The following is a 283,529-nucleotide window of genomic DNA, read 5'->3' on the forward strand; positions in this document are numbered from 1 at the left end:
AGACAAGGCCAGCTTCAGCAAACACCAAAGCATCTTTATTAATTAGTACATTACAAACACTGAGACTTGCCAGCCTAGCTAATGCTTTGAAGAATTTGAGTTCCTTGTCTAAAGGTGGTAAAGCCCTCCAAATCTCTGGGAGGGGCAAGAAGTGTGGTTGCTACCTGCAAAATTAGCATACTTTCTTGCATTAAGAATAGACATACCCAGACTTAGACAGCAGCAGGTTTAGAAGATCCTGTCTCTTGGGTACCAAAATAAAATCCCAGACTTCTATTTTAATATTGCTTTCCCTCTTCCTATCTTTTAACCCATACTGATGACTACTTTGAAGAAATACTAACTTTCTCCTGATTCTTCTTGGGAGGTCAGGCTCACTCATCTTCAGTGTGGGGAAGTGGAGGTCAGGAACAACAGATTTACCAGATCTGCCTGGGAAGTGCAGGCCCTACTGTTGTCCCACAAATGGGGTCCATTTACCTGGTGTGCAAGCCAATAACACACAGAGTTGAGGTATTTGCAAATTGATTTCATTGATGTGCGTGAATGGGTGCCTGTCCCAAGACAGCACACCCTTGTCTCAAAAATCCTCACGTTCATATACTTAACTATATTCATTGTTATTTTCCTTAATGATTGGTTCTTTCTTCTTCGCCCCTCATGTAAATTAGCATGCTACTCTGTCTTCTTCCTTCATTGTCATCTTTTGAGTAGGTGGTCAATGAGTCAGTGGTCGCAATCTCCCCCTGTAGGAATTACCTTTTACCTACTTATTCCCTAGTCTTGGTAGTTCCAAGTGGTTCTTCAAGGTTTATTGACCAGACCACAATCCATTATCTTTTCTGATATAAACATAAAGCCCCATTGTCTGATAGTTAGTTCCTAAACCCTAAATCATGTCTAGTTACTGTTTCCCTATTTTAAAGATTAACTGATGGGGGCTGTACACAGGACTTTACCAGCTCCCTGGTTATTTCAATCATATTATACATATTAATTGATAACACTACAGCATCTGGAGTACTCCATTAGCATTGTATCCTTTCTCCTAGAGGGCCTGTTTGGAGGAGGGGTTTTTGTTTGGTTTTTTTTCCCCCCTTCCCCTCTAGCTCCTTGAGGCATAAATTTGCAGTGGCCTATGCTAATACAGGCTACTATTGTTTGTGGGGGAACTGGAGCTATGTATGTCACCTGAGATAACTTGCAAAGCAAAGAGAAAGTCCTGATACAAGAGTTGGCTCTGCTGGTGCTTCTTCTGGAAGACTGAGATGGCCTTTGTCTTTCCTGTGGATCCCAAAAATGTTTAGAGGCAGCACACTGAATCTTTTCCAGCCTTAGACTGTTTCCTTGAACTAGACATTACAGTGATTTGGGATAGTGTCATGTCTGGGAATGCTGGGGCATCTCCTGTTTTAATCCATTTCGGAGAACTTGATAGGGCCTGTTTGTGATGTCTTTGAGGCTCAAAACTGCTATGATGTAGTTAATTTCCCTTTGTTAGTTGTCAGTTGCCAGTCACTTACATATGACTGTTAAAACATTACTAGTGTGAGGCCTAATATACCACCTACAAAAAAAAAAGTAGCTGGTAATGAAATGGTTCAGAGAAATATACACGTCTAACACAAATAGAAAATTCAATTCAAGCTTGTCAGTTTTATTTACCCAGGATCTTAAGTATGAATCAACCTCTCAATGAAAATGGCAAAATATAACTTCCTGTGGCTTGCTGTATTATTTTCCGTTCAATTTTAGTTTCTCTTCTGGGAATTCAGATAATCACCTTTTGAGGGTTATCTGCCTTGCTAGCTTTGCATAGTGAATTTGTTCTCCTTTCCTGTTGTTGAAAAAACTTTTCTGGTACTGCACAGCTGTCAGCACAATATAGCCACAGAGTTTTGTTGGGGTTTTTTTGGTGGGAGCAATGACAGTCATTTATAAAGCTTCTTTTGTTTTTCCTTAGAGTCATTCACTACTGAAAAAGACTCCACTGCTGGGGTGGAGCAGAGCACCATATTGTACTTCACTGCCAGGGGAACACCCAGACAGAGAGAGACTCTCGAGATCTTTCTGTAATGTACAATCTCTACAAAGCAGGCAAATATCCAACTTCTTGTCTCTTGCAAACTCAATATGAAAATAACAGAGCCATACTTTTCCTACTAGGGTTTGAAGCTAGCACAGCAGCCTTGATGTTATTCATTACGCCAGTCTGCTGCAGAAATGCAAGGTGCAAAGGAAATAGGGAAATGCCTTCACTTGCTTGATTGTGCAATTACTGCAGGCTTAGCTGTACTCTTTGCTGATGGAGAACTTTGTGCCTGAAAATTATTTCCTGTAGGAGAACTGTATGGCCATTGTTCATAAGCAGGGAGGGACCAGTAGATGTGTATACGTACGTATATGTTAAAAACAGAGCTTTAAATCTATTCTTTATAATAAGACCTACAGCTAGTGGGATGAGAGGGAAGATCCCTTTCTGCTTATTCGTGTTGTTCTTGGTATATGTCACTACCAGTCATAGTGCTTGGTTTGCTTTAGTAGAGAACAGATTTCAGTGTGCTACATCTCATCTATAGCCAGAGCTTGTGGTTATGACCTGCAGCTCAACCCAAAACCTTGGTTTGAACCAGTAAGGCAGAGGTTCTCAATTACTCAGTTTTGCATGGAAGTTAACTCAGTAATGTTGGGTTTCTTGATTGTTAGTTTGTTTTTGTGTTTTTTAAAGACAGGGATCATAAGACTGCTGCAGAAAAACATCTTTATTTGCTTTGTTTGATAATCTTGCTGCAGTGGTCAGGTTGTGTGATCAGGAGTGGAAAGGGCCTTTGTGTAGCATAGGAACAGCTTATTTCCCTGTGGGACACCAGTCTTTCACTTTGACTGATGTTTCCATTGTAGCTCTGCTCCAAGCACTCATCTGCAATCTCTGCTCGGAAGGGTCAGTTCTCCTCCTTTGGCCACTATTTCCTGCAGTTAAGGCTCTTTAGCTGGTGTTTTCTCCCTGTGGGGAGCCATGAAGTCGTATGACTTGTGGAAGGAGCGGAGATAACAACAAGCACCCATCTGTTCTTCTTTTCCATCCCTTCAGGATGTCTGGGTGTCCCTGGTTAGAATTCTTCTCCAGATAAGATAGCGGAGGTGTCACTGTGGGGCAGTCAAGCTAGAAAACAATAGCGGGTTGAGTCCAAAAAACAAGATTGATCAGTAAGTACATCTCTGTTGTCAATAAGGGGCAGAGCTGCTCTGTGGAGGTCAAGGCTGGAGCTGTACCCCACATCCCTTCAGCTTCTTCCTCTGATAAACTTCTAGGAGAGCTATCACACTTGCTCTTCGGAAAGCTTGGGGTCAGAAGCTCCACTGAGAGGAGGACTGCAAGACCCACAGCGTGTGCAAGGGCTTTCAAGCCTCTGTTACTTGAGTGGTAACTGTTCCTTGGCTGAGTGGGATGTTCCAGTATTTGTTTTTTTCTATCTGCTTTGTCATCCAGTTGCAGCCAGTGTCTCTGATGGGTGAGTAAAGAGGCATTGCCTTCAAGCTTATTTCTGTTTGCCATCTTTAAGGTTTGTGCTGAGCCTTGGTGTTCTTAGGTGAAAGACTGGAAGACGTGAGAAATATCGTTTTTCTTTGAAGGTGGTGTGAAATTCTTTCCAATTAGAAAGATCTTTCTGTCACAGAGCGTGAAGCCTTCCATACTGGGAGAATCTCTACTGCCAAGGCACTGTGGGATTTTGCTCTCCCTTTGGAGGAGAGACTGAGTGGATATTATGCTACTTTTTCACCTGCTCCTTTGACAAATCTTAACTGAATTTAGTGTCATAATGCAGTGCTGCTCATTTCATTGCTTAGTCGTTCCAGAGCAGAGACCTCCAGTTACACAATACACATGGGATTAATCTCTCTGCAGAATGGTGGGCTTATGAATGCTTGCCAGAGTCTGATTTGTCATCCAATATATATGCTAGCATGTCAGCTAGAGAACTAATGATATCATCAAGATTACAAATTGTAAAGCTTTACTTCATAGCTAACACTTGTTAGGCTGAATTGCTCAGGCCACGCAAGAAATGTTGGGGAGGAAAAAATTAAGCCAAGAAAAATGAAAAACGGAGCAAGCTGGAGAAGAGTTATATGTCTTGTCCAAAACTCCCATGCTTTCATTGTTTGGGGAGGAGATGAGAGGTCCATTGGTTGCTTCTATGTTTTTGTGGAGTTTTTTCTTAAAAATTCAAATTAGTTTTCAATAAACTGTGCTGTTAAAGACTGCTTTGTGTCTGTGGGGAGGTTGGCTTGGGGCAGTGCTGGCAGTCCGAGGGTGGCCATGAGGGTCTGCAGTGTCTGGAAGAGCACTGTCTGCTTTTTCTACTTGTTTGCCTCTCCTTCACTCCTGTCTGAAGCTCTCAGAGAAATGAACGATGTGAGGGTGCGCTACCCCATTCCCCTGAAATGCCGTCTTCTGGCTCCCTGTGAGCCACTGCATGTTCATCTCAGTAAATTTTGTCTTTAAATTATCTTCTGAATGTTTAGGAGACAATGTGATCTCTCTAGATGAGTGTTTTCAGAGTGTGTCTACAAAGGATATTTCATAAAGTTAATTATACTATATGAAAGCTAATAAGAGTGTGTATTTTTGGTGCTGCCCAGCTGGAAAGTTGACAGGGCATTCCTCGCTTCACCTCTTTTGGCTTTTAACAGCACAAAAACCTTTTAATCTTAGTCAGTGACTCACCCTAAGGCCACACCAAATCATCTTGTGGAAACCAAGTGAGTTACACTGAGGAAGCTCAGAGGAAGCTCTGTCCAGCTGCGTGCAAAGAAAAGGTAGGATCCATCTTTTCCTATCGCAAGAAGTCAAGAAAGCTTTTGGAGGATGGGATTTAACAGTGCTGCTGCTGTCTGTGGGTGGGGGGAGGCAAGGAGAGGCAGGTGAAATAGAGAGCTCATGAGGGATTGCCTGGTGAATCTCATCAGAGAGTTCCTTCTGCGTTCCCCCTCTGCTGCTCGGGAGAACTAGGCCGGTTGTGGTGGGAGTGAATCTGCTCCTCTGCATATCTTGTGAATTATGGCACTAGAGATTCCCTTTGTAACCCAGACATGCGCTCCCTGTGCCAGCTTGCAGCTCTGCAGCACTCTCATGACTATGGCAGCTGTTCCTGCCTTTTATGCTGGATTTGAGGCCAAACAAAATGTGTCCACGGCTGAGGAAGGTGTAACGATGTTTGTCAAGAGAGATGTTACATTTGTGAGAAGGTACGAGATCGCATGTCAATGGGACGGATATTTACAGAGGATGAGCTAAATAAGGGTGACTTGAAGTCCATTCGCTGAAGCACTTGTAGTTCCCACTTTAAAGTCAATAAAGCAAATCAAAATAATGAACCAAGAAAGTTTATCTGCATCCAGAGCATTCTAATAGAAACAATATAATGTCTTCCCCCCCCAAATTGTATTGCCCTATTGTTTAAAACAAAACAGAGAGCAATTTTAGAACTTAAATGTGATGTGGCAAGTAGAAGGTATTCCAGTCTGAGATGCATTTAATCAGAATGATTGGTTTTATTAGCCTAATTCTAGGAAATGGTAATCAATTTTCCTTACTCAAGACATTATTAGCATTCATTTTGCTTAATAGGGAATAGCTAGTCATGGGTAAGTAGTGCTTAATCAGGTATTAAATGTAAGTGAAAATGAAACCTCTGGACTTTCAGTGAGGAAGCTGCCAAATCAGGGTTAATTGGGAGAAGACTGAAAGTGTAATGAATGCTTCAATTCTTCATTTTTTTTCTCCCTATGGTATTCTTAGGTTTTAATTGTTTGCGGATGGTTCAGAAAGGCATCTGAAAAGGGATATGCTCCTTGAGCACTGCATGAACAGACACGCACATACCAGGAGGTCCATGTGTTTATATCTTGCCCTCACAAACAAAAGATCTCCTGTGGAGATCAGGAGGGTTTGTGGGCTTGCAAGGAACATGACTGTGTAGAGTTGAACATTTTGCTCCCCAGAAGGCCCTGATTCAAACCTTCATGCTCTCTAGATTTTAAGGTAATAAATAAAAAGATATGGGGAAGCTGTTTGAGATGCAGGGAGGTGGCAACATCACACAAAACCACACTAGATACTGTGAATCATAGAGGTGGTTAGCATTTGGTAGAGAGGGAAGTGGGGGACAGAGTCTCTGAAGGAGACCAGGGCACATCTAAGTGGATCTTTAAATACAGGGGGCTGCTACCTCTCTCACTCCGCTGCAGAATTTTACAGGGTGCACAGATTTGAGTTACAGCTCTTTCAACTCACCTTGGCATAAATGTACATAGCTGTAGGACAGAGAATGGAGAACAAAGCCACAGGTAAATGGAGCAGGGTCTCTTTCTCCTACCTTACCTCTCTAAGCATACACTGTTGGTTAGAGATGGCCTGCTGGGTTATAGATAACTTCACTGTCACCTGGGAGAGCAGTTCTTATATTTAGCTGTTTAAAATTGTACCCTGAAATGGGTAGGAGCTGATAAATTATGCTTAAAGATTGCTTACAATTATATAGGGATCTAATAATTGAAATGGAGTATTTTCTTTCTGTACACCTTAAATGTAGCATTCCTGTTGCATATCTTGCAGTTCATCTGTAACTGATGCTTTGCAAGGTGATCTCTGACTTGTGGTTATGGCAGCTCAACTGTGAGGGCTGACACTGGCTGCGGATGGATTTTGAGAGACACTGCATAACCTGTTTGAAGTCTGGTCCTTTTCTCCAAGCGTGTGGGAGAGTTACCAGTGACTTCAGGAGGGGCGTGCAGATGCTCAGTTGGTACTTGAACAACGGGTGGATGTCCTAGGCTAGATCCAGTGCTCCCAGGATGTATTTCCTATGGCAAAATTGCTATCTGGACCTCAGATTTCCCTATTTATTTTTTTTTCCCTCTGTCATACACTACAGCAGCTAAACAGCAAATCAGACTTGCATAATGTTGTGAGAGCTTTGTTAATTTACGTTTTCTTCCAAGACGTTTAAGCCGAGCTGTCAGAATTTTCTATAAGACGGTTAGTTAGCTGGTATCGCTGTTTCTCCCCAGGGATCTCTATCTATCACAAGGATTCTGTTCAGTCAGGAATAGAAAAAGAAATTATTTTGCATTCATTGCAATTATCAGTCAACAACTTGATTTGATATCTACCAGATGTTCTCTCTTGTCTCTTGCTGCATGTCTCAGCCCTGGACCCCTGCTCTGCCTACATCAGCCTGAATGAGCCCTGGAGGAACACAGATCATCAGATAAATGGCTCCCACGGCCAGCCAACATGCGACAGTCAGATTGATGGGGAGTGGTATCGCTTCACTGGCATGGCTGGCGATGCTATGCCTACCTTCTGCATCCCGGAGAACCACTGTGGCACCCATGCTCCCATTTGGCTGAATGGCAGCCACCCACAAGAGTCGGATGGCATTGTCCCACGCCAAGCCTGTGCCAGCTTCAATGGGAACTGCTGCCTTTGGAATACCACGATTGATGTCAAGGCGTGTCCGGGCGGGTACTACGTGTATCACTTAACCAAGCCTAGCGTTTGTTTCCATGCATACTGTGGGCGTAAGTAACTGCCGAGATCGCTTTTCTGAAATCCCTTCATCCCTGTGATGCAGGAGTGGTAGTGAACATCCATATCCCTGAGAGAGGTGGTGGCTGGTTTCTGGCTTTCTCACCCAGAGGCATGTCAGGTGATGCAGTGCAGATGGTGGCCTGTCTATATGAAATCAATTAGACAGTTTCACCTCTGTGAATTCTAGCCTTTGTTCAGCCAGCGGAACTCTTCCATAGCTGACCTGGCTGCGGTGATTTAATGCTCTCTGTGGGCCTTGTGGTTTGTCTTGGCATGCTACCAAAGCCAAAATTTGCATCTCTGACTTACAGTAATTAAGCTAGATTGTTTCTTATTAGCTTCAGTGGTTCAGCTTTACTAATGTGGGCTAGGTCTGTAACTGATGGACTAGACACAGGGCATGAAGCTGATGGTACAAATACAGTGTTTTCGTTTGCATGCTCAATGGCTTGTGCTGACAACATTCTTGTCATGCCCTAGATTTTTATGACATCTGTGATGTGGTGGATTGCCAGGGCTCCTGCCTGGACACCAGTGACTGCACATGTTCCCCAGGGACGACACTAGGACCTGATGGACAGACATGTCTTGGTAAGGGTGGAAATAACTTGTCAGCTACTGATGCTTTCTTTCCCCTTTGTTTCACTGCTCATGTCTCAATCTATTGTCTTACAAAGCAGTACAAAAAAGGAAAAGTATTCTGAGAGGAGTTTTTTTCCCCTTGCTGCCTAGAACAGATCTTTGATTCTGTAAGTGGTTCCCCATCTCTCCCCACAGGGTGAGATATGACATCCCATGACTGAATACATTCTGGTGCCCCTGGAGCTACGCATGTATAGAGGCTGGATTTGCTTTCTGCATGGTCCAGCCACTGAAGGCAGCAGCTTCGCTGTCAGTAGCAGAGTCTCTTTGCAAGATCACAGTACAGTCTCATTGGTATTCAGGAATGGCTGTGCAGTCTGTCATTAGAGATTTTCTCTCACCCACTCTGTTGAATGTCTCTTTTCTCCAAGAAAAGTTTTGCTGGCTGGTGTAGGGCTACACACTAAGCTTCACTGTACGTACTGCCCTTGTAGGGCATTGTCCAGGGCCTGTGGCTTGAGGAGAGCCAAGGGATTGTAAGTTGCAGCACAGCCTCGGTGGCTTTAGGCAGCATGACAAGGTGGTATTCAGGGGGCTGGCACTTGGTAATTGCACTGGCAGAGACTAGGATGACCAGGAGGGAGGTGGAGGGCTGTAAGTGAGAGCAGATCAGAGAACGAGGGCTTCAGGGATTTGTGAGGGAATCCCCATGAACCTCTCAGGAGAGGATGGCTGTGGCAGTTTGTGTGGTGCTGGGAGGAGAGTACCTGGACTGCGAGGTCTTAGGAAGAAGATGGTCTGTGGGGCAATGCAAGGGGCTGGGAAGGGGTGGCTGCTGGGGAGCTGCAGAGCCACACTGATGGATAGGAAGAAGTGATGTAGAGGGAGGAAGGGGTGCTAGTGTTCAGGGGAAGTGGGATCTCATCTTTGTTCTTGTGACTTCATTTGGTGGAGAAGTTGAAAACAGAGTTTGTCCAGGAGGCTGTGTGGCAGATTAGTTTCTTCGGTACAGACTACAGCTGACAAAGTGAGCATGGGTGGTTTCTTTCTTCATGTTCCTTGTGTCTGTGGGCATCAGGGTAGGGGCCACAGTCATTACAATCTGTGGAGGGAGCAGCCTGGCCCTGCTGCAGGTTTACAATTCTACAGAAGGGTTTTGCTTAAGCTGTTCCACATCTCTGCAGCCAAGTGGCTGACTTAGCTCTCTCAGCTAATTAAAAGCATTTATTGGCTGCTTCTGCGCAAGACTTCTAGTCACAGAAGCATCTTTGACAAGCACCAGCACTCAATAAATGTGTGGCAGGCTCACAGGTAAGGATTTCCTGCACCAGGGAGGCATGCAGGATTCCTGAGCCTGTCTGCGGGTGCTGCAGCTGCCTTCATCCCCCCATGGCCAGGCCAGGCAGGATTTCTGTACTGCTGTTTCTCTTAATGATAACCAGATGGCACAACATTTCAGCTGTAATAATCACACTGGTTTACCTATCTGCAGCCTCTCTTGTTGTATGGCTTGCTCATCTTTCTAATGACTTTCTGTTGTGCTGAGTAATTGCACAATCACATCTGTGGGAGTAACTGTGCCAGCCTTCTTGAGAAACCAAACAAATCTGTATTAGCCTTTCCTATATGGAGAATATTCTTCCTTTCCCAGCTCACCCTAAGACAGGGGCTGAAGATGCTGCAGTAATGCTAAGCAGGTCTTGTCTGTGAACCTCCCTGTGCTAGGCTGACTTCTCTTCAGTACATCATATGCTTTGAATCCCAGAGTAGAACTGCTGATCCTAAGTTATATTTTCATTTGCAAACTTACTTAGGGGTTAGATGAGGTCTTAGACTTTCTGTCATGGACCCACCAACTCAGTGCATTGCCTTTGACCTCTTGAATACCTGGATCCATGTTGTACTAAGCCATGGTTAAAATCACTTTAGTGCTCTCCCAGTCTCAAGAAAACCAGCCTGCGTCCCAGAAGTGCTGGCTGTCACTGGTGCGGAAGAGCAGGGACAGATCTGCTGTGTGTTGTAGAACTTTGAGGACTGGCAAGGTGAATTGCTGGGTACAGCCCTTGACCAAGCCAATCTCTAGAACTTTCTAACAGCATCTCTATGCCTTTGCCAGTAGCCCTTTCCCTCTTCACCCTCTGTTTTTAAGCAGCTTTAGTTTCATTGTTAGAAGGGAAAGTGTGGAGCCTGTCACATATGTGAAAAGGGAAGTGTCTGTGTGTCTCCTGGACATGCTTCCTGCCTCCCAAAGCAGCCAGGGTACCAGCCATTTCTTTGGCTAGAAATATTCAATTCACGTTGCTTGCGGAAGGAGACACCACCACTAGCTGCAAGCTGTGGGTACTGTGTATGTGTGGGACCACTTATACCTAAGACCTCATCTCTGACACGTCGCTTAAAATGGTATTTTTCTTTTTTATTGGTTTTAAGTGTCTAACATCTAGTAAATGGTAACTTCAAAGCTGTTTTGGTGAAACCCCATGTGAACCTTGATTGATAACCTTAGCATTCTGGCCTGCCTAAGAGAAATCATTAGTTTTGTGGCTCAGCAATAGCAATGACTGTCCCCCATTCTCTGTTTGATGCACTTTTTGCACAGAGATTAAATCGGGTTGAAGAATGAGAATCTCAGAGAACAAAGTACCTTTAAAAAAAAAAAAAAAAGGCAGACAGACATAGAGGAGCTTTACCCTTTAAAACGGAAAATTATGAGGAGTTTTCAGAGCTTTACCAAGAGATTCAAAAGCATCTGCTGTGCTTTTTCCTCAATAAATACCCTCAGTACCCTGGAGGGCTCTAATCTAGAGCTGAATGCAGCCAGCACAGAAATGTGACACAGGTACTGTTCATGGGTATGTTGGTTTAGGTTATAAAAACTCAGTCCGGGCCTATTACAAGGTTATTCTGCAACCTTTATCCAGAGTTCGCGCCAGAAATTGTGAGATGCCGGCTCAGGCACTTCCCTTTCTTCTGAGCTGGAAAGGTAGGAGCCACAGCTCTGTGGAAGGCTGCAGAGGAGCGAGCAGGGAGGGCTGTTGTGAGGCAGCGAGGAGCTGAGTCCCCAGAGGGAGTAGCTCAGAACTGAACTCTTCATCTCATCTTCAGTACAGAGAGTCTGAGCAGCTAATGGTTGTGATGGCCTGTGTGGCACCAGTGCCCTGGTTAGGTCTCACCATGGTGAGTTGACATTTCTGTTCCGCAAGAACACCTGAGCTGCCTGCTGCAGGGAGCAGCCAGAGCTGGGGCAAGAAGACAAAATGATGAAATTTCTCATGACATGTCTCTTCTTGGGAAAGCTTCATGAGGTTCATGAAAATGTTTTGGTTTGATTTCAGCTTTGTTTATATGTTTACAGCTGGTTTTCATTCTTGTGTCTTTATTTTGAAATAAGGGGTGAACCATTTAAAATTGCTGTAGGATAGTTGGCCACGTGTAGCAGTGGCAGGTGTGATAAAAAACTACATAGGGTTTACTTTCGACTGATTCTGGTCCTCACCTAATTTTACCATGCAGTGAAGTCACATTAACTCCATTTTACTGTATTTGTGAGTGGAGTGGAGAATAGTTTACGATGAGAAGATAAATGAAAACATGAACTCCCCAGCGTGTGGAATCAGTTTGGAAGTTTCCCAGTGGGACTGTGTCCATCTTCACTCTGAAATGGCTGCTGTGTGCATGTGACTTTTCCCTCCAGGTCTGCTTTGTTCCTGAGGTAGACACAGCATGGCAAAACACTCTGCTACTGTCAGTAGACATTGGTCTTCAGCATTTAGTGGGATTACTCATCTCTGTTGCCCTGTTCCAGGTCATGAGGTCAGGAAAGCCAGCCCACAGTCTGACCAGTGTTCCCATGTAGCAGCCCCTTTTTGCCAGCTGTGTGTTTACCAGGGGGCATATTATGACAGTGGGGGGTTTTTTTCAGATGAAAACGAATGTGAGCAGAACAACGGAGGCTGCAGCGAATTTTGTGTTAACCTGAAGAACTCCTACCGCTGTGAGTGTGGGATCGGGCGCACGCTGGGAAGTGATGGGAAAACCTGTGAAGGTGAGGTTTCAGCTATCGCAGTCTGTTGGAAACGATATAAATCATTCCCCTTCCTTTGCAGTGCTAGTTCTCTCTTGGCTCCTTGCAGCTGGGATTAAATATCATTCATATCACTTCTGTGCTTGCCAGTGGGGTTGTTACTGAAATATTCTTCTAATCAAGCGGAGAGGAGTCTCCTCGTTGTTCTCCCTGCCTTGTTCATTTCTGTTAGGATTTGCTTGTATTTATCTCTGTGGGGGGAGAGGCAACAGTGAATCTGGAAGATTGGAGATTGGTTGTCCACACAGAACTAGTTATTGCTGGAGGTGCTGGGATTTGGCTCTGGAGATTTGTATGATAATTGTGCAGGGGCAGATTTAGCATTTCTGGTTTTTGACAGCTACCATTAGGTACGGGGTAATGTCATGACATTAGACTAGACCATGAGGATCACTTAGCCTCCCAGGATAGAGATGAGGAGGGGGGGTGCCAGTCTGTAAACAGAAGCTAGATTTGAGATTAGGGCTGCATTTTGACTGTTTGATTTTTCTAGGTGGTTAGTTGTGGGCTCTGCTGTGTGCAGCTGCTACAGTTACTTCCCAGTGGTGGCACATCCAGGTTGAAAACCCTTTGTAAGTTTAGACTGGTGGCTTACCAGGGGCTTAGAGACCAAATTGTAGGTTTGATCTGTTGTCACTAACAATGTACAAACATCTTTGAACAGAAATATGAAAACCCAGCAAAAATTGACTTGTGCCTGATGTTTTCTGTGGTCAGCTGTGAAGAGCACTGTGCCCCCTCGCAGGCAAAGCTGCAGTGTTGTATGTTCACGGATACTGTGGGGCCTCAGACAAGAATAACAGCTACAGATGTGCCTCACTTTTGAGCTATCTGATTGCCAGAACTGAATATATCTGCAGCCTGCATGCAACCTTACATTAGCTGCTGTGTGGCAGACATCCGTGGTGCAGGGAGAGAGAGGGATTGCCATTGTATTTTTGGACTGGACTCCACCCTTTATGGTTCACTTACAGATGGCCCCAAGCTGCAGTTTTTGTCCCTGTTTTCCCCCTCTTTGATACCAAAGCACATTTCATCTCACTTCTGTGAAAATCTCCTCTCTCAGCTCTGTTACTAAAACATGCCTCATCCAGACTATGACACTTCCCTGGGGAAAGCTGCTGAGCAGCGTGCTCTTTAAGTACTTGTTAAGCTGCGTGGGGCCAAAAGTGGTCTGTGGGCTTTGTCCCTTCCACATCCAGCACAGAGCTGGTGGGGTGTCACATAAGCCGGCTGTGCTATGTGGCAGTTTTTATTCCTGAGCACTGCAGTCTTCTGCCAGGGCTGGAATAGTCTGTTCTTGGAAACTCGTTTGTTTCTGCTGTTCCCAATGTTGCATTTTAGGGCCTTTGATATATCATTTAATTTCCCCTTCTTTAAGAAGGATGGTGCTTTTCAAGAGTTTAACACCGCTGCTAGAGATTTTTACAGTCTTGTTAGTGAGTTTTATTTCTAAAGAGGTGCCCTCAGCTTTGTGAGCTGTTAGAGTATGTGATTTACTTGTGAGCCACCTTACAGCTGTTGCTAGAAGGAACAAATGCAAAAGATTTAGCTTGATTACATGAGCTGGTGAGGCTGAGTAGGGTTAAGAGTACCTCAAAATTTCCATTATAATGCTTTACCCATTACTTTGACTCATGTGGAGTGTTCAGGCTGTTGTTTTCCATGCAATGTGTAGGATTGAGTATGGGATTTCCATTCTTTTCTTTACATCTCAGTGAAAACCACACAATCGTTTCTGATGGCAGGCTTCGGCAGAAATATTTTGTATTTATGATTTGTTTATATTATGTGTACTATTGTTTTACTGAGAACATCTAGCAGTATTCATCTCAAAGGGTTAAAAAATCAAGCAGTAAAGATTTTTTTTTTTTTAATCATGATACTCTGTTATTTTCTTTATAATAGAAAGCCAATAACAACTGGAAATGGCCTTACTTGTCTTAGCTTTTCAAATCTTCAGAATGTATTTGGATGACCTTTCAGGCTCTTTTCTGCAGCTGTAGTGCCTAGGAATATGTTTTACACGAAAACTCAGATCTTCATAGAATTGCCTCAGCTGAACAGAAACGGTGTAAGAAAAGACATGAAAAATCCTCCAATTGGCTGTGCTGCCCTCTCAACTCTGCACTTTAAAATAGGGGAAAATTAGGAGGGGAATTGACCTTACACCATGAACTTGTGTTGTTCTTTCTCTGTCATAATGCACCTCAGGGTAGCCAACCTCTAAGCCCAAAACTCACAAACTAGCAGAATTCCTGCTGAACAAACTCCTATGAGCAGATTTTCATCCTCAGCCTACAAAGGGGATGCAGGAATCTGGTATGCCTACCTCTATCACGGCTGGGAAACCCCCAGGCAAAGAGCACATCATCTCTCTGGTGTTCCCTGATGGGAATAGGAGCTGGCTACCTGCAACTCTGTCCTCCCCAAGACACCTCCCCTGCAAATCTCAGGGCTTTAATTCTGGTGATGACTGACGGAGTGAGTATGATTCCACACGGTAGAAGTTTTAAGAGGATTTTCCTCCCACCTTTTTGAAGTACGAAACAACATAAAAATTTAGTTTAAGAGGATGTCTCGGAAGTTAGAAAGGGCCAAGCTGAAGATTGCCTATTCAGCCTTCTTATGTATGCCAGTTATAGCATGTGATTTAATTTGGTAAGCTTTTCCACAGAATTCCTCGTTAGCTTCATGGTGAAATGACAAACACAGGAAATTGTACAATTAAAAATAGGTTTCCACTGCATTTTCTTGGAAGCAAGTTCTCACTATGCTGTTGCCTTTGAGCTCTGTGTTGGTCATACCGTTTGTTAGTCAGCCAGGAGTATATGTTGGGGCCTACGTAGCTGCCACACAGCTGCCTGAGGAGCAGGGTGTGCTGATTTTTCTTGCTTTTGCAGAAATCGAAGGCTGTCACAATAACAATGGAGGCTGCAGCCATACCTGTATTGAGGTGGAAGACACATACCAATGTGAATGTCCGAGGGGTCTTGTTCTGTCAGAAGACAACCACACTTGCCAGGGTAGGTCAACAAAATCTCCCCAACAGCCTCTGTTCCCTGGATGCCAAAAGTATGTCTGAAAGAACTTTTCTTCTTTTTTTTATCATGTTCTCTTAGTCTGTCCTTTCCAGTTTGGTTAACGGAGCTTTGTTGTTAATGACAGATCATCCAAAACTGAGAGCCTGGAGATATTGCTCTTTCTACCAGGCAGGAGAACAGAGATGCAGGACCCAGCTGGGTGCATCTTGCATCACAAGTGGTTTTGGCAGTGTTCACTTACAATTAAGATTGCTTAACATCTCCTATTATATTGCTCTGCTTCAGCTGTGTATGCCTTTGACAAATTTATGCTATTAGAGCTGAAATTTTCCATGCTTCAAACTAAGCTTTTGAAATTTCAGCTGAAGTGGTTCAGTCCCTTCCAAGAACGGGGTTAAAGAGAGAGGCATTTTTTTGCCCAAGTATCTTGGTAGCCATTCCAGTAAGCATTCTGATGTCTTGAAGCAGGGTGCTAGTTCTGATACTAGGTGTTTCTGCTGTCCCTTGGAAAAGTGCCCAAGACAGCATCTGAAAGTTGGCTGTTGCTTCTGCTGCATAGAGGCAAGGGCAACGTTATCCTTGGAAGACCTTTCATCTGAACTTTACTCCATTCCTGTACACAGGGAGTCCTTCTTGCCAACTCACTTGCACCTATAGCATGCATATGGAATAAACATGTTTCCTCATTTGGGTTGCAAGAGCTGAGTGAGATTTCCTTTCCAAATACATCTGGGCTTCCAGGGCTCAATTTAGCTCTGCAAGCAGTGAGTGCAAGGAGCAGAGGATCAGGGAGAAGTTCCTGAGGGCATTGAGGATTAAGCAGAGGGGTCTGTAGCTTCTCATGCAATGACTTCTTACAATCCAGGACTTGCACCCAGGATTCTTCTGGTTGTCATAATCCCACAGCTAGCTGAGCCCCTGAGGTGCTGAAAGCATCGAGCAGTCTGTGTGTCTTACAGAGATGTCTACTATGATCCACTGCTGAAGGGACATTTGGTCAAAACTGCGTGTTGAGGAGAGCTATGTGGGCATGTGAAAGGCAGACAGAGGTAATGCTCTCTGGTGGGCCTCATCTGACTTGCATGGTCGCTTCTCAGACCTCTCAGGCTCAGCACAAAGCTGGAGAAGCTACACTACTGCCCTGGTAGAGACAGACCTAACAGCTCCCTGCATGTGTTCTGCCTTGGTGGGCCCATGAAGAACCTGTGTGGTTGCTTTCAGACATTTCCATGGGAATTTGCTAATGGGCTGGACTCAGGCCACAGCCAGGGCAGGATCTAAAATGCAATAAAAGGGAGCCTGTCATGGGCTAATTCACTTGGGCTTTAGGTAATACGAGTGAGCTGGTGTTACCTGGTGTGCTCAGAATCTCCTGTAGTCTGATGTGTTACAAAGTGCCCAGACATCAGTGAGAGGAACAGATCCATACTTCATGGTAGCCAACAGGGCAGGTATGCCTCAGAGAGTAAGTTGGAATGGTTCTACTTGATGAAATTTCTGCTTTTTAAGCTTTTTAGAAATGCAGGGCACTGTTTTCAAGGGTGAGCACTGCACACTTGGGATTCAGTAGTGCTTAACTGCTCCAGCAGAACCAGGTAGAGAGGAGGAGATGGGGATTTCCAAGAGCTGTGATTATACTTCCTGACTGAAGGTCTGTGACGGATACAGGCCAGAAAAGAGCAATGTTCTTCAATCCTGGCTCCCTGAGGCAACCCCAGCAGGGTTAGAAGGCCACGCATTTCTCAGCCGGTGTTTCTCCTTCTTCTGAGGCTGCTAATGAGAGCAGCAGCACTGCCGGGTGCCAAGCTGGGGCTCAGGATATGGCATCTAATAAAGCGAAATTGCTTGTTCTTTTGCATTTCATGAATTTATGTCCCCATGCAGTGGTCTGCAATTTTGAGCAGATATGACAGAATATATCTGGAACTGTACAACGCAATTTTTTTTTATGGCATCTAATCAGGTTTATAGTGGTACAATTAACAGTGCAGGGCAGGCACAGTTGTCTGAAGCAATTGGATCTGCAGCCTCCTCTGCACTGTCTCTACATTCAAAACAAACATTAATAATCTTGCACAGAAATCACAGTCTTGGTTACAATTTTCCCACAAAGATACCAGCCAATGAAGTATTTCGAATTTTGCAGACCATCCTGTACCCCACCTCTTTCTGAAGTGTGGTGGTGAAATGCTTTTCTCCCATCTCCCATGCCCAAGCCTTGTGCGGAGCTAAGCAGGGTACAGTGGTGTAGTTTATTTGTGTTTGTAGCAGTGGTTCAGGGTTTCCCAGCACCAGGGAGCCTGTTCTACTGAGCAGTCTGAGCAAAAAGATAACCTCTGCTCCAAGCAGCTGTACTTTAAAAAGCCAAGGAAGGAGCCACAGGCTGGGCAAGGATCATGGTGCCAATGATAGCAGACAGCAAAATGAGCGTTGAAATCACCACAGAAGCTTCCTACCAGGGTCAGGGTACTTGCAGTCGTTGGTGCAAAGCAGAGTTTAAAGCGGTAATGAGGAGGCGTTCCCAGTACTTAGAGATGCTCTGCAGTGTATGAGGGTGAAGAACTGAAATGTTTGACTGGCAATGATTGGGTGAGGCTCTCGGGAGCCTCACAGGCTGGGGTGAGCCCACGGCAGGGATGCAAGAGATGGATGTGGACAGCAAGTCAGGAGAGTGCAGGTCTCTGAACAGCTGCAAGAAGTTGTGAATAAAAGTGGATTCCTTGGCACCCAGAGGATAACTCATTTCTGCTGGGCATCTCAGTCCTGGCAGTTGGGACCTCATGGCTTGCCCTGGAACAACATGTCTGCATATAGTCATGGCTACCTTGCCAGCTCCTTTTCAGCTCCCCCTATGATGCTGTTGCTGGCAGTCCGTCTTGGGGGGAATCAGGCTTGCTCAGAGCTGAATCATGCTGATGCATGCAGTCTCTCTGCTTGCAGCACCACTGTTAAATTGGTAGAACTGAAACACTGTTCTCAGTATTGATTACTCTTCTGTGTACAAATGTCTAGGGTGGTTTGAATTACCAGTTACTCTGAGATAGTTAGTTTAAGAGTTTCCCAGAGTGTTTTCCCAAATAGTAATGATTTGGCTTGAATCAAAAGTGGATCTGCTCACAGGTTTCATTCACTTGTTTCTGTGCCCAGGTGGTGGAGTGCACACAGACAACTCCTGCAATGCCAGAGCAAAGGCTAAATGGGTGTGTCCTCTTTCTTCCCCTTTGTGCCAAAGACGTTTAGAAACAGAGATAGCCTGAACCAAATTGGTGCTTAACTTTGGAGAATTGCAGTTGGGATCCAAACTATCTTGCCCTGAATTACACCATTATAAAACCATTATATTTTCCTATTCATCAAGTAGTCACTAGAACAGTGAAGCTTTAAATCCAAAATGAGCCAGTAGGTTCTCCAAAGGATGTTCATCTCCATCTGCATTGCACTGTGTTCTCAAAGTCCCTTTGTCTCCTTGTGAGCTTTGCCATTTGACATGCTCTGTTATTCCCGCTTGCCGCCTTCTGTGGATGGAGGAAAAGTTAAGGTAATGCTTAGTTCTTTAATTTTCTGTTCTAACCCAGCAATGTCATTATGAGAGCATATTGCTTTGGGCACACTGCATACATTTTAGCATATCACCTTGAAAAGATCAACTTTTAATAAAAAAATATTCCCTGCAGTTATGCAGTAGCTGTTACAAGTACCTTAGCTGGGACAGGAGGATTTTTTTAAGGAGGGCAAAAGGCATGTTTTAGCAGTGTGCCTTGTATGCAAGATCCAGAATCCAGGATTATATAATTAATGATCAAAATTAAGGGAAGGCAGATCAGATGAATGTCAAGGATTGGGACTGTAATTAACTTTAGGAAAAAGCTTGAGGAACTCCTATATTTGCAAAAAGTTTTGTCATCTAATTTTAAAATATGATAAATGGAAATTCTGCAAGGGGTTTGTTTTTCTGGCTGAGAAGAGACCAGAATATATGCACCAGTACGCTTGTCCTGTATCTCACTAAATAGATATGTATACACCCAAGGAATATATATAGCAATTACTTTTTTTATTGAAGATTATTCCCTCTTCTTCCTTTTTCATTTTGTCCAATCTCTGTGTTTTCTCCTGCTTCTTATGTAATGGAATTTTAATTGAAAAAAGTTCACATGGAGATCTGCATTAAAATTCAAAGGTTGGAAGGAGGTAGAATGAGTGAGCTAACTGGGTTTGTTTGTCAGAGCTGCGTTTATTGCTTATAAAAATATTATGGCATTTTGAGGTGCTTCCATTTTAGCTCGGCATCTATATGGAATTACTCTGCCTTGTTTTGACATGTTCTGGGTTTGATGTAAAATCTGATTAAGGGTCTTAAAAAATGGCTTTGCCTGGGGTGTTGTGAATTTGATATCCATATCTGGGAAATGCTCTTCCCAGGACATAGCAGTGCAGAAGATATCAATCAAACCTGTGCTGAGTATTAAGTATAGCTGGAAATACTGCATAGCTAAGTCTCTGCTGCAAGTGTTGCGGTCACCTTCGTCATCTTTTGTGGTATTGCTGCGCCAAGAGAATTTGGGGTAGTGGTAGCTCAGGAGGTTTGTGTTGTGTAGGTAGGAATACAAGATAGGTAGTTAGATTACTATCATAAGACAGTAATCATAAATGCAGCATACGATCCCCCTTTTTTTTGCCCAATAATAATTGGTATAGCCCTTCCCCAGCTCCCTGGTAGACGTGTCATGCAGACTGTTATTCTGGGGACTTTCCTTGTAGTTCCAGTGCTGTGCAAGTCCAGCTCTATTGAGGTGAGCATCCCGAAGGATCTGGTTGGAGGCCTGGACCTTTCCCTCATCAACACTTCGTGTAAAGGAGTATCCAATGGCACTCACGTCAACATCCATTTCTCCTTGAAGTCCTGCGGCACTGTTGTAGACGTATGTATACCCATTGCTCTCCTGTCTCGTGGGGTCTCTCGGATTCAGGGACTTGGCTATGGCTTACCTGGGGAATAAAGTTGATTTAGCTCTACCATCAGAACACTTTACTGTGTTGCCGTGCAGCTGGCCTCAGACTAGGCCTGGGGTGGCATCCTAAAGTAGGATGGAGCTTGTCTGTCAGCACAGGCACTGCTTTCCACTCACCTAGCACTTCACAGAGGCAGCTTAACCATCATTCTGGTGCAGAAAGTGCAAGTGGTGTCACTCTTCACCCTCCTGTTGAGACAGAATCTGGTCCCCCGATAATGTTTCAAAGGTTATGCTGGCAGTGGTAAGGAACCAGAAAGCTCATCTTAGCAGATGGGTAGCAATTGGAAGCAAATTCCTCTGCTTCATGCAGAAGTACAGTGCATCAAAGTTGACAGCAAACTGATAGAGGCCCTTAGTTCATAGGTAAAGATGAACATCTTTCAGGTTGCAGCATATAAATTCACAAGCTGGACTTTCAGTGGCTAGTTTATGTCCGAGTTCCCTGAAAAAGGTAAACTCAGCTGCTAGTCTGAACTCAGAGAGGTCTTTCTCAATGATGTCCCCTTTCCCTTCAACTCCTTTCTTTGCTGCAGGTAATAAATGATAAAATCATTGCCACCAATCTAGTGACCGGCTTGCCAAAGCAGACTCCAGGAAGCAATGGGGACATCATTGTCCGCACCAGCAAGCTGCTGATCCCGGTGACCTGTGAGTTCCCACGCCGGTACACCATCTCTGAAGGTTATGTGCCCAACCTCAAGAACTCTCCCTTGGAAATCATGAGCCGCAACCAGGGCATCTTTCCCTTCACTCTTGAGATCTTCAAAGACAAAGACTTTGATGAACCCTACAGGGGTGCTCTTCCCACCCTCAAGCTTCGGGACTCTCTGTACTTTGGGATTGAACCCTTGGTACATGTCAATGGACTAGAGACACTGGTAGAGAGCTGCTTTGCCACTCCCACCTCAAAAATCGATGAGATCCTGAAGTACTACCTGATTCAAGATGGGTGAGTTCACTGTTCCCGCTCTTGCTGGCTATTAGATGGTCATTGGCAGTGGGACTAAGTTGCATTGCCTGTGTGATGCAGGAAATGCTATCACTTCTCCACAGCAGCCTAACTGCTGTGTTCCTGGCAATGACCAGCAGCCAGGCCTTTCAGCCATCAAGCTGAAACCACCTGTCCCATCAAAAGTGATTGGGAGAAACAGTGGGAGGCAGTGAAAGAGGTTACTCCAAGTGCAGTCTTTACAGGACATATTTCCCTGTAACTAGCCTTGTGGATAATTGAGTTGGCTCCTGTACAAAAGATATCCTTCCTGATATCCTCTCTCTGCCAGCCTGTAGAGTGCCAAACCAATCGGCAGAACCTCCCAATGGCTGTGTGCCACTGCCACACAGCTACCACAGCAACTGGAGCAAGTTTCTTAATTTTCCCATAATGGCCTTATTGTAGCATGAGCCAGAAGACTCTATGGCTGGTCCTGGCTGGAGCTCCCCTTGCTTTGCTCTCTCTTTGATGCCTGTCAGTGCAGTAAGCTTAGGGTCTCTCAGTTTGGCTGTAATTTTCTGAGGTGTTTGGGGTTAGTAATCTTCTAGGATATGCTAGTAAAAAACTCAGGGCGGATCTGTGGGTTCACTGTAATGGGTTTTGCATCAGAGATTTGGGGAACCTTGCTGTGGGCTCTGCTGTGGCTCCTAAGATGACCCCTGTTTTCAGACACTTGTTTGGGTGCTAACATGACAGCGTGGAGTGTTTGCATCCAGCAGTGCCTGGGAGCTTAACCAGACAATGCTGTGGAAATGTCACAGTTGGGAACCAGTCTGCTATCCTCTAGGGAAGAAAGTCCAGCCAAAGTAATATCTAAGATGTACCCAAGTGTCATAGCCTGACAGTCAAGGGACTGTACTCATATGAGTCCTGTATTCTGTCTGCCAAACCATCTAATGAGGACAACAATTATTTCCTCAGCTGCCAGGCTAAATCATCCACCATTACAGCTGGTGATGACAAGTCCCATGTGATTGTCTTGTAGCAAAAGCGTTCTGCAGTGTACAGTACACAAAAATACTGTTTGAATTTCCTTCTGACAAAGGTTTCAGCATTAGCTTGCTCTCCCTCCATCCTAGGCTGCAGTCCTTCTGTGCCTGACATTTCTGGGGTTTGGGCAAATTTGTAATGGAAGGATTGATTTCTTGACTCCCTGTTTTGGCTGTTCCTGTGGACCCTTCACAGAGTCAAGGCTCCAAACATTCATTCATTTCTTACCATGAGTGAAAATGATGGGATTCAAAACATTGGCCAAAACCTGAGCCAAATAGAGAAAGGAGAAGGCAGAAAATGTCATCTCTTGAATTCACCACAGCACTAGCTGGAGGATTTACGGCACTAGCAGCCCCTTTGGTACTGTTATCCTGCAGAGGGCATTAAAACTTCACCGAAAGGAAAAGTGGGCTGGAGCTGGCTGACTGGAGCCTCATCCAGCCTGCTCTGCTCTCCAGCCATCACTGCAGGCCCCAGTGTCCCCAGACATGCCAACCCCTGTGCGCTGTGCTGTATTTAAATTGAAGCACTCACTTAGACCAAAGGCTAATGATGTGCTATTGAGCTAACTGGAGTTCTTTGTCTCTCTGTGTGCTTGCAGCAATTAAAAAGTAAAATTAGTTGAATACACTGCTGATTTGTCCCTGCTCCAAACAGGGAACTGTAATAACCCAGTTTCCTTCCATCAACCCAGCCCCAAAAGCCCAAGGCAATAAAGATGAGATTTCTAAATCAGTTTGATTATGTAGGATCAGACCTGCAGGAGTTAACTGCAGCTTCTAGAGGGAAACACTGTGTAAATTTGAGGGGATATACCTTAGATGGAGGGATGGGAAAATTCCCTCTCCTGCTTTCTTCCTTGTAAATCCCCTGCCATCTCCAGTTGGCAAGAGGTGGGAGTCACCTTCTGTGGGACTCCTCAGCCCTCTCCCTATGCTGATGTGACCATGCTGGAAATCAGGATATTCCCAGATCCCTCCCCGCTGTCTCTGTAATACACTGTACTGCTGCTACTGCTGCTAGCCCAGCCAGCCAGCCCCAAAGCAGCTCTCCTGCTTCTGATCTTGTTCCTCCTTTTCTCAAAACAAAAATAAATAAAAGGCTTTGACCGATTACACAGGAGATAAACATTGCAGCTCTATGGGGCATCCGGAACAAGGTCATGTCACTGAGGGCAATCCGTTGTAATCTGATGTGTGAGGAGCTGCGATTTTCTGAGCATGGTGTGGTTAAGGTAGTTCCATTGCAAGGCTCTTCTTGTTACACCTCAGGCTGCCCCTTGTTTGTAGGCTGAGGTGGTTATTCTATTCTCCAAGTCATCCTTTCTACTTTGCAACCCCCCAATAAGAGAGTCAGAGCATAGCTCCCATGGCACAGCCACTTTATTCTCCCCTAACCTAAGCACATTATGCACAGGAAAGGGTTATTTTCCCTCTATCCCAACCAGGGTCACCCTTTTTCCTTCCATATCTGTGCTCCCTGCCCTTTCTCACCTCTCCAAGGTGGGAAGCAGGGTCAGGGGTTTCCTAGGAAGGTGGGACATGGTATGGCCCCCACACGCAATGCAAACAGGCTCGTCCCTGTGACTCGGGAGGTTTCTGAGCTCTTTCTGTCATGCTGTAATGCATTTGTTGGAACCCTCTGTAAGGCATGCTTAGGGCCATGGTAGGTGCTCCATGTATCCCTGGTTCCTCCTTGTTGTTACTCCATTTTCCTTCTCCCTAGCCCCAAACCAGTAGGTTTCCTGCCACTGGTGTGGAGGACCTTTGGAGAACCTGGGATTTAGGAGTCAGTTTTGAGCCAGTATCCAAGAATCATGACAGTTCGTATGCTCACAAATGAGGACATGCCTGAGTTGACCTTATGGCCCCAAAGCTTGGCCAGTCACTTATGAAAGTCTTTAACTGTCATTCTTTACAATCAGATGCTTTCAGGAATGCTACTTCTAAAAGCAATTTTATGCTAAACAACTTAGTAAAGTCTAGTGTTTGGCCTCAAGGGGGAGGAATCTATGTCAATTTTTCTGGATGCACAATGTTAATTTATTAGCTCCCCTTCAGATGTTTTTTTGTACTTGCCTCCCAGGCGAGTTAACTAGACAAACACTGCAGACAGGGATATCCCTTCAGACCGTGACCTCCACTGGCTGAGAAAAGATACAGAAATACATGGTGGTGAAAATAATGCTAGGATCAGACCAATGCTTCGTGCTGGCATGAACATACACTGCTCTACTGTATGTAGCAGAAGGGCGATTCTGGGAGGGATTGCAGTAGGCTGCTGCCCACGGAACCGACTCAGCCGAACAGCATAGAGATTTCCAAAAATACATTCTAGTGAAAGCAGAGCTACATATAGGTGGGGAGTTTGCTGCTGTTTGATAGCTGAACGTGTCAAATGTCAGCATTTCTGACAATACCTTACATATTTCTGATGTAAAGATGGAAGCTAAAGGTTGCTGCAAGAGTAGGACTTTCAGCTGTCACACCGTTACCTCTTGTCTCTTCCACCACCACTTTTTTGGGGTTTTGTTTTGTTTTGTTTTGTTTTTTTTTTTATATCTTACGAAGTCCACATTTCTGGAATTAACTTGCTAGAAGGGACATGCTGCATTGTAATGCAATATAACAGCAGCATTTGGGCCTCTCAAAATGCCTAAGGCTTTGCAACAGGCAGCAGTAATTATCAAGTCACCATAACTTATTGTCTTGCTGTTTCTCTGTCAAACTCTAAACAGGCTGTAATAGTTTATAAATTGACTGCACCTGAAATGTAACTTTTTATACAAGTAGTTTATTTTCTTGCAGTTCTGTGACCTTTTGCATGATCATATAGTTGCTAGTGATGGAGAAATTGAAATTATCAATTTTAGTGTAGTGAATTTGAGCTGTCCGACCAAGTCCAGCAAGAAGAAAAATGTAAATGATGTAAAGCAAAGTAAACCTGGATTGTTGTGGTTTTCATCATCTGTGATATTTTAGTAATGTGGGTACAGGCTTCTTCATTTTAAACATGATTTATGTGCATATATACGTGTATATGGAAAGTACCTAATACATTATATACTGTATAACAGTTCTGTTGATCACTGCAGACTGTTGCACAGGAAGGTGAAATGAGGACAAACTTGCCTGCAGCTTTCTGGCAGTCCCTCTGCCGAGGGGACTGGACCGCATCCTGCCAGCTCTCTGCTGCTGAGCTGTTCTTTGTCTGGAGATGCTATTATCATTGCAGTTGTTTTTCCCCATCATTCCCGAATTTTCTCCGGTGGCCAAAGAGGAAGTAACATGCATGGTAGCTTAGCTTGAGAGAGCCAAGCCCTCCTTTTCTTTCTCTGGTTAAATAGGCTGGGATGTTTTTTCTCTTTTTTTTTTTTCCATTTCTGGGAAAACCATTAAAGGCCTATCCCTCTGCTTTCCTCAGCTGCGTTTCTGATGATTCTGTGAAGCAGTACACGTCAAAGGACCATCTTGCCAAGCATTTCCAGGTTCCCGTGTTCAAGTTTGTGGGCAAAGACAACAAGGTAAGCTAAAAACACACCTCTTTGGTATTGCATCAGCTCTGATCTGACCGAAGAGTCTCAGTGCAGAGTTGACTGTATTAGAGTGTGAAGGGGAGGAATGGCTGGCCCAAGGCAGATGCTGCTGTGCCTATTCCAGCAGTTGTGTCTTTCAGAAGCCTGACACAGGTACTTTAGGAGAGAGTGATAAAAACAACTAAAATTAAATAGAATATGAAGGACAGTTGTGGAACATCAATGCCGTAACAGGTTAAAAGCATTGTTTTTTCCAGGGTAGTCTTAGTGGACCCTTGTATGCTGGGCGAGAAAAGTGTTCCCAGTCACCAAACAGAAACCTGGGGAGTTAGGCATGTTACACAGTGTCCTACCTTTAAAACAAGACAGTCTATAGTTTTGAATCTCTTCAACCTTATATCTTCTCTAGCTCTTGTGAGTACAGATGCCTGCTTTCCAGATACAAGGCCACCATACTGTTTAATTCAATGTGAAACCAGGCCATCCAGGCTGGTGGCACTCTGGGACAGAAGCTTTGTAGTGGGAGGACAGTTGAAGGATAATGCAATTTTCCTAATCCAAATAGCTTTCCTTGTCTGTGCTAGAAGAAATCAGGTCTTTCAGTCACTGTTGTTATGCTCAGCCAGTGCTGCTTGCTCCAGAAGGCATAAAGGTGCCGCTCCAGCTCCTGAAAAGCCTCAATAGGGTTAAAATGGATGAGATCTTTCAAAATTCAGAGATTTCGTTCGGCTGTCTGATTGCCACTGCTGCCTCCAACCTGCATCCTCCCAGCCTGTGCGATGGATTTTGCTTCAAACCTCACCATTGACTAAACAGTCACAAATATTTGCTTTCCTAATTGCTGCTTGCAGGGATCTTGCTTACTCTCCTTGTCATTTAGAGGGCAGGGAGCAGCAATCCTGTCACTGCCCTTACTGTGCAGAAAGAAAAGGCAGCTGTCTCCCTGCCTTTTGTGTTCTACTTTTCCCGTCAACTACTAGTCTTAGTCCCTCATCAACCTGCGTTTTCCTCCTTTGCCCCTCAGTCTCCTAGCTTTATGTTTTCTCAGCTCACGTCAAATTCTCTTTCACGTTTCTATCAGTCCATCTCCTTGTAAGGCTTCATGCATTCTTGGCCTACTCCTACCAGTCCATGCGAGCTCTTCCAAGCTTAATCCTGGCATTTTCATCCGTTCCTCTGGAAGATCATTTCATGCCTTCATACTCCCTGTCTAGCCCTTGGCTAACAGACAGACGCCATGCTCTGAGATCTCAGCCAGGCACTTCGGAAAATGTGCCATCTCATGGGCAGATAAGAAAACAGATGGAGCAGCTAGTTTGGCTGTGGATGGCAATGGTGGATACGGACCTTGTTGGTGCAGGGACAGAAATGGCTGTACTGTGGGAATGATGTCACTCATGCTCTGTGAGAGCTGGCAGCACTGCCAGTCTGATTCCCAGAGCTGTGCATTGACTTGGCCTGCTGTCTCACCATCCTCCAGGAGGTGTTCTTGCATTGCCGCATCCTTGTGTGCGGGGCACTGGATGAGAGCTCTCGCTGTGCCCAGGGCTGCCGGAGACGGGTGCGCAGGTCGGCTGAGACGGAGGAAGAGGAGGAGGAGGAATCTGTTCATGTGGCAAACCACATCCTGACAGGTGGCCCCATCAGAATCGATTTTGATGACTAACACCCACCCACTGGAACAGCATCTCCGCCTGAGACCAACCTTCCTTATCAATGCCGCCTTTCATGGTTGTTTGAGAAACAAGAGGTATTTGGTAAAGCCCCGCTTGAACCTCAGGACCTGTTTCTCTAACCGTGTGATGATTATTTGTGAAGTATGTTGGGCACACGAGGCAGCCCTCTGAGTGCAACCTGGACCGCAGAACAGTTTGGTTTTACCTGCATTTCTTCCAAACAGCCCTTCACTTGAAGGGACCCTGTTGCTTTGCAGGCCTGAAGCGTTACCCAACTTTGTCTTTCCCTACATCCACCTGCAGGCTTCACAGGACTGTTTGTCCTTGATTAAACAAATGCTATTCAAGCTCTTCTTTCATCAGACAATACAAATAGTATCATAGCTGAACGTGTTTGCTATGCAGTTCTGTGAATGATGCTGAAGCATTTGGATGTGCTGAGATTTTGGATGACTGTTAATAAAAACATGTATAAAAATATATGTCTCAATGTGTAAGTTCCTTGGAGCTATAAAACAGTTGTCATTACAGGCAGCTAAAGCTCAGATCTATCACAGGCACATTTAAATGTTATTTTTAAATAGTAAAAGGTATTTAATAAAACTCAAATTTTTTTAGTGTCTTTTGATAATTGCATGCAGTTTAAGTGTTTTCTCTTGCATTTAGTGTATCATTATTTTTCTCCTTCTCCCCCCACCAAAAATGCGGTGCCTTTTGTAAGTGCTATAGTACCTTGATTGTAAGAAAAAGACCATTAAACACCTATAAATACATTCCCTGCCCCCCCATCACCCCTCCCCCGCAAGTGTGCTGCTACTCAGTCTTTGTTTGAAAGTTACCCTGGTTTAGAGAGGCTATGACTCTGACAAAGGGATTAGAGGAACGCACATTAAGTATTTATAGCAATCATTTGTAATGTGGATAGTTCTCAGGACAGGGTTGTCCCCAGTGAGCCTGGTGACAGGAGATGTGGCAGCGTTGTTTGAGTGACTGTGTGCAGTCACAGTCTCCTGGTGGGTCAGAGCTGGCTAGGGACGCCGTTACTGGTGATGGTGGTGGCATCGTGGTTGTCAGGAATCCCTTTGGGCCGTCAAGTTCCTTCCAAAGAAAATATAACGGATGATTAGCTCAGGCTTCTCTGGGCTTCATTCAGGAGCAAGAGTGCTTGTGTGGTAAAGGATTAGAAATGTGGGGTGAAAGGAAGGAGGCTCAGCGAGCAGTGAAGGACAAATAGGAGAGGCAGGGCTGGAGGGTGAGAGAGGAAGGATCCGTCTCCACTGTTGGCTGTGGCACTGCAGTGTGTTTATGAGGTTTTCTGCAAGAAGCTTCACAGTGTGCAGCTCTGTCCTGTGTGTTTGGAGGTGCGCTGGAAGTCCCCCTAGCCTGCAACCATTTTCTACTTTGGTTGGAAGCAGCCAAATTGCTGCCAAAGCCAAATTTGTTGCTGCTCTCAAATGGATGGGGAGTCCGTTTGAAGGGACCATTTAGAAGGGAGTCGCAAATCACCTCAGCAATATTCCATTTCACAGATTTATTTCTTCTGGTGAGTGAGATTCCAGTGAGGAATGGGTATTTGATGGGCTGGGAGTTTCATGATTTTTCTAAATAGCTTCATGGCTGCTTTTCCTATTTGGGAATATGCATGTGCGTGTGTGTTAGAATAAATGAAAATGTTTCTATGATGATAAGTAGGTGTAAATGGAAAGACACTTTTCATGTGTTATCTTACCATATGTGAAAGAAAAAGGAATGAAAAAGCCGCCTTCTTGCATTGCTGTGCGTCTCCTGGTTCTGCTGATTCACGTCTGCATTAGGACCACATGGGCAATTTCCCGCTGTCACTTCTTTGTTCAGGCAGCCCCTGCTAAATACACTTGTTTTGATAAAACAAGAGCTGGAAAATAAAATTAATTAGCTGGTGCCTTCTGGAGAGGCAACTGGTGTTTTCTGTTTGTGTGAAAGGGACATGGGGGAGTGGTGGAGAGAGAGGTTCATTTCCTGGCTTATTTCAGATATTGTGCACATTATTTGGTTCTTCCTGACAAATCCATATGAAGCAGCCTTTCTGCTCTGCAGCTTTTTAGTTAAATAATTTGGAAGAGTAATGAGGAGGAAAGACTGGTTTGTGCGGCCATGTGAATGGAGCAGTTTGGGAAGGTGTTCAGTTTGCCCTCCAAGCAGGATGGTCTACTATCTGCCACTGTCCTGTGGCCATTCCTCTGATGTAGTGAGGATGGCTCCTAGGCACAAACAAAACCATTTTTCAAAGTCTTTTAGCTCTCCCTAGTTTACCTCTTGTTTCCATCTGTCATCCTTGTCAGCATTACACCCTGGACATGAAATCAAAGGCCAAACTCATCAGAGAGCCGAGGGATTTGTACGTTTAATTTAATCTGCCACGCCATAGAGTGGAAGCAAAACACACTGCACAAGCAGGCACTGTGTGTGCAAGAAGGCAACGTACCCAACCAGTGCTCCCGAAGGTCCGACCAGCACTGCCAACCATAGTTCAAAGTCCGAGCTGCATCAGTGCTGCCCAATGTGTGTGGTTGGTATATTCTGGCTGGTGCCACCTCATTTTCTCTTAGGATGTAAAGTAAATGTTTGACAGGAATAAACACCTATTACCTGCCATCCTAGTCCCTGCTTTTATGTCCTCAGTGGAAACATAGAGATTGCTGTTTGGGGAACCATTACTAGGAGAGGGCACGCTGGCCGAATGAGTTTGATATCAGCAAGAGTTGCAAATAATCCTGCCAATACACAAAGTCAACAGGAAGCCATCAGGTGAGCACAGTGTCATCTTCCTGCTCCGAGCAGGGTGGAAGTGAAGATGACCCAAGGTTTGTGCATTGACCTTGAGAATCCCATGATCAGCTGCTTTAGTGGCTGTACACCACTGGGTAGCAGGAGCAGCATGGAAGGGATGCAATTTTTAGTTTGGATGCAGAAGTTTTACTTTAGTTCATGCACTGGTTTTCTCCTACGCAGGATTATCTGGTGGTTTTCTTGAGTTACTGCCACTGCTTGAAGGTTCAAAAGTTTCCTTGCAGAGCTGCTCGTGCGGTTTTTCAGATTACCACAGCCTAACTTCATAGTGAAAAATGTACTTATTCAGTAGCTGCCCTGTGTGCAGCAGTCTGTAGTGTTTTGGGATGAATGGTGGTCTGAAAGCATGAAGAAATTATGATTTGTATTAGTGGTGTCTCCAATGCATCAGTGTCTGGATAGAGAGCTTTTGTTCAGAATTCTTCAATTTCTCCAGTATATAGCATCATCTGTTGTCAGTTGCTTGGCCTGGCTTTAATCTGGTATCACTTGAACTATAAAATGCTTTAAGACATTTGCCAGCCAGTTGGCTATTAAGCTTAGACAAGATATTTTTTGTTTTTGTTTTTTAATTTTGACATTTAATCATAAGAGTATGCTCACATTTAAAACTGGCAATGTCCACCGTTTCACCAACGAAACACAAAGTTTGGGAAGTGTCTGGAATGAGGAATGTTTCCTTCCCATCCCTGGCCAAAAATACGTGTTTCTTAGATGGGTAATAAAGATTGTCTGTCCAGTCTCATCCTCTGATAGACACACACTGCGATGAACCTTGGCAATGCATTATTCACTCTCCAGTGGCATTAGAACAGGTAGGAAAGAATGTCATTGCATCTGATCAGTGTAAATTAAGGTCCTCCTTAATGGAAAACATCCCAGTACACTTCATGCGGTCACTTCCATTTTCCTGGTCTTAATACCAGTGGGGTCTTGTTGTTTCAGTCTGTTTGGGGCCAGATAAATGTCTCATTGCTGTTCACTGTGAAGCAAAGATAACTGACAAGAACGGGAATACTGGGCTTAAATAATTCATAGCTCCGTGCATACATTTAAACACAAACTAGAAGAAAAGTAACTAAGACAGGCTCTTTCCATTCTTGTTAAATCACCCTTCTGTAGCCTTAACTTTTCTGTGGCAGATGGAAGAACATAACCATAAATACGTTTGCAGAAGACGCTGAAGTATTTACGTGGCGTGGCACGCGCACCCAGTAGCAACTTCCTTTCAACAAGAAGCACAGATGAAAGCTGTCTGCAAATGTTATATGTAGATGAAATTCCACATACCACTTTAAATTCTAATTTTGCATGCAATAAAAGCTCCTGATGACAGATGGAAGTATTAACCATATTTTGGGAAGAATGCTGTCTGAGGCTGCTGATCACTCCTCAGCTGGCAGTGTCTCTGCCCCACAGAGGTAGCATGTAAGCTCTGCCACCTGACAGATAAGCCTCTGGGATTTTGAATCTCTCATCCAAGGCAAATGTGAGCCTCCTGTTTCCCTCATGCAAAAGATGGAGGTGGATATCCAGCCATTTTGTGTAAAAAGGGATCCTAAGGGAAAAACTTTGTTAAATGATATAGGAGGGAAATAATGAAATAGATCTGGATGACGCTGTAAAAGAAAAGCGGCTCCCTCTCCTGAGACTGTGGGAGAGTGCTGTGATTTCACGTCAGACGCAATGGGCTTTGGCACCTTTCTGCCCAAATATGAATTGTGTCTGTATCACAAACACTTAAAAAAAAGTCCTTCTCATGCTTACCAAATCCCCAGATGTTTTAAATCGGTTTAGGATCCACCAAGTATTTAAATAAACAGAGTTGTCAGGGTGTGTAACGGTAGGATGGAAAATGTCAGGGATGGGTGCGAGCAACATACGGAAAGCAAATTACCCCTCCTCTTTGGTCTGTCACCAGTGGTAGAAAAATGTAAATAGTGTGTCCATGGACTGGGATTTTCAGGGGTTGCAGAAACCTAATGCCTTGCACCACAAATTAGAGAGTTAAGGGGCGGGGGGAGCTCATACATGTGTGTCTAAGGGAAACAAACAAGTAAAGCTCCTTGTTTATAACCAGTGCTGCATCCTGCTTGCCTCTCCTGATCAGTCTGCAGAGAAAATTGGCATCAGATCATTCAGGCTGATGGACCTGGAAAGGGATAGGGCTGTTGAACTGCATCTGTGGTGGACAGCAGGCATCACTGCCCTATATTCACAGGCTGTCTCCCCTTTCATAGCCCTCTGTCCAAAAGCTGTAGTTGATGTGTATTGCTTGGCGCAGGTCCCCCCATCCTCTGCTAGGCCAAAGAGCTGATAGAAATCACTGCGCTGAAGTGTGGTATCAGAGAGGGGACACTTGGCAGCAGGCTCATGGAGGCCGGGCATCTGCTCTTCCTCACAATTCATCTCGTTCTTCCTCGTTGCAAATGCAGGCACTCCTTTGGCTGTTCATGAAGGGCCGGCAGCCCAGGGTCCAGACAGCGTTGAACACTGTGTCTGCGATGGATTCACAAGCTGTGGAGAAGGAAGAGATCAGGCAGGTAAGTAACAGGCACTCTGGGATATCTGAGGGCTGGGTGGAAGCACCCTAGCCTAAGCCCAGTACTGAGTTATGTGTTATTTGCAGTTAGAAGCATGGGCTGTCATCTTCTCTCTGGGTATTGCATTTTTATAAATCCAAAGGCTCCTTTCTGCTGAACTGGGGGCTGTTTTCTCCCTAGGGTGGCATTAATCTGGCACTAACTTCTCTCCCCCCTAATCCCCCTCCTTTCTTGCTTCTCTTAGACTTTTCTGCTTGATGGATCATTTGGGGCACTGCAAGTAGTACTGTTTACCAAGCAGATTTCCCAGAAGACATCTACAGTATTGTCTTTCCTGGCTCCCTCTTCCCTCAGTTTTGCCTATAGCCACTACTAACCAACCTTTTCTACTTTTGGGAGTTATAATGCCAGCTGCTAGCCAGCACGAAAAATCCTACTGCAGTTGCAACAGCGGAGCTGTTGATACTGTTTGCGTGACTACTAGCCCCTCTTCTTCCCAAGAAACAAGCCCGAAACTGCTTGTCAACTGCTATGTCAATAAATAAATAGGCTAAATATCAGGTCTTTTAGGGTTTACTCACTACCAACATTACAACTAACGTTGATTGCTGTATGTGAAATAGATTTGGGAAAGCCTTGCCTTCAGGACTGTCTCCTCCCGTCTCAGCCTCTCTGAGCACTCTGCTTCTGCTGCTTTAGGAGTCTGCTTGGTTGGAGAGGCTGTAGTGAGTCAGTGGGAAAACTGAGGCTTTGCTTAACTGGCACTGCTGCAGCTGGGATGTTTGTGCCCACATGAAGGGAGTGTAGCTGTTCTTCCCTGCCTGCTTTCTCTGAACTCCTGGTGACTCAATGGAAAGGATCTCAGATAAGAGCAGGGATGGCAGTGGAGGAGGAGGACTGTGTGACAGGAGTTGTTCCGAGCAGCCCTGAGGACAGGGAATGGGAGGTATAGAGCACAAGGCAAGAGGAATCAGAGCAAGGGGAGGAGAGGATGGCTCAGAGGTTCGTTCATGTTAGCAACTACTTGTGCCTCCTGTGGCAACCAGGACAGAGATGCTGGAGGAATCTAGTCCTACTTGACTATAGGCAGAGGTGGCTTGGCTCTGCTCCACCTTAACTCCCTAGGATCTATCTGTTTGCTTCACTGCTGCAGGCAGAAAGGAAAAAGGAGGGATCTGAAAAATTGGCAGGGAAAAAGCTGAAGAGATAGGAAGAGGATGGCTGCACAAGGACCTGTAGATAAGCGTGACCATGAAAGATTGGCTGTACTTGGCCTGTAGCGCTTCTAGCTCAATCCACATCTTTGTTTTCTCTTGCTGGCCTGGACACTCTTTCCAAACACTTATCTGTGACAAGGCAGAAAGCCATCTGCACTAGTACTGGTGTCATGCAGACTTGCCCCCATGTTGTAATCAGGCTGCACCTTTGGAAAACGAATGCATATTTAACTATACCTTACAGCAGGGTATTGGCAGCGGGGATGAACCAAGAGGGGCTGGCTGCAATTAGCTGTGATAAACTTAGCAGCACCACCAGTTTTATTCGGCTTTGGGAATGGGCTGTTGTTCTCAAAGACTCTGCCAGTTTTTCAGACCAGAGCTCCTGTAAATAGCTTTGAGTGTTTCAGTGTCACCTACTGTTGGAAGGTCTTATCTCTGCCTGTCCTGCATTACTGTCACACAGCTCCTGTGCAAGAGATGGATACCTGCCTTACAGAGGATGGGGATGCTCTGAAATGGTCTCAGGAGGAGCAGTCTGGGGGAGGCTTTCTTGCCATGGCTGGCCTCTGGTAGTGGCAGGGTAGATGTTTCCTCTTCCTCACATGGTGCAGAGGTGCTTGATGTTGGCACAGAGGATCAAGAGGCAGGCTTGGGCTGTCACATGTGTAACCTTCACAGAGGTTACCAATATAGCCTTTAATAAAAAGCTCTTCTCAAACTTGCAGACTGAGGCTTTTAAAATTAGGCAAAACCAGGCTGGCTCTTGAGCTGCTGACAGGTCACTAGAACTTTGTTAGCACGGGGGGCTTCTGAGCAATCCAGGCCTCCCCGCACTGGCTCAGCCACCACCCACGCTGTGGTGTGTCCCTGGTGCTATTGTCATCTCTTATCTGTGAACCAGATCCTGAAGAGCCCCTGTCTTTGGGTCTCCCAGTTTGTTGGTCCTTGGCTATGTACAGGTTTCAGTGTGTGGCTTATTGGCTCTGGAAGGCTTTTTGGTCTCCCATGAAGGTTTTTGAACTCTCAGGGAGGGCATCCAAGTGTTGAAGGAATTGCTTCTAGGGTTTTTTTTGTTGTTTAGCTTTTTTTCTTTCTATGCATGTTTTGTAATGTTTTCCAAATGTAAATAATTTTAGGAGTCTAGTCTTGGGACAGAAGCATGTGTGGAGGGGGCAGATCTCGGTGTTCTCACTCACGTCTGACCCATCTGTGACAAGCACAGGACAGATGTGCTGCTCCCTACTGCCGATTTTTGCTTCTTTTGGCAAGAAAAGGGCTCCCTGCCCACACCCTTCCCCCCTGCCATTGCTCCTTCCCTCCACAGGGGATGTGAGCCAGGAAGCCTACCTTCCACCTTGGAGACAAACCCAAGGCTGCGCTTGAGGTCGGAGCAGATGGAGTGGAGGCACCAGCGGAATTTGGCGTCGCAGCGGTATTTGTTGGCCCCGCAGGTGTCGTAACAAATGTCTAGCTGGTTACAGCACTTGGTCATGGCAGGGATGCCCAAATCTAGCTGGGGAAAGAGAGACAAGAAGTGTCGCTTGGCTGCGTCCTGGCCTCAGACTCAAATAGCTGCAAATGGGTGAGGTGTTGCAGAGCCCAGCTGGCTCCTTTTCCAGAAGCTACCCCTGATAGCTGGGGCAGCAGGAGGGAACACATGCTTCTCCCTCACTGTCTAAAGAAAGTGGCAACAGTAGTGCAGGTCCAATGCAGGGGAGACGACATTCCCTTCTCTCCTCTCTGTTGCGGGGGATTAACCTCTGGTAGAGAGGTGGGAAACAGCTCCTCCACAACCATTTGCTAGTTCTCATTTGTCAGAGCTGATCAGAGAGCTTCCTGTCCTTGCTAGCAGTGGCAAAGGCTCCTTTTCTCTTTCCTCCTTTTCCTACAAGTCCTGCTTCTTGGCCTAATAAATCTGCTGTAAGTGTTATTAATGCCTTATTTCTCAGAGATACACGAGTGAGGCCAAGGACAAAGCAATTGCTTGGTCAGGGGAGTTCTACTCGCTTGCAGGTAAACAGCAAGCTTAGCTAATAACAATGGGGGTGATGTGGCAGAAGGCCTGTCTTCTGGAGAGACTGGGCTCATTAGCTTGTTATAAATTCTTCCTCTTTTTGGCCTTCCTCATGTAATATTTAGGAAATTAATTGTTTCTTCATTGCGCTCAGCGCTCATGATTGCCTGTATAAGAAGGAGGTACTGCAGAAATGCCCACAAGGTTTGCAGTGAAGTGTAGTTTAAGGAACTAATCTAATAGGAAAAATGGGCTGTAAAGAGAGGGTTTTTCAGAGCAGGAATCTGTCTAATTGCTGCAGACTTCATGGGCAGCAGTAAGGCATGAGCTGAATAGTAATTCCTGCTCTTAGAGCCTCCTGGGAGTGCTTTTCCTGGTGATTCCAATATGATTTCATTAATTGCCTTTAAACTAACAAGTGGGTGCAGCATTCAAGCCCCCAGGTTTCTTTCAGTGCTTGGCAGAGGCAAAAAGCATGGGAGGGGACAAAGGGCCAGGTGTGGAGAATGCATTAGAGTATTGCTGTTTGAACATTATGCTATGTCACTGAGCTGCCCAGCATTGAACACGTTCCTTGTCCTATCACAAGGGCATGGGATTGTTCAGGGCCTTGATAAAAATACTTTTCTCCACACTGGTGCTCTGCTTGGCCAGGTACCCCCTTTTCTTCTCTTAGTGCTAACCTGCTCAGGAAACTTTCTCTTTTGGTGCCTATCAAGACAACCAGAGCAACAGGCCAGTCTATCGTAAATGTAACTCCTGTCTACGTGATTCCTGTTTCACTGCCACTAGCAGTTGAGATCTTAATGCCTCCCTGACTGACAGTAAGTTAGGCAGTGCTGAGACTGACATGTTTGCCTTGCTTGCTGTCAGTAGGCAGCCATGACTCCTGGTAGTCCCAGGCAGACAGCGTGTCCCCTAACACCACATAAGTGGTATTTTCTCCCTTTTCCCGAACTCTGGCTTCAGCTGCGAAGAGAAGCCATTGGACAGTCGCTGTATAGCACAGCTAACCCTTTTCCCTCCCCAGTATTATTAGCTCGTTACTGTGATTAGAGAATTGCATCATTTGTGAATGGTGGGAATGGCAGTACATACACTTTCGGGTACCTTGAGCCCCAGAAAATAGGAGCTACAGCCGTTGGGTTCCTGGGGTTTGTAGTGAGGTCGCGGCATTGGAGCCTTCCCTAAGAAAGAAAGGAAGAATGTTAGGAAAGCTGATCTTCCCAAGAGTAGCATTAAAAAGCAAGGAGTGACAGGCATCTCCCCTTCAGTCTGCATCCCCAAACACTTCATTCTCCTCCAGGAGCTGCAAGGAGTGAAGGATAGGTGCCAGAGCTGGATGAGACACTGGCCCTGCTCTCAGCTCAGTCCTATCGAAGCTCTACAGCCTGGCTTAGCTTGCACCTCCTCTGGCATGGCTACTGGAGCACTGTGTTATATGTAAACTGGGTCCCCAATGCTTCTCAAATGTTTAAGCTGGTCTGAGTCCAGTCCCTAGGTCTGAGACTCTCCCCAGCTCTTACAAATGGGCAAGTCCCCCTTTGCAGCGTGGGGTTTTGCAGTTGAGCAGCGCTCCATGCTGGAGCTAGTGCCTCAGACCTCCCAAATCTCCTAGGAGCTTTTTCACATGCTTCCCGAGAGCTCTGCACAGCTGGGTTTTTAACTCCTCCAAGAAACTACTAGCTAAACTACTAGCTTAGCAAGGGGATTGCTTTCCACCCTCAGTTCATTCTTGGAGTCTTGGTGTGCTATGGATCTCTGCAAAATTGTGCTAGACCTTGCATGTCTGATCTTGCTCTGAGGAGGAGATCTGCTTGGTCCATTTTCTGCATGCGGTGATGCACTGCCATGTTTTGCCAGTAGTTTCTCTTCCTTTATCTCTGCCCTCCCTTAGTATGCTTCTTAATATGCATAGAGGAGCAAGAATTTCTTCCATGAATAATTATTTACCTGATGTAGAAAGAGTCCAGGAGACAACAGGCTAACAGTAGCTTCAGCAGCTCTTTAATCTGTTTTACTTTGCTTTGAAGGTGTGCAAGCCCTCCTGTCTGCCTGCCAGCCTGTCCTGGGGCTTTGTGTATGGCTGACAGAGTGCTGTGAGTGTGAGGGGTGGGTGCCCAGGGTTGAGGTGGAAACTGTCCACATGGAAAGGAGATCCATCTATTCTCTGCCCTGTCTGATACTCTTTCTCTCACCCCTATCTCAACCCCCACCTCCATCTAACCTTAACACGTCCTGTTTGGGGAGGACGAGTCACCAGGCTGCTTGTGTGCCTTGAGCCCACTGTGCAAGGGGCTTGTTTAAAGGTGGGAGAGGATTCTCCCCTGGAGAAGTTGTGGCGACTGCCCCTCATGGAGTCGGGTTTCTCTGTACTGTCCCCTTGATGTGTGTGTGTGTGTGTGTTCAGTGCTTGTTTTGTTTCTGTCCCAGCTGGGTTTATAAAAGGGAGATCTCAAATGCAGAGTGAGGTGTTAAGGTATTTGAACCCTGCTCTGGGAAAACTTTGTAAGCTGTGCGAATGCTCCAGCAAAAACATGTGCGAGCTGAGCCTTCTGTAAGTCCATCACCTCTAGGGTTAAGTTTCTGCTTCCCTGAGCACCTCTAGAGAATTTTTATAGACATAAAATAGATCTGATTTAGCCCTTCAGGCAGGGTTGGGTTCTTTTAAACTCCATTTCCACTGCTTTCTTCTTGTCAGCACTGATAATCGTTTAAGACGCTTTCCCCTTTTTTCTGTCAAGGTACCTAAAATACCATAAATCTGCTGTGTTCTTGAGAAGACGTCACAGCCAAATGCCTCAAAAGGTCTTATGTAGGAATGTTCCCAGCACCTTCTAAATTAAAAATTGCCAGAGTGGTTTTGTTTAAACAACAGATTTGCAACAAATAAACAACAAACTGAAATCCTGTCCAGCTGTGAAACGCCAATAGCCAATTTTCTCCAACCCTACAGAAATGCAGTATGCACCAAGGATTTAGCTGTCTGCAAGCCAAGATAAAGCTCTCTAGCTGACATTACCACCAGGGGAGGGCATTTGTGTGGGAAGGTATTTCTCAGTAGAGCAGTTACTACTGTGTTTCTACCTTTTTGGCCCCTTTTGAATAGGCCACATCTGCTTCATGCTCCAGATGTAATTTTCTAGTGCAGAAAGCATTGTTATTTTGAGCAGGTAGAGCTAACAGTAGGCGAAGAGCACAAATCAGCTGGTTGCAGCACACCGTTGTTATGGGATTATCTTCGCACCAAAACAGAACTCAAGTCCGTTGAGGTATGCTGACGCAAAGTAACTTCTGAGTTCATGACACATTGCACATTATGCTATTTTGGTGGTTATGCTATAGAGAGAAGGAATTGTGTCTATATATGGGCTGAATCTATAACCCAAGGCTCCCAAGCAATATAACAAGAGGAGGGCTGTACCCAGGTCTCGGTGCAATTCACAGCCTAGCAGCCCTTTTGGAAGGGGATGAGAATTGGGACTTGGAATTCAAACTGAGGTAGGAGACAGAGGTAAGTTCAAAATCCAAGGTGGATTTTGCAGGATGGGGTCAAATTTTAATGACTTGCTTGTAACATTGATGACAAGTTATGTTCCTGCAGCACATGTCAATTAGTGGGATAAGGTGGCAAGTCAGAGTAGGAGTGAGACTGTTTGGGGATATGGAGATAATTGTGTTTCTAGAGAAAACCTTCCACTAAGCTGAAGTTACTATTACAATGTCTTAGAAAGTTGTCCTGAGGAAAAAAAAAAATCTCACATGAGAATTGTGGTGATCAACAAAACATTGAACTGCCTTCAAGATGAGCCCTTGTAGGAAACCTGCCCCCCTCCTCCCTGAAAAACAAAGCTTAATCATTTGTAAAGTGCCCCTTTATGAACTCTTTCTCAGCTAGATAAAGTCCAAGATGCCACAATTAACCTCTCTCCCACATCTTGTTTTCTAGCTAACAGGAAAACAAAAGCAAAGCAGAAATAACAGGTGTTCCTGGCTCTACATGAGCATCAACTCAGTGCTCTTGTTATCATTTATTGCTTGCCCATCCTTATAGGCACATCTGTGACGGGGGAAGGGACTTGGTGGGTCACACTGGCTGTTTTGCTAGCTGTGTTTCACCAGGGGCCCGTTGTGGTCCGTCTGCCTGGCTGCAGGGTATCACTGGGGAGAGATACCAGAAGACAGCTGCAAGAACAACAGGACCTGCACAGCCGCATGCTGAAGAGCGATGCTGATGTATAGAAGCACAGCATTGCTGAGGAAGCCTGTTCTTTGGAAGAAGATATATTTCAGGGCACTGCCTTGTTGGCACGGCCTTAGAGGAGAACTGAAGTTGAGTTTCTAATGGGAAGCGAATTTCCCTGATGCACTTTAATATCTCCCAGCTGTTATAGCCATGCCAAGAGACTGGAAAAACAGCCAGCTGGCTAGAACAGCTGCTGGCGATGCAGGAGGTCTCAGACACTGCAGTACTGGTACACTGGCAGGGGGAAGTGAATGTATTTCTGGGTGAATAGATGGTCTTGGGGGTCCTTGCTGTTTTGAGTGGTCCATTGTTATTTCTCTGCCCCAGGCAAGGAGGCTTTGAGCAGATGTTGCCCATACTTACCACAGCCTTTTAGCACTGTATTGGAGAGCCTGACTTTGAAGGCTCTATTCCCACAGCCTGGATGTGCCTCCTCATCTTAAGCCCCTCAGGACCAAATGCTGGGCAAAACATTGAAGTCCTGCCTGGCCAGACAGCTGAAGGAAGCCATCAGCTGAAGGATTTACCCCCAGTTCAGGCTGTTTCCCCTCCTGAGATGCCCAGAGAGATTTTGTAGTAGGAGGAGATATTTGCCAGCAAATGCTGGTGTAACCCTAATGTCCTGATTTGAGGGAGTAATCCATCAAGTTGTTTGTTTTCAGACCTCACTAGCTGCTGAAAAATCAAGAGGAGTGTCTTACAGCCAGAACAGCCAAGTGCTACATGCTCAGCTGAAGATGGATGTGGCAATCACAGGTGAGTCCTGACCTCTATCATGGCAAAATAAGCTATTATTGGTGTCTCTTGGCTGAAATGAAAGAAAGTAGAAGGCATAATTTTTGCTTCGTGCCTGGGGAAGAAGCAACCAGGCCCTGATTCAGCAGGAAGATGGTAAAGATGGTTTGTTTTCATTCCTCTGGGCACAGACTGGGTCTCACTGGTTTGGGATCATCCCTCCATCCCCTCCACTTGCAGTTTGCAATGTCTGTGCCAGAGACCAGCATGGACAAATGGTCCTGGAAGGGCCCAGCAAGACCCTTGGAGGCGCACAGGCAGCATTTCAATAGTTTCCTCCTTCAGCCGGTGATCAATGAGTTGTTCAGCAGAGGATGAGAACAGGGCTAATGATGTGCTTGTTTGTTTTCCTTTCTAGGTAAAACATTTCTCCAATAAGATGCAGGATGGTCTCAGGGAGCAGGCAGGCATTTGCATCGCTCTATGGAGATGCTCTTCCCCCTGCCCAGAGCGCAGGGCCAGGGCAGTGGGGCCAGGGGCAGGGAAAGCCCTACCCTCGGGATGTGCCCAAGAGCGACAACTTCTCCAGGACTTGGTGAGTCCTGAGGCTCCCTGAAATGAGCTCCAAATATCAACCTTCCCAAACCTTGCCCCAGGCACACTGCAGTCCCAGCCACATTATATCCACTGCCAGGGGTTTTCACATTAAGAAGGGCAAGTCCCTTTCTGCTCTGAATTTGGAGCGTGGTGTGGACCTAAAGGGAGGTTGTCGCACACGGCGGGGGGCTGCCACACTGTGGGCCACCACACTGTGGGCCTGAGGACAGGCTGCCTGATGGGCAAATGGCCTCATCCTGTGTGCGGGGGCGATGCTATGGTGTGCATGGGGGTCTCCTCCTCCAGATGCTGCGCCCCGAGGTGCACGCTGCCACCAATGGGCCCCACAGAGCAGCCGTGGCCCTCCTGAGCTGCTGCAGAGAGGCAGCCCTAGCTGGGGAGTGACATGGGACCCTGGGCTGAGGGACCAGGGCCACTGTGGGACTGAGGTGATGGGCTGAGGTGCCTGGCTCCCTGCAGGTCTGTGGGGCTAAGGTGCCTGGCTTGCTGCTCCCTGTTTGCTGTTAGCATGGGGCCCGGGGAGCAGAGCTACTGGGAACAGGAGGACAGATATATACGCATTATTTAAAAATGAAACAAAAAAACCCCCAACAACTTTAAGGCTGATTTTAAACTCTCCTTGTGGCCCCATTTTGGCTTAAGCGTGGCCCATCTTCCCTCTCACCCTGACAGGGAGCTCGGGTCCCAGCCCTGTGACATCTGTTTCTTGCCGGCACCCTCGCTGCTGGCCTGGGAGGGGCAGGAGGTGCTTCTCTCCAGCTGCATCTGTGGGGGAGCATTATAGACCACCCTGCGCAGGCTGGAGAGGCGCAGCATGCAGCCCGTGTTCTGGAAGAAATGGGATGCATGCCGAATGAAACTGAGTCAGTGGGATCTCTCCAAAATGTGGAGTCTGTGTCTGTGAAAACCAATGCTCAGGGACAGAGAGGGGTTGAAATCATTACTGTGCTCACAAGCATCTTGCCCAGGTGGTCACTAGGGACGTGGGGTGAAGCTGGGGGAAAAGCGCTTGATGGGCAGTTGCGGATGAGAAGGCTGAGATGACAGAGGACAGTTATTGCTGTGGGGACTGTTGTAGGAGGCTGGGGAGAGGACACAGTCTGTAGGAAACCTCCTTGCTGTTCCCAAACAGGTTGTTTCAGCAGGTACCCTGCTGATGGCTGGTGCTGCCTGTGCCTCTACCTGCCCAGCACCCCACAGACCTGCACCATAGGGGCCTGCCCTGCCACACCTCTGCATGCCCAGTCCCCTGCCCTGCCTGTGCTCCTCCTGCTCTGCTCTCCCTGAGATGTCACCCCTTTCGTCCTGCCCCTAGGACAAACCAAACTCTTCCTTTTTGGTAAATCACTCTAAAGTCCAAGGCAAGGGGCAGCTGCCTCATTCTGCCTTGAGTACTAAAGGTTCCTCCATGGTGACAGCAGGTCTCGTTTACCTTCCTGTTATCTCCCTTCCTCCAGCCCGCGTTATTAGCCAACTCGCAACTGCTGAATAATGACACTCCGAAGGTTGCTGAGATTAGGGCCACTGGCAATACTAACAACCCCTTCTGAGTCAGGTCTGCATGGGCTGCTCGTCATCCCCTCTGGGGCCTTGCTGCCTACCCTGGTCCTTCTCTCCAGGGGTCCAGGCACCTGGGCAGCCTGGTTACCTATGTGCCCTTCCTGTAAAACATGTGTCCTCTCCTCTTGTCCCCTTGCACGCAGCACAGTGGCTTCAAGATCAGACTGTTCTTGGCGAGAGGGAAAGATGAGGGTTCAGTGTCTCTGTGCTGGCACTAGCAGAGAAGTTGTGACTCTCTGCAGTGACTTCTCTGTGCCAAGCATAGCAGGGGTCAGGTCACGGATAGGAGCTGGTTGTGGTCTCTGAGAAGGAGAGTGCTGCAAGTTTCCATATGAGAGGGAAAGAGGGGAAAGGGCAAGGAGAGAGGAGCCAGCAGGAGTGAGGTTCACCTACCATATCGACATCTGTACTGACAAACACCGTTTTTTCCCCCAAGCAGTTCCAAGAAGGAGTCGAAGTAGCTGTTAACCATTTCAAAGCTGTCCCGGATGGCCTCAATGCCCCACTCTGAGTAGGATGACTCTGCTTGGGGAGCGTGGTGGATGGTGTTCTCCTGTGTTGTTTCCTCGGTGCATTGCCCTAAGCCCAGGGTCAGGCACAGAACCGCTGCCTTGAAAAGCAGCCGCATGCTGCAGTCCCGATCCAGGCTCTGGAGCCCTCGTCCAGGCAGATGTGCAGGCAGGGAGGAGTGGGAGCGAGCTGTTGTGTGTAGGAGGCAGGTAAGCATGCCTCCTCCCCTGGACTTTAAACACTGCTGAGAGAGCTGGCATGAGGTCACCACAGTGAGAGTGCAAAGTGCACTGTGGAGATTTGGACCAAGTTCATCTTGCAGAGAAACACTGGGGTTTGAGTTTGCACAATCCCGCTGGAACAGGCTCAGCCCCTGCGGCATCAGGGCTTCAGCTTCCCCAAAAGGGACTGCTCCCTGGGGTGCTGAGCGGGGTCTGTCTGCGCAGGTTGTGTGGCACACAGGAGACCCTCCGCCTGCGCCACCAAGGCACTGCTGCATGGGCTTCCCCGCTCTCTCCCCAGCCTGTTGGGAGATGAAGAGTATCTCTTTGTCCAAAATTTCTGCTGCTCAGGCAATGGGAGTAATAGATCAGCAGCAGACTGAGGAGCACCTCTTGCCTTTTTCCTAGGCCTCCTGGGCACGTAATGGGGTGGGACAAGACATCCACCCAGCCTAGCTGCTGTGGGGGATTGCTCCTAGAAAAACTTGTGGGACCACAGGGCTGACATGCTTGTCGTGTGAAGGGGCTTTCCACGCCTGCGTGCCCAGAACAGGCTCCCTTGCAGGAGCACGCCCAGGACAGAAAAGGGTGGCAGAGAGCGCCGTGTCCCACTCTGCTATGGCTAGAGGGTGCTGTCGGGCCTCGTGGGGGTTGATCCAGCAGCTAGGTGTAGTTTGGGTTTAGAAATACTGCATTCAGGGCAATACCTTGGCACGTCCCCTCCAGTTATGGGATCAATGACATAGATGAGTATTTGCCTTTGATGGGACTCCTGAAGGCTGACGTTAGGTGGCTGGTTGTTACAGCTTTTGCGTAATGCCAGCGTTGCCGAATTAAACATGTAGCATAGGTGGCTCAGAGCGAGGAAAGGCTGGCACCGAAACCCAAGGCAGGTAACAGGCTTGTAGGGGAGCTGCAGGTCCTGGTTCTGGGGTGGGACTGGCCTGCCGGGACCCGGGGGCCTGCACAGCTGGTGGAGGTTTCAAAGAAGTTACTCATTAAAAGAAAACAACCAAATGAACACCAACAGCAAAAGACAACACAAACCACTGATAAAGAATAGGGAAGGGAGACAGCATGGGAAGGCTCCGGCTGCTTTTGGAAAGATTTTCGGATGTGTCCCAGCACAGCAGTGCTTCTCAGAAACAGCTGCTCGGCAGATTGGCTGGTCTCTGTTGGCTGGACTCCAATGGCAAACTTCAGCAGTCATTTCTGTTTGAGTGGCCAGGCTGTCGAGTGGAGACTCTCCAGAGGGCAAGGGGGAGCTGGGCAGTGGGTCTGTCAAATATATGGCAAACATAAGTGCAAATTCTGACATTTTATTGTTTTGCAGGAGACTCGGCCCTACTGCATTGTTACTTCCAAAGCGCCAGAGCTCTGTGGCACCTGTCTGCCAGCCTCTTTCTGTAGTCAGCTGTGCGTTATGTGCTCTAGACATGGGATAAAGAGGAGGGACCACAGACCAAGCCTTGGTTTCTCAGACAGGTAAGTCAGAGAAGAAGTGGGGAAGAGGAGCAAACGAGCTGGTTAGTCCCTTTCCTGTGAAATGGTGTGGAGCTGGAGCCAGCTCCTGCCTTCTTGTTGCATCTGTTGTGGTGCCCACCACTGACTGCGTTCATGCTCAGTGCCCCTCAGAAGGGGGTGTGAGGGTTCCTCAAATCAGCAGCCGGAGGCGATTTCGTTGTACAGCCACAGCTGATACCTGCATGGTGCCTCCCTGAACGCTATTACATAGCCGGAGCTGCGCGCTGCTGTCCCAGCCTGTGGGAGGAAGCTTGGCTGAGTTACTGGATGAGGGGAGACATAAGGTGTGCGGGAGGTCCCGAGGGAACCTCAAACCAGCTTTATCTTTTGGAAGATGAACCCAAGGAGAGAGGCAGAGAGCATCGGGAAGGGAGGTTGGCAGTGTCCAAGCTGCAGACGAGGAGGGGAAGCACTGTAATGCCTGGTGAGAAATTAGGGTAATGTTTTGGGTTGAGCTAGAGATGCCAGGCTGCTACTAGATGGTCTGTTGCCTGGAGCCTGGGAACCAGCAAGTCCCTGCCTCTAGTGAGCCTTTGTAGAACAGGGTGTCATCACTGGCACAAAGCAGTGGGGACGCTCGTGAAGTGAGGACTCCCCTGCAGGAGCACTTTGCAGGGCAGGACTGGAGAGCTTGGGCCTGTCCTGCTGTGCAGACCATGCTGGGGACCGGTCTGTCAGTCATGGGTGGAAATGGGCTGCTGTCCCTGGAATTTGTTGTCAAGGAACCGCAGTGAAGGGAAGACCAGCTTCAGCAGTCCCACGCTGTGTCTTGCACTGAGTGGAGCCGTTCGTGTGTCTGTTGGCTGAATCACTGTCCCGTGTGACGTGCCAGTTTGCAGCCCTAGTGCTCCCCGCCCTTAGAAACAGCCTGGCAGAAGTTAATGTAAAAAAAGAGCAAAATAGCTATTCAGAAATAGCTTGGAAACATTGTGTAGAGCCCCTGGGTGGCTGTGCTTGGTGCTGTGCTTTTATGCGGAGCCTTTTAGGGTTGCTCTGGAGGCAATTCCAGAACATGGCTTTCTTTGTCATCCCTAGTCCCTGGTGGCTGATCCATGTGCTGCTGAATGCAAACAGAGAGGGAAAAAATGCCGGCAGGACTGCAGAGGATGCAAAACACAGTGATTGTTGCATGAGCTGTCCATGCTGCGCCTCGCAGGACATGCAGCCTGGAGGGGGTGGCTCTGGCCAGAGCGTGAAGCCCAGGCTGTTTGCAAAATCAATCGGAATTAGTTAGGAAAGATGAACAGGACGGGGGAAGCAGCTGGCAAAGTGCAGAGCCTGGGAAAAGAGGAGTCGGAAACTTCCCTGCTAGTTAGTCACTTGTTGACCTGAAGCAAAAGTTTGTGAATAAAAAAGCAGTCTAACTGCTTTCCCAAAACGTGGCAGCCCCTTTGCCCTGCACCAGGGATGAGCCACTCTCCTTCATTCCTCCCACCACCACCCCAGTCTCCCGAGATGTTTTCAGTCCAGCTCCAAATAGCTTGGTTGCACCCAAACTTCAAGATCTGAAGACCAGGAAAAATGTAGGATTGAGTGAAACTAACAAAAGCACACCACCTCCCCACACACAGAGTTATCTCAACGAATTGCTGCTCAGGCTCAACAGCTGCAGAAGTGAGGACTTCCTGAAGTGGATGACCACAGCAGGTGCCTGCAGGCTGTCTGACCTTGCTTTGACCCACTGTGGTTGCAAATATCCCCTCCCTATGCCAATTTTTGTCTCTCTAAAGATTTGAGATACAGATGATGTTTGCCATGATGGTGAACTCTGACAACTGGTTTCTGAACTTCGTCTTGACCTCAGGACAAGCAGCTCCTGACTCTGTGCATTCATTTCTGACTCGGTAATGCTTAAATATAGAGCAGCCCTTGGGCTGTGGTGAGTCACTCACTCCTAATGACACTATCAGACTGTTGGCAGCGTGCTCCTGTCAAACGGGAGGTAGAGCCGACTGCGCGGGCAGACACCCATCCTGCAGCAACACAGCTGGACGTGTGTGCCTGTGTCCCCCACACTAATGGCAGCGAACCCCGTCCCAGATGAAGCTGGAAACCCTCTTGGCTTTGCATTACCAGCCATGCCAAAGCAAACGCTGACCCTTGCATCCTGGGCTCGGCTTCTGGGAGGGAAGCGCAGGGGCTGGTCCAGCTCCTTTTGCGCATTTCTTTTTCAGAGCACGCTGTCATAGGCAGAGATGCGTGGTCACACGCTTTGCCAGGATCCTTCCCTTTGTGTTCTGCTGGGGACATGGGGGGGGACAGAGGATTGAGGGACTGAGCCCTTTTTCTGTTGTTTTTGGCCAGCTCAATGAGTTGCTGGTCGATGTTTAGGCACAGCCTAAGCAAGGGAAATAGGCAGCTGGTGGTTGAGGTTAGTGGGTAATCTGTGGTTGGTTCAAAGCCTGGCTCAGGGGCCAGATGAGCCACTGATTATCGGAACGAGAAATGTAGCTTGGTGATGAAATGTCCCAGTCCCTCACAGAGTCAGGTCAGAGTCCAGCAGCTGGAGGAGGATGGGTGGGTGGTTAAAGACTCTCTCCCTCAGGGGGACTGCGCTCAAGTTTGTGGTCTGATCCAGTCTCTCCAGGAGTCCTGGGACAGATCACGTCAGCCTTGTGCTGCCTTCCCCCATCCGTAGGTGCCGATACTGTCAGACCCTTTCTTTTCTCTTCCTCTTGTCCTGCCCTGTGGCAATCTGCAGGCCTTTTTCCCCACCCCTGCCCCTAGCCTGCCTTGTTTAGCTGCAACTGCTGCAGTTCTTACCCAGGTGGGGTTCCTCCCATGGTCATGATCCCCTGTGGTTGTGGTCTAGTTGCAGCTCTGCTGGAAGAGCCCTGGATACCCAGGTAGGGTGGTGGGAAGCCACAGTGCGTCAGCACTGGTCATGGGTAGCGTGGGGCTGAACCACAATCCTCCCCTTCCTCCATGGGAGGGGGCAAAGGCCACCTAGGGCCCCCCCCCAAGTCCTGGGCAGGTGCCTCAGGCCACATGCAGAAGGTAGGGCAGCCCATCTCTCGTCTCAGAAGGGCAGGCTGTGAGCTGCATCTCGCCCCATGAGGCCCCTGCGCTGAAGCCCCTGCGCTGCTGGCTTGGTAACAGCAGCTTGGTGGCCAGGCTGGCAGCACGAGCCTCACAACTACTCGCAAAGGGGCAGCCCCGCTGCAGCCATTACCGGCCTGGGGTAAGGAAGCGGCTGCCCCAGGCTAAGAGGCTGGAAGGCAGCCCACAACCACCCCAAAAAGCTCAGAGGGTTGGCATGAGCCCCGTCCTCTGAAAGGACAGAGCCATCCTGCTGCTTGCATTCTCCTGGTGTTGGCCCACCTTGCTGAGAGGGGCATGGGAGCAGTTAGCAGCATGCACAGAGTAGCTGGGGATGGACTCAATTCACGTTTCCAAAAATAAAAAAATGCTGGTACGCTTTAGACTTATTTCCTACCCCGTGGCTGCCAAATCTGTGAGTACGTTAGCTGTGTCATCTGTGGGCTGCATGGGGAAGGGAGAGCAGTTCCCTAAATGCAAGCCAAGTGCTCCATCAGCAGGGCAAGGCTCCATTCCGCAGGCAAAAGGATCAAGGCTTCTAACCAGCCCTTGCTATGCTGTTTTGCAGGTTCCCAATGACCACAAATGAACTATGAGCTCCCCTGTTTTGAAAGAGTGAAGCACAGGAACAGCTGTAGTGTATAAACTGCAGAAGTCTTGATTAAGGAAGACACCAACCTGACCTTCCTGCACGTAAGCAAGTGCTCCATCCCCACGTCGTGCTGCTGGTATCAGTTTTGCGGGATTCAGAATGACTAGTTGTTTGACCTCTTGGCTTCAGGAAATGAAAGTATTTGTCATCCCTGGAAAAGGGTCTCTTAGCAGCTGACCCTTTGCTGTGCCTGTTTGGAGTTTCAAGCCAGGAGCTCATGCGGTTCCCATGTCACTATTAAATCCCACATCACCTACTGCCATAAATCTAATGCGTGAGGGAGACAAAGGGGCTGAGCCACACTCCTCCCCAAGAGCAGTTCAGCTCCTTCTCATAAATATTTGTGCACAACATGCCCAGCATTCCCATCTGCCCTCCCCTTTTGTGGTCCGTTAGTGCTGCGTGTTTCCAGCTGAGACACAAAGTTTGGGTCTGAGAATGTGTTCAATGGCAATTTGTGGTATGGGCATCTTCTGCACCTGCCTGCCTCGATTATGAAGTGAAACAAATGAGCTCAGTTTCCAGGAAACACATCTGGTGATAAAAATCTACGTGGTCAGATTTACAACAGCCATATACGAGGAGAGATTGATGTGGAGGATTTTTCACTGCTAATGGCAGTGGCTTTTATTTTAAGCCCTTTTTTTTTTTTACATTAAAAATTTTATTACAAAAAATTTAACAGTAAGGCAGTTTCTCAATTGTCAGTCACTGTGAGCCAAACAGTTTTCAATCATCTTTAATACAAAACTAGATTGACACAGGAGCCATGCTCTTGATCCAAAAGCCCTTTTGAGAAATGAAGGGGTAAGGCAGAAAGCAGCAGCACCACCTGTGTGTAATCCCTTACACATTTACTGTTACATGTGTGAATGCTACTGCAGTGGAGAAAGAGGAAATACGGATTGTCTGCAGTTTAAAAAAATAAGCTTACCCATTCTCTTCTAATAATCTGGAACATTTTGGTCTGATGTGCCTCAGCAGACTTGAGTTTTAGTTTTGAGGGTTGTTGTTGTTTTTTTTTTTTTAAACCAAAAGTGAAATTTTCCACTGTCAAAAGACAAACTATTTTTCTTCCCCAAAGAACTGCAAGTCATTGAGTAGTTCACTGCTTTAAAAAGTCATGCACTAAACCATTTTTACTCCCCAAGTAATGCCTCTTAAGAGACTGTTCTTAAAATGCTGTTTAACACTGGAAGTACTCAATGGTAGTTGAGGCGAGGGAGGTAACTGTTTAGCAAATTCCTCAGACATTCCACAACTTCTCTCAAGCTCGTCATTCATCTTTTGGTGTTGGCTGAACAGAGATCCAAAAAACCCAACCAACCCCATTGCTTAATGTAACAAAACAGTGATTTCTCATAGCCTCAACCCTTCCTTTCTTCATGCAACGTCTAAGAGACCATTGTGTTTTCTTCCACTACTGCAGTACCTAAAGCAGTCGCTGACACTTTATTCAGTATTTCTCTTTTACCTTACGTAAATTCTGCAGTTTTTAGCTTTTAATTGTTTTAATGTGTCAAGTAACTCCTCTGTTCACTTCAGAAAAAAACCCAGCTTTTCTGTAAAAGCAAAACCAGACGCTGTTTTCTAAACGTGTTCGTGGTGGCAATACATTGATTTCTTTTTGTGCTTGGTAACTAGGCAGCATTTATAGATGCCTTGGAGCTACTGAGAGAAAATTAGTGCCCCAAAGGTACGGCTCCTAACACCACATTGTTCGTTGTATTTTTTTACTTGCAGGAAAGTGGCAGGACTTACCTGCAGCCATGGTTGCCTTTTTTTGGAGCTTAAGTAAAACAGATGGGAAAGAGGAAACCATGGTTAGGAATGGAGATGAATGACACCGTGTGAAAAAATAGAGGTAAGTAGAAATGTTATGGGTGGTTTTTTTTTTTTAATGATTACAATTTAGTGATCAAAAATATGCTCCGATAACCCATTTCTTTGGTGACTCTGTATCAGATACTGCTCTAGTGTACCAGCTATTTTGAATACATGAGCAGTACAGACGTGACGTGGAACTACTTCTGGTTTTTCTTTTTATTTGTTAAGTGCTGGATGGACTTGGTTTCACATCTGCCAAAAGCACAGGCAAAATGCAAGAAGGTGCAGGGCTAGAGGATAAACAGTTACGTAGGTCCCATTGCTAACAGGCTCAGTAGAAATTTAACAATGCATTTTCCAGCAAAGGTTTTAAAGTGTCTTCTGAAAGTATGCAGTTTCTCAAACTATAGTACCTTAAACTGCATTCTCAGTATTCCAGAGGTATTTCTAACACGTTAACAGTTGGTTTCATCTACATTTTGGCTCAATTTTCAAGATTTTATTGAGGCAGAAAATCCAATTAACTAGAATTGGAATTTTTCCATTGGTAAAGACTTCAGGCTTGACCCCCAAATCAGTAAAACCGTCATTGTCCAGAAAATCAGACTGTTTAGGTAGAGTCTGGTGCAGCTCACTTTGATTCTTATCCTCATGCTAGTGGAGTATTTAGACATTTTGCTAAAAATCCTACTCCTGAAGAGAAATGGCTTAGGAAAGCGAACCCCCCCCTGCAGCCTCTCCCCACCCTGCTTAGCTCTTCCTGTGCTGGGGGGCAGTGGGGATTGCAGTTGTTACTCCTCCCGCAGGAATCTGACGAGCAGAGCAAAAGTTCAACAGCTACAGCAGCCCCAGTCTCAACTTCATCTCTGTGTATGGATGACTCATCACAAACTAAGGTCCCTGAAAGTCCCCGAGCGAGTTCTTCCAGTGTGGGCACCGCTGACTTTGGGGACGCTTTTTCTGTGGGGGTGGCATGAATCGGAACAGCTCCAGCCCTAGCTGGTGGGAAGAGCAGCACTGAAGTGAGCAGCACCAGAGCCTCTGGAGGCTCTCACGAGTGCCAGCGACAGCTAAAGGAGAGGGGAGGCCGCAGGAGGCGCACCACTGCGGTGGATGCGGCCTCTGCAAGGTGAGCAACACCAAACCATCCAGAGCAGGCACCTTCTCTGGCATCCTGTGCTAACTGTCACCCCGTGACTAACGGCCTGTTGCTGCTGCGGCCTGCATGCAGTGTTCATGGCAGAAAGAAAAAACATTTGGAAAATAAAACACATCTAAAAAAGATTTAGGATTATAAATAGGCCATCTATTTCTCACACCACCTTGAGAACTGGGAGGACAAGGGTGGAGAGCATTCTGTGAGGACTCTCCATTACCTCATCACCTGAAGTCTCATAACCAATTTGAAATTCCACTGTCCTAAGGCACAATTATTTTGATTAATGAGGATGGTAACATTCCCATCCCCACTGCCCAAGGAACAGATCTGAGAGTTGACTACTAAGACAGGATAAAAGCAGCCTTTGTTTACGTGGGCAAACATTAAAGGAAAAAAATGGAGGGAAGACAAGCTGCAACTGTTGTCAGGCTGCTCTGATGCAGGTGTGTGTTTGATGCAACACTGCTGAAGCATCTCATCTATGCATATGTAACTGCTGGCTCACATTTTCAAGGTTAAGAGCCAAATTCCCCACAGAGGCTGAGAAGGAAGACAGTTTAAAAATTGGGGCTTTTGCGGAAGTGGAGAAGCAGGCTAAAACATGATAACAACCTGTTCCCCAGAGAAACACAAACCATGCCCAGAGTTCTCAAGAGTAGTGGTCAGGCACTCTGGGAAAGCAAGGAGTCAAATGTCTGGAAGTTGAGGAATAGGAACCAGTTTAATTCAGCCTTCCTTAGAAGGGAGCCCTCCCATTAAATCATCCCACCCTTAGCCGACTGGCAGTTGCGAGGAGGACTCTAAGCGAACAATCACTGGCTTTCCATGCTGATCAGAGGGGCAATGGTGAAGGGAACACCACACAACACCACTGTTAGCTGTGGCCCTGATCTGTATTTTGTCCGTTTTTTTTTTTTCTGTAACACTCATAGACCTTAGTATACTCTGTTCATAAAACCTTAAGGGGATGTTTTAAGGGAACTAAAAGCATGTTTGTTTTGTCCACAGAGGAAACACCGGTGTAGCTGAAGATTGAACCTGTAGTGGAGTGTTAGTCAATTGTAAACTGTAGGAGATGTGTGCATTTTACACAAACTGAATACAGAAGAGACAAAGGATGAGTCTGCATCATTCCAACTCTGATAAAGCGCACGGCCTTCGGAATTCCTGTCCCCGCTCATGAAGCCATTTATTGGATACTGCAAAGACACAAAGGTGTTCGATCACTGCACCTGGTTAGCTCATGCTTCTATTTAAGCTAAATACATGCTATTGGACAGCTTTCAGTTAAGCACAGGATTATCTTCATTTTCTAAAGTATTTTTATACACACACAAAGTAATGTGAAGTTGGTCTAATAGATCCAAGAGGGAAAAAACCTTCCAGAAGCTGCAAAACTACACAAGACTATTGAAGTAGATCTAGTATTACATGTATTCTATATATACAAAATAAAATATGCTACTATATATAACATAATGTATGGAGAGAGAGAGAGAAGCAGTAGATATATAGCTTAGCTATAAAGTAGATTTCTTTATAAAGGACCTAATTTCTGGCTGCTTTTTATTCCACCATGAAGTCCAGAGGAAAAAGAAAACCGAGACAACCCACCAACAAAGCCCCAGACCTCCAGGTCACAGGCAGCGAGAACAACGTGAGGCGTACTTACCCCATTTGTTTCCAACTAGTACTGGACAGGCTGCGTGCCGTGTGCTGTAATCTCCTTCTCCGCTTGGAAAAAGATTGTACCAGAATACAGCTGTTCCCTGGAAATTGCAGCAGAAACCCTCAGCATTTTGCTCTGTGCCATACACGCTTGCACACCAACTTACTTAATGATAGGGCAAAGGTATGTGTATTTGTATTTCAGACGTTCCTTTTAAACTGAAGGTTCTTTTCCATATTCTAACGTTTGCTTTCCTAAGGAATGAGTCTCCTTTGACTCATTCTGCATCTATATATTCTTGGCTGTTAATTTTTTTTAAACCCTAAGCCAGTTTAATTCAACTGACCAGTTTTAGAAAGCAAGATAATTTACTAAAAATGAGCAGCAGGCCAGCAAAGAAAGACCTCATTCGTGACCCTTCTGAGGGGAAAAAACATAACAGGAACACACAACTTCAGGGAGAATTCCCTACAGACACCTCAAGACTAAACTTGCTTCCAGATTTGAGTATTTTCAAAATGTGTTTTGAAGCATTGTAATGTTTTGCAAAGTCTACGCATTAGAAGCAGTTAAGTCCAGAAAGTAAACTATGCACTAACACGCAGAACATCAGAGGCCCTTGCTATCACCAGTACTGCTCCAGTTGCTTTGCTTAATTTTAAGTACCTCTGTGCTCCCATGAACGGTGCTCTCATCTTCTTTATATACACTCATTTCAAAGCTTCTTTTTAAACGTTTATACATCTGTTTGTTATATTTTTGAGTCGGTGGAGAGAGGAGTGCTTACACTGGATAAAAAAAAACCCTGCTTACCTTTTTAGGCCAAACACTAGCTCCTACTTCAGGAAAGACGGTAGCTCCCCCTGCTGACACATCGCTCATCTGGAAAGGTGGGAAAAGGCACAGGTAAGTTGGAAGCTGACACATGCCTAAGCGTCACGTTTTAGTAAAATAGAATTAGGTTACGGAACAACTTAATTTCTACCTCCCAATTAGCGAGCAAAGCCTGCGTGAGTAACAGCCTTAAAAAAGGCTGAAACCCACCCTCTTTGTTCCAAGTGCAACAGCCAGCCTCATCCCTGAATGTTACACGCTGAAGTGTTTTGGCAATGGGCATGCTATAAATACCGATGCAGATATAAAAATGAATAGACAGTCAAGTAATTTAAGCAGATGCTCAACTCTGAAGAAAAAAAACCTCCTTCAGAACACATGGAAGAGCCATGACTTATGGTAAGAAGATACCCCCCATATATTACCACTACGTTAGTGGCTGCCTTCATTTGCAAGTCACTTCAGTAAAAAAAAAAAAACCCAACCAACCAAAAAAACCAAACAAAACGTAATGAAATCATTCAACACTATAGAATATGCAGTGATAGATATTTTTGGCACCAGCACATAGCAGAAATATATCACTTACATAAAACAACCAAGTAGCAATTCTGTTGCCTGTTCCCAATTCCTTAAAAGCATCTGGCTCATCTTTCTGTGAATAAAAGCAAGCAGATTTAATAAGCATTTCATTTTGATTATTGAGAGGAGCCAGTGACATACAGCTGCAGAGCCAGCAGCAAACTCATGCAGGAAAATTAATTCAATCCCTCTATTTGGAAGGAGGGGAGAATGCAATATCAGTGTATCTATTAATTTAAATAAACCAGGCATTTTAAAATTCTGTAGGACAGGGAGGGCACAAGCCCAAATTGCTAATGGGTAAGAACAGCTGTACTGTCTGAAAATGAGTATATAAATCCTCTTTGCAGCCACAAAGTTAATTATGTAATTACACTCGCTTATTGCCCCCCCCCCATCTTGTCCTTGGCCAAGATAAGCAACAGGGAGGGCAGCCCTTCAGTCTCCGGTTCACTGAGAATCACACTGTGCCACAGGGGTGGCTCCAAGCATGCCCCAAGGGAAGCTCCTTTGCGGGGTGGTTCTGCCATTGTGGCCCTCACCCCCTTTCCTGCTCCAGCATTTCTGACCTCGGGCTGGAGCTGCAGGTGCTGGCTGCTGTGCCAGGCAGGCTGCTGCTCAACCTAGCTGGCTCCTTGGCACAGAGGCATTTTAGAGTGCCATTTAGAGTGCCATTAAAAATCCAAGGAGCAATTCATTAAGCAGCACACTATCCCATCCGCAGAGTGTCTGTGGCGGTCGTTCCTGAAGCTTTCGACAGGAGTGAGGTAGGTCCCTGCCTAAACACATGAGAACGCGGGTAGTGGGGCTGCGACACCACCAGCCTGGCACTGTGTCCTCTTCCCTGCCACACTCCATCACCCTTGCTCTTTCCTTACAGCTGGGAAGGAGGGAGGTAGGAAGCCGAGTGCACCTCAGCAGAGCCGGAGCCTGTAACAGGCTAACAAACTAGACAAGAGAGCTGTTTCATGACCAAGAGGGGTTTTATCACTTGACAGAGAAGAACAAAACCCCATTTTGATGGGTTATGATACCAACTTTTGTCACACCTCTATTTTTACTTCTAGAACCCAGCCCCTGTAACCACTGTTTGTGTGCACTAAAATTCCAGCCATCCTTACTCCCAAAATTAACCCATGCGTTTCCAAACAAAAACTGTTAATCCTTTACAATGCTTTTAAGCATGTGCCTACAGAGCAGAGATTCTGATTAAGAGTTGGTGGCTTGGAATCACAGCGTAAGGTTAATGTGAAGGTGTTAAATCACACGTAAGTATGCCCAATAAATAACCAACTGAATTCAGTGGCATTATTTCCAGCAGTCCGCATTTTATGCTGCAATAAAAATAGGTCAGGAATTTAAACCAAGTTAAAAAAAAAAAAAAAAAAAAAAGGATGGGAAGATAAGACCTTGGTAAGCTTTTTCCAGTTTTGGGAGTCCGCTAGCAATCAGCATGTAAACTTACAGTAACAGAGCACTTCTTACTTCTATTTTCAAAATTCTTCACCAGCATGCAAGGTGCCTGCGTCTCGGCTCTGGGGAAAGGAGTTCTCTCTCCGCATCACAAGCCTACACAGTAAGCTGCAATGCAAGTTTTCCTATGCTGCCTTCATAAGAAGAGGGCATTGAGCTCTCATTCGTGCAGCCACATTTGCCTTACTCCACAATGCTCTGCAGCTATGGCAGCTTCCAGCTTCAGTGCCTGGATGCACATTAGCTGATGCCACCGTCATCCGCTGCACCTGTCAGGAGCATGGGACATACACCAAGTTTTTATATAGTTTAGCTGTATATCCTTCAGTGATTTTTAAACAAAATGGCTTTCCAGGGCCAGTACCATGGCCAGCTGGAGTATTTCTAAATGTTTCCTCAGTTTTAGAATAAAGCTAATGCCCTGTGCTCTGTTAAGAACTATCAGTCATCTCAGAATAATTCTTTTTTAATTATATTTTTGAAGAAAAACCCTGTTGCTCTGTAATGCCTATAACGTGTATTAGTTCAGCTGGTGGTTTAGAGGGCTTTCTCCACTAACATGGATTAGAAAAGTTGAAGAGCTACAAAATTTAATACACATTAAAGAGTAACAATGGTGCCACAGCCAAGAGGCCCAGGTTTCACCAGGTGACTATCTCTCCTCCATCTCTTTACTTGCCCGTGCAAAGTCAAAGTGGGGTTCATACTGTCCTCCCACTCCATAATTTGCCACCTGAAAAAGAGAAACACAGTGCTTGTGAAGAAGAAAGAGGTGGAGACAGAAAACAGGACTTACCCTTCCAAAATCAAAATGAGGCTCATACTGGCCTCCTACTCCGTAGTTGGCTACCTACAGTGAAAGGAGAAGCACAAAATCTAGTAAAGCAGTATTTTATCCAGACAAGAATTTGACTGTCATTTACAGCCTTTTGACAGATGAAGTTTAAACATCAAGCCATAGGAAACTGCAAGTCTCTGCCAGCTGAACTGTACTGTATGCAGCAAAGTCCTACTGGCTTTATACACAGACAGCTCTGACTGCACCCAAACTCCTCATCAGTGTACAAGAGCCAGAACCTGGCGCTGAGCTTTAGGCTCTCAGCCTTTCAGCCTGCCTTTGCAGTTCTTGACTGCAAAGCTGCAGCTGAATTTGCCCTTCCCCGGGGCCAGCCTTCCTGGAAAGCTCTTCTGTTTGCCCCCAGCTGAATGGGTAAAGACATTCTCCCACTTCTGAGTGCCTGCTACTGTCTGATCTAATGACTTTGAGGCCACAGAACCTGACTGTGAAACTTTTGAAACTCCTGGAGAGCTGAGGGACAGCCCCAGGATGTTTAGCCACAAGAGCAGCAGCATATCCAAGACTGGCACTGCAAGTTGCAGTGTACTCTGGGGTAAGGAATCTGGTACTTCTCCAGGGCAGAAAAATATTTTCCTTCTATAGAAACTTTACAGGTTATATTATCTTCAAAATAGTCATGGCACTTTTAACATCATTCAAGTTTAAATCACTTTTTGATCTCTACATCAATAAAGAGGATCCACTGTCCTTTTTGCCAATTGATTTTTATTTTTTTTCCATCTCTTCTATGTATTCATAACCCCATTTTTCAACCAGCTGCTTGGGCATTTTATCATCAGGGGTCTTGACGGAGTAGCACAGAGGCACAACAGCTTTCAGGAACCGCTTTCTAGGTGTCCTGCTTTCTCAGAATCAGTGAAGCAGCTGTTCATTTAAAAGCCTCAAGCAAATGAACAGAAGTACTTCTAAAATAAAATTTACTCAAGTTACACATACAGTCAGTCTTTCTTTCCCACATTATGGAGATACCAGGCACGCTGTTGGCCTGCCAGGACCAAGGATGGGATGGCAAATCTGAACACCCATTGTCTCCCCCTTTCCCTACAGATCAGTTAAGCCAAACTTTTCACTATCACCACAGCAGCAAGGTTTGACCCTGCAGCAATGAAACTCTCATTTTGTTAGTATGGAGAGAAGAGAAAAAAAAAAAAAAAAAAAAAAAAGGGTTACACATTCACTTCAACAAGCATGAGGAGTTTCAGCTATTACTGTTTCCCTCCAGCAAAAGAAAGCCATTTCCTACTAAAGTAAGCCAAAGACAACTTTGTTTCCTCCTCCCTGCACGAAACCCCCTCACTCATTCCTCCCCTGGCCTGGAATCAAACCAGCCATCACAGCAGCTGCCCCCCTGGGCTGAATGAGCTGTTGTGGCCACCTCACCAACACTACCCCAGTGAGCACTGCGCTGCATGCAAAGCCATCCAAAATGAAATGCCAATGGACATTCACCACCACCATACTTGTCCTAAGGGTTTACCTGTAGTTCCTCTGCTGTGGAGACATCAAGTCCTGTTAGGTCCTGTATCCTTGTGTTAATGCGAGATACCACAGGGCTTTCGTAGCCAGACAACCAAGCACTAAGTGGGGGGAAAAAAACAAAATAAAATATGGTAGTAATAGACAGTGAGCTAGTAGTACAAACGTGACATTTGGAATTACTGCAAATTTGAGATTATTTTTTTCGTACTTTTCAAGAATTTGGTAGGACGATCAGAAATATTTCCAGGGTGTTACGAAAGCCTGCATTTAATTAATAAACATGTTTTCTAGAAAGAACACGCACAATGCTGGTTTAAAGAAGCTCTAAAACTAAGGGCCTTAATTCCCATCCTGGATTACCAAATGACTGAAGAAAACGTTCCAAACGGTGAAATCTGCTTCAAGCTGTCTTCTAAAATGGGGACAAAACACTTTTGCTCTTACACATTCCAAACAGCTAATTTAGACCCCACATCTGATGCATTTTGAAGTAACATTTGGGAAAGGAATAGGTGAGTTTATTTAGCATACACAGAGTCTATGTGAGTCGAACTCAGCTCTTCCACATGTCATGCACTTACAGGCAAGCATGCTTAGTGATCTCTCCTTTCACATTATTTACCTGGGCAACAGTACTAAAAATTGTTATGAAAACAATTAAACAAATGCATAAAACTCTTTACCATTTTCCCTGTTGAACAATTTCTACCAGAACAGACGATTATGGATTTGGTATTTAGCACACATTTTGGGTACACAGTGATTTTTAAGGGGGGCAGAACCCAAACCAACCCATTTTAATTTTTTTTTTTTTAAATAGAAAGGTGAAAGGTCAGCCTCACAGTTCCAAAGGCACTTTCAAAATGTCTGCCTCCTACTGTAAATTAGAACTTTTCAGCTAGAAGAACTGCATTTAAAATAACTGGCAAACTAGTCAGCAGAGGAAGGAACAGGTAGAGAAGCAGTTCTATACGACAATCCCTGCCTTCACCCGGACCCAGTGTAGTGTTTTCTCCTCTAAGTAAGTGGTTGCTCGTTCTCGAAAGCTGCTTGACCGGGCAGGAGCTGCCACACACCCACAAGAGCTGTGTTCGGCAGAAAAGGGCACAAGCTTAGTATAACCACAGCTCTGCACATCCCTGCTGGACCCTTACCAGACATGAACACTTACATGGAAACAAACACACAGGCATTTTTCATCTCTTTACAAGGTAAACATTTTGTTCTTTTTGGAAAAAAGTATCAATTTCATCTAGCCCCTGTCTTTTTTTATTTTTTAAAAACACTCATCTGCTTCCATGATGCTTGTTTTTCTTGCTGCATTACTCCTCCCATTCTAGCCTTTGCACCTTTATTTGACCTGCTCCTCTTTTCCCTTGGCATGCTCACTACCCTCCCTGGTCCTCTTCTCTGTTTACCTCGGCAGCCCCACTGCTAGTCACTAATATGGATGCTAATATTGATGGTTTGGACCCCCCCGCTTTTCTGCAGGAAAATGGACACAGCTAGGTCTACCTTTTTTCTAGCATCTGACTCGGCCTTTTGAGCTCATCAGTGGTTCCTGCTGCTCTTACAAGACTGTTGGACAGACATACCTGTGCTCAGAGCCTAATATCATAGGATTTCTACTCAAATGAACTTTTACATCTATACTAAATTAAGGTTGTTGTCTGTAATACAAAATTTGTATTTAAAAAAAGAAATACCAAAACACTTTGCATGGGAGGAACAGTAGCATGACACGTGACACAAGGCACTGACACAGGTTACAGAATCTCTACGAGCATTTTTTTTTTCCTTACATGACAAATGAACTATAAGTAAGATTTCTCAAGACAGACTGGCACAAACACATACAGATTCATCCATTTCTGAACAGTTAGTATAAGGAAGTGTTACAATGCAACCTTCTTTAAAGTGGTAGGCGAATGCAAAGACTACTCACATGAAGCATTTCCCCCCGCCAAAAAAAGCGCAGCTATGCAGCCGCATGCTATATGTAGCCATGTTGAACAGGTAACACTCAGAAGCAATCCTGCCCTCACACTTCATACACACACATGAAAAGCCCCAGCACAGCCATGAGCTTCAAAGCACAGGCTCTAGCTACCTCTGTCCAGTCCATAAAGGCTTTAAGCAAAAAAAAAAAAAAACCACCACCAAAACCCACAAAACCCACCACCAACCCAAGGAAAGAAAAAAGCAAGCATTCTTACTATATTGGTTATGTCAAATTGCAATGAATGCTTTCAACAGGGAGAATACTGCATCCTTTCATGAAGGGAAAGTACTATATGCATTTTAGAAATAAAATTAATTGCCCAAGGATACAAAGAAAGTCTATGAAAGGTGGAGGAAACAGAACTGAAACCATATTCCAAGTGCCAGCCTGTCTGCTGGTTGTTGAGCGAAACCTGGGGGGGGGGGGGGGGGGGGGGGAGGCCTGCTACTGCTGAATAGTTTCCTGTGAAGGGGTTACAGCATGATTTAACCCTGTGAGTGTCATGAAATGTGCCTCCATGAGGGTGGAGAGCTCAGGAGGGCCTGCAGAACCCTGCACCGATTGTCCAGCATGAGATCTCCGTGCCTGCTGCATTTAGGATGCACAAGGGCCTTTGGTTACTGCAGGCTTTGCCTAGTGGCCTTCACAGACTATATAACCACCTGTCCCTACCTTCTCCTCTTTTGTTGCTAGGTCTCAGCCTCAATCCTTTGCAGACAAAGTAAGCATGTGCCTCATTCAAGACCATTTATAGCAGGTATTCCTTCACACAACAGAATCTTTTTTCCCTGCTCTTGTCTATCAAAAAAAAAAAAAAAAAAAAGGCCCCCTCACCAGTGGCATATGTGACGCAAAATTAACAGCCTTAAACTATGCTCAGCAAACTTCTTTTCTTTTAATGTATGTACAGTTCAAGGTTCAGCATGATTCAATAAAGGCACACAGCTCAATTCTTCAATGTACATTTGTTAAATTAAGTTTCTCCTCTGACAAGTTAACTTGCATGGACAGCATTCCGTTATATTTTTGACCAGCTGACACCTATGAGTCCACTATGGGGCAGAAAACTTCCTAACAAAAAGGGACAATCTTATTTCTGGGAAGCAAGTCATAAGTATGGCAGTTTAAGATGTGGGTGACTTGACTTACAGGACAATTTGATATTTCCTTAATAACTACCACACCAAAACCCCAATTCCCTGACTACAACGGCATAGTATTTTGGTGTCCCACATGGCTTTTTACAAAGACACCCATGAACTAAGCTAGTATGTTACAGAAATTGAAAGAATCTCATTAGCATGCTGAATTCATGCTGGGGGATTGCTTTTCTTCTTCCTCACACCAAGGTCAGGCTTTTAACAACTTTTATATTCATTATAAACAGCTAGCAGTAATTACATTTACTCCTCCCTCTTGTAATTCTCTATCAGGTATCTTATTAGAGATTTTTAACAGCACAATAGTTATATATGCAAAAATAATTTTAGACTAAGCAGTATATTAGGGGAAAAAAACAGACAACTGTCCAGAGCTACGTGATATACAAGGGCTTATACGCCCAAAAGCTCATCTCCTCCAACTGCACAAGTCGGTCCAGGACCAGACATTACAAAGGCTATATGTCCTTAGTAGTCTCAGCTACACCAGCACCGCAGCAGAGTATTTCAACAACTGCTTTTGTAACAGTCATTGGTCACACAAAATACTGGCATTTATGTTTAAAACCTTTCTAAAATGTACTTAGTATGTAAAAAAGAACTAGTAGAGACGCAACAGGGAGCGAAGAAAAGCGCAGACTGGTATTTCTGAAGTGGAAACTTTTAACATGATATACTACAAGCTCCAACTGGCTGCTGGGAGGAGAGAGGAAAAAAAGCAGCTTCTTTAAAAGCAGTGTCAGAGTGGCTGAGTTTATTCTGGTACTGCACACAGCCCGGCTTGATGGTGCTCCTCGTACTGCTGGCAAGGTGCCCCCTTTTATACAGCCTGCCACGTACTGCACAGCGAACAGTAGTCCTCTCAACGAGGGGAATGCTGTAATTTAGAAGTGCATTTGCTAGGAAAGAATGTTTGAAGGGGGAAAGCAGTCATCTATTGAAAAAATAAAGCAAGCATTTTTTGGTTTTCAGGAGCAATGATTCATCTGGAATCCAAACCAGCTCAAACAGCTCTAACAGAAAGATGTTTCTACCAGTGGTTCTGCGAGAGAAGTTCAGCATTCCAGCATTAATAACATGATCCTTCTAAAAGCAGTCTGGCTTGGTCTTTGGGGTTTTTGAGGGTGGCTTTTACCTCCTACTATAGCATGAAGTGTCAGGCTAAACAATGTGCGCATGGAGGAACGCAAAGGCAAGGGGAAGCATGAGAAGGGAAGTCCCCTCCACCCTCAAGTCTGTTCCTACCCTCAAAAAGTTGTCTGCGCTAACTTCGCAATGTGCTGTCCACCCATGTACTTGTGTGTTTCTTTGCAGTTCTAATTCCAGCTTCCAGTGAGACATGGAATTAAAAATCTTAGCTCGGTAAATTCTGATTGAATTCTGTGAGTTCCTTAGCTGTGTTGGAAGTCCCAGCATGACACCTTTTTGAGCTCCAAGCCTTAAACGTTTAAGGGTCTCATTCACCAGGTACTAGACCGGAGGCTCTGTCCCGGGCTCGCAGCACACTGCACCAGGGAGGCAGTGGCACTTCACAGACAACGGCTGCCCTTATACTTTATCACAGAGTCCCTAGGCAAGGTACAGCACGTGGCTAATTCCAGATTAAAGCCCTAGGAGAAACAGTTATTTTGTCATGTCACAAAGCCAGTGAAGAGGTGATGGCAAACAGGATCTGGCTGCACCATCAGCTGCACACATTGACGAGGGAATCAGCTTTTAATGAAGGGGGTGTATTCTCTAGTACCATTTTTTCTGACCATGGCATCTGCAATAGTCTCAAGGCATAACACTTCCCACTAATGAAATATCAAAACTCTAAATAAAGAGTTCTTTTAGTAAGGCTCATCTACTTAAGTAAGGGCCAATTATGCATCTCAATTTCAATTAGTGATCTGGTCACCTTCTCTAATTCTTATTATTAGCACACCAAGTTTGACAGAAACCATGAGGGTATGTTCAACTGGATTAACAAGTTTCTTAAATAAATGCCCCAGAGTGGTCTGTGCCACAGAGGACAAATCCCAAGACTGAATAAATGCTTTCTTTAAAACACGCAGTCACAGATAACCGAGGTAGGTAAGACATGGACAGACCTTAAAATTAAAAACAAAAAATAAAAATTAAATGCAGCAACGCACGTTAAACAGGAAGACGTATGTTCCTACGGTCATTCTGGAGGGGGGCTGGGGAGGTAGTTTTAAGGAGCAAACACGTCAGAGCTCACCAGACAACTTCCAGAGGACTCCCACTACCTGCATGCACTCTGATGAGTAAGTAGATCTGCATGCTGCTGAAGGTGCAAGCCAGTTGTCAGTGTATAAACATTTTCAACTTGCCACTACTTGTAACAAGCGTGGCTTTAAGGATCAGACTTCAGCTACAATGATTTTCTAGTTTCCATGAGAGTTATAATCATTCCTGAATCAATCAACTTGTGATCCAGTATTCTGAAGCACTTTATCTTTTTAAAGAAATTCATAGCTAAATAAAAACCCTTGAGCTACTAGCCATTCTAATTTCAGGTTTTTTGTTCAAAGAAGCTGAAAGAACACTAGTTTTCTATTAGAGCAGCAACTACATTCAATCCCTTAAACAAGGAAATTCTTTTAAATTATCAACTGGTGTTAATTAGCACTATTCCCATGAATTACAGCAGCTCATCAGTGCCTAGTTTTAAGCAGCAAGTATCCACACTGAAGTTTAGTGGTAGAGTTGAGCTACACAGGCAGCCGTTCCCACCGCTTGTTAGCATAAGCAGAACCCCGCGCTGCACTAACATTTTAGTACATTAGTTGCACTAGATGAGCCATGCTAAGCAAAAGAGGGCACTTGCATCTTTGGCTACCACTAACATTTAGAACTATTCTCTATTTCAGCAGACCCCTTGCTTTGTTATATGACAGCTCAGTTTGCTTTAGGCCATTCTCTTTCTTCTAAAGAGAGGCTAGGAATATAAAGGTTACACAAAGTCCTTGTTTGCCCCACGTTTAGAGATGAAGCAGTACAGTCCCAGAACAGACTTCCTTGGACTGGATATACCTCTGGAAGACATTCCCCTTACCTCTTAGAGACTCTGTAATGTGCTGTGGTCAGTTTCCCAGTCTCAGGGTCATGAACAGTAGCACGGCTCAGCTACAAAAAGAGAAAGGACAAGGGCTTACCCACCTCGTAGGCTGCTTTTTTGCCAAGCCACAGGTGTTTGAAAGGGTTCCGATTGGTCTGGATGGTATGCAATGCTCTTAAATTAGCAATATTAGAAGGGCAACAGAAGCTGTAGCTGCCATGTCCAAATCAAAACAAATTGGTTTGAAAAATTTGGTTAGATTGTCCTTTCACTTTTTTCCTCCTTTTTTTCCTTTTTTTTTTTTGTTTTTGTTTTAAACTAGAGACTTTCTGCAAGTAATTTATGATGCTGAGTTTCACAGACAATTCCTCATCATCCAGAAGTTTAACTCCTTTCAGAATTTTGGATTAACACTGATGGAATGCATGGCCAATCTTTAATCACTGCTACCAAAACCGGGGGGGGGGGGGGTGGGGTGGGGGCGGGCAGGGGACAGGTCGTTTGTTTTAGAGCCAGCCAATTTTGGAAAACAGTGGCTAAATTCAAGACTTGTAGTACTTAGTAGACAAGCTGGAAAGAACCAGGAGCCCAGTGAAAATGAGCTTGTGTTCTGCCAGATTTGTGTCAGCAGGAGGTGAAAAGAGCCCAGACAGGAGTAGGGGATTATCTCGGACAATGGAGTCCTGCATGACTAATGAACGTGGGCTTTGCATGCCACGCACAGTACCGACTTGAAGCATCTCTTACACATGTAAAGGCACTTCAGGTGGTCTGCTAGATTTTACAGGGAAAGGGAGAACAATTTTTGGTTGGTGAGAAGAGCAAGGGGAAGGGAATATTAAAAAAAAAAAAAAAAAAAAAAAGAGAAATCTAGATTCTGCTGAAGCTTTTGTAGCATCACATATTTTTTACACTGATTGTAGAGACCTGCTTCTTGTACAGATCATCATTTGAGAACACACACTGAGAAAGTGACCAAAACCAGAAAAAGGAGAAATCAAAACACGCCCCCAGAACTTCTAGCTGAAGGAAGAGACTGAGAAACTCAGCAGTAACAGCCTGTTACGGATCTGCATGTAATAAAGCGGTGGACTACAAAGCCAAAGTTGTCTTTTTAGACCACCTCTTTTTATCCCCATAATGAGCAGAATCTACACACTCATTACAGGCCCAAAACATCTGGCATAGAGCTCTCTTACCTTTTGCTAATTCTGTAATGTGCCGTCTCCAAGGCTCCTGTTATGGGGTTTGAAATGGTGGCTCGCCTCAGCTGTGAAGCGAACCATCAGAATAGTTGCATTACAAAGCACATACTGCATCACAGCAATCCGACCATTCAGAAGCCTAAGGGGAAATGTCACGCAAGCCGCACGCAAGGCACCCAGTCACCTTTTGTGGTGGTTTTTCTTTTACAAAGGGGGTGGAAATTCATAAAGCGGTGATGGGGAAGGAGGAAGAGTCTCCAATTTTACTAGAAGAGAGTTTTTTTAGCGGTTTTTGGTTTGGTTTTTTAAACAGAGCATTAGAGAAGATCAAGTTTTCCAGGAAGTAATGTTTCCATTTCTGTAGCAAGAAGAAGTTGTCTGAATAAAGTAAACTAGAAACTTTCGTTTCCTTCATATTGCAACAACTGCTGGAAACAGTACAATATTATGGCATGTGTACAAACAGTCCTTTGTTAGCACTCTGTCCTGCACATGTAAGATGAGTTTTATGGTTAAACTGAATCCAGGCAATGTGATCTTGTATAAGCAAAAGACGAGTAAAACCCTACCTTTTTGATTCTTTCTATACCAAAAGCAGCACCGAACTCCTTTAACACTGACTGCTAAAACAAACTAATTGCTCAGCCCACAGACACATTTACATCATACTCCTAAGTTACACAGAGTAAGAACTCTTGGTTCAAGGCCTTCCTTTCCCTCTATTACACTCCACTGACGCCATCCCATCTATGTTAATACTCCGACTCTGAGCCTTATGTGCGCTCTTTAACTCTGTTCATTTGCTATTGAACACTCCATTGTTCATAACCGCAAAGGTTGAGTTGCAGAGCCCAAATTTTGGAAGAGGCACAAAATGGCATACCAAGTCCCAAACAATTAGAGGAAGTATTTTTCTGTTGTTAAAATAAACTTAGTAAATCAAGGCCTCTCCGTGCCTACTAACAAGGAAAGGTACTGGGAACCCTCAATACGCTGCCTGTCCTCCTCTCATCCCATACAGACACATGGAAGAATCAAGGCACAAACTGCAACTCCAGCGAGACTCCCCAAGCTGAATAATGTGGCTTCATCCTGCCAGCTTATGCCCCCAGCACAGCAGAAGGCTGGGCACAGATCAGACAGCGCCGTCTTCCGAGAGGCAGCAACAGCAACATCCTGAGCATCAGGAAGAAGGAGATGACCTTTCAGTCTCAAAAACCACAATCCTCTGGCTACACTCGTTACTGAGCCCTGCAAGGCCTTGGCCATAGGAAATACGTGGAACACTAACCGCATACCAATGCTTCTACATTAATGAACTATGAATCTCCAAGTCTTTACCACGAGCCAAACATTTGATAGGAAAACAGTTATCTCAGCAAGTTTGGAAGTGAAAATCACCACATTCACAGGTTTTTATTTTCAGTGCTGAGACTTATTTCTGCTCCATAAAGAAGTGATTCAGTCATATTCCACAGACGTAATTGCCAGAGCTTTTGCAGCAGCAAAGTGGCTTAATCACCCACAGACAAACAGCCAGGACTCTGATCTTCAGACCTGCGGCAAGGCTGCCTGACAGGAGAGCAGGAAGGGATGTTTTACAGGTAAGCAAAGAGAATTGCTGGTACTTCTTGCTTACAGTTTAGAATGTTACCTCAGCAATACAACGCATCAACCTTTAGGAAGCTTTAAAACCACCACCAGGCTACCTAGTACTCCGCGCAGGGGCCAAGGACAGCCTCATCCTCGATGTGCCCATGTATAACCCACAGACGGTTTACTTTGCAGCAGGCCAAGCTAACAGTTTGTCCTATACTTAATGCGCTTATCCTCCTAACCTCCATTTGCTCAACTCTCTCTGGACAAAAAGCCATTTAGGCTAAAAACAAAGAAAAAAAGCAGGAAAATTATATTGCTACAAGTTTAAATCTTATTTTAGAAGTAACCCGTAACTGATGGAAAACCAAATCAATGTAACTACATCTTGAGATGCAGAGTCACGCCCACTGGATACTGAAGGCAACTCCATCCATCTGCTGTTTGTCTTGGGCATTCCTGTTTACTCTGACAGTTGAGCTGCCCTGGATTATTCTGCATTCAGAAACAAAAACCTCAGGATCCAGTTTCTGAAATAGTATTTGATGAGCAGGGCAGTGTGAACAAGGAGCTAAGTACCACTGGTTAAGTACTGCCCTCTTAAAGCTCCTTCACCTGCACGAAACTTCAAAGCCTGGGAGACAGACGTCAGTTTTATACTGAATAGAAACAACATTCATTCTTGTCTATACAATAATGTGGCATTCCAGGACCAGAGGAATGGCTGCCTTTCCGTAGACGGCACTCTTCTCCATGTCATAACTTTGGCAAATACAGACTTAAAAAAGAAAACCCAAAAACCAGAAAACCAAACAAAACCAGATGACAGGTACAATTCAAGGCAACCCAGCTGCAGTACGATTGTTTCCTGTTGTAGAACATTCTCCTCCTTATCCAAAACAGTGTGCGCTGAAATTGTGTCTGCTGGAAGAGTCTGCCAATCCTGCACTGCTGTTACCTGGCTCTCTTAATTACACAGAATTTCCAGCTTCCCCACTGTCTCCTTCAAAGAGCGTCACCAAGAGCTACAAGGTGAGAAAAGCAATGTGCGAGCACGCTGCACACGCACCTGCATTCAAAAGGAGACAGAATCACACACACTCACACAGAAAACTACCCACAAAATTTAAGATTCCAAAAGGCAAAGAAGCGCAAGGCATTTACCCTCGGCTTTGCTAGTTCTTTCACAGTTTCGATCTCTTCATCGGAGATGATGTCAAGGAAGCGAACAATTCGAGGTTTGTCCCACTCATCTTCCTGTTTGACAGGGCCCAGAATGTATCTAGGATTCCTGTTTCCATCGTAGTAGCGGCAGAAGAGTCTTTTTTGTCTCCGAGGAGTCTGAAAGCAAGGTGGAGCAAGAGATAATCAGAGAACTTGCACAGGATGTTAATATCACTAAGAAACAGAAGACGTCCTGAGAACAAGAGACAGGAACAATTCACTTCCCCTGCGTAATGTTATTTTAGAAGTTAAAGAGATGCTTTAAGTTTGAGAAATTAGTACTTTCAGCACGTTAATGTTACTCTGTAATACTGCAACAAGCAGTCCTTTACACAGTCCTATTAAAAATAATTTCATCACTAAAAAAATCACCCTTGTTCAATTCCACTTGTAAAACTAGACTTCCAGCATCCTTATTCAATTAATTACAATTACATAGTGCATCCAAGTTAGTCAGCAGTGCCTGCAGCAGTACTACTTTTTGTCTACTGGACAGAATGAAAGGGTGAAGGAATCCAACACGCACTAATCCTCAGTTCTACACACTCAGCCAACTGCTCTAATGACTTCCTTGCTTTCACACCACATACAAATTCTTGACATTGTTTTGTTACAGTTGGTTTCATACATTTAAAAACAGTCTACTCCACTTTACCATTTTGAGACCCTCCCCACGGCACAGCATTTCGTACTTCCTTCTCTCGGGCAGGTAATCCTTTTTCTTAACCTCAGTCTCCTTCTCCAGCTGGTCTTCTGAATCTGTACTGGACTTATTTGCTTCTTTTTCTTTAGCCATGATATATTCAAAATATTTCATGTTCCCATTTGCTCTTTGATGTTCAGGATCTATTGACAAACAAACAGACAAGTTATCACTGGTAAGCTGCCAACTTGTGAAGAAGTATCCAGAAAAGGCTATTTACAAAAATAAAAAGAAAACAAATGCACAATACTGCTTCTCAAATAGAAATCAGAAACATCTACCCTGGATTGAGAGCTTTCACAGGACAGCTAGAACTCCAAGCTAAGCTGGAAGCAATGCTAGCCTGTGGCATGCGCATATCCTTACTTGTCTGCAAGAAAACACACAATGAGCTTTCAGGGCTAAGCTCAACCCATTCACAGTTAAGAAATTCATTAGTGTGAGGCCTGGATCCTCAGTAGGCACAGGAGTCCAAGCACTAGGAAAAAGGGTTTGGCCATTCCAGCCAATCTCACCAGAGAGGGAGAGACAAGGAAACGGGTCAGGGAGAGAGCTGGGACAGCATGACGGGCTTCAAACCTAAAGACTTCCCTGATGGGAATTAAGATTTCCAGTGACAAAGCTTTTAACAATCACTAAACTTAAAGAATTTGCCTCAGTTCATTAATAAACAGTTCTCACTAGCCTTTGTTATATTAGGTTTAGTTCTGAACTTCCCATGGCATCCTTTACACAGTCAATCAGTGGAATATTTACAGAAGCATAAACACTTTTCATATTTCATAAGCCAGGCAGAATCTTAGCTCGCTGTATTGCATTCTGTATTTCTTATTTTTTCCAAGTTTTTCATCTCAAGTATGCTTAATGTGCATTTAAATAATGTGCAGAGATTTTGGTATCACCAGTTTAGTTTCAATTTCATTAATTTTGTTCTTGCCTGTACCTAAAGGGAAGTAATCTCAACACAGGAAAGTAAGATTCAGTCAGAGAACCAAATTTCAGGCAGTAATGACTAAGACAGGTAAGTAGTTAAAAGCCAACAGTGACAGGAGGCAGAAAATACTTCAATAGAAAGGAGCGATCCTTAACGAAGACACTTTCTGACACAGTAGTTGAGACTATAATTGTCCATCTAAAAATACAGTAGCAAAATACAATTTATGGTAGTACAAGTCTTATTTTACTGAAAACTACACATCAAGACGTTAATGGTAGCACCAGTAATAATCCATTTTAAAAACCCATATACAAGTCCAAACACAGGGAAGACCGTGCTCCTCAGTACAAATCCATAGCTAGCACCTGCTTGAACATGGAGCTAGATTGTGGTGAGCTGCGGACCTCTCTTTCACCTACCCAGTTCCAGAAGGCGTTTGGTGAGCATCATGGCTTTGCCCAGATCCCCCTGCTGATACACGGCATAACTCAGGTAGTCCAGAATGTAGACTTTATCTGCAGAAGACACTTCTCCCTCATCCAACTGTTTCAGAGCTTGTTCCATCCAGAGCTCGGTGTGGTAGTAGTCAGCTTCAGTGTAGGCAATCTTTCCCAGCTCAAAGCAATCTTCAGCTGTTAAAAAGGATTTGTGCTTCACACCTGTATTTAAACCAAACCAAACCAAACAGAATTTACACAGAATTCCAGACTAGTCTTCAGAGTAACATGCAGTTATTTATTATTCTTCAGAGCACAGTTTCTTTCTGTTCTTCAACATCTCCCTTCAGCAGTGGCTATTTGTTGAAGACTCAGTTTAAGTACCTAAAGCCTGTAAATCCTTGGCAGAACACGTAAGCTGTTAGATGCAGTTTTCCATCGCCAGAATACCAGCAACTAGCTAAATGTCTTTACCATTAGTGGAAAATCAAATCAAATCAAATCAAACAAACCTTGCTGCTTCAAAACTCCAAACACTTTGAGCAAGAGCAATAGTAAGCCAAATACAAAGTTTCAGAAATCTGTTTTCAAAGACATTGCATTACTGCTTTCAAAACGTTACTGAAGCACATGTCTTTAGTGACAACTTAGTGGGGGAGGAAAAAGAAAACATGTAAATGCCCAGCTGCTCAAGATTTTTGAAGTCAGTCTTTTTTAGAAACATTCGAAGAGACCTCTGAAAGATTAAAGCACTAGTAAGCAAATTACAGATTGCTATTTTTGCCACTGTAAATTAAGGCCCAATGAAAAACCAAATTTAATCTTGTAAAAAGGAAACAGGACCTGCCAGTTTTACAGCTAAAATTACATTCCTGATTATATCTTAATACATCCTGAATTTCTAATAGCAGCTCCTACAGCTGCATTCAAACAAAGGAATTCTTCTGTTGAAGACCTGCCTTAAGAGATTAAATAGCTGAAGTGACAGGCCATGAAATGCAGTATCCCACAGGCCAACTTTGTTTCTGCTCACTAATTAAATACCTTGTGGTCCATCCTGTGATGGCCAGTGATTTCAGTTTTCTGAGCCTGAAGCTGCGAACTCTAAAATAACACAAAGATTAGGGAATTGGGTGCGGTGGCAGCAGAGTGCTCTCAGACAGAGATATCCCCTGGAATGAGTAACAGGTTGCAGGGCCATAGCCTGGTCCATTCTGAAGCAACATAACATCCACACATGAAAAGGCAACTCAAAAGGGTGCTTAAGACAGCAATCATCAAATAGGGTTGGTTGATAGTTAATATAAAGAAACAGCACAGCCTGTAACGGAGGAAAGAGAATTAATAAACGATATGACAGAATTTAAGATTCTGATCAAAACTTGGTGACCTGGCCAAACAGAAATTCCCTGGGAAGGAAGACAAGGGGCACAAACAAGTGACAACATGGGATGTTCCTCTCCAGAGCTCTGAATAGACCAACCTATTCCCTTCTATACTCTAGAGCTTTCAGGTTCTGCAATTACACTTCATTACACACAGTCTGGACAGCTTATTGCTTCAAAAGAAGCAGTAAACTACAGTCCATCCAAAGCACTTTGTCTTGTATTTTTGTGCTGTTTTAAGAAAACAATAACAAACCGCTTACTGTATTAGAATGAATCTGTAGGTCTTTGAGACAGCCTTGAACTAAACCCAAAAGCAAGGTTATACATCGTAACATATAAAGCCAATTACCCTTAATTTTATTAGGCATCTGACCACAATGAGCGCTTGCAAAAACACAGATGGATTGTACAGAGTTGATTTTTTGCCAGTTGGCACAGTACTATTTTCAAACAGAGGAAACAAGGAAAACTCAGCACAGAGTCTTCTAACAAGTGTGACTTCTGCACATAAACCTCTTAAAGACTACCTCAGGTAATGCCACATAAGCTCAAGTCTGTGTATGCGCTCTGTCTTTTGTTTTTCAGTTTATACACTCCATGAAGTTTAAGCTCAAAGAAACTTCAGTCACTCTCAACCTGAAAGGTCCATCTTATCCATGAGAAGGAAGCCGAAAATAAATAATAGAACTGTTTTGTTAAAAAGCATTACATTGTGCGAAATTTTCAAATTCTAGCACAAGCAGAAAATAAGCATATGAGTAGAGCAAGGAGAATGACAGGACAAAGGAGAGTCTCAATTCAGAAAGAAACTTGTGTTCTGTGCAGTGCGTTTTATCTGCGTGCACTTGGGCGGTGCGCTGGCAGAAGAAAGCCCACCAGGCAGGGAAGCCAAGTGGATGTAGCTTCCACAGAACCACCACAGCAACAGACCCAACAGTATGCCAGAGTGGGTCAATGTTTTCCTATTGTTACCTTCACACTACACAGCTAAACAAGATAGAAAGAACAGAGTCAAATGCTTTGTAATCAGGACATTTAGTAAAAGTTCACAGTGTCTTCTGAAAATAACGTTGATGACTTACCTGGAAGATTCCCTCTTGAGAGGGTGTCTGTGTCCAAATTATACGTGTCTTGAAGCCGCAAGAGGGCTTTTGCTGCACCAGTCTGATCTTCGTCATTTGGGAAAAACTGCCGCTGGATAGTCATGTTGGAGATAAAGCCTGGGAAAGACAGGGAAACACTTGGCCTCCTTTGTCCCAGGAATTCTATAAACTCTATGCATGAAATGACTCCCTACTCCAGGGAAAGCTAACATTTCAGGAAAGGCCATTAATAAGTCAGGAAGAGCTATTAGCCCTGCAGAGCACCAACAAACACCATAGGTTTGTTTCCACAGGACAGGAGTACCCCTGTGGTTTCACGCAGAAACTATTTTTGTCTTAACAGGTTAAAAAAAAAAGTTACATACAACACAAAGACCACCCCTACATGGAGAACATTACAGATAATATATTGGTAGTTTTCCAACTATTCCACTCAATCTGCCTTCCAAAAGGCTTTTCATTTAGTAACATGGAATTTACAAATAATTTAGAAGAGGAAAAAACCAAACAGTGCTAAGAATAGCAGTGTAAAGATTAAGGCTGGTCAATAAAAAGACAAAAACCAAAAATGCTGATGCCTAACTCCAAACAGCTTTTGACAAGACTTCAGGCAACTAAGCAGCCACTGTGAACCTAAATGCTTTCTGCAGACTTGGGCATTTACATAGAAGCTTGAGAAACACACAAAGTTAAAAAGGTTTCTCAAGATCCATCTTCACACAAAACTGAACTGAACTCAAGGCACGTGTTGAAAAGGTAGCTTTTTTTTCTTTCTTTCTTTTTTTGTGAAAAGAAAACAAAGGAACAATCAAAAAGAAAAACTTGGGGGCTTTTTAAAGAAGCACCAGGGTGATGTTTACGGAACAGAAGACAAGCAGGTTCTATGAAGTAAAAAAACATTCTCTCTGGGAACTGTTCCCTGGTCATTAGAGTCACATGTAATCATCTCCCCAGTTATGAAAAGTTCCTACTCCTCTCTGGTGAACGCGCACACAACCACTGCTATTGCTGTTACTTGAAAGGCCCTCCAGTAGAGCTAGTGCATTCTCCTCTCTTCAGTGGGAGATCTGACACTATTTTTCTCCTTCTGCTTCTGCACAGTGAAGAGGATGGCGAGCTGTTCGCACTGATGAGGGAAACGGGACTCCAGAAAGCCAGGAGGGCAGCACCAGCATCCTGGTACACGCAGTCACCAAAAGGAACAGCATCAACGAAGTCCACCTTAAGGACCTCAGTTTGAACAAAATGACAGCCACTCTGGCATTTTCAGAAAAGTAACTTGTCTGCTCAACAAACTCTTTTGTCCCAAGATCCAGAAGCGCAACAAGCTTTACCGTGCTGAGGACAGTACCAATAGGATGTTTGTTAAGTTCATCTAACATCCACCAGTAGAAAACTAAGCAGCATGACCAAAACCCAGACAAAGCATAGTACGCAACACTCAGCTGCAAAACCATCCAAAAAATAATGAACTGGCCAAATCTGTGGGTTTTGCCACACTCTAGTAGTCCTTTTTAACTATTCAAACCTGATAACTCTATTAGTTTATGGAAAGGTGTTCCTGCTTTGAAAAAATAACATATCCTTTCACTCCCATGCATCCTTTCTTTTACTCCACTATGCTTCCCCCAATAATTTCCTTTTTCCTGACAATTTTCTTAAAACAAAACAGTCCACTTTTTTTTTTTTTTTCTTTTTTTCTCATTCAGAAGAAGGACTTGAGGCACTGGTCCAGATTTCTGGCTGGCAGGTGCAGAGCCTTTTCAGCTGGCATATTTAGTCCCTCGTAGCAGCAACAGGGAAGCTGAATGCGCTGAATCCTTATCACAGACTAACCCTGAGTCTTTTTTGAAAGCTCCACTTTTTTACCATTCCTTACTACAAACCTACACCTGGTATTAGTTAATTGTTGAGACAAATTCTCACAGGTCAAATATAGTCCCAGCTTCTTTGCTGCTAAGTGTCTTTCACAGTCAACTTTTTAATGTCCTGTTCCCTACCAAAGAGCTTCTACTCTTACTGAAGAAGAGAGGCAGCAAAGTGTTTATGCTAATTCAGATCAGTTCCACAAATGCTCAGTCTCTGCCAACATTCAGGTTTCGAACCATCACACCTTAAAAACCCTGGGCATATCAGCAGCAACAGCACTTGACCATACACAGACAGCCCCACATGTCTTGTACTCAGAAAAGTTTCGTTCCCTTTTTTCTGTTCAGTGGAGTCATCACACTTAGAGATGAAATTTCCTAATATACTAGTTTGCTGGAAGTGGGAGAGTACATGAAGCAAGCCCCGATCCCTTGCAAAATTTAAAGCATCCAAAGAGATTATTCAGTTTAAACATCACAGTTTTCTGAAATTTTTGTAAAGCTCAAATGATAGCACACCAACAGCAAAATGGCAGGCCTTCCAGGGTTAATTTTTATGAAGGCACCTCAAGAGCAGACTTACAAATCTAATCAAACCATGACATATGAAAGACATAGTAATGCAATGTAAAGACAGACAAGTAAATGCAATTATAATGGGATCCTTGTTCTTACTATAGGCACACTTACCATCTGACATGTCCTTCAGAACCAGGCTCTCCAGCTCACCCCACTCTGTGTTAAGCCGTTTCATCAACTTGAATGCATTTACAGGATGTCCCAAAAACCCCTCTGGGTCTTTTGTAGCAGTATCTGTCAGCTGATCCAATTTCTCTGCCCATCTATAGTGAAAATATACATTCATTAAAGTCTCTTGTAAAAGTCTGCCAACACACTATATAAAACTGATTTCAAGCTACTCAACAGTCTTTGCTAATACAAAACCCAACACAAATTGCAAGCTTTTATATTACCTACATATAAAGCTCTCCTAGAAAGAACAAAAGGGCCTTTTTTTTTTTTTTTTCCCCAAATCTTCCTCAGCTGCAGCCTACATCTCATGTTGCTCTTGTGGTCTTTGTTGGAATGCTGCTGAACGAACTCCTTCCTACAAATACCAAATGCAGTATGCCAGCAGTTCCATTATGAGTTTTCATGCAGGCCTAATCAAGAACAAAGCTTCACCCACATTTGATCTTTTATTTTTAAATGCTCTTTTTTCTAAAGTTTACAAAAAGGTAGTCAAATGCTTGCCTCAAGTTATTTTACTGTTAGACACACACTCTTAAATCTATGATAAGCCCCTTGCCTCCCACCAGAAAACTGCCTTCCATACTGTAAGCTTGTATTGAGAAACATGTAGTTCTCATGCTCCCAAATGAGGAGCCCAGATCAGCTTTCTGGTGCTCCAGTTCTGACTCCACAGACCTCTCTTAACACTGTCAGCAACACAAGCCATTCACAACTCCAATGCACTCTGAAACAAGCACACCTTTCAACAACTACTGCTGTTCACGTGTGGTTTTAATGGAAACATCCAGGGAGTCTGCTCCAGTCTCAAGTCAGGAAGCACCTCAGTCATGCTATAAGCACCAGCGCTGTGTTACTGCACGTCTGCAAAACAACCAAACTTCCCCTCTCTATCCAAAACAATGCAGATCTAGAACATGAAGATGTGTAACAACCCTGAAAACAGGATAAATTAACATTTAAAAAGCCACACCCCACAGAGAATACCAAACATCAACACCAATATAAAGCAAATACAAATCTATAGCCTGGAGGGAAGTCCGTACACAAGCCGGCATTCAGCTTGTTCCAGAATTCAGTATGCCTGAATTAAGTTTGCCTGCTTTACCTGAGACAGGTAGAGGTTTACAACTGTTAAACGTGCCACTGTTTGCATTCACTCTTCCTACACTGCCTTTAGTTGCTTTCCTATGCTCTGACAGCCCCTGTCTGGGTTCTTGCCAGCAGCCATGTGAGTGAAAGGGTTCCCTCCAAAACAGAGCACTCAAAGCGCTTCCACGGACTCCAGCTTCTAGCAAGCTGAAGACTGAAGAAACCCATTTCCACAAATTGTGCATTCATGTTGCACATGGTCAGATCCATCATATATCTCCCACCACATGACTATCAAACCTAACGAGCAGCTGAAAGTCACTGCAACCATGAGCCACAACTGCAAGGCCCGTATTTCTTTCAAGTAGTTTCTGTTTCATAAAAGCCTCCACCACAAGCCACCCACAAGGCATGAGCCATCCTCCGCATTTCAGTGAATTACCAATTTTCACTGAGTTTAAGTCAACACAAGTTATCAATAGCCTTCAGCCAAAGTACAGAGCCCAACAAACTCAAACGATGCTGGCATTTTTTCCAGGTTCTTCCATCTCTCTGTGACAGTTATTTTAACTTGTCTAACCTGACAGCGAGCACCTCTAATATAATAAAAACAGAGCTGCAATGCTTATATGATAAGCTGTATTCACATGCTTTTGGATATCCAGTCAGCATGCTCCCATCTTAATTTGTAGCTGTAAATTGTCAGCAATTCCAACTCTGTATTTTAAGTGATAAAAATAAATACAGTCCGACCAAAGTCCTGGATGGTAGAATGTAATACACAACAGCTAAAATAAAATTCATGCATCTCTCTAAAACTGTTTAAACATCCTCATGACAGATTTATACACATATTTGAAAGCCAGGAGATCATCCTGTTCAGTGATACAAAATTTTTATTTCTAGCTGTGATAGAGTCTGACATATTGGGCTCTGGTCCTCACAACTATAGAGCTGAGCAACACAGTAATGGCAATGGTCAGGTCTCTTGTTATTTTTAAAAGCAGTAAAGAAGATTTGTTTTGCTTTAATTCACTTTTAAATCTAAACATAGCATGTAGAAAGAGACTCTGCTCTTGTAGCGGGTTATTACTATTCATTGATTAGCCACTCATGTGCAATATGGCCACATGAACGCTTTTTAGCACTTTTACATCTAGCATATCATTGCAGTCCTTGTAACGCTCATTTGGAGACTTCTTGGGTTTTAGTTTCCACTAAGCAAACTGCCATTCAAAGAACTACATCCCCTTGGGAATTATGATCAAGCAGGAGTCCCAAAGTGAAGGTATCATACAGAAAGCGTGTTGATTAGATTTCGTCATTAGAAAGCTGCATAAAACAAAGCAATGGCTCAGAGATAATAACTTAGGACAAAAACCCAGCAAAAACTGCTGGTTTAAGCCTTGCCTCAGAGGAAAAATTCCACAAATTTAATCAGCCTTGGGAAGCACTTTTTACATAAGGGTGGACTCAAATTATTAACGATTGGCATTATGAAACAAGCTGCTTACTTTTTGATCTGTTCCAGCTTGCTTTCTTCTGCCTTGATGTAATCTTTCAGTGACACCACCAGATCTTTTTCTGTATTAATTAAGTCTGTCATATGACCTAGAAAACAAATGGAGAAACAAAAAAACCTGAGAATTAGAGGCATTATTCCTCTCTTCTACTTTCTTCTCCTCTTCAACTCTTTCTTCCCCAAAGTCCTTCTGCATTTGCTTAAACAATCCTGAAGAAGAATTTAGGTAAGGCTTCTTGCCTCTTGCCTTTTATTTTTTTTGAAGGAGAAAATCTCATGTTGGACCAAGCTTGTTGCCATGGAAATTAACGTAATATCACATATTTATTATTAGAACTGATTTAGGATTCATTTGGAAAAGGAAGTAGCTCGCAAGAGAGTAATCTTTCATCCAAGCATACATAATGTAGAGCAAATAAAAGACAAAGCTACAGAAACATAAAGCCTTCATGTTTGATATACAATACTAATCCAGTGTTTTATTTTTAAGATTATTTGCATGACTTCAATGGGTCCCCTAGCAGACTCTGTTATTAATTAATAATTGCTTCATTTCCTGCAAAGAGGCAGCTGAACTGGTTCATCACAAAGTGATACAGTCCACATCTTCAGCTGTGTCACAGGCCATCAGAACCCAGGAGAGAGTACACTGACATACTGGTATCATTATGTATCCTTAACAGCTGTTTCACTTGCTTCTACATATGTGCAACAGTCCACACCAAAATTTTCTTTAAAATACAATACCTATAAGAATACACGATGAATACAAAGCCTAGCCTGGGTCATTAGACTAACTGGACTGACTTAACTCAAAGCATGTTTCTCCCAAAAGAAGGAAGTCAATAAGGTCATAAGAACTAGTAAATAGATTTAGTTCTGTACCAATTAAAGCCTTGGATGCCATTAACACATCATTGCAGAATCAGGTTTGAGAGCCGTCAAGACATCCTTTTGGCTATGCAGCATATACACCAAAGCATGTCTCACCAATGGAAGTGAAGAAGTCCGTATGGGCGTAAGAAAAAGGCAGCAGAAGTCCAAGGGCTACGGTATACCAAATCTTGTTGAATGCCATAGCTCAACAGCTGTCACCTCACCACGTACCTATGAAAGAAACATAAAGTAGGTAAAAAAATCCCTACTCACCAGACAGTTGAATCTACCTTCAAAACAGACAGCTTATTCTCTTGGGGCTGCCACTAGTTCTTGAGGTAGCAGAATCTTGATAAGCTTGAGCAGCTCTCACAGAGGACTGATGCCCTTCTGCAGACTTTCTTATACTTTTGTCTTGTGTGGTAAAAGAAAAAAGAATAGCTTGGAGACAGGGTCTTCACAAGCACTCTTCATCTTTTTGACACCTAAGACACACTGCAGATAGAGCTGCTTCACAAAAAGCACCAAAATCCCCAAGATCAAACACTGAAAAAACCCATAATACCAAGTTAAAATACATATTATCAAGTTCATCCACCCAACAAAAAAAAAAAAAAAAAGTGTCCTTTGATCAGTCAGAAAGATGCCAGTGGAACAGGTCTAAATGAAAACCCTACACAACCAGTCCACCGAGTGTTACTTGCATGCTCCTGCTCTTCAACTGCCACCATCATGAAGCCAGCCTCCATACCTGATACAAAAGGCTTTTCTGTCAGCTGGTTCATAGTTAGTCCCTTGGATAAGTCCATAGCAGGCTCACAGGCAGTGCTTTCTCCCACAAACAGCTGCCAAGCTCTCAGGCTTTCAAGATCCTGAACCCTTTTAAGAGACTAGGATTTCCTCGCTACTGCATACTTTAAAAGTAATTATGCTGTCTTGGAATTCACAAGATTTACTTTTTTCCAAACACAAAAGCTTAAACTCTCATGTATTGCATCTGCTCAGAAAAATTGAAAACAACCACATGTACTAACAGAAACTGTTTTACAAGTCTTCTAACGGTAAGACAACTAATGAAGAAAAACAAAAAGAAAAGGGAAAAAAAAAAATCACAAAGCAAGTCCAGCTACAAAGTGGCTCAGCCTATTTAGCAGAGAAAGCAATATGCTTTTGATTTAGTTGACAGTACTGGTAGTGAACAACATAAAACCAGGTGTGCCATTCGCACAAGGAAGGTGTAAGCAAAATCAGGGAAGTGCAAAAGTCACACCCAAAGAAAAATTATCCCATCCACAAGTGAAGGTATTAACAGGAAAACACTCCCTTGACTCCAGAGGTCAGGATCTTTTCTCATATTGCACCTGAAGGGTCAGGAAGCAGTTCCCTCCTTTCTGTTCCACCTCTAGCACTACAAAAAGCAGTACTCGGGGTTAGATTTACTGGCTCTGTGAACCGCCTCTTGGACAGGGCAAGCACAGTTTCACTGCCACTAACAGGAACAGGAAACTCGTACAAGCCTAGAAAAACAGCACAATCTCCAACTCTTGTAAATCATCTGAAATCTGCACAACCACAGCTGAAGGGCTGAAACATTCTGACACGTTCACCAGCAGAAAGTAAGTTGTAAAGTAAAACTTTGGAGAGGGAAGCCTGGAGTCCTGCTTTTTCCCCAGTCGAGTCAGGCGTCTCAGCCTCACCAATGCTCTAAACCAGCCCTGCTATCCACAGCAGCATTCCTCACCTCCTCCTTGCTTGCTCGTCCCCTCCTCAGGCAGCCAGGCAACAAGCTGAATCAGCCTATTTCAAATGCAACTAATTAAAAAAATTCCCCCCCAAAGCTCACTTCACCCTAAGTTCAATTCTGATACAGTTCACTATATAGCCATGCAATATCCATGCCAGTAGAAGAGGGAAATTTGGAAGCAGGAACTGGCAGCCAAAGACGGCAAAGGAAAGCAAATTATTGTTTCTGGTAGCAGCACAGGTTTAATCCATTTGTGAAACTCCAGCCCTAAACACAATGAACAAATATACAACCCTGCAGCCAGCCTGTAACACTTACCTAGTTTGCAGCATAAACCAGGGATCCTGGTAAGATCTATAGAACCACACCTACCTCTTCTGTGACTAATGTCAGTCTCATTAAACAAGAACTCCAATTGAGTAATTGCTGTAAATTAATGGGTCACATCTGGAATCAAGTTTTCTGGCTGGCAAATTTCCTTTCACCCTTTTCTTAAAAGAACCGGTATCCATATGCGCAAGACGCTGATGTGTACCTGCACTGTTATTAAAAACACTGCTGAATTCGTATTTTGTTCTGCAAAAAGCCAAGTGCCTCCTGCTCATTCAGCACTCAAGCTAATACATCTGTGAATCAATTACAAAGCACGAACAGTTCTACTGTAGGATAAATATTTGCCAACATTATCAGGACTCAGAATTCATCGAGCTATTTGTTTACTGCACCCAGTAAAACACAAGGAAAGCTTCAGAAAGTTTACTTTTTACTAGTAATCACTATGAAACTTTTCTAAAACACAAACAAAACAAAAAAACCACCAAAAAGGTGATGAAAACTATGTCTCCTCTCCACCTACGGCTCTTGGTGACAGTATTCCATCTCACACGATAGAAGGATGCCTTAAAGCCTGCTTGAGTAGCATGTTTCGGACACAGCTTTTCCTCTTCTCTACCTGCCCTTACAGCCTGCTCCAATACTGGGCTGACTCCGAACGCAGTTGCAACCCTACTCCCTCCTCACACCTTCACAGGCATACAGCAGAGTGAGTGAGCAGTAATGGTCACAAATGGCAACAAGGGAAATTCTAAGCAGGTACAAAGAAAAAGTTTCTCACAGTGACAGCAGATAGGCACTAGAAGAGGTTGCCCAGAGAAACTGGATTTCCTATTCTTGGAAGAATTTCAAAACTAAATGGGACAAGCCCGCGTGCAGCCTCACCTAACCTCCAAGCTCAGCCAGCTTCAAACAGGAGGTTAGGCTAGATGACGTCCAGAGGTCACTTCCAACTTCATTTTTCTTTCCTTTTGCAGTCTCCAGATTTTCTGTCATTTGCAAGGACTCAGACTCCTGTAATAGCTTTCAGCCACCCAAGATTACTTCCCTCCCAGACGGAATTCAGAGAGCTGGAAACAGAGCCCAAGGCAGCAGCCAGCCAAGCTTTCACTGCCCTAACAGCAGTTGCTAAGTAGCACGGCTTTCAAAACTACTGCAGAAGGATCAGCTACAGGTTCCCAAATCAAAGAAAATAAAGCTCACTTAAGATAGATGCTGGAAATCTCTTAGACACACAAGCTGCCAAATAAGTAGGCTTAATTTCTTCCTGTCAGTGACATGAAGTAAAACAAGATGAAAATCCTCTCTGCATTACTCCTGTCAGTCTGACTCTCCTCCTCAGCCGTGTCCCTCAGGCAAACACAAAGATGGCAGTTGAACATCTCAGAGAGGAGGGAATCCACTACCTACACACAGAAGTGGGAGTCCAGCTGACAGCTTTAACACTGGAGCTTCCCGACTTCCCGTAAGAGTAAGAAGTACATTTGCTAAGCTTTGAAACAGTAAAACATGGTAGAGCAGAAAAAAAATGAATGGGAAAAAATAGCAAAGAACAAACATGTAGATGCAAGTAAAACAAAACAGCAATTAGACAAATGATACTGCCAAGCGCAGCACAGGATTCCCCGAACAGTAGGGACAGACAACAACTGCCACTTCAAATGATGAAACTCAGAGGTGGATTTTTTTTGAGGACTTTTAAAGAGTTCAGCTCTGCTCTACAAGTAGAAACAACATGCAAGAGTCATAGGAGAGCAGACGTACATGTAGCATCCACACAAGCAGAAGGAAAAGTGAAGTTAAGACAAACTACAGAGAGTGATAGAACCTCACAACAATCAAGGTCACGCTAATTGGTGATGGAAGACTGAAGCATTTAACTGAAGATGCTTATTATACAAGTCTCCTCACTGCCACTTCCAAGCTCCCAGGTGCTTACCAGGATCCAGAAAACAAGATAGAAAATGGAAACTGAGGGGGTACTTCAACATGGAATTATTCTGGAATAGCTTTAACTAAATTCCAAAAGAGTTTATTTAGGTAAGAAATAAGTGACCTACTTAAAATTAAGTCTGCTGCAAAGCCAGGAGTCAAAACTGTATCACCAAGATCCTCAACTTTTGATTTAAATACTGGTCCACTCTCACAACCCTTACTGTATCCCACTGTATGCAAAAAAAAAAAAAAAAAAACAAAAAAAACCAGTTAAACTGAGCTGAGTTTAGGGAGCGGGGGAAGAGGACAGCACCAGAAATGATAGCTGCTCACTGCACTAAACCTCTCCTGTCTCAAGGACAACTCACGTTATAGTCTCGTGACACAACGGGACTGAAAATACTACTCAAAAGGGAAGAACTTTCCCAGAGTAAGTACTAAGTACCAAGAACATTTAGGTGTCGTCATTGCTTAACAGTTTCACAGGACAGAATCATTAGAATCCAGTTCCCTGAGTTCTCTAGCACTTTATATTTAAAGACTGTTTTAAAATTAAGATCTAAGCAGGGAGAGAAGAAACATTTTCTAGAATTGCTGCAAACAAAAGAACATGGCATGTTTTAGGCTTCTTTTTAATGACAAAGTTGTAATATAAGAAATCTTGTATATATAAAATATAATAATTTAGTAAGAGATGAGGATCAGTTTTAAAGTCAAGTGGGTGACATGTTTTAAGTATCGTTTATTGCCAACTTGAAGATAACATTCGTGAGTCTGACTATAGAGCAGGCGTGTCTGTACACAGATTTGTACCCAAGGAACTTAAGCGAGTTTTATCTTGGTTTCTTCCAGACTAAGACTGAATGGACACAGCCCTCTCAGAGCCCACTTTCTAAGCCAAGACAAAGAACACTGGCGATGGAGTGGAGGACTTATCTTATTAGACACAACAAGCAGGAGGCTATCGTTCTATTTATCCTTCTGCTCAAGGATTAGCAGAATATCTATAGAGATATACAGAATGTTTTCAGATATTAAGAGTGATTATAAAGAAACCAGGACAATCCCAATGATCACCCACTGAAAAATAGTAACAGATCAGAGCTCTTTTAGGCTGAAGCTGTAGCCCGGCAGGTGGTTCTGCAGTAGCAGAAAGCCTGCTCCTCTGGAGGGGAACAGCAAGTCGTTCTGAAGTTATTGCAAGATCGCTGCCTAGAAACACACAGCTCAAGTGACAGCAAAGATACTGTTTCAGCACAGACTTTATTTAGGGTCTTTCCTCAGTTAAACAGACACAATTTATCAAGTAAGGTTTTTTCAACAAGTATATTCTTTGGGACCACTTTAAAAAAAAAGTTTCCTTATCTATACCAACCTCAACGCGGAGGCAGAGTTTTCCTCCCATAAACCTCTATTTATCCTCAATTCTTCCACAGTGTTATTCGTTATCCATCATTTATGTTTTTCAAACTGTACTGGGTATTTTCTAATCTATGCGCACGCCTCAAAATCATAGCTTTAAATGCCAGCATTTAAAATCATTCATTATGCAAAAATTTTTAAATCGCTGCAGGTCAGAGAGCTGCTCTCTCTTCTGGCTCGATGCATAGCTCTAATGCACACACTAACCCTGTTGTTCAACCAAAGTTTCTGCAGCAGCTCCTGTCTCCACACTACCACCTCAGCTCTGCCAGTAGATGACCCGTCATGTGTAGGGCTACACAGTGAACCAGCAAAGGCAACTAATCCACATCAGCTATTTTCTGCTTGGAGGTGAGGTAGTGATTTTCCCCCCATACACTCATTTCTGATTTGGTTTATCAGATGTACCACCCCGTGTGAACAGCACAGATCAGGAACTGCTTAGAACAGCACTGCCACTGGACAGCAGTTCATGAAACATTGCTGCTTCTTCAGCTTCTATGTGAACTAACAGCTAGAAGAGATGTGCCTAACTATGCCACAATCAGTGCTTAAATGGCAGAATTAACACTCTTAGCATAGCAAGACTTAGGCACATTCCTGTTACTTTCAGTCCCAGGAGGAAGAAGGGAGAAAAAAAAAAAAACCAAAACCAAAGAGGAACTAAAAAAAGCAGTACTGGTTCTGTCAGCACATAATTAAGAAGCAGCACAGAGTACCCTAGGTCAAATCAAGTGCTCAAGACATTCAAATGTATCCAGCAATGATCCAAAAGTACTAACGGGTGCAGAACGGTAAGACAGAGAACATCTCACCCCAAAAGCAGGCCTCCGCTTCCCAGACAAACTGGGAACTCATTACCTTTACCTTCCACCCCTGCCAGAGTACTGTATGCATGCTTAGCTGAACAGTCTCTGGCACTGTAAGAAGCTGCATTTATCTACTTCTTGAAACTGAGAGCTTCTTTCATTTACTAAAACCTTGAGCACCACATCTTTTACATAACCAAAACAGGTGAACAGTTGAGCACTCGAGCGCCTCTGCAATTCCTCTTACTGAATTCAACAGAAAAAAATGCGTGAAACCATCCTTTTGATACCTTCTCTCTGTAACCCTGAAGCATCTTTCCTCTAAGAGCATCCAGCTTTTCAAAAGGAAGATTTACTCTAAGCATGTATGACATTTTACTTTCTCTTCACTCAACAGCATCCTCAAGAATCCATGTTGGGAGTTTTTCCTTCTAGCCAGGTTAGAGCCCATCGAGATACCTGCTCAAGGGCATAGCTTACTGCAAAGTTAAATGCAAAATTTCACATAACGCAATTGGCTGAATCCAACCCAAAGTAGTAGAGAGAGAAGGAAATCAAGATAAGCCTCATTCCTCACGATGTAATTACTACACACAGCGACCGTGGTTACAAACACGGTGTGTGACAACCAGCACAGCCCCTTCCGTGCTTACGCGAAACAACTTTCCATCTATCCATCCATCCATCCAAGTGCAAAATCGTTTCGGTGCCCGAGCGCTCTTCACCTCCCGAAGCAGCACAAACAAACGGGTCATCAGCGGCACGCAGCTCCCTTTATACAGCAGCACCAGCCCCCGGTTGGAAAGACGCCGACCAGCCGGTTTCCCGGCGGGTGCCCTGCAGCCCCGGGAGGTGCCACGAAGCCGGCGTGGGACCCCACCTGCGCCGCGCACCCCCCCCAAGGAGGGGGCGGGGATGTCCGAGCTGCTCGCGGCCACGTTTAAACGCCGGGCGCAGGGAACGGGCCGCACGGCTGTGGCTCCCGGGAGGAAGAGGAGGAGGAGGCGGCACTGTTTAGTCTACCAGCCGCGGGGAAGCCGGCCGGGCCGCCTCGGCCCTGCCTGCCGGCGCGACGGCGCCCTCCCGCCCCCCTCCGGAGGCTGCCGGCTCCCGTTACGTAACGGCCGCGAGGGCCGGGGCACCGGCCCCTCGTCGGGAAGGCCGGACGGCGGAGCGCTGCCACGTATCGCCCCCACCCCCGCCCACATAACGGCCGCCGCGGCCTCCGGACCGGGACGTTCCTCTCAGGGCGCGCCGCCTCGTCTCCCTGACCCACCCACACGCCGCCGCCGGTGAGAAGCGCGGGCGGTCGAGCCTCACCTGAGAGAAGGAAGGGGGGGGGGGGGGGGGGCGGCGGCTGACAGGACGGGACGGGGCGCGGAGCGGACGGCGCCGGTAACGGCCAGCCGCGAGCTGCCCAGTGGCGTAACCGACCGCGCGCGCGGCGCGCCCCGCGGAGGCTTTTATAGGCGCCCAGGCCACGCCCCCACCCCGTCCCCCGTCCCGCGCGAGGCGGGGGGAGGAGGGGGGGGCGGGGCGGGCGGGCGCCCGGCGCGCTACGTGAGCTCGGTCACAGCGGCGGCCGCCCCACTGCGCACGCGCCGCCGTCCTCGCTCCACGTGGGCGCGCGGCCCTCGGGGGTCCCCCCCCCCCCCCCCCCCCCGGAGAGCGCAACGCTTGGTCGCCACCCGCAAGGAAAACATCCCAAAACGCGTGGTTGTTTTTTTTTTTCTTTTTTAGCCACATAGGCGGAAAGAAATTAGTCGAAAATGGGAACCTCTGCCAGGACGATAAAAAACTGTGAGAAACATGAAGCCAAAAGTGGCATTTTGGCAGTAAAAGTTCCCAGAAAAGGCCCCCAAAATGCTCGCAGCCCTGCCCGGCACCTCGCAGTGCTGCTGGGGTGGCTGAGTCCCGCAGGCACCCCCGGCAGCACTCCCCTGCTCCCCCGAGGAGACGGGTTTTGCTGGAGGGCAGAGCCCGGAGCAGGACCCCTGCTCCCGCCGAGGCCTCGCCAGCCCCAGCGAGGAGGGGCTCACTTCCACAGCCTCCAGCTGACGCTTCCCAAGAGACCTTCCAGTTGGCATTTGCTTTTTTGACCGCGACGGCACGTTGTCGGCGATTCACGTTGGATGCGCGATTCGGTGTTGTCTGCCCCAATTCTCGTTTCGGGAGCGAGCCAGCTCTCCTCCTCTCCTCACACCACAGCTAACGCTCACTGAGGGTCATCTCACTTACCTCTGACTATTTCTATTGATAATTTTGATTCTAAACCATCTTCGCACCCCCTGCTCTCCAGCGAGCATCATCTGCTATATTTTACCACATACGTTCTGTTCCATCATCCAAGACCTTGCTGGTAGCCAATACTTTCGCTAGTCTTCTGCAAAACCCAGGTGAAGATGGTTCCCGATTGACGGTACCCTCACCAAGTGCCTTTTCTGAAGCAGCCTCCCCTCCTTCTGAGGCTTCCATCTGAACTTGGCTGACCCCAAAGGCATCTTGCAAGGCAGTATCAAAAGCTGTAGCACGAAGCGGATCGCCTCTCACCCCTCTCCGGCACACGAGAGCTCTCGGCTATCACAGAAAGACGTTAAGCTGCTTGGATGTGTCTTTCTGTGACAGATCTATGCTGACTGTTCTTTGTTTTCTAGGAGTTCATAAACAAACTAGTTATTTGTTCGTTGTACTTCCAGCATTTAAGTTAGAATCGGGGACATTCATAAGCAATTTTTCTGTTCTTTTTAGACGTGGGCTTCAAATGAAGAACCACCTCCTTACTAGCCTAGCCAGCTTGTGATCCTCCTTCTTTTAAGACACACATTTTTGGCCACCCCTAGCTGGAAAACTTTCACAATGACAGTTAAAGAGTGCTGGCAAAGACGTAACGGGGGTCAAAATCCCCATCTAACGCACATTCTTTAGCAGGGCTACTTTCAACTGGCTTAAAGTCACCTAATTCCTAAGAGGTAACTGGAGGTTGCAGCATGATCCGTAACTAAGATTTCTTCCCTGTACCTAAACCATTACCTCAGCTTCAGCTCCCTCAGCAATGTCTTTTGAAGAGCAAACATCACAACATCGGGTGTTATGCCCCATTTTGGGGAAGACTATGAGATGTGATGTATCTCATATGAGAAACAAACAACAACATTAAGTGAATTTAGTCAGTTCTTGTCCAGATGTGGACACAGATGTGTCCACACAGCCGACTACATCGCCAGTACTGCGAGCGCTGCTGTGCCAGAGCAGGAAGAAGGCCAGTTTTTAGTGGAACTATCCGTCAAAAAATAAGCCTTCCTTTCCTCTCGTTTTGGTCATCTTCCAACAGAAATACAACTCCTACAACTAGCAGGAAACACTGGAATGATATCCAAGCTTCTAGCTGAGGCATCTAGTTAAAGCCCTATTATCCAAAGAGTCCATAATATCTAGCCAGAGATTTAACAGCAGCTTCTAGAGATTTGGCAAAACCTCACACACCGTAGAGGCATTCAGATTCTTTCTAGCGAGATTCACTGCCTTCTCAACATCTTCTGCACTATTCAGATATTTTTAGAAAGTAAGGCAGACAGTGGAGAACAAGAAGTTTATTAGCATGTTTAGTAGCAGGCTCGCTTGTACTGGTCAGCATGGGGCTGTAGGCAAAGAAATTTCTGCTAAAAGGAGCCCAGGATTTTGGCATCTACCAAGCAATCAAATCAAGAGTTGTTTCCAATAGTCATGGCATCATCTTGCTCCATGAATCTGTTTCTGCCCCTTATCAATACTTTCTGCCAGTTAGGTAGAGAGCACTTACTTATTTTCTCCTGCCTTCCTCAACTCCAGCATAGTCACTGATGTTCCAGTTGCATTAAAAGATTGTACATTGCTCTATGCTGGACTTGTGCGTTATCACCCACTGTCAAATGCTGATGGGGTTGGGCAGCTTCAAGCAGGCCTTAGCAGAGCAATTTGTTACGTCAACACCTTGTTAAGAAGCACTTGCTATCTCTAAGAACAAGTGCAACAGGAACACTTCCTGAGAGGGAACCACAGCAGAACAAGCGGCTTTCAGACTTTCTTTAGGATTTGCAGAGCCCTGTGTATTTTCTAGCAGAAACACTGACTCTTTTCTAGCAAGCGCAAGCCTAACAACATGCTTCCTTTTCTGAGCAATCCTGTAGAAGCACTCCATAGGCCCTAAGCTGAAGAATACTAAAAGAAAGGTCCATCTAAAACAAGAATGAAGCATGAGAGGCCTCATAATTTAACCCGTGCTGCCTGGAGTACTGTCCCAGCCTCCAAACACTTTTAACTTAGGGATTTTCTCAGTCTGATGTGGTCTGTCTATTTAGTAACCCTCGATGGAGTTCCCCATTAAGTATTTCTCCTGTCTTGAGCTAGAACCGTTTTGCATCCACAACATCCTTTACCTAGCAGTTGCGCCATCCCTTAGCCAGGGCGTGGAAAACCACTTCCGTTTGTTCACTGGGAACGCAGCTCCAGCTAGTTAGATTTGATTAACCAGGCTCCTGCATGGGATGAGAAAGCAAACAGTTGGTACCTACCCCTTACACAGGCTGAAGTATCAGAGCCTACCTAGTTCCTGGCTGTGGCTGTGCTCCAAGTCTTTGATCATACTTGTCCTCTTTGAACCTTTTCCTGTTTTTCAGTATCCTTTTGGAGACGACAGGCCGTGATCTGCATACAGTGTTTGAAGACACAGGTGAGTCATCTTTGTATCATAACAAGTTAGCTCACAGTACTGCTTAGCTTTTTAAAGTGTATTAACAACTTAAGTTTACGCTCTGTAAAGGGATGAAGCCTCATATATTTTCACACACATTCATCAAACGGTGCTAGTCTGCTCCCAAAATGAAGTCATTACCTGTAGTCAAGAGGCTGGATCCTATCATCAGTTATTTTGTGCAGTGCAGCAAATCAGTGCTAGAGCTTGAGGATCTTCCCTAACCAACAGCAGCAGGGAGGGGAAAAGACAAAAAACACACATGCTACCCCAATAAGCTGAAATGAGCAAATCCTACTAAAATGTCATTCGGATGAAGTTAAAGTGTCTCCACTACACCTGGGCAAGCATTTGGAGCACAGAATGTATTCAGCAGTACCAAATTAGATGGTTTCTTTCCTTCAAGGTCCCCGCCCTGAGTATGAGAAACTGTAGGAGTCTATCATATGCATAATATATACTACAAGTCTTAACTTTAGAGAAAAGCCAGATTTGGTTAGTTTGCATCTAAAATTTAATGATAGAGGGAAAGACTACTCATTAACTTTCTCTTTAAAGAAGTGGTTTGTCTTTCCTTGGGCTCTTCCTAAAAAAGAAATATTTTTTTACCAAGAGGTTTCTTGTGGCTTGACCATAAGTTTTCAATGTGAGTTTGCTAGTTTTATGTATTTAAAGCAATTAACAGTTGTTTTGCAAGGGCCAGCTGTTAGCAATTCTAATGCTTGTTTCTGCTTATTGGGGGCAGCTGGAAAGACACAAAACAGGTCAGCAAGAAAAAACAAGATTACTAGTAGAACCATTATTAGCCTAGAATTACATTTTCCAGCCACTTCTTTGGCTTGAAAAATCTTTTACCAACTGCTAACACCAATATGAGTATTTTACAAACACAGATTTAAAAAAAAAAATCTTACCAACATAGGACCAAAGATTTGCCTATTTTGCAATCTTGTCCATGTAGGAGATCACAAGGATTCATTCCCACTGCTTGTGTCCTCCTTGCCTGCTCCTTTTGTTTGCTCTTTGTGCATCAGGAGAGTCTCAGGGATTCACTTCCTCTGGTGGCCTGCCAAAGCTCAAATTAGTAAGCTACAGGAAGCTGTCAGAGATGCATTTGCATGGCCAGGCCTTCACTTTGCTCACTGGTTTGCATCTCGAATGGAGTACAGTATCTGCAGGGGACAAATAACAGTTTATAGATGCAATTCACAGAACTCAGAGCCCAGCTCAAAAATACTTATAAAGAAGTAACTTGGTGCCGAAGTGACAACTGATATTTGTACTCCTTAAATTAAATAATTATGTGAATAAATGACAAGGAAGCCTCTGTTAGTTTCAGAGTCATCTCCCCTGCTTATATACCGTGGAAATATTTAATTGGGTAATGTGCAATCACAAGCAGGTGTATGGACCCTTGGAGAAGGCACAAGGAATCTCTCACAAACTGCATAGCTTCGCACCAGTCAGATCAGTCACAGAAGTGACTCTAATCTTGTTTTGTCTGCATAGCTTCACACAGCACTGAGGCCAGGTATACACGATTGGGCTAATCCATGGTTTTTTTCAGCTGCATATAGCAATGAGAGGCTACAGCACTGCACTGCCTTCAAAGTAGTCTTCACACTGCAGCGTAGTGCTCTGGCTTTTAATCCTTCATGTGGATAGGGGTGCACTTACCAAATGATGGATTGCTTTGGGCTAAAGAAGGTTGAGAGGCTATCCCAAGATTTGAGGTCCAAAATATCTTCCCCAACTGCTTCCCTCTAAAACCAGCTCTTCTTGCAAGATCCATTTCTGGGGGCACTTAGGGTCAATAAGTCCATTAGTTTGTTTTAACAGTAGGGTGGATACTTCCCTTAGAGATTATATTTCAATCCTTTATCTTATTAAGCGAAGATGTGTTTTGTCCATTAATCCAATTAGCCTAGTGGATTAATAAAATTGGGCTTGCTCTGTTTCAGGAAGCACACAAATAGCGGTCAAGCATAATTAAACCTGAACTTGTAAGTAATGCTGGTAACAAGAGTGCTATTTCCCTGCACATTCTATTTATTATTTTTACAAGCTATGCTCTCAAATTACATGACGTGAATTCTTGATTAGAATGTCTCAATTCATGACCAAAAAGCAAAAAGCTGCCCTGAAAACATTTACTTTCATATGTTTATAAAATTCTCTTTGTGCTAAATATAGGCAGGTAGGTTCCAGCCCAGAATAATGTTTTCAGTACTTGAGAGGAATCTGTTTGTTCAGTTACAAAGGCATGAAAATAATCTGTCATTATTCTGACATCTGTTTTGGCAAAGCGTGCTTTCTGATCAGAGCTATTCACTTACAAATTCAACTGTGGGTCTGGGTGCTTGAACACTGAACAGCTCCATCCTTCAGATATATACAGCTCTTGGTGTATTTTCCTGTTTGAGGGCATAATGGTCCTTACCTTTAAACGATGCTGTTATGTTACTGATATAAAAACCAGAGAAGCTCAGAAGAAAAAAAGGAAAAAAGAGAAGGAAACTAACAGGAAGAGACTCCTCTGCTAAAACCAGCTCAAATTACTGCAGTAGGATTGTTCTCATAGTAACTTCTGCTTGACAAAATACAGCATGTGGGTTTCTGATAGAATGAAGCAGGTGGTGGGAGAGGGGAAAAAAAAAAAAAAAAAAAGAGTTTACTCTCGGGCAGCCTCACTAACTCCAGAAGTTAATAAAAATCCGGAGCAGACAGTCAGCCATCTAGCTTTGCCAAGCAGCAGCCTGTGCAGAACTACATTTCCCAGTGCTCCCAGTGGGGGAAGAGCAACTGGGACCCAGTAAGAATGCTGCTCTGCTGTTTGCTGTAGGAGCAGTGCTTCTTCTAACCGAGGTCAACGTGGGACTCTCATAGCTGGAGACAGACACCACTCCCTTCTGCACAGAGCGCAGTAAGTGGGGAAAACGTGTGGGGAATGGCTGGCCTAGGTCCAACTCCTGCCAGTTGTACAGCGTAGGTGAGGTTTACAGGCAAGACGGGAGTCTGGGCTGGCCTCCTGAGATCAAGTTTTTACTGTCTCCACCTCTGCGTTTTCAATGATCCTAACCAAAATCTGGCATTGTGGTTCCCAGGAAGGAAGTAAGGGTTAAGCGCCTGCAGATGTTGCATTTCATTCCATCATTGCAGGTACAAGCTATTCCTCTTGTCCCCACCCCCGTCACATTCTGCTGCTCATTCCAGAGCAAAGTGCAGAACTCCTCCATTCAGTGCTGGCTGCTGTGCTGGAGATTTTCACACACTAGTCTATATGAGACGTGGGGGTGGAGAAGCGACGGACACGTAATCATCACACCACAAAACTGTTTCAGACACGGTCTCTGCGACAGTCGCCGTCCTCGCGTGCGTCTGCCTGAGCCTGCTGGCAGCGTGCCGAGTTCCCACTGCTGCGGCTGAAGCGCCGAGCAGGGACGTTGATGTTCGCCCCGGCAGCTGCCACAGTGGGCTTGGCTCCCCTCTATCCCCAGGGATCATCCCGGTGAAGACCACCCTCAGCTGAGACAGTGGGAAAGAGGAATCCAGAGCAGAGATGTCAGAAGCCGCAAGGCAAAGCCTCCACGCCGCTCGCTACAGAAACTGCCTCCTCGTAGAGATAGGAGCCTCTACTCAGGCTTGGGAGCCATCACTGACCTTTACTGAGAGGAAGGACTCTCAGACTCTTCTTTGGCACTGCTTACATGTCTGTAAATTGAAGCAAATATTAACTCCCTCCTTAAAGGGCTTCGAGTTCTGTGGCTGAAAAGTGAAATATTCAAAATAATCGTTAAGGATTGTGAATCACAGATAAGTTTTGTTTCAGATGAAGGCTAGAGATGGTAGCATTTCTGGCTATTTTCTGACATCCTGAAGCTGAGTTCAAACTGCAGTCTCTGACTGCCTGAGCTGAAAATGTGGTAGGATCCTTTGGCACAAAAAACATTCATGGCTGGAGATGATCCAATTCAGCTGCAACTGCTGTCTCTCGTCTAACTCAGGGAATTCTCTTCCGCAGCTGATATTTTGTCTTTCATTCTCTTCTGGCATCAGTGCCTTTCCCACAGATCTACTGTGTGCTGCAATAGGATGTTCAGTTGGATCAAGGCCGTTACAACAGTGTAGGAAACAAACAAGAGAGCAGCCACCATCACTGCTCTTTTCCCCAGGGATACAGGAGTTTAGGGCAGGAACATTTAATCTAGTCTTATAGCAATGTCTGTAAGACCTGTGCACACTCAACAGATGGAAACAAACTGAGGTATCTTTAAATAGTCTTAAAAATTGCCTGAAACTGGGTTTGATGTGTGACTAGAGACTAAGGCCAAAGTGATAATTTTAGAAAGCAGATGCCAGCATTCTGCAGACTCTGCAAGAGGGAGATTTCTGGTGGCAGTGGGTTATTACACCTTTTAAATCAAACTTAACTTTGTAGAATATAACTCTGCATTATATTCTATGCTTCTCTTTTTAGGCAGAGACGGCTACCTGTAGGTGTCGGTTATGGCTGCGATTTATCAAGCAGTGTACAGAAGAGCTTCCTCTCTCTTCTGCAGGTTACACTCTACATATGTTAGAAAAATGAGGTAAGTTCTCATCTGATTCTTGTGTACGGTGAGAAGACCAGAGTTTGGCACTCGTGTCCACTGTCACAAGCAGCCCTACCTAAATCTAACCCAGGGTTCAATCTTTTAACAGTTCAGCAATAATATAGTAATGTTATGCAAGCTGGTAACAGTCAAAATCTCTCTGCTCCCTTCACCACTGATAAGAACTGGTTCTCTCAGGTTGAAGCTCTGTTAATGAATGCCTATGCTTGCTGTCCTAGCTAAAGATCTCTTAAAATACAAGGCAGACTTGAAGTGATACTGCTCACCTCGTTTTAAATACTACTTCAAACAGTCTGAAAGAAGCACATCCTGACACCTTTTTTCCAATGACTGCTTTTCCTAACACAGGCCCCGGCCAGCTGGGCCCTAAGACTTCAGCTGTGTCTTTACCCCTCACGTCAGTGACACGTAGAACGTACCCTGCAGTAATGCATGTAACCTGATGGGAAGCGTATTCAACATCTGAACTGCTCAGTAGCCTTGCCAAACAGGACTTGGAGCCACCCAGACTGGAGGGATAAAAGGGAAGATCAAGGTTTCCTGCACACAAATGATCATGTCTATAAAGCAGACCTCTTGGATTAAGAGACTGGGTTACTGATCTTCTCAGGTGTCCAAGACTTGAAGCTGCTTGTGTGGTAGTTAAGTATTGCAATATTTTCTGCCACACAGCACCTTCACTAGAGGCTACAGCCCACCAAAGAGTAGACTCAGCTGTTGACAACTCTAGAAGCATGTGGAATACATAAAATCTGTACTGTCCATTCAGCGCCCCTGCTCTGTGCAACATAAATGCATCCAAATAAGCATAACACAGGTAATCTCAACATGATCTTGAATGTATCTTCCCAATTCTTTTCTCACTGCAGATACTTAAATGAGCTAAAGGAAGATGATAGCCTTTGTAGACAAGCCCAGACCTCAGGAGCTTTCTACCTCTTTCACAATCTCTCCCCCTTCCTGCAGCAAGTTGGGGAGAAATATTTGGTACCACAGCTCAGTGCAGCAGGTAAGCAGGTGTCCGGAAAGAAACACCTCCTGGATCACACAGCTGAAATGATACAGAGTCATTTGCAATAAGCAACCTCTTACATGGGGGTTGAAAATCTATCAAGCTCTGCAGGAACATCCTGCTATATGTAGCACACTATTTGTTAACAACCAAAGACTATTTGGAGTGAAAACCTTGGCGTGCCGACACAAGCTCATGCTCTTCACACACACACGGTACCAATGTATGCCTGATCTGCTTCGAGATGATCAGTGTTAAACATTTGGGACCATGCCTTTTGAAGAGAAAGGGCTGGCAGGAAAACAAGCAAGGTCTAACCAACAAAGGTTATTTGGCATTATGTAGGAAAAGTTTTCTTTGAGAGAAAGGTATTGGCTGGTGTAGGACAGAAACAGAATGGACAGCTGCTCCCCAAGCATTACAACATTTGCATCTGTAGCTTCACATGGTCAACACTTCCAACAGCTAGAAGGAAAGCCAGACTTTCAGTCTCCATCCAGGTGGGACCGCTTATCTGGTCCCCTCTCTCACATGGGCACCCTGCCTTAAGCCAAGACTGCGTGTGCTTTGAAGATGCAGAGAGAGCATCATGGTTGTATGAATTTGCTTTCATCACAGGTTTTTCTTCCCCTTTCCCCTGCTGTTTAGAGATGAAAAGGATCCTGGAGAAATTCAAAGAGACTGAACAGTGGATAGAGAAGTCGGTGCTGATCGGTTGTTCAGACGAGCACGTACCACACTTTGCCCTGGATTTAGGTTGGATGACTCCTCTTCCATCTGTGTCAGCATCACGTTTGATGCACTGAGATGAAGATGCTGCCTAGGCAGCATCGTTAGTCCTTGCTGGGTGAACATTTACTGCCAAAGAGGACTCGATTGAGTCTCTGTAGGAGCTGTTGTGAGCATGGCGGGTCAGAGCCACAGAACTGCATTGCTGTTCCTGTGCGTGCGTTAGTAAAGGTGGGCTGTTGGCAGGTCACTTAACATTTGGGAATGTCACCACTGATGTGATATCACTTCCATGGGAACTTCCAGAAATTGTATACTGGCACAATGAAGGGCGTAAAGTTGGGACAATAACTGCAATTTACTAGATCAAAGATTTTTTTGTTGTTGTTGTTTTTTTAAACAGGAGCCTTGGAGAAATCAGTCATTGAGTCTGAACTCAAGGGATCATTTACTGACTTACGGAAAGCTCTCTTCGTAGTGGATGGGAAGGATTCTCCTTTGCTGGCTTCGGTATTGTACAGGATTTTTTACTTTAAGAAGTTGCGATTTCTATCATCTGATGTGTCCCATATTGATTTATGATTTAATATGTATTGTGGAAGTACTTACTGTACACTTTCATTGACCTAGTACAAACACACTATAAATTACAAACACACTATAAATTACAGCGGTTTTCCCAAATTTGCAATCCCAAAAGCAAGCTGCAACAGAAACAGACAAGTGGCTTAAAAATGACCGCAGTAATTAGCCATTTAGCATCAACCTGCTGTATGTCCAGTGTGAAACATACTGATCTTATCAGTAGTCACAGCAATCCCAGTTTGTCCTCATCTTAATAACTATCAGGCACTAGTTTTCTGTAATCTTCTAGGCGAACTGAATTTCATGAATGAACTTACAGATCTTCTCTCAGAGCTACTCTTTTAAAACTACTCACTTATAAGCTGTTCCTCTGCAGATGCCCTGTGTTTGGAAGCCCTAAGAAAAGACCTGTGTGTGAAAATCAGCTGTCCTGACCCATAAGTAGAAATAGCTGATGTTTCCTTTCCTGCTCTATAATGTTTGTGGTGCTTGGTCTATTTTTCAAGAAGGTATTCAAGGTTGGAGGCTCTTTAGAATAGTTCATTTCCCACTACTAGTCCCACTATATCCTAATAAAGAACAACTCTTCCCCACCTCGCCCGAACATGCTCTAATTTGGATGCTAAAGCAAGAAGCATGAAACATCAGCTGCAGAATCTCCCATTTTTCAAACCACTGCCCGTACTTAGTTTACGTTTCTGAGGCTTCCAAACATAATCAGAGTTTATCCACATGACTGCATGCTGGGGAGAACACAGCAACATATCATTCAGGGAGACTGCTCTGAATCATTTCTTTCACCCAGGTATAAATAAGATTTGTGTTTCTCTCTTGGTGTTCACAGGCCCAGTCCCTTCTTCGGTGGCATGATTCCCACCAGTATTGTAGCAAAACTGGGCAGCCCACTCAGAAAAATATAGCTGGCAGCAAGCGTGTCTGCCATGCCAGCGGAATAATTTACTATCCACAGGTGAGCACGTGAACAGCAAAGGTAAGCAACACAGGGTCTCTGTGGCAACAAGCCAATGCTGCTGGGTTGCACGGAGGGGAACCTGTAAAAGGCAGCAGGAGTGCTTTGGGTGTAGTTGGGTACTTTTTCTGTAGTGTTCATCCAGTTGACCCCCAGCCGGCTAGGAAAAGCAACAATTTGCAGTTACTTGTTTGGTCTGAACTCCTTGCTTTGCTTTTTGATGCATTTGCTAGATGTCTCCAGCAGTTATCACCCTGGTGTCTGATGGGAGCCGGTGCCTCCTCGCACGACAGCCCTCATTTCCCCAGGGGATGTACAGCAGTCTGTCAGGCTTCTGTGACTTGGGTAAGGCAATCTCTGATCCAGCGTGGTGGCCTCAGACACGCAGGGTGTGGGGGCAGAATGGGGGGGACATCAAGCCTGTTCACAGATGAGGATGGAAACATAGACAGTATCAGGGAAAAACATAGTGGATCTAAATAGATTGGTGTTGCCATTCAGACAGAATTCAAAATAGCTGAATGTATCTGAAGAGAATGGGAATTCGGGGTATATAGCAGTTGCTCTAGTCCCTGATGGTAAATACAAGTATAAGACTCCCCAGGTTAGAACCCTGGATACTTTTTTAGTCCATTTTGTGTCTAGTGCAGTCTGGCTCAGAAGAAAAACTACAGGCCTCTTGTTACAGGAGTGAGAGGCAGCATTGTTCTGTCCACCAGCTGTATATAGACAAAGCTAAAAATGTCTCTGATGCCTCTGTTTAAGGGAGGTAAGCATTGTTGATGAATTTAATTGAGCATCCTGCTGACAAGCGTTTCCAGGTCAGCACAGTCAGAGCTCCTGCGTGTGCGTTCAGGGCTGGAACACCTCAGAAATGAGTGTGCCTACATTTTCTTTGCCACGGTTTGCTGCCCTGAGGCCAGGCCATCCTTACCTAACTTTGGTTGCTTGTAGGTGAAAACGTGGAGGAGACAGTCCGGCGAGAGGTGGCAGAAGAGGTGGGCCTGGAGGTGGAGTCACTCTGGTACTCAGCTTCTCAGCATTGGCCCTTTCCCAGCAGCTGCTTAATAATAGCTTGTCATGCGATGGTGAGAGCACAGCAGGCTGAGGTGAGCAGACTCAGGTTTCCCTGAGGCATTTCACAGCCCTCCTTATATAGCAAAATCTCTTTCAGTCCACAGACATTTAGTTTGGAGAGCATCAGATCCTCTCTAAATGCAGTTTTCTATCGGCTTTCTCTACAAGTGAAGAAAAAACTTCAAAATAATCGTATCTTCTGTTGCAACGTGCCAGATTTTGCACAGGTCACTGTATATATACAAGCCCAGAGCCCAACACCCCTGTGTTTTTTTCCTCTGAACTTTGCAGAGGAGGTGCTCTCTGGTATTAATATCGTACTTGCCACAGAACATGCAGATTCTGCCATGTTAATTACTGTGCTCAGCCACTGGTACTTTGCAGGCCAGTGCCGTGATGGAATAGGGCTACCTGATTTGTGACTTCCCTAAGGAAACCAAGACAACAAAGCACTGGTGGATAGTAATGTCCTTTCCTGTATTGGCATCAGCACTTAATTCAGACATGGATAAAGCACTGTGGGCATTCTAGCGTAGAATCTTTGTGGTTACAAGAACAAGCCAGGTACCACTGCCCACATTTAAATCTGATTTAAGGAACTCTCAATTCTTTCCAGATCAGTATGAACAGCCTGGAACTAGAGGAAGCCCGTTGGTTTGCTCTGGAGGAAATCGTGGAGGGTCTTAAGAGAAAGCCTGGATCTTCAAAGCAAGATGACGGTAGTTTTTTACCCTGGTTCCCTCCCAAACAGACCATTGCTCACCAGCTGATTTGTGAGTGGGTAAAGCAGCAAACTTCACAGCTGGCTTAGGCATGACTTCATCAAGTCTGCGATTCTACCAGAACTACAAAAGCTCGATACAAAAGCTTCCAAAGTTACTGAAGGCCAAAGTCTGAGTTACAGTGAGGATAGCACCAGGCTGATGGCAGTCTTACACTCAGACACATAGACCTACAAAGCCACTTCTAAACTGATCATCCTCAGACAACTCCATGTACAGTGGATCACCTTTGAGATCCCATGACCTGCAGTAAATGTACAATAGAATTCTTAGTTCCAAAACATCAAACTTACTGTGACCAGCTGCTGCTGTTGCCCAGCACGCAACCGAACAGTGAGCCCCTGGCACCTGCGTCCCATTTTCCTCCATTTTATCCACCTTGGATAGATTTCAAACGCACAATTTTTACAGAAAAAAAAAAAAGGGACAGTGATGCCTTTCGGTTTTCACACTTATATGGATCTGGAAGAACTATAAAAAAAATGGAAAAAAACCCCACTGCCTGTACACTCTCCGCCTCTTCTGTTCCCCTTCCCATTCAATCTTTCAGTTTCACGTAAAACATCCTATTTTTTTTTTTGCAAATATTAAGTGGACTCCTACTTTTTGAGATACCTGAGCAACTAAAAATATCTCTAGAGGCACCATTTTCCCCACCAGTAAGACAGTGTTACTTCCATCCCAAGGAAGAGAGAACAGAGCTATCTGGTGGTAGAGAGTGGAAGAGCAAAACCTACATATAAGCATATTAGAAGAACCCAGATAATGCAAAGGTGAGAGGAACTGCTGCAAGGACTGCACTTCCAACAGAGAAAAGTCCTGAGAGGCGCAATGCCTCTTACCGTGTGCCAAAAGTCTTGCCTGGAGAGCTGGTCTTGTTTTACTGAAGAAATGGTATCACTTCTCTGGAGGGAGAGTGACAAAGAGACAGTCTGGGCAAGGAAAGCTTAGTAAAAGAGACAGATGGAAGGATGTTCAATCTCCTGCTGATTCAGGCCGACAGTCCTTTCTGCCTACTTGCTCAGAGTTCAAATGCCAAGACTGCAAAGCTGTCAGTACAGATACTTGAAGGGGGAACAGGAATGTATCATTGACTGCCACCATTAGGATTCACTGTAGGTGAAAAAGCAGTGGTAAAAATCTGGAGTCATGACACCTAAGCAGTAAGTAAAAAAAGGCAGCTTTCTCACACCGTTGAGACATGCTTTGTTTCCTCAGAGTTAATTTTACTTTAGGAGGCTGGGAGGGGATTCTTTCAAGCCATGGCAGCATGTGCAAACACCTCTCCCACCCCCACTAACTCTCAGTCAATAAAACCCATGAGCCGGAGCATGCCTTATCATGTTTGTGAACTTGATCTGTCAGTCATCCTGGTAAGAATGTGCTCTGGTACAGCTAAGGGCATTGCTTTCTCCCCTCCAGCCCAGCCAGACACACCACAGGAGCCCACACACCACTGAACTAACCTGCAACACTCCTGCATCCAGTTTCCTTTGAAACATGTCTCACTGCCTCTCTTCGTAGTAGTTCATCCTGCTTTCACTCCAATCACACCATTTTAATTCCCCAGCATTTACCTCTTCCTCTCTCATCTCTGGAATCTGCCATTTTCATTTTCAGCCTCACCCCCTTCTTCCCCTTCTCTGCAGTAGAAGATATTGAACAGTTAGATACCCGCCAGCAGATATTCCTGCTTCTCATCCTCTTTCCTACTTCTCCTTAACGTCTTCCCAACTCCACCCTTATGTAGTTCATTAACGTGCCCCGAGCTTGCTTCCACTGTACAACATCTAGCTCGATGTACTTAGTACTATTTAATATCCACACAAGATCTGTTCTCCCAGTGGCAGAAAAAGGACTAACAAGTAAAAGCAGCAAAGGGTAGTACCTATGAGTGAAAGGAGGAATGGCTGTGTGATTTCTGCAGTAATCTGAGCTTTCTGTGTTTTGTTTTTGTACTTCTGCAGTACATATTTGCAGTGTATATGTCTGTCAAACCAGTTGCAGTGTGATCAGATTCAACATCGGAGAAAACTCACCTGTGTTTGGGAAACACTGGGTTACCCTGCTTATCAAATTATGGTTTTTAATGTCAAAATGCAGGCTATCAGTGAGCTCTAACTGAAAGCAGACTGACACCAGCTCCTCCTGAACTGTCCCTTCTACATTGCTGAGACAGACCTGTCTTGGTAGGGTGTCCCTTTGGGGTGATGTGGGCACCACAGCAGAAGGCAGGCTGGTCACAGGAGGTGCAATCATTACTGCTGCCCCCTTGCTCAATGCTGGTGGGCCAGACACTGCCCAGGCTGAAGCTGCTAGATATCCACAGACTTCAGGGCAACACTTAAGAGTCACAGTTTGCCTAATACTCTGGCTATACCAGGCTTTTTCAGATTTCATCAGTTACTGCCTGTTTTCTACAAGAAGAAAGTTAGAGGAAAAGCAAAGCTATTTTCTCATTTGTTTGCTTCTGTGACCCATCTTTTAAGACACAGTTTTAAATGTCTGCATGTTCCTTTTAATTATCAATAAGAAAAAAAGTCTTTTCAATCTACTCAAATACTTTATTTTGGTAGAGCAAGAACAATGACAAGGCAATATTCTCATCCCGTTTTTGAAGAGCCTTAAATTTTAAGCTTAATTGTTTTATAAAATCCTTAATCCCTACCCTTCTGACATAGGTATGAAACAATAATGGTGGCCTCTGTTCCTGATGTTAAGAAAGCAGGAACGATTATAGGCGATACACAGCTATGAACAGGACAGAAAAACAAGATGAGAGACATTGTTCTCTCTTGCATTTGCCTCAGAAACCTCGCTGAAGCCTGAATAATACTCACTGCAGTCAAGACAGAACATGCTCCATAAAGGCAGGTGACCTGGAAAAAGAAAGAGGCAATTCCTCTGAAGATGCTTCTTCAACAAAACACAGCAGGGCTTTCCCATGTAAAAGATATCAGGCAGGCAAAATGGACGTAGCAACATATTTCTCTCAAAACCACGTCCATTAAATGAATCCTCTCTGGGGACACTTGGCGTGTATAAATCACTGAGACTCCACTGCTTTCAGAGACTGCAAGGACTTGGGACTTAGAGCAAGACCTACCACTGAAAAGCAGTCAGCCTGTGGCATTACAACCCGGTTGTTTATAAGTATTACCAGTCAGCAGGATACATGGGCAGCTATAAAATAATAATGTTCATCTGATTAATTTCAAATAGCTTTTTGGAGAGCAATGCAGACAGGTTCAGGGCAGCATTCCACCTACGTACCAAAAGCAGCAGGGCATAAAAGTTACGTTTATCTCCAACAGGTGCCAGCAGAGAATTAGAGTAACCAAACGATACAACTTGTCTATCTCTGACTGAGGAAGCTCAGAAAAATCTAACCTGGAAATGGTGTGGATTGGTAATTCACTTACCACATGCTCTCCCATCACCTTGGGCTGCTCTGCTGCTGCATGGAAAGGTCGCATTTTCCTACCCAGGGGGGTGCTCATCCATTGTGAATGGCAGAAAGTTTGACTTCAGCATTACAGGTCAAGGAGGAAGCTCTTACATCAAGAAATGACTTCACCTTAAAACATGCTCTGAGGCATGGTGGACACATGCTGAATCTGATGGTTAGCCTGAGAAGACATGAGCACTTAATGGAACGCCCTGACTACATGACTGTGTTAAAGACATTTTTCAGGTAATCATTTTTCAAGTAACCATGAGCAGTTCAACTCTGGCAGCTGCAAGGGACAGGTTGTCAGAACAACTTGTAATTACACAAATAAAATTCCTGTGCTTCAGTCTGAAGCACTACTGCAATGAATTCAGCAGCCCCAGCCTTCAGCTCTCATTTAAAACTTGTTCACTTTTCAACTTAGCAACAGATGGCAAGCAGCTGTGTAAGGGAAAAAATATCGCCAGATATCATTCATGCAACAATGCATACACCTAGGAGTGACTGAGCACCACCAAAACTACTTCTGTTAAAAAAAAAAAAGAGGCCAGGTTGCTAATCTGGCAATGGTGTGACTTGCATTTTCTTTAAGACCCATCAGTGGTATTTTGTAGACAATCAGGTGCACTCACTCAGTGATGTCCAGAATCATCATTACATGGAGAAACTGAAGCTGGCATCAGCTGTCACAAACATGTCACAAACATAGGAGCAGAAACACAAAGCCTCCCCAGCTCCCTCACAGGGAGAGCAGTATTGGCACAGGAACAGAAAATGCTGACACAACACCCTTCTCCACTGGTCCCTATGCTCAACTGTATATAGCATGTTTTTCTATAGCATTATCCACAAAACTTCACATCTAAAGAAAATACAGCTACAGAGATAAATAACAGAAGTTAGAAGGCAAGGCAAGGAAGAGATTTTTTTCAATAAGAATTGAAGTAATTGGGGGAAAAGAGTGATACACAGTAAGGTCATTCTAATGGCAGGAAATGCAAAGAAGGCCCTATTTCTATTAGTGGAAATAATGCAAAGGGACACAGAAGATTTACTAGTATATTAATAGAAGCAGAAAAAGAAGAAAGATGAGGTTTGGGCTAGGGACAGAAGCAAATGCATACATCACTTTTATTAATAAGTCTAAGAATCTCAACAAGGTCTTTTAAGGAATAGGAAGCTGAAAATTCATAAATGCTAAAGGTGGACACTGCAGTCAGGGTGCTAATTAAATGTATGTTGGATGGGGACAAGAGCAGCTATGCAGCTTTACCTATGAAACATTGTTGACCGGTTTGTTTAACAGGAACACAGCAAAAGCAAATAGATACTGCACAAAATTCAGTAACTGTGATCTGTCTGAACAATGAAAACCTGGGAAGCTTTTATTAGTGAAAGAAAATACGTCTACAGTCACAAGGGGTACACAGTAATGATCTGAGGAAATACGATAGTTAAATATGGCTGCTGTTAGTATGCAACATGGAGAATGCCTGGATTAAACTAGATTATATTCCAGCATGTATGGCCTTATAACTGCAGGTAAGGTTAATAACCCTCACCAATTTAAAAAAAAAAAAAAGATTTGGTCTGAACTAATTTAGATTAACATCACTGCAGTCATTGGATATCATTACTCCTTTTTCCCCACCAAATTATAAAGTCTTTACTGGAAATACCTAATTTTCTCCCTCCTACCTGCAACACTGGTCAAGTCACTACGTATTTTTTTCTGAATAAACTGAGCTTTACCTTCACATTAGCTTTGCTGTTCACTTCCCATCCTTGTATGCTTGCAAAATTGTGAATATTCATCTGGGAGTGCTGACCCACTTAAGTACAGGCTCTGTTATAAACAGCAACCCACACTTCACACAGGAGTAACAAACAGTGTGATACTCTTCTCCCTCCCTTAATTACTTTGCTTCTTAGCTGCAGTTTCACACCAGAAACATGTGAATTGTTCATGACACCCTTTTCCATGACACTGCACTCCACAAGACAGTGTCCTAGCCTGGAAGCATAGCCAGCACGTATCCCAGCATCTGCCTGTTGTTTCTATCCTATTTCAACAGGACAGGTTGTTACTGTATGTTACTGTAAGAATTCAAACACAAGATAAACTGAATCATGACCACAACAGCAATCTCAGTTATTTGCCCTGAAAGCACAGTTTTGCTATTGAATTAATTATCCACTATTGGCACCTCAAATTTGTAATAGGATACCTTCTCTGTCCTCAGGAGGTGTTGATCAGGTTCCTCAGCTGGTGGCTGAGGAACACACTTGATGTATATCAACTAAGGTGATGTTTTAGGCTTCACACCCCTGACTTTTCGTATTCTTGAGCAATCCAGTTTTTTCAATAGCTCTGTATTCTGCTTTTTCAGCTGAGAACCCCAGCTGCCCTCCATGGTGATATTTTCTTTGGGGAATAAACAAAGCTGGAAAAAGAAATACATTTCCATCTTAGACCTGCCAGACCAGATGCTCTTGTGTTCCATTCCAAAGAAGTAAAAGGCAAGAGGGAGGGCAGCTGTTGCTGCAGCTTTTGCAGCATCCCAAGGGATCCCGAGGTGGTACAAAGGGCCTGCCCTGACTCCCGCTGCTATTAAAAACAAAATCCAGTTTCTCATATGAGTTAGATAAGTAGCTACAGCAGGAGCTGCACAAACTTTCATTAAGAATGCTTTTCCACCGCTGCAACTAACACATGCCCTGGAGATAACTGTTACTCCTGTACTGCAGAGTTAGAAAGGAAAGGCAGGAGGCAAGTGTTGTGCAGGGAGGTGATCTGTCATGGCAACAGGGGAAGCTGACATCCACTTACACGGCAAGAATGCTGAAAACAGTTTATTTGCAGGAGATCGGTGTAAGCACAGGGACTTCAAATAGCAGGTAGCATCACTGACATCAAACTGCACTTGAACACAGCTAGCTGTATTTAAATAACACTCCTCCTGAACAACACCTCCTCCCCACTGACCAGAAAGAAGTTGGAGTCACACTGGAAACATTGCTAGCCAGTGGGCTGCTGACTTCTGAGATGAACTGGACACCCTCCGTTAACACAGAGAAAATAAAGACCCTTTTTCTTAGGCTCCTCACTATTCCATAAAGCTGGGCAGTGGAAAGAGTGGCAACAGCCAAACGGCCCAGGTGTTTAGAAGAGTTTTAGTAAGTTAAAGGTCTCCCCTGTGCCCTGGGATCAGTTTCGATTTCATACATGGAAGATGAAAGATCCATTATTTGTTTTCTTGCTTGAAGCATACCAGTCAACAACTACGCCATTCAGAACTGGGGCTACAGGGATCAAGCCACCAACAAGAAAACTTTATTTCTGGGAAGGGTCAGAAGTTCTAGGATGAACAAGGCTGTACAAAAGGCAGATGCTCAAGTGAGCAAAGTGAATAAATTGTGTTGGAATGCAGTTCTAGTTAAACTGATTTAGAATATAATGAAAACTTTGATAGCAATCCATTGAAAGGGAACCACACTGCACTTGTCTTCCCTAATTAATTCCATCAGGCTTCCTTCACTAAAAATACTCTCTTTCAAAATTAAAAGCAGAAACACCTCATATGTTACTTCAAAGCAGTGCAAGAGGCAGCATGGAAATGCTTATTCTTCGATGGCAAATTCTCTTGTGAGCAATTCCAGAGTCTTGAAGGTCTCCACTGTGAAGCTGCTAAACAAATGTAAATAGTTGGAATAAGTACAGCCCCACAGAAGTAACAGTCCAATTGATGGAAAAGTATCATTATCCAAGAAGCAAGATCAGTTGAAGTGCTTCCAAAAGAGCAGCTTTGTTTTGAACATTAGCTTAGAAGTTTTCTTCACATACTACATTAGAAGAGTCCCTTAATCTGTTTTGACCTTTTGTATAGTGTAGGCCACAAGAGAATTTCAATGTGATCATGTTCTTGAAACTGAATTATTTTTTAAAGTATCTAAACTCGATCTAACTACTCATCAGTGGAGAATTTTATGTAGCTTCAGCGTTAATTACCTTCCCTGTTAAAACATAAACCTTTTTTAAGGTTCAAGTACATCTGTTTTCTACCACTACCTGCTGGTTATCCTTGTCTGCCAGATTCAAGAACTCCTGTTACCCCAATTTTTCCGGTGTAGATTTGTCTAACTCAATCTCATTCCACTTCACCCCTCTGCAGTGCGAACTCCTTGAACTTTAGCGGCATCTTTATACTTCCTAATTCTTGTTGTCCATCTCTAATCCCTGTCCAACTTGCCAGTACTCTGACAAAGCAACTTATACAACACCGATGGAGGACAAATGTGGACATGGCATAGCCATCATACCCTTCATCCACATTCATTCCATGCATTCAAGTACAGAATCTCCAATATTTATGATATTGTACTGGAGCATTTTGCAAGATATTTGTCACTTGCAAAAACAAACAAAAATTTGGGGAAAAAAACCCCCAAACATGAGTATAGATCAGTAGGGAAGTCAGCAAGCAAGCATTCATTATACATTGTCAAGGTCTCATGAATTTCAATGAAACTATGCCAATGTGTGTCTTTCAAAGAACTTTCTGTGCATTGGTCAAACTCAGTTGGCGTGGCAGTCAGATACTGAAACTCATCATCCAACAAGTGTCCAAGTCCTACACAGAAACAATTTTTGCTACATTCTGCTTTGTCAATTAAAATAACGCCAACACTTAAGATGCAAAAAAATTAAAACAAAGACATCAACTAAATGGACTCCAAACCTTAAGACTAATAATAACATCAATACTAATACTAATTTATTAGTCTTTTAAAAGCAATTAGGTATGCCTTCAGGATCAATCAGGCTTTTGTATCATTGAATACTATTTTTCTGAGTATGTTTTAAAAAAAAAAAACAAACAAAACCCAAGAACTTGTCCAATCAGCTTCTCTTCTACAAGTTATGACACTTGATTAATTGTTGCGTGGAAGCAAAAAAAAAAGAAAAGACTTGTAAAAACCAATTCTGATCTGGCAGGAGTGTGTTCTTGCTCTCTGTAAATCCAGAATTTCTACATATTTTATTTCAAATTTCTCTTGTTAAAACTAAGTCTTCATATCTAAAATAGATTTTTCATTCCATGTAAAAGCAACATGCTGAACACCTTCTAGCTACCTTTTCACTGAAAAACAAAACTAAACTGTTCAGACTGGGCTCATATACAGCTACTGCTGGCATGATAACAACATTCAGCAATAATGGAATTATAAAAATGCCCAATTATGAAATGCTTTAACTCCAAGAACTTCCGATACTGCACTGAGGAAGTTATGCATACCTTCAGAGAAAAAAAAAATATCTCCAGTAATCAAGCTGTATTTCTGCTTTTATTTAAATAAATTCAAAAAATACTTATATCCAATATTTACATATTCAATCCAATTACTCTTCAAATCCTCCTGCTTAATGAAGAACAGATTCTTACAGTAATTATCAGAAGTTCTTACAATGAAGCATTGTACTTTTGGAAAAGCGATTAAGTGTCCGCTGAACCTTTAACCAGCGTTCACAAATCCACAAGAGAACACTGCTCCTGGAATACAGTATTCCTCTATCTCCCCCTGAAGGCAGGAGCATTTTCAGAACATGTTAGCACTGGAAAAAATCCAATTTCTACCCAAGACAGTACCCAAACAGACGGCTTTTGCAGGTAAATTCACTTTGCATCTTTAAAGCAACACAAAACCAATACATAAAATGCTTTTAATTCAAACCTTTTGTCTCTTCTTCCACATACTGCTAGTCTTTCTGGGCTTCATTTCTCAATCAGCCATGTCTTCTGAATTAAGACAGTCTTTTATTCTGTTGCTCCCTTATCAAAGCCACCATGATCTGCATTTTCAGGTAAATACACTCCCATGCTCTGTAAAATGTTAGAGGTGGGTCCTGCCAGTCCAGACTGAGCACTATAAGATTCAAGCAGGTTAGCTACTAGGTTCATATCCACATCAACTGGTGTCAACTCAGTATCTTCAGCTCCAGTATCAGGGCCAGCATTTTGAGTCGTAGTTGCATTAACAGAACTTGCCTATAATAAGTATAAAGAGAAAGTTTTATCAAATTGTATAAACGGGTTTAAAAAAAAAGACAAACCACAAGAGAAAAGAAACAAGGAAACAGTTCTGCAGCCAACAAAGTTCAGTACGTTCCACGCTGTCTTGACAGACAGGAATTTAGTCACCCAATGCTCATGCCAGTTAAAAATCATCACTTTCCATTATACAGATTAAGTTCCAAGAGAAGGACAAGAGGGGGTTACTGAGTCCTGGCTCAATTTCCGATGGGAGTAATCTACTACAGGAACTCAAAAAGTCAAGCTGCAGCTGCTTGCCTTACTACTAAAACAGGGTAAAACAGGAAAATGAAACTAAGTCTTGGAAATGATGTGCAAGTTAGAGCTTAGCTAAGTTGTTGTTTTGGTTTTTTTTTTTCCCCAAAAATATACCGTGGTGCAACTGCAGCACATTTTGCTTGCACATGAGATTATTTCTTTTTTTAATAATTAGCACATGATCAGAAGACATAAGTTTTTGATCACACTACTCAGAATGACCACTTTTAGCATATTTCCTCTTTCCTACTAAAGCTCTCAAAACTATTATGCTACAAACTAGAGCTTAAGGCATACTTACCTCTTTCTTTTGGGTGATGAAACTTTTACCAACATTGGTATGTGCCAGTTCACGGTCCATCTCATTCATATACGACTTGAGACTGCCTATCAGCTCATTAGGCGATACCTTCTGGTCTTGCCTTCGATTTTCAGCATCTAGGTCTTCATCATCCTCATCTGAGAAATCAAACTCCTCCTCTTCATCCAGATCATCAGAATCTAGCTCTTCTGAGTCTGCCCCTATGTATTATTTTGTGTCAGTACAGATAGCAAACAAATCAGTGCAGTGCCCATGGGTGATCAGAAGACCCAGGGAAGCCAAATAACCGTGAGATATTCTGACAAACAAAACAAAGAAGCAGTCTCACCTAAAATTCTGTCTAACGCTTTTGTAAAAGAATCTACGTCAAAGGTAACATGGGATTCATCAGATGACCTGAAATATAAAAATATTTTTAAATAAATAAAGCTTTTATGCTTGCATAAGACTGACACAGGCATAAGCCATATGGCATACTGATTTCTCTTAAGCCTAGATTAAAGTTGGGACATTTAAACTGATAGTCTTGGAAGTGCTTAGAAGTCTGAGACCTGTATGAATTAGAAATGAAACAGCAAGTGGAGGAATTCCTGACATGAAAGAGAAAATAAAACCAACAACTTTAATTGTTTGTCATGGTCAAACAAAAATTGCACTGAAGACAACCAAAATAAGTGTGCCTGAATCCTTCTGGAACAAAGCAGTGGTGTTATACCTTAGACAAAGATTTAAAAAGCTGAGAATCTCTGAGGTCTCCTGCCTAGAAAGAACACTAGAGGCTTCATTCTGGTCTCTCTTTAGGCTTGGTGATTTGCCTTTTTTTTGTGGGTGGGGTTTTTTTTTAGTAACTGAAAAAACCCTACATTATAACTCAGACATTGATACTAACACTAATTAAAAAGGGTCAAACAGTTAAGAGCACAATTGAGTAGACCCTTATACACTTGATAAAGCTTACATAGCATTGTTTTCTCAATAGTAAAGCTATTAAAAAGAACCTGGACAATAAGCCACTACCTAATGCTTTTTTTTTTTTAAATTAAAGGCCTGTCCACACAACATTCACACACACTTTCTTAACTCCAACAACTAATCTAGTGACATTCTGCTGTTGTCCGAATAGTTAAGTATTTTCAGTTAGCACTTTTCTTCCACTGTTGGGAACAATGAGAGGGATCCACAGTGATTCTTTTCTGCTTCTAGGTGTACAGTATGTGCTTCAGTAGTGCAAAAACGGGCCCAGTATATTCAAAATACTAATCTATAGGAAATCTAAATACAGCTGTACCACAAAAATCAACAGTCTTAATTCACAGAGACAGAGTCCCTCAACTTAAGTTTCATTTTTATTTCTGCACAGCCTCATCAGAAGAATGTTAGCAGTCTGAATAGTTAGTCCTTCATGGCAGAAAAATTTCAGTGCAAATGAACTCGAGATGTACATTTTAATAACAGTGCTAAGAACTATGGTAATGAACAACAGTAAGCCTTCAACTTAAAAGGGTTAAAAAAAGTTTTACCTGCAACAGTGTCAGAGTGGTCACCATGCTGGTTTAAAAGCCACTACATATTCACTACTGACATGGGTTTGTTTCAGGCCTCTGCTAAGTAGAACACTTTCAGACTTCGATTCTCTGCATTACAGAGCCAACCAAAGGGCTGCAGCAGAATGAAAACACATTTTACACCAGACACCAAACTTAAAAATACTACTACCATGGCATTTCTGCTCCTTCATGCGTTGAGACTTTGGATACAAAAGCCTTCATACTTTCAGCAACTGCTTCCAAGTCATACTTCTGCTCTTCCTCATTTGAGGAAGGAAGGGACTCATTTCTTGCCTCCTTCAGCATCTGATCTAGATCATCTGGTGTAATCTCCAGCCAACTGTCATCTGAAAGAATATAGGACATATTTGTTATTCTGCACAAGTCTGTTAGCCCACAAGGCCCAGTCCAGATGGTTGGGAGTACTGCTAGCATTTTGTAGCTTATTTTTGCACTGCTAAGTTTTCATGCTCCTACTGGGTAACAAAGGGCATAAGGCAGGGAGAGGCTGAGAAGAAGAGAGTTCAGATTTCATTTTACTACTTCAAAACTCTGCTTTATATGCAGCTTCAAACTAGCAGATATTGCTCTAGTCACAGATAATCCTGCCACTAAATGAAGGAAAAAAACGCTAACACTATAAAGAGAGAGCCAATCCAACCTTCGACTATGATCATTAACACTGAATGTTGGATTTGTGTGCTACTGCATCATTCAGAAATGACCTGTACTGCACAGGTACTGGCAACAACTACACTTCTGTCAAATGAGTGAAAAAAACCTATTATATAAAGTTTATGCTGGTCTTATACTGGCCATCAGAGTAGACCAGATAGTAATTAACTTTGTATTGTCAGTATTGGAATTGGTTTATTATTATGGAATATTTAAGTACTTTCTGTCTGGTAGACAGTTGACACAAAGTACTTGATCTGGTGTAAGTGTGCATGGTGTTACTGATCTAGTGGTACCAAACCAGAAACGGGATTGCATATCTTGCCAATTCACAGTCCCAAGCTTTGTGGCTTATACAAATGAACTGGTTGACTCAATCTTAAATGATGGCCCATGAATAACACTTCTAGCAGTCACAGGATAGGAGACAAACTAAGTAGATACAGAGACTGGTACGGTGCTGTGAACATTCACCCTCTCTCCCCACAAATAATAATTTGTGATAGGAATAGTCCACACCCCCCCATTCTCCTCACCATCCTCTGGAGGAAGACAAGCTGCTTCTCTCTCAAATTCCTTCAGATCAATGGTTGTTGTGTGTAGCAATGTCAAGATTTCATCACCTGGGCTCACCTCAACAGAGCTAGAAGAAAAAAATTCAATTTACTGAAAAGGATTTTCACTAGCATTGCAATGCCAATGGCATCATACACTCTACGTGCAGGTTTTCACTCAAACTCCTCATTATTCCTTCTGTGCAAATATGTAAAAAAGATAAGTTAATTTGGGGGAAGTACCAGAATACTACACCAATAGTATTAGCCAAAACAAGACACAGTCAATTACTGTAATTCCTTGTTGATGGCTCCAAAGCCCATTTCTCATGTTTCCTTTGTTCTTTATATTTATTTTGTCTTGGTAAACATTAGGACTGCCAGATCCCAAACAGCACAGACTGGAAATTCAAGCAACTAACAGTCAAGATATTATGAGCTGGCAAACTCTCAGATATTTTGGTCATGATTTATTTTTTGGATTTGATCTTTTGCAGAAATCTACAGCCAGCTGCTTGCCATGAGTAAAGGAGACAGATTACTCCATATTTATTATTCACTGGGATTGCTTTTCAATGAAAACTTTTACACAAGTTCTATAGCCAACCAACCAAATGATGCTTTTCAGCTGCCTCTTAACCCACTTGGAATAGCTTAGCATTTTACAAAACCAAGATAAATAGTTACTCAAGCAATAACTTCTACTAGTGGAAAGTTTTCTAGAGGAATTAATACCCCTATGTCCTAACCACAGCACTTACGTTAAGTGTACAATGGAGAAAAGTGTTCAGATTTCTTGTAACAAGTATTAAAAAAGGTAAGTTAAAGTACTTGTAGGTACTGTGTATGATTACTCATGAATTTCAGGTAGCTCTTACCTTTCTGGCTTGGTAACAGATTGCTGGAAGTAATCTTCTGCCATATGCAGCAGTTCCAAGTACTTAGCAGATCCTTCCATTTCTCCCTATTTAATGCAAGTCACAAACATGAATCTAAACAACTCTCCCTCCCCTTTCTTTTCACAGTCAGGCTTCATAACGATGACTATCTGTCACACAGAAATGTAGTGCTGAGAAAATCGAAACAAGTAAAACTGCTTTGCCATGTATACTTGGAACAGAATATAGGAGATGGGCATGTTTTCACAGTCAAATATCAACTGAACTTTTATGCTGCAATACCATACAGTGTACACTAAAAACAATCAAAGACAATACTATGATTCCCACAACAGGGTGGATTTACCATGCTCAGGTTACAATTGTACAGGAATTGTGAATGAATCTCTTGGTATTTGGGAATTATCCACAGAAGTGGCATTGCAATACTGTAAGAATATTCCCCTTTTCCCGTATTTAAAAGATATTAACCTAAGCATTCTGATACAGTTGTCCAACTTTATAACCTTCAAATAAGTAGTTGATTTATGTCTAATTAATATACTTGAAATAAGTAGTCAAAGGCATCTTTTAAAAAAACCAACAAAAAAACCCTACAAACCCCACAGAAATCACACAAACAAAAATACACTTACATGAGCCCAAATGGGTCCATGGGTGTCGAGTACAGATCTTTACAAATATTTAATTCTAGAGGTATGCAAATGAAATGTAAAACAGTGAAAACAGTTATACTGACACACAACCACATTGTGGTTTCCTTTATTCAAGTGTATTTCCCCTTTCTTTAGATGAATGAATTCATCCCCAAATCCTGCTTTTTGCTTTTTAATTTCCAAAAGAAATTAATTAATTTCAAAGGGGAACAAACTGCATATACCTCCATGAAAGACATTCATTCATCTTCCATAGACAGAATCATTAGATTTCTTGCCCTGCTGTAACTACTTACACAAGTTCAAGAGCTAAAACATGTTTTTCCTGGAATGTTTAAAAGACACACACACACACTACTTCACCTTGAAATAATTTTTTTCCTTCAGGCTGCTGAGGAATCTCACCCACAGGGGACTGCTTAACACATTTCTCTTGGAATCAGGAGATACTTTGCTGCACTTGGAGCACAAAATTTCAAAGCCATGAGCCTATGTAAGAGATGCAACAACAAGAGGTTCTCAAGATGTGACAAATTTAAGTGCATCTTTAAATGACTCCATAAAGAACTGACTATCATTCAGCTCCTGATGCTGCCATTTGAGAAATAGGTGCCAAACCCAAGTATATGTCAGGTAGCAGTATCTTGCTTTGGAAGTTGGAATCTGTCTTTCTGCAGCAATAATGGATCATTTTGACTTTGCCAAGTTTCTCTACATAGGCAAAGCAACCTAGAAGACAGATCTATAGTGCACAAGCTACTCCTCACATAAGCATGAAGACTTTACCTGTATTTATAACCTATGGAAGTACAAGAGTGATCTATTCTGTAAAAGGAAACTCCCAGGATACCATACTTCCAGAAAAATGGTAACTGCGAATTTGCTCGCATTCTTCTGTACAATCAGGCAACTCACAAGCAAAGAGTCATTTCTCGGACATACGTAAACAAGCAAACTAAAGACTAAGTACAAAATACATAATACATTAAATATAATTACCAGTTTCATGCCCAGTTCATAGGCTTTGTATTGAGGATGAGATGGGAGGGGCAGAGTGTATCCACTGCGTCTATCCGGAACAAACTTCTGCTGCACCAGTTGTGCATATAAACACTTTGTGAAAGTAACCTGAAAAAGCCAGAGCAAAAGAAAAACACTCACTGCAGTGTGACTGTGTTGTGTATAGGCATCAACTTTCCACCAGTCTTATCTAAATTTTGTTTTAAAGTACCCATATTACAGACAATACCTGAGATTGTATTCAAAATACATCTTAGATACATTTGCCTAAGACAGGTTGCCTTTCAGATCTGACGAAGCACATTCCAAGTCGACTTCTCTAAATAAACATGAAGTTCATTCAGTCTAAATACATTAGAAAAAATCCTCACTATTCATGCCAACAAGGTATATTCTGAAAAATTTAAGGGCTCTTTTCAATTAACGAAACCAAAGCTGAGATTTCAAAACCAGTCTAGAAGTCTGAAATTTTACTCCGAAGCTTTTTTTCATGAGTCTAGGGGTAAAACCCTGTAATGCAAATGTATTGGATACAACACTCTTTGGACAATGCTCATAAAACACTTCATAAAAAGCTTTCACAGAGCTGTGTAAGCACAGCTGAGAAGGTGAAAAGCCTTGGAATGAACAGCTAGGGGTAGTTAGGAGCAACTCCTTTATGTTGGCTGGCAGTGCTGTCAAATGGCTCTGATCATAGAACTAGATCAATTTACTTAGCAAGCATTTCAGCAGAGGAACTATTAGCAGTAACCTCTGATTGCAGAAACACTTATCTCATGACTAGCCATTTGAAAGTCTAGCCACGTCAATCTGAAGGCAGAAAAGCTATTAATGCAATGAACTGGAAATTCATGTCTAGCGTCAAAAGAAAAAAAATAAATTGGAAAACATGCTATTTTAAAAATTAAATCCACATATTTATATCCCTTGACCACAGAACCTCTGTCAGTTACAGAACCTAACTGATGAGTTGCATTAGAAGGATCACTTACTACAGTCATCACACGATTGTCCGGAGGGAAAGTTTGAAAAGAGCGACATGCTCGTAAATCTACAGGATCTCGCAGGTAAAACGCCTGGACTGCTGCAGCCACCAACGAAGGGCGCTGCCTCAGCACTGCCACAATGCCTGCCGGAAGGTAGCAGTGGGCTCGGTGAAATGAGGCCTGAATTTTCTCAGGATACCTGTATCATACAATAGCAACATAGTGTATTAAGTGTATTGCAAGCCCAAACCACTCCTTTTTAATTATTATTCCCATTTTCACTTTAATATTGATCTATATTATGGGCCAAATGCCAGAAGATTATTCTAAACTAAAGTTAAAACTCAGCTAACCTAACACCTGGAATGTCTGTTCACATATATACATATATGTAAATATACACAGCTAATAAAAATTTAATCCCCACATTGGTAAGATGAATCACTGTGAACTTGACTAACATGTCCAGCTACACAGTATCCTTCACCGTACTGAGTGGAGAAGTCATCTGGCTCACACTGTCAAATCCTTCCAAAAAATAACGTACAGTGCTGGACACACCTGTAACAAGCTGATGCCCTGAAAAGCGTGCTGGTTCTACATTTTAGTTCGCAATCCTCTTTCTCCCCCCGGCAAAGGGCTCCTAAAAGCTCTCAGAACTTTCAGATTTTTCAGTGCAAGAAGTGAAGGAAGTACAGTACAGATGTGAAGGAAAAATAACTCTTGTCATTCTCAGGTGTGGCATCATAGCAGTGAACCACTTTCAGAGCTGCCAGATCACAGTACAGCCTAGAGGACATTGGTCCCCCTCTTTAGAAGAATGCCACAGAAAAAACTCTAGCTGCTGGTTTCTGAAAAGGAAGCAACTTTATCACATCTAACAGGAAAATGTTTGACTACAAGAAAGTTCCCCTTACTGTTGCAGAAGACCAAGACAAAACACGCACATACCCACTGATGCGTTTATATACTGCTGTTCTAATGGGTTCTGCAGCCAGGAACTCCTCTGAACAGGTGGATAACAGCGTTAACGCCTGCGAGATTGTTGGACTGGCAGCAGATAGGTCGCATTCCTGCTTGTGAGTCTCTGACAGTGGAATGATGTGCAGTTCTCCTTTGTAAAAGAACACCTGGCAGATAGTAACATTCACATCAGACAGGATAAGAACAGTCACACACTAAGCAATGGAAAATTTAATTTCATATACAAATGCATTCATTTAAACACAGAAAATACTGAAGTACAAATAGAGAAATAATACAGGAAACAGCATAATTTTTTTTTAAATGGGAGATGAGGTAAATGCAGATGCCAGAGACCACGATCCAACCAGTAAATAAAAAGCCCTATTGTAACTGCAACAAGTTTGGTCAAATATATCTTGTTTCCTTAATAACAGAAATACCAGAAGTTTCTCTTCAACTAGAGATTTGCTTCAGGAGAATCAGACAGCATAACCTAACTGCTGAAGAATAGGACAGGGACTAAAAAGCATTATTTCAGGTGCTACATGTGACCTCTGTTGGTTCCTGATCCTAAGAAAAGAACCGAATGTAACATTATCAACTCCCTCACTCTGTCTGTTCCCTCAAACAAAAGGAAAATATGGCCCCGATAGTCCAGACACAGGTTTGCAATTCATTTTTGTGTTGCGTTCTGCCCCTTTTCTTTTTAAGAGTCTTGTGGTAGGGAAAAAATAAAAATTAAACAAATCTTCGCTAATGAAAAAGTAAGTTCTTTCCTTTTAAATGCATTGCCACGAAACTCAGTGACATAACTACTAGCAATCCTCCACAGTGAGGAGATCAGGCTGCAGGCTCTGGGTGAAGGAGTCCGCTCATTAATTCACCTATGCCAGACCCAGTCTGTCCCCCTGCAGCATCAGCAATGCTCCAGTCTTGAGGACTCCCCGATCTGAGGGCAGCAAACCCTTGTGCCTGAGCACTCGAGAATATGGTAGAAAAAATCCAAGTGGCTACAGCAGAGCTAGAAAGCTCAGGTGGATCCAAGAGTGCTCCCGAGGAGAGCAATATGGAATGTTTGTATTACACTGCCCAATACATTCCATAGCTCCCATGTTATCCAAGCTTTCCTTGCACTCCAATAACCTAGAAAACGGGAAGTTGGCCAAACTTACTGATTCTACAGATCAATCAATAGCATGACAGCTTCACTGCCTTCACATTTGCCACCATGATTAGCAAGTTTTAAAAAGTTTAGTCAGCTCTGCATCGTGGAACAACTCTTAAAGAATGATTTATGTGCAAGAGTCAGATCTAGCTGAACAACACAGACTCACAGCCTAGCAGTCAGCTCTCTAGTCTCCATATGAATGTTATGCCATTTGTATGAGAACAGAGTAGTATAAGAACTTTCTCTTTCTTCTTTCCGTCAACAAACCAATTCTAAAAGAACTACTTGCTATCTGTAACCATTTCCCGATATCTCTACTGCAGTTTCCCAGAACGCACTCACTCTACATAGCATTCCGCAAGAGCATGCAGAGCAGAATCGAGTATCAGAGGTTTCCAGTGGTTAAGTCTCTCATTCAACGTCCGCAGCAAGCATAAAGAAGCTCATCAAAACCAGAGTGAAAAGAAACTGTGCTAAAAAACCCCATGCTGTTAATTAAAACAAGTCTTGAGCCCTGACCAGAAGCTTCTTCAGTAGTGAGGGAGGGATGGCACTCTGGGCTTTCAGTGGCAGTCAGACCACTTGGCTAGATAGAGGTGCAAGAGAAAACTCCAACCGGTTGGCCAATTGGTACAGAACTTTTACTCACCCTGTTGTCACTATTCTCAGGATTCAGCCACTTTGGGAGAAAATCAGCTGCTTCTATCAAGAGGAACTCACCATCGTTGTCATCGATCCTGGCCAAGGAGAAACCAGTTTCTTACCAGGGAAAGTATCGCACGGCACAATAACGCGCGTTTCTGAACCCAGTTAGTAGGGGCAGCTTCCATGCCTGCGGTTTTTTTTAATACTAGGACACGACCTTCCGTCAGCCCCTGTCAGGAAAGGCGCTGCCCCCTCGCACCCGCCCGCCCCCCCCCGCCGGGCGCCTCAGCGGGGCCCGCCGCGCTGCCTGGGGCCGTTACCTGGCCGCCAGCCCCGGGAACTCCCTGGTGATCTCCCGGACGAGGTAGACGATGAACCACTCGTCCTCCACGTTATCCCCGAACAGCGTGGTGCCGCCGATGTGCGCCGGCGTCTCGCCTGGCCGGGGGCAGAGACAGGAGAGGCAGCTCAGCCCGCCGCGCACGCCCCCGCTTCCCGCCCGCCGGGCCCCCCCCTCACAGCCCCGTCCCCTGAGGCTCACCCCGCGGCGGCACGTAGCGCAGGCGGAAGGGCTGCCGCTGCCAGATGTAGGCGGCCAGCAGCGGCGCGAAGCGCACCACGATCCCCTCGGCCCAGCGGCGCAGCAGCGCTTCGCCTCCCGAGCCCGCCGCCGCGAAGAGGCGGTAGCACACCGCGTCCTCCGCCGGCGCGGCCCGCCCGATCCCCTCCATGGCGCCGGGTCGGGCCGAGCCGGGCGGCGACGCTCCGCCTCACCGGGGGTGGGGCGTCGTCATGGCGGCCGCGGGCCGGCGGCGGGCGGCGGTGCGGCGGAGCTGAGGATGATCTCGCGATACGCGCGGAAACCGGTGCCTCCCGGCGCTCTGGAGATGTGAGTCGCCGCCGCTTCACCCGCGTCTCCCCCGCTCCCCGGCCCCGCTGTCCCGCTCCCCGCCGGCCCGTCCAGGGCCCTGCTCCCCGCGCTCGGGCCTGCCCGCCCGCCCGCACTCCCCCTCAGCCCGAAAACCGGGCCCCGTTGCCTAGACAAAGGGGCCGAACCGCGGCCCCGGTTTACCGCGTGTACCCCGGGCGGGGCGGGGGGCCGGAGCCGCAGGCTGGCGGTAACGCTGGGCCGGGCCGGGATTCGTTAACATGGAGCTGTACGGACCCGGTGCCATCAGCGCGGGGCGGGGGCCTGCCTAAGGGCAGCCACGGTCACGCGTTTACACCGATCCCGGCCAACGAGTGTACTCGTCGCTCGAAAAAATACAGGTGTGAGAGAACATGGTTAAATACCTCTTCTTGTCTTCTTTTTCTTTTTTTTTTTTTTTTTTTGACCCAAGAGGTAACTGGTGCCTAGGCGCTTTTTTGGGGGGGGGTGTGGAGGAGGCGGGGGGCAAGAGGTTTAAACAAATACATGTAGGTTTTGGTAGTTAGCTGCTTTTTGTTCCTGCACCGATCGCTCACTTGCTCACTCTCCAACTACCGCGACTTTTCTTGTCCCTCTTTCCTAGACATCTAAACTTTGACAAAACAAAAAACAGCGAATGCTATTTCTCCTAACTTACCTGTGCATAGTTTGGTGGCTACTCTTGTTCTGTTTGATTGTAAGTCTCCTACAGGGGTAATGACATCGTATTGTATCTGCTTTTACAGAGCTGTAGAGCAATTCGCAACAACATTTTACGTTTAAAGGAAGACACTGATTTCTAAGCAAAGACCTTTAAGTCCATGTTTAGCCTAGAGTTAGTTCTGATACCTTAATTCTAAAGCTTTGGTAACAAGAATTAGCCTTCTAATAATAATAAATGAGCTCTGGTATGCAAATTAGTGCATTCCTTGAAAAGCAGAAAAAAACCCCCAACTGTCCTGGTTTCAGCTGGGATAGAGTTAACTGTCTTCCTAGTAGCTGGTACAGTGCTATGTTTTGAGTTCGGTATGCGAAGAATGATGATAACACTGATGTTTTCAGTTGTTGCTCAGTAGTGTTTAGACTAAAGTCAAGGATTTTTCAGCTTCTCATGCCCAGCCAGCAAGAAAGCTGGAGGGGCACAAGGAGTTGGCACAGGACACAGCCAGGGCAGCTGACCCAAAGTGGCCAACAGGGTATTCCATACCATGTGATGTCCCATCCAGTATAGGAACTGGGAAGTGGGGGTGGGGAATTTTCGCTGCTCGGGGGGACTGGCTGGGTGTCGGTCGGCGGGTGGTGAGCAATTGCACTGCGCATCATTTGTACATTCCAATCCTTTCATTATTACTGTTGTCATTTTATGAGTGTTATCATTATCATTATTAGTTTCTTCTTTTCTGTTCTATTAAACCGTTCTTATCTCAACCCATGGGTTTTGCTTCTTTTCCCGATTTTCTCCCCCATCCCACTGGGGGGGGGGGGGGGGAGCAAGTGAGCGGCTGCGTGGTGTTTAGTTGCTGGCTGGGGTTAAACCACGACACCAACCTGTAAAACTTGGGAACTCTGTAGATGTTTATTCTTGTAAGTAATGTCAAGTTCCAACTTCTTGTTTTAGACAAGGACTTCCAAAACATGCCTTGCGGCATCATCCACTGCCTGAGGTGTGCCCAGCCACACCCGCGACTGAAAAGGATGGCCAGATCTCAAGGTACTTGTCATCACATAAAATGAATCTTTGTCTGGAGACAATGGCAAACGCAGGCACCTTTGCGTTATCTTTACAGAAGTGATGCAGTTGGTAGGCTTAGGCTCTACCTCAGATCTGTATCAGTGCAGAACATGTCCTTCCTATTCTGGAAATAATAAAAAGTGTGTAGCTGTGTTCTGTTCCCAGCTCGCAAATAGCCCAGGTCATCTAATTTTAAGGTAGAAACAAGAGGAGAAAAGATAAAAATAATTCCCGAGTGGTGTAGAACCGGGACTAGAAATAGTCTGCAGTTTAACTGAGATAATTTTTGGAAAATCTACGTTTTGCTTGACCTCTAGACTTCCTTTGTCATTGAGATTATTAGGAGTTACAGTTGTTACAATTACTTGTGTACTATGGCTTCTGCTTAAATGCCTCTGAAGTAAATATTTACGCTATGAACACTCTTATCATAGCTAAGACCTCTTCTGATATATCCATGCTTTTCTGTACAGAAAGAAAAGTTTACTTACCCACTTTATTTGTCATTGTGTATTGTTGGGGTTTCTTGCTTCCTTTTTTCCTTCAACACGTGCACTTCAGGGAGTCTGAAATCTGGAAGGAATCAGATCACCCTTCTGTTACTCCAGCTGATCATGGGAATTCATGGTCTGCTAGTCAGAGTTACGCCGACACCTCCACTGAAGACAGCTTAGTCTTCTCTTGGGGCTATGATGTGAGTAGCATGTAATCATCCAAACTAAATGTAGCACAGTGAGTAGAAGGACATTTGAAATACCATTGCAAATATATTTCAGGATAAAAATGAGGATTGGATCTGTCAATAAATCATAACAGTAATTATAAACAGAACATCTTTTTTACCTCTTTGCCATCTTTCTCTCAGATCAAAACATATTAGGCTCATATTATTCAATTAATATTCTGCATCCCCATCTAAAACTTTGGAAATCCAAATCATTTAATGCCTAAGTGTGTCTATACAACATAAGAAATGCTGTTATTGTGGAATCCCAAACATGAGTGGATGACTTTCAGACACTTGGTGTGAGTTTACCTAACTTCTGCATACTTACATGTTTCTCAAAATATGGTAAGCCCCTAAAACATTATTTTCATTTAGAAATACTTGTTTTATTCTCCATCTACCAAAACAAAGCGTGCTGTTGCTTTCTGTGAGGTGAGATGGAACTGTTTACATTTACATTACCCAAGAACCGACCCCATTTTCTAGCTACACGAGAACATGTAACAAAGGTGCTGAACATCCTTCACTTTCACAGTGTTTCACACCGGTCTGGATTGCTTTTTGTTTTGCTGTTGTCTGTGGACATTGCAGGCAACAAATTTTCCATTTCATTAAAATGTCACTGAATTTTATCCTTCCTGTTCTGATTTCTTTGATGTAAATTACTATGTCTTTAACTTAATATAATAATACAGATATTTCAAAATGTTTTAACAGTTTTTCTGTTGTGTCAATGTAAGCTTTTTACATAGCTACCATCAGTCTTAACAGCAGTCTGTGTCATCTCCGGGGGGAAGTTATTTAAAGTTAATGTCTTTCTATGCAAAAGAAATAGAACTGTTTAAATCAGTCCCCGCTAAGCTTTAAACAAATAGTTGTCTTTTTCAATTATAAAAAAATTCAATTAAAAAAACCCTCCAAATGCTATTCACTAGGTATTTATTGGATAACTTTCCTTTCTAGGAATTTGATAAAGCTGCCACACAACAAGTTCAGCAAATGTTCAGACAAATTGATGAGCTTCTCTATGAGCAGAAAGAAAATGTGCATGTTGAGGGACTGCGGGAAGAATGCCACCAGTGGACATCCAACTTTCTTCATCTCAGGTATTTTATTAATCAACTAATGCTAGTACCATCACAGAGTTATAAAAGGGTAGGGATGGAAACAGTTGCTTTTAAAACAATGATAGTAGCAGGGTGGTTTTATGCAATTATATAGTAGACAGAGATAAAAAGATCGCTCTGGTAGTCTGCCTGCCATTGTCATTAATAAACATTTTGCCATCTCACATTTGGTTCCTTGCCAGAGGATTATTGCTATTCGCAACTGAATTGGCCTTAACATATCAAAATTCTCTTAGAAAAGATGTATGGTATAGCTAAAAGCCATGTGCTTAAAATAATTTAAAAATCCTCCTACCCTAGTTGAGCAGTCCTTATGGCCATCTGTAAACTTAATTTTAAATCTTCGTTATGTGTACTTGAACAGTTTTGTCCATATTCAAAAGTCTTACAGTTAGCAGAGCATAACGAAAACCAGCAAAATTTTCCTAATGTATTTACCTGACTCAAAGCAATCTGTACCGGGGAAAAATCCTGAAAGCACATTTAACTATCACCAAGAAAACTGCATAGCTTCCCTACAGAATTTTTAGGATTTGCTTCTGTGTGTTCTTATACACTTCAATAATCTTACTTTCAACATTTTCTGATTTATTTATCCTTTGCTTTTGCCATGGCAGGGTTGTGGGGAAGCAGATAGTGATCCCCACAGATGAAGGGTATGGATGGTATTCAAGCTCACCTGGCAGTTTAGGTTCCTCAGATGCAAGTTCACCACAAGAAAAAGATTCTAAAGAGTAAGTACCAGCGGTTAACCCAGACTGTACCAAGGTGGGAAGGTAATTTTGTTCTCAGTGGACTGCAGTGATAGGCTTCTTAAAATGTGAAGCCTAACTCCTTTCTGTTAGGCTGAGTTTTGAACACAGCACGCTTTTTTTTTTTTTCCCTTTTTTAACTAGTAGTAGCACATTCAGAATAGCAACACTACATAGGTGCGCTTATTGCTAACTACAGTAAACTGGTCAGTAAACAGAAATACCTTTGCTGCTGCTGACTTCTTAAGAATATGTATGTATTGCAGCTGGGTTTATTGTTAATAAATATTAAATTTGTGTAGAACTTAATACAAAGCACTACATTAGTACTACTTTTATCATTTAATGTTTTAGAATGTTTTTTTTAATTAGCTTTGATTTTTTTTTCTGAAGTTTCAAGTTCCTTAGCAAGAATTAAAAATATCCAAACTAAAAGAGTTTTTACTGTAACGCGTAATTTGTTGGCCTCCCTGCTGCTTGGCCTTAACTACCATGTTGTCTCTCAGTTCACCAAATACTGCTATTTGAAGTGGAATAACAACTTATTTTCATTTCTGCTTTCTGAAAACTGTCACCTGTTCAGATTTAGTGTTTTTGGCAAGAAGGTACCTCTTTCTGTTACTCCCGTTCACAAAAAGGCTGACCATTCCAAGTCTCCGACCTTGTGTTCTCCAGAGAGCGAAGAAGGTGAAGATGGAGTAATTGTCTCTGAAGGCATAATGGAGGAATATTTAGCATTTGACTGCAGAGATGTGTAGGTATTGAATATTAAGATAGCAACTAGTACCAGTATCCTGGAATTCCTGCTGTTGACATATATATATATATAGTTGGTTTTGATAAAGTATTTGGTGAATTTATTTTTTTTATATATTTCCTCTAGAGAACTTTCAAAGGCCTGAGGTTGCTAGGGCACTGTGAATTCTCCCAATCCATTTCCTAGAACAATTTATTTTGCTAAATTATTTTTCTCAAATTTCTGTAATTTTTCATACTAGCCATTTTTGTGCCTGGTTTAAATAGTTCATTCTGTCATAACTAAGAGCCTGCTATGTATTGGCATTTAATAAAACTTGTTTAAATGCCATTTATTTTTTATATTAAGTCAAATTCATTGTTGTTTGTTATGCACCAGCAGTGCGCTGCTTTCGTTTTGTACTAGCATTTTGGGTGGAATTGTACCTTTCCAGATTTTCAGTGGTAATTTAATAATTAAAGTGGATTTGATGCTTGCCAAGAAATAATTACCACTATTTTTATGTTAAGAAGAAAGGATTAAGGGTGGCATAAAGAGGATCCTTTTTGCCCCTTTACTTTATTCAACCCAACAATATGAACATATGGCCTGGGTAAGGACTCTGGATGGTGCTATCAGTTGCTAACTGCTCAACTGGTTTTAATAAATAAAGCCACTTAGCTGCATGGACCATGAGATTCAAATTGATAGGTGGCTTGCTTTGACCGGGCCAGAGAGACATTGCTGCAGCAAACAATATTGCTGTCTCTGTAAAATAATGGTAGAAGTATTATAGCTTTTTCTAGTGGTATCTCCTTTTTTTCCAAGGTTTGTAGCTTTTTGATGTTAAGTACTAATTCAGGGAGCAGATATGAAAGCCATAATAAATGTTCTTGTATCAGTGTTATTTTGTCCCTTCTGTAACATTTCTTTTGGCAGATGAACATAAACTTTTTTCAGCAGTTGTTTCACACTTCAGAATACCTCTTGCATTGTGGAAGAGTCTGCAGCAAAGGCCACTTGCTGCTGTGAATTACAGTTTTTCTCCCCTCTCACTGAGTACATCTAAGTGTCTAAAACTGAATTAAGCCTGTGCTCTGAACACCTCCTGGCTGTTAGAGCAGCAGGCTGAGAGTGGCATTAAACAGTCATGAGTAGTAACATTCCTCTCTCTTGTCTTCAAAATTCTGCAGTGACATTAGATATGGAGTCTAACTATGTGATGAACAAATATCACTGTAACTATTAATATTTATTTTTAAATGGAACTTTGATCTCCTTGGTAAATTACTTGTTATTCATGAAGTATCATTTATAGTCATTCTGTACAGGGAAACCAAGGTGTGCAGTAATAACGTGATTGTCTCAGTCATTTCGCATTTAGGTCAGTGGTAGATACTGGAAGAAATAAAAGTTCAAGTGCCCTATGTACAGAAGCTTGCTTCTTTCAGTATTAGACTGTTATTTGATATTGGTGTTTATTAAACTATCAGCTCTCAGAAAAAAATTATGTGATAAATACAGAACTTCTCCTGAAGTAATGTCTTCAAGCTGTTCAGTTAGCTGCCTTGACCTATTTCAGTTTAAGAGAAAATAGAACAGAAATGCAGCCTTAGCTGATGTTTTAATCCTATTAAATAAATGCAACAAAATATAGGAGACAAAGGAAATGTGTTTGGGGTACAGGTAATGCTTACATTTTTACAGCGAGGAGGAGTTGCATGAGAGGAAAATGGGACTGTCCTCTGGTAGACGGAAATTGGGGTTTCCTCCTATTTCTCCGTCTTCCTGCATGAAGGATTCTGTGCTGACGTTTGTGTTTGATGACGTGTGGAGTGAAGTCCTGGGCTGCATGGAAGAATTAATCTGCAGACACTGGGAAGGGTCAGCCTCTGGTAAGGATCACAGTTAAACTGCAGATTCAAAAGGGGATTTCAGTTACTTAATTTTGCAAGGATGCAACGAGAGAGAGATGTATTTGGGAATAATCTCTTTGGGGTGGGGGAAGGTTATTTTGTTAAGTGTGAGACATGCCTTCAAAAGACTTAGTAGAGCTTAGCATCTAAGAGGACTCTCTTTAAAAAATTTGGATTAATAGCACTGTCCACAACTAGCAATGCCAACAGTCTGTATTTACAGGAATTCTCTCCTGCTTTGCATAGATGACGAGAAAAATATCATAACAGTAGAAACAATCAGAGCAGATGCTGGAAGCCCTTTGCAGTTTGATCCTCTGCCAGCATTGTTACCTCGTATGCCACAAACTAAAATGCCCTCAGTGACATCAAACCTGGTAAGTATTTTTAGCCAGCTGGTTTGCATAGGGACAAATCAATACAGTGCTACTTAAGCAAACAGATATCAGTACATCAGGGGACTGTTTAGATACGTAACTAGTTTGGATTTTGTGTGCATGCTGACTGTCCTTTCTAACACTTAAGTTCTGTTATTCCTCAGTTGCAATTTTAATTCCTACTTTTCTCTTTAAAATTAGTATTTTATATATGTATTGGACAACCACGTGGTTATTGTTTGTTAATGATGTAGTTCTTTCTACATTTCAATAACGTTTGAACTAAATTGTGAGATCCTATTCTCACTAGCTTACCTATAGCTAACTCATCAGGCAATAGAGGACAAATCTCAGTGCAGTTGTAAAACAATATTCTTTTCTCAGACACTGAAGTTGACTGTGTAATCTGCTCCTAGAGTGGTGAGCATCAAAGCATTATCTGTTTATTCCATTTTAATTCAACTCTTTTCCTTCTTATTTATTTTTATTTCTTTCTCCTTTATTTCTACCCCTGCCTCTTCCTCATGTCCCCCTTACTCTATGTGTAGTGCCCAAAAACCAGATGTGGCCGCAAAAGCAAAAAGAGGAGAAAAACACCTCAAGTATGTATGCTGGAGAGATTAAAGCTCTGGTATTTTCTATTTGCTGTCGTTACGGTGGGTGGAATTCAATGTTTTTCCAGATCAGTCTTTATCCCAGGAAAGGAGTTTGCAGTTCTGTTCTTGACATAAAATGTCAACATACACTGAAGATCAGTTTTGTAAAGCTTCTGTTTATAGCCATTGTTGGAAGATCCTGTCATGCAAATGAGAAGCTCAGTTGGAAAATACTAAGTATGACATAGCATGGTAGGAAACATTTTTTAAGCACTACCATTTGCAAGAAAGATGGAATACTAAGATGCCTATCTTAGATGGGGAAATAATATAACTGAGTATACACCTGGATGTCATAGAAGAAATTAATTTGTTTCCTCCAAAGTTACTTACAAGAACAAAATGTGTAAATATGTGTACATGTCCCTGCCAAACAGTAATTTACTTATTTATTTTTTAAACTTTCAGGTAAATCTCTCTCAAGGGTCAAGTACTGGCTCTCAACGTAATCTAAATAGCTTGATGGTGATACATGGGATCCAGTTACAGCAAAGGAATCTGCCTGTAACAGAGAAAATACTGTAAGAACTATAGCTTGTCTGTTGTAAAGTAGAGCACTCTCACAGTGAGAGGGATCCAACCCAGAATATTGTGAGAATTTTCTACACTGGACAAAGCAATTCTCAAGTATTTTACTGCTTGTTTTATTTGTTTGTACTGTATGAAACAGTATACTGCTATTACAGGTTTTCTGTTTGATTGCTGCTGGCTTACCACTTAGTGAGTGGCTGTGGCATTACTGTTGGCACTGACATTCTGAAAAGAGATGAAGCTCAGAATGGGATAAACTGACTTGCTCATTTCCTAGAAGAGGACTTGTGTTAGATCTAGGCTATGGGTGTGAAAACTGTTGGTTACAGTATGGATTTTTTTAATCCGTTCTATGATTAATTTTTACTTTTATACTGGAATCTTCAATCAGAAAGTTCATAGTTCAATTAAAAAAAAAGCCTTCTTTTTTCTTTTCCATCCCCTATTCTTTTCTAATTTTGCTGTAAATTATATAGTTATGTAAAAAAATGAAAACACGTTATCCCTATCCATACATAATATTATTCATGTCAGATGTAGATAGATGAGTACTGTGGTAACAGGATAGTTATCTGCCACGTTGACCATATCTCTCTTGGTTTTGTAATTCTTTTGTTAGGGATGTGGATGACAAACGGCCAGGCTCCAGTTCCATCCTCTCTAACAGAGTGTGGCCAAATCGTCCTCTAGAGCTCAGCACATCATCCTTATCGCATTCCACAAGGCGGCGAAACCCACCACCACGTACCCTGCATCCCATCAACACAAGCCACTCTCGTACTGGGACCCCAGGGTCTGTGGACGATGTCTTCAGGGGAACTCGACTGTATGTTTCAAAACTAGTTTCTCCCTGCAAGTTACCATATTTAGAGAACCCAGCTTATACAAAAAGCATTCAGTTGAACAGAAAGAACATGAATTATTGAAGAAATTAACTGCCCATTAAAGCACAATCTCACCTGAGAAAGCAGAGTTGCTAAAGTTGATGTTTGCTATGCTATGAAGTGCAGTTCAATGAATCACATATTTAGGTACTTTTGCACACAAACTATAGACCTCAGTCTGTCCAGCAAATACAACCATCTCTTTCTTGGCATCAGCTTTCCTTTTCTATAGCCTATTTCCAAGATTAACTTAAAAGTCTACAGTTTTTGGAGGTCAAACTGCCTGTTGCTATCCTAGCCCAGACTGGGGTATGAAGAAGGTGCTCCTCTTACATAGGTTATGACTGACCAAAGGACTCTTAATGAACTCAGTGAATGCAGAATCACATCTAGAATATCTTACTTTTGTTTGGCATAATGATCTGACAATGTAGTCATTTACAGGGACTACAGGGTATTAGGAAACAATGCAGGGTTTAATATACTTGTATATTCCGTGTACTGTAAATTGACATGGTTTCCTTTTAGTTTTGCAGTTTAACTATAAACTCTAGCCTGTTGGTTTTTTGTCATGTACTAGTTAGAGACTTGTTCCTTGTCCCTTCACAACTGATGTTTCTACTTCCAGTATTTTTTGCTTCTGTTCCCTTTCTTGAGGCTTTGATCAATTTTACAATTGTTAACATCTCCCCTTTATTACCACTTATGTTTAAATGTACATAGAGAGCACTAGGAAAGTCTTTTTTAAAATGCTGATTATAGTTTAAAGCTTTTCTAATGTATTCTTACAGAACATCCTTCCTTCAGTCAACTCCAGAACATGTATAGAGCTAAGGCCTCTTGCTCATTTCTAGTACTTTTCAAACATATAGTAATATACAGACACCTTTCATGTGAAAAGGCTCTACCTAGAAAATAGAATACTTATCCTTTTACATTCCTCCTGTGACTAATGCTTAATTCATTTTGTATTTTGTGCAATTAGATTGGTTTAGCTCCCTTTAAAAGGCTTCTAAAAGCACCTTGCACCTGTTCCTTCAAATACTCAAACAAAATATGGAGAAAGTAGAAGCCTTGTTTTACCTTCAAGACATTTTATTTGACAGTTGTAGTATGTAAAAGAGCTACAGTATGCATTTGCGTTATGTAGCTTTTTTTACTTGCTCTGCTTAAAATATGGCCCACTGCTGTTTTCTAGGCTTGCTGTTTATCTTCAATTGCTAGGCTGAAGTTAGCAGTAAGCAGTACTTCATCCTAAAGGTTATGAACAAAGAACAGAAAATAATGCTATGTCTGGGAATGGGCAGACAAGATTCTACCATTGTATGGTAACTGTCCATAAAGACGCCTTTATATATACACACCTTTATTCTGCAGTACCAGCTGCACAGCATACTTCTTCAAAACGCACCAAATGAGGTGCTTTTCAATCACAACTAGTTTTTATATACACCCATTACCAAGATTTCTGCTGGGGTACTCATTCTCAGACTTGCTTTGCCTATATGCTTAATATTAAATGTTCTGAAAACTAGAAGTTCTTGTTAATAGATGAAAAAGATTTCCACCAAACTTCACCTGCTGCAGAACTCCTTTTAAATCATATCTCTAATTGCCTTAACACCACCATCTTGTAGCAAAATTCTGCAACTATTGCTCTTAGTTTTAACATTGTTTGTCTACATAATGCCAAACTGACAACTTTGTATGTTTATACAATGTCAAACATATAAACTTTGTTTTTTCTGTTCTTTTGGTGCATTTCAGTCTGACTGCACATGAGCAGCTGACCTCGCCCTCCCCGCTGCCACTAAGCCGAAATAATCTCCTACCACCTATTACTACCACCAACACGGCAGAGCACACAAGCACTGCAGGATCCCAAAGGCAAACGGTAACAGGCACAATTTTAATATTGGATAGCCAAAAATTGTAATCGCTGCTGATCAAATTACCTAACCCAAGAGTTCTAATTTGTTTGTTATCTTGTAAGTGGCAGCAACTGAAATAGATGCACAAAGGATGCCATATCAACTTTGACTAACAGCATCCCCCATAGTTGAATGCTTTAATTCCAATTAATGCCAGAATTTTCTTCTTCCCCATAACTAGGTGTAGAATGATTGATTTGGAAAATTAGCTTTAATTCCTAGGCTAATTACTTTAAATATACTGCTGCAATAAGAAGTAGTCATAACTGTTATTCTTCAATGCAGAAATCTCGAGGGAACTCAAGTCGAGCTCACAGTGTAACAACACATGAAGATACCCACCAGCAGCTACAGGAGCGGCTTTTCTTACCTGATCATTTCTCCAGGCCTAACACAACCAACGCATTCTTGGTAAAGCATGGCAAATTATACCAAATCATCCTTAGTTACTCAATAGGGTGCTTTGACAATTAACATAAGTAAACATTACTCTAGAACTAGATGTCATAGGTAGGTGATTGGTGCCAGGGAGTTCATCAAGTTTGCCATTTGATTAAATACCCACAGGTTAGCAGAAACATCATTGCTTGGCACTTCTGAAACATATGGGGCAAGTCACTTGTTCACAGATAGCAATCTTGCTATACTCCCCACAGCCTCCCTATAAGCAGCTGGTTGTACTACACTTTTCTTGAAGACTCCAAGTTTGAGATGCTTGGGGGAAAAGCTAAGTGTTACTCTAGGTATAACATTTGAACTATCATCTGCACTGGTAATCTAGCATCTTCTGTGAAGTCTTAAGAACTGTGGGGTAGGAGAGGATGCTTTAAAGTTTTGTATAGACATTAAGAAGTCATTTCTACAGCTGTATTCAGAAACACAAGGGCAGGATAGTCTTCATTGCTTTCTTGCACAAGTTTGCTGTACTATTAATGTCCAGTCTGTTTCAGTATCAAATACTCTTGGTTTAATTTATTGAAACATGAAACCAATATCTTGGCCTATCGAACAAGTATTTTTAGCTAAGCTTTAAATGCTGTAATTTCAACAATTACTTTTAAATAGCTGCTTGTTTGGTTTCTGTATATAAATTTCAACATCCTTGACTTCACAGTTACAAGTGTACAAACTTTCCAAAATCTGTTTTGAAACAGAACAATTTCCAGAAGTGGCAAGAATGATCACTGGGCCAGTTGAAGGCACTCTAAGTAAGAGTGTTATAGAAGTGTATTTTCTACTCCTAAAGTTGATTTAACCCTCCTTAAACTCGTAAAAGCTCTACTTAGACCGTTACAACATATTACAAATTAGGTAATACATGCTTCAGTAGTTTATAACTGTATTATAATCGTGATGTTTAAAATTCTTTTCATGCAAAGATAAATAACTTGAACTGTCTTTTCAGCCAGATCCACAGCACCACCGTTCGTGCACTGTTATTGATTATACTAATCAATCTTGGACAAGCAGAGGATCAACAGGTCCAGGTATGCTGATCAGTCATAGAATTTAATAAGATCAAGCAAGAGGTAGGCTTTTGGGACCAGGATGCATTGCCTACGTAGGTAATTACATTGAGGAGGTTTTTCAAAGTTCTATTTAATGTTTTAAAATTTCCATTATACAACTTTCATACTTGCATATAGAGTATGTTTGGGTGTGGTTTTTTACTACCACTTAGTATTTTAAATCATTTAAGGAAACTTAATGCAATCAGCCCCAAGGCCCCTCATGTCGAAGTTAAGCACAGGAGTTGCCAATTTAAACAGGAACTAGCAACAACTACTTTCAGTCCAAGGATTTTTCTTCTGCTCAGCTATACAACTGAAAGAAATTGCATTATGTCCAAAATAAACTTAGTTGCACTGTACCTGGAAGAGATTGTACTAGATCTGCACTAGATCTTAGATTTGCAGTAGATCAACTCAAAATATATTTTAAAGGTAGTTAACTGTACCAATACAACTCACATGCATACTCCAAAATCAAAATATGCTTGTACTGTTTAATTTGTAACAATTGGATGAACTTTGTGGTGTTACTTAGATGAAATTCATTTTGGGTTATGCTAAAATTACTTATTTTTAATTGATCAAAGTACCAAGGCAGCAGGAAGGCATTTTTATTATTCATGTCATGCATACCCTTTCCTCCAGTTTCGCTTCTTTCACTGCAAAGTCATCTCCTTAAATTGCTTATGGTTAATACACTTTGAAAATAGTATATGCTTCAGAATAGCTATGTAGTCACAACCAGAGTTGTGGATCTTTTTTAATAGTAGGAAGCTACAAGACTAAGTTGCACACTTGTGTACACCAATGAACCTTACTTGTTTCAACTTTACCTTCAGAGATTTAAGTTGCTCACCTCATGGCACACACAAGGTCTAGTCTAATCAGTTGAGAGGGATTTTGTTCAGAGATTACAGTAGAGCAAAAGTTAACTTTTGTGCCCTAGAACAGCTTTTCTGAATGCCATCTTTATAGCTCTCACCTGAGTTCACCTGGAGCACACTCCCTGTTAACTTTGTATTGATGCTAAGTATCACCTCCACCTGGAAAGGGTGGCACAGAGAGGGGATTGGATGCACTTGCTGAAAACTAGGTCTGTCAAGACAAGTTACACTGGATTCCTTTCATCACAGGGTTTTGGGATTCCTTATGGAGTTGTCAGAATTTCCCACATAAAAATATACTAACAAGATAGGACTGAAGCTGCAAAAGTTAATGGAAGATGCAACGGTTAAAGTAGCAAGCACATGGGTGATTATTAGGGGTCAGGAGGGGTCTTCCAGCTTGTGTAATAACTGAATGGCCTGCTACCACTAATATAAGTGGTACAAGAGGTAGCTTGAGTTTAAAAAAGGCACTAACCTGAAGTAACTTGGTTTTAAACAAGAAAGGATTGGTTCCTACTGAAAAATAAATATCTGCTTCTCCTCTTCTCCCCCCCCCCCCCCCGCAAAAGCCCCAGTATCTTTAAATGCAGGATGAGTTTTATGACTGCTGTATTAACAAAAAAAAAAAATTTGAAATCAGCAAAACTTTGTAGACTTCATGTCCACATGTATATTTTGTGAAATATTGAGGAATACTGCAATGCAGCAACTATAAAAGCACAAACTTTGCCCCTTTTGGGAAGGACAGTCACATGTCTCAAACATGCATACATTATACCCAGTGCAGTTGATAGCCACATATTAAAATAAAAAGCATTTTAGTTTTAAGCTAAAGGAGATTTATTTGGTACTTAGTTTTAATACCTTCTAGAATTTTTAAAGTTGTACATGATCTCTATTTATTAGGTCTTCAGCTGCATGGTTCTGTGAAACCCCACAGTCGAAGTGGATCAGTCACAAAAAGCAAACAGGGGTTCTGACATGCCATGAAGAAGTATCCATCCATCTCCAGAGAGTCATGAACCACCTCTCATTCTCAGCAATGTCAACATTGTTTACAGAGAGTTTTCAAACACCCTTCTTTATGAATAGTTATTTTTATAAGTCTAAGAAGCAGCTGCCAAAGAGTAGAAGGGGTATACTTAAACATTCCATTTTCTACTAGTAAAAAAAGTTATACTCAGTGGGCAGTAAAGCCTAATGCCTAGAAAATCTAGCAAACGCTCTCAGTCATTGCTGTTTTCCTATTACTGGCTTGTGACTGGTTCATGTTGTTACAGGCAGGTGCTGCAGAACCTGCTGTTTTTTCCATTAGCTCTACAGAAGATTAATCAGGCCTTCCACAGTGGTAGCCATTTAATTTTTTAAAACTGTATTTATATGTTTAAAGCAATATTATGCTATCAGAAGCAAGCACTGCACATGATACTGCTTCTACAACTAAACTTAGACAAGTTATGAATCCTGTAGTAAATGCAGCAGATATTAACACAGTTGTGTAAAAATAAGGTAGCAAACCAGATGAACAGAATTGACCGCTTTAGCAGTAGCACACCACTGACTTATCCTGTATTATATACTTATACCTCTTCCTTGGTGGCTGAAGAAGGTTTAAGAGGCAAAAAGGAGTCTCTTCCTGCAAGTCATTCCAGACAGTATTCAAAGGAAGTACATTATTTTCCTGGTGAGATATTTTATGGTAATTTCATGGAATAGGTCAGTCTCCCTTTCTAACAATACCTGCAGTTATAGAAGATTTCTGTACTCCACCATGAAGTTCCACAACCCACAGATGCAATGTAGCTTTTAGTAGATGTGTTCTGCACTGTGTGACAACATACCAGAGGTATTAGCTGTAGTTGTCCTTGTGGCTCCAAATACAGCAAAAACATGAAATACAAGCTTCTCAGAATAAACTGTTAGTTGAAGGTCTTACTCCCAAACAGAAAGTGCCAGACTGCAAGTAAGTGTAAAGACAAGGTGAGGATAACCACTTACTGTATTTTAACAAAGTTAGGACACCGCACAAAACCAGTTGTTCCCTTATAATCCAATTAAAGAGCACTTTTTCCTAAATTTCCTTATTAATGTTTTCAAAATTACAATTCATAATGGAAAAGACTTGTCAGTATTCTTTATGAAGTGGCTCCCTTATTTCCCCACTCTAAGTTATGCAAGCTAGCAAGAGTCCAGTTGATCTTCTTGCTGTAATCAAGAAGAAGGGAAAAGCAGCCAAAGCAGAATTGTGCAAATGTAACTGGGCTAACTTTCCTTTGCATTTCTAGAGGGGAAAAGCAGCTGTGGTCTCAATCTACTTCTCTTAAGTTTGCATAGAGATAAATTAATGCTAAAGGGAGGCCTCTATTCACTAAACCCTTTCAAAATACAATTTCTCTTTAACAGTTAAAGACTACTGGAACATTGTACAGTGTGTCATTTAGTTATGTCAAGCTACCTGGAGATAAGCGTCCCGTTTCTATCAGTGCCATTCCTCAAGGACCAAATTAGTTTTCTGTAGCCCTAGTGCATAAGAGTTACAAAAATATACAAATAAACTAGAAGAGACTTCTAGAAACAATGTATTATTTTATAGCCTAGAGTAGTCAGTGTGTTAAAAAAGTGAAAGCAGTCTCATGATAAGGTAATTTTTAGTTTCTGTACAAATGGTTGACACCAGAGCCTTCTCCTTGGCTGTTAGATAACTATTTTGTATAGTAAATGTAATCTTCAGGCCATATGTTATGCAATATCAGGACATGCTGTACTCTCTCAGCGTTAGGATAATTTTTGAAAGCAGTCAAGTAAAAGGGAACAGAGTTACCATCTACCTCTAGCTTCCCCCCAGGAAGCTCTATTAAATAGTCAGTTCTTGAATACTATCACTGAGGCAATGAGGACCTTAAACTCAAAAGTAAGTGTTCACCTCCTGGCTCGTAAGCCTTTGAAAAATGATCCACAAGATAAAGCCAGGCTTATTCCTTTGAGCTATAATAAGTTGAAAACTAGTTACCCTTCAAATTCATACCTCTGCACACTATGTCAAATGGTTTAAAAACAGCTGAAGCAAAAAACTTCAAAGTATTTGCACATCTTACAGAAACAATTTGCTTCTGAAATAACAGAAGTGTTGACAAATACAATGAAGTAGCTAATCACTACCATCCTACAGCAGACTTGACTGTGATGCTATTGAAATAACATGCAATATATTTCTAAGCTTTGGAACTCCTTGTCATGTGACATCACAAACCCTAGAAATACACAGGACCAACTCTGTTCTGTGGATTTTTAAGTTTATTACTTCACCTCAGTGTGTTAGAGAATTTCTGCATAGTCATATACATGCTGCAGTCTCATATTCTTCCCAAGGCATCTGCCACAGACAATCAAAGACTGAACACTAGGTGGCCCTTTCATCTAATGTAGCATTACCAGCACATATGCCACAGTTAACAATATAGCCATATTTTCAGCTATTATAGAAGTACATAGTATTTACTTGACTTGAATCAGTCAGAAGAGTCAACGTGATCAGTTTGTTTTGAACAGCTGCTTAGAAAACAGAGAGGACTGGGGGAGCAACATAGCACAGAATTCTGCAAGAACTCATCATTTATTAAGTCTGCAATTTTCCACAGTATCTTTATAAAACTACTGGAATATCTGAAAAAACACCTGTTGGGCTGAAGTGCAAGACCTTCAAAAACAGCAGGTGTGTTACAAAAGAAGTGTGTGAACAGCAAAAAATACAAGGTTTCCAACTCAGAAACCACAGGAATCGGCATTGAAGACTCTCAAAGGTGTAGGATTACATCATTTTACCATCAGGTGTACCAATACCCATTAGCTGTTTGGAAGGAAGGTGCTTCAACACAAGTTTAATAAACACACCGCCATCCCAAACATCACACTGCTTCCTCACTGTAACAAAACTTTTAGTCAAGAATATGTTTGATCTTAACTGAAGAGCACCCAAAGGATTTTAAACAATAGCACCAGAATGCTTTGTCTTTCTTCTTGATGATGGTTCTGTATCATACCTCCCAGTCACAGCAAGTTGATGCACACACACTCCGAAACAGTAGCCCAGAAAAACTCTGAAATTCTCCCAAATCTGCATGTTCCCATACAAAGTGATACCTGATATTTCAGCCTATACAGTTCTTTATTTCTTTCCTTTCTTGGCTGCAGTCTTCTTTCCTCCTTTTTTAGCATTACTCCCATATTTTGCTTCCAGTTGGGCCAAAAAGTCATCCGTTTCCTTTTTTCGATCTTTATTTCTGCTCTGGGGGAGGAAAAAAAAAAAACCAAACCAAAAAAACAACCCAAAACCAAACCCCAAAACTTTTATATTTCTCAACACAGATATTCTATTGCAATTAGATAGCTACATAAAATCTTGGAATGTATTAAACAGGGAATACAAGCTACAGAAAGTATACTACTGTTAAGCAAAAGCCTACTTGTATGCTCTAGGCTCTATACCTAACTTCCTAAAGTATCAAGACAGAGATAAAGAGAGGCTATAAGAATTCATGATGTAAGGCTAGGAAAAGCAAAACAATTTCTAGTTTAGACCCAAAACTCTATTACAGTTTAAGGAATGATAAAGCATGAACATTCTAGGAAGCCCACTGGACGATAAGAAAAAAGAAACAGAAAACACTCTGAAAAACAGAACTTAAACAGTATGTTTCTTTCCGTGATCCCAAAGAAACAAAAGCAAAATAGTAAGACCTATCAAATTCTACATCCTCGTGGAATCCCTCAGAAAGAAAAAAAAATCATTAACACTCCCTGTCTTACTACCTAAAACAAGAAGTTAAATATTTTGTGTATGCAATAAGGATATTAGAATAACTTTGTACATTTTTAAAAGGACGCAGGTAATAAAATCCATACCATACACTGACTATTAAAGTACATAGATAGTTAACATTAAGGTCAGGTTTTAACCTCAGGAACCCAGAAGAGTTGCAAGGATCCAAAACACAAAGATGCTCAGGGACACCAAAATTATAAGCCAGTAACATAATTATCTTTAACAGATACAAAAAGCCTTACTTCAATCAGTGCTTTCAAGTCATCTTCTCCACCTAGGCCCAGTTCGTCTTTAGTCTTTTCTGCCTCTCTAGCTTCTTTTTCTGCCTAAAATAGTAAACCACTTTTTTTAAAAGAAGTATTTTGCACATAATTTGACAAAGTCTTCTAGTAGTTACCACTTTTTTTTTTTTTTTTTGCATCTGTATACAAACAGCTGCAAGGAAATACAAACAGTTTCCAAGTTTGGCCGCAAATGAGGAATCAATCAAAGCAAGCCCATTCTGGTTCCACAATTTAGTAGAGCGGAACAGTTTTTTGCTTTTTCACAATGCTGAATGTGATGCCTATCCCCCATCCCTGTTCCCCCCACCCACGCTTTTTTTGTCTTAACAGCTATTACATTTCTTTAACTTAGAGAAAGGTTACTGTGATGTGTATGTAACATATTCTACAAAGTGTCCAAAAAAACCCCAGGTTGGAGAAGTAGTCCATTTAGTCCAGAATCTTATTTCACACTTGCCAAAAGGCAAGCATAATATATTTCTGCCATGTACACTTCTTAACTCCAGCAACTCATAGCTTTGTAAATAAATGCAGGGACATGGTTAACTGTAATAAGCCACTGTGTATAACAATGATATAAAAGAAAGTAGTACTAGGCAACAGCCTATTACAACTCAAAAGCCTTTCACAACAATTTCAGGGGGGGCAGGGGTAGAGATAGAGAACACAGGTGACCAAATGTGAAAATTAAAGATACTGAGCAAGGTCTGTAACCCAGCAATCCTGTGGCAAACATTTGTCTCAGGAACAGTTTCATTTCTTTCTACCAAGGGAGATTAAAAATTTATCATAAATAATGCTTTCCATGGTCTCTGATTGATAGAACCTACCCGCCTCTTTCTTGCGGTCATTTTCTGCTTAGACTCTTTTACAAAGCTCTTGTAGCGTGGAACTTCTCCAGACTCAATGGCTTTTTCTATGATTTTCCGTATTCTTGGTTCATCTGTATAGTCCGCACACAACACAGACTGCATTATACTGTCCATGTCACCCTCAAAATCCATATACGCTGCTTTAACATCGGCTACCTCTTCTTCTGAACCTTTATAGTTCTTTTCGAAGTCTTCAATATCTTTTACCGTGATCTGAAGCAAAGAGGTGACACCTCTTGAGTTACACGATTTATTCACCAGAAGGATTTAAAAGACAGCATAACCCCCTCCAGTGTTCTACACAAAGCTCGTAAGGGAGACATAGCTACAAGTCTAAAGCAGCAGGCTTCCCCTTCCCGTAGGGTTTGCCCCCGCTGAGGTGAGCCCTTTCCCAGACCCCGGCCCGGCTCTCACCTTCTTGAAGAGCAGCCGCCAGTACTCCTGCCAGTCCCACTCATCCCTCAGCGCCTCACCCTCCTCGTCCACCGTGCCCTGCTCATCGTACAGGGCGCGCTGCTCCTCGTCGCTCAGGACGGCGTACGCCTTGCCTAGGATCTGCAGAGACACGGGGACCGGCCGATCGGTCGGCGTCAGTCAGGAAGCGGGCCGGCCGGCCGGTCAGTCAGAGGCCGCCGCCGCCGCCACACTCCCGCGCTCACCTGGAACCGCCGCGTCGCCTCCTCCTTGGCATCAGGCTCAACGCGGTCGGGGTGGACGCGGAGGGAGGCGCGGCGGTAGCCGCGGCGGATCTCCTCGGGCGAGGCCTCCCGGCGAACGCCCAGGACGCAGTAGAGGTCGGCGGAACCGAAGGCGGCCTCGCACTGCTCCAGCAGCCCCATCCCGCCAACGCCGCGACGCCGCCCCTGCCCGCCAGCCCGCCGCCTCAAGAGCGCCAACCGCCGCCGCGCCCCGCCCACCTCTCGCGAGAAGTGGGCGGGAAGGCGCGATGCGCATGCGCCGGTGGCCCGCTGAGGCGCGGCGCTGCGGCGGAGGGCCGGGCCCCGCCGGAGCGATGTCGGCCCTCTCAGGGTTCGCTATCGTAACCTGCTTGAACCGCTCTCCCTGGCGGATGGGGAGCAGGCTTGGATACAAGGCAGGAGCTGGGGACGTGCCTGGAGCGGGGCTGTACCCGGCCGGGGTTCCCCCGTCCCTCTCCCGGGCGCGGGTGGCCAGCGGCCGCGGTTGGGGTTCGCGTCGCTCCCTCGCGGGGACGGGCTGGGAACCTGCTTGTGAGCAAGAGCCTCCTGCCTGTGGACTCAGTACGCGTTCTCCTGCGAAGGAAGAAAGCCAGGAGCACTCGGATACGGGTCCCATCAGTAAATTTAAAAAAAACCAAAACACCAAACAAAAAAAAAACCACTAAAAAAAAAAAAAAGGCAAGGGACTCCTAATTGGCTTTCCACTTCCCACTGGTAAACAAGAAGCTTTGCCAGCTTCTGTGGGTCATTCAGGATGGATGAAATCCACTGCCTACTGAAAAAGCTTGCCTGCCTTCTAAAAATAGATTCTCCAAAATACCTGTGAGACTTTCACTAAGTCAGAGAGACCCCCAGAAAAAAAAAAAACAAGCAGCTCTTCAAAATATCCGTATTTATTACCTCAAAACTCAAAGTTCTAACAGTTCACACATTTCTTTTCCTTCCAGGCTGTCCCAAATACGACAAGAGGGAGCAAAAGCATTTGCATGTATCCAAACAAAACCATGGAAAAAAAGTCCAATAAAGATAAGTTTATACAAAACTCGTATGGTCTTTAATTAAATGCGACATAAGTGGTACACACAGATTGATACATACAAAAAGATGCATGAAATAAAAGTTAGTATTTTACATTTCTTGTGCCTTTTGTTGAAATGTAGAACATTTCACTACCAATACCACGGAGGGAATAAAACGCAGCAGCATGAACTCAGATTTCAGCTCTTACAGAATGTAGATGGTAACATTGTAGAATATTCTCACTTTCATAAAAAAAAAAAAAAATCTTATAAAAGTTAGCTGTTATCTACCATTATTGGAGAGCTCTGCTGATGTCAGTGAGTGTCTCTATTCACAGCTTGACTAACTGTTCAGGCTACACCTGCAATGATTATTTCAGTCAGTTCATCAGAGAGACACTGAATCCTCTGTTACCCGATCACCTTTTCTACTTCTCCAGTGGGCCCTTTACGGGCTTTCCAAATTTCAGTGCTAATGCTGACTGCAGCATTAACACAGCAGGATAAAGACATGACAACCAAAGGGCCTTAAATATAAAATACTTGACCATTTTATTCTTCCGATTTTTTCAACTTTAATTTTGCCTTGTTTTCATGTGAGGAAGCTTTGGCTGTTTCAGCTTTCTTTGCAGTTTCAGCAGTTTTCGTTTTTGGCATTTGTGTTCTGGAACGTATCAGGTCTTCACGTCCGAGTTCAACCATTTTTGCTTCCCATGACTTCATTTCGTTTACATAACGAACCTTATCATCTTCAGCAAGCTGCAGGTACGGCTGGAAGAAAATTATGCATCAACAGTTACAAAAGGGGCTTTGTCGGGGTAACTGCCATCTTACATCCTCCCCTTTGATACAAAGGTGACTTACTACAAGACCTGTGCAGCGCACATCCCAGGCGTTCACTTTCGCCTCCAGAAAATTCAAAAAACATCAAACTTGCACAAAAATACAAAACCTTAGCATTGAATTATGGTTATGTCACCAGATGGCCATTTCTGAAGAGGAAGTTTATTCAATATTACTACTCAGAGCTAAGGCTTTTTATTTGAGTACTCTTTTGAGAGAGCTGGTTTGTGTAAGGAACAGGAACTATTTCAAATTCTTTTTCTACAGAAAAAACACGAACTTAGTGCATGTTCTAAGTACACATTCAAAACAATCTGGAAGAAGGGCATTCAAGAGGAAGGACAATAAGGTACAGAATACTTGAAAATCTGGAGGTTTAGATTAGATTTCAGTATAACACCCCTCCAATTTTCATATACCCACCTGCAGGTTCATATTTCAATACACTGAGAAAGCTGGCAGAAAACTATCCCCAAGATAACCAAAGTTAATAAATTACTGTGTGCACACCACTTGTAGATTTCTGTTGCTTTTACCTGTCAAAAGTCTTTCCATGAGCAGCGAATTACTATGCTGGCATTTAAAAATACTGTAGATTATGAGGAAAAAAACCCAAATTGTTGCAGATTATTCCACCTTCCTCCCTAGATGCCACTCAGCATCCATTTCCAGGCATACAGAACTTCATCCCATCCCACTCATTCACGTTTCATCAACCATGTGAAACAAATGGTCACTACTGGAATAAAAGTAACGACAATCTTTTTCAGGACATGTAAATACAATCTCAGAGTAGTTTCCTCAGTATTATATTTTGAACAACTGAGTTCAAGATTTTGTATGAATTTATTAATTTTGACTCAAGTTTGTAATTTTCCAATTAGATCAAAACCTCATCAAAATCCACTGACGTACCTGCCTTTGAGAACTGGACAGTTTTTGCCATGCGTCAAATAACTGCTTCAGCTTTGCCTACAGGATATAGAATACGCAATACATTAGGATTATTTTAACAGCAGACTGACCACAGAGGGTTACAGATGAATGCCATGCCAGTGAAAGCCAAGTATAAACCAATGTAAAAAAGCACAGTCACACAGGCTTATACCCCACTCTCTTAACATACGTAAATAATAAATGATACAGTTCAACAAGTTGCTGGGCATCACCTAAGCCACATTTACAGATATATAAGCACGAAGCAGTTTAAGTCACTTAGCCTGCCGCAAAAGCAGTCAGACAGAACAGCTGAGCTGATTTACAGCAATGTGACTACATCTCACCACGCATACTGGTTTCATTTAAACCAAGCTCTAACTTAAGACAAGCCCACTTAAGTATGAACTGCATTGACAGGGAACTTTGTGCCACTTCAGGAGTATTTTGCCGTGTGTGCGTCAAACCAGGCCTCAGCTGACTGGAGATGTCTACTTTGTACGTAGAAAACCAAGGAACAAACTATTTCCACTATCCTGATTTACTGACTAAATGCATAGGGTAAGGAACATACTAGGCATACAGGGGAGGTCTCCAGTGCTTCAAGTGCTGTAATCCACCAGCATAACTTAAATCACCCCAAATTGCAGTTCAGTGCAGAACTTGCGAGTTTGCTGAGGAACTCTTGCATGTTCTGTAACATCGACTGTGCTATAGGAGGTACAATAACTGCTACTACAGAAATGGTAGCAGACCACCACAACCGTTTGAAAAACTAATGTATTTCTACACCAAAACAAAGAAAAGTAGAATTCTCTCCTTACAGAAGAAACAGATGAAGTCTGTAACACTGAAGTGCAAAAGATAGAGCAAATATTTTAAGTCTGTATACCCACACAGCAGTTTATATAGGACATGCCACCAGCAGTATAGCCAGATCACTGCAGCCTAAAATAACCCATAACCTAAGCAAAGCAAAATCCAGATAATGAACTATTGAACAGTTTCTTTGAAAATGACAGAATCTAGGACAGATTTTCTGAATCCAATAGGTCTATTTTAAAGAACAATCCTTCCTGGCTTACCACAGGTGATATTCCCTCACTTTCTTGAAAGTTTTCTGACACAAAAATGTTAAAGCCGCTACGAGGTCTTTTAGGTTTTCCAAGCATGGTCAATTCCTTTAAAAACAAGAAAAGTTATTCAATCTACCAAGCATGCATTTTTCCAAAACTAAACTTAACATCTGTCTTTCTATTTTATATAAAAATCAGACTCAAATTCATCTTTTGGTGTTTTATTTTATAAAGTGGACTGTATGTCAAGATGCTCTCACCACTTGTCAAGACTAATGCTAAACTAAATTAAGAAAAGCTAACAACTTGAATTTTCACAGACATTAAAAAAAGGCATTTTAAACTGATTCTTACTTCAGCTAAGTCTTCCAGAAACCAAAGACTGTTACTAAATCCCACTCAGTAAGAAAGTCATCACAACAGGTTTTCTATTATCTTCATAAGACTTCCGTTTCTGGTGTGAAATACTGTACGCTTGCAGAGAGGAGGGCAGATACCCAACTTTGTGGGAGGTGAGAAGGTGGAACAGAACCAGCAGATTTCCAGAGAAACAGAACTAGGTTTCTGCTATCAGAATGCTTTGCCTACAGGGATGATGGTGAGAGAGGGAAAGTACAGCAAGTTATGGGTGCAATTACACTCATTTTCTCCAGCCCTAAGACATTTCCACTGCATCCTTGGTGCTGCAAATTAACATCCGCTTAGGTATTAGGTATGCCAGCTAAATTCCTTGTGGTGCCATACTCTAAAAAGGATCAGCAGAATCATTTGGATTAAAAACTTCCTCTAAGTAGGGGTCTTTTAAACCAAACTAACTTCAGTTTTGCCAATTAGGACAATGTCACACCAGCAGTTTAATTGACTGAAATGAACAAGCAACAAGCAACCCCCTCAACTTCTTTTGCCCCTGGACAAACCATAATATTGTACCTTTACAGATGGTTTTGTCTCTCAGGATTTATATATAAACCAGCTAAAAGGGAATAGGGAAGATGATCTGTATGAATAAGTCAATAAAGGACACTAACAGATGTGCCTCTATGCAGCCCTAATTCAACACGTCAGCAGCTACACAGAAAGCAGCAGAATCCAGAAAAAGGAAGGAAAAAAGGCTACTTCAAGCAGCTACTACCTTGTAGGGGCCACTGAAGTAACAGATACAAGGCCTTTGTAAAAAGCTATTTCTGGATGTCTTCCCAACCAAAGAAAGTGTTGCTGGTTCCAATGTCTTTTATTACCTATCATATCTCAGGCAGCTTTAGGAATAGGAAGAAAAAAAGCACAGAGAAGCTACCTGTGAGCACAAAGGTATGTGCTAGTTCTGGTCTTCAAGTACAGGAAAGTCACTAAAATAACTGCTAACACCAGCAATTATTTTCATCCATGGGGTTTTGTTTTGGGTTTGTGGTTTGTTTTGGTTTTTTGTTTTTTTTTTTTATTCTGAGAGTTGCTTTTATATTTCTAAACATGCCTCAACTCTGCTCTGTATACCAGACAAATAGACTTCAGGTTCCTTGAGAGAAATGAAGCTTGAACTTCAAAATACTTACTCTTTTTGCCCTGAACGATCTTCTTTTTGCCAGTCGTTTTCTCCTTTCTTCTTTCAAAGCCACAGCCTGGGCTGGAGTTAGCTGTGCTTTATATGCAGCTAGCTGCTCTTTATATCTTTGCCAGTCTGTCTTTCTACTTTCCTCATAAACCTACAACACAAACAATCACCAACCTTAAACAGATACTTTTAGTAAGAAGCACTCAACCATTAAGCAAGCTAACACTTCTAACCTACTAACAAAAAAATATTACAGACTATGCTGGAACATAAGATTTTTAAAGTAAAGTAGCAATTTCAGATCTGTTTGATTAGCAGAATGGATTCGTAAGAACTCAGATTCAAAACCTGGGCTCTTCCGATGAAAAATCCTAGTTAATCTGATAACATCGGATGAATCTTCAGATACATCCCAATGCAAAAACCAATCTTCCACACAAGGAGGAAGAGCTGAAGCTTGGTTGAAATGATTACTCTTAAAGTGTGTATACCCACTGCAGCACACAAAAGCTCCAGTCACTGAACACATTCCTACACCGGCGTACTGGGTTTGTGTGGCAAGGTTTTGGTAACAGGGGGGTTACACGGGTGGCTTCAGTGAGAAGCTGCTGGAAGCTTCCCCTATGTCCGACAGAGCCAATACCAGCCGGCTCTAAGATGGACCCGCAGCCAGCCAAGGCCGAGTCAATCAGCGATAGTAGTAGCGCCTCTGTGATAACATATTTAATAAGGGGAAAAAGTTGCGGAAGACACAGAAACAGCAGCAGGAGAGAGGAGTGAGAACATGTAAGAGAAACAACCCTGCAGACACCAAGGTCAGTGAAGAAGGAGGGGGAGGAGATGCTCCAGGCACCGGAGCAGAGATTCCCCTGCAGCCCATGGGGAAGACCATGGTGAGGCAGGTTGTCCCCTGCAGCCCATGGAGGTCCACAGTGGAGCAGATATCCACCTGCAGCCCAGGGAGGACCCCACACCAGAGCAGGTGGGTGCCCGAAGGAGGCTGTGACCCCGTGGGAAGCCTGCGCTGGAGCAGGCTCCTGGCAGGACCTGTGGGCCCATGGAGAGAGGAGCCCACGCTGGAGCAGGTGTTCTGGCAGGACTTGTGACCCCGTGGGGGACCCACGCTGGAGCAGTCTGTGCCTGAAGGACTGCACACCGTGGAAGGGACCCACGCTGGGGCAGTTTGTGAAGAACTGCAGCCTGTGGGAAGGACCCACATTGGAGAAGTTCCTGGAGGACTGTCTCCTGTGGAAGGGACCCCACGCTGGAGCAGGAGAAGAGTGTGATGAGTCCTGCCCCTGAGGAGGAAGGAGCGGCAGAGACAATGTGTGATGAACTGACCACAACCCCCATTCCCCTGCACTGCTTGGGGTGAAGGAGGTATAGAGAAAATCAGGAGTAAAGTTAAGCCCAGGAAGAAGGGAGGGGTGAGGGGAAGGTGTATTAAGACTTGGTTTTCTCATTAGCCTACTCTGACTTGATTGGTAATAAATTAAATTAATCTTCCCCAAGCTGAGTCTGTTTTGCCCATGATGGTAATTGGCAAGTGATCTCCCTGTCCTTATCTTGATCCACAAGCCTTTTGTTATATTTCTCTCCCCTGTCCAGCTGAGGAAGGGGAGTGATAGAATGGCTTTGGTGGGCATGTGGCACCCAGCCAGGGTCAACCCACCACAGAAAGTTACCTGTAAGTTAGGTCTCTGGTTACTATCTAATCAGCAGAAAAAAAAAGTTGGTCCTTTCATCAAAATTAACTGAGGTTTCACCTAACTTATGCATATGAAAGCAGAACACCTTTACAATACTCATGTTGTTATACATCTAATGCGCACACATATACACAACTATCATTCAAAAAGAAATGAGATATTGGTTCCCAGCCCTTCAGCTGCATAGAGCAAGATCTGTCTTGTTTGTTTCTCTGGCAACAGATTAAAAATACTAAAACCAAGGTCATGTGTAAAAGTATCAAAGCATCTTCCCTTGAGTACTTCACAGCTCCCAATTCTCTTCAGAATTGTTTTTATGTCTGAACCTTTGTACGCAAGTGCTTTTTTATTGTTGTTTAAAAAAAAAAATCAACAACAAAAAACCCACAACACAAAACAAAAAAACACAGTGGACACCAAACCAAGAAAATGACGACTAAGCTCTATAGAGTTCAAAGTACACAGGGCAAAGATACAAACCCACCTGCTTCTGTGATGCTGGCAACTCCTTCCAAGCATCTGCTATTTTTTTAATCAGCTCCATGTTGGTCACTTCTGTACATTAAAATTAGAAAGCAAGAAAATAAAGATCAATATTGTATCTTTAGTAAGCTTCAATTTTTCCCAAGGAGAGCTGTCACTAGTGTCTTTTTCCTGTATAAATATATTTTCCTTCTTTCATAAAACTAACTTACTGTGGCAGTTAAAGAGAACTCTAGTATTTGGAGGGGGAAGAGTCCCTGCTCTTGGTTCAAACTTGAATGAAACATGGTGTTATAAACTGAAGCACCATTTCAAGACAGACAGCTATTACCACTCCACAACAGTTTCTTTTTTTTTTTTTTTTTTTCCCCTTTTGAGCTGGATCCTTTTTGACACAATGCAAGATGGTCTGAACTTGGAAGGGGGGCCAGGGAAGAAACCAGAAGTAAAACTTCCAGTTCTCAAAAGAGTCTGCTGGATTATTCAAAGCAAGTATAATGTGACCTTATCCATCTGATATAGCAGACATGCTTGATCTTTATTAAAGTCCTTTACTTACAATATTATTCAACAGAAGTAAGGTTAAAGAAAATGTAATTTCCTTCTCCCATAAACAAAATTACAGACAGCGACTTGAATTTGCTTTGGGTTTCAGCTGACTGAATTTGACTCTGGCCCTTGCACTATGGTCATTTGATGAGATTTCCAGCCAGACCCGAATTTGTTAAAGGGGAAAAAAAAACCAAACCCAAACTAAAAACCCAAGGGTGTTAGGAAGAGGATATAACTTTTCGTTTCTTGAAAAACCCTTTCCAGGCTTTCCCTCTGCTTCACACTAAAAGAAAAAATAGGTCTTCCTCTCTCCCACCTCAAATGGTAAAGTTCAGCCATCTCAACAGTGGAAAAGCAGAACTAAGCTCTTATCAGTAACCTGACTTCCAGAATTCTGGAAAAACAAGTCAGGTGGGGAGTTTTTAGTCCAAGTATACCAATCTTAAAACCTCTGAAAATGAAATGCTTTGCCAATGATAAAACAAATTATCAGGTTATTTTTGAACATTACCTCTATTAGAACAAACAAGAAAGCCCTAAATTCTCAATTTATATATGAAATACAGTACATCTATTTGCAGATTATTCAAATTTTGGAAACTGGAAAACACTGGTGCAGCATGTAATTACAATAAGCTCTGCAAGTTCACTGTCTCAACCTTTCAGACTGTTGAATGCTCAAACTAGCGAGCAAAACAGGGTATCAAATGGTTTTCTCTACTTAAATTTACCTCATGACTTGGCCAATATCACCACAGTTCTTTTGACATTTTAACATTCATTTCAAAAGTATTTTCAAAATCAGCACAGCTTTCCATTTTGCTGCTCTCTGACACAAGTTACTGCATTGCCTATAAATGAAGTTTTTGAAAACCATTTTCCTCTAAATACATTTACTGTTTCTCCCGTATATGCTGAGGCAATCCAGTACATGTAGTTTTTAAATCACTAGAACATCAAAATAAAATCATATACAACTTGTTATATCAGCAATAGCGTACTTCAAATACATAGATTTAAAAATAACTGAAAAACACAAATAATTGTTAACATGTATTGCCCAGGTGAGCTCTTTCTTCAAACACTTTTAAAGTTACAGACAAATGATCCCTTTTTTGAGTTACTAAGTACAGAAGACTAAGCTAATACTGTACAGGCAGTAAGTATGGCAATACTGAATTTACCTGTGGTATCCTACGGATAGGAAGATGGTTTTGGTATCTCCCGAAATCAGGGTAACGTACTTTACGACGTTTACTTTCACAAAGCAATACTTTCTTCCAGTTTTATTTTTAAATCACGCATTCTGGAGGAAAAACACCGTATGTACCTAGAGTGACGGCAACTTTACAGCAGAACCTCAGGCACACCCGACACGCCAAGACCCTGCGTTCCTAACGGCACAGCAACGCCAATCGCCAGTCCTCTCGTACCTAATTCCCTTCAGGCCGCGTACCTGGATTTTTTTGCCTGAAAGCAGAATGATTTTCTTTCAGGAAACGGAAATAGGCCGTCAGAGGCCGCTTCGGGCGCTCATCCGAGCTGATCCCCCTGCTGAGGCCCTTCTCCGCCGAGCCGCCGACGCCGCAGCCCCTGCACACAACCGCAACGCCCGTTACCGACCGCCGCGCCGCAACGCCTCGCGGGGCGCCCGGCGCACGCGCGAGGGAGCCCGGACGCCCCAGCCCGCCGAGAAGGAGCAACCCCCGGCCCCGGAGCCCCCGTCCGCGTCCCGCCGGCACCTGAGGAACCGCTGCGCGCCGCTGACGAGGGCCGCGGCCCGGCCCAGCAGCGCCAGCGCCGCCGCCATGCCTCCGCCCGACACGCCTGCGCGCGCGCGCGGGAGAGAGGTAGGTCGCGCGGCCGCCGCACAGCACCCCGGGATTGGCTGCCGCCGCCAGGAGGGGCGGGGCAGGGAACCGGAGCACCGCCCCTCTGCAGGGGAGGGGCGCGGGCCAAGGTGACACCACCCCCCCACCCCCCACCCCCCCCCCCCGCGGCGGCGCCTCCGGCCCCGACCCCGGCCCCGACCCCGGCCCCGGCGAAACATCCCGGCCCCCGCCGCCCCTCTCCGCTCCCCCCGTCGTGGCCATGCCGTACATCGACACGGGACAGGAGCCTGTAAGAGAGGCACACGAGTTTCTCAACAGTATTCGTCCGTGTTTTATTACGTGAGGGCACAGGGAGTAACAGCGGGCGGGAAACAACACCGACGGCAGAAACAACCAAGCAGCTGCTGAGCTCTGGCCAAAAACTGAACCGGGCCGCTTCGGGGGTTTCCTCTTCGCAGCAAGCGTTTGGCTGCAGAGCTGCCAGAGGCAGAGCACGCCGGGGGTCTACGGGCCTGAACGGGCGAGGGTGCAGCTCCCAGCAGGACTGAAGGGGGAAAAAAACCCAAAGGACACAGAGATGGTGCCATTTTTTTTCCATCATAGTGAACAACACAGGATGGAGTAACCTTTCAGCTATAATTTTTTTCCCCCTTAAGACAGCATTAACAGCAGAAGGCTGAAGGAGGAGTAGTGGAGATGTTCTGTCTCCATAGATGAAATCTGACCAACTCTTTCAAAGACTGAAGTTTTACATAAATGTTGCATTTATCTCAGCTATCATTTCAAAAGCAGAAAGGCTGAACTGCTAGGAGAACCATAAGCATAAAAGACTGAGCTTCACGCCTCTAAAACAGCATGTGCTTAAGACAGAATTATTTTTTTTTTAGTATTTAAACATGCTGTAGGCAGAATGCCTTACTCGTTGTTGGTCTTTTGGTTTTTTTATCATCCTGCTGGGCTTGCACTGTGATGGAAAAGTCGTTCTCGCATATACAACGCACAGCAGAAAAATGACCGGTTGAAGTACAAAAGATTTCAAACCATCCCTAATACAACTCAGCAAACCAAAAGAAATTGAGTATTCCAAGATGCAAGTCAAACTTCCAGATTCACACTGTTCAATACAGACATTGCAAACACTTCAATAACTTCTAGTACAAACGTATTACTACCGATCTAGAAAATATAAAAGCTCTGGGAACACATTCTGATGGTCAAAGTTTTCTACCACCATTTTAGCAATAAGTATAAACAATGGCTTTGCCTTCCTAGCTACATTGTCCAAGTTCAAGTATAATGAAGCACTCATTTTAATAACAAAACACCCCACATTTACTCAGCTTACAATCTGAAGTGAACAAGGATATTTTAAGATGAATAGAGTCACTCTCCATCAAGCTTTTGTTTCAAAAGTCATCATTACATCATGGAGAAAACCGTAGCACAGAAGTGACACTTTCCCATACGTGACCAACTTAAGCCATTTGGGTCAGTAAGGCAGCAAGCATGAAGACAACAATATTCTGCTGGTAGGAATAAAAGCTCCTACTGTGCACACTTGCCACCCACACCCCAAATTCCAGTTTGGCATTCATTACAGTAAAAAAAAACCAAATATTTTTGTTGTCTTAAAAATGTATTTTATGATGACAAATGTCCCAGCCACAAGTCACTTTTCTTTCATATGCAAGGTACAGAGAAAAACATTAGTCATGCATTTTTATTTTTGGATACCCAAGAAGAATGTATAGTAGGAAATCAAAGTTTTTCTGCTTTTAATCTACTTTGTAAGAAAAGATTGCCCCTCTCCAGCACTACTGGCTTTTCACATGCATAGTCTGAAGCAACTGAAGTGTCAGTTAATGGAAAAGTTAGCTTCAAGTGTGAGAAGTTTACTGTAACATTCTGATATTGCAAATACACCACCTTAACTGAAGTGTTTGACATTCAAACACTTGTGGTATTTCCTCCATAAATGAATATAGAGATAGCATGTCATTAAACTAGTTGAAATCCTATATAAAAAAATGGGCATAGCATGCTAAATAAATTAGGCTAAAGCTAGCATAAAAATTAATTGCAACACAGTTCTAAGTAGTATGTGATGCATGGCTTTGTTTTCCCTTTTGTCTACAAGACACATGCACACTTAATATTTTGATTCTCTAATGTTAGAACAAGCACTTTAAGGATATGCATGATTTTGAAAAAAAATAGCCAAGACAAGTAGTAGAAAATGCATTTTATTTATATGGAAAAGGCTACATTTAGATTTGTAAAAGGTCTGTGATAGTGTTATGTTGCCCACATGTCAAAAATCAGTTGTGAATAGCAACAAAACGATTATGTATCCTTCTACATAGCAGTGCAATTAGTTCACATTGCAATAAAATTAAGTCAAGTATGCAACAGAATCAAAAACAAGTGTTTCTCCATAATTAGCATACAAAGAATTACAGTGCAAAGATCATTTTAGGTTTTAAGAAATCTGCAGTCAGTTTTTAGAATATCCTAACGGGTGGGATACTCCAGTTACTTCATTACTAGCAGTTGTATCTTGTCATTACTGTGCACAAGCAAGTAAGTCTAAAATGAAATGACTTACATGGTAAATAAAATATTTAGTCTATACAGTAAAAAAAATACAAATTATATAAGTGAACTAACAAAATGAAATTTGAACACACTTATGAAACGGACAACGTACTTTAAGGACACACATACAGTATTCATCATGTAAAAACAGCTACTTTTCCAGCAAAAAGAATTTGGTTGCTTTACAACTGCATTATGGATCTCGTAGTCTGAAGATGTAGAAGTCCAACTCTTAAAAACCATAATAAATGTCTTCTGCAAAGCATACAAAGAGGATAAATATTCTTATCACAGTCATAAGGTTATTTTTGGAAGTTTGTTCTCCTTTGCTCCAGAAACACACTTACACGGGTGAAAAAAATTCAAGGGGCATCATGATACATTGAAACAGTAAACTGTGCTCCATTTCCTTCTAATTTTGAAAAAACCCTAGAATTTACAGTACTCTGTGGTATATGAAAAAGTCTTCACAAGTTTACATTGCATATTTCTGAGTCCATTCTCTTGCATGTCTGTTGTATCTGTACGTGCAGAAAGAAGGCATTACAGTGAAGAGCTGTTAGTGATACATTGACAATGGCCACATATTTACTTAATACAGATGTTATTGAGCTTTTCACCTCTTAGCATTAATTCAAATAACATTAAAATAGTCTAAAAGCCAAGAAACGTATATCCACTGTACATTCTGTTTCTAAGGTTACCTATCAAAGCTATTTAGACTCAAACTCAAGACCAATCTCACAGGTTTGTATCAAAATGCATATCATTATGCATACTTAATTTGCATTTCACAAGTGGTTCCCTTATTTGTACCTTCACAGGAATTTGTTGTCAATTATTCCTAAATGTGTATGCTATTAACAGTCTGACAAAGTTCATGCATTTTAGTTGCATATAATTCAGTATAGTTAACTGGGTTTGGAAAGGGTGGGGCTAAAAGGCACAGTGATTTTTTTATCTCCATTCTGCACTTCCATCTGCATTTCAGAACTTGAAAGGAAAATTTTCTGAAAAGCATTTTTGACTAGATTTTAAGTCTTGGGTCTTTTCCTTCTGGTATGAAGCTGATTAACACTCCCAAAGGTAAATGTCCTTAGAGAGTCAACAACTTCCCCTCTGGTCCTTACATTTGTTACATAGAATCATAGAATCATTTCGGTCCACTCTTCAGACTAGATTCACTTTCTTCTGGGTTCTCCAGAGAAAACGCTGACAAGTTTTAAATCCGTTTCTTAAGATAAGTATAGCAACTCATGTACTAATTGGTTTTCTTCTTAAGAATATGCTACCATACAAGTCTTCAGATTTTTACTTATACTAATACACCCACAGATAAATGCTCAGGGGTAACCGGCCATATCTTCCATTTCCTAAATCCAAGATGAGATTAAAAAAATTTAATAGGTGAACAGCATAAGAAGATAAAGCTATAGTCAAGACTATAGGTTCTCTCACTTTCTCTAGCAATGATTAAACTTTGAGTTTTGGAGATAGAGAAATATCCCTTATTCACTTCCTTCACAAACAGGAGGCACAATAGCTGTAATCGCTATTAAGGTAGTGGGTAGACAAAAGCTGAGACACAAATGGGGAGCAGCCAAGGCACAAGATCCTCAACTTGAACACTATCTGCTTTGCAGTACAAGCTACAGAGTTCAAGAAGTGGGGTACATGATTTGATTGCATCAGACATCGAACTGTCAGAAAAGGGCCATTTTAATAATTCTTACTCTAGGGAGAGAAATACTAGACCATAGACTTCCATGTAACTTCTACATCACTTCTGTTCTATCCAGTCCTCAAGGTAAAAACAATACTCAAATCCTCATGGACCTGGATGTGTGATGAACCACAGGCCATCAGCATGCATTGCAAGGAGTCTTCAATGGCTCAGTACAAAAAAAAATAGGTACCAAACAATTTCTCAATCAGTTAACCAGAAAGTCAAAAATTCTTTTGGATATCACAAACGTTCCACAAAATCTGAAGCAAAGAGTCTAACAATTAAAATAGTTAACAGCAAGATTACCAAAAAGCAGCTTACGTACCAAGGATAAAAAGCCTGCCCCAAACTAAATCCATAACCTTTTCCACAGCTCGAAGAAGTCAGATAAACAGTGCTGGTTAGGCCTTCTATGAATGTGCTGCACAGCTATGACTATGTAATTTATTGTCAAGGCCACCAGAAAATTTGTGGCAGATTCATTTTGGGGAAGGTTATTCCATTCTTGGCAAATGAGGACTGGATATATTTGGAAAACCTTAGAGTCTCCTACTCCTCGTTACTATCCTAAATTGATCTTGTGTTTCAGTCTGTCTTAATCCCACACACACTCCTAGAAAATCCACAGGTGCTAAAAACCTGTTACAGAAGACAGCTCAGGCCATGCTGATAGACTGTGGACTACATCCTGGATTGTGCTCAAAATGCCTAATAGCGGCAGAGCTCAACAAATCTCCCATTGGTAAGCAAAATAGTATTTCCTTCCTGGATCACTGATTCTGTAACTTTTCCCATGCATAAAGTTTTTAAAGTTTGTAAGCCCAAGAGAAGCAGGTAGCTGATGTATCAGCAGAAAGCAGCAATGATGGAAAAATGTTACACAGGTAGTATTGCCTCCACAGAACCCTGTGGAAATCATGCAGTCTAATCTGTGGAATAAAGGGCCTGAGCTTCCTGCCACCCACAACTGCAACAAACTCTTAAGAAATCAATGCATCACTTTGCTTAGATATCCGCAGATGTCACTATTCAAAGTTTTGGTGCTCAAAGGAATCACTCGAGAGAGGTAGCAGTGTGGAAAGAAACATCACTATGCCAAAGCACCGGGCTTGCTAGTGACCTCTAAATCCCATTATCTTATATTGTGAGGGTTCAGCCGTGTATGTAGTTGTAAGAGAGCATTTCAAAACCCTCCTTAGGAGTGATGTACAACAAGAAGTCAGCAAGCCTTAACACTGAACTTTGGAAAATCCAGGTGGTTCCATACTGTAAGTAAAAGACCCCAGAATAGATGTTCCAGTCAGTATAGTACTTTTACAGTTAAAACTTCTCAAATGGAAATCAGGTTTGGTCCAGAAGCATGTAATACCTCGGTTATGTGCTGTCCATGTTACCTTCCCAAAATCAGAAACTTCCTGCAAGTTCTACAGCTGTTCCAGAAAGTAAAAAAAAAAAAAAAAAGGTTCTTTTTCTCTGTAAGATGCTGCAAATTGCAATGTGACAATGGTTCTTAGCACTAAAAAGAGCTAAATATTAGTCTATCCTACATTTAGAAAATGGTGTCAAAAACATGTTTGTTGTTCACACCTAACATCTTACTAAAGGCACAGGTTTTACAACCAGAGGATCACAGTAGCAACAAATAACTCATATTTGGGAAATGATTTTTCATGCAATGAATATAAAGATGAAACACAAAAGTGTGAACGTTTTATGCAACTAAGTACAAAAAATTAGTAAGTACCCAACAGTTGTGTATGCCTACAGTTTTCTGCTTGCCATTCCACTGATTGATATTTTCAAGATTTAAAAATCTAATCCTGTACAAATCCATGAAAATTATCTTTAAAAGTTAAGATAGAAGGTGCATAGCAGATAACCACCTGCAAGTACCACACACACAATTATGTATATGTTATACTCACTTTTCCTTGTCTGACTTGTAGATCTGTGCAATATCCGGTACTAAAGGATCATCTGGATTAGGATCACAAAGTAAGGAGCATATGGACAATAAAACTAAATAAAAGAGACACTAGATTAAACAAGTTAGTTTGCTTTATTTCTATAATCCTTTAATATATTCCAGTACACTGAAGGAGGGTGGTAGAAGGGAGATTGGGAAGAGAATGCATATTAGTATTAAGCTCTCACATAGCAGTTCTGCTCAGAAATGCTTATACAGCATCATTTTTCTAGGTCCTAAGTAAACAACACCTGATACTAGCCTAGAGAACTTGCAACCCATGGACGTGTACCATTTGTAATGATCTCCCTCCCATGTTTTAACCTATGAACGTTAAACAAACCACAGACTACATAGTTACATATAAATGTTTGATCAAACTAAGCCCTTCCATCTACAATTATTCTTCTCCACTTCTGTGCTGACAGTTATTCTCTCCTTCATATGAACATTTCACTTAATTTGATATAAGTGTGACTTCCATTTTGGGAAAATACTTCATCAGCATTATATGCAGGTATTCACTTATAATTCTATATTCATTTCCTGGGATTGAACCAAGGCTGTTTGATTTTTTTCTAACATTTTCAGTCCATACCTTTCAGGAAATTTCTATTTTTATACTCAGAACTAATATGAATGCAAGAGTACACAGTTAAATAATTCTAAATGTGTTGTGAAAGGGAATTTGATGCTATCATAAGAATCTGCTGTAGAATAGGATTTTCTTCCTTACTTTGTCTTGTTACCAAAGAGCCCGGACTAACACCTGCTTCAGCTGTAGCAAGTTCGACCACTTCATACTGACATATTTCATTTTATTAAGTGCCAAATACACCAGTAATACTAAAAAAACGGGGTTAGAATACTCGGTCACACCAATCAGAGTTGCTATCAGTATGTTGTAATCCTTTGATTCAGTAAAACAAGAACTACAAAGCAGAAACTTCCATGAGCCACTGAGCTGATTTCCAGTTATATGAAATATACAATGTGCAAGCACTTTAAAAGCACATCAAATCAGAACACATAAGACCAGCAGACTGCTCCGCTTTATAACTGAAGGAACGCTCAACAAGTAAAGGCACAGAGAAGTGCTGAAGATCTAAAAACTTAAGAGTTTTCAGTTGTAAATGCCAGCTGCTAAACATGATGTAAGTGCCAACTTTCATTTGCTAAATAGCTTCTAAATAACTAGAAACAAGACAATTGTTGCTCAGCAATAAAACAACCAATTTCTGTGGAAAGTTGACACCAACTACACACAAGAGTAATTCATGTCTTCAGCAACTACTTCAGGAAACTATTAAACTTAGATTTTATTTAGCTTGTGAGATTACTGCATGGGGTCGTCGTGCATGAGCAGAAGTTGCTTTTCCAAGGAGGTATAGCAATTGCACTTGCACAGAGCAATTTCCATCGGACAAAGACTAACAATTTTTAGCTTGCTTGTACACCAAATGCATTGACACTGTTCTGAAAAAAAGATGTGGTTTAGAGAGCTCTCAAGCACATAAGCAAGATGTGATACTGTTTAATCCTGAGTCACAGGAGAACCTTCTGTAATATGACTAAGAGTGTGCCTAAGCATTTTGAAGATGGGCGAGAAAAAACAATGATAGCACTCACATTTTAAGCAGCCTTTGAAGTGACACAAAATGCCTACAACTAAAGAACTGCTTAATTGTAACCTTAATGTTCAAAAAAAATCTACACTGTTCAATGTGAGAAAGTTTAACTACAGGACTAGAATATGTTAATAAATCTTTTACTGATGATTTTGAAAGCAGCTACATTTTAAAATATTCATCTTGCAGAGGAATGCAAACTAGAACAATTTATCTCATTTTAAAATAAAGTGCAATTAAGACCTTAGCCCACACAAGGATGCTCAGGCAACCCAAAGAGCCATCAATAAGCACTCAGGTAAGCCCACACATGTCAGTATCAGGGTTTTCCATTTATATCCAAATTAATTTGATTTTGAAGCTCTGCTCACCAGTTTCTCCTCAGTTCTGCATGCACAGTCAACTACAATACAGAAGTTGCATTTCAGGCTAATTGGACATTTATTATCTTACCCAGCTTGTTTTAGAACATTTCTTTGCCATGCACATAATATTTTATGTAATGTGATGCTCCAAATAAACTGTGCAAGATTTTGGATCACAACAAGAATTCCAATGGAATTTGCCACTTCTGTAACATGCAGGATAAATGCACTGCCACCTTTAGTGCCGTAATACACACAAAAGCACCATGGCAGTGTATGCAATTTCATAAATACATTAGCAAATCTGTGAGTTTACCTTTAGATACAGTCAGAGCTGGTGACCATTGCGATCTCAGGATATCAAGACAAATACTTCCATTACTGTTTATGTTTGGGTGGTATATTTTTGTTGTAAAAGCAATCTGGAATAAAAAAATAAATAAAAACCAAGTAACATCAAATTATGTTTATTACGTTTGGAATCCTTAACATTGTCCTTTCAGGTCCAGTCATACTAGATCTGCCAACACAATTTATTGTACACTTTTGTCTGTTCATCCACTATGAACGTGTATCCTATTGCTGGCCTTTGTGGTTTTAACTTCCAAAATTAAGCCTCAAAGAACTAAGACACAGAAACAAAGCTTTGACCAAAAAAATTGTGTAAGTTTTGAGAGAAAGGACTTACCTTTGGTGGTTTGAAAGGATAGTCTGTTGGAAAGTGTACTGTGAGAAAAAATACTCCCCCTTGATATGCACTATCAGGCTGGGGAAAAAAACAAAACAAACAAAACATATTAATATATTGCAGTTATTTTGGAGCTTCCCTTCTGAACATAGATAACCTCCCAAAGCTGCGAGTATCTTAGAAAATCCATTTTCTCCCCAGTACACAGCCCATACTATGGGCTGTGTACTGGGAAGGCACAGCAGGAAGCGAAACCTCCCACTGGCCTACAGATCTACAGTAGAGCCAACCAGGGCTACTACTCTAGTAGTGCAGTGCAGCTACTGAGTGCTGCCCTTCTTGGGGAAAGAAAGGGAGGGAGCAGTGTTTGACTGGTGGACCTACAAAACTGCTGATCCACCAGCTCCACCGCACCAAGGGGAATACAAAACCCAGAGCAGGTCTTCCAAATCCTGTCTCCGTGCAACACCACAGCTGCTCTGATCTTCCTCCATCCTTAAGCTACAAATATACTTACCTTAAGAAGTGGTTTCTCTTTGCAGATGCAAAGAGTAGGATTTTCCAACATAATTCAGTTGATCATGATGACATCAGGGAGTTTTAAAACACACAACATCTTTGTGACCTGTACAAATCTGTGAACATGCATTTTGTTAGAGAACATGTGCACAGGTTTACGTCCAGGTTGCACACAGTTAATAGATAGAAATAACTTTGTTGCAGTTATCTGTTGAAGAAACCTTTCATTTTTATTAACTAGAAAAGTGAGGGGAAAAGTCTCAGTGCTAAATGACAGAGAGCAGTGCTGCCATTTCCGATTAAGAGAAGGAGAAGAAAACCTTTCTCATTACTCAGTAAGTTTAAAACAGCAACAACGGAACTCAATCTCAGCAAAGCTGCAGAAGATCAAGTTTTTGGGTTTTCTTATGGAAGCAAAGGCAGACTGTTTTTTTAAATAAAATGTTTACCTTGGAAATGAGCAAAAATTGCATTTTTAGAGATGAATATAAGAGGTAAAGTCACAAATGGTCCACCAAGACATGTCGTCTTGCACACTCAAAATGCAGACAGTGTTGCAATGTAAGGCAGGTTATATATAGTATTGCTAAGAAGTCAGCATTAGGTAACATCAGAAGAGATTGCTGCTGTATTTCCAATTACATTTGAAAGGACTGCTTGCACACGTACTAAACGATCTGTCGAAGTTAAAATAAGCTGAAGATGAGACAAGTTCAGTGTCAGACAGCAGGCAAAGTAGTCACACTGTGTTTCATGAGTAAGGTATGTAAAACAAATTGATGATGCCCACAGACAGGAGAAGAGGTTACCTTACTTCCAGACATAGGAAGTGAATTCTGAAGGCAAGCTTTAGTTCTATGCTTCCCTCGGGCCATCAGGAAACATACAGGATGTGTATCCCTATTTCCTTATGTTATCAAGAAAAAGGATTAATATCCTGATGGTGTTCTTTTCTCGTATCTCAGCAGAAATAGCTGAAAAAGGTTGGCAAGAGATGCTCATTCTTATCCTTAACTAGAGAAATCTGAGGAAACCGAAGCAAAGAAAAGAGTATTTTCCACTACAGAATATGAAAGGTGAATTGCAAGCTGGAAGAAAAAATGGGATTTACATTGCTAGTATTTCCCTTACTCAGGTTATCACAGTCATTCAGGACAAAGACATTATTGGTGGCAATCAGCACGTAAGCTTTTGTTAACTCTTAACTTCTCTGCTGTTTTGCCATTCACCTTTAAGCAGCACAGAAGGGCAAGGGTTAGAATGACTTTGTATGTGAAAGAACACTTGTTAAAGAAAAATGGCAAAAGCATTAGTATCCTACAGAAAAACTTGCCACAATCACTTCAGTTGCTGCTGGGCCATTGACAAGTTGGACAACAGACTCCAGCACTGGCAATTCAGTAACTGATCTTTCATTGCGTCAGAGCAGCTGTGCTGCAAATGCAGAAATAGTCTGAAAGCAGACACAATTCCACTTTTCTCTACCATGTGATACTGCATCTTAATGGATTAAGTATTGTCTCAAAATTTCAGCTTGCACAGTGATTCAGCTGACCATATGAACTATAAACTCTTCTTTCCAAATTAGTAAGTCCAAAAGGAAAACACTAGGAATACAAACTCCTTACCATGACATTAATAAACACCCCTTCCCTCAGGTCATGTTGTTCTTTATTCTTTTTGCTAAAACCCTTTTCAGTTTCCCTTTAAAACTTTCTGTTCTTAAGCTTTATTGTCCTTATGTCATCTCCTTGACAAGAGTCATAAATGGAGTCTTTAGAGATCTCCCTCAACCCAAGGAAAGCAGGCTTTTCTCACAAAGAAACCAAAAGTACCCACAACTGCTGGCCTAAAGTTCGCAAAAGCCATCTGTTTTTGCCAGAGCCACATTACAGCCATCAAATAGGCTCTATCTAAAAGCCCCCAAATCACCCTGTGCAACTCCACTCTTGTTTACAGTTACCAACTTTAACACTGGATTACACCCACTCTTCCTCCTTTCAGATGGATGAATCTTCCAGAACTGATCACCTTTGAAAAGCAAGCAAGCTTTTCACTTTGCAGCCCACATCACCAATTCAAACATTGCAGTTGACTGATTAAGCACCCCTAACTTCATGAAGGGGGATGTTTGAACAGTTACAGAAAGAAACTAGTACCAGACTACTAAGAACAACAATACCACCCTAAATCTTTAATCTATACACAGCACAGCTGAATTTGACTGCCATGGTTACAGAAACCCAAATGAATCCTTCTGTAACAAAAAGGGAAACAAGGTCTACTTTCTAATGGGCATGAATTATATACTTACAGGTCCCATAATTGTTGCTTGCCAATGAAACACTGAAAGTCAAAAAGATACAACAATTAAGAGATTTTCTGAGGTTTTTGTAACCGGAAAAAGGTCAGCTGTGACAATGTACTGTGAAGAGCTTACAGTCATCTCCAACAGGTCCGGCAGAACAGTGGGCCGGTGGGTCTCGCTGCAGATCACTTAGTTCCTGTAAGAAACACACACATATTTGAAAGATCTCTACATGAAAATACACACCACTCAGCAGCATCACTTCAACAGTAAGAACACAAACAGGTTTTATTAAATAGACCTGTGATATTTTTAAAGAAATCAATACTTGAAATGCCCATTGATACTGAAAGGGTTTTTTTGCCAGATAAGTCTGCAGCTAAAGACAACATTGTGCTATAAATTAATATCTGAAAGTATTTAAGAGTTATAGCCAAGTTCATAATAAGCTGGATGTACTGAAGTAGACAGAAAAAAAAAATTAAATGAAGGGTTTCTTGATTTGTCTGTAAACTCACTGCTTAATTTAGAAATTTATGTGCTAATCTGACTGTTCCTTTAGCTTTTGATTTGTAATTTACAAAAGCTTCTTGTATTGGCCTAATCTATGTACAGTAGCTGAGTTAAACTAGCTCATAAAATGCTTGCAGTCTGCCTAGAGATGATATATGAACATAACAAAGTTTTCTAAGTAAACTAGAAAATAAAGGAAAAAACATTGGCTCTACACCCTATTTAACATACCTTGATTTAATTCCCTGCATGCTTTTTTTCAAAATGACTACTGAAAAACTCCCAGGAAAGTTGAAATTTAAGAGAAGCATTCAGAGAAGCTTTTGCAGGTCAACTGATCTATTTCTCTTGCAGAAGTCCACACAGTCCCAAATAATTTAAAATTATTATTCAATTACTCAAAACCAGCTCAGCTTTTCATCTGATTTATGATCACTGTATCAAATGCAAAACAAGGCAGGCATTAATGTTGGTTCATTTTCCTTGTTTAATTCAATATACTACTTTTGATGTCTGAAATTTTATTGTACTAATAACAAACAACTTTTTCCAATTCTAAGCTGATAGGAACTGTGCTGCAGTAAGTTTAACAATTATGTGTAAATACTTCCATTGAAATAAGCTAAAAAATATGTGCTAAACCACTGTTCCCAAGTCACTCAATTACTCAACACACACATTTAAGTCAACAATAAACATAAGCAGGTCTGCAAATATCTCCTTTAGTTTAGCTTAAGGAATAACAGTGAAAACATTTCTACTCAAAAATCATTAGTCAAGACAACTACTTCCAAAATCAAGGTTTAAATTGGAACTAAGTTTAACTCAGGTGTAGAATTTGTGTACGTAGTGTGATCAGACCTTATGTAAATTTGAAGGGTTTAAACTCTGCACTTCTTAACTGCTGTGATATATTTATCCATTTATGACATCCAGTAAACATTTCAACTCACACACTACTCTCTTCAAGGGACCCAATTTACCATGCATGTGGCACCTAAATTCAGGCACACTTCTTACAGGTCCATACTCGGACCTTAATTCAAAGAAAGGCACTGCAACGTATCTTCGTCCAGTTAATATAGTAATGTTACTACTTGCTCTGAAGTCATTCCTCACAGTCCTTGCGATTTAAAACAAAAGAGACAGTTCTTTCATATAGTGAAATAGCTCAGGTTGCCAACTAGTGTTACCTGTCTGCCCTTAACTTTATTCTGTTGGTGAAATTGTATACTAGTCCAGAAACAACACTCTTGGACTAGACTTTGACTAATAAAGGCAATAGCAAAACACTTTAAAAGCACAGTTCCCTTTTTAATCAGAGGATTCAAATTTCACCAAGGGAGTGATACAGAGAACTAGTAATCCATGCAAAGCCAAGTCATTGCCAGTACACGAAGGGAGTCAACAAGTCTCAAGTTTCCAGGAGTCACGGGAGTTGTAACAACCATTACCAGCAGCAGAGCTGTTACAGCCACTGTCTATTCTAATTTGCAACTCAAGATCTAACCCAACAAGAGAAGATTAGGTCTTGTACACACACTTAAAAAAAACCAGCTAGATGACACTGTTAGCCAAAACAGAGAATTCAAAGCCTAAAAATCATGCATTTTATAGCAGTCATTGCTGACTACTAAATCAAAGGCAATGATGGGAAAAATAAGTAGCTTAAACTCTTCTGAAAGTCTCTAAAATATATGCAAACATTCCTATATGCATACACAAACTGCTAGGCAAGCACTTAATTTTGGAGTCACAAGTCTATAACAGCACGCTCATTTGCTAGATGCTTTCCTCAAGATCTTTACATACCCCAAACCCACACAAATTGGTTTTCTTTCATATGTACACACATACTTCAGAACTGGCAGGAACTGGGGAAGGCTCCTTAGGTATACACTTTCAATTTGTTTCAGCCAAAGGCACTGAAATTTGTCCATGATAAAAACCCCCATGTTTTTACTCATACCTTGATGAGACCCAGAACTACTAACTCTTGTTATTAATATTTCCCTAATAGTGATGAAGAAAAAGGTCTCTTCAACTGACTTCACTGAATGAGAGCAATGTTCACAGATGCATTCAGAGAGCTTCTGCAGCTAGGAAACAAAGCCAGATCAAACTTCAAAATTGTAATAGAGCAAATTCAAGCCATATTTTCCTATCATAAGAAATAATGTACTGAAGCTAATGTGGTTTAAAAATACAAATGGTAACATGAACAAACTTTGTAAATTGACAGTGTTTACAGTTTGAGCCTTTACATACAGAAGGTCAGATCAAGCCGTGATAAAAAAACAAAGAACTATTCAACTTCATATTGTTAATTATGCTGTTTAAGCTTCATATTCAAAGCAAAATTATCTGCAGAGCTGTAAGATTTAGGCTTCAAGCTTTCCTACATCTTTTGAAATGGTGCAAGGAGATAGTCAGAATGTCCCCGAGTCAGACTGACTTCCCAGTGTCCAGAACCAAACACTGCAGAACAGTTGTGATGATTCTCTAGAGTAAGTATGTGTAAAAAAACCTGCTTCATGAATTTACATATTCACAAAAGAATGAGAAGTTGAATACAAGAATTCTCTATACAAAGCAGCAAAGATGCTCTTCACAAGAAGCCCAAAACCTTGCTTTGTCAAGGGACAAGGCTGAAGAGTTACAAAGCACAATGTGCTGAAACCTCATTAAGAAGTGCAAGAGAACTGTATGTAAGGCATTACGCAGTCAACACTAAAGACTTCCCGTAATTTTAAGTTAATTGGTTCCAGCAGCTTTGTCCATGTTTTATGGATTGTCACCATGTAGCTGCAAGATGCAGGTCAGGTTACTTCAAGGCCTTGTCTATACCAATATTTTTAGTCACTGGTATAGAAAACGCTGGTGCAAGACTTTGATGTACATAGGCTAACAAACAGGATCTATAACTCAAAGCAGTGCAGATTCAGTTTCTAAAGTGCACATCGGTGCAACATCTTTTATGAGAATACACAAAACCAAAATTTTGTCTGCAAGAGATGCAAACAGAATTATCAGTTATTTCAAGCACTGGTGAATGTCACGGCATAAAAGCATCTATCAAGAGCCCTAACACATGCCACACTATTGCAGTCCAGCCAGGATAAAGTTGGACAGAGAAAACAACTAAGCTGAGGACAGTGGTAGGAATAAATCTTCTAATCCTCTCAAACATAGAAAATATTAGAGAGTAGAATAGAATACTGTTAATTCTATGCCTCTAACTGGTTGCAATGAATGGGTGCTACAGCAAACTATTTCCCCTGTTTGTAACTACCGAGAAGCAGCCAAGCACAAAAGTAAGCAGGATCTGTGACCAGATATAGCTAATAAAGGAATATTAGCATAATGCTACAAACGCTAAGCAACAATTACTGGAGATGGACACAGCAAAGCCTCCAAATTACCACCTTTCATTGCACCACACGCTGTAGAATAGCTCTGTGGGCAGCATGAAGCAAAAATTTAAAAATCAAGTTTAACAGATGTAAAACACACGCTATGGTAAGCTATAAATGCTGGAAATATTTCTGAATGTGCAGACTAGTACTCATTGTCAAAGTATAATACAGGATGTATTTCATAAAAGTATAAAGTTGGTGAAGACTGGAAGGCCAGTTTAACACTTACACGCTTCATTAGCAGTCAGGCTTCTCTCCTAAAAAGCTACTGGAACAAGACTGTAGAGGATACTTTGATAACAAGGACATAAATATTCTCAGCACAGTACTCATGGACACTCAATGGCTATGAGCATGAGTAGTAAAAAAAAAGCCCTAAAAATATCTCCTCTTTTTCAGTTAAAAAAAAAAAGAGTCAGAAATGCAGACTATCAGAATACCAAAAAAAATGCAGTCAGCATCACTAAAAGCTATTTTAATTCTCTAAGTGACACAAAACCACAATCAGAGCCCTTTTCCATGCTGTTGTTTAGAATACAGGTTTTTATATTTGCCAGCTATGTTCTTCATTTCTTGCACAAAATGCACTGTAGACCACAGACTCACTTCCTACCAACTCCATGCATACACTGCTGCTATTATATTAATGCTGTTTGGAACCATCTGTCAAAAAAAAACCCCAGCAGTTATACTTAGGCTAGTTAAAGGATTCTCTGTTCTTCATAAATTTGGTAAATGTAAAGCAAATATTTATCTTACTATTTTGCTATATAAAGGTAAGTCTTAGGAATAAAGTATATATTCTATTTTTATACATTGTTTTAATGCAAAAAATATTGTTGTGATATCACAGCTGATGTTTTGAAAGCTAATTAAAACATTTTATATTACAGATCCACAAAAGAAGTTTCCTCAGTATGGTTATTACCATCCAAAGACAGCACGTGACTCAACAGTTTAAACTCTAAACCTAAACTACAAATATTGATAAAATTTTATTTACTTGAGTAGATTTACAGTAAGAAGTTATTTTCAACATAAATATTCAAGTCCATATGCTCTGTTAGTCTACGCATATACGAAACACATACTGAAACAAACAGACATTTAGTTCATTGACATATCTAAATGTTTGAATGCTTCTATTCTTACTGAGTCGTAGGAGAAAAACAATCAAGCACTATGTACAAACAAGATAAAAAACAACAGCTATTTCTCTCTTTAACTGGTTTCAAAATCTCTTCTGCACTCTCTTCTAAGTCCAATTTTTTTTATGCCTATAACAAAAGTAAATACCAGTTTTGTACTTTAAAACAGCCTGAGCCATTAACAAGCACATCATCAAGCCCCCATTAACACTAGAGGAGCACCCAAAAGTACAGGATTTATGATGAAAACAATCTCCTCAACTGCAATACTGAACTAACAGGACAGCAAACTCACAATTAGATATGTAAAAAAAGAATTCAGAACAGGAATCTCAGAAAAATGGTTCTGCATAGGACACATGGGCAGAACTGACCTATGCACTAACTTGCATAACCTGACAGCCTGAACTATTTTCTACCTTGCAGAAAAGCCACGGTGTCTCAATTTCCAGAGGTGGTAACAATAGTCGTCTTTGCACAATATCCCTTCCCAACTAAAACCTACACTATTTGTTTTGTTTTCATAATTTGCAACATCTGGAATTTACAATGCCCATAAAAACATGTGCTATTCTTTCACTGGTGCATCACAGACTACAGAGAAGCAGCTCCTGCCCCAAGGAACATCTATTCTACATCGCACACAGAGCGCAGCCTGAAGTTTTTGACAGAGAGGAACGTAGTGCCTCTCTGATGCAATGGCAAAGCAAAGCACTGACAAGGTAAACTAACACAGGCTCCTCAGCTTAAGATGAATAAGAATCCCCTGTCTGAGATTCTCTGAGGAACTCGGAGATGAATTTGTCATGGAGGCGGCACTGACAGCTGTGCTTGCGCAGCAGGGCTTCACGTCCTCACTGCTCTTCCACTTGCAGCACTAAGCTGAACATACTTTCATGTGCAGCAATCAGCTTGTTCATTGATTATTCAGTTGCTCATTTTTTAAGGCAGCTCCCAAGTACAATACATCTTTCCATTACTATAGTCTTGAAGTCCACACGCTGTCCTCCTTTGAGGAGTCCCTCAAGGCTGATCAACAAAAGACCGGATGCAATGACACAGATCACAATGGCAATACTATTTAGAAATTGGAGTCCCAACTGGTATGAGACAAAATATGCTTACTAACATTTCTACATATTACTGCTTTTCTTCCTTTGTAGGTGCTATCATCCTGAACACAGGAATTATCAAAATTATTGTGAACAAACACTCAAGCTTGCCACCAAAACCCCTTAGCTGTGTTACAAGTACAATTCTGAACCACCAAAGCTTAACTTCAGACAGTATGTCTAGACTGACAAGCTCCCATGTAATACCATTGTGTTTTCTGGCAGCACTTTGTTCTCCAAAGAGTTCCTCTAAGCACTTTGTGAAACTATGAAGTCCTTACAGCATTTCCTCTACTCCAGATCTTATCCCATCCTACCCTTGAGACACAACATAGCTATCAACCTTTACAGCCAGCCTGAAATATCAGGAAGTTAGATGGGATAAACACACCATCACACAAATACATTTCATCTAGCATTAAACTTCCAGTTTCGTAATTTTCAGGAAAGCTCTACATAGTACAATGACATCAAGATAGTTTGTCTTTTTTAACTTCTCCCCTTCATTTTAACTTTCTATTTGAAACAATCCTATTTCCTTGCCACTTTCCTCTTCTACTGCTCCGGAGGCAGACTGCTGGCCAAATCCCTCTAGTAGTACTTTCTTCTTCCCCAAGAAAGGCAGCAGATAGTGATGAGGGTAGTTAATCAAAAAAAGAAAACTAGCAATAGTCATTTCTGCAGCAAAATAGAAGCAGGAGGTAACTAGTTCTGAATGTAATCTCAACTCTTCTGGTAGGTCCTTCCCCAATGTCTCTTCATGTTTTTGATAGAAGTTTTTGCATAATCAGGAAATCTTACCCTACCATGAAGTCGGCATCCTGGTAAGCTTTTCTTCATTTTTGAAGAGTAGAAACAGAATCTATTAAGGCTAACAGGATGAAAGATACTGTTTCTTAAATAGCCTACCCATAATTTCACATCTATCGAACACAAAGTTTTTAAATGCCCCACTAAAGAAAATTGTGGGTTTCCAATATGTATGGAAGTCTCTAAAGCAGGAAGAAAAGTTACGCAGTGAATGCGATAGGAGAAAAATAGAGAGAACAATCCTATTCTAGCAGGACCTCATTTGGAAGGCCACAAACTACCACTCCATCTCAAAAATACCAGAAGACCACCAGATGTTCCACTTTGTCTGTTCACCTTAGCAGAACGAAACTGAACAAGAGGAAAGAGAAGGTATTCAGAACAATCCTTTTCTTATAAACACAAGAGTAAGGAGATGTTCAAGAAAAGGTGGGAAATTAAAAAGGCAACAAAAGGCAAAGCATTCCCATAATATGCAGAAGCATGACGAAGTAGAGAAAAATCACTGTAGTTATCTATTAATATTTGATATAAGGTTCAAATGCACCATTCACAACAAATGCGTGATATGAAGCAACAAAAATCTCCCTTAATTGCACTACCTGTAAAGGCATAATGAGATTTGTAGCATGAGACATGACTACTGACTTCTAGTAGAAATCCATCCAAATAACTTTATATCTATTGTAGGGTATCCCAAATCTGCTCACTGCAGGGTTAACTGGTCATTATAGAATTCTATTTCTGTAATACCAACATTTTCCAACAGCAAAAGGGAATCCAGAACAAGAAATTACAGCACAGTCACAGAACCAGGATAGCACAAACGCTGACTAAACATGGTGCATCAAGAGCAACAAAATACCATGTATTCTATAACACGGCCAATGCACTAACATTAACTCAACTTCTATGTTTACTATCCATAATGCTTTTTTTGTCTGTACTGTACAGTGACCAGTTAGGTCTTGCCAAACAAAAGGAATCTAGACGTTTACTTCACAATTAAAACCTGACCATTCACAAATACTGTCCAAAAACTCTACAACTGGGGTACATTCAAAGGTCATGTCAAGTACTGGGCTGACGGCACTTCCTAATGTGGAAAAAAAACTCATGCACAGAGCTGACCAAGCTGTGCCACAACAGGAGCGCAGTATTTTGGCAACAGATGTTTTACTTACACCTCTACTAAAGATAACCCGTTAACACAACGTCGCCCTTCACCCAGTACTTTCACAATCACACGCTCGGGAAATATCGCAGATGTTTTATTAACGACAGTTTAAAGCACTGACTCGGGGGGGGGGGGGCTTCAAGAAGGTGAAGAGTCCCGACACCGCAAGGAGACCGACAGGAGCCACCCTTTTTCCACCTCACCACCAGGACAGCCGCGCCCCGCACCAGCCTGGGCCCCTCCGCCCCCTCAGGCGACCCCGCTGAGCCGCGGCCCGGCCCGGCCCGGCGCCACCCCCGGGCAGCAGGGGAACGGAGGGCCCTCCCCGCCCCCCTTCCCGCGGCTCAGCCCCACTCACTTTCTGTATCCGCTTCAGCGCCATGGGACAGCAAAGCGGGGCGGGCGGCAGCGGCGGCGGCGGCGGGAGCGCGGCCGGGGCGGGCGGAGGAAGAGCGGGCGGGTAACGGCATCCGCGCGCGCCGCGGAGGCGGGGGTGGGGAGGCGCGCGGGGAGGGCGGGTAGAGGGACGGGAACGCGGGGCGGGGCGCGCGCGCACGCGTTCGCGGGGCCCTTTGTGTCCGCCCTGCGCCTGCGCAGCCCCGGGCCGCTCCGCGGGGCGCGCCGGGAAGTGCAGTCCGTGGGGAGAGCGGCGGCGCTACTGCCCCCTGTCGGCCGGCGGTGCACACCCCGCCCCAGGCGCGTCCGTGACACCGAAATGTTTTCTTTCTTTATATCGGCACGTAAAATTTACTGCGTTTTGTGAGCGGGCTTTGTTTTGGCCTCGTCCTCTCCCCCTAGGAATTCTGTGCGTGACCCGGAAACTAAAGTACCATTAGGCTGCTTGCGTTCGAAGAACAAAAGGCGTTTGAAGGTCGCGTCCTTTGCAGGCACAGCGAGGTGTACAGGAGAGGAAACTAATGGTGTGGGTCTTCAGAGTTAGTGTGATAGCGTATTTCTGTGCATTCTGTAGGGTATGTCTAAATATTTTGGTGGATTTAATATTTTTTACCAGCCGTGGAAACTGATTTGCCTGCTAGATAACTGTAAAAGTGAGATTTGGTAAATAATTATTAGAAATCTTATACTAACACTATGATCGAAACAACAGACAAAAGTATAGCCAAGCAATTAACTAGTAGAGGTAGTTACAAGTTTTGCAGTTCTTTGCTCTTACGACTAGATGTTCCTGTACGCTAGATGAGAACAATGTTGAAACTGACCGCATGTGATTCAAACTGCCTTAAGCTTCAAGATCAAAGAACAAGGACAAGGACTTCCAAGGACAGCCAACAGAATCTCAAATGGGTCAGTGGTTGTAAAAGCAGCCCTTCGACTCAAATGAATTCTTCATTGTGCATGATCGGATGTAGGCAGTACTATGATAATCAGTTACAATAATTTTTATGTATATGTATACTAATCTGACTAATATGTAATTGTTACTCCATATAACCTGTTTGTGCTGAAGCTGTGACATGCACACTAGGTGGGATTATCCCCTGTGCATCCAGCGCTGCAATAAAGAATGCCTGCTTTCTAAAACTCCAAAATGAGTCTTAGAGAGTTTCGTCGACCGGCTTTTTGGTATCAACAGCACCTGCACCTGCATTACCTGTAAAAGCCAGACGTCGCGTTCACGATGCTGTACAAAAGGAACAGGAGAGGCATGCTGGTTGAAAAGGCTGTTGAGTAGGTTCCAGGCTACCAAGTCCTTAATCAGGTACAGGACTCTGATAATGCTTTTTTTAGGCAAAGACTAGTAATTCTGATGTCAATACCCGAGTTTGTGAGGTTTAAGGCAGCCATCACTCAGAGGATATCCGTCTTTTAGTTTGTCTCTCCACAACTACACAGGAGAGGGCTCATACAACAGTATGTTCTCAGTGGTTTGCAGTGTCCCAGTAGCTCAGGGCACTCCTTAGTAGCAGAGGATGACCGCAAGGTCACGCCAAGCCGGGATCTCCTCACAGTGACACCCACCACCCGTTTTACACTTGCAGAAGTCTCAGAGCCCACTTTACCCTCACTGAGGGTCCTGTGCCGGGCGTCAGCCCAGCAACGGGACTCCGCAAGGCCGCCTCCCTCCTTCTCCGCGGTGCGATTCAGCACTAGCCGTAGCTACCCTCGCCGGCGGCCGCCCCTCCCTGCGAGCCCCCTTTCTCCTCACAGGGAGGCCTTTAAGAGGCGGGCCGGGCAGCGCCGCCATCTTGCGGGAGGGCGGTCGGGGGCGCATGCGCGGTGAGGCGCGGAGCTGCGCGTGTCCTCTACGGCGTCGGAGCGGGAGCGATGGGGCCGGGGCAGAATTCCGCCGTGCGGGGTAGGGGCTCGACGGAGGCGGGAGGGTGAGGAAGGGCGCCTGCGGGCGGGGGGGGGGGGGGGGGCGGCTTGCACCACCCCCCCCAGTGGCGGGGAGGATGGGGGGGCGGCGGCGGCGGCGGCGGCAGCGGAGGGGGCGCGGTCCCACCCCGCGATCCGCGCTCCTCTGGACCCCCGGAGACAAAATGGCGGCATAGCCGCCCCCTGCGGGGACGCGGGTGCCCCGTTAGATACGGACATAGATAAATTCCTTCTCCGTAGCCCGTTACGGAGGGCGAGGGTCGGCGGCCCGTCCCGAGGGACCCACCCCGGCCCGGCCCCGTGTGAGCTCCGCGCCAGGCCCTTGTGTGCGTTTCGGCCCTCGGAGCCGGCTCCGGCCACCCGCCGGGTTTTATTTGCGGTGGAAGCCGGCCCGTTTCAGGCACGCTGTTTTGATTCTGCCTTTCCCCCTGGCGCTTCGCTGTCGGGCTTTGCCTTTGTTCGGGCCCCGTATTTTATGCGAAGCCGCCGGGCATAAATTTCATGAAAACCTGTAAATTTCTGGGTTTTTTAACTTGCCCTCAGAGCCCGCTACTGTACAATAGAGGTGACAGTGATACTTGTGCTATGTAATGATTGACCTAAACCATGCCTGAAGTAGCGTTTTTTGTTTTAAATGCTGTTGGGCAGCCGGGCAGGAGGAGAGGGAGGACAGAGTGGAAGGCTGAGTTATCTGATTTCCTCTAAAAAATAAGCTTCACCTGCATGGCTGTGGTTTCCAGTTGCAAAGCTGCTCGTGGCTGATGCCCTTAAGTCAGGGGACTCTATCCAGATGGATTTTTTTAAGTGCACTGCTGGTACAGAGGATGTTGGCAAAGGCATCGCTATAGTCTAAAATGGGCTATGGTGATGGAAGGCCATGCTTATTAAAATAATCAAACCAAAGCCCTAAGGATGACTTGGTAATAGCTTGCAGCCAGATTGCGTTCCCAACAGCAGCTTACTGTCGCTTACAAGCTTGCAAGAATTAGAACAGTTCCTATACACTAGGAACTGAGAAGAAAACTTAGTTTGTGGGGGAAGGAAAAGAGCATTATCCTAATCAAACTGAAAATATCCTCTTTATTCCAGGAAAGCAGGGGAACAGCCGATCAGAGCAGTCTGGAGGGTGCTTTGTTTAGGAGGCAGCAGCAGCATATGGTTAATGTGATTTCTGTCAAGATTAAACTCCATCAATGCCTGGCGACTGGCAGGTCACAGCTCTTTCTTCAGCTTGCGTGTGTCTCAGGCTGATGAATTTTGGAAGTCATACTAATGCCTGTTTCCCTAGAGAAAACTAGCCACCAGAAACTTCCTGTATTTTTGTGGGATTTAATTCCTAGCAGTAATTGGAGAGTAATTGCTTCTGTGTATATTGGTGTGCATATGTGCTGCAAGGTTACCCTTTGGAAGGCAGTGAATAGCACAGCTAGTGCTTTTTGTTGTGAGTAATGTGGTTGTTTTCAGGTGTGACCGACCCCACACTGACCACAGAGCTGATCATGGTGACTTGCCTTTTGCTGCTTATTGGCCAGATCCAACAACCTTTCTCCCTCAGATGGCCTCTTTACCTTATGGTTTCAGTTAAATTAAGCCTGTCAGTCATAATCCCATTTCTTGTGGATGCTGTGAAGTGGTAGAAGCGACTTTATCAGCTTGACTGGCGGGCTTTTACTATTAGGTTTTCAGTGCAGTTGGTTACCCTGGATGACTCCTCAGTAAGTGAGTGTCACACATTTCTCCAAGCAGGCCTGCAGAAAGGTGGCATTTCGTTGTGGACAGTTAGACTACTGGACTGTCATAAACAACTCTTGGACAATAGTAGCCTCTTCATTGGCAACAAAAGGAGGAGAACAATGCTTGAAAGTTATAAGGACTTCTGAAGACAAAAATATATGGATTTTGATGTCCGGAGTTCTGTAGCTGACTTTCAAATAACATGAACATCTTTAAGCAGCAGAGGTAACTTGAAAATTGCCTCTTAGGACTGTCTTGGACTAACTTTGTAGGGGTGCAGCTATCCCCCCATGTTGTTGCCAGTTCCTAGAAAGTAAATTGATACGTGTCATAACGAGGATCGTGTACTCCTGGTGGAGCCAAGACCATCTCAGTTTCTTCATGTGCTTGTCAGTGCAGATGGTAAATGCATGTTCTTCCTGCAGATAAAATCTGTCTGACCTCTCTGGTAGATCCTAAAAGTACCTCTGTAGTCTAGATGTGGAAACGTCCAGAGTAATATTCTAGCTGTTTAGAGAGAGAAGAGAGGAGAAATTTTGTGATCCAAATCTCTTGTGCCTGCTCTCCTGGGATTGCATTCTTTGGACTTTTGTTTCCTTTTTTCCATCTCTCTTCCCTTCCCTTCTCTTCTCTCCTTTGTGTGTTAGTTCTTCTGGAGTTTTAGCCAAACCGTTTTCCATTGTTTAGCGCTTACAACATTGAAACAATTTTTCTGCTGGGTTACGCAGGCCTGTAGTGTCTTATCCTGTTGTGTTTTGGTATTATATCAGAATTGGGATTTGTTTAATAATCACTCAAAAGTTGCTTTCAGTGTTGTTATTTTAAAAAGAAATTAAAAACATTGATATTCCACATTGATGTCACTCTGTTAACAGATGCCTCTTCAAGTAATACATGCATGACCTTAAGAGTTTGGCAGCGAACCGTTGAATTGGCACTGGAGGCCTCTTGAAACAGAGTTGAAAGTATTTAAAAACTTCTGAGAAGTGTTTTCCTTCCAGGTGCAGTTTTAGGTTAACTTAGTTTGGAAGGTGAAATGGGCATTCCAGCTCTTCCAAATCTGTTTGTGAAACAAAACAGCAGTTGACAGCAACACTTACTGCCTCTGAAACCTTGCAGGATGATCTCATCATGAGAGATGGTCTATTTGTTAAATTCAGATAGCTTTTAAATTTACATAATGTTTATTAAGGCAATGCTGAAATTTAAAGAATAGACTGCTTTAAATGTTTGGATTTCGTGTATTATCAGTTGATATCATTTTCCACCCTGATGCAGCTCCAGAGAAGTGATAAAAAAAAGCGAATACAGTAAAAAAGACACTATGATCTATTATAAGAAAAAATATATTAGGCTGTATGTATACAATCTGCCCATGTGTGTAAGAGATGAATCTGGCCCTCAGGAGAAGTGGAGAGTCATTGAAATACTAGATGACAATTACTTTAAACTAATGATCTCTGCTTGTTGAGTTGGATGTGCCATGCATGGTTATGTGGTAGGTGGCCTGAGGGGTGGTCAGAGGGATCTGGGTTAGCTGCAGGTGTGCAGAACAGCTCTTCTGAACGTGCTGCAAAGCTACTGAATTTTAGTACTGACTTTCCTGCTTGTTCTGTGAGTTGTAGAAGTATTTTTGTCATCAGAATCTTTTCCTCTGTTGGTTTGTTAAGCTGACCTGGACTTCTGGATAGGTGCAATAGAAGATCAGCTTCCTTAAGATGCAGCACCTTAAAAGGTGGTTCGGTTATAGGAGTCATCCTTGGTCTTCATTAAAGTCACTCTTTCCCCTTAGTTTTCTTAAGGGAATGGATACAGTCTATCACTGTCCCCTCATCAGTTATTTAAAAATGTTGGTTAAGATTTGATCCATTGGCTAGCAGCTTGGGCAATCCTTGCAACTGCTGCCTTTTCTGAAATCCCCCCAATATAGGCGGTCCCTCAGTTTTGCCTGCTGCTGTTATAGCTGCACTTGACGTTTCATCAGAAATCACTTTAAACTTGTCAGACCCAGCTTGTTCCTGAACTGGCTGGGTGCCTCCTCCCTGCCACAGCCCTGCTCTGCTTGGGGAAAAGTGCTCAAGGGAGAAGGGAAAAGGGTGCTGCAGACTCTCTGTGGTGGCTTTCCTTGGGAGATCCTGCTGCCTCTGATTTAAGCTGTGGCTGTTCTTTGGATTAGTTTGGGCCGTTTTGCTAAATAAAAGCACATTTTCATAAAATCCTTTCTTCAATTTCACCTCCTCATTTCTTTACCCTATTAAAATTAATGTATTGCTCTGGCTAGTTTGTAATGGGGAGATAGAGGTGAGAAGTCACTGGATGGATATAAAACACTGAATTCAGAATATGCTCTCTGGGGCTTTTACTGTTTTAAGGAGTTTGGGAGCAGGGAAACATGCCCTAAAGTCTTTGATGTTGAAGATGGTTTTCTGTATCTTGATATCACCCTGTTGTTACAGGGAGGGTTTGTCACTCATTTGTTGGGGAGGTCTCAGTGCATGTTGGTCTCCTCTGCTTCGTTTACTAAGAAAATGAACTCTGAAGGGCTTCTGCATCTTTTATGCCTTTAGTAAGACTCTAAAGGAGTGCCTGCCTTCCCTGATCTTACAGGGCTGCAGACATCATACAAATATTTGTCTAATTCCACATATTGCTGCATCCAGACCATTGTGGATCAGCATGGTGCATATGAGCTAACGCAGCATTTTAGCTGAGGAAAGGGCTTGGTATGGATTTTATAAAAGGCTGTGGGACAGGGCAGAAAACCTTCTTGATCCTTTTAGAGCAAGCTCACAGTGGCAGTACAGCCAGTCAGTTGGCCGGGGAAAGTAGCAAGAACTAACAAAGGCTTTTTGTTTCTTCTTAGCCCTTAATGTAGTAATGTCTTTTGCTCCAAAGGATGATATCTGGCTTGGCATCTTTCAAATCTGATGCAAACATGGAAGGGGAAGATAGAAATTCCCAACTGGATACTGTTCTAGTTTTCTTAAGTTGTGTAAATGTGCTAAAACTTAAAATTCCTGTTTGATTTATTTGTCTGTAGAGTCAACCGAGCTCTGTATGTACATGGTACGAGTACATGTGTGAGTAGAAGTGGTGGATAAAAAGCAAAGACAGACCAGCCACTTGCTGCTCTGAGAGGAACGGCCGGGGCTGTTGCTGCAACCCGAAACTTCAGGCCAAAGTCCAGCATATTTTCATAAGGCAGAGAGAAAACAATAGAGCCACAAAAAAATAGGAAAACTCCTTGCAGAAGAGGAATTTATACTAAGCGAGTGAGAGTGCAAAGATTTGAGAGATAACTAGAGGGAGGAAGAGTGAGGATGAGAGGTGGTGGAAAGAGGATTTTCTTAATGGAAGTTGTCTTTCAGACAGTGAGGACCTAAGCCAGTTAAAATAAACTCATGATATTATTCATAAATAAGATCTTTTTGGATCCATGTTCTTTCCTGTACATCTCAGTAGGGATTTAATCTAAGCTGTCTTTTGTTACTCTTCTGAAGTGGTAGTGTATTAAATAATTTCCTCATTGTCAAACACCTGTTAACTTTTTTTTTTAGTTACAAGTTGCATTATATTAAAAGCTACTCGGTACCTATACCTTGGGGGGATCCTGCTTGGGTTGTTGATGCAGAGTGTTCTTTAGTGACTTTCCTGCAACTGAAACAAACAACAGGGTTTTTCTTCTGCTACAGGGTCTACTTATGGCTGTTTTAATGTGCTGAACTTGGAAACACTATACTACTGATGTTGATATCAGGTTCACAAACAAAAGGTTAAAAAAAAAAACCAAACTCTGCCAGGTTAATCCTCACCCTTGTGTAGGAGGGATTGGGATGAAGGAGAACGTAGAAAGCAGTAGCTTAACTGGGTGAGCGCCAAAAGAAAATACTCTTCTAAAGTATTGCATTACCACTACAGAACAAAAAGGTCTCTGGAAAAGTAGAGGTGTTGCCACAAGCATGGTGAAATTTACCACTAGGAGTAGTGTTAATAGAATGTTGTGGTCAAAACCTGACACTCTCTCTTTTTTTTCTTTTTTTTTTTTTCCCCTCTTTTATTCTAGTTGAATGGATCGCTGCAGTCTCCTTAGCTGCTGGAGCAGCTGCTGTTGGGTACCTAGCTTACAAAAAATTTCTCTGTAAGGACAAATGCTGCAAAGCAATGGTGAATCTCCATATCCAGAAGGATAACCCCAAGGTAGTCCATGCATTTGATATGGAAGATCTGGGTGACAAGGCTGTGTACTGTCGTTGTTGGCGATCTAAGAAGGTAAGAATAAATGGTCCAGTTTCATTCATGTGCATGCATCTTTCAATAAAACTATTTTCAAACTGCTTTATTTAGAGGAAACTAACTTCTTTTCACCTAAACTATTCTGTAGTGAGACGTAGTGGTATTTTAATCCATAAAACTATGTAGATTTATGCTGTTACTAAGAATAAAGCCTGCAGATCAGTGCTAATAGTGAGCGAAATATTTCTGTAGCTCTGAAGAAGCTGATCTTTTGAAAGGCTGCTGTATGGAGCAATCACAGTCATGAATGACAGGTGCCATTTTGTGTGCTGCCCGTGCTAATACTGAGGTTTATCCAAAACTGCTGGCCTGTTGGCAGGTGAAGGAGAGCTCAGGAACCACGTCTGAGAGGACCTTAAACACCTTTTACTGGAGGAAGTTGGAAGCTTACTCTGTCAGTCAGAAAGTACCTTTCTACTAGTTCATGGTGTTAATAACACAGATCCATTAAGAAGAGTTTTGGTATACCAGAGCTGGTGTCAAATTGCCACTTGCAATATCTGAGCCCGTCATTAAATCTTGTAGACAGGGTGAGCGCGGAATTGTTTCGGGAAGAGCCTGACTTGCGCAGATACTGTTAGGGTCCTACTGGTGTTCTATCCTGGATTTATTGTTGTAGTTCTGCTGTGTACTGTAGATAGCTACCTTTTGCCATATGAATGAGTACAGCGGTGAATTGTTTCCAGTGGCGATGGAGGTAATCTAAAAAGAAGTCATTGTGGTTAAAAGCTTTTGAAGAATTTAGACAGGTGAATTTAATGCATTTGTGCCTTAACAACTCAAGATAGTTATATGGGCAATCCTAAAGTAAAGCCAGTGAAATCATGATGGCATACTTTAAGCCTGTATTTTTAAGCAATTAAAAGTCTGGCCTATACACTGGTCCAACTTACTTGCATAATTGGGTTGCCTCAATTCCCTAATATTAGTAGTAAGCATGATACCTAGCCTTTCAATAACACTAAGGTAAGATCTAAATTTGAGGTAGACATGCGTGACATTTGATGTAGCTGAGATCTGTGTAATTTATCTGTAGTGGTAGTTCTGGGATCTGTAATGAGAGAAAGTGGATTGCATGAGTAGTCCTGCGCATTTACCAGTGGCACACGTTTAAAAGCTTTTGTAGAAGTCAGGGTGCTAATGTGTGGAGACTGAAATAACACAAACCTTCAAAGCCAGATAACTGAGGCCAACAGCCTTGAAATCTATCTCTCTCTGCATCAGTGAACTGAATAATAGACTTCTCAAGCCTTAGGCACTGGTCTAATTGGGCCACACTCTGCAGTTTTCCAGGTACTGTAACTTTTGGTTCTTCCTGTGGTCAGATCTGACTTCGTTACCTTGCGGGTGAAGATAACTCACTAAGTTACACATTTGTAGCTGTATTTGGTTTAAGACTAAAACACTACTGAGGATTAAACAGCATCATGACTTGATTCTGAAATAGTCTTGTGGAGACGGGCCTGTCTTCTTTGCTCTGTCTGGAGTCTGAACTGAAAAACATAATCCGCCCCTGGCTACAGCGTGCTCCATGGACTAAGTTACATATTGTATGATTATAGAACAGGGAAGCGTGTAGATTTACATGCAGTGCTGGTGGCTGTACAGCATGCAGGTATCACACGCGTATAGCAGCATTGCTGCTAAATCTTTGTGGTAAGTCTCCACTGACAGCCAGAATCCAGCACTTGGAAGTTGCCATGAAGGCTACAGCTTCAGAAAAGAAAAAGGGGGAGGAGAAAGGCTGCTCTAAGTATCTGCGCCTTGTTTTAATATCTGAATTTGGGTTTACCTCAGGTTGAAATAGCGTAGGCACCTCCTTCAGTGCTTCTGCAAAAAAAACCGCAACAACCTAACTTGAGTCTTGGTGTTCGTACTTTCTGCTTCCTACTCTGTTTTCTAAACAGAAATGGAAGATAGTGTCTGGTTTTAGTGGTTGCATTGCAGCTCCTGCCAATATTCTAGCTATTGTTTGATACTATATTTTTTTGTGTGTGAAGTAAAAATCTTATGAAGTATGTTTTGGCACATTGAAGGTGTGTTGTCAGTTTAGGAACATACTGTCCTACTGAGTTAGGTCTCTGTAATCACACACTGAAAGGAAGTAGATGGGGCTACCATTATAATAAGTCTGTTCTTAGAACTCTGATCTGAAAGGTCTTGTAAAGGCATTAAGGAGGTCAGTGGAAAATTTTGAAGGCATTTTTTTCTTCTACTGATGCTTAATACTGAGTATTTTAATCAGCATGTTCTGCTTCAAAGACTGCAGTTTCCAATTTTGCTGCCTTCCTCTTGCCCTGATCGGTTGACCTTGTATGGTGGGTAGCATGATCTTTAAGATGGTGTGCATGCTTCTTCTCATGTTCAGTTATTGCCAAGCAGTAATAATATAGAGACATTCTTCATCATTCTCATGTGCTTGTCATCTTTGGAAGTAGTTAAATAGCATTATCTGTTTCTTACAGCTGTCAAACTAAGATCCTGTTAAAATTTGTGAGATAATGTTTATATGATGTCAAAATGGTAGAATGTGTGTGCTTCCAGTGCAGAGGATTACAAAAAATAAGCAATAAGTACCTGCTGTGTTTTTGTTAAGTGGCATATGGGGATCTCTATTCCATATACAGGTTAGAAGAAATGTCCTCTTGTATGACTGTGTGAGCACTTCTCATCAGGTTTAGCCTCATCTGAGGCATGAGGCTGTTAATAGAACCAGTAGCATTATGAACCATAGGATACTTCTGTGTGCACTGACGGTGTGCATGCACTACAGCTGGCTTCACACGGTATTCCTCCTGTATGGGGAATAACAAAACGGTTGGACTATACCAAGGTGTTTTGGAGTAACTTAAAAAATGAGCAGGATTATTTTCAGTTGGGTTTTTTTTTCTGAACTACTATACTTCAAAAGCTTTTTTTTTTGTTTGTGCTGGCCAAAGTCTTCGTGGAGTGCATGTGTTTAAAAAAAACAAACGTGGTATCTTCGAGTAATTCTGTCTTGGGTTGTAATTATCTGTTAAAGTAGGTGGTAGGTCTTTAAATGGTCCTTTCCTGTTCCATGTTGTGCTCTGCAGGCGCTTCATTAGCACTGCTTGTCAAGTTTTGTGGAAAAACACAGTATTCAAACCCAGTGTTTCAAATTTACCAGTGTAGAGCCAAAAATTTTGTCTTAAAACCAAACTGTAATTAGTCTAAAGTTAGAACATTTGTTTTCTTACTCTTCTGCATTTTTAAGTGTGTAAGCTGGGGGGGAATAAATTAATTTGCTTTCTTTTGCAATGACCTGCAACCTCTGTGTCTTCCAGAGAAGTATTAGTCCCCAGGCTGTGGGTCAAGGAATACTGCTGCAGAACATCAGAAGAAATAGCGGTAGAGAATCTAAACCTCTTCAGTGTCAAGGGAAATAAGCTGAGCTTACTGCACAATTCCCTCGGGGATTGAGCTTTGGCTGCTATTGCTAACCTGCTTTATCTTAATCAAGGATGAACATGTTGTGTCAGGCCCAGGATCCACCTATTCAGTATCTGGTCTTCAAGGTGACCAAGTGGGTGGTCTGGAAAAGTGTTGGGTTTTTTCTGAGAAGCTCAAGTCTAGTGTCCCAGCCTCTGGGAGCCGGTGCTTCTGAGACCAGCTGACCCAGAGGATGAATTCAGAGCAGTCAGCATTGGTAGCTGTTAAAGATCTCTCAATGCTATCTGAAGCCTATGAATCCCACCTTTTTTGTCACTTGCAAACTTGCAGTGATGATGTTGCTGTAGCTGGACCTTGGGCTTGCCTCCTTGGGGCATGTGAGATGTTAATGTCTGATGGAAGCTGGGTCAGTGCTTCTGTGAAGACCAGTGGGCTGTGATGTCGCGTGGAAAAACAACTGGCCCAGGAACATCTGGGTTGGAAGCTGGTCAGTGTCCCATGAACATACATTCTTGTTAGCTCAGATTTTTTCCAAGTATCTGTTGGTACCTACTCATTGAGTCACAAATGACTGATGTGATGATAAAGTTCCTGCATGAATCAGCTTGCATGAGTATTCTCTGAATTCAGGGTTTCTTTATTAGAAACGTCACCTGCCATTTATAGCGTGGGTTTTGACATTTTGTAACTGTGAAAAACAAAAAAAACCCCTCACCTCACCTCTCTTCCCGCCCCCCCCCCCCCCCCCCCCCCGGGCATGTGGCTTTATTTTTAGAGCTCTGGGAAATATTTTTGCAAGTATATTGTCTTCATTATATTGTTTTCCTGCAGTACTTTGAAACCTTCTATTCTAACTAAGCATGGGTGATAGGGTGTTAATTTTTTTCAGGGGCTCTGATTGAGGCATGATCGGTGGAGTGTCAAAGACTGACTGATTGTGACTGCACTGCAAGGGAATATTGCTGTTGCAAAGGCAAAAGCTGAGTAATGCCCAACTTTGATTCCCATTACTTCTAAGCAAACAAAATAGTAACTGAAGGCAAAATACTGGTGTGCGATTTCTGTGATCATCTCCAGAGTTTCCTCTGTAGAGGAGGCATAGCCCTTGAAAACACATCCTTGAGAAGTGATGGGATCTAACCTCGCTCTTGTTGCTTCCCAGAATGTCCTTTGGCTCTTGAATGTGAAAAGAGCTGCCCAGGAGCAGAGTGGCTGTCACTGGTCTGGGACCTGGGCACTTAGAGCTGGCTAAAGAAGTCCCTGTGGGTCTTGCACTGAGCAGGCTGTTCCAGAGAGTTTTTTATGGAACAAACATTTCTTCAAATTACTTCCTCAGTGCTGCCCTTAAGAGCCTTTGATGAATAGCCGTGTCAGTTGGAAATGGAGTTTATTTCCATTAGCAGGTCAAAATCCTAATGTGGAAGCCAGCTTGTGCAAAGGGACCTTTGTGTCGATGAGATAAGCTAGCTGTGTCAGGACGAAGCAAAGGCGGCTTGCCACTCTAGCTGTCTGGAGGCAGGACTAATACGTAGGTGTGTCTCTTAAATAAGAGATGAGCTAGGGAAACTGTCCCTTTTCTCATCACGTGCTGTGGAAAACCAGGAAGAAAACTCAGCTAAGGATCTCCTGTTTCTCTTCCTCACCCCACTTACCTTATGTAACTGCACTCAACTCTGGCTGTTGCCTGGGAAAACAGAGTGTGGGGCAAGGTTGAGAGCAAGGTACTCCAGGTAGGTTACAGTTGAAGGTCAGCTCGGGCTGCATTTTCCTCATGCTGCCCTGAGGCAGGAAATACAGTGGAGTCGAGTTGCTGCTTTTTGATCACAAACCTCTCATCCACTCTGCACTCACATGGACAAAAGTAGTGTTCAGTCCAAACTCAGGGAGACCTGAGATGCGAGCACAAAAGCTGTCGTCTGCGGTTACAGTGGATTTAGTGAGAAGGTGTTGTAATGAACTTTCAACCTAGATTCTTAATTCTGACTCTGGATGTACTTTAGCTATGTTTATTCTTTCTTTTTTCAGTTCCCGCTGTGTGATGGCTCTCACACAAAGCACAATGAGGAAACTGGTGACAACGTTGGGCCTCTGATCATCAAGAGGAAGGAGGCGTAGAGGGGACAGTAGAAGCTACAAAATGAACATCTGACAAATCCTCTGCTCACTTGTAATTGGGGGAAAAAACACAAATTCTTTGTCATGTCACTGAAGACTTTCCAGTGTAGTATGGCTTCAGCATGTGTATTTTCTCTGGTGCTTGTCTTGTTTTAATCACTACAATGCATAATTTACTAAATAGTCATGGTTTAAATTTTTTGTCCTGTAAAGTGGTGTGTGTCCTCTCATTGAGTATGAAACTAAAATGACGCACAGAATGTACTTCATCAGAAAATAGGTATTAAATTATTTTCAAATACATGTGTACTACTCTGAGGCCATTCAGTAGAATGTGTGTTCAAAAGGTAGATCCTGAAATCCTGGAGAGGTTCTAAAGTCACAGGTCTGCATAGTTTTCTGTGTAAAAGGCAGCGGCAGGAAAGAAATCATGGTGCCAAAATGCAGCTTAACCTCTGATTATGCTGCATTTTCTGCAGGTGACACATTTGGCCTATTATACTACTGTTCTGTGTGGCTTCTGTAAAAAACTGAATTCAAAATTGCTAACTATGAACAGACAACATGAAAAGGCATATAGCAAGATGGGGCTAAAGGCCAACTTTACCTTTGATTTTACAGCAGTGTTGAAACTTGACCCTACTACCATATGTTATCAAGAATATACTACTGGAACCACAGACCTGTATTTAGAGTAAGATTAGGAAGATGGTCTCTGGGAGAGCTTTCTTAATAGACAAGTGGAATGATATGAAGTGCTCAAAGAGTGATGGGCAGGGGGTGGCAGTGTTGTCTTTGCTGCTAGAAAGCCTTAGTTTCACTTGCAGTCTCTAGCAGTGAAGCTTACTTCCCCAGACCATAGGACTTCTGTGGGGTAGGCTATGTCAATTTATTCCAGAAGCTAAAATAAAAACTAAAACCCCACCCATCATTACTGTCTGCTTCATCATTGCTCTGGCTGGTTCCGGAGGCCTCTTCCCGCTGTGGAGGAAGGAGGCACACCTTTCTTACTAAGTGGCCTTAGGCTCTATGTGTCTTAAATAACTCCTGCCTCCCTGAGCTAACTGTTAATGTGGTTCAGCTAATTTTACCAAAAGAACTGACATGGACAAGGAAAGGAAAGGCTTTGGCGACAGCTAGAAACAAGGGGGAAAGGAAGGATGGGACAAGGAGAGCTCTTACCCTCCTTTTATATGGCACTTGTCTGCCTTGTCTGACGTGGTTGCATTAATGACTATCATGTTGGTTTCCTTAAGTTAAATAGCTTTGATTTGTTAACATGCAAATGACTACAAAGCAAAACCCAAAGAGTGAGGTGGCAGAGGTTGGTTTTGTATTAAACCCAGTCCATTAGCATAATTGCAGCCTGTGTAGGATTGAGCTCTCATGTCCTGGGACAGAGAGACTACCTCAGAGCTAGAAGAAAGGCCTTTTCAAGAAGCTGATGTATTAACCTGGACCCTTAAGGATTCTTCCAGATGATTGGGGCAGTAGAGGTTTTATTTAATTATTTTTTTTAAGGGCGTGGTTGGTACGACAGGTTAAGATTGAAGAAAATGTTTTGCATATTCTCAATGTGAGACTTTCAGAACTTGAGGTCTTAGCTGAGTGGTCTGAACTTTGCCAGAAGGCACAAAAAGTAGAGAAGGCGGCACAGAGGTAGAGAAAGAGGGTTTGCAGGTTGAGTGCTATAGTAGGGGCAACTACTGTCTGTGAGACCTCTGCTTGTAAGAAGTTGCAGTCAAATACGTTTAGTTTCTATCTTTTCTTCCTGTCTTGACTGTAGAGGTACTTGATATTTTTTACTTGGCCAAGTACTGATGCATATGGAAGGTTGTTTTAACCTTGAATTATCAAATACATTGCTTTTATCCAAAACAAAGTTATTTCTGTGTTATTAGAATATGACACTGGATATTTCTGTATTTTTGTCAAATACACATTTGAGCTCATCTTAATCTTGAGGTTGTAATGTCTGTGTTACTCATGAGTGTGTTGTTTCTTTCAAGGGAGAGTTACAGTGTGAGTTGTGCTGTACGCCAGTGCTGCTGTAATCATAACCCTGTTTCTGGGTTCGGGTTTCCTTCTGGGACTTCTTTTCCTGTTAGCAGCAAAGCCTGGCTGCTCTTGAAGGAATAAAAGTTCACTGAAAACTGCATTAATGTTCTGAGAGATGAAGTCCTGAAGTTTCAGATGAGTCTCCTGAGTCATAAAACTATTTCCTGGAGTTTGCGCGTCAGGGACGTGGGCTCCATGAGAAGTTTTTGTTTCTGGGAAGCAAAGGTGCAGAAGCAGAGTCTTTGTCGATTTACATCCTGGTGAGTTTGTTTTGGAGAATTGTCACATTCAAAAGAATGTTGACACAAAGTGGTTAAATCTTTGATGTATGTACAATTTTCTGTACTGTACCTGAAAGTTCCTGTTACTCATGTTTGTGAGCTGTTTGAACATGACAATGAAGAGATACTTGAATTTGAGTCAACAAACTTGCCAGCAGTTTTGATGGGCATCACAGAGAACCCTTCCATTTTTTTTTCCTTAGTACCATAATAGGTTATCATGTTCTGATGGTCTGAGTGCTTGCCTGCTCCAGTGTTTTCTGAAATCTCTGTTCTTTAGTGCTTTCCTCAAATAATCTCTAGAATATGAAGTGGATTGGTTAGATGTTTACCAAGTTTTAACCATAAAGAAATTCTTCTGCAGATGTGCTATTTTCACCTCACTTTGAAACTCGTACGTGAAAATGTGGTACAAATCCTTCATACTAAAGCAGTGAAGGATTCCTGTCCCAGAGTAAAACTGGATTTCTGTTCTACATTGTTATTTTTCAACATATAAGTGCTCATCAAGAATGTGAACAAAGTACTGATTCTGCAGTAATTGAGTGTGACTTATCAAAATAGTCTGAATGTCAAATATTCAGGTGCTTCTAGGATCAGCATTCTTGAAGAGGAGACGGCTCTAAGTTACAGGTATTTTCTGGATGTTTAATTCAAGCACCATTAATCTCATGGATAATTTCAAATGGCTGAGGCCAGCATTGCAATAACACACTGGTCCACTAGGAGGAAACAAATGCTGTGCAATTGATGCTCCTTGATGTGGTCAATACTGTTTTTAAGGGGTTTTTTTATGCATGCATGTATTTATGGGTTGGGTTTTTTTTTTCAGCAGCATTGCTTTCTGTCTGAGCCCAGGCATCTAGAAGTGCTGCATAATGGTGTTTGGGACTAAACAGCTTTTCATGGACGGAGGCTCGTGCACTTTGAATCTAGCAGTTGTATCACCAGTTCCCTGACAGCCAGCTGCAGAGCTGACCGCAGGCCCCACTAAAATTTTCACCATATTGTTGCAGTTTGGACCTTGTTCTGGTGCTATTGGGGTCTGTAAAACTTTTTTTGCACAGTCACATAGCAGTTGGACTGGGATTTTCCTTTCAGTGTAATACAGCTAGATAAAGATATGGAAACGTGAGTCACTGCTGTATCACAGTCGCTCATTCCAATAACGGAAGAACATTTTATAATAGCAGGAAGGATAAGAACGTAGGCGTGAAACTAAACATTGGTGTTGCAAAGAGACCTTCTTGTCAGCTGGCTTCTCTTTAGCCACCCTGAACATGGAAGTCTCTTACTACATTTGGCTTTTGTTTCAATTCCTGAAGCTTCAAGGCTGTCAAAACCCACCCAGTGCCCTGGCTGGATTAGGCAGAAGAGCACATCTCCCCATAGTGCAGGGGCAGAGAGGGGATGCCCTGACCCAGCTGCCAGCAGGCTGAGTTAATCAGTGCTCAGCATCTCTATTTCAGCCTGGTCAGAACATTTCACGTGGACCTGCTGAGAAGACCAAATGCCTTTTCCATTGTCACTGGTACACATTAAGCCCAACAGTCTCAGATAACTGTTCCCCCAGTTGCTTTCTGCACCCAGGCTTGTTCTGCCCTGGTTTTCCTGCATTGATGAGTGGCTCCTGTGCACCAGCAGCAGAATCATTGTTTTCCTAGAGCCATCATTAATTTAGGATGGGTACCAGGGGCTGCTGCTGGAAGCTTTCTGCTGCTTCTTTTCTACTGTAGCAGTGTTACAGCTGCGCTGCCTGCGGAGCATAGTGTGTTTCTTGGGCAGGATGATTTCCAGGCTGGCTAATGCAGAGAGGAGCTGAATAAAAACTAAATAACATAAAAATGAATGTGTGCAGAGAAACAAGAAGGGGAAAAAGAAGAAAAAAAGTGGCCAATGGGAGGAGAGCATAAGCTAGAAGAGAAGGTTTAACACCATGTAACATTGCTAGGTGGTAGCAAAAAGGGATAAATCAAATTACAGAAAATGATGTGTTGCGTTTCATTATACCTCTTCATAGAGCGAAGCATAAGATGTACAAAGTGGCTGTTCATTAGCTTCTGGGACTAAGTGGTTCTATTAGCCAGAAACTTACTCCTTAGTGCTGAAGGGGTTATGTGCCTTGAGCAGACATCTGTTACTGTGGTTTTAAGTCCTGAACTGTTTGTGAAATCCTGCAGTACTGGACAGAAAGCAACATACACTTATGCCGTGGGCCCGTTAGCAGTCTAATGTTCCTCCACGCCCACCTTTGTAAAGTGTTTAATTAGATATGCAATTATAATAAATAGAAGGAGTATTTACCTGTATGCTCCCTGAAGTCAGTAAAATCACAGTGGGTTTATGTGACTGTAGCAAAGCAGAGTTCAGTCCACCTTTCTCATGTGCAGTTTGGACTGGTAAGAAAGGATTTATCAGGGTTCTCGAGCAACTTCGGTTTTCTTCCATACATAGAAGTTGCATACATCTCACATAAGCACAGAGAGATCATTTCTCTTGTTATTTTTTTCCTAGCTGAAGGCTGAACCATCTCTCCTCTCTGATTTGACATTGCACTGCCCTTACTCTGCTCTGCTCTGCATCCTTTTTGTCATGCAGACTGCAGTTTTCTTTTGGCATTTTTGAATGCATGGCACATTTATACAAAAAAAGTGCCTTCTGCTGTCCAAGAGAAGCCTGTGCAGAAAAGAGGAGCGCCTGAGTGTGCCAGAAATTATAGCTTTAATGTGTGAAGCATTCAAAATTCAGCACACTGCAAGGATCTGCTCAGTAGCTGGAATGTTTGTGCCGTTCAGTCCAGTCAGCTGGCAACAGAAACACAGCAAAATGAATGATAAGGTCATTGACTGCGTAACTTTTCTCAAATACTTTTCTGCAGCTGGCAAATATAACCATACATGGATAAGACATGGTGAAGATGCACTGTCTGTTCACCGCCGGGACTCTTGCTCAAGACTCGGGTACCAAAACAACGGTCAGAACAGACTTTCACTTCAGTAATTATTAAGTTTGTTGCTCTTTTCAAACAGTATGATCTTTCTCTTTCAATCTCCTTGGTTCCGATATCCTAAATTACTTTTTAAGGGTTGAAATTCTGTTGCTTTGCAGGCAAAGTCTGGGAGCAGAATACTGTTTAATAGAAGAGACTTTCCTTAATGCCAATTGGCAGTGGGTTTAGTCAATAAATAGATGTTTGATTCTACTGCAGGTGGAGGCAATGTAAGTAGGCTCTAGGGAAAGACAAAGAGGTATTTTAAATAAACCTCTTGGCTTGTTAATCATCTTAAATCAAGTCCTGGGGTTATCCTAAAGCATTAGGATGTGACTGGTAAAATGCCATCGTGCATTTGTACACCCTGAGCAACCTGTTGATAGAGATACAAAGCCATACTTGGAAAATCTTTGTTTAGAAAGACAAAGGGAGTAATCTTCAGCTACCTGTGAGCCACAAGAACAGGAGATGGTCCTAAAGACTTTGCTCTAATGCCTCTGTTCCAGAAAGCAGCACAACTTCTTGCCCAAAGATGTCAAAGCATACACATCTCTGCCATTTTCTAGGGCTGGAAGCAGCTAAAACATGTTCCATCAATTTAGACTCTCCACAAATCATGGTTTAATTCTATCTTCTGCACCAGTTAATTAATGGTATGTTCCTATTCTCCATGAGAGACCAGGCGTGGAAGCCAGACTCAATACGTGGCACGCTGCAGCTACACATAGCAAAATGACGCCTTTTGTCTTTCTCTCAACGCTCTTCCTGATGTTGCCCAACATTTTGTTGGCTTTTTTTGGCTGCCGACGTACACCAGGCTGATGATCTCAGACAACTGTCAACAGTGACTTCAGGATCTCTTTCCTGGGCTGTGACAGCCAGTTCCAGGATCAGCATCAAAGAGCTTTGGTTTGGATTATTTTCTTCTACACGCATTACCCTACGTTTATCCACACTGAAGCTCCTATGCCAACATTGTGCCTTCTGTTCGGTTTTGTGAGATCCTGCAGGACTTCCTTGCCATCGGCATGGCATTTGACTGTCCTAAGGAGGTCAGGAGCATCCACAGACCTGGAGACTTTGTGCGCATTTCCTTCTGCAGGTTGTGAATGATGTTGAATAAAAACAGTCTCTGCAAACACCCACTGCTGCCTCCTCTCCACCATGAAAGCCCTTCATTTGCTTCCCACCCCTTCACCTCCTCTCAGTCCAAAAATGAACCTTTCCTCCATATTCTGTAATGAGTTTCTTTACTGATCACCAACAAAAAAATAAAATCCAAGGACTCTGAGGAAGAAAGGCACTATTGAAATGAGCTTCTCACCTTTATAGTCCTCGTAGCTTTTTAACAAAAAACAGACCTCCCAAAATTTACAGCTATGGTTCTATTTGTAGAAAAGGTGATCCAGAAAATATATGACTGCCATGAATTAACCTCAGAGTCATTTTCGAAATGTACCATATTATCTCCAGAGAGTGTAGGTTGGCTTTCGACACTGTCCCTTTGTTTCCATCCTGGAAAACCCCAGATGTACCTGGTTTCCAGGGATGAGAGTAATGTCAAAGAGTTTGCATCAGTCAGAGCCAAGTGAAATATTAATCATTGCGGGACCTGATGCCTAAGTGACAAGGCAGTAGCTAGGAAAGAAAGCGGGATAGCACTGTTGAGTTTTACAGCTACAACAGACAAGGCTAGTTTAGATTTTCCTGTACTTAACAAGAACAAAAAAGTCAGCACAGAACTTCTGTGAATTTAACGAAGGATTAAAAGCCCTGAGCTATTTTAAGAGGGCACGATACAGCAACCCTTCTGCTGTGAAACAGCGAGAAAAAAAGAACTGCAACACGGCTACAACTTCCACACTGCTGTGACAACGTCTGCAGTACACAGAATGAGCAGGACAGGCCCTCCTGCCCACAGAAGCACTGCTGCAGATGCTCTCAGCCGTCCAGCAAATTATTGGTTTCACTGATCGATGTTTCTTATCAGGACCACACGTACAGTCCAGGTCAGCTCTGTTGCAATCTGTTTGGCCGGCAGAAGCTATGCAAGCACGGCCGCCTGCTGCAGGAAGTGGCTCTGTGGGCAGCAGGATCCACGTCTCTCGCACAGACCTCGCGCTGAAAACACGGCTCTGGCGGAGGAGCGGTGTTTTTGGCGAGATGGGGAAGAAGTGGCTGTGAACCATGTGAAGGGACAGTGAAAAATCCACCGGTGCTTGTTGTCAGCATACCTCTAGAATACAGTATTTCAGCCAAGACCCAGCCCCACTCATCTGTTTACCTAATGTCCCCCCTGCACTTCCACTAAAGTATGAGCTTATTTCCTGTACTAAACTACCATGCGTCTTGCAGTTAGTTATTATCTAGCTGTTGTATTTGAAAAAGGACTTATTTCAGCAGAAAGTGATTCCTTTGTAATCCTCGCTCAGTTCAGGGCAGCTTTGCAATCTGCCGGTGAGACATCCTCTTGCAGCGCAAAGCAGTCTGTGCAAAATAAATGCGTGGGTAGTATTTTCAAGGCATTGTTAGTCTTTACTTTTTCATCAGACCAAGTGAGGTAAGATTCATTTCCAGCAAAAGAGAGAAAGAGTAATCCAGAATTAAGCATAATTTTGCCAAATGCATTTTGTTGGGGGGCGGGGGGGATTCCCAACCACTTGCCCCTTCTTTAGGAGCTGTGTGCAGCCTCTTTCGCTTTCTCTTCAAGTGCAATTGCACAGCCTGGAGACGAGAAGTTTCCTTGGAAATCTTGCTGGTAGGTTCAGCTTTCAGTCCAAACTCTTACAGTATCACACTCTGTGGAGAAATTAATTATTTGTCATTTCTGGTATTCTCTTGGTTTCGCTTGTTTTATTTTAGGAGAAGTTCCCAGATAAGATTAGTGAACTCCATGTGCTGAAGTGTGACGGTGGAATGAGTGAGCGGAGGATAGAATCTCACGTCACTTGATTTCTATATGCATAAATCCGACTAAAGCAAATATCAGGGAAAAGGAAATAGTGTTTACTTATTCCAACTACTCATGCTTTTGTGTTTCTTTTAATCCCACCCAGGCCCACTTCTGTTAGCTTTAAGGATATCTAGAAGCTATTTGTTCAGTACTAGGTGCTTGAATAGTCTTTAAATTCCAATTTTTTGCCTTTTAATTCCATTCTTTTTTCCATTAAGATTTCGAGTTCCGGTAGATCACAGTGTTAAACGGGCGCTCATGCAAGTCTGAAATGCCACGTATGTTTTTCCCTCTGCGTTCAGACCCAGACCAGCTGAAGTGTCTCGCATCTCCACAGGGGGAAATATCTTTCCGCAAGGCTCAGGTTGGCATCCGAACCTTGCAGCAGCTGCTGCTGCTGAGACCGGGAGCCTCCTCTCTGCCAGACACGTACCACTTCTGCTTTTTTTTCACTGTACTCCTCGGTAATTTTTTTTTGTGCAAGGGTTGACCAATCTGTGGTATTTCTCTCCTGCGTCAGCACCCCCCTGGGAAAACACAGCATTGGGGAACCGAAGATAGGAGCCTATGCTTGCAACCATCTGACTCCTAATCTTTAGGGCTGGACAGTAACGACTGATGAGAAAGGGATATTCGGGAGGGAGAAACAAAACTTAGTTCTGACCAGGCTTGTTACTTCAGAAAGGATCTTGCTGAGTTGTTACCACTGTCTTCCCCATCTTGCCCAATTAAGAGAGTTCCATGAACATTGTTCCATGAACAATGAAGTAATGAAACTCAGTTTTGATAGATTTATATGCTGTGCTCCTTCCTCTCACTCTTCAATACTCTCATTTTCCCTGTGACCTTCCTGTTCCTTTGACACTTTAATTTGCCCAGTAAATCCCCCCAATTGCCATCCAGTTCTCCCAACCACCTGCCGCGACTCCCAACTATGGGATGGGGAAGAGGCGACAAGTAATAGCCGAGCTCACCGCATAGTCGTTCCTCTAATGTCAGCACCGATTCCTGATATACATCAGCCCATTTTTATAAAACCTGTGGGAATGCCATCTATCTGCTAAAATTCATTTTCCTATCTCCGGCCTTGTTTTCCCGTTCCTGCATCCTACTGATGCTAAACACGACTGGATACTAGCGGATACCATGGCAAAAGCGCAGATCTAATATTCACCGAGTTCAGCTAATTTTATAAAGGAAAGAAACAGTGAAAAGGCAGTAATCACAAGCTGACAAATAGAGCTGATACATGCCCTAGCAAAAAGAAATGTTAATAAAGTCTCCCAGCCAGGTGGCTGCAGGCTTTGGGGTCCTGCATGAGAATGCAGGGCTTGTGCATACCTTTCTCTACCCATGGGGAGTTAAAATTCAGATCAGAGATTAATCCCTTACCCAGTTTTGGCCCGGCGTCAGGCCCACCTCAAATGCAAGGCCAGCACCTACATAGCTCGGTAAGGCTCTGTTTTAGACTGCTGTCAAGGTCCTTACCCCCTTTAAAGGTCTGATACTATTTACATGCTTCGGTTTGCTCTCGCTTCTAGCCCCTCTGATCTACCGGAGAGAAAATAAACAAACCTCGGGATGACGATGAATTGATAATAACACTGAAGCAGATTTGAGGCGTTGCTTCTAGTTACCGAGAACCAGCGGAGGGGGAACGGAACGGCCTCTGCCCGCCAACCCACGACCCTCGCCGCACTCGGCGGCACGCTCTCCCGGCAGAGCCGAGGGAGCGAACGCCCGGCCTGGGGTCTGGCGGCAGGTCGGGGCGGCGTGGGGATGCCCACGGAGGGTGGGTGTCACCGGCCCCTCCGCGGGTCGGGCCGGCTTTCGCGTCCGCTCGGCGGGCTGCGCTAGGCCCTGCTGCCTCCGCAGGCGGCCGCTGAACCCAGGCGCTGCCCGCCCGGGCCTCACCGAGGCGCCGGGGCCCGGGCGCGGCCTACCCCCGGGGCCGCGCGTCGCTCGGCGCCGCCGCCGCCACTACCACCACCGCGGCCGCGGCGGCGGCAACCCCCCGCCCCGCCGCGGGCCGGGCCGGCCCGGCCCGGCCCGGCCGGCGGAGGCGGAGCCGCGTCCGGGGCGGGGCGGCGCGGCGGCCAGTCGCTGCCTCAGCGGCGGGGTGGGCGGCGCGGCGCGGTGCGGAGCGGCGCGGGGTGATGGAGCCGCGGGCCCTCGCCGCCCGCGCCGCGGCACGTAGTGCCCGCTGAGGCCCGCCCGCCGCCGCAGCAGCGCGGCCGTCCCTCGCCTCCCGCCGCCACCCCCGTCCTCCTCCTCCCACCCCCGGGAAATGGCCACGGAGCCCCCGCGGCTGGCGCCGCCCGCGGCGGGGCGCCCCGAGGGCGGGCGCGGGCGCTGCGCGGGCGGCGGGCGCGGCGAGGCGGAGGAGGCCGCGGCCCAGCCGGCGTTCGGCGCTTCCCTGGACCCCGCGGCGGCGGCGGCGGGGGGCCGGCGGCGGGGGCTGAACGGCTGCGTGCCGCTGTCGCACCAGGTGGCCGGGCACATGTACGGCAAGGATAAAGGCGGTGAGCGGCGGCGGGGCGCGGGGAAGGGGGAGGCGGGGGGAGCGGCGGGCCGGGCAGCCCGTGAGGGGGTTTCCCCCGCCTCCGCCCTCCCGTCTATCTTAATTCTTCCCAACCTGGTTGTGGCGGGGCGGCGGGGCGGGTCTGGCTTCAATTCTCCTCACGTCCCGCTGGCGGCGGCCGGTAGCTCTGCTGTTGGCAGGGCCGGGGGGGGGGGTGGTGTGCGGTCGGTGACAGGCGTGACCCGCTCACCGGTGGCGGGAGGAGGACAGACACGGCGCCTCAGGAGCGGCGGGCAGGGCTTGCCGCCTCGGTGGCTGAGCTGCCGCCGGGCTCTGCCCGCCTGCCGGGCTGAGCTGAGAGCACCTGTTCGCCCTCCCCCCGCTCCTCCCGGTGCCAGCCTCAACGCGGGGGGGGGGGGTGTGTGTCGGTGCTGTGGTCTGGTGGTCACCTCAGTGCTGAGGGGTCGGTCTCCCTGGCCCCAGGGTCTGTTCCTCCCTTCGAGGGCCGGAGGGGCTGGCAGAGCTGACCCGGTGTGCGCGGGTTGTGGACGGAGTGGCATTGCCGCTGCCGAGTATCTTTCTTCGGGTGGTTTTTATAAAAGGTGACGGCCTGTCAGGATGGGATGGTTAACGGGCACCTTTAAGCCAAAGGGCCTCTGCAGTTCAGCTTCATTTTAACAGGCACCTTTTAAAAAAGGGGGAATTGAGGTAACGGTGTGCTGGTACCCTCAGAACGTATGTTGAAACTATGCTTTATCTAAAGGGAACCCCCAAACCTCTGGCCACCAGAAACTTCAGCAAAATATTAGTAAGCCATTTACCAGCCTGGGGTAACTTCTTAGTTGCTGGTTTATTTGATGGTAAGAGTAAGTCCGAACCAGTGGCTAGTAAGTGGTCTAATAATACAAGTATCACGAGGATACAGCGTTTTTGAAATGTGCCGATGCTAGCTTTACATTTCTCTTTTAATTCCAGGTTGAGGAGTTGAGGTGTTGGCCCTTCTGCTGAAGGTGCCTTTTAACATAGGCAGTGGTCAGTGCCAGAGCAAGCAGCCAAGTTAATGTTGCCAACTGGCATTTCTCACCCTTCCAGGACGTCACATTTGGTATAACTCCTGCCTCTGAGCCAAATGTAAGGTATACATCCATTCAGCTCTCAGTGTGCCCTTTGAGAGTAGCTATAACGAGTGCCTGCTGTCATATTGCCTTTGAACCCTGTCAGTAGGAGCTGCCTCTGCCGAACAGGTCAAGGGCTGAACTTCGGAACCCCTTGAGCCGTCAGTGGGTGGAATTACAGCACTAATGGCACCGTGAGCTTGTCTTATCTACAGCCTGCGTCCATGGCGTGTCTTGCTGCTGATAATCTCCTCAGCAAAGTAATTCTTGTCCCTTGCCCCTGCTGCAACCGGTGCAATAAAATGTCAAGGGAGGTGTACAGCACCAAGGATACAACACATCTTCCTTGTTCATATATCATAACATGGGGTGGGATCAGGCAAAAAAGGCTCGCTTCAGGGAATGCCTCACCTTTGGCACGTCAATTTTATCGCAGTTGGATCAAGACGACATGGGCGATACACTGTCTATATTGTGGGTGCAGCTCAAATGGATTAGGTAAAGCTAACTCTACTACATCTAATGAGGAAGACCAGGATTTTCCTGCAGTAGTACCACCACGGTTGATGATCTCATCTTAGAAACTGAGTTTTACATTTAAGTGAAGACCAGAGCTGCTCTGGCACCCACAGCTATCTCATTTTTGTAACTGAATCTTCTCATTTTATGTCTTTACAGATGTTCTATGTAGGAGTGCAGGCAGTCGAGATGCTAAAGATACAGGGTCATGTATAATTCTGCAGTGCTGCTCCCCGTGGTGTCTTTGTTGTGAAGCTAGTGGCCAGATGTTTGGATATATGTAGTTGGTAATAGCACTGGTAAGGGATATCACAGACAATCTGTATGCCAGAATCTGAGAACTTTAAGCATGTGTGAGGAGACCAGCGTGTCTTCTACCTTCTCTGTTGCCATTTCCTACAGTAGTCACCCTTCCTGCTGTTTTCTGTTCTGCCCTTTTCTACCCCATTGAACCTTTAGCATTTTAAAAGCCTGAAGCTATAAAACCAGTATGCCTTTTTGTCGGAATACCTCTATTGCTATGCATACAGCATGGCAAACGTACCTTGAAGGCTGTACCCGGCTGGTGTTACTGAGCTGTTTACTGATTCAAGCTCAGAGCCTTCCTTGTTCTGCCCAGCTTCCTCCTGCATGTCACTGCTGTCCTCTGTGCTCGACTTCCCTTCTGTCCCCACATACAAACGCGCAGGGGACTTGAAAGTATCCAAAGTACTTCTAAACTATTTTATTTTTTTGGTTAAAGTATGCCTTAAAATTTCTTTGCCATAGGGTTCCCACCCTCCTGAATAACCTTTCCATTTTCCCTTTGCTCCCTGTGACTGTTACCCCTTTGCAAAGAAAGGGCTCTAGCAGTCTCCCTGCATGCACACATAGACCCTCAGCTTCTGGGCATTATGATTGACCTTTTGTTGAATGCTGTGTTCAGTAGTGCTTCACCCAGAACAGAGTAAATCATGTGTAGTAAGTAAGGTAACCACCTTGGGTTGAGGCTTAATTCCATAGGCAGGTGGACAGAGACAGGAGCTGAGGGGATACACTACCTTATAGAGCCTCCCGCACTTGGCTGTGGTTTGGTGACTGTACCTGCAAAGTGCTGGAGGTCCCCAAACCATTAGTGGGATTCTGTAGCTAAAGGAGCTGTTCTCTTTTACTGTGACTTGCTCAGTCATGCAAATCACACAACTTCTAACTCTGGCTACTGTTTCCCCAATGCAAAGGTTAAGGTGGCACATACTACTGGTCAGTCCTTATTAGATACCCTCAGAGGACAGAGGATCTTTTCTAATGTTCGGTGTGTTTGTGCAGAACAGGTTTTGTCTATAGTTCAGTGAAGCATGTGGATTTGATATGAATTTTTTTTTCTTGTTTAGAAAAGTGCATACATCTGTATTGGTTATTTTTGCAGTAGATTTGAGTTTTAGAATGCTAGCAAGCTTTGCATGCAGAGTCATAGAGGAATGTTTGCGAGACATTTCAGAATTTTAATTTTGGTATAGTTCTGCTGCTTCTTCAGAAATGTTAAATAGCTTATTGTTATATTAAACAATACTTCTCCCTATCCGTGCTGAAAAACCCCGGGAACCCTAGAACAAAACCATGACCAACATCCATATGTTAGTATGATCTGCAGGTGGTGGTAGCTCTGGTTGTTGTAGACCAGAGGGAACGTTATGGAGTTTTCATCTTTGCGGTGCATGTTAAAACATAAGTCTTTAGTTTCCAGGCCTGCCTCAGTCACAGTTACAGAGTAGGTGCTCTAGTCTGTCAATAAATCCAGAGGATGAGGGAACTTTAGATGATGTCAGGTTATATTAAACTCTTCAAATAATATGTATCAATCCAATAGTGTATGGGTTCTACTTCAAGGAATACTCGCCTGGTCTTTCTACCTTGTAGATTGTCTGTTTGTCTTATCGTCAAAGCCAACATGCAGATTTTGTGGAGTATGTGTTACAAAACCTTTTCTAATGTTGTGATTGTTAGCAATTCGCATTCAAAACGCGTGCCATTCAAATACTTTGTGCGCTTTGCTATGTGGTTTCCAGTGGTCCCGGGGTGGGGGGTGGTGGGAAGAAGCTATTGTGTCTTAAAGGTGTTGTGGTAGTCTGTTCATGGTTCTGTGGCAATATTTTTCAAGTTCTGTAAAGTGTCCAAAATCCAACTTTCAGCAAGAAAAATGACTTGAGAGCTGTTGTACGCAAATTCTTAAAACCACTCTTTGTACATTGGCACAGCTAATGAAACTAATGAAACAACTTTTCTAAGTTTGGTGGTTGTTTTAAAGTAAACATCTTAGGTTCTAAAGATTTTGTTTAGTTTCCAAGACTGCACAACAGAGTCCATTCAGAGATAATGCTTTCTAAAAGGTGAAAACACGATTGTTGTTAAAACTGCAAACTTTTTGGGACACAAAGGTCCTGGCTCATTTTAACGTGTTTTCTCAAGTGGTAAGCTGAAGATGGAACCTATTTTGGATACAGCTGACTTTTTTCCTTCCCTTCTAAGTGAAACAAATAACTATCTGAAAAGCTATGAATAAATCCTATAAGATTTTTTTTTCTGGAAGTGGGTTTTTCTTTTTCCCATGCAACTGATGAAACTTAGAGCACATTTCACAGAGATGCAGTTACTTTTCTCCATTCTTGCCCATATCCGTCTCTTGGGTACCCTTAGATATTCAGTTGCATTTCTTATGCAGCTACTCAGCAGTATTGCTGACTGGACAGTCATGAAGGCTGTCTTGGGAGGATATTTTGGTGGTTTTTTGGTGCAGGCATGATGAATATGGTTGCCTGGTTGAGGTGAAATTTTGTATTGTAATTATGGGTGATAGAAATAGTAGCATCTGATTAGCATGGAGTGCTATAGGGATGCTACTTCTAGCAATATAGAAGTGCTCTTTCTCTTTCTATGCCACTAGTATAGAAATACATTCACAGGACATATATTTCTATTTTTAGGTACGAAATCCTTTAACTTCTTGGCATTGTTGGAAAAACAACTTATTAGTTATTTAAAAAGGGAGTGTCCATGTAATATTCCATAGTTGAATGAATGGTTTTTTTGGGTGGAACTTTTAATGTCAAATCCCAGTACTGTGTTGGCCTTGAGCAGAATTAGACCCAGGAAATCACCTGATGGCTAGAAAAAGAGGAATGCAAGCAAACCTCTGCTACTGGTTTTGTGTAGGAGCTGCCAATTTTGACTCTACTGTGCATGTACTGAAAGCAGTATGACTTTGCAAATAGGCTGTCCCTGATCCTGTATTTGCTATTTCGGGTGTGTGGGTGTGTGTGTGTGAAAATAAAAGCTGTATCTCTTAAAACTAAGCCCTGAAGGAAATGCTTCTCTTCTAGGTATACTGCAGCATCCAGATGGGACAGTCCTGAAGCAGTTGCAGCCACCACCTCGTGGTCCCAGGGAGCAGGAGTTCTACAACAAGGTGAGGGTCCTGCAGCGTGGAGGGATTTGGCTCGCCGTGGGTGAATTGATGGGTGTGCTTCTGTAGATGTACATCCTTATTGTTGCAGTTGGGAAAGTGCGACGTAAATACCTGAACGGTAGGTCACTGACAGCCCTGTCATGGTATCTGTGTGCTGTCTAGAACTTACTCCTCTGAATGTCTGTCCCTATGCCTACTTCGCTCACAGGATTTAAGCTTGCTTCTTTGCTCATGGGACAGTGGGGTTTTCACAGCATCTAAGATTTTATTGGAAAGCCTTGCATTATCTCCATCTATGATTAAAGGGTGGTATGTTTGATCACATCTTTCTCACGTTGCTGAGTGTCTCAGAATTGGTTGCATCTAAATTTAGCATGTCTTACACTTCCGTCTAGCCTGGATTATTGCTAGAAGTATTGCTCTGTTCACTGAATTAAAACTGTTCACTGTATTAAACCTCAGCTCCTTTAAAAAGTCAATAATAAGTGAAACTCCTCAGTTGTTTTAACTTTAGTTTGTTGTATTTTTCCTATTGCTCGTCTTCAGTTTGCTTTATCAGTAACTTTAATAACACAAACCAGGAAAGCTGTTGCTTGTTGTCCTATGAGGGTAAACTGGTTTTAGAGCCTCTTTCTCGTACTGACCTACCTGTCCATGACAGTCCATCACGTGTTTTTTCTATATCAGCTTGATATGTCATCCCTTTCCTTCGCTTATTAAGTATTAGAAATCTTCATGCAGGATGAGAGAGGAGTCTTGAGACCCTCTTTTTGTTGTGTTCTTTGGTTTGTTTTTCTGTCTTGTCCTGTCCGTCGTCCCCCCGCGAAGGACCTTACATATTTTGTGGAAGTGTCTCATATTAAGACAGACTAAGCAACACGCTCTAAGTGAACAATGTGTTTGCATACTAGCATTGCTCCATAATTCTAATGATGGGACTGCTAGACAAAACAGCAGCTCTTGAGTTAGTAGCAACTCAGCAGGAGCCAGTTAAATCTAAATGTAAATATTTTTCTGAGGTTTCTCAGTGACTGTCATTTAGATGAGGTTAAGAAAGATGCAGTCCAGCCTGAGTAGTAACTCTTCAGTAGGAGAAAGCCTGAACAGACTCCTTTCAGTGCCAGGCTGCTTACTCTTCTGTGAAATCCTGAGGTACAGACAGTAATGTGCTATCGCTGTCTATAGCCAGCGGGTAAGAGGGATAAGCTTGACAATTGCTTAGACATTAACTGTTCACAGCACAGGCTTTATCATTTTGCCTGTTGCTTAGACTCGCGTGACAAGCTGTGAGCAAGACTCGGGCAAAATCTTCGAGAAAGAGGTCTGTGTTAGTGCCCTCGTTACTATACCATATCATAGTGGAGGAAGGTAGCTTCAATTATGTCTTCCAGGGCCTTGCTGGGTCATTTCTGACACTGATTTTTTTTTTTGTTTATAAACCATTTGGGAAAGGGGTTGGGCAATTCTTGAAAAATAACAGAAAAAAGGGAAAGGTGTATACACAATTAGTTGTGCGTGGACTAGAATGCCTTTTTGTGGGAGAAGGGAAGGAGAGCAAATGCACGTACATTATGTAGGTGAAAGTACAGGAGAAAGGTCTTGAGGATTTATTGCTTCTCAATGATTAACTACTATCATGTTTGCTCTCAGGCAAGAACCACGTGATGCAGGATATAGACACCTAGAGCACTACATATGGTTGTTACAAGATGAGGATTACTGCGGATTGCGAGGTTCAGTGTAAGGTACAGTTTCACGTACAGCTTGAGCTGATACAATAGCTCATTGCTGCCAAGAGGGAAAGGCATTTCTTCCCATTCTTGCCATTTACCTTGTGCCGTGCTGGTGCTTTCTGGGCACTGATGAACTGATTTGACTTATTTAAAAGGTGGCAAAACTTCCTTGCGTTGGTAGTCTTCTGTCAGTTCTTGTGATTAAACTGCTAAGCAGAGGGAACAACAGCAAGACTGCCCTGTTTTGGTGACTGAGCTCAAGGCATCTTGTATTCTATAATCAAAGAGATATTATCACCTTGGAGTAGGCTAATATGCCTCCAGAGAATGGGGGAAGGAGAATTTTACCTCTTCTTGAGGCAAGGGGTTGTTTACAAGGCAGTCAGGTACAGGAGATGGTGAGAAACAGTGCAGAAATGAAACAAGTGAAAACAAGACTACTGAATCCCAGGCTGTCACTTTGTCAGGACTAGACAGCAAGTCTGTTGATAAGATCAAACCAGAAGGTTACCCATTAGTATATGTGGATTAATCGTGTGGGGTTTTTTTGCATTTCTGCATCTATTTTTTGGTATATGCTTGTAATCGTTTTGTCTATAGTGATAGATCAGTTATTGCTTCCTTTGCATGCTACCTTACCCTGGCCTGAATTAAGATTAGTACCCCAGTACCTGGGCCAGAAACAAGTGGGGGTTTTTACTTGTGGGTAAAGCAAACCTCCTCAGCTGAAGTAATTGGGAACCTCTATAGTTTATGGTAGCAAGAAGATGAGCATGTCTCAGTTTCAGCTGCACAAGTCAGCTGGAGAGCAGCTATCGCAGATCTGAGGCAGAAGTATCTTCCAATAACCAGCAGTGACCAGGAAGTGGTATTTTCAGCATGCAGTCTATGAGTGCTTGTGAACTGAAGGTTGCAGGGAATGTGTCATGGTAGAAGATAATGAGGCACTAAGAGACAAGTTTGTCTATAACTCTAATATATTTAACCTGATACCAGGTAGATACTATCTTCTATCTGGACAAGACAGTCTTCTCTTCTGAAACTGCTGGATTTGCCTTCGGCTGGGTGTGTGAACATGACAGAAGGCCATAGTCTATGTCAGCGAATCATCAGAACTTTTTTCCCCTGGTTACTGATGGGTTATTTTCTATGGAGCATGAAGCTGAGTGCTGACTGGTAGAGCCCAAACAAAAGGGGCTTCCATTTTGGAATGGAAACTGGAGTGAGACACTGTAGTGCAAAATATTAATCTCAATCTGAAATCTGCTCAGAAGTGGGTGGCAACTGGAAGTTTTGAAGAATTTCATAGGTCTCTGTCAAAGTGGAAAACTGGATCTCTCAGGTAACTTCTCAGGTAACTTCTCTCAGGTAAAATCTCTCAGGTAACTTCTGTTTGGACTGCCATTAGGTTACCTTTCTGTTTTCCCGATAGTATATTTTCAGTTTAGCAGTTAGAAAAAAAAAAACAACAACCAACCAACCCACCCTCTAAATACACGTCATCTTTATTAAGAGATTATTTCACCAAGTAAACCAAACTTTTATCTCTACTACAGCAATATGTGTCATTCTCTACTGATGGGGAAATGGCTTGCTATGATTCTGTGTTACAAAGGAGGGGAAAAATAGAGTATGACAAGATTATCGTGAATACCTGGGAAGTGTTCAAGGCCAGGCTGGATGGGGCTTTGAGCAACCTGGTCTAGTGGGAGGTGTCCTTGCCCATGGCAGGGGGTTTGGAACGAGATGATCTTGAAGGTCCCTTCCAACCCAAACCATTCTATGATTCTATGAGAAAATGTAGGAGAACAATGAGCTGTTCATAGTCATTGTTAATAACTTACTATGTATTGATTAACTTATCATTAGAGTGTGACTTTCCAGTGGTAAAGTCCACTTTCTGTTGAGTTCTGTAACTATGAGTAATTATCAAATCAGAATAATAACATTTTAATTTTGTTCCTGCAAACTCCCTTCCTGTATCTGAGGGCATGAACTTCTTAGAAACATAGGCTGTATAACCATGGAGTATTTTATCAGGTCTTCTGGCACCCTTATCTGGGTAGAAAATTTGGAGTTTTTTAACCTTGAATAGCTACAAAATACTTTGTTTTCAATAGGTATGAGCAGCAAGAGAATGAAAAAGAATTGAAGTAAAAGGGTTGTGTTTTTTTAAGGACTATCTACACTGATGATCAGTTGTTTCCATCTAATGGAAATACTCGGTGAGAATGTGTAGGCGGAGACACTCTAAAGGACTGTTTTTAAAAGGAGTTTCAGGAGGGAGCCGTACACAGAGATGTGGAAACAGAAAAATAGTGGTGTTTGAAAATGCAGTATAATATATTATGTAGTAGTGACCCATTTCCATTAAAGAAAATAAATTGGTAAAAGGCAGTATGTGTTTATGGTAGGCTGCCTACACATGCATGCTAAAAAATCCACAAAAGCGGGCTACTACTTGGTGTGTTTTAATATTTGGCTTCAGCCTGCTTTATGCCAGGGCACATTTATACATGCTGAAACAGTCTGATTTAATTCAGCAGTGTTGGGAGAGGGAAGGGAAGAAGCCTATCAGCCCTCCTACAGTGAGCTCTTCTGGCAGATGAGTGGGGAACTGCGAGAAAAGCATCCTTTGAAAAGGTTAGTGCAGTCACTGTATGAGGTAAAGCCTCCCTGCTTAGCTGGGTACAGAGCTCTTGTCTCAAACATGCCAGGCTATACCCAAGAGCACTGTGTGCTAGTGTCTTCCTATTAAGAGTATCCTCTTCTGCACAGAGTTTTTCTTAATTTGTCAGGTCAAGAATGTAGCATTGCAGCAACCGCTGTCCTGTTGGTGCCCCGAAGAGGGGGAGGAAGCTGGAATGTCAGCCTTTAAATAGGGCAGCTGCTTTTGCAGGCGCAAAAAGATAGAGCTTGGCCTGCAAGTATTTAAAACCGAGGAAGAGAGAATTTACAATTGTTGAGGTTACCTTTGTGACTACAGTTTCCTACAAGCTGTGTGTTCAGCACTGAGAGATGGAGTGTTTCTTATATTCAACAGAACAAGAGAAGGTTGCTGAACTGTTTTGAAATGGTAGCTCTTTCACTTCTGATTTTCGATTGGTGGGCCTGTAAACCTCTGTTACTGTGTGTACCTGTTCTGAGCATGGCATACTGAAGTTTTAAAGGTTGCTAATGCAGTAGCTAATAAACTGGGATTTTATGCTTAACGGATCAATAAATGTTCCTGTAAACTTTTATTTGAATTGCCCTTCTGCTCTCCTATGGTGACTGCGTGACGCTTGGGGTACGAGTAGTACACCTTCCCCCCTCATCCTGCTTGCCGAAAACTGCCCTGAGAAAGCTCTTGCAGTATGGACAGCTTCCAGCGCTTACCATTTTTTTTTCCTGTTTGCTAGTGGCTGGATGTCAGAATTGTCATAGCTGTGTTCTGTGACGTTGCTGAGTGATGGCTCCAAATAACATACCTGCAATACTATAAGGTTTCCAAGGCTGTTGTAACGCAAGTCTTACCCAAATTCTCAGACACCCTTGTCCCAGAGCGCAAGGGTAATTTTGGGGGTTGGAATGAAAAGATGGATGGGGGTTCACCCAGTCCCAGCTCAGCTCTGGCAACCATCTACTTCTGTCCCAATGCTTGGGAACCAAGGGAACTGATTCACCCCACGTAGCATTGGGAAAAGATAATCGGGCTAGTCATCTGGCCCTTCTGGATAACAGATCTTCCACCCATTGCCAGTTAATGATGGCTGTGTTAACTGCTGTAGCAGTAGTCTGAAAGTTCAGGGCTCAAGCCCTGCTGACATATAATATGAATGCAAGGAAGCTGTTACCACTGTAGATAATAGAAATTGTTTTTCACTCTTGTTACATGTCCTGAAAACAAAGCCAGGATGTAAGAGACACAAATAGCTCCAGCATGTAAAAGAGATTTACGTTAGGTGAGAGTCAGGCACTTGAAAGCTAGGAAGTAATGGTTTCATGGTTACCTGCACAATTGTTGTTCTCAACTTTTGTTGGATGCATTGTAATGCAGCTTTCAATAGGGCGATGACCTGCCTTTCTGTTTTCTTTCCCCTAAAGAACTTGCTAACTCATTTTACGACCTGACATAAGGCAGAATTAATATAGTTTGTGCAACTTTTGCTGTCTCTCTTGTAACAGTTAGTCTTTGAGTTTGTGACCAAAGGATAACGTGTTAGTCAAGACCCAATTACGTTAATATTCCTGAAGCCATAGTTCCTCGCGCTTCTGTGGTTACAGAGAAGACGTGCAGGAAGTATGCCCGTTTGGACTATTATCAATAATCTTCTCATTACTGTTTTATTTATTTCATTCTCAATAACCTGCCACTATTCCTATGCTCTGGCTTTTCATTACTGCTTGATGCTTTCTTCTTTTTTGCATTGTCTAATTTTAATTAGCATTCAAGGAGCTTCAGGCAGTGCAGAAGACTTCTAGTGACTTCCCTCCCCCTCCATGGCATAAAATCAAGCCAGCAGCCTGAATGATGTGTTTTGGCCTGGAAGCTTTTGCATAGAGTTGCAAGAACTGACTCAAGGCTCAGCCCCCTTTCAGCCTATATAGCACAAATCATGATAAGGCAGCCTGTGTTCTGTAAACTGTTCTCTGCTAGTGACGGAAAAGGAAGGGGATTGGGGAGGCAAAGTATGTCTTGCTTCAGGATGAATTACCCTATTTTGTAAACTCAGTTAACTGGTTTTATAGTCTTGATTCAGATGATTATCCTTGACTGAAAAAGGAGTGGATGATGGCCATCGAGCTGCTATTGTGTACTAAAATATCCTTATCCTGTGATCAAGTCTACAGCTAAAGTTCTGATTTTCAGTCTTGTATGGACAAAGCTTGGAGAAATAGGATGCATGGTTCTATTAACATCTTATTTTGGGGATGCAATGCCTTGCCCAAACCTTTAATTACTACTGCATTCAGAGCTGTAGCTTAATGTCCTGCAAGGTTATCTTTGCCCATGTCTCATTCTGGTACATCCAGATCTGCTGCATTTCCAGAAGAGGTAGTGGTACTCGAGTACACAAATTACCTGTTGGCAAACATAGCGAGCACGTTCTGAGACAGTCCATTTCTGCCCTTGGCATCATTCCTCCTGCTGAGAAACCATCTGGGAGGGATTCTGTTTTGCTGGGGAAATAAGCAAATATTAGTTCCCAAACCAGTGTGTGAAATTGCCTCATGCTCTATACTTTAAACCGCAAGTCTGGACAGAAGTACTGTAATAAAAGGAAGGACATGCAGTACTCCTCAGCTAATGAGAAGAAAGTGGCTTTTTGACCAAATTGTGAAATGCTGGCAGCTTGTATCCAGATCTTTTTCACATTAGGAGTTGTCTAAGATAGATGAAGGATGAAATCTAGGTCTAAGAATCTGCTGAGTTCCTGCTACTGTCCTATAAACACATTTTTTGTACTTCAGATCACTATTAAATGACTGAAAGCCTACCATACCAGGGCAGTAAGACTTAAAAAGTATGGCAGATTTTTGTGATTCTTGCACTCTGTAGCAAAAACAAGTTTGCAAGGGATGCACTGTGCAGTAGAAGGTTAACCTAGAAGGGTCTTGTGAGCATCTGTTCCCTGTGCACCTTGTATATTGTGTGCCACAGAATAAACCACAACCTGCTTTAATAAATCTAGGAAAACCTCATAAAAGGAGACAGTAAAAGGCCATTATTGCAATTTGATGCTATCGGGGAGCTACTGGGTAGATGGAGTTGGTAACAGACTGAGTAGTCTACAGTCTATGCTGTGTAAGCAGGAAAAAAAAATCCAGTTCTTACCAACCTGATTTTGAGGAATATTCCTTCCTGAGAGTAGATCTGGCTGAAAATAAAGCAAAAATGCATAGTTTTAATGTGCATATCCACAGTATGTTAAATTGGATTAAGTTATAGTACAGTGCTCCTGCTGTGCTAGAGGGTCATGCAAGGGCTTACTTTTTCAGACTGGATCGAATATTGTTTAAACTTTGAATTCAGTTACGAATGTTTCAGAATACAGATAAACTTTAACTAAAGGTATGTTGGTGTTATACAGAAGATACAGTACTCTTGTGCATTGTAAGTTTATTTAAAAGTAAGATATGGTTGGTGGGCTGTGAGTATGGGATTGAGGAAAGTGTAGGTTCCCTCCTTGAAAGAAAAGGAAAATAAATTCAGTCTCTGAAAACAAGAATTCCAGTTTCCAGATTTAAAACAAACAAACAAAACCCCCACCAAACCAAGTCTTGTAATATGAGAATATTGCATAAAGCCGTGTGTATGTATGGAAAGAGATGTGAATCACCAGTGCATATGGTGGAAAATGGTCTAATGTTTTGGTGTGTTCTTGGTCATCCAGGTACCAAATTAACCGTAAGTAAATGAAAAACTCCATTAAATATTATGTTGAATGTCCCAATGTGTGTATAGAATCATTTAGGTTGGAAAAGACCTTCAAGATCATCGAGTCCAACCATCAACCATGCCCACTAAACATATAACATGCTTGTTAAAATTCCTGTAATATCCAATACTTAGTGAGCAATTTGGTAGCAATTATTTTTCATTCTTTGAGTATTTACTTTTCTCTGTGTGTGTGTGTGTATTATATAAATATATATGTGTCTGTATATACACATAAATATATATGTGTGTGTATATATGTAATACACACACACACATATTCTTATACTTACTGACAAAGCAAAACAAATGACTTGGCTCACCATGCCTGAGTGTAACAGAATCCGTTTACCCAGATTTTTTTCTCTGCCTTACTGGAGCAGACTCTAATCAAAGGTTTCCTAAGGTTTCTTAGTCATATTATTACTGTTGTTCTTTTTTGGTTTCTCCCCCGACCCAGTGTTCTAGCACAAGTGTTCTAGCACTGCTTTCCTTTCTTGCCAAGGGTGAGTAAGGAGGTTGTTCGCAAGTTTGGGAAGCAACAGCCAATGTGCTTGTCCAGCAGGCTGGTGAGTGAAAGGAACATGCGGGCTCATAGCTGATTCTGTAACTCCCAGTTTTGCGCAGGCAAACAAGTAGAGCCTGTTACTGGCAGAGGAGCTTTTGATGTAGAAACTGAGACTATAACTCTGACCTAACATTTGCGGGGTAGCCCTTGAAATGATCGTTTTGGACACCTGGCTGCAGGTGGGAGTTGAGTATTCTGGAATAAGGGGTAGGGTATACTAGGAGATGGTAAAATACGTAGTTGCTGGTAAAATACAAATAATTTAGATGAATAAAATTGTCAAAACTAAGGGGAGCACAAAAAGGTGTTTTTTAAAGGAGGGTAAAGACATAATTTTTTCAGTGGTATTAATAGTAGATGTACTTAAATGGCAGTTTAAACGGAGTGCCTTGGCCTGGCACTTAGGCAGTGAGCCAGCTCAAGGTGCTCAGCAGGCTGTGGGACCAGCCGGATGCTGACATTGCTGCAGGGGAGGGGATGAAAATGTAAATGTGTGTGGGACTGTGGTAGCCCTGGCTTGGTTTGACTTAAACGACTGTGAAACTGCACCTTTAGGGTAATGTTGCAGTAAATTCTTTGTGAGGGCTGCCTCTCAAAGGCAGTATTAGGAAAAAAACAACCCATATATGTCTGTCAGGACTTGGTTCCCCTTTCTGTCTCTCTGAAATGTAAAATTAAATCTTGCCTATTTAAGTATAACTGCTTCAGGGTTCTTCCCACCCCTTGTTCTCTCTCAGTCCTTAGCTTGACTCTTCAGCTGTGATCAGACAGCTTTCCAGAAACAAAGGGTAATGCTTACTAATGTTCTCAGAAAGTGAGACAGCCATACTGGCTTATTTTCCCTTTTGCCCTATTGTTCTGCCATTTTACTTTTCTTTCGGTAATTTCAGTGATAATTTAAGCTTGAACTCTTGAATAGTTGGAGTTGCTTAAAAAAATAATCTTCTTGGAGCAGAAGGTTTGTATGAAAATGCTCTGGCTGCTGCCTTTGTTCAACTTGCTTTTGCACCTTTGAGACGTGTCGAGGTGGTGGTTTATGACCAGGTCCGTGCCTTTCCTTAAAATGCCAAGCAGTATTCATGTTCCACCACTTGTGCGTTTCAATAACAGAGCTGTCTTTTGGCACAATAGTTGTATAGATGAGAAAAGTAGTTCTACTATACTTCTTCAAGGGAGGTATGAACTGGCAAAGTGACTTGACTTTTTGCCTTGAAATTTGCTGGATCTCTCTGGCTGCCGGTAGCTTGAGATTTTGCAGTGGGTAACTTCAGGACATGTCACTACAGCTCTATTGGGTGAACGGTAAGTGTTGTCAAACTAAGAAGGAAGAGTAAGAGTAAGTACGAATGGGAGAAGTATTTAGTGTGTTAAAATTGAAACCTCCTTATCAGATGACCAGCGGTAGTATGTCTTAACCATTTTTTTTTAGGCTATGTTCTCTTTATTTTGGCCTCTGGTGCAGAGTACCTAATGTGAACTCTGCTCCTGCTGTTGTATGTGGACGTTGACATAACTGAACCAAAGGAATGTACATTCTGGAGTAGACATCTTGATGTGCAGTTTGCCATGTACTTTCAGGCTATATTCACCTAAGAGCCTCATAACCTACTTAGGAGGCTGCTTAACAGGTGTTTGTGCTGTTAATGTAAATACAATCACCTACACTTTCCTGGGTATCTAATTTAAGAGCTTTTTTTTTTTTTTTTTAAGAAAAAGATGAATCACATTGTGGTGCCTGAGGGATCAGGCTTTGTTGCACGTACTGCAAGAAGAATTATCTTTGACGTCAAAGAGCTCTCAAGTTCATTGAAGACTCCAGCTCCTACGCAGTTGGAGCTGAACGTAACATCTGATTATGCTAGCAAGTTGTGGACCTAGGAGAGACTGAAGGGCAAGAGGGAGCTCAGTTCTGTGGCAAGAGATCTGTGACAAAACATGATCTCTAATACTGCAGTTTTCACTAAGAAGGCCTTGATGCCCACTAGCCTGCTCCGTGCTCAGCTGGGTGGCTTGCAGCAATTGCAGGGGTGTGTGGGTAAAGTAAATAATTTAAAATTGCTTTGTTGTTAATCTTTAGTTGCCCAGGAATCTTGTGGGATGAAAGATGAAATGGGAGTTTGCTGTCTTGGGAAGAGGGAAACAGCCCTTTTCTGCTTGTGATGGGGTAGGGTTGGATGCCTGCTTATGTCTTTCAAAATACTTTACTGCCTTGCCTCTGTAGTAAGTGGTTATTGGAAAGAAAGAGGGACAGGATGATTTGTCTCTACCCAACTTGCCTCTGACTGTTTCAGAGTGACTTGCTGCGTGCAGTGTCTGCAGCTCTTCACTCACGGCTCCACCGTGGTATTTGTTCAGCATTGCTGCTGGTGGCTGTGCGTGACTGCTGCCTTTTGGTTTATTCTTCTGTCTGCTGAAATTTTGAACCTTTGCCACATCCTCAGAAATGGGTCAGGGTTTGCTTTGCCTCTTGTAAAGATGATTCCGTGCCTGGGGCTGCAAATCTTGCTAGGGTCAGCCTAAATTTGACTATATAAAACATGTGGAAGTGGATAAAATAAGACCTACTGGTTTTTGGCATTGTTAGAGAACGAGTGGTTGATAAACATGACCAAATAAGTATCTCTTTGGGAGATTATTTTCACAGCCTTTATTTTTTGGAAGGTGAGATGGCTAACTCCTTGCTATAATTTTTTTTCCCCTGACTCCTGGGAAAAGGATATGATTGTCAGAAATGTGCACCATTCTTATTTGAAAATCTATTTACATGATCAGATTATGGGAATACATCCTGGTTTGTTTTAAGCTTTTTTTTGCCTTTCTGTAGGTATCTTCAGTGAGAGTAATGATTGCAATCTCGTGTGTAGTATGACTATATATTGGATAGTAAAATAAGCAATTCAGTAAAATAGCATTTAGTATAACAGCATTCACAAATATTTAACTTTTGGAATTACTGTGGTATCAGATACTTTGAATGTAAGCAGAGCTGGCTCAATTCCAGTCATATTTGTGGAGACAAATACTGCGGATGCTCGCAAGTCAAAACATGATGGTACTACTTTGAAAAAGAAGCAAGGGCTATCTGTGTTGTAAAGCCAAGCAGTTATGAATTGCTAAAATCACAGCTGCTGTTTCAATCTCAATTTTTTGGCCCCTTGTACTTGCCTGGTGTAACTGGGTGATGTAGGAGTCCAGAGGGAAATGCAGTGTGTGCTCAGGTAATTAAAGTCTGTGATATAATGCATACACATTTGGAGACAGAATTAAGGTTGCACTATTATCTGTAAATCTTGCATTTGCTAATTTGAGTGCATGATTTTCTAACTGCTCCCCACCCCTCAAGAACCCCCCCAAAAAACCACATTGGAAACAGAACTCTCTGCCTGATGTTGGCAGCTGGTTGTGTATCCTGAGACTCTGCAAGCTATAGTGCTGCTGCCTTCAGGGACAACTTATGATAGCCATGAACAAGAAAAGGTGATGCTTTGGACTGACATGCCTACACTGGCATTTAAAGTTTCCTACTCAAATAGCTTTAAAATAAATGCAAATTTAAAATATGTATTCTTTTAAATCAACTCTCTTATGTACTTCAGAAGATTAGACTACATTTCTGTCAGAGTGGTATTTTTTCATCAGGACAATTGAAGATGGGTCTGTACTGCCAGAACTAGTTTCCTGTTGAAATTTAAACATTTGTTTTACCCTCCCTCTGTCGTTTATGTCATTAGCTAGTCTTTAGAAAACAAAACCCGAATGTCATGCTGCTTTAAATAAGGAAAAGAACATTCCCATTCTCCCAAGCAGCCCCTGTTTGCATTAAAAAACAGATGAAGCTGTTTGGATCAGACTTAGCAAAACAAACAGTGTTCTTTGGATGAAAAACCAAGGGATGGTAAATTTGCCTCGGAACTAAAAAGTCCTGAATAACTGGAAATTATGACTTCATGGTGTCTATTAGACTATCTGAGCTGCCACAGGACATATCTGGGGCATACTCTTCCTATGAGTTAGTTGCTGTAATTTGTAATGGTCATGTTGTGAGCCCTCCAAATGTCAGCATCCTGTTTACTTGCTTTTAAGCCCAACAGTTACTACATTTTATGTCTCCAGTTTGTGCTATTGGAAGAATGTAGCCTGTGATATGTAGAATGGATACGTCCCCTGGCAGAGCTGACACTGAATTGTTTTGCAGTCCTTGATTTGTTGGATGAAGACATTATGTACAGTTACCGGTAAAGCAGAAATAACTTACATTTTGTATGCTGGAGAAATGGACCTGTAGTTACACTAAAAAAAAAAAAAAACAAAACTGCAGCTGCTTAAAATGAAATTGGAATATTGCTGATATAAGTAAAAATTTAATTGTTTATTTCTAAAGGTTGTTCTGGCCTAAGTGATAACCTGTTTTTTCCATGAGTTTTCCAGCAATATCAGTGGTGATACCTTTTGGGACAGCAGGTGCACAGTTTATTTCCTATGTAATTTTAGGGATGTTTTTGTCATGTATACATTTATATTTGGCACTCTGAATGACATATAAATGTGTAGCTTGCTACCAGGTTGTATGAAATGGGAAGAAATACCAGTGGCATGGGTACTATATACTAGGCCCCTCTCTAATGAGCAGAAGTGGATCTCTCCTGCACAGGAATGAGCATAATTCCTGAAATGTCCGGTTTTGTTGCTTTGCCCACACAAGATTACTTCCTTTGATCTTTATTAACTGAGTGCTTATTCTTGTTTGACATGCAAATACATTGCAGGCTGAGATTGAGGTCTATATTAAGGTCAAATGAGTGCTTTGTATATGTGACGTCAAACTTACGAGGGGAGTCTATTCCTGTTTCTGGGAGCAAGATAACTTCTTGAGAGACAGAAATAATGCACTTTTCTGTCCTGTTATGCTGAAGTAATGATACTGAACAATGCATTACTGTGAGTTTTGTCTCCATTTAGAATGTCTTACATCAGTGTATTAAAGGATAGACTACTTGGAAGATACTGCTCCTGGAGCTCTTTTCCCCATTTGGCCTTGACTTTGGACTATTACACCCCATTACAAATTATCTGAATATCTTTATTGTATCCTACTATTTGAAATACGCAGGAGCATACTTGTAGTTACTTGCTAAGTTGCTACGTTTAATCACCTCATGTTGGTGATTAAACAGTAAGTCAAAGCAAGAGTACTGTCTCTCAAAAAAATGGAAGTCGTCTCCTGACATGTCACTTCTTCAGAATCTTTTTGCTAATAAATTAAGCCAATGAGTTCTTGCTATGTTTGGCTGTTTTTTCAGTTGCATTCAGTGTTTCTCCTTCTTGTCTGCTGCGCTTTTTGCTTCCATCTCTCTCCTCTTTGTCCTGTCCTAAATATATATACTTGCTCCCACCTAAAGGCTGTGATACTGCATGACGGTCGCTGCTTAAATTCACCTCGGAAAAGAGTATTTGTGCTGGGTGCGGTGTGATTCCCTGTCTTGGCTGTGGGGTGCTATGATAATAAACTACCACAGTAAACAAAAATTGGGTTTGTACAACTTGTCTGAAAATACCCACAGCATGAAGTAATTCCACCAGCCAGTGCTTGGAGCCCTGGCCCAGAAACAGCTGTCTTTATGGTGGGGAACAGTGAACTCTCTTTATAAAAGATAGCAGTGGACGGGTCTGTGCCTCAGCATCTGTGTGGTGCTAATCTTTCTCTCTGTGTTCTCTCGCAGCCTTAATTTTTTCTCTTCCTTAAGCCAGTAAGATCAAGCTACATTGCAGTCTTCTGGGGAAAGCACTGTCTTCTGCTGGCAACATCTGAGGCTCAGCAAAGAAATGTTGCATAAATAAAAATAAACAGCAGCCACTGATCCCAGGGACAAGCAAGGTTTTTTTGTCTTAGAGCACAAGAATATTAGCATACCAACTTGTGTTAACATGAAGGAAAAATAGGCCTAGGACCTGTAGTCCTCAGAGGTGATACCAGCTTGTCAAACCAGGACATGTGAAAAGAGATCAGTACCCTGTGATGCGACACTGTGAGTTGTAAGATACACACCCAGCAACGTTTGTATGCTTAAGATAGCAACAGTAGTGGTAGAGGGTGTGGTGGTAGGTGTATGTCGGTGTTTCGCATCACGCTGCACACATATTCGTGTGGCTTGAGCTTTGAGGATTCAGCCCCCTCCTTAGGATCTTTAAAATGGGGCTTATACTATAAGCTAGTTAAAGGAATGGGTCAAATTAAATGCTTTAGCGGAAAGTCGATGTGGATTTGGTTGTATCACCTTCTCGGTCACTGCCCAGTAACAGTGCTGGCATAAAGGTATCTGATTTGTGGCTGGTACAAGTCCAGGAGAGCCCCGTATTAGGTGTGCCTAAAGGGCTATGGAACAATGCCGTGCGTTTGAAGCACACTGGTGATTTGAGTTTGCCCAGTTTGAGGTTTCTGCGATGAAACCTAAATTTAGCACAAACCCGCATTGACTAATTTTAACATTCTGCTGCTGCATGAGGCTCTGTCTAGAGTTACGTGGCATCGGTGATCGTAGCTGAGGCTTGCCTTGATGCTCTAAAATAGTAGCTGGACTTCAGGTCTGGGGTTTTTTTCTCCCTAGATGTATTAATATTACAACGCTAAAGGCGTGTATTTTGCGATGCCTACCCTTTGCAGTTTCCATCGCAAGATATTCTCCCACCGTGGTTAAATGTGGATCTCGAAGCAATGAGCTGAGCCAACTCTGCAGAGCTCTGTTAACACCTTAAATAATTTTTTGCATTGCTTCCGACTTTGCAGCGGGCTCCAGTGCATTGCGTACTGAAGTGAAGGCCGAATTGTTGGCTTGCCCTGGTCACTCGTGTGCAGCACCTGTGGGTATTGCTGTGCAGCTGCTGCAGGGTTGAGGGACGGGACAGGAGTCTGATAGCATCAGAACTGGGATAGCTGCAAGGGGGTTAGGGTGACATGGTTCCTAAATGCAATAATAATCATCGTAACCTGTACTTGTGTGGATATAGATCTTTTAGTCTGCAAAGCACGTTGAACTGTGCTGTAAGCTATCCCCTATGTCTGTAACTAGATCTTCGGGCAGGGTGGGGGGAATCTGGTCAAGGGAATGGTTTTGAAACCCTCTTAACAACAATGCTGCAAACTGGTGACAGTCATGCGATTCTGTAGCCGATAGTATCCAAGGCTTTGTTTTAACTCTGCGAAGAATTACTCCTTCAGAAATACAAGCCAGCTGCTGGTCCCAGACTGTTCTTGTTTTTCTTACAGAAGTTGAAAAAAATGTTGAAAGCATTAAAGCAAATGAAAAGAAATATATTTGAATTGTGCATTGTCTGTGTGATGTAGTTACAGGATGGAGGAAATGAGGAAATACTATCCAGTCTGAGCTTGTATACTTTACCCGATATAACTTAAAAAGCTTCGGATATACGATACAGAGTAGTAATCCTGTACTGTCTTGGATCCAGGATGGGAGAGCACCCTTTTCACTAAATAGGCTTTGATGCTAACAATTATAGTTTAGATTTCTATTTAAGTGAAGCCATAAATTATTCTTAGTTACAGTTGATGCATCTTTTCCACTTGAAAATTTGAAAGAAAGGATACCATTCATTTACGTTGGACTGTGATAATTATCATCTTCATCTTGTCTGTTTTTAATATGTTTAAGATTTCTACTTTACATTTAAAAACAAAGACTGTAAGAAATTATAATTATGGGACAATTAGAAGTGTAAAATGAATGTTTTAAACTGATGATCTCTCCACCCCTCCCTAATTTATTTCAGGTTTATGACTCCGACTGTTGCAACAGCATTCTTCTGGAGCTGCGGGAATATCTGCCAAAATACTTCGGTGTCTGGTCACCACCTACTGCACCAAATGGTACTGTTCTAATTTTATCTGTTAATCCAAACCTCCTGGAAAAATCTTCTGGAGATTGATTTTTGGCAGTTGTGAGCTCCGTGGGGTTTTTTTGGTTTTGTTTTGTAACCCACTAATGTTCCCACTAACAACTGGTTCCAGTTTGCAGTCCTTTGGCTGGATTAGGTATTTGGGGTCTTCCTCCTAGGGGAGATGGGGCATGGCCGTTTGTATGGCAAACGTTTCCCGAGTAGCTGGACCTGATGCATATTGCCCTGGAGCTCCTGCTCTGGTCTGGGTCATGTTGGCGGAGTGGACTGGTTGCATGTTTATGTCTGGTCAGGCCATTGGAGCCAGAGCCAGGCGCTGTGTGGGTGTGTAAGGAACCAAAAATGGATAGGTTGGGGCCTAAGGGGAGGTGTTCAAACTGGAATCTGCTGCTGGATCTCCAGAGTTTGGATGCCATCGCCGTGCCGTATCATACAAAGCAGTTGTTTCAGGAGGTACCTTGCTGGGGAGCTCTGCTTGTCATCCTCTGTTACTGGTTTGAATGGAACAAAGCTCTGGTATCTAAACTTTGTGTTTCTAAAACATGTTAGGAGTCAGGAAGAAAAAGGTATTTTGGGATGGCAATTGGAAGATTGTCTCTTCAAGAGAAAAGAGATATTATTGATGTATTTAAAACAGAAACTAGTTTTTCTTCTGGGGACTTTTCTTACTCACACTGGGGAAATGGAGCTTTGGGAACATACAGAAACAAAAGGATGCCGTTGAGTCCGTTTAAATACATGGGCACCAAAACTAGATGCTGTGCTCCTTTAATATAACTATGGCTTTTTTTGTTTATGCTGTCACTTGATAGACTTGTTTTCCAAAGAGAGTAGTAAGACAGTGTCCAAAGGCACTGTCTAAATTCTACAAAAAGAAATGCAAGGAGGACTGTGGTAGTACCCAGCACTTTCTTGGCTCAGATTTGCCTTCACGCTTTCATATTTGGCACTAACTCAAATAGCTCCACCAGAGCTATCTTTTTCCTTCCCTCATAATTTTATGTGTGTCATGGAGCTCACGTAATGTCCCCTCCAAATTGCAAATCAATGTTTGCTATTCACAGTAGGATCTTAAGACATAAAAATATGTGGTCTAGCCAAGATACAGTAATTCAACACAACCCTAGTTTACTTTGGGAATTCACTAGCTCTGTGCACCATGGGGCTGAATTTTGGCAGGTCTCCACCAATAGTCCAGACGTAGCCAGTAGGAATAACTGTTTAAAGAAAGAGTAACTTTTGATTTTGTTTGGTTTGCTTCTTGAAAAGATGGTGCGCTATCAGGAACCCTCTTCATAGAAAGCTATGGCGGGGGTTCAAACAAAACACTCCATTGCCAACTCCGTTATCTCAAGTATTAATGAGTTTTGTGTAGTCTTGATAGAAATCAAATAAACTGGAGATGACAGAGCTTAACACAACGTGTGTGTACTGGATACATCCAAAGCTAAGGAGGTAGCCATTCACGTTGGAAGTTGTTTAGCCGGTGTTTGCAAATGCAGTTTTGCTAATGCCAGATGTGAAGGAAAACCTCTGTGATGCATTTGTGCACATGCATTGGTGCTTGGCACCAGAGGTGAAAAGCATCAGCAGTGTTGCATTTTGACTGCATAAACAGTAGGAAAACAAGTTTAGAAAAACAGGAAGGGGAAGTAACCACACAGAGGAGGGACATGGAGAGGCTGTTTGGGGGAAACTGGGGATGGGTTTGTTACCTGTCGCCCCAAATTAGATGTGGATTAAGCTCTGGTTCAAAAGATTGAACAATATGCTTAGCTGCTGTGGTGCGTCCCAGTGACATTAGATGAGGGAATCTAGCAGCTTAGAAAGGTATCTAGTTCTTAAATGTAGATTGAAGATGTATTTGTAGGTTTTTGCAGTCTTGACATTGGAAGCCTGACCTTTCCTTTGGCAGTCACTGCTCTACAGACTCTGGGGACACAGCTCCATACAACCTCTGAGAGGGAACCCAATGATTCCTTGCTGTTGCTAAATTGGCCATAGGTGACTTCTGAAAAGCCAAAAATTAAGTTAAACAGTCTATCAGTTACCAAACTGTGCTTCCTGCATGTCCTGAACTATATATATTTTTTGAGAGTGTTTGTGTGGAGGAACAACGGCTTGCCTGGTTTGCCAGAGCAGAGAGAGGATGGCCACTGGTGTCCTCATTTTTTATAAAGTTCTTTTATTTATGAGATAAGGAAGAAAGAGGGCTCTTCGATGAATGGTGTCTTGTATGTGTAGCAATATAGTTGTTATCCTGGGTAGAGGGTTGAGAGTTTGAGTGGGTTCATACAGACATGAAGAGAATTGTAGCCTTGTGGTAGGAAAAAAACCAGACTAACTTAATTCAGGACCACTCTAAACTTGATCTTGAAGCAGGAAGTGCAGTGGGTAAGGTGGAGAACACAAGGAGTTTATTTTCTTAGAGGAATATTTAGGGAGAAAGCATCAGTCTTCTATGCTGAAAATGTAGATGAGTGGATCAAACTGCTAGCTAGAAGGGGTGAAATCTATTAAGTGTAAATGAGAATATAGGAAGTGTGACAAAAAGATGGACTGATAGTCACAGTATCAATAAAATTTTGTAAAGTAACTGTCCTGTTATGCTGAAATCGCATACCTAGTACTACTGCACAGGAGATGGAGTTAGAGATAGGTGACACTCCATCTCCCTAAGCTAATCTAAAACTGGAGTGAGACAATTTGATTTGAACTTTGGGTTTGCTGGCATTGTGGGCATTTGGAGTTTATTAATAAAGAAGTGGAAAAGTTGTTATAAAGATGTAGGAGCCATCTTAAGCTTTTTATATCTCCTTCTGAGAGTTCTGGGTTTTGCTGCCTACTTGTTGCCCCTGCATATTTTTGTTTAAGTAACTTGACTGCTGCTCATTTCATACTGTGCTCTAATTTTTGTTGCCTAAACTGAGAACAGGGTAGATAAATACAAGCCAGCTTCAAACCTTTCTTTTCTTGCCTTGGTGCTGGGAGCAACTGAGGCTTTTCCCTGCTTATTCATATGGTTTGAGAGATATCTTGTGAGTTATGAGAAGTCAGACGCCTCAAGTTATTTTGTCCCTTCTGATTCCAGTGAGGACTGAAAGAATCAGCATGTACGTGCTGAAGTCTGCAGTGGTTCATGCCATGCATACTTGCTGAATTTTGGTGGTCTTTCAGTTTGTCTCCTTTAGGACTGTAATAAAATATGTAAATAATACATCAAGCCACATCTTCCTGCCTCCTTCCCTGCCACTGAAAAATGGAAAGGGGGAGGGCAAGCCACTGAGGAATGATTTGTTTAAATCCTTGAAATATATAGTCAGGATTATTTACCAAAGCTAAGATACAAAAATCCTTAGGAATTCTTTTCTCTGCAGGGGATTTTAAGTTAACCTGTTTTTAGATGGCGAATGCATGATTTTCAGAAGCACGTTGGGTTAGCAGTGTACTACACAATAATTCAGAAAATCTGAACTGCTTGAAAAATCTGCCATTTTTTGTTTAACAAAACAGAGGAAGGAGAGTGCTCTAGTTACCTAGGCTCAGCTGCAGACTTGTTGATGACCTTGAGAAGGACACTTGGGGTCAGATTCTCAAAGACTATGAGAGCACCTGACTTGAGAAAGTAGAGCAGTGATACCTACCGATGCCTGAATCTCAAGCTTACTTTGTTTGCCTTAGTCTTAATGCTTCGAGATATTGTAGGGGTAACTGTTGAAAGTTGCGATATGTTCTGATACTGTGGTTTTGGGATCTGTTGCAGTAGACTGTAGATCTTGAATACAATGCCAGTAAGAACTGAACAGTGCCAGGAAAGACGAAGCGTAAACACCTGATGCATTTTTCTGAAGCTGTAATGAGAAGAAATAACTTGCTATAATGCTTTATCTGTGCTGGCATTGCTCTTCTCACAAGGACAAAAAGCTTTTTGAGAGTGGGGGTGTGCATGGAACAGATGTAACATAGTCTTAATTCTGACCTAGCAGTTAGCTAACGATGCAGACTTAAATAATAATACCAAAAAGTGTGAAAGACATGAGTAATTTCTGGATAATTCACAGGCTTTTTAAAGTAATTAGTATTTCCCAGGGTTAGTGTTAGCTCCTAAGTTATTTTAATGCTTAATTTTTTTAAAATAGTAATTGTTACATTTTTAGGAGGTCAGTAAGGGAGGTATTCTAGCTTAACAGATCTGAAATGGATGGGGAACTAACAAGTCACAGATATTTAGAACTTTTAAATATTTTGGAGGTCTTGAATGCTGGTGCTGTATGCTTCAAAAGAGGGGTTTGGACCAGTGGAGTAGAGGACAGAGGATAACCATGGGTGCTCTACAAATGCTTTTGATGGGAAGAGCATGGCTATCTTGCCTGCATGTTGTCTGAAGGGAAGTATGCTAGGTTTTGGGAGATTTAAGTTCTGCTTTTGAAGCTAGTTATGGGTTCTCTTTTTGTTGCATTATGGAAATAGATGTTTTATACTACTTAATATACAGTTATATTTTAGGGTTGATAAAAACATTGCATCTAAACAATTTGTATAATTTGTGGTAACTTGCAATTTGTATAATTTTGTATTTGTAACAGTTTGAGTCCGGAGGTACTCACAACATAATCCAAAGCATTTTGGAGTTGGTGGTGAAGGACTGCAGCCATTTTCTGAGATGTTTTTGTATTTATTTTCTTTCCCCACCTCCCATGGCATACACCTGGCTCGGTGCTTTTGAGAGCTAAGTACTGAAAACCTTGATTTTCACTTAGGAGTTGTTTTCTGGATTGTTTTAGAGGGGTGACACAAATATATTGATTACAGTGATTTCTGTAATATGCAAAAAGGATAGGTGTGAAGGATGGCGCTTAGACTTTTACAATTTTAATAACAGATAGCTAAAAGGTTATATGGACTCCCCTGGATTCAGTAGTGGTTCCCCAAAGCCCTGCAAAAGCTGTGGTAATACCTGACTGAATTAGACCTGTGTATAAAAACTTTGAATAGAAAAAGTGGCACCTGCAGTTCAGGTAATAACAGAACACACTTCCTGGTAGGGAGAGTATTTGTCCTGCTTCTCCTTAGGGGATATCTAGTGAGCAAGTATCAAGTATGTTTGCTGCCTATGGCTTCTCAAAGTTAAGTATGAGTTATTTTAGCTTGGATATCCCTGCAGTTGTAGCTAACAAACCTGGTTTATGTGTGAGCTAGTCTATAATGAAACTCTTTTTGCTGTAGCTGGATTGATTCTGTAGCCCAAAGGACATTGAAAAGTACTGTAAGTTGATACAGTGAGTTAGAGTAGAAGGCTGGATTTTTAAAATAGTGTATTGATTTGACATGCTTTCCTGAGAATGACTTTACATTAACAGTATGCTTTGTGCCATCTATACATAAAGCAGGCACCTAAGGATTAAATCAAACCTATTTCAGATTGATACATACATAGTTTGGGGAATTGGGACATTTGATCATGATGGTGTAAAAATTGAAGCTTTAAGTGGGACTTACTAAAGTAATAAAAGTCCCTTTCATTTCCTATCCTTAAGAAAGTGTTTCTACTTATTAAGTGGAAATGGAACATTGCTTGTTCCCTTTATCTTAACTCTAACTGGTTTTGTTACCTGTCTGTACAGCTATCAAAACAAGGCACTTTGTCCCTCTTCCCTCTTTAAGCTTGAACTGTTTTTGCTTTCTTTGGCAATCCCATTTTAGATTACGCTGCTGGAATGGGGAATAAGACAATGTTTTTGTGTCTTCAGATTGCATTAAAGCCAAAGAAATACACTCATGGAGTAGGCTGTACCTGAAAGAAGAACAAACTTTAATGTGAAGTTTGTGACTGATAACAGGTGGATTTGCAGAAGCCAATGTGAAGAGTGAGATGTGTTAATGCTGTGTGTTGTCTTGGTACACATCGTGCCCTGGCAAGGGCTAGAGATCTGTGCAGGCTTCCTCCAAGCAGAGTTATCTGTGAGTCAAGCAGCTACTGAAGTTTGTTTTCTTGTTGTGTTCTGACAATCAGTGCTATAGATCATGTTGGTAATAGTCTCTTACCTGCACTGGAGAAAAGCATAAACCAGTTTGACCAGGTGTTAGATACTCCTTTACATCTTCAAGCACTCCAAAGGGCTTGGGGTTTTTTGGTCCACCCACCCTCCCAGAGGGACTTTTGGAAATGGATTAAAGGCAGCCTAGGATTTGAAGAGGGTTTTCCCCAAAAGGGTGTGCCATGAGAAATGAGTACGGATGGGACTGGGATAAAAAGAAGAAAAATGAAATGCATTTCAGCTGCTGTAGGGTAGGACTCTGCAATGTTAATTTCATTTTTAAAATGACACAAACAAAACTTGCCATTTTAATTCTAGCCCTTTCACACAGAGAAAGAAAACACCATCTCCATTGCAAAACCAGCCATGTAGTAACCTGCATTTGTATGTGCTTATTAATGCTATTTGAAGTATGCTAATGGCTTAATAAAAGCTCCTCATGAATTTCTTCTGGGCAATAATTTGAATTTGAGTGCTAGGTTAGCACACTTTAATTGTATACAATTTTCTAAACAATAAGGCATTTAGAATTTAATGCCAACAGAATTTGTGGGTGTCAATGACCATGATTTAGTCTGTGTTCAGTGATAAATTTGACTCTTAAAGAACTCACATGATGTTAAGCCTTAAAGTATTCTTCCTCCACAGAAGCTCAGCAGAAACTATATAATTATTTTGCTTTGACCCACTGTTTATGAAAGTTTTGTCTTTTTAACAGATACGTATCTAAAACTGGAAGATGTGACCCGTAAGTTTAATAAGCCTTGCATAATGGATGTAAAAATAGGTCAGAAAAGTTATGATCCGTATGCTTCAGCTGAGAAGATACAGCAGCAGGTCAGCAAGTACCCGCTGATGGAAGAGATTGGCTTTTTGGTACTTGGCATGAGGGTAAGAACTTGTTTTGTTTTCAAATCAGCTTATGCTCTGGCCTGTTGTCCCACACCAGATACAGTAGCTAGTTTTTCAGGCAAATGACAATCCTCTTGAGTTTTACGTAAATGAAGCGTTATCTGAGTATGTTGGTAGTACTGGTATCAACTGTTGTGTTCCAAAACACAGCTCTTGTTCACAACAAGTGTTTAACTTGGCTGTGTCCCTTCTGGGAATCTATTTGCAACCTGGGTTCTGTGTATGTATACAAGAAAGGGGTTGGGACAGGGCACTAGGACACTATTATAGAAGAATAAGTTAGCTCTCAGAGGTGATGCATGTAGCTATAAATAGCTGCTTACGTTCTGCATTTAAAAAAGCTTTCCACCAGAAGAAAAGTTCTTTGATGCTTATGCGCTTGAGGAACAACTGTCAGTTGAAGGTTAGTTTGAGATGGATGAGGCCCTGCAGATGTCCATACTAACTCTATTGCATTTCCTTGTCTTAGGTGAGGAGAAAGATGAAGATTCAGTATTGGTGTATTGGCTACTCTAAAACTTCATTGTAAAGAAAAGCTGTACAGAACTTTTATGGAGCAGTAACATAAATGTGTTGATGTCAGTAATGAATTCCTGATGCAGTGCATTTAAAGTACTTTTTTCTGCTGCGATTGGCACAGGAATAATTTTCTTCTTGATGTGAGATTTTTGTTTTCCTTCTCGCATACACAAAGCCAGGGCTTCTCAAGCCCTGCATCAACAAGCATAAATGGCTGAAGACTTTGATTTGCTTCCCCTTTGCTATTAGACAGCAACAATACACAGATTGCACCATTGTTTGAAATAATTCTAATATCTCCGTAATGTTTTGTACTTAATTGCCTAGGCTCTCAGCCTTAACTCTGTCTTGAGATAAGCTTTTACAGCTATAAATTATAGTGGTCATGAGTAGTAATTATATAAGCCTATGAGAAAGAACGTGGGAGTCGAGTCAAAAACCAGTCAAACAGTTTAGTTCGAGAAGGAAGGCTGGAGATTACAGCTTTGGATTTGGCTTATGTCGTTACATAACCTTTCTTATCTCATGTGTAAAACAATGTACTTCAACATCCTTTGTTTCGTGACAGTGCAAAAGGAATGAATGCTTGCTTCCACGGTATTTTTGCTTGTGACTATTGTTTCTAACATTGTCATTTATTGGTGTCTTTATCCTGTTGCAGAAATTCTTTCATTTCCCTAATTCAAACTGTATGTATAATGATGGCTCCCCCAAGCATTGCAGTTTCCCGTCTGGTGTTTAACTAGATGAGATTTGTTTTGTGCCTTTGGTACCAAATTGCATGTTGGAAGTTATTTTCCAAAAAGAATTCAAAAGATTCCTCCTCCCCTCACACAACACTTAGCAAAGTCTAAATTCACAAGGCATTTTCTCTGCTCAGCTTGCCGCCTCTTGATTATGGGGTGCTCTCTGCCTGTCTGCTCGCTTTAGTTTTGCAAGATTCTGGCCATAATGCAAAACACTCTTCTGTACGGGCATTTACTGCCTGTAACAGCTCACACGCTGGATAAAGGTTGCTAGCGTTTGCTGGACAAAACATGGTAAACACGATTCAGAAAGTAGAGGGGTTTGTGTTTAATTTCTCTGTTCAGTGTTATTTTTGACATGGAGGTGGGCTTGCTTATTAGGTTTCTATTTTAGAAGAGCAAGAACAAGAGGGCCAGGAAAAATAGAAAATGTAGTTATCTATGTTATTTAAAGCACACGCCATATAAGTTGTCATGAAGAGATACAAGCAAAAATGTTTTACAGGTGGGGTTTTTTACCCCGAAATTTATTTATAGTGGGTTTTTACCCCACGAGCCATTGATACACCTTTTTTTAATGTACTGGTAAATAAGCAGTCATCTGTTTGTATGTAAAATATGTACGGTTTGTCCTTAAAAGAAGCTAGTCTCCTATTTGGCAGAGCTTTGATTTATGTAGGTAGTTCTGGCATTTGGCATGTGCTAAACTATATTCATCTTAAGGCACTGAATAGACAGAATAAATGCATGGAAACGTGTTTAGAAAATACAGTCATTTCAGTAACACTGGTTAAAACCCCAATTTCATATTTAGTGGAAAGGTTCCTTTCTTTAACAGATGACAACATAGATGTGTTATGAAAGTAGTGAGAGTTTAAATATAAGTTGGAAAACGGAGGTATGGTTCCAGCAGCAAAAATACAAGTTACAATATGCTTTCAGTAGTAGATGTGTAAATATGTAAGAAATATCTTTGCAGTGCATGCAATATTAAAAATAGAGTATTTTGTATGCTGTTGAATACAAGGAGAATGTGTGGGTTGTGATCTCATTTCGGATTTGCAATATGTTCAGAATCCACAATTCCCAATTTCTGCAGGTTTTCTTGCAGAACATCTTGATTGCACTATCACGTAGTCCATAATGTTTCTGAAATGTGTTTTTTAAAGCACAAACCGGTGATTACGTAACTTTACCAGTATAATCCATCATTTGCTTTTATTGTTTGTGCCTATGAGCGTGTGCATGCAGTAATGCAGATACCTGATCAAAGGTGGTTTTACAAGTGAATTTCCTAATCTACAGCACATGATCCTGCAAGATATTTTAAAACTGACTGTAGCTGAGTCCATTTTATGAGTTCTTTATGAACCCTTTCTAATGTCGTGGTAATTTTCATAAGCTCTGATGTGTTAATAAAAAGATTTAGGAAGGGAGGAATAATAAAGCTATTAAATACTGCATCTAGGGTTCATATTCTTCCACAGTAAAAAAATGACCAGATCTGGGTTTTTTTTACATTTAAGTCTAATTCAAGCTTTGATGTTTAAGAAAACAGGGAGACAAAACAAAACAAAAACTAACACCCCCCCACTCCCCCAAACTAAAAAAAAAAAACAAAAACCAAAACCAAAACAAACCCACAGCAAATGAAACAAACCAACCACAAGCCCTGGAAAAAATCCTCCCTCCAAACAAGCAAGTGCCCCCCAAAAGTGTGGAAATAGATGTCTGCAGTGGCTGAAACGAGCAGTGAACCAAGGCTTTGCTTGGTTCCTCTGTGCTGGCTTTGCAACCTCTGTGCACCACCACCTCCTCCGCTTTTCTCCCTTTCCACTTTCACTCCCTGGTTCTTGCAGTTGAGTTCAGCTCATCTGTTTCTCAGTCTGACGGTGCTGAATCCATGCTGCGGTTCCTCGGAGTCTGGTATCTGCTAGTGGATTGAAGGGTATGTTTCAGAAGTACTTCCTTTGTAGAGTTCAGGAGATTCATCTGTCATCCTCTTGGGCAAGTTCTAGCAGATGGGTACCCTGGCATTTTTTTCCAGCAATTTTTCCTTACACAAAAGACTCGTCATGTATATGACAGCTGGTCCGCTTGTGTCCATATGGCTGATAAGATTTCCTATATGTTAGGAAAAAGCTGATGATGGATGAAATGAAGGATGGCCTCTTTTCCCCCCATTATATAAAAAGGAGGCGTAAAAGAAATTTATTCTAATGAGGTGCTCTGCGGAAGTTCTGGGAGTCCAAAATTATGTATTAAGCTATTTTAAAATGGTTCATGATTTAACTGCAGTGTCGTCGTTTCTTTTTATTTAGGAGATAATTAGTCTGCTTTTTCACTGAATTAGTTTTAACATAATTTCATTATACAACTTATTTATGTAAGGACCTTACTAAAACTTTATATTGATTGTCAGAGCATTTGGTGGTATACTTAATCATACAAAGCACTCTGTCAAATACTAGAACAAAGCAGCAGAACAGATAGAATAATATGTAAGTATAGTCTTAGAAACAGGGGAGCAGGGATGCATCCTTCCTCTGCTGAATTTTCAAGCTAGCAGCAAGCAGGGATGTATGTACTTTTATCACTTGTGGCCTAGCAACAGCAAAAGTTTTGTTTTGTTTTGTTTTTAAAAAGGGGGTGTGTGTTTAGATAAATGGATTTGGATAAATGGGCATGCTCTCAGCAGCAGTAATAGTGTTATAGCATTGAAGCAGTAGTATCAAATAAGAGAATGTATTTTAAAAAATTTCTCCCTTTGTTATTTTTTTTCTTCAAATCCTTGTTTTACTTTCTTTTGGAAAAAGAAAAAATAAGGCTTGTTAAAACTCAGTGTCTTAAGTCTTCCACTCAGGCAGCATGAGTCCGTGCGAGATCACAGGACTGCAGAGAAACCTGGGTTCTTCAGACGTGAAGGAAACCTGTATATTTATGTAGGGACAGTCGAGAGGTCCAGGCAAAAGGTACCCAGTTGTGGGTGTGGGTCTCGGCCTGGTGCTGGAGGTGGCCCCTGCGAAGGTGATGGACTGATGCTGGTGTTGGATGTCCTCGGGGGTGCTGTCTGCTTACTCCTGCTTTTGACTTGGGTCTGGTTTTGGCAGCAGGCTGGATGCTGACCTTCAGATGCCAGTTACGAGCACAGAGGTGCCTTGCTGTAAACAGAAAACTCTGTGTAATATTTAAACACTCACTCGCTCTTACCTGTCTGAGTGTAAAATAGGGGTTAAGTTAAGTATATTTAAGGAAAAAATACAAGGGGTGGACAGCTCAGGCCTTTGAAATCTGGATGTCTCAGCATCGGAGTGTGTATCTGTAATCTCTGTGTCCTTGTTCAGAAGAGCAGGTCCCAGGCTGCCCTCGTGAGCATGCAGGGAAGCAGGGACGGGCACTGGGAGCTCTGTGAGAAACTGCTTCCCAGGCACTGGCTCGTGCACAGGAACGTCAATGGCATTAGTAGTAGTCCCTACTACTACTAATTAAAAAACTGAACCTGTTAGCATGGTGGATTCCAGTTCTGTTTATGCATAAACTTCAGTGAATGGGAGCTGCTTGTAGGCACAAAGTGGAGCCCCTGCTTTGTCAGCCAAAACAGCTCTGATCTTGTGTAGTAAGAATGTATAAAAATCACTGATGAAGCAGGAGTTTTCTTGAAGGCAATGTTCTGCAGATCATATAAGGAATTTTCTTTGTCTTGCACTATACAGTGAAACTCCTTGTGAATACAGAGCAAACATGTAACGAGCTGCGGCAGGTGGACAAGAAATGAGATTTTCCTGTCTAATAATGTCCTGGCCATTGTTAAGGCTACAGATTTTACTTATTTGACTTGTCATCATTTTGACAGAAATGGGCTAGTACAGACAGCTGCAACAACACAGAAACAGAAGAAGGTTTGTTCAAAGGCAAATATCCTTTTGGGAAGGGTTGGTAGTAGCTTAGTAGTGGTGACAGCATGAACAAAAGCACAGTGAAGCAAGAGGTCCATAGACTAGGAAGCTGATTTTAGTCTTCTGCTACTACTGCACAGCCATCCCTGTGTTTTGGGGGGGTGGGTAAGGGTGAAGCAAGAACTGGTTAAAGCTTATTTCTGTTTGAACATGGTTTTGTGTTCCTCTGCTTTCAGTATGGGGCTTAATGTATTTGGATTTGGTTGAGGTTTTCCAGGGATGTTTCAACTAGTCACTTCCTTGCAGTTGAGAAAAGGCTTGAAGCAGTATTAAGAGACAGCTCTTTGGCTAACATGAAGAATACTTTCATGATTACGTATACATGTTGTCCTTTAATGCTACTGTCTGCAGCCAAGCCCATTGGTAACCACGGGCATTCTGTCTGAGTCTTTGCTTGTTCACAAGATGGCTAAATAAATACATTACACTGTTGATATGTGTGGGGGACTTGGTAGTTTGTCATCGACCATTTTGTATAGTTAAAAAATGCACTGTTAATGCAAAACATGCACATCTGCTTGGGTATTTTTAAACTATATAGAAAGCCATTTTGGGGGGAATGGTTTTGTGCAAATTATGAGAAGAGGTAGAGCGGCTTCACGGGAAACCCAGCTCAGAAGCACAGGGGGCTTATGTGCAGCTCCAGCATTTCTTTGGAAAACAAAATGAGCTTGCAGATCTTAATCAGCATTTTTGAGCAAGTGCCCATGTTACAAAAACTGTTAGCTCCTACGGGGAAGAGATAATGTTCTGGTAAACAAGATTATTTGTTCAGGAGTGTGGTGCAGTGTATTGTGGAAGCTGCCCCTAGACCAACTAAATGAGAACATTTGAATATTATTAACATGAAGACACAGCTAGTGAAAACTTACATGTAGTCATCAGACTCTTGATCCCTTTCCTAAGGAATATTTCTTTTTTTATTTTTGCTTTATTTAATTACCTTTGGCTTGTGGCTCTTTAAATTTAAAAAGTTTCTGAAACTTTTTGTATGTTTTTGAAAGTAACTTTGGTACCTGAAGTATTTACATAAGGAATCTTTGGGTTCATATGTTGTATGCTGTACCTCTTTTATGTGCTTTGGGAAAAAAAACCCAGTGGTGAAAAATGAATGTTTTTGTGAAACGAAAATCACACTTGTCAGATGCTGTTTTACAGTAACTCACCTCTGCTCTGCACTTCTGCAATTTGTAGATATCAGGGTCTCAGTTTCTATAACTATCATAGCGATGGAAATAGGAATCATAACAGTGGGAAGTGTCTCTACTTCCAAGTGAGTTTAAACATTCAGGCTTACAACTTATTTCTTTAGTATAACCAGAATTATTTACTGCCCCTTCAACTTGTGGTTGATGACTTAAATCAGCTTCCACACACTATGATTTAAGTTCCTTGGGGACCCTGAATTTAGTTACTTCTACCTTTTTGTCAAATTAAGACCTAATTGAGACTTTTCTTCCCAGCTGCTTTGCAAAGCAGGAGTTACGGACCTGTGTTTTCATGCTATGCTTGTTGTGGTTTGGATGGGGTAGAGAGGTTTCAGGGTGGGAGGCTGCAATGAAAACAGGGAGTTCTTAATTTTTTTAATTACTGCTCATGTACCACTCCTTTTTTGTGCTGGTGGTTCACTGTCCTGGACTTTCTCTGTGGGCTACACCAAGAAAAAGACCCCAAAGCGGGGTTTGGGGGCAGGCCCCTCACTGGTGTGCCCTGACTTGCTTTCCATGGGATCCATTCTTTTTACGACAGGTGAAGGGAGGGCAGAGCGCTGCAGCCGGAATGGGTGCTGCAGGGTTGGGTGGTCTGAACAAGCGCCAAGCACAAAAGTTTCTGCCAGAGACAACTGCCTGCTCGGTAACACCATTATTTCTGCAAATAAGAATTGTCTACACTCTCATAAACAAATTATACTTGGGCCTGGCTGGCTGGCAGGTTTCTACTATGGAAGTTATTTCAGTTAGAGAGAAAATGTGTCTCTATGTAACACAGTTTTGAATTAAGTTGTTAAGCTTGTACAATTCCTGATATGGACAAAGCTGTACCCGTATGAGTTGCCTCCCTTTCAGACGAAAGCTGATGTACCACTGTCAGTGCTGGAACCGAGCTTTCATTCGACTGCTCTCATTTATTTAGTATAACCTCATTTGTGCCAACAATTACAGTTTCAGATGGGTCTCATGGAGCTGGGCCTTCCTGGTCACATCATAATATATTTCTTACTGTTTTGCTGCTGTGCTTAGTATTTTTATAGTTTTAAGAACTGCAAAATAATTGCATTGAATTTTTGAGCTTGTTACATCTTACTGGTTTAATATTCATAGCAACGTGGGTAGGAGTATAATAGTTTCAAGTCTTAGCATTGATTTGCAAGGCAGGTGCCATATAAAATATTTTCCTGTAATGGATGTGTTGCTTTTTGCTGACATAATGATGTCTTTCTAACACAGGAAAGCTGTAGCTCAGAGCCCAAGCTGTAAAGGGAGAGGATTTTGCAGATCAGAGCAGTAGAGGGCAGTGCTGACTGCTGCAAGCAACTTAAAACTCTGCGTGGGCTAAATGGTACCAAGGATTTTGTAGCCTGTCTGTAATGTGTCTCTTAGCTCTGCAGAAGTATTGGTTGTTCGAAATAAGTACTGAGTTACCTCCTTGTTTCCTGCAGGTTTACCATGTCTCTTCTGACAGCTATGAGACGCAAAACCAGCACTATGGAAGGAGCTTGACAAAGGAAACAGTGAAGGACGGTGAGGGAATTTGTGTATTGGAATTTGGTGCTCTTGGATATTTTTCATTTTATTTACTCATTTATAGAACTGTACAGGAAAAGCAGTTTGTGTGTTCCCATTTTAAAAGTCTGGTTTTCTCCTCTTGCCGGATGGGTCTTTAACTGTTTGCTGTTTCATTCGAACTACCTGTCGATCCTAAATTAAGTTTGCAGTTGGCTATAACAGTGGTGTAGACTATAGGAGTTTCCTCATCACATGTCTTTTACTAATAATGAGGGGGTGATAGTGGTAAATTCAATTTCTTTGCAGCTTTGAAACTACAATGAAATAGAAATCTTTTAGAAGTATTAAATGTTTTTATGCTATGTATATTTTTATCTCTAGTTGTCTGCTGTGAATATATCCTGTCTTTTCTATTAGAAAGCTACTATAAATGCACCTTTCAATTTAAGGGACCTTCTTGGTTGAAGTCATTCCATATGTTGCTCTATGTTAACAATAAATAAAAATGCTGCCATCATACAGCTATTTGGCGATAACTATTTCAAACTCGTTATTAGTTGACATATGTTCATCTGTCCCCCACCGAAGGACAGGAGGACACATGCACGAACACACCCTTCTCCAGAGCTGGCATTAACTTGTCAGCTCTGCCACTCATGATAAAGAGCTGCTCGAGCTTGTTTAACCCAGAAGAATTTAACGGGTCCCTGCCCTAAACTGTCCAGATACTTGCTAAAATGACCTGGGGAGCAGGAACCATGTTTGTCTACTGTTTGATTGATACATTGATTAGTTAGTTTTATTTACAATCCAAGCTGTAGTATTATACAGCAGGCCTTACACAGGTGAAGTGACTGAAGGTATTTGAGTTCCTTGGCTCACTTCTGTTTCAGTTGTTAATTGCCTGAAAGGAAACGATGTGAATGCTGTCTGTTTCTTCAAATCAAGAACTATTCTTATCCCAAAAGAAATTAAAAATGTTTGTTTTCTTTTCAGAGGTGAAAATAATCATGAAACATGTCTATTTCTTGCAGGCATCTCAAAGTTTTTTCACAATGGGTACTGCTTGAGAAAAGATGCGATAGCTGCCAGCATTCAGAAGATTGAAAAAATTCTGGAGTGGTTTGAGGGCCAGCAGCAGCTCAACTTTTATGCAAGCTCATTACTGTTTGTTTATGAAGGTTTGTGTCAGGCAACAACCGTGCGGTTGAGTGATGTCACGCTGGCAGAGAAGAGAGGAGTGCCCAAAGGACTGTTATCAGGTGGAGACATACTGGAGTATAATAACAATATTCATGTAATAAATTCTACAGAGAATGGAAAAATTGAGGCCTCTGTAAGTAAAGGCTTGTCCAAATTCTATGCACTTCACAAAAAGGCATACTCGAAGAGGCACCACAGTCAACTCTCGCTAAAAGTTGAAAACTTGGAGCAAGACAACATGTGGAAAAGCAGCACGTGCATTACACAAGAGCATCTGAATGGAAACGTTATACCCCAACTGGAAAAAGTTTTCTGTCACATGCCAACAGAGATAAAGGAGAGTGCAAACGTGGAAGTCCGAATGATAGATTTTGCTCATGTGTTTCCTAGCAACACAAAGGATGAGGGCTACATTTATGGTCTGAAGAATTTAATCACAGTACTTCAGAATATTTTGGATAACTAAATTCTTTGCTATGTTTTTTACTGGGGGCCAATGATAAAGAAGAGCAACAACATGAAGAATTTCTGCACTTGTAATGCTGTATAACTGGGTTTGTATTGTTCTATATTTTATTTGTCTTTGTACTTTTGGTAGAAGGGTTTAACTTTTTATAATCTCACTCAGGAAAATAATTGATAGTCAATTAGGGAGTGTGAAAGGATGAAGATACTTGAGATTAAGCAGGATAGGTAAATTAGTAGAATGAAATATATATGGTTGGCTTAAATCCAAGGAGTACAGTTGTACAATAAGCAAGGATTATGTTAGTTCCCGTAACGACTTTAGCGTAGGTAACATTTGCCCACTTAGCCTTGACGCTGAGCCGTATCTCCATTAGCAGGTTTTTAGAAAATGGACTGAAAACTCTAACGTGCAGGATTGATGTCCTCAGTACTGCCCTCTTGTGTTTACTGTATTTCAATAACTGGAGTTAACCCTACTTTGAGAGAAATCCTGTTTTGAGTCAGTAATCTAACCTGGAAACCAGTTTATCGAAAAGTGCTTTTCAGTGTCACGGGACGATATTGCTGTTCTTTCAACCCTGGTGTGGGCACTTCCCCTCTTGGTGGTTGTCTGTAGCCAATGTTCACCACAGACAAGCTACAACGTAATTTCTGTTGAGGTGCTAAGAAAATGCTGGAGTAAAATATCAGGCTTAAACTGCACAACTTCTAGAGAAACTGCTTGTTCCTAGGAAAGAGTAAAAGAATGCAAATGCGAGATGTTCCAGGAACTAATTTGGTTTAGGAGATTAAGTCAATCTGTTAATAGAGTGTCTGATGTTGTGACTAAGGGAAATGCCTCGCTCCTTTGTTCTGATGGCCCTTCTCCAAAAGCATTGCTTTTTAAAAGCAAACTAATTGAATGGGGAAACAAAGCGTTTTGAGTAAGCATACAGAGATTTATTTCCTCTAGCCATTTGCCGCTTGTATTTTTGCAACAAGCGTTTCATGTTTCCACTGCTGGGGAGCACTGACTGGAAACGACGAGCAGTACAGGTGAAGAACCCTTTACTGCGAAGATCCAGTCCAGCCTTGGAGCAACCAGACGTACCTCTGTCTGTTGCAGTGGAGTTGTGGCTCTCTTACCCTGGGCTAAAGCTGGTGCTTTTTTTTTTTTTTTTTTTTTTTTTTTTAAATGACACACAGGCAAGGTGTGTAATTTGAAAGTTGTCCCACTTCCTTCTTTTTCACAGGAAAAATTCAAGCTTTCATATGGAATATTTGAGATCAGGATGATGTATCCAAAGCATTTTTGGTGTGTCTCTTCTGTATGCTGTGTACGTGTCCAACCATGCATATAAAGTCAGCTATACGAAAAGTCGGGATGGAGGAGTCTTGCCATCCATAGAGCAAGATTTTAATGCTTTAAGCAAGCCGCAGAAGTAAAACTTTTTAGAATGGATTTGGTCATTGGAAGCATACATCTTTTACATATGGACTTAATGTGACACTGTGGCCTTGCTGCTCTCTCTGTATGATGTTCTGCACTATGCACTCATTTGTGTACACGTTTGCAAGTTCTTGATCTGAAGTCTGTTTTCTATATCAGAAAGAGATAAATACTTTTTCAAGCAAATATGCTGTTTTAAATACAGCTAAAATTTTAGCTCTATTTTGAGAACCTGAGTTAATTGGAAGAAACAGGGTATTATGTGTTTAAACTTTAGAGCTAATATTGGCCAATATGTTCAAGAATGAAACCGATCTGTTATAACATAATGTTTTTGAAGCATGGGAAAAGATGCTTGCAGGATGGGTGGTATCATTTTGTTGAAAAATTTATGCAAATTATGGTGAAGGCTGAGGGGAAAATATCAGGAAGATAAAGTATTTTTTTCTACCTGGTATTCCCTTGCACCATATAGTTAATATATTCCCAACTATCTGTGAACTAATTTAAGCCATATTCTGGAAAGAGTTTGTGGTTTTGTTTGCTTCGATGCTGGTTTCTCTGTTACGATTTTGTTGTTCTATCCCGTAAATAGTCAACACTAGAGTAGTCTAGGCTGGTAGTGGCCTTGTATGGTAAATTCACAATGTTTTATAGAAAACATGGGGGAAACCATTTATACATTTGAATTTTTGTCCTCTGTAATTCATCTCTTCTGGATTTTCATCCATTTTGTGCCGGAGAAATCAGACATCTGCCTCAAAGAAGTCAGTTATTGGAAATTGATCTGTATGCTCTTAGTACAAGCGCATTCTCCTGTCTCTGCTTTAAGATATACGTCTTCAGTGTTTGAATGCTCTTTAAGTATTGATTGTTGTGTTGACTTTGGCAGTGTTTGTAATGCACCTGGAATATTGGTAAACTGTCAGAATATTTTGAATTAAAAAAAATAAAATAATTTTATCATGGTTTTTTACCGGTAGTTATTATGGATGTATTTCTGTTAATTTAAAATGTAGCTTGAGAGATAACAGTATTTTTAATTGGAAGTTGTGTAAATAAAGCTTGCTGTAGAGGTGTTTTGGCATAGTACCAACTGTGAATTTAAGCCTGCAGAGGCATTATATTCACATTGTTCTTGCACATTTTAGATTTGGTGTTTCTAGTGTCTTGTATCTGATCAGATTGGTTTCAGTTACAGTTGGAGATGTATTCACAGACATCATTAAACAGATTACAGAATTAATTAGAAGATGAAGATGGAGACACTGGTCACTAAATGTATGCATTGCCATAGATCTCCCTCCCAGTGATGCCTCCTTTTGTTCTCTGTACAAAGTGTCCAGGACAGGTGACAGTTACGTGGAAATCTCGATGGAAAAGGTAATGAGGCTTACAGGCATTTCTGTCCCATAAAACTGGAAGTAGGTCCCTTCCCCAGACTGGTGTGGTATATCTGAGTGCTGTTGTTGTTGATGAAACCCATCTGTTTTGATTTTAAGCAATAAGAGTTTGATTTAGCAGAAATCGATTGTCAAAAGGGAAGATTCATGGAGCGTTGTCAGTCATGTACTCTCTGAGAATATACTTTTCTGAAGACTTTCTGCCTAGGTGATTGTGAGAATTGTGTATAGGCTTGCCTAATAAGAGCTTGAATTGTATAAAGTTTTATAAAAAAGCATTTACATATATGGTATTTTTGGATATGGGTGGAATTTGTTGCATAAATTACATTGGAAATCATTATACCATTATGAAATGTTTAAAATATTTTAATCAAATCGTTTTATGAACTGGAGACCTTATTTATAGTTGTGAGTCACATGAAACTTGTAGTTTTCTATTTTTTTTTTCTGCTGTAATGCATATTCAGACCATTCTTTTCCATAACCCTACAGGTTCATGGAGAGCTTTTTAAAGTACTTGGTAGATTAGGAAATCACTGATTCCCTTTAGTTTGATTAACAGAGTGTGTACATTCTTGAAATACTTCAATGCATGTGGTATTTTAAGTAACGTTAGTATATTCTACGTCTAGAGCCCCTGTAAAACTTCCTTACCTGCAGAGAGCTCCTGCTAATCGGAGTCTGGATTATGCAGTATTTAAAGTGGGCCTTTCCACATGTTACAGCAGCAGGGAAGGCATCACCTGCGCTGGCCGTGTCAGGCGGGGATGTTTACAGCCTAAACTTAAGATCTTTGTAATTGTTTTCTCACTTCATGATGTGAAGTACTCTCAAGTATAGGAAGACAGTGGAAGGATAGAGACTGGCATCTACATCCGCTGTTTAAAGTTATCATTAGTTGTTCATCCTCCCTCCTATTTTTTTTTTTTTTTTTTTTTCCCCTCCAAGTAAGCTTTCCTCCCGAGTGCCTTCTTTGGCCCTTGCCACTGGTAACCTTCTGTAGCATCATTGTGGAATGATTTAAAGTGAAATTTTTATTTCCTAAAAAACGTATGTCCCATATCTGCTCTTAAAGTGCAGATATTGGAAAACACCATCAAAATGCCTCAAATACTGTGGGAAACACTATTTCCCTTTTGCACTCTTTCCCATGGAAGAGCAGGAGTGGAATGTTAGTGGAGAGCATGCTTTGATGGGAGACTGGATCGTAGGTTTTATGAAACTTCTTTATCTGTGTTTTGAAAAGGACATTTTGGGGGCAAGGTGAGTGACAGCCAAACTGCATGAAGTTCTCCTTTTCTTACTGTAATTAATATTGAGGTTAGGGTTTAAGAAAGTAGCATAGCGGAAAGCGGTGGAAGTTCGTAAGGAGCCCTGAGTAGGACTTCTGGTCAGTTCTGCAGTGCAGGTAATTGCTGTGGATAAGATCCAAAGGCTGCAAGTCTTCAAGTATCTCGCAGGGAGAATATACCATGCATATTCATTGAGTTACAACAGAGCGTTGTAGGATGTTACCTGGGAAGTACATTACTCTCCATAGCCACAGGCCTAATACTCTCCACTCTCCATGTTCACGGCAATCTGTCAATGAAAGCTGCAGAGAAGGTTGTCATCCAAAGGACAAATGTAACCATTTGAGCAGTGTTTGAAAGGAGAAAAATGAGAAAAGCTAAGGATCGTACAGCAGAAAACACACTTGAAGAATTACCTTCTAATGTCTTGTTTAGCAGAGATGGGCCCCGTGTATTTGGAGTTTAATTGGTTTGTTACATGACATTCAACAGCAAATAGTCAGAACAAAGCTACTTTAAAAACACCTTAGTTTGAATCATGTACATTGGTTCAAATAGTTATTTTATTTTAAAAAAAAAAAGTGACCTATGAAGTAACTTCCAAATATTATGTGTTGAACCTGACTATAAATGAAACTAGAGTGCACAAAGGCACTTTAATACTCTGGGAAATGTACTGGAAGGTAAATGAAAGCATGTGAAATTGCACCTGATGTTGTGTTGTTAATTGTTTTTAAAATCTAAAATTCTACATTAATTATGCTTGATGGATGAATGTATCTAGTCTAGTCTGGTCTAGTTTCTCTGATTCAAGTGTCTAAAGCCGTCACTCAATCTCCTCTAATTTATATGTGTAATTTCTTTTGCTATTTTTTTGCCATTATTGGACTGCAGGGGGTATTGTTAATATTACATGTGTTTATTTTATAGAATATTGTACTATGCTATCTACCAACTTTTGTAACTTAATTATGAGTGATATTTAGGGTAATCCTAATAGCTGTATATTTGGCAAATTATTAAAATTTTCTGCAAGTGACTTGCAAGTATAATTGGTTTCTTTTTAATACAAGAAGATTGTTTTAGAAAAAGTTTTCTTGAATATACCTGCACTGATTAATCCCTTTTTCTTTCTCCTCTTTTCTGTGCGCTATGTAATAGGTGTTTACCTTGGATTTACCAGTTTTGCTTTACCACCATATTTCTGTCATGGCATCCATTGGTATTATTTGTTGGTACCTGCCTTAGTGTTCAAGAGTCATCTCTATAAAATGGAAAAAAAATCCAGCTCCACACACACAAAAAAAAACCAAAACAGAACTTTTTTTTTTTGTTTTTAACAAAATTCTGTGCATTGCTGTGTTGCATGTGAATTGTTGGTCAGCATTGTATTCCATCTCCATAGCAGTCCACCAGTCTTTTTCCTAAAACCTTCTTCCCTGCTAGGAAGTGCTTCCCTGAATGAAAAGAGGATTGGAAAAGATGAAGCCATCCCCTTAATAGAGACAGAAAAGAAAAAAGGGATTTTTCATAAATCTGGGAGAATTCAGGCCCTGATGAGCAACTAGGAAAGGGTTATTTTACTCCAGAAGAATCAAACCTCGAGATTACATTTAATGTTTGAAAGCTGTGAAAATCACACTGTAAAGGTGTGAGAGCTTGACTTGATTTTTCTCTTTGTCCTTTTGGAAGAGGGTAAGTAGTTGGGCAGTAAAAGGAAGGCAGAGATGAAAATGTGGAAAAGCTACACTTCTCCTTTGTGCTCTGGGTTCTAAAGCAGGATCCTGTGAGTTCTCAAGGAGAAAGTAATCTGAGCTGTGTATGAAAGAATTTACTGCCTATGTTAAGGTAGGCATCAGAGTTACTGCTTTTCAGATGTGAAAACTAAACTAATCAACTGATGGGCATCATGGTTGTAATTATATTGGAACAGTTGGTGCCAATTAATAGTAGTTTCCAGCTGAGGGATACTTGTGGATGATGCCTGCAGTTATTTTGGAATATAGAGCATAGCAGTCTTATTTTACGCCATACCTTCAAGTAAATGGATTACGTTGTTTATGCAGGACATCTGTATCTAAAATTTCCATAATCGTCTAAACTCATCCTGGAAAACATTTGACAGGTCCATGAGAGGCTGTGTATGTTGTTGAATACAAGCCCTTTTGCATCCACGATCAGGTCCCTAATTCTGAAAGCCTGCAGGAACAGCCTTCCAGTTTCATTGTAAATCTGGTTTTGGTGCTTTGGTTTGGGGGTGTGTGTGCTTTTTTTAAATGGGTTGTCTTGTTTGTATACCAAAAGCTTTCTAAATGTGTTCAGTAGTCTTAGTATTGTCCTGTGGGCCTGTGCAGCCTTCCTTCCAGTGCTCCAGAACTGAAGAAAGCATTAAAAATGGGGTGAGGCTACAACTGTGGCAAGAAGCATAGTTTTGTGAGGATCTAGTTTTTAGTGAGTTTAAAATTTAAAAAATCTGAATGGTGGCTTTCTGGTGTTGCAGAATCCTCTTAAGAAAACCCAATTCCCTTGTTTTAGAGTGAAGGAGGAACCATGCTCCTTCATTGCCTGCTCAAAATCATTTGTCAGTGGGATATCACCCAGTTGGGGGTCACCCTGTCTCTCTGCTGCCTCCTTCCATGCACTGATGTGAAGGTTTGAATGGCTGCACAGTGAAATGTGTCAGGGAGCTAATGTGGCTGAAAACTGACTCAGACAAAGAAAACTGCATGTGGGGAGGTGCAGAGGGGAGCTGGGGAAATGCACAGAGTCCCCCTCGCAAGGAAATTCCATCCAGGATGGACGTGGAGCTTAGGCTGTTTGGATACAGCCCTGTGTGAAGACCAAATCTACTACTCGCTTATCATAAAGACCTACTTGCGAGTCTTTGCTAGAACAGCTATTGGGTTTATTTTCCCCTGCCTCTCTGTTGCACAAAGTGTGACTAATGGTAAACGTTACAGTCCTCCTCTCACCTCACCCTGGGTGATCTGTTCCTGCGCCCTCTCCAGCTCAGCCGAGGCTTTCTGCAGCAAGTGGGTTTCACTGGAAACCCATCTGACACATAAATTACTAATTTTCTGCTGTCCTGACTTCCTCAGTTCGGCTCATTTTGGGGGAGACAAGTGCCTCTTCTGGGCACAGTGGAAGCGGTGAAAGATTGTGGCTGTAGAAGGGGAATAGGACTGCTAGAGAGCTGTTAAGGAGGCTTGCCTTTAATATCAGACATTTCTCTTCATCTCCTGTTGCTGCTCTGCCATCTTTCCTTGTACTTTTCATCCTTCTTTCCACCCCCAAACGTAGACTTCTGCTAAATGTAACTTATTTTAGTTTGTGGATTAGGTCACCACAAGATCTGAAGATAAATGTAATCTAGAATACAAACTGTAAAATATCTGCAGTCAATACACATTTTCCTCTGGTCATGTCTATGCTTACTTTGACCCTTAGCAGAGCAAATAAATCTACCTACATATTGTGCACTGCATCTGAAGGGCAACCTATAGCCTGCTACACTGTATGTCCCCACTGCTGGCAGTAAAGAATTGGCGTCAGCACACGCTTTGGTTGATGAAGCGTAAGGAGAAATTGAGTGCAGCCCATTTTTCCCACAGCTATATAAGCTTTGCAATGTGGCTAGCAATAAAAACTTGATTTTGTTAGCAAATTCAGTGGATATAAATTGGGCAAGCAGATGGGAAGCTATCAAATAGATACTGTGCCAAAGTACCAATTTTGCAAAATTACTTTTTAAAAGAAAAGCCAGAAACAAACCAGGAACCAGCTACGAAGAAAATATGGACTTCTTGGACTTTGGTCAACACAAACCATTTGTTCTCTCATACTGTGACTCTGCAACTGTGGTAGTGTCTCTTCTAGGATGTATTAGTATCCTTTTTGCATGCAAAAAATCATCCCTGTGGCCTTGGGCTTCTCCTATATCTGTTCATGTAAGTTTGTGGGTAGGAGTGGTAATTCCCAAAAAACATCATGTTCAGTAGCAAACAAAAACCATTGGGAATTTGTATTGGATCTCTATTTGATCCAAGCAGAAAGCGGTGTTATGCTACTATGTAAGTCCATAAAAGCAATGGTCCTCCTATAGCTTGAATACCCTGTGTGGTTTTCAAAATATTGATGGAAAGCAGAGCTGGATGGACCCTCATGCAGAATCACACAGCCTTTTGTTAGGTCTTACCCTCTTTAAAGTCACAGTGGTCTCACTTAGCTGGGGACAATGCATCTCCCAGGCCCCTGCTCAGGTCACCCAGGGCATGTCTCCTCTCCAGCTCCAGTGGTCAGAGCATCTTCCTCCTCCATTAAACTACAGTTGTTGCCACCGGCTTAAGTGATAATTATTAATACTCTGTTGTGCAACCTTCTTTGTAAAGAAAAATAATATTCTTGTGAATAGACAGCATGGACTTGGCCTGCCTGCTTTCTTCTCTTTTAAATCTGATTTTTTTACTAAACTTGAGTATTAAACCCATGGTTTTAAAATGAGCTAAGAGACAAATCATAATTGCTCTTATCAGTTAAACTGGTTTTGTGGTCTGTATGAGGAAAACGGAGGCAATAAAATAGAAAAAGAGCAATCCAGGCATCAAAGCAACAGTTATGATCTGTCTGGGTTAACAGATGTATTTTTATGAGTTTGTAATTATCATTGCAAATTAGAAAAACGTACTGCATTATAAAGAGACTTGAGAGCTGGGCAGTTTGCACAAGTGCTTCCCTTTCCTTTGTGTTGTTAAACAAATCAAACCAAAATCATGGGCCATACACATCCTTTTCATTAAATTACAGTTATCCTTAAAGCTAATCAAAATGCATGTAACTGGATTTTTTTGGTCTAATTAAAGCCCAGCAGCTCACACAGGTTTGTGGGAAGTGCTTCTGAAACAACCTGAAGGCTTTCAGCAGCCTAGATTGAGCCCTCTGAAATCTTGCATCTGACGTAAGTAGTTTTAGTAATAATGTCAGTTCCTAGGTTTGACCTGTTTAGCATTTGCTTAGTCATTGCTGAGGGTAATATAACTGCAAAGCCTTTATTTGTGTTAGACCTTTGTGCAGCCACTGAAGGAAGGTGTCCTTGGGGAATGTAAAACATGGTCCTTTCCAGGGCTGGCAACTTTTTGTTCAGTGGCCTTTTTCAAATTAATTGTACAGAGGGAAATATGATTGTAAAAAAAGAAAAGAGGGGAAAAAGAAAGAAGTCTCCAGTGCTGCACTTCCCCTGCATCCCTCCTCAGCCAGGGCTTTTACAGAATTCAGCCCACTGACCGTAACCACATGTTGGCATTTAATCAGCTTGAATTGATTTCTTCTTCTTCCCCTGCCCCTTCCCTTCTTCTTCCTCTGACAGCTTTCCGGGTCCATTTTCAACATTAGTACCCCAACATCTGGAGCAAGAAGGCTCTAAGTCTCTCTCCTGCCATGGTGGTGCCTCAGAGGGGCTGATAACCAGCCAGGCCCTCTCATGGCTCATCTTTGACATCCACTTGCAGCAAGACTACAAGCACTAGTGTTTTCACACTATTAAAACTCTGTCCAGAGAAGTGAAATGATGAATCGATCTGTAAAAGCCAGTGCGCCTCTAGGAAAATAGTGAAGACACAGAAGTCCTGAGTACACCCCTGATTTATGCTTCTTTATTGACCCTTTTTCATTTTCAAAGTTTCCATCTCACCTGGTACTTGCCAATTCAAAAGCAACTACACTGTGTGTTGGAGCATTGGGCAGGGCAGCTGGCATGGGAAGTCTGAGAAGTGAATCAGAAGGTCTTTATAAAGCAAAACTTTTTTGCCAGCAGGAAAGGAAGGTGCCACACAATTATGTTAGCTTTGTCTAAATGAAAGTAGCTCCCAGGGTATAGAAATCAAGGCAGAATGGACAATCAATTAAAGAAAGGACATGGGGAAAGTACCAGGCAGAAGAGGAGGAACATATTTGCAAGGAACTGGGAGTTTTCCCTCAAAGAAAAGTGCATTCAAGTAAAAGTTTAACAAAAATCAGGGTTTGTTGCTTGTGAAGCATACCAGTGTAATGGGCTAGTAATGGAAATCACTGATTTATTCACAATAAAACAGAGCCTGGGAATTGCAGAAGGATTCCCTTAACTTTGTCTATGTTATCCTTAAATCCCAATGCCAGCTCTCCCCATGGGGGCCACTCTGCATATTCCATGTTACTCTTGATAAAGTGGAAAACTGACTTAAATTTTTGCCTTTAAGTGGCTCTATCAGTTGGTACAGAAAATTCGAGCTGTTGCCTTTTGACTGGTGTTACTAAACAAAGAATGTTTGGGTTCACTTTTCTCGGGGACATCAGCAGGAGCTTTCCTCTTGGAGTATGTTTGGAAAAGACCCTTTTGCTCCTCCGATCGAATTCAGTGCCATTTCCAGTTACACACTGCGCCTGAGTACAGAGTACTGCCAAGTATCCTGAGAGTTTGGAGGCTGATACAACGGTCTGCAGTGCCTTCCTAAACCAGCTGCTTCTCTGGGTGGTGCTGGTGCTGATTTGGGATGTGCCCCTTGTACCCAGCAGCGACGGTGGCATTCGGCATTAGGCCATGCCGCTGATTTATTCTTTGTCTGCTTCCTTCCTCCCATTAGGACTTTGCAGGGGGTCAGACCAGGAGAAATGAGCCTTTGGGTTTCCCCCCACGGGGACCCTGGGGCTCATGTGACCAGGGTGGGGGATGAACCGGGAAGGCTGGTTCATGGGACTGCTACGCTCTGTGCTGGAGGCCCGGTGTGGGTCCCCATTGCTGGTTTTAGTGGTACCTGCACAAGTGTCACTGATGCCCTCCATAGGCCACAGCTCTGCTTTGCGTGCACTTTTCCTATTTCTCAGGGCTGAAGCCTTTTCAGTTTTATTTGTTCAGTGCCTCAAGATGAGTATCCTGTTTGTTTGTGGAGAGTGTCCTGAATTTTGGTCCTCTTTTGGCACTATGTCCCTCAACTGTCTGGTTCCAGAGTTTCTAGTGATCCTCCTGAGACTCTTTAATTGCTTCAGTTTTTTTTTTTTCTCTTGCCCTGCCTTTCCTTTAGCAGGAGCTAAATCCACCACTGACAGACAGTGTTTAATTCTACCATTGGCATATTTTTTTCCCAAAACATGCAACAGTAATTCTGGCTTGTGCACCACCATCTATTTTAAACATAACAAATACCCCATGCAGCTTTCTTACAGGTGGAGAATGATTGGGGGTTTTTGGCAAATAGCATCTTTTGCATTTTCCCTGGCTGCAGATCCCCGTCGCAGTGGGGAGGCCCTGGAGCCTCCCAGGTCCCCTTGCACTTCCTGGCACTGCTGTGGCCCTGTTCTTACTGAGGGTGTTAATATCTCACCAGCATGGGAAGATAAACCCTGAGATGGTTCTGGAAGAAGACCTGTGAAATTTGTGGCAGAGATGGCTACTCCCCATGGGGCTTTTAGCTTTTGGCCTGCAATTATTTTAATTAAAAATAATTTTAAGGCATTGCTCATCATCAAAGGCTGATCAGACTTGATTTTTGTTCCACACAGGGATCATCTGTTGGTGATAATTGCTTTTTGTTGCTTTTTTTACTCAGATGCAGATAGGATGAGCTGGGCTCTGCAAACCTGAGGAGCCTTTGGAAAATGCTGTGGATCTGTGTTTCAGCTGTGTGATATCTTTAGCTGCCAGATGAGACATCCCAAAATCAATGTTCCAGTTACCTGGGGAGGGATTGACAACACTTGTCAGCCCTGTGTGTGGCATTTGGGTTAAAGTGGAGATTTAGTTAAGTAAGGCTAAAATTTTGGACTGTCAATTGTGAGAGTATTTTGTGGAGAACCAGAGCTGGAGATGCTCTATGACTTGTGCCAGAGGCAGGTCATGGGAGCAGGGCGGGGGGGTGGTGTGTGTGACTGCTGAAAACCTCCCTGAATTTCTGTCCTCTGTTTGGAGATCTACAACTATTTTCTTTGGTGGTAGCAGCTGAGATACTGCCGACAATAAAGAGAGCTGCTCTGCCCCAATAAAATGCTAGAGAGAGTGCATTAAACCTGACCAAGACAGGTTTACTACTGCATATCTCTTGGCTTTATAAATGTATATTAGAGAAACCATTCTATACATTAATGGGATTATTTCACAAGATGCAGAGAAGTAATAGAGCTCTTATATCAGTGGAGTTGTGTTAAATAGTCTTAGGACTAATTATTAATTACTGATAATAAGCAGGAGCACTTTCCCAAGGGAAGCTGTTGCATATGCTTAGTGGAGTGTGTTACTGACAAATATTGATGTGTTTTCTTAAAAAATCTGGTTTTAAGGACATCAGTCTATGATTCCCTCAGCTGCGTGGTTGTAATAGATATGTATTTTTAAATGAAAATCTGTGAGGGTTATGCTACCTGGCAAAATAACATAACTAAAAAAAGAGACCCTCTGGAACATAAAGGTATGTATATGGGAAATACCAGTTCCTCCAGGAGGAAAGGCTGCTGGCTTTGAATGAGAAAAGGATGGGAATAAAACCCCAAACTCCTCCATGCAGCCTCATGAGGTGCCAGGCAATGAGGGGACAGTGGTGAGGGAGGGGGAAACAGTCGGCAGCCGGGATATGGGTGAGATCCCAGCTTTTGCCTACAGTTGAGCCTTCATCCTCTCACCCCTCCAGTTAAAGCTCCTTAATCATAGTTTCCTCAAGAAATTGGCCCTCGAAAGTAGGTTAGAGATGAGCTTATAACCAGCAGCACTGCCAGGGTCAAGAAAAGGCAGGTTTTGAGCAAGAAGGCACCACCTGCTCCCTGAGATGGTTTCTTTTGCCCCCGAGGATGGTGGCGATGATCTTTTCCAGCAGCGGGCACAGCAGCCCAGCCGTGCAGTGGGACTTCAATCAGAAACCTCGCTGGAGTGCCTGAGAGCATCATGTTAACCTGCTGACTTATGGGAAAAAGGAGGAAAATGCTGTTTTTCAAAATCCCCCTCGTTAGTAGTGTAATAGCCAGTGGAAGTTGAAATATCAGGATTGATTATGTTCTGTCTTTACAGCAGCCCGCGCTGGGTCACAGCCACTTTTGGAAGCAGCTTTGGAATAACTTTCCTTCTTGTTCTAGGACAGCTCATTTAGGGAGTTGCTCTGGGTTTTACCCTCTGGCAGGTGGTTTGCATACAGTGTTAGGAACAGCATATTCCACAAAATAATTGTTTTTGTAGCTCTTTGCGTGTTCTCCGTTGAAGATGCTGCCCTAGTGCCAGTGCACGTCTGTGTAGCAGCATGGATGTTAGGGGCTCCAGCATGCAGCTCCTGCCTGGCCATCTTGTATGGGGGATGCAATATGCTATAGGTTTGCACCACCGAAGACTTCTTGCTTGTGTGTGGAAAGCCCAAGTTTTGGCTACAAGAGAGGTCCTGGGAAAGGACAGAGTTTGGGAAGACAGAGTGAGGCCGGGGGGGGGGGGGGGAGGCTTTCTGCCTTTTCCTCTTTACTAGAGACCCCAACTCCATCACCCCCTAACTTGGAGGGCTTGCAGGGATCTTCCTACCCCTACCACCACTTGGACAGAAGATGTTTTCCTCCCCAAGACATCTATGAGTGATTAATTGTAGCAACAAGGTGCTGTACAGGCAGAGGTAAGGTGAGCAAAGGAGCCCATCCTCATGTCTTGTGGGCTGGGCAGAGTCCGAGCTTTGAGCCAGTTCACCTACAGTTACATAGAGCTTAAAATGAAGCTGCTCAGGTTTTTTAAATCTCTTCAGATGGGTCTTGACTCTGGATACAACACTTCCCACTCCCACGACCAAGCAGGGAGGTTTCTGTGGCTGGTCATCCCTGGCTCATGTCTGCTCAGGCAGGCACGAGGCTGCTGAAACAGCTGAGTGTGAAAGGAAATCAACTTGTATTTTAAGGAAATCAACTTGTATTTTAAGGAAATCCAAAAGGTTGTAAAATGAAGAAAAATAGTAATGTAACTGCAAGCCTTCTGACTGTTTCACAGCACTTAGGATCATTAAGAAAGGTGCAAAACAGAACAACTATTTGTGGAAAAAATGAGACTGTTGAAAGTCATTCTGATTTTCTTTCCTTCTCTGATCCTCTCTTATTTTCCCTCCCACCACTCCTTCCTGGTTGCTCTTGAAATAGCCACAGCACCTATTTTTTTATTAAATAGAGGAGGGGCAAAGACTCTCCAGAGCACCCTTCTGCATCAGTGCCAGGACACATACAGCTCCCGATGACAGGAGAGCCTCTTCCCACTCTTTGCACACAAATGCACTGATGCCTGGGATTATTCTGGAAGCAGCTGAATAACCTGTTATGCAATAACTGTCTTCATTGAGCATGCCATGCTGGCTGCTCTCCCAGCTAGGATGGGGAGGCAGCTCCTTTTGGGTTGAGTGAATTGCATTAGGGTGATTCAGTTGATTTTGGCAGAAATACTGGCTACAGCTCCTTCCCGTCCAGCTGCAAATGGCCCATCCAGCAACCAGCAGCAATCCCCCTCCTTTAAAAGCCCCAGAGCCCTCAACCAGGCAGGTATTGTAGTTTGGCTCTTTGGTGTTTATTAGTCTAATGGGAAGAAGTTGCCGGAATTCTGTGGAAAATATGAAATAAGTTCCTCTATTTGCCTTGGTCACTTACATTGGTTTACAGGGGGGTCTGAGCTTGCCCTGCTGCCTGTCAGCCATCCTCTCTCACCAAGTCCCGTGTAGGGGACGTTGCAGTGGAGTGTCCCAAGTTCATCAGGAAAGCAGCTCCATGAAGCACAAAATGCAATGCTGAAATAAGAAAGTGCCCTGGCACAGATGTGTGCTCTCTGGAAGAGGTGAGATCTTGCCACATCCTGCCTATCTCCCCTTCTCACTCCAGCTGTCTTATCAAAGCCTTTCTTCTGTTTGTTTTTGTTGGGAAACAGCAAAACACAAAAGCTCTAAAGCAAAATATTTCCTTTTCTATTTCATGTTATTTATATTTCATCTTGTGACAAATACAATTTTCTTTTGGCTTTCCTGATGGAGTTGGAAACATCAGGGTGATTAATGCTGACAAAGCATTTTTATTTTATTTAAGCATTTAGCATGGGGATTTCTCTTTAAAATCCACCCAGAGGAAGTCTGTGGGGATTGGATGGTGCACAGGTGAAAAGCTGATGTGGGTCCTTCCTTACAAATGCATCTCCTTGCTCTCTTTCTTGTATGAGGGAGGTTGAAGGAGCCAGTGTCTGCTTTGAGGATTAAAATGTGTGAATAAAGTGAGTAAAGGATAAATAAAGCTGGGAATTGCTGGGAAAAGCTTCTCCTTCCCGGTGAAAAGTTGAGGGAGCTACTTGCAGCTCTGCTAGTGCTTGCAGCAGGATTTCCAAGTTGGCTCCAGCAATAGAAACTCTGGAGGGAGCTGTAAGCGCAGTTTTAGCACGGCTTTGTTTTTTTTGTTGTTTTTTTTTTTCCCTCTCAGCCAAAATTGAGCTTTAAAGAGGTGGTGTGTTGGGCGTTTGAAAGTGGATGTATTTTTGAGTGATATGAAAAGAAATTGTTTTACTTACCCCTGCTTCTATGAGCTGCAAATATAGTTACTGAAGTCTTTGTAAGCAGTATTCACTTGTGCCTTTGCTGGTCAAATTTAAGTGCTTTTCATCAGTGTATGAGGCTAGTTCTGTTTTCTGTGCTGGATATCAACTTTCTCTGGAATAGAGAAAAAAAAGGGTAAGTAAAACTACAAAACATAGACAGCAGGTGTGGATTTTTTTTTTTTTTTGGTTAAGGATTTTCATGGCTTTTGAGTGTTCTTGCTGTTTTTGAGATGGTGATAGCAAACGGGGATGGGTAAGCTTAGAAACCTCCGAGCTGTATGTGTGTTTAAAAACAAAGCTGACAAAAGACAGCACTTAGATGTGCGATGTCTATAAACATCTGGGAGGGCTTTTTTTTTTTGGCAAATGACTGCTGAGAAGCTATACAACCTCAAATGTGGGGTGAGAAACGTTGAAAAAAGCCTTGTCAGAGGCTAACCTGGAGTTTGCTTGGTTTTCCTTGCCTGTGGGAGTTATCCCCTGCTCTGGAAGCTGCTGTCTCACCCTGCTGTCTGCTGGTATTTTAAGTATAGTGTGAGGAGAGCCCGAGCAACTGCTCCTATTTTTTGTTGGTTTTGGGACAGCTCTGTTTCTTCCAAAGTGTCCTGCCTGCTCGGGAAGACCTTTTTTTCCTCAGGAGCGAGGGAATAATTTAGGTTGTTCGTCACGCTTGAGCCTATGTAAGGAGCAGGCCTGGGCTTAGGAGTCTCGATTCAGATCAGAAATGCCTCATGGTAATAAGAAATGTGCTATTTCTTCTGGTGAAGTAGTGCTCATTTTCACTGAAAACCTTTTCAGTAAAAAATGCCACTTTTTTTTGGAAAGAAAATACACGTTTGAGTAAGGTTTTTTTTTTTTGCCCCCGGGGAAGCGGAGGAGCCCGAGAGAGTGGCGCCGCTGGCAGGCATTACCGACCCCTTGCTGTGCCCTGGGCCCCCCCCCAGCCTGAAGGACCCGCTCGCGGCCCTTCAGTGCTGTATTTATCACTAAAACAAAGGCAGATTTGGTTTTGTTGGTTTTTTTTGTTTGTTTGTTTTTAAACCAAGGCGCAGCGGTCGGGCCTTCGATCCCGCCTCGGCGACGCCGCGGGATGGCGGGCTCCCGCCACGGCCCGGCCCGGCCCGGCCCGGCCCTGGCCGCCACCCGGTGGCCCGCCCCGTCCTCACAGAGGTGCCCGGTGGCCCGGGCTGGGGCCGCCCCGCTACCCCCGCCCCCGGGTTGAGGGGGTTCCCGGTTGAGAGGGAGCAGGCAGCACCCGGGTGGTCGGTGGGCATGCAGTGTTCCCCGCGTGGGCAAAGCTCACGCTGCGGGTAAGCCAAACCTTACTATTTTAAAATCACTTGGGGGGTGTGTGTGTGTGAGGAAGATGACTTGGGGGGGATGCCATCGGTGGTGGTGCCTGATGTAAACCTGAGCTGAGCAGCTGTGTGGCTGGTGAGGCTTTCCTCAGGGCATGTCTCTGTGGCCAGTGAGGTACATTTGAAGCTTGCCAATGCTCAGGCCCATGTCTTCACCGCAGCCTTTGAGGCTGGCTCGTGGGGAGTTCGTTTTCCTCTCGGCTGAGGGGAACTGTGGGCTGAGCTGAAGGACCACGGGGAATGGCTGTCCCAGTCAGCAGGGTCAAGCGTGCAGGGGTTTTGGGGACAAACCACTCTCGGGATCCTGAGGGATTCCACTCTGTGAGCAGCAGCAGGGGCAATTTGCTGTATTAAATAGTATATTGCACGCTGCGTGCACAGGTCATCCTGGCCTATGTGCCAGAAATCTGGTCCTCAACTGGCAATGAAGGGAAGGGGAACACACACAACTAAATATGTAACCTTTGGGATATCTGGTGCCCTTAGGTGTGCAAAATCATACTGGAATCACACAAGAAATCATCCTGAGGCCTGTGTGCCAGGTGAGCACCGGCTGCTGCTGAGAGGTGGCTCTGGCTCTGCTGTTACGTGGGCAGTGAGCTGTTGTGTACCTGCACCCCCGATGCCGCCTCCTGCTTCCTCTGTGGGTCCTCAGCACAGGCTCTCCTTGGGAAGAAGTGGTTCCTTCTCATGTTTTCAGTCAGATCTAGTCGAGCCAATGCTATTTGGCACATGTCCAGTGGTGGCATATGCCACATAAAAAAAAAAAAACCCCAAGAAAAAAAGAAAAGTTCCCAGACAGCAGTCTGTTGTACATCTATGAAGTGTAGTAATGTAAAGCTGTAGGAGGAATAGTAATGTCTCCTATGAGTCACTGTGGACAAAGTGATATACCTGTTAAAAAAAAAAAAAAAAATCATCTCGTCCAAAACTTTGGTGGAACAGAACTTGTTGGGGTGTGAAGTCTGACCTAGCTTCATTCCAAAGCAAACAGGTTTACAAGGTTTATCCAGTTGTTTTGGGGGATGGCAACCTTGATGGCAGGAGCAAGACAGCTCTAATTTGGTGTTTATAAGTTGCTTATTGTTACCCAACTGGATAGCAAGCAGGAGCAGGGCAACAGCCAGGCTAGCAAGGATGCTGGTGATGTAATACGACTCTGCAAAAATAAACATTGTGTCAAGGATATAACTTTTTTTACATGCAAGAGTTTCTTTCTTGTGTGTGGGGGAGGGGGTGTTGCTTTGTTTGCTGCTGCGAAAGTGCAGCCATCAAAAAGGTAGAGCCCAGAGCTCATCACATCAGTGCCTTATTAGCAAAGCCAGACTTCATCCAAGCTCAGATCAGCTTTGAAGTCCTGGAGTGAAATCCTGCCCCGCTGCCACCAGTGGGAGTGATGCTATTGACTTTGGGAGCTGGAGGGCTCAATTCCTGCTGTTGATCTCCTGGCAGGCTTTGCCTGCACTTTGACACCTTCTTCCTGGCTATCATCTGTTGCTGGAGACTGAGGAAGGTCAAGTACATGTAAAATTAGGGTTCAGGAGTGTGAGCAAGCTGCTGCCTGCTGTCCTCGTGACCTTTCATGCTGAAACAATGTCAGGTGAGACACATCTTGCAGAAGGAAAGATTTCCAAGTATTTGCAACTTTGTAGTGCATGACTATGAAATGGTGCTTCAGGCCTCTACCAAGATGGGAAAAGAAAAGCCCTGACCCTTTGTTCTCAAAAATCTTAAATCTTAAAATTTTATTTTAGGATTGTGTCAAATCTAGTTTTGAATTCTCTTTTGGATTAGAAAGAAATAGATGCTTCTGCAGTGTATCAGTTTAATGATAACAAACAGTGGTATAGCACTAGATGTCAGTAATGCTTCACCAGTTTCTGTATCAGACCTTACAGGCTTTATTTGCTGCTGGCTTTTGGTGCATAGCTGCCCTCTCCTTATTCCATATTTTCCAGAATAAACACGTACAAATGTTCTGTCCTTCAAAAATACATTTTCTCCTACTTTGCTGTCCTTGGTGAATAACTGTCTTAGGTCACCGGCTTCCAAAAATGACATGTTTTCTGACACTTCAGTAGATCATGCGTAGGCTTTTTTGTTCTTAGTGGTCAATCTGTAAAAGTTGTATCTGGGCTTGTAACTTGGCAAATATCACTCTTGTTCCAGTTGCTCATTAAAATTCAGGTATGAAAGTTTCAAAAGCGGTTCAAATACTACCAAAGAACTTTTTATGTGTGAAAAGATACCCCAGATTTAAAAGGTCTGGTTTAGCTGCATGCCTTTATTAAACCTAAACTAGACCACTATCAGCCAGATGCTTTAATGAAGTGTCCTTTATCACACTTCACGAAAGCAAACCATAGAAAGGAGGTAGCATAATTGGCTGAAGGACTCGTATTTCTCTTCTTAAAATGCTATAAAAGAGAAGACACATTTTCATGGTGATCCTAGGCTGTTTCCTGGTTCATAATACTTAATAAAAAATATTGCCGGTAGTGTTGTGACAGAAGCCAGATAGTACAGTGACTTCTTGCATCTTCCTAAGAAATACTTAATATGTTAACATAAAGTTTCTGAAACCAAATTTCTGTTATTGGAGGAGTTTCTGGAGATTGTAGCTATTTCTCAAGCGTACGCCGTTGTAAAAATTCAATCTCTATCAAATAATTATGCTGTTTGGCTTCAGGATGGACTTTAAAATGTAAGCATGTCTTATGTTTACTCTTGTTTTCTTCCTTCAAAGTCACTGTAGCCTCTTAGGGCCGGTGCTGTTCTTGTGTGGTTAGATGCTGGGAAATGTAGGGGGTTCAGATCTCAGCTGTGCCTCTTGGATGCAGCACTTACTTACACAGTGTGGGGAAGAGAGATGTAAGCTTATGAAAAAAGGAAGCTGTGTATAGAGGGAGCTTGCTAAGCTCATCAAATATGCCAGAGGAATCTCAATCACAGAATGAAACTTTGAAAATTGCTAATTTTCCCAAGATACCAAGAGCAGCAATCTTTCCAATAATCCACACTCTTCATGCATGTGTTGGATTTAATGGGATGGAAAGACATTCCTCATTTCTCCTAATACAAGAGCTGGGAATGTAACATGAAATAGCTAGCTGGCAGGTTCAGGGCAAACGAAGTATGTCTTTTACACAAAGTTCAGTGAAATTGGAGAATGCATTCTGACAGGGGATTGCAAACAGCAAAAGTTTAAGTGTGCTGAAAAGGGGAATAAAAATTGATGGCAACTCAGCTAAGAGCTGTTAAATAGAGCCAGATTAGGGACAAGGAGTCCAGGTATTGCTGATTCATGGAACAGGGGACAGTGTGCAAAGGCCTTGGCAGAGTGTATGAGGATAAGCAGATGTTTGTCTGATACATGTGGGTGTATCAAGCCTGGGAGGTGAGGCGGCAGGTCCCTCTGTCCCTACCACTAGTCCTGCTTTCTGCCTTTATGTAAATGTGTATTGGGTTTGTGTGGCAAGGTTTTGGTAGCAGGGGGGTTACAGGGGTGGCTTCAGTGAGAAGCTGCTGGAAGCTTCCCCTGTGTCTGATAGAACCAATACCAGCTGGCTCTAAGAGGGACCTGCAGCCAGCCAAGGCTGAGCCAATCAGCGATAGTGGTAGTGCCTCTGTGATAACATATTTAAGAAGGGGAAAAAGTTGCAGGAGACACAGAAACGGCAGCCGGAGAGAGGAGTGAGAACATGTAAGAGAAACAACCCTGCAGACACCAAGGTCAGTGAAGGAGGGGGAGGAGATGCTCCAGACGCTGGAGCAGAGATTCCCCTGCAGCCCGTGGGGAAGACCATGGTGAGGCAGGTTGTCCCCTGCAGCCCATGGAGGTCCACAGTGGAGCAGATATCCATCTGCAGCCCGGGGAGGACCCCATGCCAGAGCAGGGGGATGCCCGAAGGAGGCCATGACCCTATGGGAAGCCCACGCTGGAGCAGGCTCCTGGCAGGACCTGCGGATCTGTGGAGAGAGGAGCCCACGCTGGAGCAGGTTTTCTGGCAGGACTTGTGACCCTGTGGGGGACCCACGCTGGAGCAGTCTGTGCCTGAAGGACTGCATGCCGTGGAATGGACACACGCTGGAGCAGTTCGTGAAGAACTGCAGCCCGTGGGAAGGACCCACGTTGGAGAAGTTCATGGAGGACTGTCTCCTACGGGAGGGACCCCACGCTGGAGCAGGGGAAGAGTGTGATAAGTCCTGCCCCTGAGGAGGATGAAGTGGCAGAGATAACATGTGATGAACTGACTGTAACCCCCATTCCCCGTCCCCTTGCGCCTCTGGGGGGGTTGGTAGAGAATCTGGGAGTAAAGTTGTGCCCGGGAAGAAGGGAGGGGTGAAGGGAAGGTGTTCTGAGATTGGGTTTTATTTCTCATTACCCTACTCTGGTTGATTGGTAATAAATTAAATTAATTTTCCCCAAGCTGAGTCTGTTTTGCCCATGATGGTAATTGGTGAGTGATCTTTCCCTGTCCTTATCTTGACCCACAAGCCCTTTGTTATATTTCTCTCCCCTGTCCAGCTGAGGAAGGGGAGTGATAGAATGGCTTTGGTGGACACCTGGCATCCAGGCAGGGTCAACCCACCACAAAATGTAACAATAAGAATTTTGTGAGAGTAAGCATCTGGGAAGAGAATTCTGCTGGGAAAAACAAGTTATCATCATCCTTACTGGAGACTGGAAAAATGGCACCCTTGGACACAACTCCAGGGGAAGCTGTCCTGCATGTGGAACAACTTATTTTTAATAGTACTAGTAAATCCTTAATGCTAAAATAAAACAAGAAGAAAATAACGGTTCTGTGTGAGGGAATGCTGTATTTTAAAGAAGTGTTATCATTATATATTCCTTACCTGTGCGGTGTAGGTATGCACACCTTATCTACACTCCTTATGCTATCAGTTATAAGATAGAAGACAAGAGCTGTAATCTTTGCTTTTGTGGCATCTCTTTGCTTTCCCTTTGAGAGCTGTGGTGTTGTGGTCAGCTACAGCTGTCACTCCAGGTCAGCTAGCCTGGAGAGTAAGTTTCCTTCTACTGAAATATGTGTAATCAAAATAGGACCTTTTAATCCATTTATCTCTGTTTCTGAGATTTCTTTTTAAAATGGTGTTTCTGTGTACTAGGCTTGCTGTGGTCTTCCAACTGTGTAGGCTAATTTCTTTGTGTTTATTCTGGGTTGGCATCTGTTATGGTCTGTACAGACTAAGAATTGTGGAAAAACCACTAGGAGGATTGTGGTATTGTGCGACAGCATAGTGTTCTCAAATGCAGTCTCAGGTTAAAGAGTAATTAATCCAGGGCTGGGTCTTTTTCCTTCACCAAACAGCTTAAGGCATCCTCAGGAAATATTTCTTTAACAGCAGAAATAATTCATATGAACATGATGCAAGATGTCTGCAGAAGCCACTTAACAACAGGTTAACTTAACTGTTTGTCGTGGTTTAACCCCAGCCAGCAACTAAACACCACGCAGCCGCTCACTCACTCCCCCCCACCCAGTGGGATGGGGGAGAAAATCGGGAAAAGAAGCAAAACCCGTGGGTTGAGATAAGAACGGTTTAATAGAACAGAAAAGAAGAAACTAATAATGATAATGATAACACTCATAAAATGACAACAGCAATAATGAAAGGATTGGAATGTACAAATGATGCGCAGTGCAATTGCTCACCACCCACCGACCGACACCCAGCCAGTCCCCAAGCGGCGAATCCCTGCCCCCCACTTCCCCGTTCCTATACTAGATGGGACATCACATGGTATGGAATACACCGTTGGCCAGTTTGGGTCAGGTGCCCTGGCTGTGTCCTGTGCCAACTCCTTGTGCCCCTCCAGCTTTCTCACTGGCTGGGCATGAGAAGCTGAAAAATCCTTGACATTAGTCTAAACACTACTGAGCAACAACTGAAAACATCAGTGTTATCAACATTCTTTGCATACTGAACTCAAAACATAGCACTGTACCAGCTACTAGGAAGACAGTTAACTCTATCCCAGCTGAAACCAGGACACTGTTTTAGCAACTTTAGCGCCTAAAATGTTTTTTCAGTACGTGATCACTAGGGTATGAGAGAGTTTCTGGGGACAAAATTCAGCTGTTCCAGTTGCTCCAAGTCAAAATAAGTAAAAACCTGCTGTAGACCAACAGAAGTGACTTAATTTTTTTTTTTTTACTTTTAGACTACTCTATTGGTTCACGAGTGTGGCTATATCAAGTAATATTACAAAAATGTGCTCAGATGGTTTTGTGGGAGATAGTGTCACATTGAATTTTGCAAGCATGGGGCTTCCTTCTGCTTTGCAGGTTACTCTGAGACAAGTAAAGCAAGGATTAATCAGTACCACCGCAGTCTCCTGATGTTGGCATATCTTTGAGAACCCATCTCACCTGTTGCCCTGTTGGATTATTTACCACTGCTAATTGGTGCGCTTTTCTGTCATATTGGGGAAATGAGATGTGTTGTGGTGATGAATAGTGGTCAAGAATGAAACAGGAGAAAGCTTCTTGAGAAAGCCTTGTGTTGGTGCTGGAATCTCAAATGAGTCTGACTCCAGATTTATGTATAATTTTTATAAGAAGATAGGGCTGGTGAAGTTAAAGGTTACCTGACTCTGTTTAAGCTTGCTTTGGCACCGCAGGCAGTGATTTCCAAGGTCATTCCTAGGCCCCCCTGGCATTTCTGGGCACAGCTCCATTGCCTGTACCTCATTCCTTCTGCTTTGTTACACATCAGCTTGTCCTCTCCTTGTAGAGCTTCTGGTGGGCTTTCCTATAGCCACACCAGAAGTAAGAGCAGGTCCTCATGTAATAGGACCTTCCTTTAGCTCTGCTTGGGACCATTTTCAAGAAGGGCCACAAAAAAGTTCCATCATGACTTCTGCTTGCACAAAAGGTTGTGAGATCTTTGCCCCTGGAGGAGTGCATCTTTCACCAGAGGTGATGAATTTGCCAGTGACCTCCTGCATGTAGTTTCGGAGATGAATTTCTAATGGTGTCTTAGAAATAACCCATCAGCATACACAGCCTGCCCCAAAAGGCTCTAGTGTATCCCCAAAAGGAGGAGGTAGGTTCACACCAAGCAGTAAATAGTTGTCTGGTCAAACTTAATACTGATGAAAGATGGTATCAGCACATGCCATAGTGTGTGCTCCTTCCCAAACCTGGAGGAGTTTTGTTGGTAAGGGGCTAAGAGTTTCAGGCACCTTTTCCTGTGACTGGTCTGGCGTAGGACTGTTTGCAAATGCTGGTTCTCGAATCCATAGAAATTCATAAAGTATCTGAAACCTTCCATTAGCCTTCAAATAGTATTTACAAATTTTATTGTGAAAATTTGTTTTATTAATTTGGTCATAAAGTATTCCAATATTTGATATGGAATTTATTAAACGACAATGTTAAAGTAAAATTGCTGGAATAGAAACAAAGTAGATCTAAGTCCTCCTGAAGGAGAATGATCTAGCAGTAGTGACAGAGACAAGGTGTCACTGTCCTCATAGGAAGAAATAGGGTGGATTGGGGAGGAGGATATTTTGGTACCATGAGAGTTGTGCTAGTTTTGAAGTGAAGGGTAGTGGTACACAAATTGTGGCAGAATGGAATATAGAAACAAATAAGTAAATTCCCCGAGTAGGACACGTGCAGTCCAGAGAGGCCTTTGATTCATGAGGCAAAGGAGTGCTGTGCTGATAAGGGCACTTGTGCATGACTCGGGAGAGTTGGCTTTGTCCCTGGTTTTGCTGTTGACCTCGTACCTCTGTTTCTTTCTCCTTTCATCCTCTGCCTTGTGTATTTATACTGTGTTTCTTTGTATTGGGGCCAGCCTGCTGGAGAGTGTGCGTTCATTCAAGATCTTGGCTGGGGACTGCAGACACTCTTGTCATAGAAACAAATAATCTTTAAAATGCACAGGGAAGCTGTAGAGGGTAAGATGGAGGTGACACTCTTTGGTGCCATTTTTGGTAAGCTGGCAGCAGCATTCTGCATATAGAGAATTATTTTTTGAAAAGCAGCCTGCTATGCAGCAGGGGAATCATGGGCAGCAGCAGTAGAGATTTGGAAGAGGCTTGATGGTGTGGTCTCTAGCAAAAGTGTTGTAAACCAGCCCAAGTGTTCCTGTAGCCAGGGCTAACCAGGTATTAGCCAGGAGAGCTGTGGGGCTGTGCCACAGCATCCTGTGGGTGAATGCAGGTGTGGAAAGGCTCACTCACGAAAGATGTTGTTTTTAACAGTTTTAGATCTGCTAATTGCTAGATATGAGTGAAGAAGATGGGAGTCTTTGTTGGATTCGAGCCTACCTCTCCATGGTGATGTACTGACATAACTAAACCTGGAGACTTTTGTGTTATAGATGAGAAAACTAGCTACCTAATTGGAAGTGGTTTTTGAAAAGAAAAGTTTTAAAAGCTGGTTTGTTGTAACTTTAAAAAGCAGAAAATACCCGTGGGTAAGGAACCAAGCAAGCTTATGTGCTGTTGTGAAAAGATGATTGAAATCTGAATTCCTTGAAGCAGAGATTTTTAACTTGAAAAAGAATGCTTTATTTTGAACAGAACAGGGCGGGAACAGGACCAGCCTGGTGTTGGCACCTCCTGCAGGCAGATGTACATCCATGTCCTGGTGATGAGGTGGGTCAGATGGAGCTTTCTTACCTGGGACCAGTACACGCAGAGGTTGTGGCTTTAGCAAGGGCTGTGTGACTTGGGCATGTCAGTGATTCTCCAGCCTCTGTGAAATTCATATTATACCAAGACACAAGTGGTATTGTCTTGCCTCCAGCTTGGAGGAGAGAAAATGGTCCCAGAAAAACTAATGCAACTTTTTGTACTAAGACAGGAGATGCTCACCCAGCAGCTAGCTGTCATCTGCTGTTTGTTACCAGCCCTTTCCTGCTGTGGGAGCCTGATATTTAAAAGCTGTTTTACTGCTGGGGTCTTCCTCTACAGCAGAACAGGCTCTCTATAAAGCACAGAGCAGCCTTTCTGACAGCTACTGTAGGAAATATCACTAGGAAATGTAGCCTGAGGGTCTGAGTACTCTGGGAGTTTTTTGTAACAGTGTTATTTCCAGAATAAAGCTACTAATTTTGGCGCTCAACTCTGCTCATGTTCATTAGGCAGATTTTGTGCTTTGAAATGTGTGCTGTTGAATAAGAGAAGGGTAGGAAAGGTCAGTGGGGAAAACCTGAGAAGACTGAAAAAAAGATAAAACTGGTAAAATGGAGCAGAGAAGTAGTGACAAGGTGGTGGAGCTGCCTGCTGTTTTCAAGCTGAGGTGGTCAGGCTGGGAAGTGAGGAACAGCTGAGAAATGAGAATCATCAGTGAAGCTGCTGAGGATGGCAGTAAGGAAATCCCACTGTGAAGTCCCTGATGGGAGGGTGTGCAGGGGGTGACAGTGGGTGGAAATGTAACCCTGCCTGAGAGGAAGGATTAAAAGCAAGCATTTCGAGCTCAGTGAGCAGGAGAGAAGACCAGCTTATTTTCCCTACTGCTTTTGCAATTTCTTCTTGTGCAAGTTTTTTCATTTCCAACTTCCCATAAGTGGCCTGACAGATGTGAAAAGACAGTGCTGGAGCTGTCAGGGCACCTGGGACCGATTAGTAGAGAAGTGCAGCTTTTGTGGGCGTTACCTACTGATTTTGAGTTGGTCTGTGTGGGAGAGTGTGTTAAGGAAAGGCCGTGTGCAGTGCCCTTTTGTGGACTTGCTTTTTTCTTGTTGTCCTTCTGCCTTTTTTAATCCACATGGAGATGTGGGTAGCAATTGGTAAGAAAACCATAACCTGAAGCAGTGAAACTATTTTAAGATTTGTGTCTTGAACTTCTCAGCAAGGTTATGTCTTCACTGCCTAAATCAAGTTGGCTTTCATTTTAGTGGTGAGCGCTTGGCTTTTAAGCCATTAATGTAAGGATGGAAGTCACTGGTATTGCTCTACAGACCTGTGGAGAATTGTATAGAGTTCTCTGAACAGCTGCTTAACAAACACTGCTGAATGTGTGCAATGTATTAATTATTTCCAAAGGATATGCATGTTGTTCACTTAAATATGCCATGATCTTAACACAAAATAAATTTTTAGTGAGACCCCCTTTTAGAGAGGAGTAAACACATAGGGTTTAATAACAGCAGTCAATTCTGTCCTTGGAGTTGGGTCCAAAAATAAGTTGTTGGCCCTGCAGCCTGCTAGGTGTTCTGTGCCATGGGACACTGCTTTTTGCTCAGTTTATCCCTATGTGCCTCTGCAGCTCCTGCTGCCTTTTGTTGATTCTGTTGAGTTGGGGGGGTGAGCCGTTGCCATCTTCTAATGCTCCAAATTCAGTGAAGCTGTTTTGCAGCAGCAAGAGGATAGGAGAGGTGCTTTACTTGCTGCAAAAATGCTGCTCTTGAGCCTATTGTGATGGTCCTCTGGGTCCCTCTCTGACTGGAGAAGTGTTTGGGATGAGCTGGGCTATGTGTGGTTTTTTGTTTGTTTTTATTTTTTTCTCCAGTGCAGGCTGTTTTCATATGTAACTGCTCTTAAGCAAAGGTGGTCACTGACAGCCTGTGCAAGGTTAAGGAGCAGCAGTCAAAGCCAAGTGTCCCTGGAGATGTCTCTAGCTGGCACAGGAGGATGTGGCCTTGCAATGTCTACTATAGCTCTACCCTATATACATTTATTGCAACACTGCTAATGGGAAATAATATTTTTCATGATTTTATTGATAACAAGTAAGCATTGAGTCTTTGGAAAAAAAAAAAAAATCTCTAAGTCTTGAAGGACTCCCTAGAAGATTTTTGGTCCAAAGAGTAGGAAATCCCAAACTTGTGCATATCGGACACAGGATGTTGTGAAAGTGTAATGAGATTTCAGTGGTACAACTTGGGATTGCTCCATTGCTCATGAATAGTGACCTCAAGGCATATTTACACCAAGCATTCACCAGGTAGCTTCATAGAGTTATCTAGTTAGGTACAAACTGAAAGGTATTAATCAGACTGTGACAGTCTACAATATGTTTATCAGAAGCTCCTGCCTTATTTCAGTAAAGCTTTTTCTAACCTGTTGTGCTGGTAGACTAGATATCTATTTCCCTTGGTTAACAAAGCCAGTTAAATTGGTATTTCTAACCCTTTCCGAGTGAGCCATTACACATACTCACTGTTGCTCTTGGTAGTAATGTGGGATCCTGTTTGCACATAAAGTGCAGAGAGATGATTCACTCCAAAATTATGGAGTGGCCCTTTAGAGAGAAGCAAAATTGGTGTTCCCTCTAACCAGTGTTTATTATAAATCTGAATCTCTCAACAGCAGTAGCAAAGTACTGAAAGCGCTTCCTGAACAGCATTGTGTTAGCTGTATGTCTTCATGAAAGACGTTATATCACAACTGAGTCCCAACACTGGGGATAGTTATTCAGTTTGTGTGATTGCCTGAATGAATCTCTATCTGCTTCCACAACTACGAGCAAAATAGTGTCTTCCCTTTGATACAGGTGCCCACTAGTGAAGATGATAGTGGTAAGTCAGAGGTTTTTTTGTGATGAGTTAAAGATATTTCAAATATGTAAATGTAGCTCACTGAGACTATTTCCTATAAAGGTGCATGTATACTTTAGATGCTTTTGTGTTTCACCAAGATTTGTATTGCCCTAGGAGCTCTTTATGCATGGAAAATCCCTAAGCCCCACAGGTAAATCCTAGTGATTTTTAGTGATTTATAGCTGCTGGATATATAAACTATTGGAATATCTGTTCCACAAACTGCCCCAGCAAAAGTCATGGTGATAAACACTGTTGGAATGCAGTAGGGATGGTGAATATGCGTTTCAGAGGAATAGTACCTCAGGGCTGCATCATCTGCTACCCTTACCAGGTAAAAAGGATGATTAGGTGGCAGATTCACCCTATGCCCTTACATGTAAAAAGAGGATGTTACAGAGCAAGTTTTTTCTTCTCTGGATACTACAGAGCAAAAGAATTTCTTTTCAGCCACCTCTGTACTATGCACGAGTGTGCTCAGGAACCTGATTAATTTTTGGGGCATTGGACAGCTCTGGGTACTTGAGCCCCCTAGGCTACCTGTGATCCTGTAAATAACAACTCCAGGTTTCCTTATGCTGAGGAAAAAGCAGTGTCTACAACATGGTGTGCTCAGCCTTTGCCTGCCTCTGGGGACCTGTTCAGTTTGCAGGTTTAGTATCCTAGGAGTGTTGCAGTGTGGGTCTTACCTTTGGTGTCATTTGGTTCTTAAAGTGGGCAGTAATGGATGTGAAGTGGCTGCTATTATGGCTGTTGTGGCTTTGGGTGTTTAAAGGAAAGTTGCTTGTTGGGAGAAAAAGAATTACAAGTCAGTACCTTGCAGACAGTCTTATATTGTTCCTTAAAATTTGGATAGATATTATGTCTGCTTCTGTAGTGTATTTCTTCTGGGTATGTGTGCTACTGCTGTCTGTATCTTGGTGCATCTCTTGTGTTAGCTAATGGAAAGAATGATATCAGAGAAAATGTATTTGTTGTTCTTGCAGAACTTGTCACTGAAAGAAGAATAACTATAATGAAGTATTTAAAGGTAGGAATTGGTCCAATATTTGGAAAGACACAAGAAGCTAGGTAACTTTGTAAGGAAAAATACTGCTGTAATATCTTGAATAAGATGATCTTGAACACAGCTCCTCTAGCAACCTGGTAGGGTGTGTTCAAAGAACTACTTAAATAAAGACTATGAGAATGTCAATGGAATAGGAATAACATTGTTCTGAAACTTCAACTTTTGATAGTAGGATTTGTAAATGGAGTTCCATAAGCACATGTCTGTGTCTCCTTTTATCTAGAGCTCAAGTGGGTTTTATTTCCCATACCATGGCTATATCTGAGCACTTTTCTTTGCATTAGTGTTTCATTATTTATACATGTCCTAAAGTCTCATTGAGTTTGGGTGGAAGTTGGGGAGTGTCCCTCCAATGTGTTGAGGCTGCATGTAGGTGAAGAAACTGTCACTGCATGCAGCAGGGGATATACTTTGTACCAGAAAGCATCATGTTTATACAAATAGAAAGATTTGTAGTTCTGTGTAGATAATCTCAGAGTAACTTGTGTCAGCAGGCTTGAATTGTTCTTTGCATCACAAAGAACCACAAAAAAAATCAAGATGCTTAAAAAAACCTGTTGAAGACCTTTTCTGCTATGAGTATTTTAAGTCATTTTGTTGCTAGGAAGCTAGGCAATGCCAGGGTAGTGCAGTTCTTGAAATGCACTATTGTAAAAGGCTATCCCCTGGACTGACCACTGAGATTTTTTTTAAGAAATCAATTAAATGTCAATGGTAGGACTTTGCAGACAAAACAATGTGTTTATTTCCCTTTTTCTCCCCTGCCCTGTAATAATGAGCAGGCATTGAACATCCTGCTATAAAGATGAAGTGGAGAGAGTGTTTTAGGCTTTTACTTTTTATGTCGGTAAAGCAAAAAAAAAACCCTAACAAACCCAAACCACTTTGAAAGGTGCAAGTCCAGGTTAGTTACTTGGAGATGCTGGTATTCATGTTGATATCACTTCAAGAGATATTTATCCTCATTGCTCATCTGTCAACTAAGCCTTGACTCCCTGAGGAAATCCCAAGGGAAATGAAATGATCTTCACTAACGTCTCCTTGGACCGTGCTATAGTGCAGTGCACACTCATAAGAGCCATGTGCCAGCTCTGTGGTTTTTTTCAGCTGAGGAGTAAGGCTGAATGAGTTGGTAGCCAACATGCTCCTGCCACGTCGCCTACTGGGAACTGTCTTTATCTCTCCAAAAGGGAACTACAGCAGCCTGCCTGTGCAGGGGAGGCTTGTATTCACAGCTGTGCTTTGCAGCTGGGCAAGCCACCGCAGCAGTACTAAAGGAGCAGCTTAGAGCTCAAAGTTGGCAAGAATCTCATGTGAGGCATCTGCCTGTGGAAGAGACCTCAAAGAAAACAGTTTTCACATGTTTCAGGAAAGATCTCTAATCTCTAAACCAGGAATGAGAGAAAAGTACTTCCTAGCAGGAGGCTCAGTATTACTCTTCCTCAAATAACCTGAGTTCTAGGGTGTTCTCATATGTGTTTCTGTGTCATTTTGCTTGCTCTTTGCTTACATACACTTTCAGGATAGAGCATTGGTTATATCTGCCTTGTTATGTGTCTACCCTCAAAAAATCACGGGAAGCTCTAGAATCCAAATGCAGTGTGTTGTCACAGCACAACAAATTGTGATGATAGAGTGTTTTGAAGCAGTTAGTGTGAATCACCTGTTAACACTGCAAGGAGGACCCGGTATGAACCTGTTGAAGTGCAGACTTCTGCTCTTTTTGGCACAATCATATTTTCAGATATTCTGGTGGGATTGTGGCTGGCACTCGGTGTTTGTGCCAAAGACTGAATTTTAAAAGAATGTTGTCCTGAAATTCAAGATTCTACCCTCTTATTGTTGTGCTGGTAGACTATATCGGGTGTAGTGCTATGCTCAAGTACTCTATTTAAATGTGAGGAGATCAAAGTGCTCCACATACTAAGTAAAAGTGGAAAACTGATATAGGGTAGCTTCTTTGCATGTGTTGGAAACTTCACCACATTGTTACAGGCACTTTGTCTGGAAGCAGGAATTTCTTTGTTATATTACGATTGTACTAACACCCAAACTTTGTATTTCCAGTGTGTTGAAAATCCTTCAACACTTGTCATTCATTCCAGGCTGCAACAAAAAGCATCTGATTTCCTAAGGTTGCAAGGCTAGTAAGTGTGGGCTTTTTCTTCTTGCTTTCTAAAGTACATGTTTTGTTATTCACTTTTTGAGTAGCTATGTTTGCCTGTTTCCCCTTCTAAAAATAAGTGCGAGTCCTACGCAGCTGCATGCCCCCTGAAGATTCAGACCTGCTTTAGGCTTGGCCAAAGCTGAAATTAGGTTGGAAGGATTTGTCAGAGTTCATGCAAGTGGGGGAGCTGCCAGGCTGAGTACTAAGTAGGCTATTCTGTGAGCTAAAGCAGGGTTGCTGTCAGAAAATTATGGCCCTTGGAATGAAGACCCTGCTCATCTATAATGGTTTCCTGTTTTAAGGTGGCATAAGGATCGTACTGCATGCATAGCTGTTGCAAGAAGATAGCTGGGTACTTCCGTTTGCTGCAGTGGGACTTTGGCACTCCTGCAGTCTCATGTTGGTGGCTTTGGCACTTCTAAGTGCATTTTGAGGGATGCCCTCCTCCCTGATGTGTGCTGTGGTCTTTGCCAGGGGAGCATGTGTGCCCCTCTCTTCTCCAGTGCAGTGGTTTGGTGCAGGCAGCTAATGGACCACTCTGCATGTTTGTGTATTTGAAATATACCCTGGAAGGGCCATTACTGAGCTGCAGGTTTGCATTGGCTTCATGCTGCTCAGAAGCCACAGATGTATGTGCCATGCACACTTATGTCCTTATTATACCTTACCTGAAGCGTACACAGCCTAGTTATGAATCTCTTGAAACACTAGCTCCTGCTTATCTGCCTTAAAACAAGCAAACAAAACCATCCCTCCTACCACACAAAGCAGGCTAATGGAAATGCCCCTCAAACTAAAAGTGAATATATAAATGCCAATCAGTATTGAGCTAGCCAGATTCAGATTTCATATTCCTACATGCTGTATGTATGTAAACAATGTGAAACTGTAAAGAATATTAAAACAGCGGGCAATACTCAGCAACATTTATTGTAACGAAATAAAATGGCATAAAGTGTCTCTGAGATCAGGTCTTTAAAGCAGAGATGGCTCTACAGATGAGCCTTTAAAAAAGGCCCTAAACTGCCTGACAAACCCATCGTTATTTTTGTGTGCCACTTTGCTGTGTATCATAGAAGTCTCACTCTTTTCCTAAAATAGTCTGTACCCTTGCACTTGATGCATCTAAGTGCATGTCATTTGGCAATATTATCACAGCAGATTTCTATAATCTTTGAGTAATGCTGCCTTTTGCTAGACTTCTCTGCAGTGCAATGCCTATATCCAGTTGCACTTAATTTCACTGATGGCTAGCTTTTGCTTAGCCTAACTCTCATAAATTCAATAATTCATTTGATGGGTTAAAAAAACAGAAAAGGGATTCGAGAGCCAAAGGTGTTATGGAGGCTGGAACAGGAATCATTGACTATTTTCTCTCACTTGATGTATAATCTAACATTGAGGACTAAATATTTATGTGATGCTGAGATATTAAGACTGAGAGGTTTCATTTGTAGGATAATCTCTTGTAGGATGTGTTGACACATGATCATCCTTTAAGTTTAGGATCCTGCTCTCAGTTTCTAGCATCAGGTCTGCTCTATTTCTTTTGCTGGTGTGCCGAAAAGTAAGATTTGGGGCTGGAGCACTGTTATGCACCACAGGTCGCTGGATTTTTATCTTCAGTAACTGTATTTTCAGGAAGGTTATTTGAAAGGATATTTGTGTGATTGTGGCTTTGCAGGTGGGGACAGCAGGGAGTCCCACTCCTACCCCCTTCCTGTGGTAACTGTAGGAGAAGGGATCTTGGATGCAAAGTGGTGTGGGTTCCCTTCCACCTGGGCTTTCCCAGCTCCATACATATGTGCATGAGGATTCCTAGCCTCTCTTTTCCCTGATTCCCCATACTTCCACTTGCACAGCCCTTCATAGGCACTCAGGCAATACAAAATGCCACTTACATGTGAGGACAATTTAATACTCCCATCCACCCTGTTGCTTATCCTGTTATTTGCATATTGTGGCTGAATTGACCAAACAATTTTGGGTGGAAAATGGCTGTTGTGATGGGATTAAGTTGCCTTGGTTACAGCAGCTGAAGACCTCTGTTCCTTAGTGAAAACCCCCATTTGCAGACTTATCACTTCCCTGACAGTCCTTTGGTGGAGGAACCCTAAAAGTCCGTCCTTGTTATGCTGATGCCTTTTGCATGTGGAGCATACATCCCATTGCATGTGGATGTGTGCACACATGCTCTGGCATGCATGCAAGCCTCTGCTGAATGAGAATTGCTCATGGACCCAAATTTCTGAAAAACAGTGCTTCATTTTACTGCGTGGTGTTTCATTTTATTAGCCATGGTCATGCTAGACATGTTGTTGGAGCTCTGGCTTGCTGTGATTGTCTCTTTTAGGCCCTGCTCAGTACATTGAGGAGCTCTGCGTATGAGAGGCATGCAGCCGTGTCTCCTAACGAAGATGATGACTGGGAGCAAAATAGTCTGTAAAGGGGCAGTAGTGATAGGGACAGCCATTTTGACATTGCAAATGCGGTAAATCGAGAGGCTGTTTTTGAAAAGATGTGATTTGCATCAAATGGGCTCCATGCACCTGTCTTAGTGCAAGAAGGCTGCACAGAGGTGTCATGTTGGCAGGCCTTTGGTAGTGCCTATTCTCATTTTGCTAGCTTTTATGAGAGCTTGTTAAAACAATTGAGAGAAAGTATCATCTCCCTGCAAGTACTAATGTTTTTGTGATCTGTGTGAAAGAAGGGGCTCAATATTAAAACAATGCAAAATGTCAATTGAAAATCCCTGTAAAATTCAACATGCTGAGATTAGCATTGTGCTTCAACTGAGCAATATGTGGTGTGTGGTTTTTTTTGTTTTTTTTTTTTTATCTCAAGACGCGAAGCTTCCCTGTTTCAGCATGTTTTCTTCAACGTTTAGCGGTTAGCTCCGCAGAAGTGCCACAGATGAGACCCAAGAGGGATGAGGTGGCTGAGCTGCCACGGTGTGCTTCAGGAGTGTTCTGGACAGCAGAGTTATGAAGCATGTCACCAGGAGATGAGCAAAATGACACTTCATTGCAACATTTTCAGGGACTGATCAGTGTTTCCGTTGGGGGAGCTCCTAGTTCACCCCATTCATTCTGTTGTGTGAACACAAGCCACTGTATTTAACCCATGTACTCTTTGTGCTGAGTGTCAGGGATGGGCGTTTGACGAAAGCATATTATAAAGAATTAGATTTGATTTGAAAACACAAGGAGGTGGAGAATGTACAAGTTCCATGGAAGTTCCATGGACAGTCTGTGGGTTTTTTGGTTTTTTTTGGTTTTTTTGTTTTTTTTTTTCTTTTTTTTTAACCCCCTGCTAGCTAATTGCTAAAGCTGTTTTAAAGTATTTTGCCTTACTTTGAATTTGGCTTCAACTTCCATGTGCTGGTTCTTAACCTTTATCTGTTAGACTAAAGTTTCACTTTGTAACCAGTATCTTCTTATAAAAGTACATATGTATTGTAATTGGGTTACTTCTTTCTTGCTAACTTATAACCTTTATTGACAGTTGGAGCTTTTCAGCCCTTTAGTTATCTCAGCTTTGAGACATTTGCAACAGCTGTTGAATCACTTTCCTGAGCTTTTTTTCCCCTCTCTGCCTACTCTCTCTATCTCCTTTTTTTTTTCTTTTTTTTTCTTTTTTTCTTTCTTCCTCTGTGTGTGTTGCTCTGTTATCCTTTTGGGGTCTTGGAGGAAGATGGAGGGAATCTTCTCTTGTTCCTGTTAGCTTGCAAGGATCAGGTTGAGATGGGCATCTGGCCTTGCTCAAGGAAGGATGGCTGTAAATACACCACCACAGAAGCAGTGTGTTAGAAACTTTGTGCCTGGTGCAGACAGGCTGGGTGCTTGCCTTTCCCTGCTGTGGGAAGAAGCTGTAATTGCCCCTGTCTCTTTGGGGCAGAGATGCCAGTTCAGGATGTGGTGTGTTGGCTCTTCTGCACTGCCTTCAGCAGCTGCTGTGGAGGTGTATTAGCACTTCACTTCTGATGGTATGTTGTTGTAGGAGAAGCTTTCACTAGAAGGGGTCTGATGTTACTTTTCTCCCATTTTATCATGTTTCCTTTCTTTGGTGTTTGTGGTGGGTGTATTTGTGCACGTATGTGTAGGTAAGAAGCAGAACACTCCTTTGAAATCTGTAACTATTTTCTGATTGGAGTTGATCAAAACCAGTGCAGTTCCCTGCAAAACAAACTAAATGAGTAAGCTAGCAACTTTGCCTTTGAAAATATTTTCATTCACTGAGACACATTCAAGCAAGACATTTGTTATGTGTTGGCCAAGTATCCAAAATGATTCGATTCTTTTCTGGCTCCCTGGCTTGTTACTATGATACAAATAAAGGAGAACAGTAATAATTGCTATGGAGGGGCACAGGGATGGGAGATAGAGGGTTTCTGTGTGACACTAGATGGTGCTCCGTATCTACATGGGTGTCACAAAGTGCTTGTGCCACTCTCGTGAATTCCTTTGGCAGTGTTTAAGGCTTTTTAATCTAGATCAGTTATAGTCATGATCAGGTAGGACAGGGTTTGTTACTCTGGATAATATCATTGGTAGAACTCCAGTTTAAATACTCAAATAAGACCACTCGAAGTACATCCTATTATCTGTGAATCTTAAAGTACTTTTTTTGAATATTAACTGATTTCACTGGGTGACAGTGAAGCTAAGTGAGCAATACATCCACTTTATAGATTATTAAATTAAAGCACGGTTAGATTTATTGACTGCCAGAAGTCATGTAGTGAGGCAGTGACAGGGGTGGGAATAAAATCCAGGAGTGCTAGCTTGCAGTTCCCTTTTTTGTCTGTTAGATAATGATTCATTTGACCACAGTTTTTGTAAATAAAGTTGGAACTGGGAGGCTAAAAATGCAATTTAAGGAAAAGAATTTTTTAATTCTAAATGATAAATGCATTAGCCTAGGTGTGAATATGTGAATGTCATAAGTTTCTTAGTATAAAAGGCAGCAGCTGGATAGTCCCCAATTTAACCATTGTGATCTGCAGAGTCCTATTGAGTCTGCTTGTAGCTGGCAGCACCTGCAGACAGGAAAACCCTAAATTCCCTTTCCTTCAACCAGCAAATATCTCTTCCTATTGCTTTTTCTTTCCTTGTCTGATCAGGATGGACCAAAGCTCAAGTTATTTGCTAGAGTTACTTTCCCCAATCTCCTCTTGCCTTTTGGGGATTGATCTGATTCCTGCCTTTGAGGACCTGCAGTCACAGCCGCCTTCCCAGGCAGGTGGGTGATACCTGGCTTAGCTAGTAACAGTACTAAATTAAGTGTTGGAGGTTCTTACCCACCCCACATTAATGCAGAGCAAGCTGTGAGAGGCAATGGAGGATTTCTAGGTGCTCCCTGGCTCCCTCAGTGTGTGATGGCTGTGCCACCTTCTGTGGTTTCTGATGATGCCAGAGCTTGTTCTTGTGCTGCAAAGGTATTTCCAGATCTGATCTGTCAGAAGAAATAAGGATGCTGTATCTCTGGAAAAGCAGCTGGTGGTAGGTACCAAATTAATCCCATTGGAAAAATGGCAAACAGTTTGGGACTCATGTGGGGAAGGCTGGTTTGATGACACTGATCTTCCTAAGTACTAGTGGTTTGCTGTTTGTGGGATAAAATACAGGGTTTGGTTAGCAAATGCTATTACAAGTCAAACTGCAGGAAGGAGGCTCATTACCATCTACCTCTGTGCAGTGGAAATCGGACCTTTCTTTGCGCTTGGTCTCTGTGTCAGTGATTGCACTGGGCACAAGGAATAATTTGTATATCATTCCTCAAAGTGAAAACTGAATTAGCAGCCTGTATTTGGCATAAACTACTTATTTTGAACTTTAACTATATGCTTTTGAATGTGAATGTGTGATGCTAACCAAATGATATTCTCTGATTTGTGGCTAATGGTGCATTTAAACAGTCTCATCAGTGCAGTTGACTGAAGTCATTAGGAGACAGAGCAAACCTTGCTACTGTTCTGCAGCAGTGTCTCAGGGTGGTTGTTCTTGCCAGCCTCTCTGAAATGTGGCAATGTCCAGGCCCACTGCCCTCCAGCCATCTAAGCCCTGTGGCTCTGTCTGGGACCCACCAAGCCCCAGCTGTAGCCACATAACAGGAAATTTCTCAAGCATATGATCTTAACTTTTTCAGAAGTTAATTTTTGGCAGTTTGGAGCAAAGAATTGTTTGGTCGTGTTTGCTTAAATTGCTGCCCTTAAGACTCTTCCCACCTGCTAGCGACATTTTGGAGGCTAATGCACTTGCTCTTAGTACATTATTATTATGAAAAGCTGCAGGTTGGATATTTGCAATGCAGTGGTCAGGCATTTGCAGCTGCTATGGCTTAGAATGTCTTTGCTTATGTAGTATTTTTAGATAATTGAACAGTACAGGTTACTAAACTAACCATATCATAACATTTTCATAGTTCTAGTCTTTTTCTCTAGCTCCTTGATAGAAGTTGACCTAAATAATATTGAAGGTTTCTTGAAGAGGATAATAGGGTGGAGAAAGAATTCAGGTGGTGTTGAATGACATATAAAAGCTGAAATTATAAAGAGTAGGTGAGAAACATAGTGGCTTTGTTATGATTAATTTACAGTATAGATTTCTTTGTCACTGGAATTCGAAACATAACTTCTGTCTTGAACAGTCGTATCCAGATTTCCATCTAGATTATGATGAGGGAATAAACATAGTTTTAAAAAGGAATCCAGAACGAAAAATAGTGTTATAAAGCTATATGGTGCTGGAGTTCAATGGCAAAATTTTCTGTGTAAGTCTGTAGAGACTTAGTGTAAATGGCTTGATGAATGGTGATTATTGTATCAGCTCAATTTCAATGCAAATGTATGGACAGCCTATTCCAATATCATTACAATTCTGTTACAATTTAAAATTACCCTGAAGTATTTGAGGGATTCTTTGGAGGCTGTGATAATGAAGCTATTACAATGCAAAATCACTATTGTAGGATATTAGTTTCAGTGCAAATCTGTAGATTAAATGTGATTTCGTATCACTAGACAGGCTATGCCATCATTTAAAATAAAAAACATCTTGCTGAGAAATTATCTTAATATAACATTGGGTTTAGGACACAAATTTGTACAGTGACAGAGGAGTTGAAGGCTGTGAGGTGCTGTGAAGTTGCTAGGACTGCATCAGCCTTGTTGTTTGTAGGAGCTGTAAACTCCTCATGGAGTTTTGAAACAAAACTTTTATTTATTTATATATACATTAGTGCAAAGCTGCAGTTGGAGTGCAGGGTTTCTACTTGGCATGCCTTGCAGGCATTAGAAGATAGTGTGGGTGCCTATGCTCACCAGCAGAGCTGGCCAGCCCACCCCCTGCCTGTGAGAAGGCAGGAACATGGGGATGAGGCATGGGAACTGGCTTTAAAGAGGGAAAAAGTAATGGGTTTGAGCTACAGACAGAGCTGCTAAGGACAGGTGTTAGGAAAATTTTCCTGAGGGTAAGGATACTGGAACAGATATGGTGCGGCTTCAGCTGACCTCCAGGGAAGGTTTGTTTGCACTTCCCTCTATTCCTTGCCTGTCCTCTTCCACCAGTTCATCTATCTTTGCCATTTCTCCATGGATACTTCTCTGTCAGATTAAATTTAATACAGATAAGCCTGACCACCTGAACCTCTGTCCTGCTCTCTGGCACCGGTGACATCACTGCTGTCTTACCTGTCATCAGGCTGGCAAGCCATGGGTCACTTGTGTTTCTCCCTGTTGTCCTCTGTGGATACATAAGCTGTTTCTTAATCCTATTCATTCTTTTCTAACCCTTCTGCAATCTGCCCTTTTCCTGTCTTACCATGCGGCTGAAACAGTGGTGTTTGTGTATGGTTAATCAGCGGCAGGGAACTTGCTTGAGACCTGCTGCCTCTCATCCTCTGACTTCTGCTTGCCTCTTCGTCCTTCTCCACCATTTTTTCCCTTCAGTCTGTCTTTTTGACTTCTTGCAAAAACATTCAGGCAGCTTCTTAACACTGCTATGAGCTTATGACAAAAAAGCAGCTAAAAACAGTGCCCTAAATGCTCTTGTTTGGTACAAGTTGTCCAGGTTTCGGAGTGAGTTTAAGCCCAGGCATTGTAACTGCTATCCTCTGGAAAGAAGGCCACATATAAGAAATCAGTTTGCCTCAAGCAGAAACTCAATTTCCTTTTGCTTTTAGATTTTTCATTTGTCTTGTCTGTCTTTCAAGAAGCAGGCATGGACTGTCATAGCAGCAGATTCATTCCATCTAAACTGCGTTTTTGCCTTGCTTCAAAAAAAAGACAGCTGCTGCTGTCTCTTACTGTCTTAAAGATTATCGAGTGGGTCTGTTGCCTGCTCCATAACAGAAGAAGAAAGATATCTGCAAAACAACATCATTTACTGCTAAAGGAAAAAGAATGTTTGCATGGGAAATGATTTCACTTTTCCTGAGTTTTTTTGCATCTTTATAAGCTTGTGGTTTGGGTGTTTCCCTCCTCCCCCGCCCCCAGCCCAGGCCTCAGCCTGTGGTAGAATATAGCAGCCATGACATTTTTATCCTTGAAAACATAGACATTAGGTAACAACTTAAAGCTAGAAAATGGCAGGGTCATTATAAGATTTCTGACTTCCTAAGGCCATTTCTTTTATTAAAATTAAGGTAACACTATATATTTTAGTGTTAAGACTTTCCAAATGATATTATGGAACCATCCAACCCCATGAGCAGGTAGCATGAGTAACCATTGGGTCTCACTACATGTTAATCTTTCTGCTGCCAACTCTTCTAATATTTGCTTATGGTATTGAGTCAATCAAGATTATGACTTATTTGGAAGAGGGACTGTGTTTCCATTGCTGAGGTTTCTGTACAGCAATTAGCACAATGTGACCCAATCTTCATGGGAGATTTGGGAAAGTAAACTGACGAACAACCTTATAATGGAGAAAATGGCTCATGTTTTTGACACCTGGGGGCCAATACTTACTGCTTTTAGGGTTGATTGATACTCTCCTCACTTTTCTGATGAACACCTTCTTTTTTGGGGAATTTGAGCAGCTTTCTGCCAAGTTCCGGTTTCTGTACTCATCTAATCATATTGCATAGGCTTGATGTAGATAATGCTCTGTGCAGTACTGCTGAAACCAAATGAAAACCAGTGGTCTGTAGCTCTCCCTAAGCACGTGCTCCCTCCTTATGCTCCCAGTAATGTATTCTTGTGCAGCTTCTCACATGGAGGTACTAGCCACAAAAGGCCGCAGTAAAGCAAATGCAATAGCTGCTACTCAGCAGGGAAAATCCAATTGCTTTGCACTGGGCAACTATAAGTAGCATGGTATTTTTGATCACTGCAGAGACACTGATTTGATTTTCTTCAAGGCAGCCCCAGTCACTCTGGTCCCTTTGCAAAATCCTTTTTCCTTCTGGCTTTAGATCTCTTTTGGAGTTGAGACAGGTCTTGACGAGAAGAAGGATGCATCATAAAGGAGAAAATGTAGCAAAGCTGCAAATGTACTAAAACATTGCAAATAAAAATATGTTGAGTATGATCTGTAGAAAGTGAATAAAACATCAAGTGATAGTAAGAGTACTCAGTGGAAATTGGTAAGTTGAGCCATCTCCTTGCTGAAAGGTAACAGATGTGAGTTGATAAGGTAAGGCAGGCATAGAAGGGAAAACTTAAGTTCTTAACTTTTGTTTTCTTGAGGAAAATGCCGAATTATGACCTTCAGAAGTGAATACTCATTTTTCTGAGGGAGCACAGTGGAAAAAATAAGGTTGCCACTAATGGCTGTTTTTAATGGAAAAATTTTATTATTGGTCAGTCTAGAATACTGGGTCATGAAGTGAGTTCATGTGTCACCTTAATTTTGTGTTTTTTTCTCTAAATAACTTAAATAGAAAATGGTTAGATTGTGATTTTTGCCTAACGTAATTAAATTCAGAGTAGTAAAAATCAGAAACAGCAATTTAAAATAGTGTCTTACTGAATTTTATTAGGATGAATACATAGAAGTAGTATTTTCTGGAGTCTTCACTACTTAAAGCCATTTTGCATTGGCTCTTGTTTCATGCTGTTAAACACGGTATTATTAAAACTGTCTCTATAATTAACATGAGACATTAACAACAGCTTGATTGTGGGAGTTTCCTCTTCTGCCTGCCTATTGACTAGGAAGAATTGTCTCTTCTTGTAGCGTTAGTGCTAGCAGAGCTCAGGTTGGCTAAAAGTATGGGGGGAAAAGAAATTCGTTTCCTTAACTGATATAAAAATGTTAAAGTTATCTGTGTGGTGGTTATGCAAAGTGCTCACCCAGGAGGCTTTTACAGTCTTTTGTGAGGAGGTGGCAATCAACGGGGTCAGGTTGGCATTTGGTGATATGGCTCTTTAGCAAGACCACATCAGGTACTGAATATCCCGTGTGTTGTGTAGCAGTGACCCGGTGTCGTGTTGCAATGGTGCAGCACTGCGAGGCCGACTTGCCTTTTCATAGTCTGTCACATCAAGGATCCCTGCAATGCTATAGTCTCTGTGCTGTATTATTGAGGTTATTTCTGTTGTTTTCCCTTTCAAAATGATGTTCTGGCAGCTCTTGTCTGTCTTGGTAAAACATCTCTCTTACCTGTGCAGAATTTGCTAGCTCAGTGGAGGTCCATTACCCTTCAGTGTTGTATTCATGTACAAAAACGTTTCCTGTAAAGCCTCTATTAGCTGTGATTTAATGGTTATTCAATGCTGCTGTTTTAAAAGAACCTCTGCAATGCGGGAAGTGATTTCTTCTCAGTTTGATACATGAAATAGAAAGAACTTCTTTGTGCTGAATGACTTGGACTTTACCATGTTAATGAATAGCTAATCCAGGTCTGAAAAGTAAAGCCTTGGAACTGCTGCCTGATATAAATAGAAAAGAGTCGCTAAGTACTGAAAGAAGAGCTTGGCTCAGAAGCTGCATACAGTTGGGCCAGTTTGTACCCCTGCACTCGCGTGGGCTTCATGCTAACGTCTATGATACTTAGTGCTTACCTGTTGTGGCCTTAAAAATGAGGATTAAAAACTTAGTGTATGATACCACATGAAAGGTGAGTCAGCCATGTGAGCAAAGAGCAAATAACAAACATCACATGCTGTCAGACTTAGGTAGGTAAATAAACTCAGGGTATGTGCATTGGAAGTAATTCAGCAAGCCAGATCCCAGAATAATGAATGTCTGCATGTGCTCCAAATGAGGTGAAAAATTGTCAGGTGTGCTAAGCCCAGATGATACAGGAATGGGGCCAACAGAAAGAAGTACTGAATCTAGTGCCCCCTTGGCAAGGTAACCTAAAGAGAATGCACTATATTAGCAAATTTGCTACTAATGATCTTGAAAGGGCAAATTAGAGATGGATGTGGTTTAAAAGATAACAGAAAGGTGGCTGCTGCATGCAGGTTACTATTGTGAGGTGCCAGAGCAGAAAAAGGGCTTCCCCAAATGTCCACTTATGCTGGAAATATAGTTTTGGCAATGGTATTGGAGGAGAGGAGGTGGCTGTGGGGTGAGAGGAGGGCTTCAGGCTCCTCTACTGCAGCATATGCAAAGCTGTGTGCAATGATCCAACATCATGCAGTTCCGAGTTTGTTGCACAGGGGCAAAATGAGGACAGGAGCATGTCTGTTCCTTCATAATGTGCAGGCTTGATAAAAGGAGAAGATATGCTATTATCCAAACCTAGTCTTAAAAACTGCCAAAGGTGAAATTTGATTTTTTTTTTTTTCCCTGGCTATTAATTCTATGCAGAAAAGACACTTTGTCAATATTTTCTTTTCAATCCTGAGCTATAGGCACTTTTTCCAGAGAAGTACTTGAGGGAACACTAGCAAAGAGGATGCCATATGTTCTCTTTAGGGGTGTATTTCAGGTAAAGGATGCTTTAAGTTTAGTTCTCAAAATGTGCTGCATATGCTGTTGGTATACAAGTTATCTTCTACACAGTGGGGGGAAACCCACCTGGTGCTTGCTTGCAGGGTGTTCAAGTAATGTGTGGGATGTGAGAGGCCAAAGAGGGACCTGTGGGCATGACTACTGCTGATGCAGGCTACCCTGGGTTGGAGCTGGGGTGGCTTTGCTCCTGTTACTGCAGGGGTAACGTGTTTTCCCTTGTAACTGTGGTGCCACAAGCCCCAAGCATGAGTAGTTCTACGTCCAATGCATCCTCTGAGGTCCTCTGTCTCTCCCCTGCCTCCTCTTGTTCACGTAAAATTCCCCTGAAGGAGAATCTAGTTCTGAAATTAGGATTGCTTATGTTTTTCCTGTGAACTTTTCTCTTTGGAAAAAGAGAAAACTGCAATATTTGCCTGTATCCTTGGATATTCCCTGCCCCCTTTAACAGAACTTTGGTTTGGGTGGTTGACAGCCAGAGTTGGGTTGTTGTTGACTGAGTTGTATTCTGCTCCCCCTCTGCCCAAGACTTTCACGTTTTAATAAACAGTGGTGGGTTTTTTTTTTGTTTTTTGTTTTTTTTTTACTGTGGGATAGCAGAAGTGCTATTTTTGACTGTATCTGAATTTATTAAAAAATGGTTTTATGCTCCAAGGGATGACTTAGGCATATAAAAAACTCTGCAGTGTCAGAAGTTGTCTTCTCCCCATGCTGTGTCAGGAAAGGACCTCCCTGGAGCCTTTTCCTGGGTTGCAGCAGCTGGAGGAGCCCTTCCCCCTGCTGAAGAGGAAGAGACTGCTGGAACAGAGTTGGACGTTGCCCGCTGTATTGCTGATCCCTCCTCAGCCAGCTAGTTTCAAACACGGGCTGGTTCCAAGTTTGTATTTCAGAAAGCAAATTATGCTGCAATTTGCAAATGACTGTAGGTGAGCATTCACAGTAGAAATTCCAAAATAAGTGTTTACTGCATTGCTGTGTATTTGCTTTCACTTATGTTGGATGCACTAGACTTGCCTAAAAAAGGTGGAGAGATGGTTTAAATGAACTGGGGTGGAGATGATGTGGTGGTTTTCTGAAAAAGCTTTCCAGACATTCAGGAGCAAATAAATTTGAAACTTAGTGAAAATAGTTTGACATGTTTCACCCCTGATAAGGCAGAAGTGGCAAAATGCATATGTCCTTGGTATAGAGCCTGTTCATCTGCAGGATCTACTATATTCCAATTAAGGGCTCAGTGAGGAATCTGACTTGCAGTTTGGAGGTGCTTATTAAATTCCTTTGGTTTCAGCCACTTGCTGTGATAATACAGGATAAAAATTTTACTTAGAGGCTAATAAGAAACCATTCTCATTGGAGACTTTGATGTGATATTTTCACAGCAGATATGCATTATATTAGAAATTTCATAACGAATAATCTAGTTTCCTGTTTGAAACTTCAGACTTTCCCTCAGTACTGTTTCATGCACTAGCTGCCTGTGATGCCTCTCTTGTGGCAAATACAAAAGAAAAAAAGTCTATCAGTAGTTGAAGAAAATTAAGAAATGCAAAGGAGGAGGTTGGGGGACTGCTGTCATGGGTAATGAATAAAATCAGGAAGGTTAGAGGGTAGACAGAATATCAAATGTCTTACAGAAGGCTGAAGTGGAAATTTCATTGTTGAAATGAGCTGGGATAAGATCAGGCCCTCTGAAGATGGTTGATGGAGGTTGGTACCTCCATCAGGGATGCGGGGAAGGGTGGAAGTGGCTGTAGGGCAAGGAGGGAAATCCCTACAGGCAGGGTTGTAAGGGTGATGTGTCAGTAGGATGTTGTGAATAAACTGATATGTTAAGTTAGCAAAACAGGAGGAAACAAATAGTAGGCTGAGGTAAGAAGTAGATGAAAAGGAATAAAAAATATTTCTACTTTAAAAGTCCTAGCATTTTGAATTTTGAGGTGACATGCAATTTGAAATGAAAAAAGTGTTTTGTTTAGGCAAACATAGGTATTGAATATTTTTAGAAATGAAAGAACACTTTATTTTTAATTCTCAAGTTTTAAAATCCACATTGTGATCTCTTTTCTCAAACAATTTGATTAAATGTAAAAGAATACAATTGTTCTGTGAATAATTTCAGTTGACCTGATTCCTTCAGTAAGAATTTGATCAAAATGTTTTGCTCATCTGTCTCAGTGAATCAGATCAAGTCAAATATCTTATTGTGCCTAAACATGGACCTAGGATGGCGTTTTGCTGCACAGTTATTGATGAAATTCTTTAAATGTTTGTCATCTTGATATTGTGTGTAACCCAGCTTCTCCCACCCACGAGGGAAGGAGAGGTCCTGACTATTTTGAGTGAATTAATTAGTGCATCAGTGATGATTATTTCTACCACCTCTGGACAGTACAGAGTTTTTTGTTGTTTTTCACATAGATAGGAAAAAACAGAAAAAATGACTGGAAAATCATTTCCAAAATGAGCATGATAATGAATCATTAACAGCTCAAATAGCAGTGTAATGGATACTTGTTTCAATGGGCATGTAGTAAAATTAATTCTACATTTAAGAGAAGAATTAATGATGTAAACTGCTGTTATAATGATGTTTTAATGGCTGGAACAAACTTATTAGAAAACAGCTATTTTACCAAGTGTGGTCCAAACCCAACAGGAGATTGAATACAGCCCTTAAGACTGAATGTGTTATGCAAAGCTGTGGCATTTAGCTTTTATTTTTGAACTAACATTTTAACTGAATTATCATCAATAAATATTAGATTAAAAATCCCTTGCTAAAAATACATTATCACTTCAGGTTAGCTGAATTGCGAATATAACCTCCAGTGAAATGGTACTTGCAGGTTCGCTCATAGAAATGGAAGATTCTTTTCGGGGGTTTTTAGGACCAGTAAAACTTTGCACTGCAAGTGGTTCACTTTGGGTTTTGTATGCTGCTTCTCAACTCTATGCATTATAGAAGTGCAGTTTGCTTTCTGAGAACCCGAGAAGCAAAAAACTGTTTAAATCAGATGAATGGTGTAATAGATATGCCCAGCTTTTTTAGGTGTTTGCTGTAGTCTTCAGATTAAATAGTACAGATACACAATTTATAAAGAAACTGCTGAACAAACAGAGGAACTACTTACTGTAAAGCTTCTTACTGCTACTATTGTTAATCTATAATGTGCAACCTAATGGTGTAGATCCATAACAGCAAATTTACAGGTGAGTGATACACAGTATGGCATGTGGAGTACTACAGCAGTTCTTCACAGGGAAACAGACTTGATATTTATTTAATCCTTTCTGACAGCAAAGCCTTTTATTTAATTGGGGAAAAAAAGTATGAACTAAGTGCTTAAATTCTCATTAATGGGCAAGTAAACTAAATCATCCCTAGAATTTCAGTTCAATAAGCTACTTAACCTCTGCGCCTCAAATTCACATGGAGAGCAGTTGATAAAGTGCTCTCATTCAGTGCTCTCGCCAACTAGCCGTATTGTGGTTAGGAGGAGGAGGAGGACCGCATTCAGGAGCGGTTCTGCATCTTGCTCCAGGCATGTTGATATATTGTATGAGTATATGAAACTGCAGAATCATATCACAGAACAGTATCAATCTGTGTAAGATAAAGGTGTCTAACTTGTGGTAGTGTTTCAGGTGCTGCTTCTTTGTCTTACATGATGTATTGAAATAGAATAAAAACAGAGTCTGCTGCTCTTACATTTTAAGCATAGTAATAGTGTCTTTTAGGCAGTGCTATGAAGTGTGGTCTAATATAATCTTCATTGAGCCTACTAAACTTGACCTGCTTTTTGGATATTAACGTGAAAATACAAGGAACAAAAAGGGACTAAAGTTGGAGCCTGGCTCTTGTTTTAGTTTAAATGATTGGAGGTGGTTGAAAATATGTACACAGTAAACTATGAGATAATTTTAAGCACTTCAGTGGCTTATGGTTAGGATTTTATTACACTATATTTAGAAGAGAGAGGGAAAGGGAGTGCAACCATCCCTAAAAGCATTGCCACCACAAAGTGGTTCAATACCACTGTGTCGGACCTTGTGTTGAAGCCAGTAATGTGCCAAACACAACAATCCTGTTCAGCTACCCATATGCAGTGTGTTTGCTAATGCATGAGCTGACACAGAGCAAAAAGTTTTAGCAAATAGGCTTTGGCTTGAAATGGGAGCAGAGTGCTGCCCTCGCTGTCTATTGGGCAGCCCAGCACTGGGGGTGGCACCTGGTTTAATGATGAGGCTTTATGTCCCAAAGAAAGCTGGGTGCTCTTTTGGATGTGAAGAAATAAAATGTGTGTCAGTAGAAGGGATATAATCTGACCAGACTCCCTAGGTCTGGGGGAGTTTAGCTCCAAAATTTAGTGTGTGTGGCCAAAATAAAAGGTGTTAAGGGCTTCAGCCTGCAGCCCAAGGTATGAAAGGAGTCTTGAGACGTAAATGTGCCCCAAGGAAAAGCTTGCAGAAAACCAGTCTGGGAGAATAATGTGGGAGAGAGAAGGGCCTGATTCTACCCTAAATCAGGCTTATTTTTCTTATTTAACAGATGTATCTTCTGCGAACAGTTATAATGATGCAGTCTGGTTTGGATGTTGTGAGTAAAGACTTTCTGTTCATGTATAACTAACTCAATGAGACGATGAAGTTTAAGGTGATTTTTTAAGTAAACTTGGAATCAAAAGGGCATTCTTCACCCTATGTGGTGATAGATGTGGAAACAGGATGTCTGTGTTCCTGTTGGGCAGGGCCAGGTGATACAGCAAAGTCCCTCCCTATAGCAGAAGGGAAGGAGACAGGCCAGGAATGGAGCATTCTGCCTTTATTAGGGATTTAAGGCCTCTAAAACTCTCCTTGCATAGGTAATGTGGTATATATACCCTTTAATAAGGGTAAACAAAATCTACGTATGTCTGTGCAACATCTTCTGCATTACTGTCTGTTAATGACCTATAATTATATAGTCATGAGATGCCGGTCAGGAAGTAAGACCAGCCAGCCGTTTCTGATGTTAATTGCATGTAACATAACATATGGGTTTTGAGGGCTCTGACTTACTAAGGTAAGTGGTTGTCAGTGGCTCTCATCTCTTAGGTTTCACTGTTTATTGCCGATATGAAGTGTTGTCAATAAGTCCCTTAATGGGAATTGGGGAAAAAGGGAGCTGGCACCTGTGTCTGTGCCTGTAGACCCTCCCCAATGGGTGTAGTTCTAGTGTCATCTGTCACTCCCAAAGTGTGGCCAGCATGTGCACGGCATCACTGCAGATGAGTCTTTAATAGTGAGTGTATCTTAATGACCTGCTGTGGCCCTTGGTGTCTCTGGTGCCCAAAGCTATTAATCAGCAAAAGGGGGGAAGATGGATTGTATTGTAGGGAGTGATGCTACTGTTATCTTCGTGTTGTAGCACAGTAAATAAAAGGCTTTGAGGAGTCTGTTTTTGGAACCTATTTGATAGAAATTTATGGCAGGTTTAAAACTTCGTTGGGTCCCAGAAATCCAGTGTTTAGAAGGCTGGTGCCAGAGGTG

The 283,529-nt window shown here is 42.7% G+C and overlaps 11 protein-coding genes and 3 long non-coding RNA genes across 27 annotated transcripts; 6 read left to right on the top strand and 8 right to left on the bottom strand.

The window, feature by feature from the left end:
• Positions 1–1,927: 1,927 nt before the first annotated feature.
• OIT3 (oncoprotein induced transcript 3) lies at positions 1,928–28,126 on the top strand. The gene is made up of 9 exons (XM_052800098.1): positions 1,928–3,512; positions 7,213–7,587; positions 8,078–8,188; positions 12,102–12,224; positions 15,167–15,289; positions 20,069–20,229; positions 20,856–21,271; positions 25,730–25,829; positions 27,322–28,126. The coding sequence occupies exons 1-9, from the start codon at positions 3,449–3,451 to the stop codon at positions 27,505–27,507; spliced, it is 1,659 nt and encodes a 552-aa protein (XP_052656058.1). The 5' UTR covers positions 1,928–3,448; the 3' UTR covers positions 27,508–28,126.
• Positions 28,127–29,882: 1,756 nt separating this feature from the next.
• On the bottom strand, positions 29,883–45,110 carry PLA2G12B (phospholipase A2 group XIIB). 2 transcript variants are annotated; one of them, XM_052800104.1, is made up of 4 exons: positions 43,676–45,110; positions 37,234–37,310; positions 35,457–35,622; positions 29,883–32,863 (listed from the first exon to the last, which is right to left on the bottom strand). In XM_052800104.1, exons 1-4 carry the CDS (start codon positions 44,289–44,291, stop codon positions 32,745–32,747), a joined length of 978 nt encoding a protein of 325 aa, XP_052656064.1. In that variant the 5' UTR covers positions 44,292–45,110; the 3' UTR covers positions 29,883–32,744. The 2 variants fall into 2 exon arrangements, with proteins under 2 accessions (XP_052656064.1, XP_052656062.1); XM_052800102.1 differs by having other exon boundaries at positions 37,222–37,310; positions 43,676–44,021.
• A 4,712-nt stretch (positions 45,111–49,822) lies between these two features.
• Positions 49,823–80,268, bottom strand: P4HA1 (prolyl 4-hydroxylase subunit alpha 1). Of its 4 annotated transcripts, none has more exons than XM_052799227.1 (14): positions 80,152–80,268; positions 79,154–79,250; positions 76,488–76,639; positions 73,909–74,046; positions 71,421–71,660; positions 70,017–70,207; positions 69,302–69,478; positions 65,334–65,404; positions 59,109–59,208; positions 57,452–57,505; positions 55,307–55,372; positions 54,697–54,765; positions 53,887–53,983; positions 49,823–53,413 (listed from the first exon to the last, which is right to left on the bottom strand). In XM_052799227.1, exons 1-14 carry the CDS (start codon positions 80,237–80,239, stop codon positions 53,343–53,345), a joined length of 1,611 nt encoding a protein of 536 aa, XP_052655187.1. In that variant the 5' UTR covers positions 80,240–80,268; the 3' UTR covers positions 49,823–53,342. The 4 variants fall into 4 exon arrangements, with proteins under 4 accessions (XP_052655187.1, XP_052655185.1, XP_052655188.1 ...); XM_052799225.1 differs by lacking the exon at positions 57,452–57,505 and adding an exon at positions 57,569–57,622; XM_052799228.1 differs by lacking the exon at positions 65,334–65,404 and adding an exon at positions 66,536–66,606.
• Positions 80,269–87,188: 6,920 nt separating this feature from the next.
• Positions 87,189–105,990, top strand: NUDT13 (nudix hydrolase 13). Of its 4 annotated transcripts, XM_052799230.1 has the most exons (11): positions 87,189–87,572; positions 88,021–88,080; positions 90,842–90,988; positions 95,487–95,598; positions 96,492–96,631; positions 97,283–97,390; positions 97,767–97,873; positions 98,793–98,918; positions 99,152–99,263; positions 99,873–100,027; positions 100,612–105,990. In XM_052799230.1, exons 4-11 carry the CDS (start codon positions 95,516–95,518, stop codon positions 100,804–100,806), a joined length of 1,026 nt encoding a protein of 341 aa, XP_052655190.1. In that variant the 5' UTR covers positions 87,189–87,572; positions 88,021–88,080; positions 90,842–90,988; positions 95,487–95,515; the 3' UTR covers positions 100,807–105,990. The 4 variants fall into 4 exon arrangements, with proteins under 4 accessions (XP_052655190.1, XP_052655191.1, XP_052655189.1 ...); XM_052799229.1 differs by lacking the exons at positions 87,189–87,572; positions 88,021–88,080; positions 90,842–90,988 and adding an exon at positions 93,736–93,932; XM_052799231.1 differs by lacking the exons at positions 87,189–87,572; positions 88,021–88,080; positions 90,842–90,988; positions 97,283–97,390 and adding an exon at positions 93,734–93,932.
• Positions 91,941–103,713, bottom strand: LOC128147051 (uncharacterized). The gene is made up of 3 exons (XR_008236918.1): positions 103,618–103,713; positions 102,244–102,420; positions 91,941–92,181 (listed from the first exon to the last, which is right to left on the bottom strand). It is a non-coding gene; the product is annotated as an uncharacterized LOC128147051 (long non-coding RNA).
• A 3,565-nt stretch (positions 105,991–109,555) lies between the features above and the next one.
• ECD (ecdysoneless cell cycle regulator) lies at positions 109,556–120,785 on the bottom strand. The gene is made up of 13 exons (XM_052799220.1): positions 120,558–120,785; positions 120,337–120,454; positions 120,021–120,108; positions 118,189–118,367; positions 117,244–117,436; positions 116,231–116,359; positions 115,595–115,720; positions 114,555–114,640; positions 113,659–113,765; positions 112,617–112,794; positions 111,229–111,296; positions 110,880–111,100; positions 109,556–110,275 (listed from the first exon to the last, which is right to left on the bottom strand). Exons 1-13 carry the CDS (start codon positions 120,745–120,747, stop codon positions 110,045–110,047), a joined length of 1,914 nt encoding a protein of 637 aa, XP_052655180.1. The 5' UTR covers positions 120,748–120,785; the 3' UTR covers positions 109,556–110,044.
• A 7-nt stretch (positions 120,786–120,792) lies between these two features.
• On the top strand, positions 120,793–140,595 carry FAM149B1 (family with sequence similarity 149 member B1). Of its 3 annotated transcripts, XM_052799224.1 has the most exons (15): positions 120,793–120,905; positions 122,542–122,634; positions 123,217–123,349; positions 124,346–124,488; positions 125,127–125,243; positions 125,845–126,015; positions 127,705–127,892; positions 128,160–128,290; positions 128,839–128,892; positions 129,355–129,467; positions 130,097–130,303; positions 132,129–132,255; positions 132,578–132,703; positions 133,698–133,779; positions 135,597–140,595. In XM_052799224.1, exons 1-15 carry the CDS (start codon positions 120,856–120,858, stop codon positions 135,668–135,670), a joined length of 1,809 nt encoding a protein of 602 aa, XP_052655184.1. In that variant the 5' UTR covers positions 120,793–120,855; the 3' UTR covers positions 135,671–140,595. The 3 variants fall into 3 exon arrangements, with proteins under 3 accessions (XP_052655184.1, XP_052655181.1, XP_052655182.1); XM_052799221.1 differs by lacking the exons at positions 120,793–120,905; positions 122,542–122,634 and having other exon boundaries at positions 122,989–123,349; XM_052799222.1 differs by lacking the exons at positions 120,793–120,905; positions 122,542–122,634; positions 128,839–128,892 and having other exon boundaries at positions 122,989–123,349.
• DNAJC9 (DnaJ heat shock protein family (Hsp40) member C9) lies at positions 129,304–141,558 on the bottom strand. Of its 2 annotated transcripts, XM_052799236.1 has the most exons (6): positions 141,328–141,558; positions 141,083–141,223; positions 140,627–140,881; positions 139,755–139,838; positions 138,831–138,975; positions 129,304–129,448 (listed from the first exon to the last, which is right to left on the bottom strand). In XM_052799236.1, the coding sequence occupies exons 1-5, from the start codon at positions 141,505–141,507 to the stop codon at positions 138,856–138,858; spliced, it is 780 nt and encodes a 259-aa protein (XP_052655196.1). In that variant the 5' UTR covers positions 141,508–141,558; the 3' UTR covers positions 129,304–129,448; positions 138,831–138,855. The 2 variants fall into 2 exon arrangements, with proteins under 2 accessions (XP_052655196.1, XP_052655195.1); XM_052799235.1 differs by lacking the exon at positions 129,304–129,448 and having other exon boundaries at positions 138,285–138,975; positions 141,328–141,557.
• A 685-nt stretch (positions 141,559–142,243) lies between these two features.
• On the bottom strand, positions 142,244–151,375 carry TFAM (transcription factor A, mitochondrial). Of its 2 annotated transcripts, none has more exons than XM_052799647.1 (7): positions 151,276–151,375; positions 150,990–151,126; positions 148,983–149,053; positions 146,791–146,940; positions 145,250–145,345; positions 144,144–144,200; positions 142,244–143,156 (listed from the first exon to the last, which is right to left on the bottom strand). In XM_052799647.1, exons 1-7 carry the CDS (start codon positions 151,341–151,343, stop codon positions 142,938–142,940), a joined length of 798 nt encoding a protein of 265 aa, XP_052655607.1. In that variant the 5' UTR covers positions 151,344–151,375; the 3' UTR covers positions 142,244–142,937. The 2 variants fall into 2 exon arrangements, with proteins under 2 accessions (XP_052655607.1, XP_052655608.1); XM_052799648.1 differs by having other exon boundaries at positions 151,285–151,361.
• Positions 151,376–153,592: 2,217 nt separating this feature from the next.
• UBE2D1 (ubiquitin conjugating enzyme E2 D1) lies at positions 153,593–171,829 on the bottom strand. Of its 2 annotated transcripts, none has more exons than XM_052799146.1 (7): positions 171,695–171,829; positions 163,293–163,356; positions 163,167–163,198; positions 160,334–160,411; positions 159,962–160,067; positions 157,612–157,705; positions 153,593–154,481 (listed from the first exon to the last, which is right to left on the bottom strand). In XM_052799146.1, the coding sequence occupies exons 1-7, from the start codon at positions 171,716–171,718 to the stop codon at positions 154,436–154,438; spliced, it is 444 nt and encodes a 147-aa protein (XP_052655106.1). In that variant the 5' UTR covers positions 171,719–171,829; the 3' UTR covers positions 153,593–154,435. The 2 variants fall into 2 exon arrangements, with proteins under 2 accessions (XP_052655106.1, XP_052655107.1); XM_052799147.1 differs by lacking the exon at positions 171,695–171,829 and adding an exon at positions 160,851–160,968.
• A 95-nt stretch (positions 171,830–171,924) lies between these two features.
• Positions 171,925–172,886, top strand: LOC128147386 (uncharacterized). The gene is made up of 2 exons (XR_008237012.1): positions 171,925–172,385; positions 172,517–172,886. It is a non-coding gene; the product is annotated as an uncharacterized LOC128147386 (long non-coding RNA).
• A 641-nt stretch (positions 172,887–173,527) lies between these two features.
• On the top strand, positions 173,528–187,184 carry CISD1 (CDGSH iron sulfur domain 1). The gene is made up of 3 exons (XM_052799919.1): positions 173,528–173,653; positions 179,471–179,676; positions 185,137–187,184. The coding sequence occupies exons 1-3, from the start codon at positions 173,623–173,625 to the stop codon at positions 185,224–185,226; spliced, it is 327 nt and encodes a 108-aa protein (XP_052655879.1). The 5' UTR covers positions 173,528–173,622; the 3' UTR covers positions 185,227–187,184.
• Positions 187,185–193,071: 5,887 nt separating this feature from the next.
• LOC128147387 (uncharacterized) lies at positions 193,072–195,520 on the bottom strand. Its single transcript, XR_008237013.1, has 2 exons — positions 195,086–195,520; positions 193,072–193,356 (listed from the first exon to the last, which is right to left on the bottom strand). It is a non-coding gene; the product is annotated as an uncharacterized LOC128147387 (long non-coding RNA).
• Positions 195,521–195,782: 262 nt separating this feature from the next.
• IPMK (inositol polyphosphate multikinase) lies at positions 195,783–239,474 on the top strand. Of its 2 annotated transcripts, XR_008237011.1 has the most exons (7): positions 195,783–196,032; positions 201,022–201,107; positions 217,615–217,711; positions 224,497–224,669; positions 232,571–232,652; positions 233,672–234,394; positions 235,541–239,474. XR_008237011.1 is itself a non-coding variant. In XM_052799918.1 (6 exons), exons 1-6 carry the CDS (start codon positions 195,798–195,800, stop codon positions 234,304–234,306), a joined length of 1,308 nt encoding a protein of 435 aa, XP_052655878.1. In that variant the 5' UTR covers positions 195,783–195,797; the 3' UTR covers positions 234,307–239,474. The 2 variants fall into 2 exon arrangements, 1 of the variants encoding a protein (XP_052655878.1); XM_052799918.1 differs by having other exon boundaries at positions 233,672–239,474.
• The last annotated feature ends 44,055 nt before the right edge of the window (positions 239,475–283,529 follow it).

This window comes from Harpia harpyja, chromosome 10, assembly GCF_026419915.1.
Source record: "Harpia harpyja isolate bHarHar1 chromosome 10, bHarHar1 primary haplotype, whole genome shotgun sequence".
Lineage (NCBI taxonomy): Eukaryota > Metazoa > Chordata > Aves > Accipitriformes > Accipitridae > Harpia > Harpia harpyja.

Bases quoted from the DNA above. Each gene is read 5' to 3' on its own strand.
- P4HA1 (XM_052799227.1), bottom strand. From the start codon at position 80,239: ATGGCATTCAACAAGATTTGGTATACCGTAGCCCTTGGACTTCTGCTG. The intron at 70,208-71,420 runs GTAGGTGAAAGA...GTTTGTCAATAG, and splicing joins CAAACGCCTTCTGGAACTGG to ATCCTGAACATCAAAGAGCA. The intron at 53,414-53,886 runs GTAAGTACGCCT...GTGTCTTTGCAG, and splicing joins ACTAGTTGGAAACAAATGGG to TATCCAATAAATGGCTTCAT.
- ECD (XM_052799220.1), bottom strand. From the start codon at position 120,747: ATGGAGGGGATCGGGCGGGCCGCGCCGGCGGAGGACGCGGTGTGCTAC. The intron at 118,368-120,020 runs GTGAGTAAAAGT...ACTATCTGCCAG, and splicing joins CTGAGAATAGTGACAACAGG to GTGTTCTTTTACAAAGGAGA. The intron at 113,766-114,554 runs GTAAGAGCTACC...TTTTTCTTCTAG, and splicing joins TCTGTTACCAAGCCAGAAAG to CTCTGTTGAGGTGAGCCCAG.
- NUDT13 (XM_052799230.1), top strand. From the start codon at position 95,516: ATGGCTGCGATTTATCAAGCAGTGTACAGAAGAGCTTCCTCTCTCTTC. The intron at 96,632-97,282 runs GTAAGCAGGTGT...CCTGCTGTTTAG, and splicing joins ACCACAGCTCAGTGCAGCAG to AGATGAAAAGGATCCTGGAG. The intron at 100,028-100,611 runs GTGAGCAGACTC...AATTCTTTCCAG, and splicing joins TGAGAGCACAGCAGGCTGAG to ATCAGTATGAACAGCCTGGA.
- OIT3 (XM_052800098.1), top strand. From the start codon at position 3,449: ATGTTCCAGTATTTGTTTTTTTCTATCTGCTTTGTCATCCAGTTGCAG. The intron at 8,189-12,101 runs GTAAGGGTGGAA...GGTTTTTTTCAG, and splicing joins TGATGGACAGACATGTCTTG to ATGAAAACGAATGTGAGCAG. The intron at 21,272-25,729 runs GTGAGTTCACTG...TGCTTTCCTCAG, and splicing joins TACTACCTGATTCAAGATGG to CTGCGTTTCTGATGATTCTG.
- IPMK (XM_052799918.1), top strand. From the start codon at position 195,798: ATGGCCACGGAGCCCCCGCGGCTGGCGCCGCCCGCGGCGGGGCGCCCC. The intron at 224,670-232,570 runs GTAAGAACTTGT...TGTTTCCTGCAG, and splicing joins TTTTGGTACTTGGCATGAGG to GTTTACCATGTCTCTTCTGA. The intron at 232,653-233,671 runs GTGAGGGAATTT...TATTTCTTGCAG, and splicing joins AAAGGAAACAGTGAAGGACG to GCATCTCAAAGTTTTTTCAC.
- PLA2G12B (XM_052800104.1), bottom strand. From the start codon at position 44,291: ATGCAGCAGTGCCTTGGTGGCGCAGGCGGAGGGTCTCCTGTGTGCCAC. The intron at 35,623-37,233 runs GTACCCGAAAGT...CTCTTTCCCCAG, and splicing joins CCTATTTTCTGGGGCTCAAG to CTAGATTTGGGCATCCCTGC. The intron at 32,864-35,456 runs GTAGGCTTCCTG...CCTTCTCCACAG, and splicing joins GTTTGTCTCCAAGGTGGAAG to CTTGTGAATCCATCGCAGAC.
- DNAJC9 (XM_052799236.1), bottom strand. From the start codon at position 141,507: ATGGGGCTGCTGGAGCAGTGCGAGGCCGCCTTCGGTTCCGCCGACCTC. The intron at 141,224-141,327 runs GTGAGCGCGGGA...GTGTCTCTGCAG, and splicing joins AGGCGACGCGGCGGTTCCAG to ATCCTAGGCAAGGCGTACGC. The intron at 140,882-141,082 runs GTGAGAGCCGGG...TCTTTGCTTCAG, and splicing joins GGCGGCTGCTCTTCAAGAAG to ATCACGGTAAAAGATATTGA.
- UBE2D1 (XM_052799146.1), bottom strand. From the start codon at position 171,718: ATGGCGCTGAAGCGGATACAGAAA. The intron at 160,068-160,333 runs GTAAGTCCTTTC...TTTTTATTCCAG, and splicing joins ATCCTTTCAAACCACCAAAG to ATTGCTTTTACAACAAAAAT. The intron at 157,706-159,961 runs GTAAACTCACAG...TCTTTTATTTAG, and splicing joins AGCTCTGACTGTATCTAAAG to TTTTATTGTCCATATGCTCC.
- CISD1 (XM_052799919.1), top strand. From the start codon at position 173,623: ATGGGGCCGGGGCAGAATTCCGCCGTGCGGG. The intron at 173,654-179,470 runs GTAGGGGCTCGA...CTTTTATTCTAG, and splicing joins GCAGAATTCCGCCGTGCGGG to TTGAATGGATCGCTGCAGTC. The intron at 179,677-185,136 runs GTAAGAATAAAT...TTCTTTTTTCAG, and splicing joins GTTGTTGGCGATCTAAGAAG to TTCCCGCTGTGTGATGGCTC.
- FAM149B1 (XM_052799221.1), top strand. From the start codon at position 123,071: ATGAACACTCTTATCATAGCTAAGACCTCTTCTGATATATCCATGCTT. The intron at 125,244-125,844 runs GTAAGTACCAGC...TCACCTGTTCAG, and splicing joins CAAGAAAAAGATTCTAAAGA to ATTTAGTGTTTTTGGCAAGA. The intron at 130,304-132,128 runs GTATGTTTCAAA...GGTGCATTTCAG, and splicing joins GTCTTCAGGGGAACTCGACT to TCTGACTGCACATGAGCAGC.
- TFAM (XM_052799647.1), bottom strand. From the start codon at position 151,343: ATGGCGGCGGCGCTGGCGCTGCTGGGCCGGGCCGCGGCCCTCGTCAGC. The intron at 151,127-151,275 runs GTGCCGGCGGGA...GGTTGTGTGCAG, and splicing joins GGCGCGCAGCGGTTCCTCAG to GGGCTGCGGCGTCGGCGGCT. The intron at 143,157-144,143 runs GTACGTCAGTGG...ATTTTCTTCCAG, and splicing joins TGTCCAGTTCTCAAAGGCAG to CCGTACCTGCAGCTTGCTGA.